We start from the raw sequence: 288,358 nt of genomic DNA, 5'->3' as shown, positions 1-288,358 counted from the left end.
CAGTCTATCGTCTTTCTTATAGATAGTATTTTTAGCGTTTTTACCTTATTATGCTGTTCCAGATTCCCGTATTTAGCGGCACCAAGAGTCCCATTACTCGACCATACTTTATAAATGAGACCGAATTTCACGGCCAAGATGGTTTTGGAGACTCGGATCTCCCTCATCCCGACCCTCAGAAGCATCTGCAGAAGATGCCTGCCAGTCTCAAGATTGTGGAAGAAGTCCAGAAGCGGCCTGGTGAGAGCTATATACACTAATAAATATTACTGGGCCATGTTATCCAAACAGTGATTAACTTTCTTGCTTACAGCACACGGGCAGGGAGCGACCGTAGCTTCGATATTTGCTAACCAAACTGATCCGGAGTGACCTCACACGAGGCAAGAAGTGCTTCGCTATTTGAATAAAGTCTCATTAATTTTTCTTTGTATGGTTTCTATGCTGTGTGTGAGTGAAAAATCAACATCTAAAACTAAAACCAAAAATTTATTCTATTTTAAACATATACTCCATAACTGGGTTGCTATTGAGGCTGAAGGTAAAAGGTGTAGTTATTTATATAGGAAGCAGAGACTCTAATTTTTCCAATCCAATATCATCGAATCAATGTGGAACTCTAAAAGAACCTAATTCTTCCATTTTATATTGCTCAAAATGACATCTATCCCAACTGCATGACGGATGAGCTTTTTTTTCTGTAAATATATATAATTTATTCATAAACCATATTTCTCATTCTTTCATGGTAATTTTTTCAATGAACTTGTTAGAGTTTTGTTATTGATCTAATTTTAATTGTATTATATTGCGATACTCAGCTGATTAAAACACGTGGAAGTGTATGATTATCTTAGAAATTATTAATATATATTTATATTTACGGTTCATGTGGAGACATACAAAAAATTTCCGAGATTTAAATTCAAGTCATGCGCCAGGATCGATCAATTTGCTGGCTATCGGGCCTCTGACGAACGTGGCCGTAGCCAAGATGCTGGAGCCTCGTCTGCTGTACAGACTTGCCAGTCTACACATCATGGGCGGCAACACCACAGGTCTGAAAACTTTACTATATGAAATTAAGTTGAAATATAATATCACATTTTTACAAGGTAAAATCACTTTTATTGTCATTTGTCCAAAGTTTTCATATTCGATGTCTTCGCACGTACGTCGAACCTCAACGACGTTCACCAAATTCTTGACATTTGTGTCTCAGGGGAGGGCAACGAATCAGCGTGCGGGGAATTCAACTTCTTAAATGACCCTGAAGCTGCTCAGAATGTGCTGAGCTGGGACGGTCCGAGCTCAGCTGAATCAGAAGCTGAGTCAAAGTTGTGCCCAATATTCATCACGCCCTGGGAGACTTGTCTGTGCGCAATCAACATCCCTTATGTGGGTATCTGTGACCAAATTCATTCATGTTATGTAGTACACGAACGGTATTCTCCAAGTTAGGAAATTGTATTTGTGTGTTTTCTCACTCCTTACCGTGTGCCATTAATCATTATATCAAAATCTGTACAATCTTTTTATTTTTGGTGCAGACATCGAACAAAGATGCCTGAAGTGGTGCCAAAAATTTAGCTAATCTCATTCCGTGGGGGATTGCGAGAGATCTGTAATTAATCTAGACTCGGTGATATGGTAAAATCTAAAAAAGCTATCTTCTTATTCCTTCTTGAATAAGTATTTTCATTGACGAGCTCTAGTACTTCAATCATTTTTAATAAAAAAATTTAAAATTCATTTAAAAAAAAAATTCTTTAAAATTCATTTTTGTGCCATTACACATTTTCGTACCGCTTTTTTCTTCTCGCACATGGGTTTTCAAGAATTTTAAGCCTAATTCACAAATGTTGAGCAATAAGCGCAGTCTGCAATGGAATAAAATGCCCGCGAGTGCAGGCTTGTGATGGATATCCATATCAAAATTGATATATATTAATATAAATGACCAAGTGATATTGACAGTATGTATTATAAGTTATATTCAATGCACTAGACTAGAGCATCGGCTTGCCTTGAACAACTTCTAAAGTTATATTTATATGAACATTGAATTTTTGACATTTATTTGAAAATAGTTATAATTTAACATAAATGTTCAAGTTATATTAACAGCATATACTGTATCATCTGTTAAACTCAAAGCACAAGAGTGCAGGCTTGACTTAGACTTCATCTTCAATAGTATTTAAATGGATATAGTATTTATCCATTATATAGTATCCATTACTTATCCATTATAGTATTATATAGTAGTAACATATCATCTGTTAAACTCAAAGCACAAGAGTGCAGACTTGACTTAGACTTCATCTTCAATAGTATTTAAATGGATATAGTATTTATCCATTATATATAGTATCCATTACTTATCCATTATAGTATTATATAGTAGTAACATATCATCTGTTAAACTCAAAGCACAAGAGTGCAGACTTGACTTGGACTTCATCTTCAATAGTATTTAAACGGATATAGTATTTATTCACGGACATTTATATGTATTTTATAATATACGAGTACAACCGATTTTGATATTATATATCATGAGTTGTATCCAGAATGAGTTGTATTACACTTTATCCAGAATCATTATTCGTCGCCTAAGTGTAATTGAAAATGAAGTTTTTAGAAAACTTGAAAAACTGTTGAAACTCTATATAAAAATAAAGTCCGATTTATTATTTCTGAGTTGTGTTCACTACCCAGGAGTACAGACTCGAGTTAGGTCGTCTTGAGACGCCACAAGCTGCGCTGCTGAACGCTGGCGAGGCTCGTACTATGGACAAGAAGCTCTTCAGGACGTGGATCACGTGCGACCAGATCGCTGCCGCGTGGATGCTCGACGTGCTCGTGGGTGACGCGCTCAAGTCCACGGGTAATGTTGTTATATTTCGCTGAATTGTGATTCACTCATTCATTATTTGTACTTTCATTCGCATGCAGTTTTTCAACGTCTGACAATTCGTTCATGCAACATTTGTTTCATTCACGTAGTAGCCTGTATGCTCGTGTAAATCTGTCATTCACGTGCAAACAATCATTCACCGTAAACTTGGTCATTCATAGGCAATTCATTTATTCACGAACAAGTCTTTCATCCACGAGCAATTTTTTTTCATTCACAAGCAACTGTGCCATTCACTGGCTAATGTCTCATTCACTGATCCATACGTAGTTCAATGAATGACGAGCAATGAATGTTCAATGAATCCTCAAGCGAATCATCGACATGTAGGTCATTCACTCGTTCATCATTTTTTTCGATTGTCGTTCACGTCTAGTGCATTTGTTTTTTAGCGTTACACACGATGCTAAATAAAAAAGTTTACACTCTTGACGACCTTTACAATACGTGGTCAAACAACGGTAGCCCACCGCCGGCACCATTAGCTCTGCCTTCCTCTCTAAAGGTATTGGAAGCTTGGTCCTTCCCGAATATTTTACCTTCTCTTTGCTCGTTGTTTCTTTTGACATTGCAGATTTGTTTCTCTTCCTTTTTTTCTTCTTTTTATTTTTTTGACCCACTTCCTCCTTTTTCCGTCCACCCTTCATCGTCAACCAATGAACCGAACTCCTTGTAGTACGTGGACCCAGGCGTCTCAAACAATAACCTTCACACTTCGCGCGTCTATGATAAAATAGTTTGGAAAAATAATAAACTCTTGATTTATATGCGCTAATTTGTTATTCGTTTACCAGGAGAAACGAGGGAAGCGCTTTGTCTTGCAAAAATGGAAACCTTCGTCTCGGTTGAAGTGCAGGTTGGTGTGAAATTATTCTGGCTCTAAACGTGCCATGGTTGTATTGCTGACATCACTGCTAAATACATAATTTCCTGCTGAAATCATTTGCTTTACATTTAAACCTAATTTTTGAACCCTTTATTTTTCGATTAACCATTATTTTAGTTTTTCATTCTAAGCGTCACATATATGTATCTAAATATAAGTTTACCTGGTCCTAACTATCTATTTGAATCTGTCAACTTCCGAAAAATCGGTGAATGGCGTATTTAGCTGCAAAATTGACCACGTTTGTACGCTGCTCCAAGTTTATTGGGTCTTCTAGAGGACAGAATATGCCAATTCATATGCTAGTGAAGATTGTTTGAATTTCTATCTAATAATAAAATTGTTAATGACTTTTGTGGGTTCTGGTATCAGGGCACGCACACCAGAGGGCAGATGATCTTGGACCGCTGCCCCTTCAAGAGGTTCGTCTCTTACGCCGTGCCCGCCTCGCTTCTCACCGCCGTCAACATTGCTACCTACAAGCGATATCTCACCATGGCCTTTGGTGGCGAGTTTTAGTTCTTCACCATGGCCTTTGGTGGCGAGTTTTAGTTCTTCACCATGGCCTTCGGTGGCGAGTTTTAGTTCTTCACCTTGGCCTTCGGTGGCGAGTTTTAGTTCTTCACCTTGGCCTTCGATGGCAAGTTTTAGTTCTTCAACATGGCCTTCGGTGACGAGTTTTAGTTCTTCAACATGGCCTTCGGTGGCGAGTTTTAGTTCTTCACCATGGCCTTCGGTGGCGAATTTTAGTTCTTCACCATGTCCTTCGGTGGCGAATTTTAGTTCTTCACCATGGCCTTCGGTGGCGAGTTTTGGTTCTTCCAGATGATGGTTAGTCCTTTGGCCACAGCCTTTGGTAGAGAGTTTTAGTTTTTCAGCTAATGATAAGCCCTTTTTATACGTGAAAGGCGAAAATTATCTTCGACAACACGGACGTTTTTTTTAAATAAGAAACTTCCATTTTATGTATAATAGTAAACTGATTTGATATTTCGTCCGTTGCAGCCTTCGGTAACGAAAGGCTGCTCATAGAAAAAAATTGGGCCTAGGCAAATCGAAGCAGGTAGTATATGTTCATGAATTTTGATCATTATTAAGTCTGATTCAAATATTCATTTACGTGTACAGAAAATTTGATACGCGCGACTCTGTAAACTGTTCAGATTGTTGTTCGTTCACTTTAACAACGGAAACAAACCTGTTACTTTCAGTTCTACTCAAAAGCCTAAATAATGGATTGACTAAGATAGTCGAAAGGAGCTACAAATACCTGATTTTAATATGAAAAATCACAAACCTGATTTTGATCAGAAAAATTACAAATAGTGAAACTAGTTCCGATTTATATTGATATTGTGACTAATCTTTTAATTATAAAATGGACGAGGCTTAAGTGATTCATTGCGAACTTTTATCTTATTTATTTACTCAGTGAATGATCCGAGGTGCTGAAGCAATGAGTCCTCTACATGCATGGATGCTTTCGGAGCTCTAAGTGATAATCTTTTACAGTGTTGTAAGATAATAAAGTTTTCATCATATCATTTTAATACTACTTGTGTCTTTCCTCAAGTTCTCTGATTAAATTTTGATGAGCCAATATGGGCCGTAGTTTATCGAGTTTTTATTCTACAGCCTGGAAATTCTCAGCAGAATTTAAAATTTGGCCTCACGAAAAGCTGAGAAAAAATTCTTGTTCAAACGCGAGAGATTTAAATGCCTCTGACTCCATTAGGTTGTGGTGTATAAATACTTCCCATACTTGCATTAAAATTATTTACAGTTCTTGGACAAGTCCTTGGATGCGGGAACTTATTAATATTTTAATTAAGTTAATTTCTTGGCTAGTGGCAATAATTTCATAACCCTAGAGGCTAAGAGAGCGCAAGCCCTTTTTGCGTCGCCTGCCGACATTGGAGCGCTAACTTCAAAGTTAGTGCCAAGTCACGGGTGGTTTCAAAACGCTTTAGTTACTCTTCAAAACATTCCTGAGAGTGCTGAAGACTTTTTGTCTCAACTTAGCTTCCACGAGGTCAAGAAATGCATGCAAAACATTCAGCTTAGAAAGACAGTCAAATTAACAAACCCTCTCTTCCCCAAATAACTTGAGTAAAATAATTTTATTTTAAATCTAGAATTTAATTTATGTTATTCTGTACGAATAACTTTAGTTTCTGTCTTTTTCAATAATTTCGAATAATCAAAATTCTTCAGAGTACCGTTTTAGTCATATATAGGCGCCAAAATTATTATAATCAACAGAAATAATTAAAATACATGCATTTTTTGTAGTATTGAAGCATCTCTTTATGTGTCCTTGCATCACAAGTGTCGTGCAACTGTGAACAACATGCAGGTGGTAATGAAGCAATCAACAACTTGCCAAGCATGTACTGTGAATCATTTCATTGACTAATGACTATAATTTTCTTTATTGCAATAAACCAATAAAGAAGCTGCGCTCGACAGGGCGAGCAGAGTGTTAGTTGCTGAAATAAGTGCGCAAGAATTGCATTTCGCTGTTAACATTAACATTGATAAATAACATAAAATTTTCTCCTTACTACTTACATCACGCAGGTGATAAAATAAATTGCTTAACCCATCAACAGGCTTTTCATTGACAGTGAATTGTAAAATAGATCAAATAGATTTATAAAATATTCTTCATAGTTGTAGAAATGATCGTAGCCACACTAGACCATTGACCATACAATAGGAATAAAAATTGATCAGATTGGGAAATAAAGGAAGAGTTAGAATTAAATTATCCTTGATTATAATTGCCTTAGAGTACGAAGATATTTTCCGTTCAAAAACAGCAAGAAATTCTTCTTAACATTATAGATGCAAAGTTAGACTTCGAGAATTAGTAGCAGCTGCTTAACTAGAAATATGGTTAAACTATCAACTAGGAATAACAGCAGCTGGATAAGTTATTGTCAATCTAGAACTCAAAGCGGGAAGAAAAAAGAGCTTGCACGATGTCCTTTCTGCAAGCAATTTATCATTCTAACATTTACGTTCTGATTTAGGAAATTTGAATATGTTCTTTAAGCTACAAGTGTCGCAACATTTTTACTGTTCTATCACAGGCATGTAAAACTTATGCTCGGGAGCTGTGCGAGTCGGTTGATACGGGGATTTATCCGTATTGAGCAGCGAAGCAGGGCACGGAGTGACGATTTTCCATTCTCCCTTGCGAGTTATAGTAGCATCCCTCCATGGGTCATACTCAGAATGGAATGTTATTGACGAAGCGTTTGCACGACCACGAACGGCTCGTCCTTCACTAGCTTCTGACCGTCGCTCGCTGCTGGAGATCGTTGACCGCCTTTGCTCGCTGTGTTGGTGGTGCGACCACTTCTGGTACTCTTCGTGCTGCTGGCCACTCTGATGTATCGAATGACTTTCTTGGCGACTGCGCTGTGACGAAGACAAAGCATGAGATGATGAGTGAGCTGTTGAACTTTCAATTTTAGCGTCCCCGCGGAGGTCCAGAGATTCAGCTTGACGCAATGATGATGCCATTTCTTTCGGGGTGGCTGAAGTTCCAAGCTTGGCGTCAAGGCTTTTTTCTGTCTTAGTGATTCTGCGGACAGATTTTCCGTCAGTCATGGAGGTCGAATCCTCGCCTAAACTAAAAGATGACTGATGTTGAGCTCTTCTTGTGGACACTACAGATGCTCGGGTGGCGTTCTGAGTTTCCTTTTTCTGGCTAGTTTCTTGCGATTCCGCCGAAGTTACTTTTCTTTCTGATGAATTTTTCATTTCCGACTCGTTTGATGCAGACTTGCTTATCCGAGCTTCTTTGACTACACGAGTAATTGTCCTTCCATCTGCAGTGGTTACTGAGCTTGTCTGGACTGATTCCTTGGCATCTCCCAAGACTTCCTTTCGAGCTCCTGTCCTAACAACCGACCCATCAACACCGTATACTTCTCGCATACTGCCTGTGGTTGAGTTTGCAACGTCCAACGACGAAGAAGACGAATCTTTCTGATGGGTCCTTTGAATACGCTGACCAGCAGCTCCAACTCGTCGCTCTCTGCTTTCATAGTTTCCTTCCATTTTAAGGTTGTCGGGGTAGCGCTTCTGAGGAAGCCTTTCTCCAACACCAGGGCTGACCTTATCACGTCCAGGTAAATCACCGTTCAGTGAAAGGTTATCGGGATAACGCTTCTGACCAGCCCGGTCGCCATTGACTTGGGGTCGAGAGCCTTGATTTGGGCTCACGTCAGAGGATGTTGCGTAAAACTCGCCTTCCATTTTTAAATGATCGGCTTGTTTCACCATCTCAGAACGAGCCCCTTTAACACGGAAGGTTTCATTCCTCTTCATCCCTTCTGTAACTGCAGTTCTTGAAGTGTGTTCTGACCGAGTTATTTCTTCGTGCATATTCGTCTCCGATCGTTCCCCTATTATTGTTTTAGTTTGTTGCGTGACATGCATTTCGTCTTCCTTTCGAAGGCTATCCTCCTGTTTCTTCATGGTTGTACGCTCTCCTCTCACAACATTATTAGTGCGACGGGCTTCTAGAGAATCTTCTGACCGCAAATTATCCTTAGGTTTTTTCAACTGAGCTCTCTCAGTAGTTCGCGTGACGCTTGAGATCGCTTTACCTTCGAACACTCCCTCCATTTTAAGATTATCTTCGTATTTTTTCATCTCAGCTCTCTCCCCTTTTCCGACGAATTCTTTTTCATGGATTTCGTGTCGGCCTTCAATTCTCAAATGATCCTCGTGCTTTTTCATGGTCGCCCTTTCGCCTTTTACGACACGAGTCTGTTTTCGACCTTCAAAAGTGCCCTCCATACGCATATGGTCCGAATGCTTCCGAATTTCGGCTCTTGTTCCTTTCGTAGCAACTTGCTTCTTCTCGACAGTTAGCTCTCCCTCCATTTTCAGGTTGTCGCTGTGCCTTCTCGTTGTAGCACGTTCTCCTATTACAACAGAAGACACCACTTCTTTTCCCTTGAAATCACCTTCTAGTTTCAGCGTATCTTCATGCTTCTTGATGGTGGAACGTTCGCCGTAACGGAATGATTCCATCTCTTTGCCTGTGAAGTCACCATCAAGCCGAAGGTGATCTGGATGACGAGAAACAGGAGCTCTCTCTCCTCGAGGAACATCTCCGGTCTCGGGAGCGTAAAATTCTCCTTTCATTCTAAGATTGTCTTCGTGCCTCACAATATCGGCTCGTTCTCCTTTCACAACTCCAACAGACTCTGGTGCGAAAAATTCACCAACCATTTTCAGATTGTCTTCATGTCTCCTAACTTCAGTTCTTTCAGCCATTTTGATACTCTCGTGTTCTTTTCCGGTAAAAATGCCTTCCATGCGCAGATTATCCTCTTGCTTCTTGATTGTGACACGTTCTCCATAAGCCGCCCTCTCAATATCCTTGCTCATGAAATCACCGTCCATCCTCAGGTTATCATCATGCCGCACGATGCTGACACGGTCACCGCGAACTATAGTAGCTTTCTCACGATGATCTTCGAAAGTTCCTTTCATTTTAAGGTTATCAGGATGTTTCTTTATTGGTGCACGCTCTCCGCGAGGAGCTCCTTTCTTCGTCGGTACATCAAAATCACCGTCTATAAAGAGATTATCAGGATGCTTCTTACTGGGTTCCCTCTGGCCTCTATTAGCAGGTTCCTTCGGTTTTCCTTCGAAATCTCCATCCATGCGCAGGTTATCAGGGTGTCTCTTGATAGGAGCACGTTCTCCTCTTGGTGCTTCTCCGGGTTTAGATGGAGAAAAATCTCCTTCCAGTCTCAAAGTGTCTTCTCTCCGTGTAATTTCTGCGCGTTCTCCTTTTGTAACCACGTGAGTTTCCTTACCAACAAATTCGCCGGTCATCTGAAGGGAATCTACATGCCGACGAATCTCTGCGCGTTCCCCTCTGTTAACAACTTCTTCTTCCTTCCCTGTAAATTCTCCTGTCATTTTGAGATTGTCAATGTGACGCTTAGTTGGCTCTCGTTCTCCTCGTGGTGCTTCTGGCCTTGGCTTTCCTTCGAAATCGCCATCGGATTTCAAATTATCGGGATACCTTTTGGTAGGTGCACGTTCTCCACGAGCCACTTCGATAGGTCTCGGTACTTGGAAATCACCCTCCATTCTCAAATTATCGTCATGACGTTTCACTTCAGCTCTCTCGCCAACGGTTACAGTTTCATATTCTTTTCCGACGAATTCACCGGTCATCTTTAAATTATCGATTCTCTTTCGCACTTCAGCTCGCTCTCCACGAACTACAGTCTCTTGTTCCTTGGTTGTGAACTCACCCGTCATCAACAAATTGTCTGGATGTTTTTTTACTGGCTGACGTTCTCCCCGAGGAGCACGACCTTTGGGTTTACCAACGAAGTCTCCTTCCATTTTCAAATTATCTTCGTGCTTCTTGATGGGAGCTCGTTCTCCTCTCTCAATCTTTTCAGTTTCAGGAGCTTCAAAGTCACCTGACATTTTCAAGTTATCTGGATGCCTCTTGATAGGAGCACGCTCACCTCTAGGTGCTTCTCCATGCTCTGGTGCGACAAAGTCTCCATCCACGAACAGATTGTCTGGATGTTTCTTGACTGGCTCCCGTTGGCCATATGGCACTTCATAATGAGGTTTTCCTTCAAAGTCTCCGTCCATTGTCAAATTATCCGGATGCCTTTTAGTAGGAACTCGTTCACCCCGGGGAGCATCTTTAGGCTCAGGAGCAGAAAAATCACCATCCATGAATAGATTATCAAGATGTCGCTTAATTGGTTCTCGTTGCACATATTGAACTTCATCCTTGGGTTTTCCAATGAAATCTCCATCCATCTGTAAATTGTCGGGATGCCTCTTAATTGGAGCTCGATCGCCTTTTGGTGCATCACCAACTTCTGGAGCTATAAATTCTCCTTCCATCTTTAAAGTATCACGGTGGCGAGTGATTTCAGCTCTTTCTCCAACTCTGACTTGTTCGTACTCTTTTCCAACGAATTCACCAGTCATTTGCAGATTGTCAGTTCGTTTAATTACTTCCACTCTCTCGCCACGGACAACCCGTTCAAGCTCTTTTCCAGTAAATTCTCCAGTCATTTCTAAATTATCTGGATGACGTTTTACTGGAGCCCGCTGCGCATACGGAACTTCTTCTCGAGGCTTGCTCTCAAAGTCACCAACCATTTTCAAGTTATCAGGATGCTTCGTAACTGTAGCTCTCTCCCCTCTTGGAGCTTTTTCTTGTTCAGGAGCGTGGAAATCTCCCGTCATTTCCAGATTATCAGGATGTCTTTTGATCGGAGCTCTTTCACCACGAGGTGCATCTCTCTGCTCAGGAGCAGTGAAATCACCTGTCATCTTCAGATTATCTGGATGTTTCTTACCTGGCTCACGAACTACATATGGTATTTCTTCGTGGGGTTTACCTTGGAAATCTCCCGTCATTTTCAAATTGTCAGGATGTTTTGTCACAGGTGCTCTCTCACCACGAGGAGCATCTGCGTGTTCTGGTGCAAGAAAATCTCCGTCCATTTGTAGATTATCAGGATATTTCCGAACTAGAGCCCTCTCTCCGCGGGGAGCATCTCTGTATTCAGGAGCTGTGAAGTCGCCTGTCATCTGCAAGTTGTCTGGATGCTTCTTGCCAGGTTCTCGGACAACATACGGTATTTCTTCTCGGAGTTTCCCTTCGAAGTCTCCGACCATTTTCAGATTATCTGGATGTCTTTTCACCGGAGCTCGTTCACCCCGAGGAGCATCTCTCTGGTCAGGAGCAGCAAAATCTCCAGTCATCTGCAGGTTGTCAGGATGCTTCTTGCCAGGTTCTCGAACAACATATGGTATATCTTCGATGGGTTTCCCTTCGAAATCTCCGACCATTTGTAAATTATCTGGATGCTTCTTCACTGGAGCTCGTTCACCACGAGGAGCATCTCGCTGCTCTGGGGCTATGAAATCACCGGTCATCTGGAGATTATCAGGGTATTTTTTGCCAGGTTCTCGAACAACATACGGTATTTCTTCGCGTGGTTTTCCTTCGAAGTCTCCGACCATTTGCAAATTATCTGGATGCTTCTTCACTGGAGCTCGTTCACCACGAGGAGCATCTCGCTGTTCTGGTGTTGTGAAATCTCCAGTCATTTGCAAGTTGTCAGGATGCTTTTTGCCAGGTTCTCGGACAACATACGGAACCTCTTCACGAGGTTTCCCTTCGAATTTTCCAACCATTTGCAAATTATCTGGATGCTTCCTCACGGGAGCCCGTTCACCACGTGGAGCATCTCGCTGCTCTGGGGCTGCGAAATCTCCTGTCACCTGCAAATTGTCGGGATGCCTTCTGCCAGGTTCTCGGATAACATACGGAACCTCTTCGCGAGGTTTCCCTTCAAAGTCTCCGACCATTTGCAAATTATCTGGATGCTTCTTCACTGGAGCCCGTTCACCTCGAGGAGCATCCCGCTGCTCTGGGGCTATGAAATCTCCAGTCATTTGCAAGTTGTCAGGATGCTTCTTGCCAGGTTCTCGGACAACATATGGTATTTCTTCGAAGGGTTTCCCTTCGAAGTCTCCGACCATTTGCAAATTATCTGGATGCTTCCTCACTGGAGCTCGTTCACCTCTAGGAGCATCTCGCTGCTCTGGTGCTGTGAAATCACCTGTCACCTGCAAGTTGTCGGGGTGCTTTTTGCCAGGTTCTCGGACAACATACGGGACCTCTTCACGAGGTTTCCCTTCGAAGTCTCCGACCATTTGCAAATTATCTGGATGCTTCCTTACTGGAGCCCGTTCACCACGTGGAGCATCTTGCTGCTCTGGGCCTGTGAAATCTCCAGTCATCTGCAAGTTGTCGGGATGCTTTTTACCAGGTTCTCGTACAACATACGGAACCTCTTCGCGTGGTTTCCCTTCAAAGCTGTCTCTTATACACATCTAGATGTGTATAAGAGACTGCTTCCTCACTGGAGCTCGTTCACCTCGAGGAGCATCCCGCTGCTCTGGGGCCATGAAATCTCCAGTCATTTGCAAGTTGTCAGGATGCTTCTTTCCAGGTTCTCGGACAACATATGGAACCTCTTCATGAGGTTTCCCTTCGAAGTCTCCGACCATTTGCAAATTATCTGGATGCTTTCTCACTGGAGCACGTTCACCACGTGGAGCATCTCGCTGCTCTGGAGCAGTGAAATCTCCAGTCATTAGCAAGTTGTCTGGATGCTTTTTGCCGGGTTCTCGAACAACATACGGAACCTCTTCGCGTGGTTTCCCTTCAAAGTCTCCGACCATTTGCAAGTTATCTGGATGCTTCCTTACTGGAGCCCGTTCACCTCGAGGAGCATCCCGCTGCTCTGGGGCTATGAAATCTCCAGTCATTTGCAAGTTGTCAGGATGCTTCTTGCCCGGTTCTCGGATTACATATGGTATTTCTTCGAAGGGTTTTCCTTCGAAGTCTCCGACCATTTGCAAATTATCAGGATGCTTCCTCACTGGAGCTCGTTCACCACGGGGAGCATCTCGCTGCTCTGGGGCTGTGAAATCCCCAGTCATCTGAAGATTATCAGAATGCTTTTTCCCTGGTTCTCGTCGAACGTATGGGGCTACTTCTCGAGGTTTCCCTTGGAAATCTCCAGTCATTTGTAAATTATCGGGGTGTTTGCGTACTGTTACTCGTTCGGCTCGCGGAGCATCAGCGACATCAGGAGTTTCAAAATCGCCTTCCATGATCAGGTTGTCGTGATGACGGGTGATTTTGGCCCTCTCTCCGACGTACACTTGTTGATATTCTTTACCAATGAACTCACCTGTCATATGAAGATTATCAGAGCGCCTGACCACCTCAACCCTTTCCCCTTTCATTACTTTTTCATGATCCTTTCCGATAAATTCACCGGTCATGGTTAAATTATCCGGATGTCGTTTGATAGGTTCTCGTATTCCATACGGAACATCTTCTCTTGGTTTCCCTTCGAAGTCTCCGATCATCTGCAAATTGTCGGGATGTTTCTTCACCGGAGCTCTCTCACCTCTAGGAGCTCGCTCCTGTTCTGGAGCTTGGAAATCCCCGGTCATGCGAAGGTTATCGGGGTGCTTTTTAATTGGGACTCTCTCACCTCTTGGAGCATCTTCTTGTTCTGGAGCAGCAAAATCACCATCCATATAAAGATTGTCGGCATGTTTTTTACCCGGTTCTCGTTGAACGAAAGGAATTTCCTCCTGAGGTTTGCCTTGAAAGTCTCCGACCATTTTCAGATTATCTGCATGTTTTTTTATAGGCGCTCTTTCTCCTCTTAGGACTTCGCCATGTTCTGGTGCATCAAAGTCACCCTCCATCCGCAAGTTGTCGACGTGACGCTTAGTTTCAACTCTTTCACCCCTCCTCACTTCTTCATATTCCTTGCCATAGAACTCTCCTGCCATTTTCAAGTTATCTGTACGCTTCTGAATTTCAACACGTTCGCCCCTTTGCACTATGTATTCTTCTTTACCAACGAAATCACCGTCCATTCTCAGGTTATCAGGATGACGTTTGACGGGTTCTCGTTGACCTTTGTGAACTTCTTGCACTGGCTTACCCTCGAAATCGCCAACCATTTTTAAATTGTCCGGATGCTTCCTAACAGGAGCTCGTTCGCCACGAGGCACGTCTTCATGCTCCGGGGCTTCAAAATCACCATCCATCCTCAAGTTATCCGGACGACGTTTCGCGGGTTCCCGTTGGCCTTTTGGAACTTCTCCCATTGGCTTACCTTCAAACTCGCCGTCCATTCGCAAGTTGTCGGGGTGTCTTCTGACTGGAGCTCGTTCACCTCTAGGAACTTCACCATTTTCAGGAGCCTCGAAATCACCATCCATTTTAAGGTTGTCTGGGTGACGCCTGACGGGTTCTCGCTCGCCAAGTGGAGCATCTTCCCGAAGTTTGCCTTCGAAGTCACCCGTCATTTTCAAATTATCGGGATGCTTCTTCATTGGTACTCTTTCTCCGCGAGGAACTTCGCTAGGACGAGGAGCAGCAAATTCACCAGCCAAATGAAGATTATCTGAATGTTTCTTGACAGGTGCACGTATTCCTCTGGGAGCCTCACCTTTATCGGGAGCCTCGAAGTCCCCGATTACTTCTAAATTGTCAGGGTGTCGTCTGACTGGCGCCCTCTCACCACGAGCTATTTCAGGATGATCAGGAGCTTCAAAGTCTCCCTCCATTTTCAAGTTGTCAGTCCTGCGGCGAATTTCTGCTCTCTCTCCAACTCGAACTTGTTCATACTCCTTGCCCACAAATTCACCGGTCATGTGAAGGTTATCTTCTCTGCGCACAATAGATTGTCTTTCTGCACGCATGAACGTTTCGGTTTCTTTTCCCTCAAAGTCCCCAGTAATATGGAGGTTGTCCAAATGCTTCTTAGCAGGAGCCCGTTCACCTCGCTGAACTGGTGCTTTCTCAGGAGCATCGAAATCACCAACTAGCGCCAAGTTATCCGAGTGCCTTTTGACTGGAGCCCTTTCCCCTTTAGGAGCCGTTCCTTTTGATGGGGCATCAAAATCTCCTTCAATCGTCAGATTATCTTCACGTTTCACGAGTTCAGAACGTTTAGTCATTTGCACGGTTTCATATTCTTTTCCGGTAAATTCACCAGACATCGACAATGTGTCAGTTTTTCTGACAATATTAGCCCGATCGCCTCTCATATAAGTCATAGTTTCCTCCTTTCCCTCAAAGTCGCCGTCCATTCTGAGGTTGTCCGGATGACGTTTAGTTGGTGCTCGCTCACCTTTCGTTACCTTGTCTTTCTCGGGGGCCGAAAAATCGCCTTCCAAATGAAGTGTATCGGGATGGCGCTTCGTTGGAGCTCTCTCACCTTTTGGAGCTTCACCAGGGGTGGGAGCATCGAAATCTCCAGCCATTTTCAAATTATCCATTTTTCTTTTATACGTTGCTCGCTCTCCTACCATCACTTGTTGTTTTTCGGTTCCTTCGAATTCACCGGTCATCCTGAGGTTATCTTCACGTCTAACAACCTCAGCTCGTTCTCCTCGACCGACTACTTCCTGCCTAGTCGTCCCATCAAATTCCCCTTCGATCTGAAGGTTATCACTCCTCTTTCTCATGCTCACTCTTTCTCCTTTTTGATAGACTTCTTGTTCACGTTCAACGAAATCACCTTCAAGGTGGAGATTGTCTTCCTTACGCTTTATCAGCACACGCTCACCTCTAACAATTTTATATTCCTCCCGCCCTTCAAACGAGCCTTGAAGTTTTAAGTTGTCCTCTTGTTTTCTTGTTTTGACTCGCTCTCCTCGCACAAATTGAGTATCTTTGGACTCAACGAGTATTTCTCCTTCTGAGCGTAAGTTATCGGAGTGCTTCCTAATAACAGCTTTCTCTCCTTTTACGAAAGCAGTTTTTTCAGTGGTTTCAAAACTGCCTTCCAAGCGCAAGTTATCATTATATCGTTTGATGGTAGCTCTGTCTCCTTTGGTTGGACTGCGGCTTCTGCTGCGGATCTTTCCATCATCGTCCGTTCGAAGATTATCCGGATAGCGCTTGATTTCTTCCAAAGTTAAATCATCGAACGTGCCACTCTTGCGGAGATTATCAGGGTATCGCTTAATGGCAGCTTGTTCTATTTTTCCAAACGACTGACTCTCCGTTATCTTCCCTTGAAACTCACCACTCATGGAGAGATTGTCCTCTCTTTTGATCATGCGAGTTCTGTCAACTTGATCTACTGAGCTGAATTCCGTGTTTTTCTTATTCAAAAACATTTCTCCTTCAGTACGTGACCAAGTGCTATTCTTTTGCACTTTGGCATGCTTTATCACTTCATCGTTTTTATGGACCACCGAGTAACTCTTTTGAGAGCTGCTGACTCCTGCACACAAATTAGGGGAAATTCAGCTTACTGGAAAGAATATTATAAAGGCTAAATACTATGCGAATACCATTAATACCACAATTTGTTGCGAATACCATTATGTTAGGCGTTGAGTTTAACCATAATATTTTGGAACGGCAAATCAATTGTTTGAAAACTGCACATTAATTAATATTTTCGATTTTATATTGATCATGCTACTCAAAGTTCTCCAATCTTTAGCAAAGGCTAGACTCCGCCTACTACTTAATTTTCTGATTTTAAAATTCTTATAGTAACAGACGGTTGTAGTGACAGTGCAACTAGGAAATGTGGGAAAATATCAAGGGTGACCAGAAAATAGAAAGGGAAATAGAAACGATAGTACGAGGAGAAAAAGGCGCCCGGCAAATAATTTTGATTGACAACCGCATTTTACATGGGGTTATTTAGGGGGTCATTTGGATTGGAGACTCGATGTTCTACTACAGCAAAAACACAACACTGATAAGAACAGAATACCTTCGAGCTCGCCAGTCATCTCAAGATGGTCCTTATGCCGCCTGACGTCGGCGCGGATGCCGGCGCCCGGAGGTCCCTCCCGCTCAGGTGCCTGAAAGTCGCCGTCGAGAGCCAGATTGTCTTGTGGACGCGTAGCTCTCACGCGCTCCCCAGAGATCGAGACGGGCTGTTCGTTTTTGTACGAAATTCCGGCGGCTGAAACAATCACCAAAAAATTAGGAGAACTATTTAACAAACGTGAATTAGTTTAGCTTTGATGTCCGTAGCTGAGCTACCGGGAACTTAAAAAGTAATCACCGACAAGCCCAATATTTTGTTGTAAAAATATGGAAGGAGGTGACCATGTATGTTATTCCAAGAAGAATTCACTTTTCATCGTGAATACCAGTTATAATTCACTAAAGTATAACTCATTTGAATTGATTAAATTACCTCTAACTTGTTGCCTGCTCCGAGTATCCGTTTCCGTGGCACCCTTGAGAGTTACCATCTTGGTCTGCTCCATTACTTGCTTCGTCGCCGCTGTTGGCAAAAATCATCTCGTAAAATCCTAGATTCTTTCATGAAGATTTCGCAGGCTGACGATATACATCTTGGTTGGGCATACAGTTTTTACAGAATTTTATTTATTTGAAATTACTCTTTACCATAAGGAGTAGTTAAATTCTATTTGATGACGAGGTATTTTATCTTCATGAATCCTGAATTTAATTGTTTAATTGAATTTATTAAATTGAATAATATTTATTAATTGACGCACTTCCGTGTTCTAATAGAAGTTTCCCTAAGGTTTATTATTAAATAATGTCGAGAGAGTCACACCATCTACTGCAACTTACACCTAATAAACTCATTGAGAAACTGTTGAATAGATTGAAATCTCGCAAAAATTGGCTGACCTTGCATTCATAAAAAAAAAAATCTAACAAACGAATTTTTTCCATCGCATGCCAAGCTTCTAACCAATAAATTGGTAGCGTAACGAGATAAGCAAAATATTTCAATACCAACTGAATATTTAACTTTACTACCTGTAGACTCCTCAGTCAGGCTGCTGATATCGCGCACGTCAGAGACCTCGAAAGCATGAATTGTGTCGCTGCTTTGCTCCTGGCTCGACTCGAGATGCATGCTTGTCGTCAAACTCTTACGTTGTTCCACTGAGGACTTCTCTACGCGTGATGACCTAGCCGATCTGCTCATCCGAGCCTCGATTTGAGTGTCGGTAGTTTCATGGCCCTCAGTTAACATGACCTCGCCTGAAATGCTGCGACGGTCCTCATACTTCGAGGATTCTTCCGCTCGCATTGAGCTTGATTGTTCCATGGAAGTGGATGAAGACATCATTTCTTTCGAAGATTTAGATGAAGATCGATGAATCGATGAGCTTTCCTTAATATCCGACATTTCTTCGTGCATGTCGGCGCTGAATTCTTCGACGACAGCACCGCTGGTGGACGTAATGGATTTCTTTTTTTCCATGGACTTGCTAGAGATTCGTTTCTCGAAGGAAGTTTTACGAACTTCAACTGATGAAGATTTTTCGCTTTTCGAGAATTTGCGGGACTTGGTCGTCGACTTCAACTCAAGTTCTTTAAAGATACAAACAAAAATAATGAAACGAATTTGCACGTAACACAAAAAAATAATAATGAAAACACTAATAAATATATAGAAGGGCAACTGCAAGTAGAATAAATGGCGTATTCGTAAAGAATAAAACAAATAAAAGTAAATAAAGCATAATTTCAAATGAAATAATTAAGAGAATTTTATCGAGTAATTTTAGGAATAAAATAAACTTGGAACAAAACTCCCAAATTATCCTCATGAAATAACTGAGAAGACATTTTCTTTCGATAGGCCGAGATCCGTCTTCGATGAGTAGCCCTGAAGTGCAAGCGTGACATTGCATGTCGTAGCATCGTTAATAGCCGTGCGCTGTAACACTTCGTTCGCCCACGTAGGTTCAGTGAATAGCCTTCCTACTATTCAACTAAATAAGGGAACATTACTATCCCCTGAAATATTATTTCAATTTAAGGCAAAACTGGCTTGCGTAATGGTAGTCAGAATTTTTTGAAAGGAAAACAACTTGAAAAAGTTTCAATCAAACATTACAAAGAAATTTATACCTTGAGGACCAGCAGTCACAACGGCTCCGGAGACGGAAGCTCCTCCAGCGGACAGCGTCTGAAAAATGACTGATTTCGTCAAATGATATTGTTTTACAATGGTCTTAGGTTACGGCATAATTTATACTTTCATGGCCAATAATGCTGACAAAATTCGGATTATAACGCATTTTTACTACATCTACGTTATTACATATTAATTTAATGACACTAAACTCCGTCCATCGCGCGGAATTTCTGTCTCCATAGTAAAATATTTGAAATAAATTATACTTTAAGTCTCAAAATTTGAAACATAATAAACCTATTTGAAATAAATCAGTCAAAAATGCAAAAGAAAACACTTCATGCAATTTAGTGTTAACGGCCTCCAAAACAAAACAGTTTTCGCAAAATTATCTTCATCTTTTAAATTGTGTTTATTAATAGAAAACAAATTTTCATTTCATTATCAGATAAAATAACAACAATTAATGTTCACCTGCATATTCGATGCTCCGGACACACCCGTCGCCCGAGCCTCTCCCCCCACGGACACTCCAGACACCTCCAGGGTCTGAGACGAGCGACCAGCGACCTCGCTTCTGCTGTGCTCCTCGACACTCGTCCTGCAACCAAAGCGTCGTATTCGTGAAACTAAATACAGCAACCGCGGCGTCGTATACGTGAAACTAAATACAGCAACCGCGGCGTCGTAACCGTGAAAATAAAGATGGCAACCAAAGCGTTGTATTCGTGAAACTAAAGATGGCAACCAAAGCGTCGTATACGTGAAACTAAATATAGCAACCGCGGCGTCGTAAACGTGAAACTAAATACAGCAACCGCGGCGTCGTAACCGTGAAAATAAAGATGGCAATTAAAGCGTCGTATTCGTGAAACTGAAGATGGCAATCAAAACGTCGTATTCATGAAATTAAGTACGACAACCAAGGCGTCGTATTCAAATTAGATACGGTAACCTAGGCTTCGTATTCGTGAAACTAAAGATGACAACCAAATCGTCGTATTCGTGAAACTAAGATGGCAACCAAAGCGTCGTATACGTGAAACTAAATATAGCAGCCACGGCGTCGTAACCGTGAAAATAAAGATGACAACCAAAGCGTTGTATTAGTGAAACTGAAGATGGCAATCAAAACGTCGTATTCATGAAATTAAGTACGATAACCAAGGCGTCGTATTCAAATTAGATACGGTAACCTAGGCTTCGTATTCGTGAAACTATAGATGGCAACCAAAGCGTCGTATTCGCGATCTAATTACGGCCACCACGGCGTTGTACCCGTGAAAGTTTAAGATGGCAACCAAGACGTCGTATTCATGTAACTAAATACGACCACATCGTATTCATGAAACTGCGTGCAGCAATCAATGCGCTGTATTCGTGAAACTAAATACTGTAGCCAAGACGTCGCATTCATGAAACTAAGATGGAGTTTAGGCTAGGTTAGTACGGTGGCTCCCAAATTAGGTTAAATTAGCCTCTAGGAATGATTTATCATTTTGGGTAATAGTGACCCGAATATTATTTGAAGTCAAATAAATAAAAAATGAGAAGATTTTTTAAAGAAATTGCATGTTCATCGCGGCATTTTATAATAAGAATATATAATATTATGGGATAATAATTTTATAACAAGAAATTCGATAACCACTCTAAATGGATTCATAGAGTAAAAATGCATAATTATTCAAATGTCAAATTGAATGTTTTGCGAGTTGTGACACGTTAAAATGTTAGTGGACAGTAAATAAACAACTTCATTATTATATTCCTCTACTTGATTTCTTCCATGCATTAAAGTAACTGAAGGCCTAGAAATGTAAATGAAAACCACTAGTAGAAATTAGACCGTGAAAAATTGTAAAAATAAGTAATATGTGTTACTCGTGACCTCCTAACACATTTTTGTGGAACCCAAATGAGCTGCAGATCAAACACAAACTATAAATTACTAGCCTACACACACTGCTACAAAATATCTTCTATTTATTAAAAGAATCTCAAAATTCCAAACAATACACGGAGAAAGAAACACCGATTCAATGACAGTGATATACCATCTACCCCAAGAGTGACATTTTAGTAAGCATATCGAATCACGAGCGGCAAATTAAAATGACGAATATATTCACAAATTACAGAACCTCTATTGAATCAGACGTAGAAAGCATCTGCCTAAGTCACGAAATAGCTACACTATATATTTAGTGTGATTCTGATTCACTCTGGTCAACTCTTGGAGCGGAACTACACTACGAACCTGGACGTGGCGCTATTGACCGAGAGACACTGGGCTGCACTCCACAAGTGCAACGAACAATTGATGACTGCATCGAGTATCAACTGTAAAGAGTACCGCCAAATGACACATGCCACGGAGAGTGCGCTTGTATTCACGGTCTCAAAACAATGACTTTTATCTGATACGAGTTGCCGTAAGCTGCACTGGTCTCCGATTTTTTTCATCATGACGGTAGATTTGATCCTTTGTTCAAAGTTTGAAATCTCCCGGAACCTAGTTCAGTTCGATGTAAGTAAATTTGAAGTTATTCAGATTAAGTAAGCTAAATTATCTTAGGATCAAGAAATAGTGAATATATTTCGCGGCAATGAGAATGAATATTTACTGCTGAATGCAACGAGTACTAAGCAGACGTCTTTGCCATGGAACTAGCGAAGTTTATATGAGCTGAGCACCGAACATACAACGTTCAATACGTCGTCTTCCACGTATCTCGAGGCAGCGCGGCAGGTGTTAGCGAGCTCTCTTGAAAAAGTATCGGTCGATGTCATAAATAAAATCGGTATATAGGACATAAGAGATGGCGATCACTCTCAAGCCTTGTTTACCAATGGAGTCGTAATCGATCAATACGAGTGTACACGGACGAAATTATGCGAAATCTTCATCCTCCCCGACAGTGCAATAGGATTTAAAATTATTTTCAGCGAATTAGTTCCGCGTATAAACAATTATTTAAAAATGGGAACAAGCATGCACGCTAGAATTGGAGCACAATCCTTCGCCGATGGCCCAAACGAGAGCGCGCAGCATATAGACGAATATCTCGTACATTGAGCAGGGTTGACTTGCATTGCCTCAAGGTAATGCCTGAAATAATAAAGTATTCATCGTGTTCCGAATTTTGTTCAATATCTTCAATACGTTTGAAAAGAAATACTGTAAAAGCTGTTCAATGACCACGTGCAGTCAGGTCGATAGACCCTCACTAGTCACTACTATCTTGAAAGGCATCTTGTATAGAAATAGAACGTCTATGTGCTATACAATAGTTATTCCCATCAAAGTTTCAAATCCTTATTACTCAAGAAATGCACGACCATTAATATAATCGAAAAACAAAAGAAAACTTGCAGGTCTGATATAAATTATTCAATTCCACAAGTGTTCAAGCAGGCAGTTGCAGCTGTAGTCATCGCTCACAATAGCCACGGCTCGTCCGCTCAGTTAGTTGAGTTAAAAGTGAGAAGCACACGCAACATCCTACATGAATTGACGGCAATTGAATGCGATCAGATCTTGGCCCACAGAAGCACGCATATTGCAAGAATGCTGCTTGTTTGATTTCGCTTAACAAAACGACGTTTTCATAATCAATGATCCGATCAAAAAGCTCACCGTGAAGAATTTATCTAATAACGGGCGTACAGAAATAACACTTTCTCTGATCCATCAATCAAATTACAATACTCGAGTTATTAAGACGCCAAATAAAATCATACATGACGTTGAAATAGTAAAGAAACTTATTGGAATATCGGAATATCCCAAATGACCATAAAGGAAAATTTTTCATCGAGTTGATTGAAAAACTATTTCTAAAAACAAAATTTTCTTTGTTGATGACGTGGACAAGTTTTCAACACGTAACTTGATTAAATATATTACTCCATCAGTTCATTAAAACTAAATCGCTTTTGAAACTTGCTAATTGAGTCATTCATTTCAATACACAACCTGATTAGCTATGAAAAATGAAACAAGTTAATATATAGGGACCAAATCATTGATTTCCATATAATAAATCGTACCTAAGTTCATGACTTGTGGGACTTCCTGTCCCGCGACTCAAGGAAGGTTGTATTTCAATACGCATCCCGATTAGTTATTCCAATTGAAATGAGTTGATGTTTGATGCATAATGACTATATCATTCATTTCCATAAGAAATCGTACCTGTCCAATTGAAATGAGTTGATGTTTGGTGCATTGTGACTGAATCATTCATTTCCATATAAGAAATCGTACCTGTTCAATTGAAATGAGTTGATGTTTGATGCATAATGACAAAATCATAAATTTCCATAAGAACTCATACCTGAGTTCATGACTTGTGTGCTCGCTGTGCTGCGACTCGTGGGAGGTGGACTTGGTGCCGTGCACAGTGAAGGCAGAATGCTGCTCACTCCTGCAGGACATCACGGCGTCCTCGTCCACCAGCGACGTGTGCTGCCAAACGTTCGGCGTCTTCGAGTGCGGGCATCGATGTCGCCTGAAATTAAAATTACGTTTTTAGCCTTGTGATAACCGAAAATTGCATTTCTTATGCTGTGCACTTTACACACGCATCAAATTGAGAATTAAAACTTGTTCCAAAAGAGCTTCAGATGGCAAGCGAAACCTTGCCAAACATCGTTAACTGCCAAACATCCTTGCCATCTGCCATCAATGGCAATCCGTTAGTTTAAACCGGAGCAGTGTTTATATACTCGTAAGTGCTAGTCAAATATTACGTTCAACACTATTTTCTACATTTCTAAATCGATTCCAATTCCTCCGTCTTACAGTCTTTGACTAAGTAACAGCACAGGAGTGTAAAAAAGTCAAGTTCTCGTAATTTGAGAAGAGTCAGGTTACAGTTATGTTTGAGCAGAGTTTACTTCTCTATTCTCTGTAGTGAACTGAAGCAGGAAATTGAGGAATAACTCAGCATCGCAGCCCGCATGCTTGTCGGTCACGACTCGTTGTCAGTGTCGGCAGCGGTGCAAGACATTTAAATTTATTTAGGTTAAAACCACAAAGAACTAAAACAGAAGCGGCAGGCACAGAGCTGGAGAATGAAGATGTTTGAAGTTATAGAATATGCATTATTTGAACATTTCATTTATTTTCTATACACATTTGTTACAAAACATTAAATAAAACTACCAACTCAGCGTCAACAATTTCAATTTTTCCCCCAACACTTCACGGCATTCTTCTGCACAATATTAGGTGGAATTTGGTTCAAACACAAAATGAACTTTTTTTAATTTAAATCGTATACCATACATGAGTTTCGAACTCTGGACTTCTTTTACCGTTATTAGCAGACAAATCATCGGTGACAGGAGACTAAAAGACTTCATTCTTTGAAAGTAATAAAATAACTAAATAAATAAAATAAATAATAAATAAAATAAGTAATAAGTAACCTCGCAAAGATATAGCTCCATCGATCAAACGCTACATCGTGAAATGAGCCACTCAGATTCTACATCGATATATCATGCTAAGAACTTTGCATCGCAAGCCTTTTAGTTGCGTGCTGTCGCAAGCATGCAAGTTGGCTCCCATAAAATCCCAGTTAACTAGTACACCGAGAAGTGCACTGCCAAAAGGTATCAAATACCACCGAGAGGTTCATTTCAAGGCTAAAGATGCTGTGAGTTGTCGGTCGAGTCCTTTCACCTTGCGCCAACCTCCAGACGAGGCATGGCTTCTGCTGCCAAAGCTGTTGCTGCTACTTCTGCTGCTAATGTTGGTGCCTCTGGTTTTGCTGCTGTTGTTACTACTGCTGCTGCTGTTACTTTTATGACTGTTGCTGCTGGTTCTTCTTGTGCAACGTGGTTGAAAAATTAATGCAGTAGGTCGTGCAGCGCTCTATTCCTATTGATTCAACTTGGTTGTATCTGCCACTATCCCTATTTGGGTTGTTGACGCATACAACGATGTTACAGCCGCAATAACGCGCTACACTTGTTAACAGTACTGATGTTACCTTAGGTTACCAATGCTGCTATTATGTGTGCAAGCCTTGATGCTTTTATTGTGTTTATATACACTTTTATTAATGGTGACACCACTGCAGCTACTGCTATTTCTATTGCTGCAGTGTGTGGATTGTAAAGGGTGATTCACGCAAATTCTCGGTTATGTTTTCGAGCCAAACAGCCAGATGTTGTAGGAAAATAGCAGGGAGTATTTCATATGAAAGGCAAGGACATGAAGTTTTGTGTAATGACTAGTTAGTTGCCATTATGCATTGGACAAGTGAGCAGCTTACGTTTGCTGTCGATTCGTACTTTTAAAGTGGCCGTTTTGCAGAGCTGTCTCGCGGCCGTGCGTCTGAGACAACATTCGGCTGAGCGCTGATCTCCTTGAGACGTGCCCATCTTTGGCCGCCCTGTTCCTTTGATTTGGCTCCGTGTGATTTTTCTTATGGGGTTATCTTAAATCAATTGTTTGCAAAGACTGTCCAAGGACCCTACCTCATTTAAAAAACAACATGCGTCAAGCCATCGCCAACATACCCGTCAATATGCTTTAGCGAGTTGAACTCAACTTCAAAAATCGACTAACTGAATGCATTGACAATGGGGCTGTCATTTGTCCAGTGTCGTCTTTAAAACAAAATGATACAAAAATAAAAGTAATGTCTTTTTCAATAAAATGTATATTGTAATGATATCTTAACTAGTTCTTTTTTATTGAGCTTTCAAATCAGAGAGTTTCCGTGAATCACAATGTACTTTCTTCAACAATGAATGAAACTATAGAAGAAAGGTAGCAAAATAACCATCAAAAATCATTCGTGTCGTGGTTCATAGGTAAATTGATTAGTTGCGTCTACCATACATATTTATCGTTTAAAATATTCATTGATAATTATTAAGCAGCTTATTTGAAATACTTTTCGGGTGGACAGCAAACAGAAGCGTTGTCCATGCAGGGAGTTTGCCTCGCTCTGAGCCGTTTTATATGACCGCTGCAAATTTTAAGATAAACATAAAAATTATCCCTGTATAATTCAAATAGAGCTATCGACATGTTAAAAGCAAACAGACTAAAACGGAGTTTGCTCTAATTAGATTGTTTTCGTTCCTCAAACGAAAATAATTATCTGAAATTTGAAACGTAGTCCAAAAAAGTTATGTAAGAAAAAGTGTCCATGCCTATTTACGACGGATTGTCAATATTGTGTAACGCTGACACTAAAAAAATGCAACCGTTTAACATTACATAAAAATTCTCAACATTTTCATTCTTTCCGCCTGTAAATCCATCAAGAAATGCATATTTTCTATATTATTCTGATTTTATTCAAAAGTATATTATCTTTCGAGATAGAACATCCCATGTGCTTCGAGTGCTTCTCGCTTCGAGTCACCGACATGTGGAACAGCCTCCCTGATAGCATCGTTGAAGCTCCGAGTATGAACATCTTCAAAAACAGACTAGACGAAGCTATGCAGGAGCATATGTTCAGTCTTAAAATGCCTAGCAAATTACGGAACAGGCAATAAGTCCAGCAACTATCTCAATCAATCGTCAGCTATAGAAAGATCGGGTTCCAAAGGCCGGTTCCCTTGTGAATCAAGTCACGAAAAGTTCAAGAATCGGCAACAGGCCATGGGCCTATTTCTTCAACGCCTACACTTCTATTCTATTCTATTCTATTCTACTTATGCTCGCAGCTCACCGAGATTTTGTAATGGCATGAATATCAATGCGCACCTGGAAACAATACTAAAACAGTTCCATAATTTCGAAACGCTTAGTCAACTTCATCATGAAGCAAAGTAGTCTGAGACATTTGAGAACATGATTAAATTCCTAAGTTCATTAAGGAATAAAGAGAAAAAACCTGCTACCCACCCACCCAGACAACCTCAGCACTCGTTCAGGTGTTGTCGCAAAACCAGTCCCGGTGACCTGTGGGGTTGGCGATCAAGTAATATTTCATTATAATGATTTTAAACAGCATTTTAAGTACTACTTACCCGCAGGTGCATATCTGGCAGATGCACTGTTCCTTCTTTTTTCCATCGAAAGCTTTGTTCTTGGGTGATTTTTCTTTGTCAACGGTATCTTTCTTTGATCCTTTCTTGTTAACTTTTGCAGGTGAATCCTGTTCTTTAGTATCACTTTTCTTAGTTTCATCTTGAACACCCATTGTACTTGTAACTATATGGCCCAAGGCCGCACTTTGACACACAGGTGGATTGAGTGTTGTGGATTGGGTGGCACTAACTAGTTAGCTGCAATGGAAGGTGCAGAGGCAACGGAGGCTTGATGATGCACCTCCTACCTCCAGCACTGCTCGCCTAAGACTGACGGTTGAGCTCACTCTGCCAGCACCTGACCGACCTGTCGTCACAATCCAGGGATGTCCTGCAACTCGACCGTACTTAGTTGCAGACGATCGCAACGTTATCTTATGCAATTATGCGTACTCGATATCAACGACTAGAGGAATTCCAGATGAGGCTCCTGAAAAGAAAAGTATGAAGGTCAATAAATTAGTTCCCTTCAATCTGTTGTGCATGTGAAACAGATGTATTCAATTTAAATCATTTGTTTATATTTGTAGGATGTGTCTAACACCGACGTCCTACTCCACAAGTGTGTGGGCTTCCTATCATCTCATTCCCTGCAATTTCCTCCTTCTCCTCCTACACGAAAGTCGTAACTGTGATAGAGAACCATAATAAATTCCAATTTAATCGCAATAACATTAGTATTGATCATTTTAATTCACCATTTTGAATGCAAAGATGTTTTTATTTTGATTCAGGATAAAGATATATTACCGTTCTAATGTAATAAACATTATAACATGCTGCAAAGTAAAATGTAATAAAAAAGTTTAAAATGGCACAAAAAATCTTAACGTTGTGACGTCTTTGTGACGCTGAGTCTAGTCACAAGCACGTCATACCTATACGTCACCACGACGATGATGCATGCATGATTCATATCGTCCTTAATTGTCACATAGTTCTATGATGAGAGACAGTGGCTTATAATTCTCATTACGATGGAAAAAAAATTAGGCAAACGATTCAAATTCATTATTTCCTGGCAATAGTGTAAAACAAAACAGCTAGTAACTCTTTCAATGATTTCTTGATAGAATTGAGGGCTCGGTGAGGACTGAGGAGCACGTAGGAGGCAGGTCGTGCCGAAGTTCCTTTTACAGATAACCATGAGTCCATGACCCGGCGAATGGCTTGCATAAACTAATAGCGAAGTTTTAATGTATACGTGACTGATATACTGAAATGTAAGTTTCAGTACATTTTATTAGTCAAAAGCTTTAAGAGTTTTCAAAAAATGCTGAATTGCATGTAAATAGCAGAGAGACTTGAAATTGTATAGCTATCAAATGATGGATCGTGACCAGCTAATTAATTTGCTCGCACTTCGCCGATTTGTCGTTCCGCCTTCTTGGAACGCGTTTAAATTTCCGCTTCAGTGGGACAAAATGGTTTCTTCTTTAAATCGACATCTTAACAAATGTACGCACTCGAATCGTTCATAAAAAATAGAGAAATCCTGTAAAAATGCATCTACTGGTATACAGGAAAATAAGATATTGAGAGTTTAAATTTTTTTAAATTAAATATTTCGCCATTTTTCAATATGACATCAATTTCTGAAACTTAATACTGGAGCTTCATACTTTCAGTAATGCAGATTATGCTTTAGCAAAAATTGTGTTAGATAGGAAGAACAAATTTTTAGCTGTGTATAGTGCAGGTAAATCAATAGCGATGGAATTTGTAAGAACCTGAATGCCCTGACGTGTGACTCATGCATGAACAATAGTTTCCCAGAGTCTTTGGCAATTACCATTGATTCTATAGGGAAGTAAAATGAGCGCGCATTATTACTGATAATTTACTATTTATTCAACAACATGAGTTGGGAATGTGAATTTTACCTGGGTTGCTCAAAATTGAAATTTTATTTTTTAAACACCAGTGACTAAATTTGTAAAGGAAATTATAGACCATTTTGTGTTTTTTTTGCAGAAGGTTTCAAAGAGATATACCTATCACCTTTCGCGTGCTAGGCTACTACAAATTTGTCAAAAATTATAGATTAACTGAAATTCGTAGCACACGATATATATAGTCTGATATCAAACAGAAACATCCGAAATGATCCATAATTAATAAACGAAGAATTTTTATACTGTTCTCCTATATATACACAAGTATGAAAAGTTATGGATGAAATATAGGAAGCGTAAATAGTCAGCGATACTGAGTTTGATACTATTTCACTCGAAATGATATATAAAAAAGTAAATACATTGCATGCCATATATTTTTTTAAACACACCTGCATATAGTAAAGGTATATGAGCGTTTCCTATAGTCTCCACGTGAGAGTAGGCGTGTTTAGGGTTCAACCTTTGACGTGATAGTTGCAGCGATCTTTTCCTGTGAAGAACTGGTTTCCTGTAGTGGCTTTGATGAGAGGTGATCTAAGCTAACCTTCTTGTGGCGCCATATTGACACATCTATAACAAACTCATGCGGCCCTTACTCATGCTCGTGTGCATGTAGGATCGTGGACCCATGAGTTGGCTGCTATATATAGTTTGAAATTTAAGAAAATCAGTAGGTTGAATTATCAAGTTTCGTGAATGAAAGGGCTTAGCGCAACCGATGATTTTGTCCAAATTACATAAAGCACAATTTCATGTTTCAAAAACTTCCAATTGGGGAGCGTGTTAATTCAAGTAAGCAGCGAACAATAATCATAATATTTAAACATTCTAGAATTAAAATGACGGTGCTTAAGCCATATTTTCCGTGAGTTTCCTTTTCCTTATGTTGTAACCAATGTTTGATACGTGGTAATCTAGTAATTTCTTTGATAATTTATACGAAATTTTTCGAAACTATCCCGATAGATATTCTGTAAGTGGTTGAGACGTGCAGCCCACATAAAGAGAAGCAGTGGGAGGTTCATATCTCGTAAGTGAAGTGCGGTACATTAGAGCTTCCAAGCACTGGGTCTTCAAAACCTTTTAAGGCAACAAGAGCAAGAGAAAGAACTTCAACAGCAAATACATGGAGTCAAAAGCAACCTTCATTAATAATTGAGTTTCTTCTATCGACTAGGAAGTTAAAATTGTGGCGGAATAATCCCTAGCTGAAATAAGCTCTTCTAATACATGCGAATGTGATACGTTAAAATATTTATGTAATAAATTTTATTACCGACTACCTATGCATATCAGTAGTGCAACTATAACGCTGAGAACACATCTTCATAAAAATCAAACGCACTCATACCTATAGTGATAAAACAACGCATTGACCAGCATTTACAACTATTGAGCTTACGATCCAATTGTTCTCAATCTGAATAGTCCAGCATCGGCGGCCTTTCACTCACAAGCAAGCTCACATTGTCGCAGCTATTTGCTTGAGTGGACTCAGCACATCAAGTTCGTCGCAGGGCTCGCACAAAAGGAGCGATGTGATCATTAGCAGCGCTGCTCGTATGCCGTGTATGGCACAAGCAGTGGAGGCCACGCAGCCCGACCGTCCTGCTTGTCAACTCAACTCAACGAAATCAAATACATTAATTATTAATAGCATGCAATTAATGCCGTGTAATTGCTCTAATAAGCGCTTTTCATGTAAAAATGTTTATATTGTTGTGTGAACTATTATATCAACGAAGCAGTCAAATACAAAAATTTCAAGACATAAGCTACATTGAATATTTTCTGCAAGGAAATTGTTTCAAATTCATGGAATGGAAATTTTAACATAGACCTATGACCAAATTTTTGGCCTCTTAGATCGGAGATATTACAAATAATTTAGTTGTCAAGTTTTTTGCTGCACGGTAAATATTTATGTTTTTAATTAAGGTGCCGTACAGCCATCGGGTAGCCATTCTAATCATTGAAGTCATCAGCGGCCTCCGAGCCAAAGCAGGAGCTGGGTAGGTCAAATTGTGCTCCAATTTGACCTATACGAACTCCACTAATAACTCCACATCGGTCATTCACGTAGCCAAAAGTGTTGTCATCAACAATTAGATAAGCGTATTTTCCTCGAATAAAACAGAGCTGATTGACAAACTTGAAGATGTGACAACTTATTTGCTAAATGCTGCTTAATATTTCTCATTATCAGTAAGCACGAGTCAGGAAGTGCCACGAGAGACCATGGCACTTCCTGCGTTCACAAAAGTGGGCACCTCATGAGACTGGGTAGAAGAAATCGAACGATGAAAGACGGAGAATTTAAACTCGCATGCAGCCATATACGGCAAGCTGCCTTCTGTTGAGAAAGTGTGGTCATGGACAATATCTTCTTGTACATTTTTTTTTCAAGAATAATTTTCAAAGCGGTTAGTACTTTCATTTCAATGAAGACACCTTCATTTATCAATAATAACATCTATCAAAAGTTTTTAATATTCAGGAAACATCGAGCTTTAAATTTTTGGCGGAAATCAGGAAAGGAGTATCCTACAACTATAATAAACATACGTGATGCTTTGCTTTCTTTTTAGTCAAGGCTTGTTTACGAGCTATACGATTCACATGAGGATGTGAATGGCCCGTCGCCGCATAGGTCATGGTCGCCGGCGGCATCTGCTGCACGAGACTTATTTTTACATCGTACATTTGCATTGTCAAGCTGAACCACACTTTCAAAAAAAGTCAAAGATCGTGAGTTCATCAGCCAATCATTGACAGCCTTTCAAGCCAAATCCACCAATCATAGACAAGAAAATAGAGCGTATAAAGTACATGTACTTACGTTCACTTAGCGAGTTTTGAAAGTATGACCCCTAACCGTACGCAATTACACGAACTTACGTAATAAGTCCCATGAAACCAACAAAACAATTTTCATTATTGAACAATATTCGTTCAATAATAATAAAAATATAACTCAGAACTGTCATTCACTCCTGAGAGTGAGTGACAGAGAGCGCATTTTCTCGTCGATGAAAACGTGAAGTCACGGACAGACGGACATTACGAGCACAATAGCGCCATTTTTTCATAAATGAAAAAATGCGCTAATAATGAAAGTACAACTGAGTACTGAGTTCAACTGTTCAACTGTTAAAAATGAGATTGTTTTCAACTCAGTACTGTGTGTTTAATTATTATTATTCTACGAAGAGAACATCGTAGCGTCACGCACAGTAAAACTTCGAGGCTATAACGTTGCACACTCAGGGAACTAAGAATAAGTTTGAAGATGAACAAAAAATTAGACACAAGAAAAGGATAAAAACGAATAGAGATAAAATCTACCTTCAGTGCCCCTGCAATTATAGCAATTACTTGTCATCTGACTTGCCCGTGCTAATTCCTTTTGACACAAAAAATTTAGCAAATTACAAAATTTCTATAGTGTCCTCGATTTCTATTAATTAAGTGGAAAACAACAACACAAATTGTCATATAAAATAAACCAGATATGATTTTTTTTAATTTAATGAGCTCATCAAGTATATGTATAACTGACGTTATTACATTTTATAAGTAATTGTTTCTTTAAAAGCCAATATCGTATCAATAAATTCCCTAAACAAAAGAATACTGCATACGTGTTCGTGCCCTTAGCTACGATTTCCCACACGACAACACCCACTCGAGCAGCACATGCTAATCCCACAATTCGTACGCTGTGGTCTGGACCACTTGTGGCCGCAGCGCGCGTAGGAGGCGCACCGACTGTGTGGGCGCGCCCCTGCTGCCACGGCCCGCAATAATACTTGCGCCCCTGCTGCCACGGCCCGCAATAATACTTGCGCCCCTGCTGCCACGGCCCGCAATAATACTTGCGCCCTCCTGTTACCACGGCCCGCAATAACACTAGCGCCCCTGATCCCACGGCCTGCAATAACACTAGCGCCCCTGATGCCACGGCCCGCAATAACACTAGCGCCCCTGATGCCACGGCCTGCAATAACACTAGCGCCCCTGTTGCCACGGCTCGCAATAATACTTATTTAAAATGCTTCAACACGTGAGTGTAGTGGCGGCCAGTACAACTATTGATACTAATCGGTACTAATTAATTATCTAACCACTTGCGTCGTCTGGGCTCTATCTGGCCACAGTACGACCCAGTAACCCTTTACACGAGGCCAGTAGCACGATAATCAGTCGTAGTTTGCGTTACAAAGTTTTAGTGGACGCCACTATTGGCCCTTGTGTGCAAGCTACCGTAACCCGCAGGAGTCTTTGTCTCCGATGCTAGGCGCTGTCAACATGTTGAGCGACTCCATTCGCAGCATTATTGGATTAACTTTAGTTCATTTTCACGATTCATGGATCGATTATGCTGCATTGTGATATCAAGGATAATTTTCGATTCGGGTAATTTCCTATGTTATCCTATCAATATGGATATTTTCGAATTCGAGAATGAAAAAAATAATGAAGCTTTAGCTTTTTCAATCAATCGTGTGCCTAAGCTTCTACTCATGCTGCCAAAATAATAATAATTTGGTGGCACCTACAAATGAATAGAAAAAAAGTATTTGTTCATGAATTTGTACCAAATTGTCTTTTTCAACCTCACAACTTTATTTTGTGAATATCATGTTTTAAAATTCAATGTACATTGAAATTATGAGGAAAAATGGCAATATTTGGGCTTCTACATTTCACTATATAAATGTATATTTCATTAGTTATATAAAGAATAAGCTCATGACTATCTGCAACGTTGCATAGAACTAAAATAATCAACCTTATTCAAAGAATATTCAACCTTATTCAACCTTATATTAAACTGATGTTAATCAACCTTACTAAAAATTAACATAAACATCAATTTTGGATAATGAAGTCTCTGACCAAATACAAGTTAGCGCCACATCATCATAAACTACTTGAATTTTGAATGCTTATACAAGGCCTTTAAATCGACGTCTCATATGTTGCGAAATTTCAGTCAACATAACGCAACGCAACAAATGCCTCTGTTATGTCTCCCATGGATCTTATGCTCATGCACCATCTTACATCACCGGCAGCGTTAGTAGTCACTGCAAGTCTGCTCTCTTATAAGTCATCAAGCATTATAACTTGTAATGACGTCTTTACTGCTTGCAACAGGGCAATTCGCTCCGTATTTTCAGACTATGACGTAAAGACTCGTACGATCAAGCTAGAGACGAGTAACAGGTGAATTTAAGCCTGCCGTATTGATCCTGTGTAAAAGTGTTATTCTCATACAATTAATATGCACAATTTAGGCTTTGAGTCCTAGTCCAATTTATTTTACATTGGTTTGTTTAATATCTAGATTAAGTGTAATGTCGAGCATACCCAAGCGGTCAACGTACGGAAGAGAAGCGGCCCAACTTGGCTGCTGCCGGCATTGATCCGTGGACGCACCAAGCAGGTGAATTTATAAGTACAGGAATGTGCTCAGCACCTTAGATTGTAGCCATCTCTTCTATAAACTTGTTAGGTAATATAAGTTTGTTATTTATTTGAGGCGAGCTGTTTAAGATGCTCAAATATACTTGTGCGTATGGTGTATGGGCCATGCAATGTTGTGAAAAAGCATTTTAAACTAATGAAAGATTGGTGACTGTTCATGCAATACCGCTTAAGGTTTGCTATGGTTTGAATTGCGCACCGTATATCATCTTACCATCTTGTTCACATCATCACGTGGCAAAATATTCTAGTCAATAATAAGTATCTTTCAGCTACCTCTTTACTCGTCACCATGCGTCTTTTTAAAGACTAGAAGAAAAGTTTACAAAGAAGGTGGGTTTTAAATAAATATCCAAATTTATAGTGGAACTCTCACCAACTCAATATATAATCTGGTATAGTTACTGTCATGTGTTTTATTCTCTTGAATATAATATTATATTCTCTCCAATGAGTTGTTCGGCTAGTCCAATTATTCAATAAAAAATAATTTCCAGTACGTAGACAAAATTTTGGAATTAGGCTGAATTATTACTTTGGTGAAAAATCTGAGAAAATGGCCACATTCATCTTACAACTAACGTAAATAAATTGGATCTATAAATAAATGTCATTGTCGCAAGAGAACTTTCATTCGATGCATCATGCAGGAAGGGTAATTGACGGGTGAGTAATTGATTGTAACCTCATCAACAGGGCATCGTGAAAAATAATTACCCTAAATTCGGAAAGAAAATACGACTAAAATAGCTTGAGGTCAATAGAAACTATTTAAATAAATTATGAAAGTAACTGGCAAATGGGTGAAGGAATGAGTCAGCGTGCAGTCGTTGCCATGGCAACTCAAGCTTGGCCGTCACAACAGTACTTCCTAGATTAAGACTTAAGTTAACAATAAGTTCATTGCCTGTTCATAATAGACGTACAATGTATTCCCTGAAACCTAATGTTTTTCCTTCATTTATATATAATTATCATCATATTCAATAGCCATAAACTGTAATTATCAAGAAACCTTCAAGGAGAGTGCAAAATACATCAGTATCCATTGTAAATTAGAAAACGAAATGTTTTCTTTATAATTGATCCTAAGCTTCTTAAATTTTTACCGATTTCTGAGAATGCTAAGAATAACACGCAATACAAAGCGATTTAGATCTCGTCTTAAGTCGTTTGTATGTAGACAGTTTGCTTAGAAATTTTCTTCCATAGAACATTGAACAAAAAAATCATTTAACAGTTCCAGAAGTTTTACATGGGAGCTTCAACGGCAGAATAATTTTTGATGACGGGTTACTGCTTCCATTACGCCCTAACAAATGCTAGGAATAAAAACTTATACAAATGAACAGCGTCAACAAAAATGAATATAAAATACTGTCACGATTATAAATACATTGTATATTCAAATTTAAAATGAAAATATTCCATATGAACTAACAAATTTAACAAAACTAAGAAGAAATAACTACCAATTATGTTGAGACTAACTACCATTCAACTTTATAGGCAGAGTGGGCACTAATCCTGTGCCCACCCCTCTGCCCCAAGGGGCCCAATACCCACTGAGGGTACTGATGGTTATGATAAGTTGACACGCCCTGTCGCTAGCGCAACAGTTGAACGAGCGACTTGAGTCTTAGTAAACGGAGGTATGGAAAGTTCCCAAGTTATGTATGCATCATTCACCTCAAGATACTCGCATGACATCAACTTCAACATGATATAGATTCCCTGATAACAAAATTATATTGTTACTTCTATGGCATTTTTTATCGATTTATACAAACGCTTCCTATCACTGTAATGGAAAACGAATATTCGGTCATTTCATCGCAATCCCTTGAATTTACGAGAAATCGTCATTAAAAGGCAATAATTCCAAAATTTACGAAAATGATCGTAGCTGCTAAGCTCGTAGTATATTCAAATTATAAAACTCCAGTTTATGGGTTAATATTGAATCACTGCATGGAAACGGGCTTTCTGCGAAAGAAAATATTAACTTGGCAACCCACGTGCGCAGATGCCGTAATTTACGTTGATACAAATCTTCAACGTAAAAAATCTCAGTTGATGTAGATCTAACAAAAATATAAAAAAAATTGTGGGAGTTTTGCTTGATAAATATACGGTAAAGTACTGGAATTGATAAGGAACAGGAAAGAAATCCGGTACTTTAACGACTATGGCGTAAAAGAGAAGCATACCATACAAATGAAGTTTTCACACAGATTCATCAGAGCACATCATGTGGTAGAGTCAGAGCTTTAGATATACTGCATTAGTCTTATCATTGCACAGCATGTGGTGGCGTTAGAGTTTAGGTAAGCTGCACTACAGTCACATCATTGCACAGCATGTGGTGGCGTTAGAGTTTAGGTAAGCTGCACTACAGTCACATCAGGGCACAGCATGTGCTTGCGTCAGAGTTACGGTAAGCTGCACTACAGTCACATTAGGGCACAGCATGTGCTGGCGTTATAGTTTAGGTAAGCTGCACTACAGTCACATCAGGGCACAGCATGTGCTGGCGTTATAGTTTAGGTAAGCTGCACTACAGTCACAATGCCCGGGATCGATTGAAATCGATGGTGCGGTGAGCTGAAGGCGCCAACCAACAGGTTAACTTCGCCGGGCCGCAGCTCTGTCTACCGTCCAAGTCAGACGCACGCCCTGCCTCTGCATGGTCTCCCGTTTTGGTCAAGTCCCCATGTAGTTTTGGTCAATTCGCCATATAATCTTGGTCAACTCTTCATGTAGTCTTCATCATGTAGTCTTCTTCATGTCTCTTCATGTAGGTCACGTCATCATATAATCTTAGTCAACTCTCCATGTAGTCTTGGTACACGTCATCATATAATCTTGGTCAACTCGTCATGTGGTCTTGATCAACGACCTATGATTTCTCAAGATCGAACACCATCTTGAGCTACCAGAGTACGTTATCGAATTTCAAAATTGTGGTCCTTTGTGCGCGTCAGTAATTATGTTCATGCTCGAGACCAGCTGGAAGTTTTAAAAATATACTAATTTCAATATATCAGAAAGTTTCAATCGAATTATGAAAATGCCAAACAACAACATTATTACTCAATATGAGCATTTCGACGTGAAAATTTATGCATCCGTTAGGACAACGCTTCCATTGCGTAATTTTAGGCATAAATTTTCGACCAGATTGGAATTACAGCGAAAATTTCAAGACACTAAAGTAAAACCAAACATTTATAGTCAAAAAAGTTTCACGAGCGTTTTCATTTTAAAAAAGAATAATATTATTTAGACTGCTCTCTATTTTTTCTATTTACCTTACAAGAGTTTTAAGATGGGGAATTATCACAACAATACTCAAATTATTGCATGATAGGCTCAAACAAACTTGTATGTAGGCTACAATCATCATGCCACGACCTCCATCATCGATCCCATGCCCTCTTCCTTTCCTAGGACTTGTGGTAGTTGTGACGTCAAAAAAAACGGTTCAAGGATACGCGACAGGTCCTAACAGTCCTGACCTCGTAACTGCTGCGAATTGAGAGCACCAAGTTGACCCGCATAGAAGTGTTGGTGATGATACCCACTTAATTCTTTTATTTCTTTATTTCTTCTTATGGGACCACTGGAAACTGGCCCATACAGCCCCTCGCCTAAACACGGTAGCACTCGATTCGTTTTGCCGACACGCCTTAACCCTGTTTACGCTAGATGGTTTTCGGAGAATTTGCAAATCATGTTGGCCATTGATATAGTAACGTTGAATATTTTTCGTAATAACCACGCTTCTCAAGTGAGTAAACAAGCATTCCAACAAGAATCAAATCTCACCGCCTTGATTGAGCAAATTGGACAAACTAAAGGAAAAACGTCAAGTTCCTAAGTTGAAAAACGTTCAAGTCATAATTCATCTGAAAAGTAGATTAGTTACAGATTATTGTTTTGCAGGGTTTTTCATCTCTAAGTTTATTAAGTTGACCTTATACTAAGATTAGCGGTCATAAACTGACTTGAAAATTATGTCAGCTCCTTCCCGCCGGGAGAATTGATGCGTGGTTCAGACAATCAGACTAGACCGCTGACATTTCAAAGGCTATAATGTCACAAACTCAAAGCGTCTTGCCTGGGAACCTCCCAGTTTATTTGCTTCCGTTTTCTGTACCGTTATTAATAAATTTAAGAACCTATTGTACATTTTAAAGGCCTTTATGAAATTTATTCGGAGTTGCGTATTACCACGTTCGTGACTCATGCTGTGATGTAAATGTGGCGGATTTATTTAAATACGTATTATTGACGTTGCGTATTATCACGTTATAAACCCTTCTGCAGTAGTGCTAATATTTTTTTTCACTTGCCATATAAAATGCATAAAACTTATTTAAATAAGGGTTTATATGTACGCTACGGCGATTGCACGTACTGAGCACTCAGCAGAAGCATGTGAACTCCCTGCTTTACTGTAATGCAGCGAATCTAACTCGCATCTATGTTTAATTTATGGTATTATATATGACAAAGATAATTTCTGTCAGTAATTACTAATTATAGTGTTTCATTAATTCCGTACACAAAAGCACCACAAATACCCGACATTGCACGACACCAACCAACCGTCCCCTGCATATGAGAAGGTTGCGACTTCCCTTGTTGCAGGGCAGAGCTACAGCTTGTGTCGACTACTGATAGTGTCGGTGCAACGCTAGGATCTTATCACAAGATACTCTCGACCGCCACATATGCATAAAATTCACGTGCCACCAATAGTGGATAAATGCCCTATGAAATTTTTCCAGTAACTGACTAGTCCATTTAAATGGGCAGTGGGCTCTGCAGCAAGTGGTTAACGTTCAGAATACCAAGATTGTAGCAGAGAGGTGCGAGAGCGAACCCAGCTGTGGGCGCCAGTTTCTGCGAGTAGGCCGAGCGGTTAAGCAAAGAAAAAATTGGAGCAGTGAGTTGTGAGTTCGAGTCGGCAACAAGCGGCGACAGGTCTACGTCCTGATAAAAGCCGTTCAAACCGCTATATATAGCATATAACTTTAGTAGTCGACTCACACCTGTTACCCAAGTCAATTTAGTAGTCTTGACAAATCCATGTTGTCTAATTCTCATATAAGTTATTGAATGATGCGTCAAATAGAGGTGGAGATTTCAGCACTGCACTCAAATAGAGAAGTTTTGAAATCAATAAAACTCAGATAAAAATCATTATTATTTTAAAGTTCAATTAATACGGTTAATTAAATAAGGAACATTGAACAGCCACGTGTAGGCTTTTTATCTTGATAGGAATTTTCAATTACACTGTGTATAGGTTATTGTACTTTGATAGGAATTTACAATTACAATTATCCAATTTTCAATAAATAAAATAATATTGGAACCGAAACTCCAAAAATTGTCGTCATTAAATTTAATGTCCTTTAATAATTTCTTCGTTGTTCTAAAATCTAACTGCATGACCTGCATAGAAATATTGATCAATTAACTGTCAAACTTTACATCCAGAGCAGCTCTATCATAGACCTCTTTATCAGCCTTAAGATAAGCATCTATCTATACTTTGTATCAACTTGAGATGACCATTGATAAGCAGATACTGCTGCTGCCCAATGATACAATCCTGCTTACATGAATTACATAACATTAACTATGCAGGGAATTCAGGAATATCGTGGATATTTTTTTAAGACTCTACAAAATCCAACTGTAAAAAGCTGGCTTTAAAGTGGCGTTAATTATCGTAGTAACAGCTTCGTTGACTTAGGAGAACATGACGGCAACTATCTTGACCACAGATATTTTAAAACCAAATTACATTTAACATTCATGAACAGTTAGACGTGATGAAACATTGATAAGCATACAGTTATAGTACATAATCAGCTCTGAAACCACTGCAGCAATCCCTATACATTTGCAGAAATGAAGGCGAAAATATAAATCGACGCTTGCTAAAGATACGCGTATTTTTAACTTTTTTACCTTAAAGTTCTTTATTTTGGATGAAAAATAGATATAGGCAACAGACGCGCGCTAGAAACTGTCCCGCTGGTGCTACCGGCGCTGCAATTACGGCAGTGGTTTTCGTACCGAATTTGCTTGAATTTTGAAATATAAGTAGGTATCAATACGCAGCGGTATAATTACTAAAGATTTTTCATTACTTCGTTTTTAATTAAAACGAATGAACAAATTTTGAAGCAACCTAGCCACTTTTAAGTCCTTCAATACTTAACGGATCTGCTTGCAATTTGGAATATAAGTATTTGCTGTAAATGCGCTAGTTTAGGAATTATCAAAATTAAATAAATTTCCAATAAAGGTGAGAAAACTTGGAAGATGGACGCAATAATTTCGAAGAAGTGCATGGTGTTCACGCATTGGGTAGGTTATAGTCCCGGGGCCATACTTTCAAAACTCGCTAAGTGAACGTAAGTGCTTATACGCTCTATTTTCTTGTCTATGATTGGTGGATTTTGCTCGAAAGGCCGTCAATGATGGCTGATGAACTTTCGATCTCTTAACTTTTTTGAAAGTATAGTCCCGACTTGCAATAGTTCCTCAAAAGTTGCTTAAGTTGTTAAATAGGCCTTGCATGACCGATACTTTCGAATTGTCCGGAGGCTGTAATCGATGCCAATGCCCAAGCAGATCCGTTAAGTATTAAATTTCAAGCAGATCCGTTAAGTATTGAAGGAGTTATGACTAGGTGGGTTGTTTAGTAATGCGTTTGTTCGTTTTAATTGCAAACGAAGTAATGAAAAAATCTAAATCTGTAATAATTCCTATCGCAGCGTATTGACAACGCCTAATTATATTACAAAAAAGTAGAAAATCAGTTCGGTATTGAAGGACTTATGAGTGGTTAGGTTGCCTTAAAAATGCGTTTATTCTTTTTAATTTGAAACTAATTAATGTAAAAATATATAAGAATTCCAACCGTAGCGTGTTAATAATGACTACTTATATTTCAAAATTCGATCAAATCCGTTCAGTATTGAAGGACTTATGACTGGTGAAATTGAGAATTTTACGTTTGAGGCCGCGGGCGAGTTCGCAGGCGGGTCCGGACAAGTGTCGATTCCGTCGTTTTCGTCGAGTGCAAGATGCTTTCCTCCGCGTTGCCATGGCGCTAGACAAGCCGCGTCAAAACAATAAAAAATCATATCCACAATTGAAATTGGGATTAGGAAAAGACCCATATATTTAAGCAGTATTTGAATCATATCAATTCCATTCGTTTCGTAATCTACTATACCTTGGTATGTTTTCTGGCGTATGATGCCATTATTATTATTATGTCATTATTATTACCCAATTATGATTAGGCCATTCTTATTATTATTACGCCATTTGTAATAAAAACTAATTCTGTTATTAGTCAGGTAGTCTAAATGATCACTGTAGTTATTTGCAGCCACCTAAACACTAGGTTTTTAATGGAGAGACGGACTTCATTACATCTGGACCCCGATTGTCATGTTTAGCACATATTAGCAGGACAAACTCATCAACACATCCGAAAAAAGTCATCACAATCGAGTATCCAATTAACCAAGTTCTAAATTTTTATGAATTAAAGATGTATTTATCAGTTTACTGACTATTGAATGTCAGAGAGCAAAGTATTTCTCTTTGTCATGGTGAAATAAATTGAGTTCAGTTACGATCAATTTTTTCCGAAATTCTCCCTCATTGAAGAACGGAAAAATGCGGACGTCAACATTTTCCAGTCAAGTGCGCACTCTTGTCTCCAGAATCCAATAACGGTTTGGAACCGCTTTCGATCCTTAATATTCACTTAAACAAAGAGGCCACCGACCTTCAGATGCTTCAGTTAGTGTAAAAGACGATAAATAACTTTTATAGCCCAATTTTGAAGATCATTCATTAATGACTCACAGTTCTGTCATTCATGATACTAGCCTTTAAATCTAAAGACAAAAAATGAAATCCATGCATCAGTGATATTCTTTCAACGTAACAAACACGCTCGATAAAATCATCGGCGTCATGCAAGTTGTTAACTTACGGGCGACCTGCGGAGAATGGAAAGTAGCTCCCGCCACGACACTTACATGACGACTGGAGGGCGATGGCTCCGTGGCCTGTGGTCATTTCATGCCCTCGCAGTCACGGGGCATGGCTGTCTCCAAGCACAAAGAAATTCCTGGCCCAGCTCGCCGTTTCTACGCGAGCTGTGCTTGCGTCTAGAATCTAGATCGATTAGAACTGCATAGTGAACTATTGAAGACACTTACAATGGCATTAACATATTGAAGCAATCTAAACTAAGTAATCTGCGAGTAATATGGGTTTTAAAGCAAAACCTTTGTTTTAAAATTGCGGACCAATTTGGATAAGGTTAACCTGCAACTAATTAGGGCACAGTTAACTATTACAATATTCTCGCCTCTGCTTGACTTAACCTCAATCACAGCGAACATTTATGCAAAGAAAATTTCCACAACGTTTTCTTATCCAATTTCCGCCAAGAGAGATGCATATCATATTCATAGTGACTTAATTCGAGGTTAATTCCTAATTTAAGAAAGTACCACATAGCAAAATAAACATTCAGTTGTAGTCAGAAGAGACTGAAATTCAGTGGTGGAAGTCGCTGAATTGAAATCGAACATAAGGGACAAGATCAAATAATTCACCATTAAACTTTACTTGAAACTAAAAAAAACTTAGTCGAGCTTCAGATGCCATTAGCAACAGAAATTCCGAATTAGCGACAACAATGTTGCTGACTAGCTGACCGCTCTAACTTTGAGATAATTTGACATGAGGAAACTTATGTAACCGTAGAACTCTGTTGTTTCTGCAGTCATTGGAAATTAGTCAGTATCTCAAGACAAGCTCAAAAAATAGGCTTTCACAAAAATTTAATCCTTGACAAACAATCTGTGTTATTCACTCTTGCAAGTCATCGGTTTGTGGCAGCTTCTCACAGAGCACTCAAGGCGAGTTAGAACTAAGTTATAACCGAGGGAGAGATAGTTCTGTTTCTAGCACTTAGTCACTTTTAGTACGAATTTCCACAGCAGGATTTTTACGCATAAATTTGTCAAATCGAAACTGTTCAGACCAAATTCAAAATAAAAATATTTATTGACATTACGCTCCTGCTGGCATCAACAGGATTTTCTTTTACTCTGTTTTGATTTTAATTAGCGCGCAAAACGCGAAGTTGTAGCTGGTTTTCAACGTATGGATTTTTCAAATCGAAACTGAACATTAACGACGAAGCTATTTATTCATAATATACTCCTGATAGGGTTGGCAGAATTTTTTTATACGCTTCGTGTACACGTAGTGCGCTGCACGCTAAGTTAGTTAGGCTTGCATAGGGGCTAAAATCTAGCGTGCAGCCCACTACGTGAACACGAAGGGGATAAAAAAAATCCTGTCGGTGCTAGCATGAGCGTAATATCAATAAATATATTTATTTTGAATTTGTTCTAAACGGTTTCAATTTGACAAATTTATGAGGATAAATCCTGCAGTGGAAATTCGTCTTGAAAGTGTCTCACTGTCTGTGATATTGTTTCAGGGAGTGAACGGCTAGCGAAAAACTATTTCCTCAATAAAAGCAATTTAGCTATGTTGCTACGTAATGCTCATCAGAACTTTGCTTTGTTTGCATTACATTGATAGGGAATATATTTTTTTGAAAGAGCCAGATGTCTTTACAACTGGCTTCATGGAAGAAGAGTTATATTCAAAATCATATTTTTGTTATACCTAAATATAGCCATTTTTTGTTTTCCTTGTGAAAGAACAATTGGGGGGTAAACTCGAACATTTACGAGTTTAATTTGGTTCTAAACTTTTTAACTCTTCTTAATTACACGTAATGGATTTCGTTTAATAGTTTAAATTGAGAATATGTAAGTCGCTTTTCTGAACCCTAATTTACTTTTACCTTGAAAATAATGTGCAAATTATTTTACGTTTTTGCGAATTTTTCATCCCCTAAAAGTTTGACCGATGAATTTTACGTGTACTGTTTGTGATATAGCAAAAAAAAATATGTCTAGAATACTATGCGAAACCCGTAAATATTATAGTTATCTTAGCATTACATGATAGGAACTGATTTCATTCATAATACAAACCCGAATATTATCAAATATTAATATAGTTTAGTATTATTACTGTACGAAGGACGTGATGTCAATTTCGCAAAAGAGTAACAAAATCATAACTATTCGTTGATTTTTGCTACAAGTTCTTTGCTTCACACTAACTTAGTGGAACGCGATTACTAAAATCTTAATAATATTTGCACCTTAAAAATGTCTCCTCGGCTTCAACCAACCGATAACGATAGAATGTGAGGTGAAAATGTTAAATGATGTGAAAGAGTCAAATGGAACTTGGCGAAAATTCTCACAACTAATGTTTAGTTTCATGCGGTTTTACTATGCTTTTGTTTATGCATAAAATGCAAATACATGAATATAAATACCTTATCAAATGGCTTTAAATATGAATATAAGATTCTCCGAATTTTAGGTAAGTTTGGAACGTTCTTGTCCTAGTGTCAGCGTGCGTTGCATGAAGTGAACAAAGTAGAAAAAGAAAGTCTATAGTCGAAAATATAGACGACGATATGTTTCATGATTGCTGCCTGAGCCAGATCAATAAGGCATATTTCTAGAAATAATATAACCATATAAATATAAACAAATATTTGTATGAATAATATAATTCAATACACCTAACAATGGTAGAATTGGTACGTAACGATCATTCATGAAAATTATCGAACAATTAAATTCATCTCATAGAATAGAATAGAATAGAAGTGTCGGCGTTGAAGAAATAGGCCCATGGCCTGTTGCCGCTTCTTGAACTTTTCGTGACTTGATTCACAAGGGACGAAATCAATGAAAGATCCATGTAGAAAACCGCGTTATATATCACAGTATTAGAATAAAATCAGTGGATTCTGAGCAATTTGTTCATTAGTATCAAATTGTTTAGGCAGATCACTCGTGGATTTATGGATAAAAAAAACAAATATAAGCTGCAAGGCTGTCGAATCAAAATCCGTTGAAAAGCTTTGCAGCACTTGTAGACATTGTTGTATGACAATATTGAAAGATTTCTGGCCGAGACAGTAAAAAAATTGATCAGAATTTCATCACTCAGTCTCGATGCAGTCCCTAAAATTCACTAGTTAATTATAATAGAAAATCCAAATGAAGTATCGCGATGGTCGTAAATATTACAACGGATTTATTGCTCTCCTGAAACTTTTATGATATTGTAAATTTATTGAGTATCCAGATTAAGGATTTGTCTGAATGTATCGATTGTGATTGATCTTACGCTTGATAATAAGGCTTTCGCTCAGTCACTTCTCAAAGTTCAAATTCTGATGTTGGTATGCTTGAGGTGTGCGTGGTCGCGCGATGCACGTGACTTGCTTGTCGTCCCGAACTCGAATGAAAAACTCTGTTTTTCGTAAACTTTAGCATGATTTTTTCGATAAAAAGCATGCTAAAGACTCACTTGAATAATGCCGTTGACACACTTGAACTCCTCAAGAATTCTTGCGATGACAAATCACCATGAGATGTTAAGGTTATAAGACTTAATTTGTCTGAATTGTGAAAAATCATCAATGTTTGTTTGTTACGAGAAGTTTCGTTAACGATTTTAAGATCTTGCTCCTCGGATTTGAGTTAATTTCTTCTTGATTGTTGCTAGTATATACAATAATGATTGTAATTTAAACTAGGAGCGTCGTAAGTTTAAAAGTTGTTGTAAGTTCAACAATGACCGCAAGTTGTAGAATGGTCGTCATTTCGTCATTTAACATAGCTCGTAAGCTCATGATTTGAGCAACTTTACCAATGACTGGAATCATATCTATGACCTCATATCTCAATTTCAACTCTGCGAAGTTGGCGCACTATATACCCAGTTTGTTTATAAGCCGATAGACTATCAACATTGTCGACATTTTGAAACATTAGGTGCCCCAGCGGTGCGGGAGAGAGCTGAGTTCATGTCACAGGAGAGTTCGTTGCAGGAACGAAGGCCGTTGCTTGCCTGATGTGGTCGGTCAAAGGTCAGCTGATGGAAATAAAGGATCTGGAGCAGAGGCCTCTGGCGTGACCGAGATTCGTCCCTCGAGGGTCGCTACGTTTGTCGGGAAGGTCGATAGCGTTTGATCAAAAAAGGAAGTAGTTTAATAACGTGATGAGTCGCAATGTTTTTGGATGCCAAGTGGAGGTGAGAAATACTTTAATTATTGAGGCAATGGTCAAACTCAAGGAATTTCAGGAAATTAGACATCATGTTCGTTGAAAAATATTTTAGTTTCATGATAGCACGGTCTTCTCATTGACATAATTTGAAGTAAGCTCATGTATCTTAAATAACTTAATTATATGAAAGTAATCAGCTAAAATTACGTTTCTTGATTTTAATAAGTCATTTTCTGTTCCCTATTGACTTATCGCCTTATCATTATATGTTATTGTTCTATTGAGAGCAATATCGCCTATGTCGCCTGAGAAGCTTTTTAGCTTATTTGAGCATTCACAAGGAAGCATTTTGTATTTTTTTCGTCAAATTTTCGATATTCTTACGTCATGTATTTTTTTGTGTGTTCCTGTGTAAATAAAGAAAGAAAAAATTCGCACATTATACATACTTCGATGATATTTGACCTTAAAAGAGAATACAATAGTCATTGGAGCCTTGCTGACATGGGCATTTACGATAGTGATGCGATGGAGCATCTGGCAGATTAGAGGAGTAAGAAAAGACTATAGTTTTATAGGCCTTTTTGAAGGCAAGAAAGATCGAGATACATGAATCTTAAACACGCCTGCAGGTCGTATATTCGCCTGTACGTCAATAAAAGCAGTTTAGGAGAATATATCACCTTTGGATTGACATTCATTCAACTTGAAGCTTTGTAAAATTGTATTGTAGTTAAAATTGTAAAAAAGTTATGTAAATCTGGCGAATTAAGAGCATCATGTTTGTTTTTATTGCTCGCGTGCGGGCTAAGAGTCTTGCGTTAAGATCGTACAGCAGTGAATACATCAAAGGTTAAAATTTTCTCACATTTTTCATGTCAGTTTTTAGCGCATCTTCTCATTTATGGCAAAAAGGCGCTATTAATTGTGCTCGCCCTGTCCGTCCGTCCGTCTGTCTGTCTGTCTGTCCATGACTCCACGTTTTCGTCGAGAAAATGCACTCTCTGTCACTCACTGCAGTGAGTACTGAGTTATATTTTTTCGGTTTTACGAGACTTGCATTGACGGGATATTCAAACATCGCAAGAACTTCAGTCATTCACCAGTCAGGTTACTAACACAAACAACCAATTTCAGGCGCTGAGTTTACGAACGATCGTGGATCTCAAGGTCACTTCTGAAGATTTTTTAGTCATTTAGACCATGTAAACAATTAAGTAAATTAAATTATCCTAAATTTGCATCAGCATGACAAGTTAAATTCCGTTTCACTTTAACAGAAAAGAATAAATGATACAATAAAAAATATAAATATTAGTAGTTTATGAAGGTAAATTCAGCACACAGCCATTAACATTGTCTTCAAGTATAACTTAACTGATTATAATAAGGTGATTGTTATACTGTATCAACGAGAGGTCCACATAATAGAGAAGCAAATTATCTTGACCTTGACCTTGAGTCTGCTCCTGAGATAGGAACTGCTTCTCTTAGTATGGCGGGCAGCTTCTTCTTCTTTGCGATTAATTCGATCATTAAAAAATCTATAGTGGTTTCAGGTGCAACGACTGCTATATGGAGTGACGAGTATATTAAAAAGCTGCTTCAGGGCAGCCTCATGCCTCAAGCTGCAATGATGCCAAACGGCAGGTAAAACATTTCCGAAAGATCGAGTTTCTGTGCATTAAGGCTAAATAAATTAACTGCACAAGTGAGATAAAAGAGCGCGCCATAGATCGAGACGCCTACGTGCAAGACTCCTAGAAGCAAATTCCATGGCAATTGACCGAGCAAAAATGTAAAATTTGCTGTCAAGTGCGTTTTTATACTTCAAAGTTGTATAGATGGTCGACTCGTACAATCAATACTCAGTGAGTTATTCGGAGGAGTTGTTTCGAGAATTAAGATTTAGATTTAAGACAATACAAATGTTATGCATGACGCACTTAATAAAATTGAGTGCAATTAAGCAAAGGATCTACGTACGTACACCTTTGTTTAACTAAACCTTTCATGATTGTAGTAATTGTATTCCAACTGATACATCTGTTTATTTATTGCGCTTACATATTAATAAAGTTTCTTGCACAAAGATTGTGATAAAAGAGAACACGCAATTGTCGCAAGTTAACCAAGTATGTACAATCAAAGCAATCAATGCCGAAGTTCTCGCCACTTTCGTAGATAGCGTACCACCCAGACTATTCAGCTGAAGTGACAACAATCTCAAAGTCCCCATCGTTCTTGTGGGTCTGCTCTCTAAACTATTTATGATATAGGTTTTTGTAATGAGGCTTAATTTTGAGCAAAAGCAATGATAATTAGGGATGATCAATATTGACTTCCGAGCTTGAACTTATGCCGGAGATTATCTATGTTTACAGTTGCTTGGTTTCGTTGTTGCGAAAAATTCTTAGCAGTAAGAATTGTTCTGCTCGGTGATAATTTGTAAACACATCGAAATTTAAATGCACTTTCTCGAGACAATGTTTGTTGTTTAGTGAGAAAATGTGTGTTGCGAAAAACAAGCGACTCTTAATTTCTTCATATCCCCAGCACACCTTGAATGAGACGGCACATGCGGCAAACACGTGCTAAAAAATATGTTATGGTTTCTTCATATCCTTGGCGCCACAATTAAGGGCTGCAGACTGTGTACAGCGTCACTAAACATGTTAACATATCTCATATCTTCGTAGCGATGTACAGTGAAACTGAACCTGTTAAGATATCTCATATCTTCGTAGCAATGTACAGTGAAGCTGAACCTGTTAACATATCTCATATCTTCGTAGCGATGTACAGCGTCACTAAACATTTTAACATATCTCATATCTTCGTAGCGATGTACAGTGAAACTGAACATGTTAACATATCTCATATCTTCGAAGCGATGTACAGTGACACTGAACCTGTTAACGTATCTCCAGATCTTCGCAGTTATGTACAGCGATACTGAACCTGTTAAGTGACATTGAAGTTATGTACAGGCAGAGGTGGGCAGTAGCGCGCTACATGTAGCGGCCGCTACTAGAGTCCGCTACATTTTCAGTAGCGGTAGCGGCCCTACATTTAAGCAATTGTAGTGGTAGCGGTAGCGCCTGCTACATTTGGTGCATGTAGCGTTAGCGGTAGCGGCCGCTACATTTCGAAGTAGCGCTGCCCAGCTCTGTGTACAGCGATACTGAACCTGTTAAAGATATCTTCAGATCTTCGAAGTTATGTACAGCGATACTGAACCTGTTAAGATATCTTCAGATCTTCGAAGTTATGTACAGCGATACTGAACCTGTTAAGATATCTTCAGATATTCGAAGTTATGTACAGCGATACTGAACCTGTTAAGATATCTTCAGATATTCGAAGTTATGTACAACGATACCAAACATCGTCATATATACATATGTATGCTTCGGCGCCATGAGAACTGTGCTGCGCGACTATGCATGTTACTACACACAATGCTCGTGAGAACGTGACGATGTCGCAGCTGTAGAGATGAGCCTTTATGATCACTGTGTGGTGTAATAGTACACGCTGTGTAGAGTGTAATATTACCACACAATAGAGCAGTAATAGAGCAGGCTGTGAAGAGTACATGAGCAGGCTGTGTGGTATACGAGAGCAATCCGTGTGGTGTAATAGTACACGCTGTGTGGTATACGAAAGCAGGCTAGCTGTGTAGAGTACATGAGCAGGCTGTGTGGTATACGAGAGCACGTTGTGTGGTGTAATAGTACACGCTGTGTGGTGTGCGAGAGCAGGCTGTGTAGAGTACATGAGCAGGCTGTGTGGTATACGAGAGCAATCCGTGTGGTGTAATAGTACACGCTGTGTGGTATACGAAAGCAGGCTAGCTGTGTAGAGTACATGAGCAGGCTGTGTGGTATACGAGAGCACGTTGTGTGGTGTAATAGTACACGCTGTGTGGTGTGCGAGAGCAGGCTGTGAAGAGTACATGAGCAGGCTGTGTGGTATACGAGAGCAGGCCGTGTGGTGTAATAGTACACGCTGTGTGGTATACGAAAGCAGGCTAGCTGTGTAGAGTACATGAACAGGCTGTGTGGTATACGAGAGCAGGCTGTGTGGTGTATTAATACACGCTGTGTGGAGTGCCAGCCCAGGTTGTGTGGAGTATTACTACACGCTGTGTGGTATACGAGAGGCAGGCTGTTTGGTATACGAGAGCAGGCTGTGTAGAGTACAGAAGCAGGCTGTGTGGAGTCCATGAGCAGGCTGTGTGGTGTACGAGAGCAGGCTGTGTGGATTACAAGAGCAGGCTGTGTGGAGGACCAGAGCAGGCTGTGTAGAATACAAGAGCAGGCTGTGTAGAGTACAAGAGTAGGCTGTGTGGAGTACGAGAGCAGGCTGTGTGGAGTACGAGAGCAGGCTGTGTGGAGTACATGAGCAGGCTGTGTGGAGTACGAGAGCAGGCTGTGTGGAGTACAAGAGCAGGCTGTGTGGTGTACGAGAGCAGGTTTTGTAGAGTACAAGAGCAGGCTGTGTGGTGTACGAGAGCAGGCTTTGTGGAGTACATTAGCAGGCTGTGTGGAGTACAAGAGCAGGCTGCGTTTTTAATCAAGCTCAATGTGTATGCGCGCTGTATGTTTGCATTCAGACACACGTGACTTACACAAACAAATCAGCGCCGGCGACAAATTGACTACAAACACAGGGGACGACTTATTAAACTGAAATCTTGTTGCTAAATGAAATCAATGTGCACAATTTATCCATCGAACGATTGCATAAATACACATTAACACGACTCTAAGTAAACTCGTTAATGCACATTAACACGACTCTAAGTAAACTAGTTAATAAGTTACATATGTAAAATTGACCATGTAGTACAGCTAAAAGTCTGTATAATATGGGACCGAAGTTCCAACCCCCGAGCACTGCCATATGACAGTGCTCGGGGTTGGAAAAGAAAGAAACGTTCAAACAAATCTTTATTCGTTGTTTAAATTTCATGGAATTTACAAATAAAGTTACGCGTTTATCTCGAATGATGGAATCTGTCATGCAAGCAATTTACTATAATAGATGTAAGTCACGCTAACTGCACGAGAGATTTGTATACGAAATTTGAAGGAATTATCCAAGTAAGTGTAAACTATATACGTTCCATTCTTAGTTCATTAGTGCGAGTTTAATCGTATTTCATGACTGACCTATAGTTGAGTCAGTGCATTCCATTGGCGGAACCTGACTCAATATTTCAAAACAGCTTTTTGTGATGCATAAACAAGTGACTTCTAAGAAAACGAAAGCAGCGACAATGCTCACTTCAAAGAACTCCCTCACTAACATGAAACATTTAATGGAATACGCAAAAGATGAGAAAAAAACGCATTGACGAGTTTCGATTCGATCTGCTTGAGTGACATTCTGTGGGATGAATTTTTGCAATGCAACTGAATGTAATGCGTGGGAATTTGCTTAAAAGTGGTGCTTGAACTGGATGAAATTTTTTACTACGTTGAAATGGATTGCGGTGGGACGAAGCAATTGAAAATAATTTGGCGAATGGCTTGCAAAGAAATTTCAATTTACGATTGGAAGAATAATGGGAAATTTTTAAGAGATTAAGCAGAAATATCATACATGAAAGATAAATATTCCATCGTTCACCAACCAATGCTTGAATGTCACTACATTGGAGACTACATTGGAGCTCGTAAAATTAACGATCATCGTAATAGATACAACAATCATCCCATAGTTCACGATCGTTGTAAATTTACGATCATATCCTATAACATACGTTCATCGTAAAATTTATAACGGTCATGCCATAGCTTACGATCATCGTAAAATTTAGGTCATTCCATAGCTTACGTTCGTTGTAAAATTTAGGACATCCAATAGCTTACGTTCATCGTAAAATTTACAATCACCCCTACGAGCGTACGATTTTCAGGATTTTCAAGGATTGAGGACCACAAAGTTTGCGCTTGACGCAAATATTTATACTACGGCCGGGCCTAACGAAATGTTTGTCTTGAGGATTCGTTAGAGGAAGCTTAACTTTACGAACTTTCGACATTTGAATTTATTGATAAATTACTTTTTTCTTTATTTTTAAACTTCCAGGTCCAAATATAAATTTACGGCTGTTTCAGGAAGACGACAAGCCATCGGCCTTATTCATTACACGGATGTGATACATGTATGATATGTAACATGTATGTTGTCAAAGAAAGGCATTCATCTCATTAAAATTCGCACGCGTGAATGAATTTAATAATTGCGTTTAGAATTGTCTGAAAATATTTGTAATTGAATTTTCAGCATTTCTGGAAGGGATCATATTTTTATTATCCCTGAGAATATTATCCTCGGTAATGAGAAACACATAAAAAAATTTTAATGGTTGCCATATCACGTGCAACGTGAATGGTTAAAAGAATGCAGAGATAACTACGGAAAAATCAGACTATAATATTTTTGTACAAGTGACTCTTGCAAGCATTGAAGAAAAATTATAACTGAATAACTTAACAGTATAAATGATTTTTGGAGTCGAATAAACTCGAATAAGCTTTTTCATTTAGATGTTCCGCCACTATTGAACTCGTTAAAAAACCTACCCGCTTGAATAAATATATAGAACAACAGGTCAGATATATTATCTGATAACCGTTTCTCTGATTGTTAAGAATAAATGCTCGACGACGTCGTCCTGTTAGCGAGCGGCATTACGCAACCTCATTCTTGCTTCTAGCGAATTCGCCGCTATGCAGCCGAAGAGCATAACGGTCCATCATAACCACAGCAATTTTTTCTATCCAATCCTTGACGTTTACCGGAAACACTATTATTTATTAACATTTAAACTATGAGACAGAGACATGCGTTCAGCACTCTCTGGAGCCTCAGCTTCTAACGACTTTCGAGATGCTTCCTGCATCACAAACAGGCAGGCCCACACAGATCTTCACTGGAATACCAGCTTTCTATTATCCTATATGACATTACGCCGTTGCAGGACAAATTAAGTCGTTTAATAAGCACTGAAACAACCGTTTAATAAGCACTTTAGAGAACCAAAATATCAATAAACATCTTAGCTAAACAAATGAAGATAGAATTCGTGTCATTTTGTGGCCGGCGATCAAGTCTCGCGATCGCAGCCAAGATTCGTACAGCCTTGACGAGGGCATCTGCACTCGATGGCCCGCTCGCGCTGCTACTTTTTTTACCGTTGTTTACCAAACCTCGTCTACTTTAAATGCAATTTACTAATATAACAATTGGCGCTCATATTGAGGATAGATCAATGAGGGCAAAATAACTCTGCTCTGATAATATAGCGTGATTTGCTTGAGGAACTCAGTGTCTTCACTTTTCACTCGGGAGTGTTGTAAACAACATAGCTGAGTAAGTTGCTTACAGTATCGTATGGTCCAATCTTGTCTTAAATATCAAACGCCTAATGTTGTATGATATTTTTTATCACTAAACACAACTTTAAAAATACGTTTATAACATCAACGATCGTAAAGAAGTTCGTTGCAGCGCAAATTCCGTTACCAGACAAGGACGCGTATACGAAGACCGACTGTCCAAGAGGTTACGTCACGCTAGGCCCAGCGTGTACGTCGTGATGGGTCGGACAAGTGGTGGTTTGTAAGAAACTTGATTACGTCGGTAAGAAGGATCTCTTATTTCTCCTACACTGTCGACGTTCCTATCCCGCAGTAAATTATAGATGATTCCAAAGACCAAATTGTTGGGAGACGAATCAGGAAAATGTTTTGTTTCTGTCTTTGAATTAACTGTTATGCCATTAAAGAAATTAAAAATACAGATCCTTGAGATTGGATGACGGAAGACAAAAGAATTCAAAAAAAGTTTACGAACTTATGAAACAAAGTTTATTTAATATGCCGCTAGACACTTCCTGCCAGCACCTGAAAACTTTATTTTTTTAACAACTTGCTAGCGTGCAAGAAGCTTGGATTTATATCTTCGTTATTCGTGATAAGAACAAAGGTAGGTTGAAAGCAGATGTTTATTTACAAATATGAAGAACACCATGAAATGCAATGTAGAAAAGTACAAAAATACCTTATATTATGGAAGAACAATATAAGAGGAACGTTTGAAGCAGTCACGCTATTTACATACATAAGTCGGAAGAAAAGAACAAAGAAGAGAAAAGTTCTTTGAAGAGAAAAGTTTTGGTCAATATACGGTGATATTCTTCCTGATAGCTTTAAATTAATTTAGTAAAATTACTGACACCGGAAGTTTACTGAAGCTATTCATTCTTTAAAAGAAAAAATTTATGAAATGAGAACCAAAAAGTGTACAAAAAAATAATAAAATAAAACCAAAGCATTGAAAGTCGTGACAAGATTCTGCCGTCAATACAGTCAACTTGAATAAACTATACAGTTCATAGAAACATGGAAGTTTGTCGCAATCATAGCATAGATGTAACTAGGCTCAATAAGATAAAATATCGAATACCTTTGTTAGGAATACTAAATGCGTCAATGGATGCCTTTCCTCCAAACTACCATAATAGCCTCTCACATCCATTTGTAACCTTACAAATCTTTTTACCGAAGTGCATTTCTTGACCGTTAACTAAATATACTGTACAAGGCGAACATAGTCATAAAAAACGTATGAATAGTTTTGTCTTTCTCCAAATTTCCATTACATACAAAATCATATCCAAAACAACGCGTCACCGAGTAAAACGATCAAACTTTTCTCGGCACTTAAAATAATCAGATCCAAATATCGGTTTCATTTTTGTAAAACTTTTATTCTGGAGTGAGCAAACATATTTCCCGTCCCAATAGTAATCAGAACCATGCACAATGCATATTCCCTTTTAATGTACAGTGCGACGCCTATCTACCGATGTTGCACATAACTACACAAACTTAATTTCTTGCAACAACTTCTGAGATCTTCCCCAAAATACAAAAAAATGTCATAATCATAAATTGGATGTACTACTTTATACTTTATTGCTACTGTTTTGGCAGGGTAAAGGGGTGTGTGGTCAAGTAAAAAATATACTCGTGGACAAAGGGGGGGAATGTAGAAGAAATAATGACTAAATTATGATCAAACGCAACCTTATGGACATTGTCGTTCTAAAATTTGATTAGAAAAATCGTTAAATCAAATTGGAATTGAAGTATCTTTCTTTCTGTAATTTTTTTACAAATCGTACGCTAGCCGCGATCTCAGTAAGTAAGGTGAAATATTTACAATAATTTTAACGCTTGTCTGAGAAGAAAGAAGTGCAAAAATGCTTTTGATTTTCTGATGACCCCCCAAAATTTACCCCAAATATTCAATAAAGTACATATGACCCCAAAAAATTCTATAAAGTACAGATGACCCCCGAAAATTCTATATAGTACATATTTATATTAATATTAACATAAAGCACAGATCGTTAAAGAATTAATGCAAACAAGCATAAGTAGTCATATCCTCTAGCTAACTAATGTAATGCCCCATGCGCCTATACCATGATTTATCGCTCATAGAATGTAGACTTGTTTCAAATTTTAAGTTAAATTTTAGAATCTTCTATCATAAGCTTGGGAATTACTTCGAAACTTTTCACATGCAAATAAGAAGCGAAGCACAATACATTATTTTATTTCTTAATCCCAAAACTTCATTTAAAGCTCGAGAAATCAAAGCTGCATCTTGTGAAAGTTTTTAGCTGGAAGCTGTCACTTATGCTACGTCATTCTTGGCAGTAATTTCGTACAAAATATTTAAAGAGGAATCATCGATATTTTGTTTCGATGCCTGTTTCGATGATCCATCCCAGTAAATATCTAGCACATTTTAAACAGAATATTTTCATGGTGTTTACCCGAACATTTTTCATGACTTTCTCACGGTTAAGTAAGGCACATCATACATATGATACAGACAATAATAATTTAGCTCAGACAGAGAGCAAAGTGACTGTGTTTAGTTGATTGTCCTGTTAAATATTCTTCTGACGACGTGCTTTATCTTTGGTGTTATGGCGGGCTGCGGGGTGATCTCCAAGGGGGTGTTGTGCTCTGGTATGTTGGGGAGACGTCGCTGCAGGGGGGCGCTGGTGTTGGTGGGGGGCACTACCTCGGATAAGGGGGGCAGCTCGATGCCCATCGCTCTGGAGATGAGAAAAAAACAGCGTCTTTAGAACGAGTTTCGTACATTCCGCGAAGCAACCACACGTGGACATCAGTACAGAAAATGATAATAATAATAATAATAACGAATATAATAATCTTCTCTGTTATTGTTAATCATGACATTAATGATCATTAAGTTTGTCTATTATTATCCTGCGCTCAAACTCTATTTCCCGTCGCTCCTTTAATAAATGAATGAACGTAGAGTCAATTAAGGCAAAATCTTAAAGAATTCAAGTTTTAGACAGGGACAAATTTTTCAGTTAAAATACGCAGAAATTCAAGAAGTGCAAACCAAAGCTCGCTTCCTGACATACGTCGGTACGCTGTAATCACTGCAGGTAACTGAGCACGAACATGCAATCAAATTACCTGAAATCCAGAGAGAGATTCCTGCGGTGGTTTGCTCGCACTCTTCTATTGGGATTGGATGCATTTATTGGATCGCTGTTCATATCACTTCTATCGTTATTTTTCCTGTTCATCTCCGAACACGAGTCTGAATTCAGATCTTGCTCATTTGTACTTAGTTTGGAGGATGGAGATTCGCTGGAATTACTGGGTTTGTCGACGAGTTGAAGTTTTTTCGCAACAGATGTTATGTGCAACAAATCCAAAGGAGACGTGTGATTACAGTCTGGCAATTTGCCGGATGAGGAGAGCGATTGTGGCGCAAGGGAGCCTTGCAGCGGGACTGGGAGGCCAGACATATTCTGGACAACGGGCGATGCTGGTGTGTTGGGAGGAACCATCTTCGCGGTGATTGAAGAATGTGCGTGGAAATTCCAAAACCTGCGACAAATGAAGACGTTCATCAGACAACAATAAACTTGGTAGCTAAATAATACTTTAACGTAGTTTACAAGAAGTAGTAATGTATATTCACTTAATGTATATTCATAACAGTTCACTTGTTTTAAGGTTCCATAATTCTCAGAAACTAAATCAATACTCAGCGCGAATAAGTTCGTGAAAATTTACAACTGGAGGAATGGCCAAGTTATTCCAGTACTTTTTTCTTGGAAATTATTCTGCTATACGTTGTAAACTTTAATTCATCTTATTGGTTAAAAAAGAAAGACTTAAATTAAGTGTTATATATATTTTGCAAACAATAGGAATTTATTTTCCGAAACAATAATGCAGAGCATACCAGAGGAACATCGAAAAAAATATATTTTTTTAAAACCGTGAAAATTTTCGCGATCTCCCGGATGTTATAGAACCGAGCCAGCTGAGCTCAAGAGGCCCGGATGGCAGGAAATGAGAACAGACCTAAAATAAGAAGAGGTTGGTCGGTCCAGCAGCAGCCAAGGACGGGCATAACAACACGCAAGGGGTGAAAAAAAGGCAACTATGCCGGTAGCTCAGAGGCATGGCAAGGTCGACTTGGTAAGAGAAGGGGCAGAGTTAGGACGTGGCTATAGGACGTACAGCTACCGGCTGGGAATCTCCGCTGCAGAGTACCTTGTTACACTCATAAAAATCGATGGTTCTTATCGTCCAACTAGTGACATAATTTGGTATCTCCGCTGCAGAGTACCTTGTTATACTCATAAAAATCGATGGTTCTTATCGTCCAACTAGTGACATAATTTGGTTTCTCCGCTGCAGAGTACCTTGTTACGCTCACAAAAATCGATGGTTCTTATCGTCCAACTAGTGACATAATTTAATTGGTATCTCCGCTGCAGAGTACCTTGTTACGCTCACAAAAATCGATGGTTCTTATCGTCCAACTAGTGACATAATTTGGTATCTTCGCTGCCGAGTACCTTGTTATACTCATAAAAATAGAAGGTTCTTATCGACCAACTAGTGACATAATTTGGTATCTCCGCTGCTGAATACCTTGGTGCATTCACAAAAATTATTGGTTCTTATCGTCCAATCAGCGAAGCGATTTCTGTGCGCAGCAATGTTACGCTCTTTTGCCCGGTCAACCTGGATCAAGATGACGTAAAAACTAAAGAGCAAAAGTGCATATAGCTACTTGGACAAAGTCACACTCATTTCTCTGTGTATGCTTAAATTTTCCATGACTCGAGCCTAAAATGAAATTCATTTCAGGTAAAGGCGAGTTTATTTCACTTGAAAATTATTATTTCTTAAGGTTCTGAGGCAGTTATATGGTTTTTAAATAGTTAAAATATAGCGATCCCCAGCTTAGCTCCTACTTCAATATGCGGAGTTCATTAACAACAAAACATGCTGTAGGCGTAGACTCTCTTCGTAAGGTTCCTGAAGAAAGGCGTTGCCACATTTTGGAACGAATAACCCAGAACATTAACCCGCGCATTTCGTGTTACGTTTCACTTCAAATTTTCGTACCTAAATACAGCAGATAGAATTGTAATGAATCCACAAATTGGTCCTCAAAAGCAGTGCAGCGTTGACTCTCACTGCAGACACTTTTTCAATGAAAGAATTGACGCCTGAATATTAAATTAGTCGGTCGAAGTTTTAGATGTTTCATTATTATATGCGACAGGTGCAAGATGGCGGGGTAAGCCATATGGCATGAGAGGAGCGTCTGATAGCTGCCAGGATGAACGTCTGTGCTCCAACATGCAATGTGTTGGCAGTAATTATAGTGTAATGGACTCAACATGAGTTCAGACTTCGGTTATGAGCTTTTCTTCCTGGCAATGACATATCTGTAATCAAGATGAGATGAGCCTTTGTCACCACAGAGAAAGTTCGTTGCCAAATCAAAAATCGGATCAAAATTCTATCACCTCGCCAGCTGTTGCAGTAAATGCAACGTCGCAATCTCCTGTGTCTGAGCACAATGCAACTTCTTTTCTAAACAACACGGAAACCTTTCTAAAACAGCACAGATATCTCTTTGAATAACCTCTCTTGAGGTATGTTCAGCTCAAATAGAATGAGTGTTTGAATTAGCGAGAACCGGAAGATTTCTACAATGCATCCGTGTTATTCTTATAACGGTTTGTTTCAAATGATGAGCCATGAGAATAGTAAGAATTACATGTTTTTTACTTAAACACGCAAGACTGAAACGACCCGAAAAAGAAGCTTAATAAATAATTTCGTTTGAATACCTGTGATGCAACTTGGTAAGACTGAATACTGATTTCACACAGCCTCAACAAGTCAAGGGGTCGTGCAGTTCAAGCCATTCATAAGAAAAAAACTATGTCTTGGCAGATTGTACAAGAAAACAAGCTGTGAGATACACTAATAAATCTTTTTGGCCAAGCCCCGACTTGGTTACGAGAGCACATAGTATATTTCAGATCGTACGTACGCCCACCGTTGAATGTAAACGTTGTCTGAGAGGTTGGTGCTAATGGCTATGAAAATGTAAACAAAGTCGCGAGGCAGAGTGTACCTTACGACCCCATTTTAAGATCAGCTTATGAAAATCTCTTCAGTAGTAATTAAAAAAAATTGTGCTTCTACTTTACCCTTAAAAAGCTCCCATCTCTACAAAGATTGTATTAAATAGTAAAGAATATTCGTGAAAACGTGAGTATTTGTGAATTTTTAAACAATTATAATTGTTATAATTATAATTGGAATGAGAAATTTTTATATGAGTAAGTAACGCCATAAGAAATAATGATATTCAACAGGGTTATTGTTGCATATCACACCATCAGCGACCGACGGCTGCTGATTTTAACTAGAACGAAGAGTCAGCAAGTGAGCTGCCATTGCTGATGCCCATGTCAGCAGTTTCTCGGCGCACGGAATGTGGTCAAAGAAATGAACGAAGTAGTCTTGGTAATCTTGGTAGTGAGAAAACTCATTTAAACGAAGCAACAACCCTGTAGCTCATCTTTTAAATTTTTATGACGATCGTCCCTACGGTTTATGCAGATAGTGAATTATGGAGTTAAAATTGTCATTGATGGGTTTGGTATTCACTGTAAATGGTGGTCAGTTAACGGATTTGTGATATCGTACTTCTTTTTTGTGCAGGTAAGGCCTTCTCGTACGGCATATTTATCTTTTCGTTAGAAAAGATAATTTTTTTTTTTCATTTCGTCTTCAGGAACACGTCAACATTAATTCTTGCGCCTCAATATCGTTTCAATCTAGCTACACTTCATGTGAAAAAGATATTGTACCTCATAACTAAATATGTTGAAAACTTTCATCAATAAAGTAGAGCGCCGTCATAAGTCACAAATTTAAAAATTGTAACGCTTATCGTTCGTTATTTGATGCCTTATGTTCTACGATAATTGTAGGTCATATATCGATGGAGCGATAAGTTCCGTGATCATTGTGTGTTCGATTTCATCGTTCAATGCAATTTTATTTATAACTGGCTGTGGATGGGCTGAACTTATGATTTGATCGTTTTCAAACATAAAAAATATAACTCAGTACTCACTGCAGCGAGTGACAGAGAGCGCATTTTCCCGTAAATGAAAACGTGATGTCCCGGACGGGCAGACGGACGGACGGACAGACGGACGGAGAGACGACAGACGGACATGGCGAGCACAATAGTGCATTTTTTCCATAAATGAGAAAATGCGCTAAAAATGATCAACTACCGAATTTATTGTGAACAACGACAACAACTTACGTCATTATAGCAAATAAAAACCACCAACGAATGAACTAAGAACTCATTTCATTAATGCATTAGCTTAGATATAAGGCCAGGACTAACTATGGAGTAGGTTTACCGTGCCATTTTGAAATTTAAAATCAGCTTTATACAAGCGATAAGAATACAAATCAACATTCTCACTTCCTGCCGCGGCGTTTATGATTTCAAATGTTTATGGTTTGATTGATAAGAAACTCTCAAGCTTATCTTCTTGGTGCCACTTAACGCCAACGACATACTCGCAGGGATCTTAAAGTTATTTGCTTTAAACTTTCTGATAATATACATTGAATAAATTCGCTTCATTCGTGGAAATAAGTAAAGAGGCCATCAGATTTCGTGGAGTGTAAATAGAATTTTAAGTATGTTTTCGCATTCAACCAATATCTATGTTTAATTTATCACAAAAACTTCTGTTAATTTATTTTGTTATTTACAACTCATACAAAGAATAAACGACGACAGAAATAATACGATATAAAAATTATTTGTGACTATCGAAGATCACCGTAAAAGCAGATGTTAGCCAACTATTTAGTACATCACTTATTAAAGAGAGCTTGAATGCACACTTGTACAGTCTCAGAGTTCAGCGACTTCATGATCAGCATTATAACCTTGTGTCCGGACTGCAGTCGTCTTGTATATTGGGACGCTGAATGCGTCTCAAGATGACGACTGGTTTTGGGTGACAGCAGACGTATCGATTGATACCGCCTTTGTTCCATGTCTCCAAAAGGACTAAAATCAAACAACAGCTAAGAAATTATGTTACGAAGCAGCAACAACTTTCCAACACTTTAATATGAAAAGCCTATAATAGAATATTGTACATTCATAGCAAGAACTGTGATACGTGGAATAGTTGAATTATATAGAATTTGTTATACTGTATATGATTAGCTTGCATAGTTCGAGCGAATGCCATAAACCTTAATTCCAATGAAATGAGAGTCAAACTAAAGAAGCTGGTATTCGTGAATTGCACCTAGAAAATTACTGATTTTATTTGTAACCTCTTACTTCAGTAATTCTAAAATGAAGTCAAGTGACGAAAATATGCCAAGATATCGAGATAATAGGAAATGGGATTAGGGTAGCTTTCCCACACAATCTTCTCGGACAAGTTGAGGTCTGTGACTCTGCTATGTAAGAAAGGTTCCGCCGGAGCCCCGGCTCTAATCTGCTCTGCTATGCGGCTCTTTGACGCGGTACTTGTAGCCATTCATCTCTCAATTTGTTGCTCAATTGATGAAATGGGGGTAAGTGGTTCAAGTCAGATAACCTTCTCACTTTATTGCGTGTAACACGCAGCCGCCCGTATTGCTAGGCGAGCTATTTAATGCATAAATGATACTTATAATAAAGACTGTAGTGATAATGCACAACTTGAGCTGAAGTTCTGAGTTGCTAGTCACATGATATGAAGATGGCGTCACATATGGCAAGCAAGCGTCATTTCTGTTCCAATTTTCGTCTCCTAGCCAATGTGATGAGTTATGAGGCTTGCAAAACAAAAGGGCTACGGCACCGCACATTTGTGAACTTTTGTGCCGTTCCAGTGAATTCATTAAATAGACTTAAAGATTATTAATGTGTATTTGTCGTTTGGCTAGAGGTTTTCAAAAGGAATATAATGTTAAATATTTTTGCCCTAGAAAACTGATTATTTGTTAAAATTATTCTTTGATTCATATAAGTAAATAATGCTCCGAATAATATAGGTAATGCTCTGAACATTGAATATTATTTATTTATTTGTATTATTTATCAGTTTTGGCCGAAGAAGAAACTTGTACGTTAGTGTAGTGAATTCTGTATAATGTATTACAAGCTAGAACGGAATCACAAAAAAAATGTATTGTTCTCACGAAGCTTGAAAGCTGTATTCAAAATATTAAAGACTTCCGGTTAAAAATACAAACACTAGTTTCAAATATACATTATGCTAAAACTTTTTTTTCGAAGCTCAGTAACTGCAACACTCACAACGGCCCCGATCCTGCTGCTCCGCATGCACACTTCGTAACAACAAACACTTACAATAAAGAACGATCGAATTTAACATTTAACAAACGAATAAACTATTAATTTACAATATTCCTGGAACATTAAATGTTTCACTCAAGTCCAAACGTAATTAATTTACATGTAAAATGCCAAGTATTAAAGGCAATTGCATACTTTACTTCAAATTTGACCAAGAAGTGTCAGAGTTTACCTGTACACCGTACTGTAGGTACATTGTACAGTGTACACGTGTAACTGCAGATCCTCCAGTTATTCAATGAGATTCAATATTGTAAATTAATAGTTTCTCCTGATTTGCTTTGTTTTTACTGTGCGTTCTTCTTACTTCTTTATCTTTTTAATAATTCTTCTTATTTCGTTATCTTTTTAATAATTATTCTTATTTCTTTATCTTATATTTCGTTTTTTTTCATTTTGGAGAAACTAATATTCTACACAAGCGCAGCGCTGTTAGTGCTGACTTTCACCAACTCAATAATAGCAAGAAGATCCATTATAGATCTCTGAATTTAGACCTTTTGAGGTCCGAGAATAACAGAGGCCGATGTCCGAGAATAACAGAGGCCGAGGCCCGAGAATAACAGAGGCCGAGGCCCGAGAATAACAGAGACCGAGGCCCGAGAATAACAGAGACCGAGGCCCGAGAATAACTGAGACCGAGGCCCGAGAATAACAGAGTCCGAAGCCCGAAAATAACAGAGACCGAGGCCCGAGAATAACAGAGACCGAGGCCCGAGAATAACAGAGACCGAGGCCCGCGAATAACAGAGACCGAGGCCCGAGAATAACAGAGGCCGAGGCCCGAGAATAACAGAGAATAACAGAGACCCCGCTACAGAGCTACGTGGTAGCCCCAAAAGCTGCTTACGTATATACTTAGCCCGCGGTAAGCGCTCAGCGGCAGCCACTGTCTTTTAATGGCAATATGTGCCTTGACTCTGGCTGTCCGACTTGGACGTCTTTCAAGACGGAACACTTCGAGTTGTGCCTTACGCCCCCACTAGTACGGCCTTGGGCTTGACCCTGAACTTGACGACTTTATCGTAAATTTTTCATAATAAAATAAAAACACATACCCAATCTAGCGAACGCAACGTTGTTATTGATTTTTTGTATGTTTTATGCGGTTAATTTCCCAGGATATTGACTTTAGATACATAACGGTCAAGAGTCATTATTGATTTCTACTATATAAGTTATAAAATACATTATGCAGATTTCTTAGCTTGACAAATCTTCTAGTAGTTCAGCCCACAAAGTATACCCAAGCGAGCCGTCTCGTGATACGAAAATGCTAACGGACCGAAGCGTATATTTGTGGTTAGTGTTTCATATCATTTATGGAATGGTAAGCGTATCACTAATATTTACAAATATGTGATAATTTTGATGACCAAGACACCAGACTCCGGACTTCATAGAAACAGAAATCGCTTTAATAATGATGAGAATGGTAGTGGCAATGATGATGAGAGTGGTAGTGGCTATGATGATGAGAATGGTAGTGGCAATGATTATTAGAATGGTAGTGGTAATGATTATTAGAATGGTAGTGGCAATGATTATTAGAATGGTAGTGGCAATGATGATGAGAATGGTAGTGGCAATGATGATGAGAATGGTAGTGCCAATGATGATGAGAATGGTAGTGCCAATGATGATGAGAATGGTAGTGCCAATGATGATGAGAATGGTAGTGCCAATGATGATGAGAATGGTAGTGGCTATGATGATGAGAATGGTAGTGGCAATGATGATGAGAATGGTAGTGGCAATGATGATGAGATGATGAGAATGGTAGTGGATATGATGATGAGAATGGTAGTGGCAGCATAAGGCGAGGGTAGCTCGGAATGCGCCATGTTGTGGCGGTCAGGAATGTTAGGAGTTGTCTGCCATGAACGCTTTTGGCGACTAGAAGGCGGGTGCGTGGTCGGTGTGTGTGTGTGTGTGTGTGTGTGTGTGTGTGTGTGTAAAATGTATGCGTATGTGCACCTTGTACACAACGAGCTCTGTGCATGTGATGTGCTCAGCAGGGGGGATCAGTTTCAGCATGTTTGTGCACACACGCTGAAATTAATCAAGTGAGCACGAAAACAGGCGTGACATTTGGCGCCAATGATGATCGACCAAGTCTGAAAAAATAGCGCCTTATTCCTGTTATAATTCGAAGAAATTTGTGCCCGAGTAGAGAAAATTTGTATAATGCATTAGCAAACATTTAAAACCCAACAAATTGATGAAACATAGTGGTATTTCCCATAGAATAAATACATGATATAGGCGCAGAAAGAATGCGTTGGGAGCATTTCCTGAGCATCAACTTCTCGTCACATGTGTTCACAACCAGCCATTTAACAACGAGACACACATCAACAATCAAATTCGCTGAAATTAAGTTAATTATACGTTAAAATGAAGGATAATGATGGTTGAATGTTACTATTTTGTCAGAAAAAATTGGACTTACAATTCGTTTTTTTTCTATGAATTTACAGAGCGCAACCGTGAGAAAAGGCAAAACAAACCTTAAGTTCTTTACATATCACTCATACACTATAAGACTTTATACAGACAACAATAATGTCTATGAGGAGAGCAACGAAAATTTCTGCAATCATTGAACCCTGGGAAAATGGAATTACCTTCACAAAAAATCGTTGCAATTTTTTTTACTCGTAAAAGAAATAAAAAGTAGTTCGTCTTATAAAAAAATACTGGACATCAACGAGATTCCTCAGCAATAAGCGGTTCATTAACCAAGTGCAAGTTTCATAAGAGCAACGCCTTCTAACTTAAGCATGAGTAAATACAACTGAAAAATTGAGCGCCAAATAACTAGCTGTTACTTGCATTTCATAATACAGTACAGTATATATAAGTTACAGTATATATAAACTCGTATATAAGGGTTTTAACTATGAACTGAAAAAGTATTTACATGATTATCTCGCACTACAATAGGTGCGTTTCCTCCCCTTGAACTTGGCATCAAGAGTCACCAATACGGACGGCATTTAAACTTTTGGCCGAAACTTGGGCCGCATTTGCGCTGGCCGATTAACGGCGTCCAATTGGACGCCTATAACCCACCGATGATTTTCCGCCGCGAAGATGAGAAATCGTCATCCAAATGTCATGGGAAGTAATGCGACATTCCAACGAAACATTTTCTCCGAAGAGTTTTAGAAATTATATTTTGAAATGAATATTAGCACCCAGAAGGTCACGGTCAACACTCGATAAACTGGTCAGCAAAAATAATCAAATTACACCATTAATTTTCTTATTTTGAACTTCGTATTTTTCGACATATGATCGCCAATCAATATTTATTCTTTTTCATAAGATATAAGAACCAAAAATACATTCAAGGGCCCGTTCCGCCTTTGTTAATGTAAACATATTTTCACAAGGCACGATTTCGATTAGTAGCAATTAAAAAGTCATTTAATTGGGCAGTACAATCTACATCCCAAAATTTCCCTCGGTTAAACAACAACGATGGAAACAAAGTCTCAATAAATCAAACAATGCCCTTATATTGAAATAATTCATGTCAGTTTTATTTGATATTTATTTGAGATGATACACCTTCACACAGCATGGTCGGTCGAGATAGTGACACGGCCTCTGCCTTATTTAAAGCGCTTCCTGTACCGCAAGCATGAGACCGGCGTCAAGCAAACCTAGACACAACAGCTTCAATTGCGAGCCAGACTATGTGCTTCATGTAGCTCATGATACAGACTAAATGGGCTCCCTGTAGCTCATGATACAGTTCAATGAAGATCATGATACAGACTATATGGGTTCAATNGATAGGATTCATGTAGAACAGGATACCGACGATAATTTTCATGCAGAACAGGATACCGACGATAGGAATCAAGCAGAACAGGATACCGACGATAGGATTCATGTAGAACAGGATACCGACGATAATTTTCATGCAGAACAGGATACCGACGATAGGGTTCAAGCAGAACAGGATACCGACGATAGGGTTCAAGCAGAACAGGATACCGACGATAGGATTCATGCAGAACGTGATGCAAACGGCAAGCAATGCTAAGCAAATGCGAACTTCCGCTGTTACTCCCATGCTTTTTGCTTTAGCTACACGCGCCTCTCGCTGCCTGTCGTGGCTTCTTGTGGGGCTAAAGAACAACACGAATTTCAGGGCCCTTGTTACCAGAAATAACAGTCTAGACATTCAAAATTGAACAGCTTTTAGTGCAATAAAAATCAAATTGTAAATAATGGATACGTAAAGTCAGTTATTAGCTAAAATATTTGAAAAGCTGAGCCTCTATGGGAGAGACATCTGAAAATTATTGACTTATAGGTGCTATGGAAAATGGAACACCCAATTTCTCAAAACTGATTAAAGAAGGTAGTCACGAGGTTTAGGATTTCTTTAACAATGAACACAATGCAATCTTATCACAGGTGGCGTCAATGGTAATGGGATTCCCAGCGTGATTAAACAATGCGATACAGTAGAGGTAATAACGTTATTCATTTTCATCAAAAGCTGATCAACGGATAATTGAATTTCGGTAGTCTAATAACAACGATTTCCGTCGCTAAATTAATATCATGATTTACTAAATCATTATCATTAAGTTTAATCTGGTCATATTTGGGAGATAAGGCTGGGTAATGACTAATTTAGACTATTTGCATTCTTTCAAACAGTCAAAGTCCTAAACTATAACCTTTCTACACGCATAATGGTCACGAGATGTAGTTAATTGTACACGAATAATTCACACCAGTTTAATCGGCGCCTGACAGTTAGATTTAGTTTGCTTATATTGTTTAGTTCAGGGTTAAGTTGAGAGGCTTCTTGGCTACCAACCTATATAGTCGAATCCTCGAAAATTCTTAGCATACCAGAATTCTATCAGCTTATACCATCATTCATATACTGTATAGCTGCATGAAGCTAACGTGGGCAATTGAGAATTCCCATACACAAGATTGAGTTGTATGGGAATTGAGAATTCCCATACAAGTTTGTTATCACGCTAGAAGCAATATTTCTTTTTAATATGACAGTATTTCTAATTTAGTGCTTGCGTGACAAAGTATCAATGGTGTGGCGTAGCGCGAGCAAAACACTCAGAGTTTGATATGGACGACGCAGCTACAGAAGCATGCGGGAGATAACTCGGTGCAAGCCACACAGGAATAGGCTGTCTGTATATGTATATGGAGAACTCTCATAGGCCTTATTACTCAAAGTTTTGAAGAAAATTAACGTATAGGTCTGTTTATTAAACTCTACTACAACTGACGAGGTCAACACGAACTATGGTATCCAATAGTGCGAGATAAATACTTGTGAAGGGAAAACGATGTTGTTAACTATCATTTAAATAAAGTATGATTATTTACTCTATTGCAACATGTTTAACTATGACAAGAAAGAATAAATTACTGCTTCACAACTGAAGCCATCTTCAAATGTCTTTCGTAATACCTTTTTAGAGAAGAACATCATAGGAGAACAATTCATAAGCACAGCAATTAAATTATAGAACAACTTTACGACAATATATATAATTACAATTAACGGTCAAATACATTAATTTTTCACAGTTAAGGTCATCATATAACAAGGATAAGTAAAACAATAGTGATAAATTAAAAACAAACTGCGAAGTAATGGCCATCCGAAAACTAGCCTTTGTTAAATAATGTCGAAAATTAACGTCTTTTAAAAGTATGATATTATTAAAATTTAAATCGGTATTTTTATAGTTTTATTCTACAAAAAATATATCTCAGTACTAACTGCAGTGAGTGACAGAGAGCTCATTTTCTCGTCGACGAAAACGTGAAATCACGGACAGACAGACAGACAGACAGACGGACATGACGAGCACAATATGGCGTATTTTTTCCATAAATGAGAAATAATAACATAATATAATAATAATAATAATTAATAATAGCACCTTTTTTCTATAAAATGATACATCATTCAGAAAAATTTGCTTCCACTTACTTGAAACTCTCAGAAACTAGGAATTAAAATCGCAGAATAACTAGCGTTTTATGTTTGGCGTACGTATGTCCAGAACAATTTCTCAACATTCCCGCAGACGGATTTTGAACTGAAAATGCAAAAAGGTCCTTCAGAATCCTTCAGAATAAGCTCAAACACAACAAAAATTTCGACTATGAAAAATATGATTACCATAATTTCTAGTAAAACAGTTGTGAGAACATCTAAACGAGCTAACTGTGCAACATTGCTTTACAGAACACGCTGGGATGCAAATTTCTAATAGGCAATGCATCCTTCAATTTCAGTCAAGTAAAACAATTTTTAGCGCATTTTATCATTTATGGAAAAAATGCACTATTGTGCTCGCCATGTCCATCTGTCTGTCTGTCCGTCCGTCCGTCCGTCCGTGACCGCAAGTTTTCGTCGACGAGAAAATGCGCTCTCTGTCACTCACTGCAATGAGTGCTAAGTTATATTTTTTATGTCAATAAGAAGACAGAACAGGTTTAAAAAAATTAGTTTTTTTATTGCCTCAGGCGCACTTTTGTTCGAAACAAAACAATGCCGTTGATGACAAGGTGGTTTGGCGATGACTATCTTAACCACACGCTATCATTGACGATGGCCGCCTCATCAGTAGCTTCTTACAACAGATCAATGACGAGGTTTCATTCAACGTAAATTTCTGTGTAAATACATTGCCGGTACAATAGCCTCTCATAATGCTGGATTCATACTATAACCGTCAATTATAACCGATTAAAACATTTTTACGATTATCTTGCATGCATCTTACACGTGAGAGGGTATCTGGCTCATAATATCTCTCTATAAAAACAGTCTCTCACGGTCTCACACAAGGCAAGTTAGCCAGAACGCTGTAATCATGAAAGATTTATTCTTATTATTATTATAAAGGAGTTAATTACCTGTCGCTAATTAACTCATTAACTTAACTTAGCCGTAATCAGACATCATCAAACATCAACGTTAATTTTAACTACTGTTTGTTCTCTGAGCAACCATCAAAGGGGAGCCGATAGTAAAATCGTCTTCTAATTGGACTCCTTTTCTTCAGCGTTCACAAACTTAGTCTCCTATAACGTTTAACTGTCGCTAATTTTTTTAAACGTTCATGCAGAGTCATCGGACAACCGCCACAGCGAGTCAAGAACACCGGCGCCGGCAAAGGAAATAATGTGAGTATTTAACGACGCCACAAGCACACGTGACATCATCAAGTCACTGTTAGTCACGCAGCCCCAGTCGGTCTCGCTGCTTACGGCCACTGAAAACAACATCATGCAAAAGTTTTTTGCTCGTGTACAGCGAAACTAAATTTAAACTCACCTAAGTTTTGGCAGAAGAACGATGATTTTTAAATGTCTTTCTGACTAATGCTTGAACAATCTCCGGCCGACACAGAGGAGTCGCTTGCAAGACCTCACGAAGATTCACGTGTCACGCACAAGTCTAGTGAAGAAAGCAAGCCCCACACGCATCACACCCGAACGTCCCGCTAGCTCCACTGCGACTGAGCTGGTGGCGCGGCAGACATGATTATATACGGACTGCCCTGCGGGACCCTAGTGCCATAAACATCTCATGCCCTGACTGCCTGCTCATGAAGAATGAAGTTCATGCTACAACAAACCTCTGAACCATCACACCCACCATCGTATGTTCTCGTTCATGTTGAACAGTCACTCTTAAACATAGTCCCAGGCTGGGACTAATTTAATTAAACGAACAAGTTTTGATTTGACTTGAATGAAGATTTGAAGACATCGTTCATATCGCTGTTGCCCATCTTAGTTTGATCTGCTGCATTGGTCTTCACTCTTTTCTTTCCGGTAACCTGAAAGACATCATTGTTTTGAACTTGGAAATTATATGCAATAAAAGTTTCATAATTGTTGCATACCTTACGAGAATACAGCATTTGTAAAATAAAGAGAACTCTTTATTCAAATCTCCCATCAAGGCTGCATGACTTGATAGTCAAGATAGTAGCCTATCTTTGCGTGCAAGATTAGACACGCGTTGGGACTTTGACACCTACAATCATGCACAGCATGTGACCTTAGATTGTGATTTGGTGTTTTATAGCTGACGCTGGGTACGTTTGTGAAGTTAAGACAAATTTTAATGTCGTTGACAGGTTTATACGAGATCTGTTTACACCTACAGCACTTGTGGGCAATTTTACGTAGCCTCTCTCGATCGAGTTAAGCCTCGTATTTTTCCGATTTAGTTGCTCCACGATTCCCTCGATCTAGCTACGCTCTGTATTCCTTCAAAACAGTAGCTGCACACATTCACTCGATTGAGTTGCTCCGCTCATTTTCTCGATCGAGTTGCAGCTCGATTCGATTAAATCACGCCACAGATTTTCTCAATCGAATTGTGATCTTTTCTTTATTTGATATTCTACACATGAAGGCGGACATCATATCTTTCTTACGTAATTCAAGTCTTAAAATTTAAAGGACTATAAAAGCTCGTTTGTATTCTTTCTCGCCTGATACTTGAGGACTTCACAAGACTATAATTGGCTTTGAACGATTTAAAACCATGGGTCAACTTTTTACGATTGTTGAGCTTTACGAGGAAAAGAATTTTGATTGGCTGACGGACATACAACATCGTAAGTAATTTTTAATATCCTGCCAAGAAACGGACAAATCTTGCAACACAGATCACCAAAGGACAGCAACAGGAGGACGACACTCACAGCAGTTCGGAATCGGACAGCGACTCCGTTTCAAACAGAAAGTTGCTTACTGTTAATCCAATCAAAAATACATAACATGAAGCAGTGCTATGCTACGATTCTCCAGGTTTACAACGTGAATACTTTTAATTAACTTCTACATAGTTATGATGTACACAACTTTTGAAAGTTGCGTAACGACATTTCATTTCAAACCTCTCTGTTTATAGTTAATTTTCGTGAACACGTGATTGCATCTATACAATCATCCAAGCAAAGGATGTCCGGCATCACAGTTCAGTTTTATGTCGGAGCAAACATCTCATCGTCTCATCGTCTCATCGTCTCATCGTCTCATCGTCTCATCGTCTCATCGTCTCATCGTCTCATCGTCTCATCGTCTCATATCGCCTCATCGTCTCATCGTCTCATCGTCTCATCGTCTCATCGTCTCATCGTCTCATCGTCTCATCGTCTCATCGTCTCATCGTCTCATCGTCTCATCGTCTCATCGTCTCATTGTCTCATCGTCTCATTGTCTCATCGTCTCATCGTCTCATCGTCTCATCGTCTCATCGTCTCATTGTCTCATCGTCTCATCGTCTCATCGTCTCATCGTCTCATCGTCTCATTATCTCATTGTCTCATCGTTTCATCGTCTCATCGTCTCATCGTCTCATCGTCTCATCGTCTCATCGTCTCATCGTCTCATCGTCTTCAGAGGACATCCGTTAACTGCTATATAAGCTTAACGCTGGTCGGCGCTCTGCCATGCATACTATGATTATCGCAACATGTTTCCTGACGCTTTCGTATGTGTGCGTCACTCCCATGACGCCATCGACTCGTGAGTTCTACATAATTCATTTGACAACAGAACGCATCTTGGTTATGTGCACAGACATTAACATGCAAAAAATTGAATTTAATATTAAATCGACAATAGAACGCATCTTGGTTATGTGCAGAGACATGAACATGTAAAAAATTAAATTAAATATGAAGAATTACCGTCAATGAATAAGAGTCGCCCCGGTAGTTCTAAGTCGATGAGCACCAGTAGCAACAATAAATCTTGTTGACAACATTTTATTGAAGCACTCGATTTGCATGCACACTAGATAACTTTGAAATATTTTATTTCACATAATTACAAGCATATTTATGTATTTTGAACGATTATAATATAGTTATCATTGTACGACAGTGAGTAGAGAGCAATAGAGAATTGTGAGTCATAATTGACCCTGCAATTCAATAACTAGATAAATGAATCATTTATCTAGTTCACTTATTCTAAATGAATATATACTAAATGAATTATTTATCTAGTCACATTCAATAACTAGATAAATGAATTTTGAGTAGCCGAATAACCGGATGCTACATGATGCTTCATATTGTGACGCTCATTACGATCCGAAATGACTCAGATATGTAAATGAGTCAAGCTGACACACTGGTCGGTGTTCAGCGCTTGTTTAGCAAACATATATGAACATGCACTTTAATTGGCCTTCGTTACTCACTTATATATTAAAGATTATTTCTCGAGTGGGTCAACGGGGATTCTCTGAAGCGAGACATTTGAATTTAAGAAATTGTGTTTTCAAGCAGTAAAGCGGTACACATTTAACCCAGCATAAACAAGTATGGCAGTAAAGCGGTTCATGTTTAACCAAACATAAGCAAGTATGGCAATAAAGCGGTTCATGTTTAACCCAACATAAGCAAGTATGGCAGTAAAGCGGTTCATATTTAACCCATCATAAACAAGTATGGCAGTAAAGCGGTACACTTACTTATGCATGCTTCATCAGCAACCATGTCAGACCGTTTAATGTTCGTTTAAAGGCATAAAATCTTTGGCCTGAGTCTGATTTTTGAATAGCAATTATAACATTGGTATATTTTGCAAATTTTTATCATTGTTGCATGTAAGATTGAAGCCCGTGAAAATAATCGCAATGTGAGCTTGTAAGAGTGAAGGCATTTTGAATATGGAGAATAAAATATCCCTCGGATGTTTCCTACAAATAATGCTTAATAAATTAGCACATGTAGGTACCTGAAAAGTGCGAATAGAAATGAAATCCTAAAGAAAAGATGTCAGAAATGAAATTACACGATACCAAAAAGCAAAGAGCAGGCGACTTATTCCTTGACGCCAGCGGGTGTTAAAAAATATAACTCGGTACTCACTGCAGTGAGTGACAGAGAGCGCATTTTCTCGTCGACGAAAACGTGAAGTCACGGACGGACAGACAGACGGACGGACGGACAGACGACGAGCAATTTTCCTAACGATCATCGTATTGTAGTTTTTAAAAATGCTTAATTCAAGGTTTTCGTTGATTCTTCTGGGGGACATACTTCATTATAGAAAAATTATAAATATAAAGTAAGTAAAGCTTAATAATAGAATATAAAGTAACCAAAAAATCAGAAACCTAAGATGACCTGTTTTTATAAAAAAATGACATATGGTAATTAGAAAAATGACATATGGTATTTAAAGTAACTAAAATGACACATGTTATTGACAGCACCGAAGTTAACAAATATTATGTGAGTTATTACTGTAAAAACGGTAATAACATAACATAACATAGTGATGTCGGCGCTGAAATGTAGGCCTGATGTGGCCTGTCGCCGATTCTTTTCCTTTTCGTGCCTTGTTCATAGATCTAAACTCGTATCATTTGATCGGATCTTTTCATGACTGGCGATAGTTTGAAGAAGCTACTAGACTTCCACCGGGTTCGATATGGTGCTAGGCAACATGAATTTCCATAGTAAATTTAGTAGAAGTAAATATATAATTTAGTAAATAGAAGAAACAAAAATATAACTCAGTACTCACTGCAGTGAGTGATACAGAGCGCATTGTCTCGTCGACGAAAACGTGAAGTCACGGACGGATCGACGGACGGACAGACGGACAGACGGACATGGCGAGCACAATAGTGCATTTTTTCCATAAGTGAGAAAATGCGCTAAAAATGACGAAATATATTATATGACGAGCGCATTATCCATAAGATCACGAGCGAGCGCATCGAAGAGAGATCTTAGTGGTTGACGTCATTTTCTGAGCATGGCGGCGACACGTCATCACCTTACGTTGTGACCATGACGTCATCTTACGTCACATTCGTGACGTCATCTTAAGACTTATTTATGACGTTAACCTCCGTCACAGCTATGACATCACAAGCCTAGAAGTCGAATTTCGCTAACTTATTCAGTGGTATGAACGTGATACAAATATATTGTATGTCATTCCACGAGAATATATCGTGATCCTCTAGAATTTTCACCCACAACGAAATTATTACGTTGGTCGTAAAATTTACAATCAACACGAAAATATTAGTGTGATTCGATAGAATTTTCGATAATCAAGAAAATATTACACTAGTCTTTAAACCTATATAGCGATGGTCGTTAAACTTACGATTGCCATGGAAAATATTATTATTATTATATAGAAATTGCGATTACTTTGCGAATATTGCAATGTGCGTATAGAAATGCTATTGCCACGAATATATTACGATGGTCCAAGAACTTATGAACATTACGACAATTTCGTTGAACATCAAACTAAAATAGCGAAAGAAAGTTTTATTGATCTTTCACTGAGCAGGAATATAAGTTTTTACATCAAGCACCAAACTTCCCACTATATAGTGCGCACAACTGAAGCAATACATATATATATATATATTCCTGATCGCAAACTTTGGCGCAATATCATCACACAATCTAAAGTCGATTGATTTGTGTCGTCATGTTTACATTGTGGAAATGAAATATCCGGTTTACATTGTTGAAATAAAATGTCAAGTTTACATTGTTGAAATAAAATGTCAGGTTTACATTGTTGAAATAAAATGTCAGGTTTAGATTGTTGAAATAAAATGTCAGGTTTACATTGCGGAAATAAAATATTAGGTTTACATTGTGGAAATAATGTCAGGTTTAGATTGTTGAAATAAAATGTCAGGTTTACATTGCGGAAATAAAATATTAGGTTTACATTGTGGAAATAAAATGTAGAAATAATTTGATCATAGTCGCCAAACTTGATATAGACATTAAAATACAAGTAAGTTAAGTTATCGTTAACGATATCTTCTTCACTATGTGAAAAAACATAGTAAACACTGAAATAAGTTTGTTATGTACATTCACTGCGAATCAATGCCTGCGCGATCACTGAATTTTTTTCCGACATGTCAGCATTAAATATTTGAGAGGAATGTGCAACGGGGGAAAAAATTATCATTAGTCGTGATAATTTAATGTTTTTGCAGCATCTTGAATGATAAAGTGCATAATAATCTGCAATATTACAACTGAATTTTTTCTGCAATATTTCATATTGAATTTGCTCTTCGATATTGCAATTGAACCTGCTCTGAAATATTCAAATTGAATCTGTTCTGCAATGTTTCAATTAAACCTGTTATGCAATATTCTATACTGAATCTGTTTTGCAATAGTGCAATTGAATCTGTTATGCAATAGTGCAATTGAATATGTTATGCAATATTGCAATATAACCTGTTATGCAATATTCTAATTGAATGTGCTCTGAAATACTTCAATTGAATATTCCGGGTCTCCGTTTTCCGCTGCTAAGGACTTTTTCCAGTGCCCAGCTATGTACAGACATCGCAGGCGCCCAGCTATGGGCAGGTCCAGCTAGCATGGCTCTTGATAATTGTCCCGTATTAGGGCTGCCGCATATGCTCTTCCTGTGCCCATACTTTGATATGCTCTGTCCATGCTGTGCTATTCTCTGCTACGCTTTACCCATGCTCTGTCTATACTCTAATATGCTCTGCCTTTGCTCTGCCAACGTTCTGCCAAAGTTATGCACATCCTTTCTCAATACCCATGATCTGCACAAGTTCTGCCCATTCATTGCTCTGAAGTGCTGAAACGTAGCAAAACTCGAGTAATTCTTATAGTGGCAACGCCTGTTATCTGCAAGACCTAACAGCTAATGTTTTCTCTTACATATTTCTTTAATATTTACATTGTTTTCTCTTCTTTTTCTTCACTTCTTGTGGTAGCCTATATATTCTGCTATAGGCATCGAAAGTCGAACATCTTAAATTTGTATAAGGCAATATTCTTATTAGACAAACTCTATAAACGACATTAATCTTTATGTAAAAGCTTCTTTTGCATCCTCGATACAGATTGCGTAAGCGGAAGGTCTAACGACTTATAATTATACGCTGGTTCATCAATTGCACCTAACGCACATGCCGCGTACGTATGCCCCGAGTTAGAACGGGACTAATTTCTCGTTAAGCTCTTCCGGAGATCGCTGGTCATAATATTATCGTATATTGAAGTTCCGTGTCTTCAGTGGTATATTTCTAAAGCTGTGTTTGGGCTTGCTGACTGATTTGCCATTTTATATTTTGATGACTGAACGGATTATTGGAAATGAAATCTCGGAAGTCTTTGTCGCAGGACTGCAGATTTAACGAAAAGATCGAACCTGGGATATTTTTTGGCGTATTGATTAATTTTAATAATGTATTTCGAACATGACTCTTAATAATAATGATCTTCGTCTTTTTCATGCTGTCAGAATTAAGTTTTAGACCGGGCTTGATTGTTGGAAATGAGTGAGTTAGGTGCGGTTCCCAAATTATAACACAATTATGCTAAAAAATATCTGTTTTACTATAATATATTTATTGATTACTTTTCTAATATAAATAAATTGACTTGCATTGCATTCGCATTTCTGACCTTCAAAAAGCCGGAAATCTGTTGAGAACTCTGCGAAGAATTCGGCTAATTAACCATTCCTAGCCTAGTACTTGCTATTAACCATATAATCTTTTTTACTTAAGATGAAATGTTAATTAACTTAACTTAAATTAACCATTCCTAGCTTAATACTTACCATCAACCATGTAATCTTGATTGCTTACATGCGCATCAAGCCGCGCTGTGAAGTGTTGGAGCGTCGGAGCAATACTATGAAAGGCCTCTTCACCCTCTTCACTTATCGCACAAACACGCGGAAGTTGGACCTTGGAGCGCGTGTGAAGAGGAAGTTGTGCGTGTGAGTGCGTAAGGCTCAACACGTACGCACGCAATGGCTTCATTCATGAATTAGGTAAAGCTTCCGCGATTGAGTAATCTCGATGGAATATATGAATCTTTAGTATATTTCCGAAGATAATAAGAACGACTTCAGAAAACTAGTTAATGAAGAGAAAAAATATACTTCTCTGTGAGAATTATCACTCAAAAGAATGAATGGCTCATATTATACAAATAGTTACATTCTATCGGCACGAAGCATATGCCGACGAGCTCATTTGCCGGGCAAAACTCAGCTGCTAGACTGAGATGGCTGCTAGACTGAGAAGAATGGATGTGGGAGTGTGTGTTGGAGATGAAAGACTAAAAATGCTATTGTATGCAGATGATGCAGTAATAATGAGTGAAAATGGTGTTGAACTTCAGAGTATGCTTGACTGTATAACTGAGTATGGCAAGGATTTTAATGTTCTCTTTAGCCCAGAGAAGAGTCAGGTGCTAGTTGTGAATGGAGCAGCTGAGGATGTGGGTAGAGTGTGGCAGCTGGGAGGAAATGTGATTGGTATGACAAATGAGTATAGATACTTGGGAATGAGTGTTGATCAAAAAGGATGTGAGAGAACTTCACCTCTTCTAAGCCTCTTCTCTTTAATGTTGCTTCCACCTGGCTTGGTCTCCCTTCTCTTCTTCTTACTAACAAATGAAAATGTGATGCGTGGCTGATGGCCGTTGCAAAGGCCTGACCCTGAAATTCTTTTTCTCAGAGTCACCACGCCCCAAATCCAAATCCAAATCCAAGCTAGATTCACACAAAGTAAAAACGTGAATCACTATTTGGACAAAGTCTCACTAATTTTTTCAGTGTATGTAGAATGATGAGGTCACTGAAGCTCTCATGTCACTGTCATTGACTGCCCAAACAAAACAAAGATCCTCTTCACACAAGGCACCGGTTTATTGGGTAGAGGGGAGTTTGTATTCTCACCCTCGGGTGGCGATATGCCAACAAACTTCACTCATTCCCATTATAGAAGCTGAATATTTGTCTCTGCAGTGTTCATAGTACGTCGTCAAACTGCAGGGGCCAATTAATATTCCTTGTTTTTATTTATACATTTATTCTTAAATATTTACACCGGCCGGTGCAGTTCTTCAGCAGAAATCTGACATCAGTACTACCAGGTCTACTCATTGCTCGAGGGTGTCACGTACGAGGAGGTCGGTCTGTTGGATGCTACCTTGTGTTTTGAGTGAATTCAATTACGAAACTTCATAGTTCTTACTATAAGAAAGGATCCCTATAGTATATCGATTTTAATATAATTTTTACACAAAATTCTATGTTCGTTTCAATTGAGTTCTCTGAACCAACAATAACTAATACTTTTTTGAAAGCTCTAATTCGATTGTATATGCGATTGGGAAAATGCACAATATTCTACGAAGGTTTCGTTACTTCAGTCAATACCAATTACTCCCAGTTGTGTCATAAAGGCTGAAAAATATCAGTAATTGACTAATGGGTATTCGATATTGAGTCCCTCCAGTATCTATTTGAGTACATTGATATCGTAAAAAACACAGTACAACGCAGTACCTACAACGCTATTTGAGTTGGGATTATTAATATATACAATATATAGTTGGAAAATTTATTTGTTTGGGTGACGTAAATAGTGCGATTACTTGGTTTTTCTATCCTCTACTCTACTACATTCAAATCACCTGAGGCACTCTTGAAATGTTACGCTTGGCACTGAAAGTGTCAGATGTGTAGAGTTTGGTTCGAACAGGGAATCGCATGCGTTTATGCCTAAAAAATTCAGTTCGTTTCTAATTCCCCTTATAGTAATGGAAATATTTAGAAACGCAACATCAAGAGATTTTGAAAGAATATTTAGATCTATACTACAATAATTTAGTTGAAAATTTCTCGAAAGCATCAATAATATTTTCAAGTTTGCTCTACGCTAAGCTGAAGCCACACCCGGAGTATTTCGCTCGAACACAGTATTCGAGTGGAAAATGGCGGACTGCCAATATCGGGCGGGTCGGCTGATCCATTTCTTATGACTTTCTTGATGTTTATGTCCATCAAAATGATTAACTATGGGTGTACAAGGTCACTTTAAGCTTGTGAGACCTTTTGAAATGACTATAGATGGATATCATTGTGTAAAATACGTCCTGGAAAACATCGATTAACAACTATTGTCGCCGAGCTTGCTATTGACTCGGCAGTTCGCCGATCGTGTCAGAATTTCGTCAAGAGCTGTGTAAATATCTTCGTGATGATTTTATCAGAACTTTGTCACCGTTGAAATATTGAAGTTAATTCTTATTTATTGACGTTATTAGAATATTCTCAGTGGTTTGATTCCTGTAGACTGGTGAAGACAACGATTGTAAGCTTCTGGTTGATGCTCGTATTGATGTTAACTGTGAAACGGCTGCTAAAATAATTCAATATGTGGAATATGATGTGTGATGTGATGCCCACTATTGCTGAGGATAGCATATCTCAGCGGGGCTCACAGTTTAGTGGTGATGATGGAAATTTGGAGCAGCTTATGGTGTCAATGCTTGATGAACGAGACAAACTCCTAGACACCATTAGGGAAAATCAGGAAAAGCTTAGTGAACTTGAAGCTAAATTCCAGGACCTGCAAAAAGAACGAGACAGCTTGCAGCGGCAACTGGATGCTAATTTACCACAGGCAAGTATTGACAAATAACACTTTATTTAATTCTGAATGGTATGGAAAAACAGGAAAATTGCATGACCAAATCATCTAGAATGTAATTGTAATGTCAGGCAAAAATTTTTTAATTTGCAGATAAACAATATCATTTCATAGATGATTTTAAAAAATTGTATTAAAAAATTATTATTTTTTAATGGAAAATTTATTCAAGTCAATTAGCTAAGCCTATTTGAAATAGTTGACAGAAGTTCCCTAAAATTGCAGGTAAAAACAATCATTTTATGCAAGCTAGGAAAAAATCTCCCATTATGGCCGGGAGTCCCCGGGACTAGAGCTTATCCACCATTTTCAGAACTGCAAGATTCCTGCTAGATGAATTAACTCCTATTTAATTGTTGGCAAAAGTGCACAATAGTGCCACGAGTTTCCAAATGTATTGAAAATTTGTCACGCCAGAGTCATGGTCATGAGATTTCAGAAACAAGTGGGAAAATTCCAATCCTGTTTGTCATGGGTGATTTTAAGAAATCGCGAGTAAAAATAACTGTTTTTATTAATTTTTATTGGAGAAATTGGAATTAAATCTATTGGAATGGATTGAATGGGAACATTTATATGAATTTTTGTCCTATTCATAGGCAAGTTCTCCAATTTTCCACTTTGGCAAATGGCAATGGACCGGCTAAAATTTGCCATGAGGACGGGTGATTGTGTCTCCTTCACAGGCGGCTTCTGCCCGATTGTCCAGCATGGCAAATAATAATAACTTTAAATTGTTTTAAAAATATGTAACTCTCTAGCAGGGTAAAGGTAAAACTAGAATTTAGGTAAATGCTATGTCTTTAATCTTGAATTGAATATTAGACGAAAAAAGCTCTTTGTTATGAATATGAAGCTAGTATTTTTTATTGGCATGTCTTATGATTCTTAAGCAATGAGAGCTCGGCGAGGTTGATGCTATTGCTACCTATGTGATAATGTGCTGATGAATTTGTTGTAAACAGAGGCCAAGAGATGAAGATATCTTCTCTCTAAAGCCATGAGCCCATGACCAAGATAATAAAAGTCATTATTTTTACTAAAATCTACCAGCTCTGAAGTGACATGTTTACAATAATTTTTCAATCATGTATCCCATTGTCTGACTTTCCTTGACAATTACATACAAGATAATTCAGCAAGTAAAATTCTCGTGGCTCTCAAGATGTTGGAAATTCTCTAGTCTCAAAATTGTGAGCATGGTATATATGCCACACCTGCTCATGGTCAAGTCAGTGTATTTATATTTAAAATATAACTCAGTACTCACTGCGGTGAGTGACAGAGAGCGCATTTTCTTGTCGACGAAAACGTGGTCACGGATGGACAGACGTACGGACAGACAGACAGACAGAAATGGCGAGCACAATTGTGCATTTTTTCCATAAATGAGAAAATACGCTAACAAGCCACTAAGCATGTTTGGGATGCACCAGATAATTAGATCTCACTAAGAGTGCTAGTGGCGTGATTTTTCTCTGAATAAGTTACTGTAGTTAAGCAACTGAACTATACGGTACAGAAATTGTAAAATAAATGTGCTGTGTTCACTCTCTATTATTCTGGCACAATGTTCCTACCTAAACGGGTAAATAAGCATGAAAATAAAATGAATATAATTTTCATGTGGTGTGTGGTATGAGGGAAAACTATCAAAAATTTCATATCCACGTGGCAGGTACACTTGCCTCATCATATACCTGTATTTTCATATATACCTGTAGTATATATAAAATATATACAGGTATATATATAACAACTACAATTACTTGTATTATTGTGTTATATTGTATTTCTATCTATAGGTAAATACCACATATACCTGTATATTTGTCTCAATATTTTGTTCTCATGACGTTAAAATTATGTAAGTGCATACATTTATCTTTAAAATATTTATTTAAGAACAACATTCAGTATAGTTGTAATTATAGCTAGTAGATGTCAGTTATAAGCTTGGATTTTTTGTAATGTTGTTGCCCATTGTTCACAGCAACAATTTACCAATGGTGAAATTTCCTCACACTGCAAAATTGGCAATTGACAAGAAATATAATCTTGCCAAGATACTCCTTAGCATGGAAGCCTTATTCAAGATTTTTGGGAGATGGGGACACATTTGATTTGACCTGCCTAATCAATTATGGTGAATCTCAATAATTTTATTAATATTTTTGTGGGTAAGTGACCACTTAAAGTCACTATAAATCTCCTCCCATCACTGCCTTGGTTCGTGTTTGAGGCTCCGTTATCATGTCCATGCCAATTACCAAGTATCTGACTGTTGTTCCATACAATGGTCATCACCATCTACCATGTTGATCATTAAAATATCTGCATTTAAATGAAGGTTTTGACTTTTGGACAATGAAATTGAGGCTCTGAAACACAATGAAATTGAGAACATTTTTCAAAAAGATGGAAGTAGCAATATCAATTCAATTAATTAATTTAACTAACTAAAATTGAGTTAAATTTAAGTAAAAAAATTAGTCTTCATATTAAAATAGTTAAATTTAACATATATAAACGTTTTTATATTGATGACTATTTTCAATAGATTCTTCAACTGCAAATTACTTCTTCAATTTGTTGCATTTAGAAAAATGCATTCAAGGAAATATATCTTTTGAATTTCCATACTTTATTGTACTAGTTTTACTAACTTGAATTTCTGAATTTTTTTATGACAATTCCCTCATAAGGGCTAAGTCCCTCTCTTTATTCAATATAAATTATGACACCACTTTTAGACTGATCTTAATTAGACAAGTATTATGGAGAATTTCTGTATTTTCTTGTCCTTTACCACATGCTGATAAAACTTTTAACCTAAAATATATCATTGTGCTAAGTTTTTATAACTACCAAGAACTAAATGCTTGAAAAGGTCATAAGATGTATATAACAAATAAGTGCTATTTCAGTGATTTAATATTCGAAAGTCACTAAAACTAGTCCTACTAAAGTTAGGTATATACTAGTTTCTTTTAGGTTAAACCATAAGAGTTTCATGAGGAACTAGAATTATCAAAATTCTATTTATTATCAAGATAATAAATATAGATATAAATAAATATTATCAAGATTCTATTATCTGTTGAATACTGAAAGTGCTGTCTAAGTTGGAAATTCACCCAACTGTACAAACTTGAATGCAACATATTAAAGTAAATCAAGTTGATCTATAACAAAGCAGTTTGATGGCTTGATGATGGGCGTTATATTGGTCAAACAGACCTGATATCAGAACCTTAATATTAATGTTTTTTTCAGTCTACCTACCTACTGCAAATGTAAGGACGGAATACAGATCTTATAGGTTCAGAAGCTCGGTGCAGTGGTGCAAGGTTTTAATAAGGTTGTTTAATTTTGAGCGCTGCATTTCTAGGTTAATCAGAGTTGAGTGGATTATTTGATAGCATTCATTTTTGAAAACGTAATTCTCAACGTGGAACCCAATGTGGTTGCGTGGCATGTTATCTGAACAGCTTAGAGTTTAAAATGAGTTCAGCACGCCAAGCAGTCTGTATTATAGAGGTAGCTGTATATATATACGTGTATATCTTGTATTTTTCTCGATGTTGCCTTGAACACAAGCTTGGCTGTCAAATGCAGGTCTTCGACTCGGCATCGGATCGAGATTTTCTGCAAGACATAAATAAGAGGATCGAGTAGCATATCCTGCAGAACTAAGTTCTCGGTTGTGTTGACTTCTCTTTCTTTATGATTCATACCATCACCATTGCCATGTATCTTGGATACACTCATCGAACAAACGAAATAAACACGAGCCTTGACACTGAGAATACGGTGAGGTAAAAAATTCCTGTCCATTGAACTGAGATTTGAAGCGTTCTTCGACGTTCTATCTAAATTAAAATATCGAAGTACGCTTTTTGGTGGTAGACCTAGTGGGAGTGAATTGTATTTTTTATATAGTTTCATAGTTTGAGTAAAGGATGATGGATGAGCTTTTACGTTATTTATGTTTGAGCAAGGAGAACTGTGGCTATATGTGGTTATGCGTGCGTGCAAGCTCTTGAATCTTCCATATAAAACAATCTTTCTTTATGCGCGCTTGTGGTTTAAACTTTTGCACTGTTATATTTTACTTTTGTTTGGTAGTGAGATGCTGTCTGGAAAATTTGAAAAACTAAGTGACGTTTGACGTAGTGACTATCATTATAATCGCAGATAGTTGACATCGATCATTTAGGCTTGAGGGATGATATCATTTTATGAATCTACTTGATTAATAAGTTATCGGAATACTATATTCTTGACGTGCTTCTCGGGTCTGAATTCATTTTGTTTCATGCTCATCATAGAACACGCTTTCGACTATCCCTGAGTGACATCAGGACTTGAAAGTGCCGCCTCGCCGCTGTTGATGTCTGTCAGTTTGTTTTGTTTTTGATAAGTGATGACTGCTTATATATATATTCTCTTGGGGCTCATTCATATAGCGTAATTAGCGTATTGTTATCTCGAGCTCTCATTGAACGTGATAACATATCGACCGTTTGTAGCGATCGCTTTTATCCACGTGAATTTCCGAACTTCTGCTCTCTATTCAACGCTTATCTCTTTTATCTTATCACCGTGATGGTGAGAAGGATTTCCGGCTCCTTAATTACAAGTTTATTATTTTTTTCCTTGCGCTAAAAATTCCACATTCACTTGAACAGAACCAAAAATATTGGGTATGCAACTGGCGTGAATGCGAAACTTAATTCCAAGTGAGCCTGAAATGATGGCATTAGCATTTTTATCCAACGTGAGGAAGTTTTTAAAATCATTTCTGAAAACATTGAAATCGAGAATACAATTTGAATCGTCGTTAATTATTTACAAATGACTCCTTGTTCATGTAAAAGATCTGGCATATTTAATTACAGGATACTGATCCGCCGTTTTGTATTTACGGACGCTATAGCAGCCTGTGTTCATATTGCTACACTCGTTGATGACACTGTGATAGCATGGATTCATGTGTAAAACATCGTCCATTAATGTGTTGATAAAGACTCAGGCTTCATCACCAACCTTGAAGCTTAGACGGCTGATCTCGATGACGACGCTTCCTTTTCTCGTTTCCTGACGCCACTTGAAGCTAAGAGTCTGTTGAGATTCGCTACTTCTTTGCTTGCTGCAATGAGTAACGACTGCAGGGCGATGAGATCGTAGCGACTTGCGCCGCACTAATGAGCTCGCCCTCAGAACTCAGTCGCTGATAAGTCCATGTGTACCTTGAGTATTTATTTCGACCGTAATTTACCCCCAAAGAAACTTTCATTAGTCAGATAACATTTAAAGTAAAGCTGGAGCTTTTCCGTTTCTAGGCCAATTCAAGATGGCGGCCCAATTATCTCGAAGAAAGCCGCGTTAATCGGACACTGTATTCGTAACGGGTAAGGGCTTGAGATTTTAAGGGCTCGCTGCCGGGCTTGAGATTTTCAAAGCAGATTCTGCGATGCATTGCATACTAGGATTATTGGTACAAATTATGTATTATCATTAGCTCAAGTGCCACGATTTTTATGAGTGGAGATCTTAAAACTACGGCATGGAGCTAAATCTTGCGTTGGCAATGACTTGTCTTTTATTTTGTCCTCATTGATTTGATTGGGCGCATGCTTCTAAATTTCTAGGGAGTTTTTTAGACGAATTGCCGAACGTTTCCATGGATTACTGCCGGCCGCTGATTTATGGGTGGATCTTCGCCAGCTGCCTGTGCAAGTTCTTTATCTATCCTTGTGTTGGGCTGTGCCTGGGTCTAGGCACAGTCTGGTCAGTGCAGGGCGGTGCCTGGGTCTAGGCACAGTCTGGTCAGTGCAGGGCGGTGCCTGGGTCTAGGCACAGTCTGGNTGCGCTTTTGGAGATCATTCCCTCTTCACGAACAGACATTGAGCGGCCAGCGATAAGGCCTGTCTCTTATACACATCTAGATGTGTATAAGAGACAGCCCTTACTGCCTGCTGTTACTGCTCTTACTGCCTGCTGTTCATCCATTCCCATTTGCTGTTACTTACTGGCCTCTGACTTGTTACTGCTGCTGTGTTCGCTGTTTAGTAAAGTTCCTGCTCGCACCATAGAGGGCTATGAATTTCGACTTAATTCATTTTTTAAATAATAATGATATACTTTTTGAGTTCGAAATCTCCCGCTGCTTACAAAGACGTAGCTTCGACTTGCTGCGATTTAGGCCATAGTGTTGCAGTGATATATTTTTTGCGGCCGCTATCGTCTTATGCTGTTTACATGGTTAGAAAACGATCACGCTATATGCACTTGTTGCATTGCTTGCCACTTTTTGAATTGCGGCGTCTGTCTCTGTGACTGGCTAGTGCCTCTGTGACTGGCTAGTGCTTCTGTGACTGGCTAGTGCTTCTGTGACTGGCTAGTGCCTCTGTGACTGGCTAGTGCCTCTGTGACTGGCTAGTGTCTCTGTGACTGGCTAGTTTCTCTGTGACTGGCTAGTGTCTGTGACTGGGCTTCCATTCTTTGCTGTCCATTGCATTGTTTTCTCTTTGTTTTAATGAGTGTGTGAATTTAATTGAATTACTACATTATTTACATATTAATTTAAAAATATGTCTATAAAAATAGTTATTATGAGTAATAATGATTTTTGTTTATTATTGATTTGGGATCAAGACCTGTTCGAATGATTAGAATGAATGATTTGGCAGGGACGTTAACCTCTATATGTCTATGACACGAGTGTTGCATTGCTGGCTTACTCCTAATAATGACGCTGGATGGTTCTGATCATAAATTCAATCGTGTGAGTTATTTGTGAATGATGAAATATGAATGATGCACTTATACATGTAATGACTCATCTTTATTTACATTGTACCTTTCTACCTTTTTCCTGCATCATTAAATCATGTCTCATGTGTGAAACATTTTCATATACCAAGGCAGAAAATTTTCTATATACTATGTTCGATTAGTATTCATGTTTTAGACATGTTCGACATGACTAAGTCTTGAGAGTGACATGCAGGCATGTTACTCTCAAACCACACATATGCATGAATCACGAATGTTGGTGGAAGTGCCCAAAATTTTCAAAGTTAGTTGTTTAATTTATTACACCACAGTCTCTCCTCTATTTGGATCGATTGAATAGTTTTCTTTCACTATTTTTTGACAATATAGAAAACGTTTAATGGGGGTTACTGGACGAATTCTCTATAGCTTATCTTCTGCGTGCTGCCTCGGCAGTTGCTATAGCTTTTGTATATCAAAAGTTAGTTCATTTTCGATAGATCTTGCTTTTAGTTCATGCTAGTGGCAGTTTTCATATTTTATCTCTAAAAATAGTTCCGTCAAGCCCCTAATAGTTGTTTCTACTTTCTGAGTGAATTCGGCTTGAAATCCATTATTGTCAATGACACATCAGCCAATAACGAACCTTACTCGCCAGCCTATTATCAACTGTTGAATAATACTGACTAGTAATGTGTTATGTTGTGTTATGTGCGTAATGTGTTATGTTGTGCAATATGTATTGTTGTGTAATGTGTTATGTTGTGGTTGAATTCCGGCCTCCGGGTAATGTTGAATTCCGGGTAATGCCCGGAAAGTTTCGGCTTTTTTCATTAATTACGATCTTTTTTTACAAACTATTCATCCGATAATTTTTTTTGCATAAGCGATCTTGCGTTTCAACGACGTTTGCGCCTCCCATGCAAGATTTGATGAGCGGGTGAGATCTGTCTGCTGAAATCTCTTTTCAGCGTACCGCATTCTGCTGAAACTTAGGTTGTCGTTACCAAACCCGGGCTGAAATCTCATTTGAGGTTACCACAACCTTAAAACGTGAGGCGCTAGAACATTCGGCTACTTCAAACTTTTCCCATCTAGAACATTCGGCTACTTCAAACTTTCCCATTTGTTATCAAAAAGTTTTTCCCATTTGTTATCTTCAAAAAGTTTCTATTCTTATGAGATTTAAGTGCAGGTTTAATGTGTACCGTATTCAGGTTTTTAATGAGAATGCTTGGCTTAATTGTTTGGAGTGAGCTCACGTATTTTAGCTGTTGCCTTATTACTGAAGCATGCTGATGAAATTGAAAAATTGCCTTCAGGGTAAACTCCCGTATAATTTTCGACACTGAGCTGTTGCAAACTGCTACTGTAATCCGGCCATGATGCTTCCTAATTGGTTTTAATTCGAGGAATTTGCATGAAGCTCTTCGTAATGTGATGCCAGCTGCGTTACAATCACGTTAATCGCATTTCATGACCTGTTTTTCTAGCCGTGCGTTTCATGGCCAGTTCTGAATTAATTTCTTTTCTAGATAATATGCCTTCATTTCTTCTTTCACTATTCCAGCTTAAGACCCAACCGCTCGAAGTTGCTCTAAACTTCACCGTATTTCCAGGACTGTCTCGTTCTTGGAAGCATCATGAGTCATAACGCCGTATATATTATGAAGGTCGAAGTCAAGATGCAGTCAGGGGGAACTGCAGTCATGCATGGCAACTCTGAAGGACGATGGAATGTTTTTATGAAGTTGGCAATATGTAACACAGACGTTATTGCATCGCACGAGCGTGTCGGCAGGCCGGAATTGAACTCATCTTTTATTTATTTGTGCGCTTTTGGAGATCATTCCCTCTTCACGAACAGACATTGAGCGGCCAGCGATAAGGCAGTTGAGTTTGAACCGGCCGAGGAAGCTACGACTAGACAACCTACATTTTTGCAGTGCCTACAGGGTTTGCTCAAATGTTTGGAAGCTTCCAAATTGTGAATCTTATTTATTTGAGTTGAAAGCTCAGGCATATTGATCCTCTGAAAGTTGAGTCGCGGGTGATATTGTTAAAAAGACCCAGATAATTAATATTGTCTTACTATTTCGAGTATTTTGTGTGATATGTATTCACTTAACCGTAATTTAAGGTCCGTAAGGAACCGTGTTTCGGTTCGGGACCGATCCGCGGTCATCGTTGCCCTCTCTGACAATTAAGGCTCGTTATCTGCAGAATTGCGAAATGAACTTAAGTCACATGAATTTTTTAAGATCTCGCTTCTCTTTTCTTAAATGACAATAATTCTGTTGGTGCAAGGAAGCGGGAAAGGATTTGAGAAACCCATCCTTCAGGAAGTATATATTTGACCTCTTTTGAGGTTGACATCTTATTAAATTCAGATGAAAATTCATCTATAATTTTCCTAGTTAAGTATTGTTTTTGTTGCACAAGTTAATTAAAAAATACACCAGATGACACAAGACTGTTCTTACAGGATTTTTTCTACTCCTAACGTCCGTGTGTGTGGGTTTTTGTTGATTTGATGGAAATGGCTCCACAAAATTTTATGGAAAAGGCTCACGGTTGTCAAGATTGCTAACGTAATTATTTTTAGATGTTCTAAACCAGTAATTTGTACATTTTATTCTTGGTTTTATCAGAAGTACGGTACCGGTATTCCAGTTCCTGTATGTAATATTTGAAAACTTAAAGTCGGTCTTTCTATTCAAGAATCTTTTGTCTCACAATCCTGGCATGTATGAAGAATGGACTGTGCATGACATCTTAATTTACATTCCCTTTGTTTCTTTCAGGTAAGTCGGAGACTTGATGAGGTCACAGCAAATGGAGCTCCGTCTGCAAGTGAGGGATGTTGAGTGAAGAAAACACGCAGGTTTTCTGCGTTCACATGTTTTGCTGCTGAAAACTGCCCCTGGTATGTAACCTGTAGCTTATCTTATATTTTTCTTCATAATGCCGTAATTGAGATGGTATTGCACACCGGGTGGAATTCGACATTAATTATGCTAATACGTGTCAATAATTTATAACAATTGTCATTTTTTTCAATTTAGAGAACAAACTGATACAATTAAAAAGGTAAAATCTTCTTAGAGAACTAGTGCTGAATCCCTAAAATTTTTTATTTCATCAATATTCCTAATCTATTAAATTCAGTTGAATTATATCGATAGTGAAATTCCTGTCTGCTTACCACTGTCACCTGTAAACCACCCGAGATCTGTTAAATGCTCACCGTCTCTTTATTAAATAATGCCTACCGTCCTGGCCTACGTGCGGTGCTTTCTATTACATGCATGGAGGGAGCTGTTTCTATTACATGGAGGGAGCTATGTCCATTACATGGAGGGAGCTATTTCTATTACATGGAGGGAGCTATGTCCATTACATGGAGGGAGCTATGTCCATTTACATGGAGGGAGCTATTTCTATTACATGGAGGGAGCTATTTCTATTACATGGAAGGAGCTATTTCCATTACATGGAGGGAGCTATTTCCATTACATGAAGCTTTCTTAAGCTCTGGAGTCTGGATACTTCTTTTGTTTCTTATTTCTTCGTTAGTCGGTCGTACGAGTCTGGGCCCATACTTTCAAAACTCGCTAATTGAACGCAGGTACTTCCGCTATATTTTCTTGTCTATGATTGGTGGATTTTGCTTGAAAGGCCGTCAATGATTGGCTGATTTTTTTGAAAGTATAGGCTCTGGTGTCTGGTCCGTTCAAAGAAGTGCCCGTCTCACTGATGAGGAGAGGAAAATTTGTCTTATCCTTTTAGCTGAATAAACATCTATGCCAGACCTTTAATGTGACGGTAACCACAAGCGTGAATATTGGAATTGCTAAGCAAACTGTATATCTTGTTCTTAATTGTGTACGTCTTAATGATGAAACGTTTCCTTATTTGTTACAACTTTGTCAATACTCTTTCCGACTTTTTATTGGTGTAAAAATCATGAAAAACCATGCCTAATGTTCGTTCATATAAATTATAAATTAATATTTTATATTAAAACGCATCAAACATTGTTTCCTGTCTTCCTGCAAATAAAACAATACATGAAATATTCCCTTGAAATTGTGCCCACCTTAAAACCTTAATGAGTATCGCGCATCTGCTCAAGTTTTATTCATTGATCTTAAGGACGTCATTACGAGATTACAATAGTCGAAAAAGCGTAGCGCCATTACCGCTACAAATGTCCGGCTCGTGCTGCACATGAATACGTGATGGCTTGTTTTGGTCTGAGAACTTCAGTAATCCTCTGCACACATCGTTGCCTGGAATATTTCTCAACTTGAGTTTTGCCTTCCATATAAATTACAGCCTCGAGTTTAATTGATGATAACTTTTATCAGAACGCATGAATTCAACAGCACAATTTGTCATTTGATAATTGTCGAGGTTTTGCGACGGGTTTCTGCGTGGAAGATTACTTCAATAATGATAAATATCTAAATGAAATTGTAAAATAAGGGATTTATTGTTGAGTTTTAACAGCTTGTTTTGCATCCAAATGTATGGTATTCATTTGAATGGTGGTGTTTTCTCTTGTTAGAATGTTCGTAGTGTTATTGTAAACAAATAAGAATCCATGTCAGATGTAGTTTAGTGATGCGAAATTCGATTGAATGCAAATTGATTTTTGAAGTGTGTGCCATTATTACATGTGCTAGATTCTAAATTGCATTTTTAAAAACCGATTATACCTGCGAGAACCTGTTTAGATACATGGTAATGTTAAAAGTTTTCAATGTGTTAATAATAAGCTTCGTTTCTCCCGTGAAGTCCTCAATTGTGTCGCAATAAACGAACTATGATGGATTTTCAGCAAACATATTGGCTAATCTTCTTTCTTGATTGAATTTCTTCCTCGAAATGAAAACACCGTCGATAAATTATGTGAGCTGGGCACCCCATAAGCAGGCCGCCGCTTCGGCCTCGTGCATCCGACTTGTGGTTAACTGTTATATGCTCGCTCAAAAGCAATTAGAATATCTATACAAATAGGTACTGATGCATATGGCCAGTTTCGTGGGATTTCGTGTGCATGATTATAATAGTATATAGGTACATATTAAATAATCACGTTAATATATAGAATGTGTAAAAATTATACGAAAATGTGAATAAAAATTGATTGGAAAATATTATTTGTCGCGAAAAGAACTGAATTTGTAAAGTGCAACTAATGAATATAAAAGTCTGAGGCAAATTTATGGCTGGAAGTTTCAATTAAGACGTTGCCAAGGTGCTGGTGCAGTGGATGCTCCTGCGACGTCCATGTCACGTTCTCTTATTCTTTGCTCAAGACAAGTTGCCTGCCATGCTTTATTGAATTTCATTTTGAACGCGCTCTAGAATTAGTCTTTTCAGACTTTGTTTCAGACAGTTTGGCGTTTATTCGATTTAAAATAGAAATAAATGAACATCTAAAAATGCTCGCTGATTACCGAGTCCCCTTGCTTAGTGTCACTCATTTTTCCGCTGATTATTATTTTGTACCAAATTACGTACGTGTATTGATATGCTTCGAGATCTGCATGTATTTGCATTAACTAATTTAAACTGGCAGATGTTTCGTTTTGCCTGCAAACTCCCATATTAGATACGCTATATAGTATAGATTATAGCAGGTAGATATTTATGTAACTTGAAAGTTGAGCCAGTGGTAAATTCATTTGTTAGGGCCGAGTGTCTCGACTTTCTTGGGTTTAAGATGGAATAATTAGACACGCGTTATGTTTCTTGCCAACGGTTTCTGCCGAACGCGAAACATTTATTGAGACAGAAGAATATAGAACACATAAATACACAATAACTGTACAACGCACGAGTATGGTGTTTACAGAAATAGGGATTGTGGCTAAACTCACCAAATTATTTTGGTAAAGTTCGATTTGTGTGATTAGACCTGGATTTTATTGTAAAGTGACTGCCTTTGCTAGCAAAAATACCCTAGTAAGCTACGCATTCCGGACCAAGGGATAAATCCAAAATTTCACATGGTGAACACAGGGAAAAATAAACCATCATTGGATAATAAAATGTATTATTTACAGTTATATAACGCCCCGGTATAACCTCTCGTAAGTGTTGTTTTATCCTCGCTTGCACTGCAGTGACGCCTGGCTTGGGCTGCGCGAGGTCATTTGTCTGTTGGTGTTACGATCTTTGGATTGCAGCGAGGGAGACTTGCCTGGAATTGAATTGCTGATGCCAGCCATCAGCATGTACTGACGCCAGCCATCAGCATGTACTGACGCCAGCCATCAGCATGTACTGATGACGCCAGCCATCAGCATGTTCTGATGCCAGCCATCAGCATGTACTGACGCCAGCCATCAGCGTGTACTGACGTCAGCCATCAGCATGTACTGACACCAGCCATCAGCATGTACTGTCGCCAGCCATCAGCATGTACTGACGCCAGCCAGGAGGCAACAAGACCAAGGTCTGCATCCTAGTGTCAGCATTATGGATTGCTAACCCAATATCAATCAACATCGAGTCGGCATCCTAGTGTCAGCATTGACGGTTCCAGCTCTTCATCTGTATTTGGTAGGGTCTCCCGATCTTTAATTGAACGAAGAGTCGCGTGTTCTTTATAGGAACACAGAAAGGGGTCGGCAGTCTAGCATCAGCATGTAGGGTTGCCAGTCCGGCATCAGCATGTCGAGACGCCAGCCATGATTCAGCAAGTCAGGACATCAGTTTGTGTTAGGCGTGTATGGTTGCTAGTGTGAATTCAATTTGTATATTACACGACATGTGTTTGAACCTTCGTTGGAGTGAAAAAAAAAAGAATGTATGTTTTGATGCCGACTCTGCGTAAGGTGTAGGCGTGAAGCTGCTCTTTTTGACGTATCTGTTTGATCTACGTACGCGAGCCGAGCCTTTCCGCTTGATCCAGTCTTCCGGCATAATCTACTGGTGTGGCACAAGCATTTTGTCTTACCCATCTTCACAGACAAAAATTTCGGCTTGATCCACTCACACGAGGCCGTCTTTTCCGCTTAATCTTCTTGTGCGCGTTGTGGGCCTCACGGCTTGATTCACTGACGCGACAAGCCTCCCGTCTTGTATGATCCCCTTTGTGGGGTCAAGCCTTCCGACTTGATCCCTTTTGTGGGGTCAAGCCTTCCGACTTGATCCCTTTTGTGGGGTCAAGCCTTCTGATTTGATCCACTTTGTGGGGGTTAGCCTTCTGATTTGATCCACTTTGTGGGGGTAAGCCTTCTGATTTGATCCACTTTGTGGGGGTAAGCCTTCTGATTTGATCCACTTTGTGGGGGTAAGCCTTCTGATTTGTTCCACTTTGTGGGGTCAAGCCTTCTGACTTGATCCACTTTGTGGGGTCAAGCCTTCTGACTTGATCCACTTTGTGGGGTCAAGCCTTCTGACTTGATCCACTTTGTGGGGGTCAAGCCTCCCGACTTGATCCACTTTGTGGGGTCAAGCCTCCCGACTTGATCCACTTCCTGGAGTGAAGCCTTCCGCAGATTTTATTCACCCTTCTGCCAATGTTTTTATTATGAAAGAATCTGTGTTATTTTGTTGAGAAAACCAGCGACAGCTTCACTCTCGGAATTGAGTGCGCTTTCACAAGTCAATCTTCCTCAAACGTTGTATGAATCGACCACAACTTTTTCGAGTCATTACAAAACTCGTGATCACCGTGAAGGAAATTGAGCATGTAAAGTTTACTACATATGTACACAATGCACAAAAGTTGTTGTGTTGCTAATAGGTGTACATTAGCAGCTACTTTACAGGCGATCTGTAGGTTTCACGCGAAACTTTTGTTGATGTTGGTGGCAGTGTCGCGGCTACAGGCATGGAGTGTGGTTGTGCAGTGCTAGCAGCTGTGACACTGTGTCAAACTTCAGTTTCTGGGCCTTAATGTTTCCATATCACGTTCATGGATTGCTTGCAAAGAATTCTTGGCTGATTGTTTAAAAGAGAGTGAAAAAATTCTGCATGTTCAGTGTTTTTTTGTGTAAAATTATTTAGTGCATTTGGAAATGCACTAGTGCCGAAATGTTTTGAAAATATTTCGCACTATTACCAGTCAATAACGTACAATATTAGTCGTGCTAATTTGCTGTGTGTGGCATATGTTGATTTATTCTGTAATTAATTGCATGCATGAATTCAATGAGAATTTAGTATTAGTATTATTTATTCTTCTTAAGTGTCTTAACCAACCGAAACTCATTAATGTTAGAAATGACGTAGCCAATTTCTCAAACATGAGATATTTTTCACCAAACCTAATGTCGCTAAGGATTTGGCTAATTATTAATTTCGAATTTGAAGGTTTACGTTGTTCTGTGCAGGACGAAGTCAAATGCTCGGAAATGTTAACCCTGAGGAAGTAAAATGCTCGGAAATGTTAACCCTGATGAAGTCAAATGCTCGGAAATGTTAGGTGAGGGAGTAAAATGCTCGAAAATGTTAACCCTGATGAAGTAAAATGCTCGGAAATGTTAGGTGACGAAGTCAAATGCTCGGAAATGTTAACCCTGAGCAAGTCAAATGCTCGGAAATGTTAAACCTGAGGCCTGAGCGGCCATCGGTCATTCTGGCATTATGGACAAATGGCCTAAAACCCGAGTGTCTGCTGATTGTCTTCTTTACGAATTATAGAATTATTTGGTTTCTGTTAGCGTATATTTGCTTAGATATGCACTCGAATGTATTATTGTACTTATTTTTACATAGTTGTAAGGAAACGTGCAAAGAAACAGATTAGCGTTTTAAATTGTTTGATGATGGATGAAGTCAATTCCGAATCGTATCGCTGAATTGACCGGATTCAGACTTGAAATTCGTCTATACCAAACTATTTTATTGCATGCGAACTTACATTCATCATTTGCATTCTGCACATCAATAAATACAATGGGCTTAGGCGAACTTTTAAACGTAAGTCTACTTGCCATATTGTGTCACAGACTTTGATCAATGCACGCGAATTTTGTGTGTGACTTGAATAGATTAATTGAAACATATTATGTAATAGTGGCCCTGGCTTTCAATTAGTGGCTAATGTTGACACTAATCGCTTAACGCTCGACATGCACGTAGTGCCAGTCATGAGTTAATTAGGAGCTAGTATTGGATTAAATTAACGAGGTCGATGGTAACGGCCGGCATCGTGGCTCTCTGATTAATTTCGTGCTTTATCGCCCGATTAATTCAGCCGAGTCGCTCAACCCAAGAGCTACCCATGCAGCGACCGCTCGCGTGCTCCGTTCACAATTGTGAAATGCAGCTGTCAACGTCTCCCTCCTCCTCTCCCTCCTTGTGTTGGACGCTTATGAAGCCCGTCGTAAGTCAGTGTCATGTGCATATTCCTGTACTATCGACACGTAATCGCTGTCTGAGCACATCAGTATTTGGTCATTACTTGGCCCAGTTGTGCCCGTTGACTGGTCGAGGACGAGAGAATTCTGGTCGAGGAATTTTGCTTTTTTTTCAACAAGTTTTGAAAGCCATCGATTATTCACGTATTTTCACGCGCTCGTATTTTATACGTGTGCTCGTATTTTTATACGTATGATTAGACTTCCGCGCGTAAACTGAATTCTTTAATCTTCATTTTGCGATTAAAATTATGTAACTCAAACGCTTTAGTTCATGGATATTTCCCGTATAAATATAATTTTATATAACGTAAAACTTCATGAATAATTTTATACTTCTTCAACGTTTGAATTCCCATTTTACTCGGTAATTTGCGATATTTTATCAAAAAATATTATTTCAATAGGGACGTCATTATACGCGCATACTTGCTACATTTTCGGCGTACGAGGACATGACGATCCCTCCCGCCGCGCGTAATGCGACAGCCTTGCAGGCTACCCTCTTTATGCCGCTCAAGCGTCATTACATGCTATGGCTGTAGAGTGCAGCACAACGTCATTATAAGAATTATCAGGGAGCGTATATGATGATTAACTTGTATTATCGGTGTGATTATAAATTGCGGATATTGGTGTAGTTTTGCGGAAGTTGTTCTGTTACTCTTATTCGATTTAAGATCAAAGAATGCGTTTTGTTGTTATTTTTGTCGCTCGTTTTTTTCACTAGTCAGAACGATGTTTCTTGCTGGTGTTGGTTGATAGAAGTGCAGGTTTACGCTTAACATTTTAGTATTTCACGAGGTTTAGTATCTAAGGACATTTATTATCAAGGAAGTAAAGTTTTGAGGGAAACCTGCGTCTTTCATTATATTTTAATGAGTACTATAGCATTTGAGCAAGTGAAAGAGTTCAGTTTACAATCACTGCGCGTCGATGTCTCCTCATCACCAGCTCTCATCACTTTGGACTTTCCCTATTTTTCGCCCATTTTATTCTCTAGTTTTATCGCTCAAAATAGAAGATAAGCTAGGTACCTAATACATAAGTGAACAGCTTTTCTTCCTTTGAATCAACTTTCGTACACTAAATACTGAATAAGATATAAAAATGAGAATTTGATACACACAATTAAACATTTATTCCATTGCGATAAATTATGTTCGATGATTTTGGTGTTTCGTAACATCATCCATCCGCCACTCCCGTGATGTGTGATATACTGACATTAGTGTAGCTAACGAGTATAGATATCATGAGAGAATGTATGCAAATTATTTGTAATATTACCTAAAGACGCATTACAGACGGGGTTCGTAAATGGGATACGATAAGGTGTCGACGTGTCGAGTGAGCTTCTCAATTGTTATGCTGTCCCTGCATGAGCCTTTAAATCTTCATTGCTATTCCAATGCAAGATCCAAATGACAAATTTCTGTAAATCTTCATTGTTATTCCAATGCGAGATCCAAATGACAAATTTCTTTAAATCTTCATTGCTATTCCAATGCTTGATCCAAATGACAAATTTCTGTAAATCTTCATTGCTATTCCAATGCAAGATCCAAATGACAAATTTCTGTAAATCTTCATTGCTATTCCAATGCGTGATCCAAATGACAAATTTCTGTAAATCGTCATTGCTATTCCAATGCGAGATCTAAATGACAAATTTCTTCAAATCTTCATTGCTATTCCAATGCCAGATCCAAATGACAAATTTCTGTAAATCATCATTGCTGTTCCAATGCGTGATCCAACTAACAAATTTTGTGCCATACTCGACAAATATAATGACGAGACCGAGTAATTCTTACCAACATATTATTGGCAAATTATAAAATTATAACTTTGAATAAGAGAAAATTACCCCTTTTATTAATTCATAGAGGCTTCATTGAATTTAGGGATCAACAATATTTATCTCTTGTTTCGTTTTCGCAGTACCAACGTGATTTCAATGCTGTTATTTCTGAAGGCTCTAAGGATAACTTTCGAAGAGAGTTAGTTGGACCACAAAATGATGCCGCGGTATCCCGTGTCGATCATGCTAATACGTCGCCTCATCCGAATGTGTTTCCGTTATCGTAGCTCCCAACGTCAGCCGCTTATTGCTCCGAATAAAGTGCACATCTCGGACGCAAAACCTTCTTTCTGTCCGGTGCGTCGTAAAATTCTCGATAAACCTCATCAACGATCGTGTTTCACGGAGCTTAACTTTTTACGGGGCATGCGGGACACAACGGGTCGAGTGTTAACCATTTCATTTGATTTTATCTGTTGTCGCTATGGCGTTCGAGGTACCGATTGTTTTATGATCGAATTGCAGTTTGTCGAGTTTTGTATGGGATGTCTCTTGGCGCATTCGTGTTCTGTTCTTCGCTGCAGGGGATTAACATTCGTTTTAGTAGCTTCCTTAAATTTAGATAACATTTAAAGTTTCAATACATCATATGGATTACCTGCAAACATATATATTTTTTATAAATTTGTAGCTTTTATCTCTTGGCAAATTTTTGCATAGCATCTCGAATTGCCATGAGTTGAAAGAAATACAATCTAAAAACTTCCCTTAATACTCGAAAAATCCAATGACTTGTTCGCAGTATATAAGTAATTTCTTGTGGAAGTAAATTGTACTATTCCACCAAGTCCATTATATATGAACGAGGACCGCTCGCGCTGAAGTGAGTACAAAGCAAACAATTCTTGAGAGCAAGGCTGCCGATGCCTCATGGCGTGTTTCATCGCACAATTTGCTCGCCGCGACCACATTTTTGCCACTAAACTGTTATCGGATTCCGAAAACGTATCACTGACGGCAGTGCAAGTAATGCTCCAAAACGTCGAAAAGTTGCTTGCTCTTGCGCTGTCCTTAACTGCTTAACCGAATGCAGCTGAAATGATGCATTTGAACAAATGAGTGCAGCCCTTAGTACTGCATTGGGCATCCCATTTGATAGATCATCTGTCAAAATATTATTTCTGAAGAATATTAGTTGATCCACTTATCACTTATCATTCGTTCTCTTCATTTTACTTTCCGTCCCAAATGTCAAAGTTTCTGTCATTTGGAAATGGGACATTTCTCCTAAATTATCCAAAGAGTTTCTCTCCCTGTTGCGCGATCGTCCTTAGAACTGCGACGTTACGTGAAACTTTGAAGCTCAGAAGCCATCTGCTGTCGCGCCAGCTTCTCTTCATAAACTATTGGCCTTCAAAAATTCTACGAGGAAATTTAGCTTTGGTTCGCATCGCTCTCCCGACAGCTATCGCGGCGAGACCGACTGCATCCGTTGATTTTTTACCTACAAAGTTTCGCTCTTTTTCGAGTTCCGTTGCGCAATTTTCGCTGAGAGGTCGGACTGATAAGCTGCCTCATGGGATATTGTTTATCGCGTTCGCTTTTCTATGATTTATGTTGGTTATTTTCTCGCTATCACTTGGGTCTTACGTTCCTACAATATGGCTCGCCGAAAGGTCGAGGGTTTTTGTCCGCCTTTTTCCTTTGACTTGAAGGCGAGACGCGCGTAAAAATTTGGGATAGAAGCATGATTTACTACTGCTTGATTATGAAAGTCATTTCAACTTCACGAAAACAATATTACATTTCGTATATCAAATTTAAATTTTCATACTTAAAACTGGTTGAGAACGATGATGCGACAAAACTGACGTACAAATTGACGCAGAGGAATTTCGGCCTCATTCTTATGCGATCAAATGTTCCGAAATGATTTCATAAGGCTGTGCTTCCTTGTTCCGTGGCCTTACTTACGCGTCTGTAGAAATCAAAACCTTTAAAATTGAACGTACGTTTAGAATTAGCATTCTTTGAGCTTGTGAGACTCCTCAATTGTTCTATGTATTCGTTATTTGTACAAGTTTAATTACTTAGGTTGCAATAGTTTAGGCGATGAGACTATATCCTTCTTTCTCAAGTAAATACATTCTCTGAAACCATGTATGCTCGTATTAAATTGAAAAATCTCCTTCAGAGAATCACGGTGTACGACCTATAAGCTAATTCTGTGTACATTGTTGATTATATTTTTCACTGGTCTAATCTGTTGCTTAGATGCTTGGATAATTTGTAGAGAAAAACTCTCTTGCTACAGTCACCGTTCGAAATTCGTCATTATTATATTTGACGAAATATTTGTACCTCGCAATAAAATATCCGATAGGATTCCATGTCAAATCGAGCGATTTGTTGGGAGACTTTCTAAACTCCCCTAATAAATTCGAAAGGCATTCTACGATAGGAAAAACAATTGCTTTTAAAGTGCTCGGGTCTTTTATTAGGTCCTTGACCAATCATTCGATTTAACGTGAGATCTCGAGAGATTTTTGGTTGCAATGTAAGAAATTTTGGGGCACGAAATAATTTTCGCCATTAAAGAGTTGAGTTTGTGCGTCGTGACATGAATGCACTGGAATAGCTGTGCATTCATCGACGACGCTTACGCTCAAATATATCTTCGTGACCTGGCTTACATGGTTGCTCCGTGAACAAAATATTTACATATGAATAATTATTTAATCAATGTTTATACGAAACAAATGATGGTAAATGTGTCGTGACTTCCTTGTGACTTCCTTCTGTTCTGTGCCTTATACATGGCGAATTGAAAAAGGTACTAGCTCATTTAACAGCCAATTCAACGCTAGCCAATACCGGTAGTTAGGAAAGATCTCGAAGAGCAAACGGTAAGCGCACTAATATAATATTTCTATAACCAATATAGTTTACTTTCGTATGCGTAAGGGTTATTCTAGGCTTATTTGTTGATTTCTGGAATGAAATGAATAGTGGTGCAATAGCAGCTCACTGCACCGTATGATAATAGAGGTGCAATAGCAGCTCACTGCACCGTACGATAATAGAGGTGCAATAGCAGCTCACTGCACCGTACGATAATAGTGGTGCAATAGCGGCTCACTGCACTGTACGATAATAGAGGTGCAATAGCAGCTCACTGCACTGTACGATAATAGAGGTGCAATAGCAGCTCACACTGCACTGCCTGCTTGTGCGACACTGGATTGTTTTCTTTTAATTCCTATTATCATCAAAATCACTGTTGTTCCATTATTAAATGTTTGAAAGTTGAGTTTTTTACTTCGAGTGCCCAAAAACTGTAAACAGATTTGCTGTCCTTCTTGATTGTAAATTTTCAATTTAATTTTAAGTGTATTCATGAATTTTAAATAGATTGATTTTCGTCGTTTCAACCCAATGTTTTGTTTTCCAGAAGAACGAAGTGAATAGTGTCGTCTGTTTCTTAGTTGAGTATTTGCAATTCAAGTGCGTGGGCAGGCTGTTGTTTCTCCTAGAGCTCAGTGCTGCCATTTTTGGCAAACGTCGGCTCACCGATTTCGTATTACGCGCATCTAGTCAGATACGTTATTGGTTTACATGTGCTCAATGCTGCGTTTTTTAGTTGTTGCCGTATTATTTCGATGACTGCATGGATGGTACCTCTGTCGCGGTTATTTTGTGGGTTCACATGTTGAGAATAGAGCAACAATGTTGCTGTGCAAGTAAACTATCAGTTTAACATAATCATTTTTCACCTGCACGTAAAATTTATTCTTTGTTTGGCAGTAGGAAGTCGTGCGAATGAATTTGTGCATCGTTATGGTCTCATGAGTTCGTTATTACTAAACTTTTCGCTATGAATCGTTTCGATTTCAATATGAACTACCTCCGGGGCTAGATTCCTTCTCTGTGGAGGTAACTTACATGTATGAAATAATTTTATCCCCATAGTTTCGACCGTGATAAAATAACATAAGGCCATGTTTAATCTCGTTACATCGCTACGAACTTCAGTCTCACGACATTGTTACGAACTTCAGTCTTGCAACACTACTTTGAACTGTGCAACATCAGGCTTCAATGCAGTATTTCGACATCGCTAATAACATCATTGTTGCTACTCCGCTGTAAGTCGATAACCCCGGCAGCAACTCAATCATTTTAATCATCGTTCTCAGTTGGCATACTGCTTTGACAAAAACATTCCTTCTGATAGGAGGAAACACAAAATTGGTTAGGATCTGAATTAACTTTTAGTCAAATTGATGCCCTGCTGCCTTCAGCTTAGTCCCATTGCACGTAGGAGGCACCGAGGCAAGGTTTCTATATAATTCAAGGGACCAAATGCTCAATTGAGCTCTTCAGTTGCTTGCGATGATTGCTGTAACTTGAGGTCCAATATGAAATTCTCTCAAATTCTCTTTCTGAAATTGTCTATAAAACTACGCTTTTCACGTCATTCGATAAATTGAGGGGAAAATAAGCTCATGTCCTTTTTTCGATACACTTTGTTTCTATTTATATTTTCTATGTTTTATATGGTTTACATTTTTTATTTCAATTGTGATTTTTTTTCAGCCTCGTCACCGATTGTACTTTCCACGCTTGTGTGAATGTGAGAAAATTAAAGTAGTTTTCTATACTTGTATTCGACCTTTAATAATGCAATCATGATTCAGGTGGAGACGTGATACCCGAAATCATCGTATACATTTTGGAATGGAATGCCGTGCTGTGAAAGTAAACACGGAAAAAAATATAACTCAGTACTCACTGCAGTGAGTGACAGAAGCGCATTTTCTCGTCGACGAAAACGTGAAGTCACGGACGGACAGACAGACGGACGTGCATTTATTTAGTGCATTTTTTCATAAATGAGAAAATGCGCTAAGAATGTTTGTTCATGCGGATTGATGTAGCGATCCAAATAGAAGTTTCATGTTACCTGTCACTGTACATCGAAACTTTTTGCTCCCTCGTGAACAATGAAACTTTTTTGCTCTACGGCCCGGGTGCGATGGTAACGTTTCTATCTAATGCGCAGATGTGGTAGATCATTAAAAATGGGTTTCCTAGACATTGTTCATGTACAGGTACACGCTAAAATTATTTTAAAATAGCTTTCTTCCTCAATTGATTGCCTTGTCGCATCCTTCTTCGTGGAGTATTTTTCTTCTCAAAGCTGAAAAACTTTAGAGATTCTTTTGGAAGCTCATGGGCTAAGCTAATTCTCATCTTGTGACGAAGAATTTTACCATAGATAAAATTGCGATGAAACGGACTGCAGATAGAATAAAGAAATTTTATCCCAGATAAAATAATTTGAAAAACATCTAAAATATACAGATAAAATACGTATCTCTTAGAAATTTGAACGGTAACTTGTAATGTTAAGAGTGTTGACGTACTCCTATATAATGTAATGCTGGTTCTAATGTCCCTAGAGTTTTAGGGCAAAAACTTTCGTCTGCCGCCTTCCGGTTTAACTTTATAATCCGACGATCAGGATATTAGGCATTTGAGAAAACCCTCCATCGTGACATGAAAATTAGCAATGCAAATAAATTGAAGATAAAGAATTGCTTGTTTTTGTTGCATCGTATAACGTTCTTACGCGTTTATTTTTATGAAATTTGCAAGTCCTCAGAGACTCGTCCTTCATCTGTGAACATTCGCCGAGGCTCACATATGGTCGGATTCCCAACACTAATTATAATGTTTACCAAATAATGTTAATCACAATTAAGGCTTTTACGAACTTATCAATCACAGACTTTAAAAAATGAAGTATCGTTAAATCTACGTTCCCTGCATGCATTGTCTGGAATATAACCCTAAGTGGTCGCTCTTGGACACGACACCGACGCCGTTATCTGCACCTCGTCCAAGTCAAGGACCATCTTGTTCGACAAGCCAGACCCATCATAAAGCCCCGTCTCAGACCCAGGACCTTCACACGAGCGCTCTTGACCCTGCGTCTCCCATTATGAAACGTAGACCCGGACTTCGGTGGCCGATTAGTGGCTTATGAAAGGCCACTTATATCGCGCCTCTTAATTGTTTAAAGGGTTCGTTACCGCCGGATTGCTTGGCTTGCTCTCTGTGACAGTCATTTTTGTTCTTTGCTTTTGGCTGCGCCACGATGCAGCTCAACTGGGGATAAATTATCTAATGTTCTTACGATGATCTTAATGGTGAAACGATGATCGTGCCTTCGCGTTGCACGTGTTATCAGAATTATTTTTAAAACTCCTGCTTCACGAGACTGTAGGTCGAATACCGATTCCTGAGGACGTTTTGATTACAAATTAAATGAAAATATATTGCATTTTGTGAATTTTTGGGTTACTGCAGGTTTTTCGGTTATTTCATTGCAAGGTATTATCTCGCAATTTATTATTATTTTTATATGTCGATTCTTTCGCTCGACTTCATCAACATATCTTCCCTCTTCCATGTATGTTCATTCCTTCGTCTCTGAGCCATTTTTGTACCTCATCGATACATCCTGAATAACCTTTCAGATTTCCAGTCACTTATTCTTTGCCGTTCACTAGCAAATTTCTGTTCGTGTTCCTACCAGTGATAAATATTTTGCGTTCTCCCCATTGCACTCATGCGTGGGTTGCCTTTTCCGTGTCTCACTGCAGTAGTTTCATCAGCAAGTGTAAGGCGAGGTTATTGGTGTGCCTAGAGGCCCTTCAGTTCAAATTATCCTCTTACATATTGTATTGCACGTCTCTCGAGCTTTACTTGTACCCATAGTTTTGCAGACGCGAAAAGGTTCACGGCAACTGCTCCATTTTCAACTGTTGAAACATGCGTCGAGTTATATTTAGTACGGTATTCGTACTGCTGATTTTTGACGAAGAGATTATTACATTACGTATATTTTAATTGCAAGAGCTACTTGTTGCAAATCTTGGCTGGCGCAAAAGCTGTTTGCCGACTTCAAAATATATTGGAGCATTCTTCTATTGATCTTTGGAACATTTCATTTGCTCAAATGATACTTTCGTGTTTCAACTCTACTGGTGTAATAATAGTTGCCTTATCTATCAATAATTAACATATCTGTTGCGCCGAAATATGTGAGCGATATTGCTGTATTTTGAGTGGTACCGACTCCTGTTTTTGTGAAAGGACCTAAAAATACAGGTTCTACATTTTCTCGCGTGGCATTGGAAGAACTGTCTGCAACACCACTTTTTTTTCGTTCATTTCTGTTTTATTGAACGTGCTCTTGCCGTGGGCGATCAAGTCTCTCAGTAGACAAACAATTTCTCATTTTTGTCTCGAACCTCGTGGAATTGATGCCTGATTCTAGGAATTAGAAGATTGGCCTTTTCCTGTGCGAGTAATGAGCCGCGGTTTTGGCCAAGGAAAACAAATCTTTTCTTTGCTAAGTTGACGAAAGATCGATTGCGTTTTTCACACTCGATTCTTCTATCTTAAAACTATATTTAAATCGCGAAGTGTAACCTCATATTTTAGCGCGGACTATTTGTTACTCTACTTTTAATCTTAATTTAAACTTCACTGTATAACTTATTGAGATGTTTGTAGCACGATGATGAGGGAGATGTAGTACGATGAGTACTACAGGAAATTCCGCAAAAGGCTAAATGAAATCCTAAGTTGTTCATGGCTCCAACCCTATTATTTTATTATTACACTAATAATAAAATAATAGGGTTATAATATAAAATAATAGGGTTATATTAGTCTCTTTATTACACTAATTGGATGAATTGTGCTAAGAGACCATTTCCAGTTATTGCTATGATGGTTCGATGCGTGTTTTCTTCTCGTCAAACTGAGCTTCAATATCATTCATTCTATTCCTTGTTATTGTTCTGTGTAATTAAATCAACCTTGCACTGTCGCTGCAAGTCGATTACCTCGCTTTGTGATGGTTTCAATTTGAAGTGGATAAGGTTCAGTGATTTGATTAGGATATTAATATCCAATATTGGAGGATAAAGAGCATTCATGCGTACCAAAACATTAGTGCGGTGATCGCAATTTATATGGCGATTAATTGATCATAGATTTGGGTCTTTTCTTGGAAATTTAATTCGAAACATGTTAAGGATGGCCACTCATAATTAATAGGTCAAGAATGTGTTGAAATATCGGGCTTCTTATCTTAAATATCTAAAGTTTTTTTGATTCGGATCGAACAATGATTTATGTGTATGAGATATTGATTTAGCGACGCGCTGATTAACTGTAATAATTTCTTTCATAAAAGAATCTCTTACATCTCTTATTCTCTCATGAAGACCCATAGCGTTTGTTTATAAATAATTCTGATATCTTTTTTCACTAACGAAGCAGACGTTACCGTACTGTTTCTTGCTATGCTCTCTTGATAGCATAGTTGTGGCCATTTTGGTGTTGACATGCCTGAGCGAGCTTCATCTGGCACTGGTTCATTTCCCATTACCACCAATCTTGGCGATGTTCTTCCTATTGGTCGGTTGGGAATGTCTCAAATTTGAAGCGGATCTGTAAATAAAAGCAGCGACGTCTCCTGCGACGCTTTTTTAAATTGCCTCTCGATGGGGTCGATTGGTTAGTGGGGGTATATGCAGCCGGTGTTTGAGGTGGAGGTATAGAACGGGTAGAAACCTATCCCCTCTAGTATATCTCCTCGTGTATATCCCCTCTTGTATAGAACACGCTGGGATTGGTTTGCTGATACGTGTTTGCCGTGGCAGGGCCATCGTATAAGCTTGTGTGAGAAGCACTGGCTTCAGACTCTAGTGCCTCTTATTGAGTGAATACGTAGTGTATACGACCCTTGCCTACTATGGATATTGAAAGTGGTGGGCACGTGGAACTTTGCCAAACTGTTGAGAATATTTGGTGAGTTGCGGGAGGTTAGTCCTTAGGATTAGTTGCACTGAAATGCCGTACAAGATTTTCGTAATTAATCAAGCTTCCTGTCTCTCCGGGTTTGTTGGACTGATAGCCACTTATTAGTTTGATGAAAATTGTAAAAATGATGGAAGTGAAATTTTTAAAATATTATAGGTATATAAAATTAAATAATATGATATAAAAACACAACCAAAAATAGAGTTGAGAAAAGACGTGAAGGTTCAAGATCGCAAGAGAGGCAATTTTTTCCTCTTCCAAAGATATGGTTAGTCATCGTGGGCTCAATATGCACCTGACGGCCTCCGATGAAACGTCCGTGTTTCGCCGCATGGCTGTGTCTCAGCGTTCCCTCATTACTCTGCTCCTGAGATGTCTCTCTTGAATGGAGACGATTCTTGGGTTTTGCCCTCAATATACCTGATGGCCGTGCGCCTGTTGCTTGCTTTTTTTCAGAGAGATTTATATTGGATTCGACCGAATTTTTGAATGAACATCCCACTTGGGTTTTGCGGCTCAACAAAACTGAGGTGCGCATTGAGAACTGAAGGGTCTTCGAAATAGATGACTGGTGGATATTTTTATGTGCATAGAACATTTTGTTTTGTTGAATTTGTTAAGATTTATTTATTTCTCTTATAATGATATGGTGAATTGTTGTGGTATTGTTTTTGCTTTTAAATTCCAAGATTTATGCTTGCACAATATTATTCCCAAACGATTCCACTGCGTAGATTAATTTGATTACTGATTCATTTGTTTTTAAAACCAACCTCCGTATGAACGAGCTATTTCAAATTACTGAAATGATATTTTAATTATTGTGGTCCTTCTGATGGAAATAATAGAACTATTTTTCACAACTATATACGAAGATATGATAATTGACTTGAAATTATTGACTTGAAGGTGTGTCAAAGATATTACGGAAACGTACTGTAGTTGAGGCATTGCTGAAAATTGCTTGTGAATTTCTAAAAATTTTAATTTGTCGGCCATTTGATATATTGGTGAATTGCAGTTCTTTGTGAATATTAGTTATCGATAACGAATAACATTTACAGATCTATGCTTTTTTCGACTACATATCAGGTAAACTTCTTACTTTCGTTCAATTTTACCTCTTGATAAGATTTGCAATAAGGGCTGAAAGGCTAAACTTCCACTAGCTTCCGATTGAAACTCGTGCCGTTGATGAAGCAATTGTCTTTATTTTTTGGGTAATTTTGGTGACGAGTTTACCTCTGTTGTGCATACAATTTAGTTGTTGTTTACCTCACTTGGTACTAATGGTATTGCTTATTTTCTGTGCGTGGGTTTCATTTAAACGCAAATTACGAAGCTAAGTTCGGCAATGAGCCCTCATACCGCTCTATATTGCCTCCAGTTTTGTGCTACAGCGCCAGTCGGTGCGACTTACATGCATCGCAACGAGTGACGTTCACGCACCACTAGTAGTAATTTATGACAGATTCTTAATGAAAAGTGAAGTGCAATAACGACCTGGCTGATGAATGGCCCGCTCAATTAGGTACGCCGGTCTTGCATGCAACTGCGCCCTCACGGCCAAATTATTAAAAGTTCGGTCCAATTTTGAGGCATGTTTGAACTTGATGTTCGTGAGCGTGTCATTGATCACCTGTACAATTTTTCATGGTTCGTAGATTTGTTCTGGAATTGAATGTGGTACAAGAAAATTCATGAGATCTCGTATGCATTTCAATTAACTGGCCGCAGCTCTGTTTCTTTTCAATAACCAATAAAGTAGGACAATTTTTTGAGTATATTATTATTATTATTATTATTGAAACTGCGAGATTTGCGGTAATGGCTCATTCGTAATAGGCAAGTCCTCGCGTCTGAAGGGATACTTGCAAAACAGGGCGATATCCTCAAAATGTTTTCAATATTTTTGGTTTGGGAGCCAATTTCAATGGATCGTTCAAATCAATAGTATACATAAACATTAATATGGTACAACCAGTCAAAGCCAACCAGGTGTGGTACCAACCATACCAACCAGGTATGGTACAACCAGGCTCAGTCAAAGTTCACTGAGCCGCTTGACTGAATGTCATCTTATTATAGCTTCCTCAAAACTACGCTCCAAACGAAAAACTACAATATAATAATAGAAGTTTTATTTTGGTTCGTTTTTCCTGATAGGTTGGACTAGGTTCTTGATTCCGATCTCACTTTGAGTTTTTCCTTGTCTTAGTTTCACCTAACTTCTCCTATTAGAAAGAAACAAAGAACGATTCCGTTAAATGAAGTCGAGCATTGATGAGTAGTGAGCGCAGGTCTTTAACTGCCGCTTTTAAATTAGAAGACTCATCTTCTGATACCCCCAATGCCGTTGGGAAGATCGTCTCGCTTGGCCTCCTATCAAGAGTATTCGCGGACTAACTTTTTAAGCGGCCACTTCGTAACTTTCTCTCATAAAATGACATTGCATTTTTTACGGATTCGGGCTGCTGTAGGTATTAGAGAAAATGGCTCATCAGTCGACTCGAAGTTCAGTAGACGTTTTTTTAGACTCCTGAACCGTCTTTCCTCTTAAAATTGTGAACCCAATTTACTCCATTAATCAAATGTTCTTTCGTGTCATCTTGGCATCGTCAATGCTACGCGGAAATTGAAAAATCAATGTCTAAATGATAAATTTGTCCTTTCAATATTCACCTTGGCTGTCATCAAGACGATATCCTGGCCGTTGCTTGTGTGCAATCAATCTTCAATGGAATAAGTTCGTGACATTTAGGCTGAAAATAAGGCATTTTTTAACTGCACTTTGACGTATTGGTGTGATTTATGCATCGTGTTGCCATCCAAAATCCTCTCTCGTAGTTAATGCATATTGTACGAAGAATGCATTGAATTTTGAATGCCTCTCATCATCAAACACCTTCCTTATAGCGTTCGCAATTTGTAATGTGTTCACCATACGATGACCTGTCACAGTGATTTTTCAATCAGTATAAATCGACATGCTTCTGCCATCCGTTATGTATTCGCTGCAAAAATTCTCCTTATTTACGGTTTTATGTTACGCGTGTCATTCTGGTTCGCCTGTTAAGCTTGATTTACTGCTGTTACCTTTGCTCAAATTTTGCTGGTCTTATGGGTGGCCGATGTCTGGCCGTGAATATTCGTGCCCTTATATGAAATTCGACGAGCCCGTCCACACCCGTTCGTCTATTTTTACGACCGGTTTACTGAAAAAATTGTGATGGAAGCCCATTCGTTACCGGGCTGTCACTGTTTCTGTTCCAATGCTATAGATATGATTTGTTTCATCGAGCCATGCTTAGCTCTAGAATATTTGACTTGTAATCTCTTGCTAATGAGCGGACTCTGTACACTTACTGCAAAGGGTGTAGCCTTGTTCTCGTTATTGTCCTGTGATCGAATGCCGTATCGGTTTTCATGTTGCTATGCGATAGGGAAAATCATGTACTTGGAAAATATCGATGCAACGGGCGATTTCGTAGGATAAAAAGTACTTCACATATTTTTATACACTTGAGAAGAAATGAGCCTGTTGCAAGTTTTTCAAGATATTTTTTGTGTGCGTGATTATGGATGATCCTAGTCTATATTTGTGGACGCTATAATGACCTCATAATATTCGTAACGGAGATTGTCGAAAATTCTAATCTTGTACATAATTCAAAACGCACAAATTTATTGAAAAATAGACATTAATTTCGTTTGCAACTGTTATGTTTCATACTTAGGTACTAGGAAAAAGCAGAGAATATTTACTTTTCTTAAATTTTTAAAAGTAAATGCTACTTGCATGCTTCCAGTTTAATATAAAATTGGATTATATATCTTTGAGATAAACGAGTAAGGTTAGTCTATTTTAGAAACGTTGAAGAAATTATACTCAATTGTATTGTGTTCATTAACCTACATCGCTGACGCATTTTAATGGATAACAAGTAGACCTAAGTAATTAGCTTCTTAATTAATTGGTCGATTTAAAATTATCCAGGTTATTCTTGGACGCTGTCTCAGATAACATCTTGCCTGCATGTTAATATTGTTGTTGTGATGTCCGCGAACTTGCCTGTTTGTGCTCATGTCCTTTGATCTCCGTCCTGTCTTAATAAAAATTGTTGAATTAAATTAGCAAACGAAGTTTAGTACTGCTAATAATTATAATTACTTATTATGTTGGACATGATAATGATGGCATGTACCGTGCAACTCTACATTTCATGTGTGGAGTTACACTAGATCGGGCCTTGCTCAAAGCTGCTCTTATATATGACGCTCAAGACGAATTAATTTTGTTCGCGTATGTGGGTTTGTTGTACATGAAGTGCGCTTGATTTCATACTTAAAATCAAATGATTTTTGCTGCGTCTTCATTACAAAACTGCATTCCTGTTTTCTCTCTAATTATTAATTTTCGCCTATATATCTTGCTCAAATATTGTGTGATGGAAATTGAATAATGCGTAAAAGGGCTGTTTTTATGAAAATAATATGAGTATTTTCAGCAGATGGAAGGCCTAACAATGAGACAGAAGTTGATTTCTTTTATCGATGTCAATGTCTTTAAGTTGACGTTTGATTCTATTCATATCTCAGCTCCAAGCTTGCGTGATTTATGAGCCATCACTTGTTCACAATAAACGCTTTATTTGAACAATGCGACAATGTCATTACATTATGGTGATTGATGCGCTCAGTTTTCTGTGTATCAATCGAGCAGAACTTGTGCAGAGAGCGATCTCGTTGGTTATAAATTTGTTCGCAAGTAATAAATATAAGTAATAAATTCTCACCTTCTTGACGTGAATCAATTTTTTTTATTATAATGACTCGACTGAATGAATTATGGGCCGATCAAAGTATTAATAAATTGCAGTGATGACCTGCTGAATAGGCTATATGATAGTCGTTGCAGCTTTGAATTATAACATATTTTTTCCTATCCTTGGTTTCATTGCAATTACGAGCCGTAGCTGAAAAAAGTTTTTTTTTCGCGGAATGGATTTGCTCGTTTTGTTTTGTCGCACCGAATTGTTTTTTATTCTAATGGTCAATTTTTAGTAGATTGTAAAAATATTGCTAACGAGGGACCTATACTGTTTTGAAGTCGAACTTATGAAAGTAGTTATTGAAAGTATTTATTGCGTTAAAATAGGATATCGTTTTCCTTGAGAGCAGATGTTTTAGTTGAACCTCTTTTTCCTTTACTTGATTGGAAGTGTATTTGCTTTTTTCGGTTCCGTCTCTGTTACTGAAGATATGCACGGCCTGAATCCTCACTTTTGTCCGTTTGATTGTTGTACGAGCCTTTGAACTGATTTAGATGAGCCTGCCTACACTCCCCTAATTAGGGTAATTATTCACACTCGTTAGGGACATTTTTTCTCGTGTTCCAGACATATGATGCCTACAATTAGCAAGATGCGAATTCCAGTTTCACTCTCCAGCATAATTTTTTTGAAGAGCAGGTTCAGTTTTGTCCAATTTGTGATCTAATGAATTATTGAAGTTAATGCAATAAATGATAACCATTGATTCGAATCACGACAAAGAAGTACTAGAAAAAGCTTTATTCTTGGTTATTGGAAGTCTCCAATATGAAAATTTATAATAATAAATAATGTCTTATAATAGCAGGACAATCATTCCTGCTGCGCGGAAGTTAAATTTCGCAGGCTGATCCAAGCTAATTTGAATTTATAGAATTTAATATTTATTCAAATAGCTGGCATAATCAATGCTATAAATTATCAACGAAGGAAGTTTTATCTAAAACTCATTAGAGATCTGCCGAGCTCGTGCTTGCTTATTGAATATTCATATTTTTCTCGGTAATATTACAAAGGAAAAGACATTTCAAAGTGGGGAGTTAGTTGAATGTTGGTTTCATGTTCCGTGGAGTAGCGTTCATCACAGAGATTTGCCTCGATGCGAAATTTAATTCCATTATGTTTACTTTGCATGTGCAAGCCTCGCTGCCTTTCAGGCGGTGTTTTTACTGCAGATACTCTTGATGTTATTGGATACTAATTAGTCACCAACTACATGTAAATAATTAACTATATATTTTTTTGTCTCTTGTGTATCTCAAACTTTTAATATTGTGTTTATTAGGCAGTGGCAGTGAGTCATCATTTCTCATAACACGTCGCACAGATTTTTGTCAAGAGTTTAGCAATTTGTTGTCTCGAGTTCAACGACAGGATGAAGCCTGGACTCGAGTGCTCATGAAGTCGTTATTTTTTTTTATTTTTTTTTATTGTGGCGCGTGAGGAGGCTTACCTTGTCAGCTTCTCGAACTATTCTCGTTTCTGACAAGTTCTCAATTTTAGTTTGCTCACGTGTCATTCGCTCGCAAATTTCTTGAAGAAGTCACGGCTAATGAAGCAGACTCCGTACCTACCCCCTTTATTGCGTCATAAGGACCGTAGTCGGGGACTGACGCAAACTTTAGCGAAGTTTTTTAGTTTGAGAAGAACGAGGTTGTAATAGCTCATCTCATCTGCTATGCATAAATATGCAGCAGGTCGAATTTTTTGCAATTTTAATTTTGTTCCCCATGTAAAAAGTGAGAATATTGGCTGAATTCTTTTTTGGAAGAAAGTATTGGGGTAAGTTAGCGGAAATATTGTGAACTTGGAGATAGAAATTTCCCTAATTAGAGGTTTAATAATTTTTAACTAAACCTTTGTTTCTGATGCCACAATTTTTATTCAACGGCACTGGACCAATTCAAACGATTAAATATCCCCAATTGACAAAATTTACGGTAAAAAACCCTTACGCTCGGTGGCCGTCCCGAGCCCTTCTGAGTAGCCGACACATTTTTCGAGTAATTTTGTAGGCCTAAACGGCCTAACTCTGCTCGTTACGAGTCACTGAACTCCATCGCTGAGTTGCCATTTCAATGCCGGCGCCGATCGTCCAAGTTTGCCCTCCACTGACGCCGGGGTCTTAACTCAGATTTCAGAGATTGCATCAGTGAACATTAATTTCTGAAGAACCTGGACGCTGTACGGGGTATTAAATATCGGTATTAAGAGCGATTGCTAAAAGATGATGTTATTAACTGCAAGGAATGTAGAGGACCTCGTCTGCTTCTCACGACAGTAACTTATGTTGCTGATTTTTATGTGTAATAAATCGCTATTAAACTGCACGCACAAATTATTTTCATTTTATCCATTAATATCGTATTATTGAGATTTGAAATTGTTTTGTTTATTTTTATGTGTAAAAAGATCTATTAAAATACACGCAAAAATCATTAATGCCCAATAATAGTTAGAGTAGGTGCGACGAACTGTTAATTTTTCAGGCAAATTTTCATTATATACCCACTATAAAGTTTTTCATTATTTTGTTCCGTTAAAATCCAAAATGGGTTCTTTAGCTATATAGTTATCAACGGCTGGCTAATTCTTCCAGCAATATTGTGAAAGACGCGTGACTACCATAGAGCATCGTATATCTTTTAATTGTCTCTCGAAGGGCACATTAAATGAGATTATCCCCGTAGGAGCTCTTGTGACGCTGATATAAGCTCTGGAGCTAAGGGTACTTTGCTCCTAAGCTAGCACCTATAGTGTGACCTCCACACACACACTCGCTAAAAGAAAGACGACCTAAGGCTTGATGAATGGTCTTCCGCCGCAATGGCCGGAACCGACGCTTGATCGCCGTTATCTGTCTTATCTGGCTGTGCTATCTTTGCCGGTGATATGACGTTACGTTCTTATTATTCAATATGCAGCAAGTATAATCATAATATAATAACTCAACTACTTGGATTATATTTTCTGCTTTCCTTTTTTTGAATTTTTGAGGGGTTAAAGGTCTCAGTTTCGGAATTTGTTAAAGCGGACGAACGACAGAATTGCATTTGCGAGTTACTGCGTTTGAATTATTTTAAATCAGATTCATTTACTGCTTATGAACTATTTTCAATTTAAGCCCCTTAATGTATCAAAATGACTTATTTTCTTCTGTACTGAATGGGTTTGTTTCCTACATAAGTATCGAGTCGTGGCCGATACATCACTCATTCGCCTACAAAGTCTTACCAAACCTAACCTAATCTAGCACTAAGCTATTACATTTTATAATAATGTGAACGTAAGAAGCGAGTCTTAGATCTCGCTGGCTCCGAGCTCCCAAGAATTACTGAACTCCTGAATAGCCTGAATAATTACTGAATAGCTCATCACACAAGAAACTTGCTAATTGTGAACGCCTGAAAGACTGGACTTGTGTGCTGTGCTGGGATCAGGTTTGCATGAACAGCGGCGCTGCTGCTACGAGTATGCAGATGAGCCTTTCAAGTTGAATTACATTTAACAAGAGGGGAAAGAAAAACCCTGCGCCAAATCAAGCTGAGCAGTGAGAATTTTTTTATAGCTGGAGTACTTTGTGGTATTTTCCTCATCTCTATATTGAAAATAGATCACATGATATTAATTTTTTATATCGAAGCTCTGTCCGCTATATTGTCATGAAAAATACTATACGTGCCACATTTTTACTAAATATTGTGAATCAATGCCCTCGCGTATTTTACTACAAATGTAAATGGATGATTCAAGAGGGATGGTTTATTACGGTTATAGTCTGTAGACACGTTGCTAACGCTTCATTTTCACTTTCACGGAATTTCTCAACAAATAGTTTTAAGGAGATAACTTTGCCTAAGAGCGCTGTGGTTTTTCTCCATGATTTCTCTCACTTGTAATTACTTTTTTGAACGACTCCATTCAATGTAATTACGTTTTTGAACGACTTCAGAGCATTGTTTTCAGCGTCACTGTTTGCAATGATCGTGTTCCTCATCTGTTGTCCCGTACAGTCTGCAGTCTTCACGTTTAATTCTGTAACTGAAGAGCAAATACCTCGAAAAATATTTAAATATTCTAATATTTTACTCTTCATAGTGAAATAAAAAGGTAATAAATCTAATCTCCTTACGTGGTGCTTTTACAGGGAGGTTGAGATGCACTTAATTCGTCATTATAAATTGCGGCAAGAATAAGTTATTCCGCCAGGAAATTCAAAATAGAAGGATATATTTGTGGGATATTTTTTCAGGCTCGGCTACACTTAATCCGTTGCTTAATCTCTTCCCGAGACTAAATTTTGTGTTCGCCAGACGATGTGCGGCGGCAACTAATTTTCTCAGGAGCAATTCGTCTCGGCAGTTTTTGCTCCGTAGATGAAATATCGCTAAATTGCGAGCTCTTTGAAGACCGTCTAAATCTCGCTCTCACCACATCCTTGGTTGCTTGTGAATAGGGAAACAAAGGTTGAATAGTCGTGAAGACAAATGAAGTGTTTGATTATATCAAAGGAAAATAAATGAATTCCAATGAATTTTGTCGGACTGTTCAGGGTATTTGTGTTTTGCAGGCGAACTTTTGCATGATGTTGTGGCTGGTAATGAAAATCGTTCAGCCATCCAATCCGTTGAACTTTCTTGTAGATTAATCTTAGCGTTCTATATATTTTGAGTTTCATACGATGACCTCCTAGAAATAGTTTCCATTGAATTGCATTAAACAATCAACAGTGCGTGCAATTATTTAATTGAATCTCAGCTTTGTTTTAAGTTATGCCTCTGTGATGAACTTGTTCAGTAATTATTCAATGCTTTTATCTTTACGTTAGTGTAAAAATTTTCAATGCTTACCTTAGCCTGTTGATAACTGGAGAGCAACATCCACAACCATGGTTTGAATTTCCTCAGTTACGTCGTGGCCGACGTGCGGCATCCACTCAATCTTAACTGGAAATTGTCTAGTTTGTTACAAGCGCGTGGACAGGCTCGGTGCTGGCTGTTTTTTTTAGAAGGTATTCATTAGGAAGGCGTCGACTTGAATGCATCAAGGGAGGCTGCCGAGGGTGCGTGTTAATAGCCTTTGTTACACTATAGAAGCTCGTTCTCTCAGGCTCTTGGCCGAGAAAACATGAAACAAGAATTGAGTGCGGCAAAAGCACGCACTTCTACGTCACTCAAACGACTTCTAGACTTACGTGGCACGACCTTTGTGGCCTTGTGTGCTAGCTTATGTATAGAGTTCCCTCGAAATAGCATATTTTTTCGTCGGATGCTGTTATAGAAAATACACACTAGCTGTATGCTTAATTTTATCTAATCACAACGTATTAGAAAGTTCTCTTTGATAGAATATTACTTGCTGAGCATGTAATGAAAGATTGATTAATGCAATATTTATTTTTTTACTTTTATTATTTAGAAGTTAAAACAGAATGGAAATCGCTTGAAAGTGGTTTGATACAATATTAGTGAACTTTTAGTGCAAGTGAATCTGTCGCGTTGATATTCTTAAGAACTGTTGGTGTCGTGTTAGATGTGTTTCGTTATTTTAAGAATCGTCAGCATGAAGTGAGAGTTTGCACTCGCTGTCGTTACGATGACTTCGTCGAACAACTCACACTTCCGGTCTTCCAAACTTCCGAGCATCTCGAGCAATTCGCTGAACTTGGGCAAGTCGAGTTTGTTGAGTAGCACGAGCACTTGCATCAATGGCTTTCTTAGCAATTTTTCTCCGAACAGCATTGGACTCCTGAGCTCTCTCAGCGGTGCCTCTTCTTACCAGAACTGTTCCGGCCTCTCGTTTCCGGTCAAAATGACGCAGGATTCAGTTCCTCCCAAAACTTCTTCAGTTACCAGCCAAATTTTGTGCAGCGCTCCTACAAAAACGCCCTTTATCTCTTCGCCACCAGGAAATGTTTCGGCTCCTTTACAGAATCGAAGCGCAGTGAATGAAGGTTGCGGTGTAACGCCTCCGCAAGGTGTTGCCGCAGCAGCGAACAAGTCTAAATATGTGGAGGTTTCTTTTGAAAAACAAAACGCGGCTTTTAAAACTGAGATCTCAACTGAATCCTTCGCTAAATCACCATCTGTTTTTGGTGGCAGCTGTGTTGTTGGTCGTTTTGAAATCAACAGAAATGCGAATGATCATGTCAATCCCAGTGTAGAGGAAAAACAGTCATTCTTCAGTAACAGTTCAGCTTCGAATGTTATTGAAAATGGAGCTTCAATAGGGCGTTTATTGGAGCGTATTCCGATGAATGGGAATGAAGTTGTTTCGTCTGTTGGATTATATGTGGACGCTCACGAGACCTCGATGTGCTCAAACAACAATGACCCTCATTTTTCACTTCCAACAAATTCTTCTCGAGTCGACGATGCTAATCAGTTTTCTGGCGTTGCCAATTCACTGATTACACAGAGGCTCACTCCTAAAGCGCCAGACCTGAGAACTTGTTTCTCCAATTTGGATTTTATTCGCGAAGAGAGCTCAATCAGACATCCAGTTTCTTCGAATAACAACAATGAAACTTTTTCGGATTGGACAGACCAACGTTCTAGCTCCACGAACAGCATGGCTCCCGATTTGCATACAAACCCGGCTCGAGATGCTCAGCGCCTGGTTTTTTCGGATATCAGATGCACTGGAGATGGGGAAGATGATCCTGATGCCGTCATCCACATTAACGTCAATAATATAAAAAAGAATTTATTTGCAAGCACGACAATTTCCCGCTCTGATATCAATAGCCCGCCGAGTGACGACGTTTGCAAAGCTCGCCAGCGACGGCACCTTGACCGACAGAAAGCAACACTAGGCCACGAAGAAGATGAAGTTATACCAGGCTATAACTTGAACATTGACTTCAGCCCGCCTTCTACTCGATCGTCTTCTGATGTGTCGCCAGAATCGTCAGTTTCACCCCCTGCCTCGTCCGTTACACCATCCCCTCGAAGAACTTTGCCTGTCTCGCCTCCGGGAGCCTGCAAGCCACGAGTGGAAATTTCGTCGACATCTTCAGTGCTCACTTCATCATGTGTTCCGAGCACGAGCTCAGCTGCTCCGCTTAAATCAATCTTGAAGTCACGTTCTTGCTATTCTCCCCAGAGCGATCAGCCGACCATAACGTCGATGGCGCGATCTTATTCTTCATTTGGCTGCAAGGATATCACCAGGTTAATTCCGACCTGTGGCAGCCTCCCTCCTAAAGTGTCACCGCCCGTCATCCTCGATGACTATAATCCCTTCATTTATCCTGGAAGTCCGGAGAGCAATCCTGATAGTTCTGACGATGAATATTATTGTTCAGGCGACGAATATTCACCTTCTCCGTCTCCTCCTCTCGTGTCACCGCCATCTACTCCCGCATTCCTAATCAACTCGACTCGCAAGATGGGCAACAAACTTATTCCTAATCCTTTCATCAGGTTCGAAGAGACCTTCGCCAGAAAACCGCAACTTGACCCCATCACGCGAATTGAAGAATGCAGCCCCGACTTATCTAAAAATAGAATAGCGATATCGTTACCTTCGTTGTCTCGGCTTACGTCATCGACAACGATGAGTGTCAGTCGCACTCTGGCGTCAACACACATCACGTGCGTGAGCAGCAGTGGCTCTGAGTCCTTAACCGATGTGTGTCCTGTGAAGAAATCGCTGGAAGTAACCACTTCCACCGAACAGAATGCTTGCGTTTCCACACTTCAAGTTTCATGCTCGACATCGCTGAGTTCTAACACATCACTTCCTTGTTCAAATAACGCCGACAGCAATAGTAGCACCAGTCTCCTCGCCTCCACAACTTGCATCCTACCACTCTTCTCATGTCCTGCGTCAACTATCCTGACAGGCACGACAGTATTATGCACAACAAGCAGCGCCAAAGATGTCCTCACTCTTCCTGTGAACGCATTCGGCTCGCACTCGACCCCCCTCTGGCCTTCTGGTCCCATTAGACCAGAATCTCTGCTTAAGGTGGGTGCTTCTTCTGAGATCTGACGGCCTTACGATGTAATAGGGCTTGTGCGAATTGGAATCTTCTCTTCCAGCTTCAGAGCTGCTGCTACTGAGCTTCAGTGAGTGGTGTTCACTGCGGATCCAAAAGCTGGGTTGTATTTCGAGACTTGATCATTTTTATCAAGCAATTTGCTTTTATATCCCATGTTTACTATATGAAACAGTTCACGCTATCGTGGTATCCACGATGATCTCGCACTCATGTTTCACGTTTGCAATTTTAAAAAAGGTTTACTATACAAAGGTGATAGATATATGAGTTACATTTTAATGTCTGAGTGTCTATTTTAGGGTAGTCTTGATGCCGACATTCCTGCCTTCTTTATCTTGTGCGAGTGAATACATGATTTAGTCCACGACAATAGTTAAGCGAATGTGTATCGCTTTTAATGCACATAAATGAACTAGTTTTGGAACTTGTAGTTTTTGCTTGGAGCAGAAATTATTGCGGTGTTCAAACATGTCAGTCGCCGGTGAAATTGAGTAAATTTTTATATCGCTAATGAGATGTATGCAAGTTGTCATTGATGACACGAAATTTCTAATTTGTATATTTATTTCTTGTGCCAGGTACGTCCAGCTTCTCTTCCACTTAAGCTTCGAACCGAGAGCGGTACTCGGCTAAGTACTTCGTAAGTTTCATCGTCAATTATGTGAGTAAAACGCGGCTTTATGGCTCACTTTGCTGACTCGAGTTCTCCCTTGTATATATTTTTACCTGTGTTTGTATGTAGAGATGCTTCCATCACGTGCTCACTTACCATATTAATGGAAACCATTGGTGGACCGTTGTTGGCCAATGAGTGGCTGTCGGTTCACCGGATTTGAATAGGCTTTAATTATATATAAGGGAGAGAGGCTTTGAATTGGATTTACCTTGATGTAAAGGGAACCTGCCTTTGCTTTAATAGTTTTAATTTGAAATAGAGGAGATATGCCACATTTAGGGACTTTTTCATCGTCTAGCATTGTTCTTACACTTTAGCTTCTTACTAATGGGGCACCGATAAAATGTAATAACCGCCTCTAAATAGAAAGAGTTATACCGGAACCTCTGATTTGACTTGAGGTGCATACTGGTTTGGTCGGGCAAGCAAATCTGTTACTTTAATCGTAAAGAGTCGTTTTCATCATTTCGTTCATGTAATTTTTTATTCTTAAAAATGGATTGTTATGGATTGTTCAACTCATCACATGCATTAATATGTTGAACCTCAAGCATTCATTCTATCTCAGCAAAATATGGTATTGACAAGGAAAAATGTTGTATGGAATTTTCGGCCGTTGCAGCAATTTCGACTGTGTGCTTGTGATTACTTATCGGTGTCATTTCATTTCAGTTATTGTATACTTGTTATCGCCATCTTTCGTCATCAGATCTTTTTACTTCTTATCTATATCTTTTCTCTTCAGATCTTTTAACTTCCTATCGTTTTGTTTTAATTTCAGATCTTTTTACTACTTATCGCTATCTTTTCACTTCAGAACTTGTTACTATTTATCGCCATCTTCTTGTCTTGGCCGCTTAACGACCATCTATTGACAACGAATTAACGACGTAGTTCTTGGATTGTTTTTATCAATTTTTTGTATAATTGCGACTTTTTGTGATGCAAGTATACTTAATTGAAACAATCTCTCTCATATACCGTTAGTTTTATATACTTAATACTGCAGTAACTCCTCTCACGGAAGAACACGCAAGATCGTGAGTAAGGTTCATCAGGGACTGCATGTCATGTTTATTTCCCAGTCCCTGCGGCGGTGGTGGGCGCTCTCCGACTGATTTACACAGCCTCACTTTTTAAAGACGCGCTCGCTTGTAAACTTTACCCGTCGTGCGTGTAAATGGCGAGGGGTTTGCTATTTTTCGGAGAAATTTGTCTAGCTGAATATTTAGGCGGTTTTTGGCTGGGCTTAACGGAATACACAATGACCTGGAGCTATAGTGTTAAATGTTCTCAAAATCACTGCAATGATGAGTATTACTTTAAGAATAGCTTTGTTTGGCAAGGAGATATTTGGAGCTTTTCGTTCGAAGATATTTGGAGCCTACATTTTCAGCAGATTTAATTCTTATGTGTGGTAGTTTACCAAAGGTTTTCAATATGTATTTCATTATGTAAACTCGAGATCTATGATGAACTGTAAGGAGTAACTGAAATAATTTTCAAGCGAATTCATATCACTCAGGGAATTTTGGTGACGAATTTTGTGACTTACGTTAATTAGGTTTGTCGTTTGTCTGCTTAAACTTATTCAAGATCGCAGCATCTCAGACAATCGAAAAACTAGTGTAGTACCCATGTTGAACAACGCATTCGCAATCCTAGTCTGATAGTTTTGACCTGCTATCGGAGACTCCACTCACCTTTCAGCACAAAAAAAAAAAGATGTCCAATACGTCTATATTTTATTCTGGACTATATATATGTGCGTTTTGCTGTCCTTTCTTTATTTCCAAATCAACATAGTACGTGCCACGTAGTGACTCTTAACTGTACTTACGTATACACTGCAGTAAGAAAAAACGGTGAAAAGACGGTCCCACTGGCGTTCTATAGTGGCCGGTTGCCCCGTGAAAATAAACTGTTTCGCCTTTTTTATCGGATGTTATACGGATTTCTAGTGTTAAATTAGAATAAAAACTGTGACACGGTGTTTCTTTTCACGTGCCGACCGGCCACTGAAACGCCGGTAATACCGTTAACGTTAATTTTTCTAACAGTGTACATTTAAAATTTTTCGAGTTCTCTATTAATTTATGCCGCTTGTGCTACTCTCATGGCGTCGGATTTATTATTTTTCCTCGCCCCTCAAAGCGCTGAGCACTGAAGGGGGAACTAAGCTTGTTCAATACGTGCTCGTCTCAACAAAATGACCGCCTTTTTATCGTGGACTATTCGACCTTGATTCATCGGCCATCTCTATAGCCTCTGATATTAAACAGAATAAAACTCAGGTGATGCAATAAGTGGAGTCTTTTCGTTCCTGGCATTTACGGGAGAATTAAATGGATTTAGAATGAGCACAGATATTTTTTTTTATTTCTTAGTTCATAATTAATCAATTTAATATACATATCTATTTTATTGATGACTCAGCACCATCGATCATGAAATCAAAGTAGGTAAAATCCTTTGCATTCATCGTCACTCTTACATCAATTGAGCTTAACCCTCTACCGCCTGACATGAGTAACCGGAGCAATGTTGTCACAAACCTACTTCCAAAAAAGGATACGTTCTATAGTGAGCTCAAAATGACTTGCATTGATGGTTGCCATCACGTACGACTTTAAAATGTTCTCTGTTGCGTACTAACGTCCTCAGGTTGTTATACCTAATAGTTTACGTATAATTTAAGTTGAAAGTTATGTTCCCGGAGAGTGGCATACGGCTGTAGAGGGTCAATGAATTGCTGTCAAACAATTTAATGTGACTTAATGCCATTTATTACATCATGGATTGTACTACGAGCCAAAGTTTTTAAGCGACCCTGTTTAATATGAACCCGTTCTTAAAATTACCAACCCATACCCGTAAATGACTCGAAAAGTGTAGAGGAGAAAATCCTTTCGATCGACCACGAACTTGATTCTCCTTCAGCATCCACAGTCGGCTTGTGCGAGGTCTCGGACAAGCGGATGAGTGGCGGAACCTTTATCTTGCATTTACGATTTCTGGCTCAAATGCGAGGTATATTTCAGTGTGAGTGAAATATTCTTTACTCGTGCAACTGATTGCATTAAAACGTGTCCAGTTGAGAACATCAGAACAATTGCCGTAAAGCCTGACGCCGCTTACAGGTTTCGATTGAGAAAATGTATGGTTATCTACCTTATTTTAAATATTGTAAATCTACTTTTAAACTGTGTTGGAAATAGTTTCGTTAATACTGTCAACAGCGTTATGAAGGTGGATAGTTTTTTATTATAGACCTCAAGGAGAGATTTCATATCCGCTCTAGGCGCGTTTCTTTGCCGAGATTTTCATGTAATTTGTTGTGTAGAATTGTGATTGTCAGATCCGTTTATGACGTATATAAGTTTCATCTCGAGATGAACGACACTCGTTGGGAGCATTTGCTGTGATCTAGCGCTGGTCGCTCAGCCTAATGATTCAGCAGAGTGACAGCCGTAAGATCAACGAAGCTGTAATTCCGTTAGCCGATCGTTGGTTGGCATCTCTGTCAATCTTGTAGGAATTTTAATATGTGAGAGTCGTGAATTTTCGATCATGCGATATTATTTGATGATCGCGACCGCTGCTGGTCCAACAACGCGCTTACTGGCACAAAATGTCTATAATGTTCGTAAAAATTTCGTTTCGCCTCTCATACTGTGTTTAAATTATGATTAAATTATTGGTTCTTCCTTGATAATTGACAGTCTTCATATGTTGGGACTAACTTTCGTGTTCCGCATGAAAGAATGTCCAATTATTTGTGCAAATCATCAGTATTCATTGGCAATCTAACTCAAGCCCCGTGCAAGAGTCGCTGATTTCTTCGTTTTATCACTTGGGCGAAGAGTTCAAAATCTATATTCTCATAGAAAATCCTAATTGAAAACAGAAGAGTCCCCAAAGTTTATGGTTTTAATATTTCTGGCGGGCAGGCAGGTCATCTTAGAAGAATTTAATGGAAGAGCCCCTGCAAAATTTCGAATATTCTCTTATCTGACATTTTTCCTTTGAAATTTGAGCAAAGCTGTTCTCAGTGTTGAATTTACGAAGTTTATCCTCTTCCATGCTGCATACATGCAGCATGATATTTTTGCTATTGATATTTTTTATTGCATCTAGCTGGAGCCTAATATTATATATGCCTCCTATGATATTGTGTATGCTGCGGGGTATTTCGAGAATCTGTTTATATAAAGTGCAAGAGTAGAGAATTCGTCTTGAAATGTCATCAAATTCTCCCGTGAATTTTACTTGTGTCTGGATTGTCTCGCATGTCAGTTAATTTCAGTGTAAATGGCGTGTATAGCCTCATGCAAAACTCCCTAGATTTTCTTGCATGTCAGTTGATCTCAGTGCAAATGGCTTGTATAGCCACATGCAAAACTCCCTATATATAGATTGTCTTGCATGTCAGTTGATCTCAGTGTAAATGGCGTGTATAGCCTCATGCAAAACTCCCTAGATTTTCTTGCATGTCAGTTGATCTCAGTGCAAATGGCTTGTATAGCCTCATGCAAAACTCCCTAGACTCGTTGGCGTTACGATGTCGAGCTCGCGTCGTTCTGCCGACGTAATTTACTGCACGACGCGCCTAATGGTCGAATGGATGTAGGAATTGGGGTCGTTAAGTCGCAGAATCTCAGACCCTCACCCCGTATTATGTGTATTTTACTGCCTATTGTGTTGCAGCTTATGTCTTATCTCATGCATTACTCTTGTAATTCTCCTCTACTGCCTTATATACAGGAAGATTCATGTTCCGTCAGCCACGCATGCACATGGTATCACAGATTCTTCTGAGACAGCCACTCACATGCATGGCTGTTCCTATTTGGAAGTCGCTGCAATTTTATGCTCACTGGCGTTCGCCTGAATTGTAATTTCATTTTCAATGAACAAGTTCAGTCTTTCCTACAACGATTTCAGCACAGCAGTTCGCCAGTGTAAATTATCAAGATTAGATTGCCCATTTTTGATTGGATTGCATTTACTGGTCAAGTGGTCACTGTCCAAATAAATGAACGCAAGGCAAACAATTAAGACCAAATTGTGCCAACTCTCCGTAACTCCTTGCCGAGCCACGGTAATAATCGAGTGGTAGAATGCTGTATAATTGCTGTCGTATATTGCTTTGTTACTGTCGTAATTTTAATTTATTTTCCGATTGCTTCATCGCATTTTGGTGCAATGTTCGCTGAACATAAGCTGGTAAGGCGCATGTAGATATAATTGTGTCGGCCAATGTTTAGAAAGTGGCTGTCTAAGCAGCAGCCGTGCCTTGGCTCGCCACGCTAACAGAATTTATCTGCTAATGCAATGAAAATGTTTGGTGTAAGCTGTGCTCGGTGCAATGGCTTGTTATTAGAAGCCGTAATGCAGCTTTCATTGCTCTACGCCTTGCCTCAGATATGCTTTACCCGGCACCGTCTCTCCTACAACGGTGTGTGTGATATCGAGTGAAATTTACGCTTCTTGATATAGCTAAGTTGATAAGTAATAATTGCTGGGAAGATGATCACTTGCCGTATTTTTAGCGCATTTTCTCATTTATGGAAAAAATGCACTATTGTGCTCGCCATGTCCGTCTGTCCGTCCGTCTGTCCGTCCGTCTGTCCGTGACCTCAAGTTTTCGTCGACGAGAAAATGCGCTCTCTGTCACTCACTGCAGTGAGTACTGAGTTATATTTTTTCCTGAGCTCGATTTTAAACTTGAGATTTGAATATTTGTTAAAACATGGTCAACTTTATTGTAGAAGTACTGTCCAGTTTTATTTAAATATGAGTAAATATTTTTTTCAAATTTATCCTCTGATGCCAATGAATATGAAGTTTTTGTCAAAAATAAATTCCTCTTTTGCTTTTTAAACCGCCGAAGATATTCTATATTCCTGCGACGAACAGAACTGATGAATTTACTGGCTCATCATTGATCTTCTTTCCTGGGCCCCTTCTTTCATCATGCATGACTTATTCTCTGGATTTATCATTCATTTCATGTCCCCCGGCTCATGTTTCGATAGTCGGTCGATCCCTGCCCACTGTTCGACATGAAGTCTTGGCAGCCACGTCAGATTTTACTAGAATACTTGGGTTTGTTCGTAGAAGTTTTAGGTCATTATTAAATCGTAAAAGCGAACTTCTCAGCAGCGAGCGCTGATGCCAGCAGAGCTTATGTGCTTTCCTGGCGGTGTGCTACTTGCATGCTAACGAACTACCGATGTCGTACAGTTTTTATTTGTCATTTTCTGTACGATGCTTGAAATTTTGATGAAGTAGTGCTTCGCTAATTCGAATTATTTCATCTGATACCTCCTCTTTTTTTTTCTTTGAATCTACTGATCGTATTTTAAAAGTTTTTTCAAATCATAATTCATAGTAGTCGTAAATTGCTCATTTTAAGCAAATGAGTCACGCAGTAATCAAGCGTATAGCCGTCGTGCACCGTAAACTCGTACATTAATCCTAATTTACAAAGAGGTAAACTTTTTACAGTTGATTACGTAGCTCGTAAAATGTGAGTTTTACCTGTGTTGACTCGCGTTCTCTATAGCTGTGTTGTTTTTTAATGCCTCTCATTCAGAAGCACCATATGCTTCGGATATTGAATGACAATCTTAATGCATTTGACGTATTAATTAAACTCAAGTCTATCTCGATTGTGTGTATTTTCCTGAAGTTGATTTGAAATCATTTAGATTCAAATTACGCTGCATTCTAGACAATTTTTCAGCAGGGCTTTCTCTTCTTGATTCATGGGTGTAGCTCGTTATTTTTTCATCAGATTAAACTGAATTTTAATTTTGTGCCTTGTTTCATTTATTTACTTTATGTCATAGTTGAAAAACGTACTTTCCTTTTTTAGCTGATATTTTATTGAATGACGCAATCTTCATGATTTTATGATGGCAATAGCTTTACTTTAATAATTTATTTAATTCTCATCGCTCATGAGCTTTATCCGCTCAACTGCTTCATTCAGTTGTTCTATTGTGCGCGATCTCAAACTGCTTATGCTTATTTTCGGTCCATATACTAATATGATTGCACTTAATCTAGGGTTACTAGACGATTAAAAAGTTCCCCGATTTTCCTCCTGTCTTTTCGGCTTCCACTAAGCGAGATAAGCTAACAAAATGGTAACATTTATAATAATTTTTGCATTCTGTAATTGCCAATTTACATTATATATGAAAAGATATAATTCATTGTTTGCCTTTATTTTATGATACCAATTTCGGCTTGAAAGTGATAGCCATGCTTAGCAAGCGACCAGATGCGTAACACCTTAAATCAATTTTTAATATTTGATTACTATTTTATATATGACAACGTTGGATTATTTTAAGACATTCTTAAATGTTCTGTGTAGGTTTAAAAAGCATGTGCACTCTAGCCAGGTTCACTTGACAGGCGAGTAGGATTGGCGAGTTGCCGAGCATAAGTCGGATTCCGTCATTACGGATGCTGCCTGGTCTTGAGGCAGCGGATCTCATTTGTCGCTTCCAGTTTTAATCCTCCTCTAATGGCATACATTAGTGTCACCCTCCGGACCATCCGTCTTTGAATGATAGTTGAACTGCTAAATTTGATTCTCGTTGTGCGACTCGCCTTATCTGTATCACCTTACCCTTGTCGACCGGTCGTGTTGTGTGAGAGACCCAGCGCTCTATTTAACCCGCATCAGCTCTCGTCGGGATCGAGATGAGCAAGAAAATTTGTTTACACGTTTCAGTTTAATCTCGCATTGACCTACAATTAAGGCAAGAGGTAGAATGCTGTATAATTGCAGTATATAACTTCAACTCTGTTATAAGCAACAAATTTTTGTGGAAGCAGCGGCAGCATTCGAATCGAATGAATGACTTGCATGAATTCATGTCAGGTGATTTATATCCAAGAAACATTGCAGTTCAGTGAATGAACAGTGCAGCTTTTGAATCCTTGATCATGGACGTCCGGACTATATATAGGGATTTATAGCCTTATTTTGAGCGCTAACTCACGCGCTAACCCACGCTTATTATGTGCAGTCAATCTCGCAGCGATATTATATATTACCTGATGATAATATTATGAAATTTCGAGATGCTAAGTAAGACGATGCTGGTGTTACATTTTAAGACGAAGGTTAATCTTTGCCTATTATAATATCTCGCGAAATTAGATTACATACTTGGAGCGATCGCGTCACGCTCACAAATTTGAGGACGGTAAGCAGGCTCGGCAACAGAATACCTAGGAGATTATATTTCTCTTCGCAGAGATGATAATTTTATATAGTTTTGTCGACATGATGTGCTTGTGCTGAGACTTATGAAATTTGTTTCTTTATTTCATCAATCTATTAATTCGATTTGAAATTCTAAATTCCAACGAAATTTAAGTTCAACTTCTGGTTGTGTTGAAAAAAGTTTTGTTTCTAGTGAGTTGATTGAGCATGCCAACGTTTATTGCATCAGTGTTTACTTTAGTGCACCCCATGTTTCTCTAATATTGCGATTTTTTTTATCTTTTTTTCTGATATGATAATATACAAGCTACTTTCATTTAATGTATAGCCATTATGAAAATTTTCAGAAAACATTCATACCTAATGGCAGTAAAGATGACAGCTGCTTGCCAAGGAGACTTCTATAGCTCCTGGCAGTTGGGACATTTTGTAAATTTTGTTATATATAACAAAATCTACAAAATGTTCCAAAAAATGTTTGAAGAGAGAGACAAAAATCAAATATATTTGATTTTTTTGAAATTTTTTTTTGTCTCTCTCTCGTTGGTGGCTGTTGCGGTGCCCCTTCTAAAATTCCTCCAAATATCGCCCAAATCTCGAGGTTTAATTTAAGTTATCGCCGACAAGTTTCCTGGAGAATTTAAATTCACTGGAACTTCGCGAAGGAAGCGGCAATGGAAGGAAGAGTTTGGACTTGGAGTGGTCTGATTTCATTGTCTCAGTTTCCCCCTGTAGAAAATTATGTTCTCATGGGCGTTGTGCATTTGTCCGCCCTTCCTTGGCTATCTTTGAATCAGAGGTGGATTCTAAGAAGCCTTGGTGCTAATTGAGACAATTTATGTTAGGGAGACAATTTTGGAGTTCCTGACTGACTTAGGGAGACAATTTTGAAGTTCCTGAATGACTAAGGGAGACAATTTTGGAGTTCCTGACTGACTTAGGGAGACAATTTTGGAGTTCCTGACTGACTAAGGGGAGACAATTTTGGAGTTTTTGATATCTCGACTCCTTGAATTCGTGTAGAATTTATTATAGTTCCATGATTCATCCATTAATTTCATGAATTTTTTGTGTGATATCACGTCAAATTTGTACTATTGTCGAATTGATGAGCCAGAGTTCGAAGCATTAATTGACGAAGTTACATTTTACAGCGGTCCCACTGATTGTTCAGGCTTGGCTTGCTCCCGTTTTTATCTTAAAATAATATTGATGGTAAATACGTTGTTTAAGTTAAAATTTGCGCCAGAGACGGTTACTTCAAACTCCCCGCCAATCATTGTATTTCATCTAAATTGCTCCGGAGATCACCCTTATTTTTACGATAATAAATATAAATTTAGTTACCAGTCATCGACTTTCGTCAGAAAAAAATTCCTTCGTTTACTTACGCGAAAATATCCTTGGTTTCTGCGCTAATATCTCCGCTGTTCATCGGTGCGTTCCGCGCTTTCGAAGTTGGACTTTTCGTATAATTTTTATGCGTTCCATCGCTGAGTTCAGTTTTAGGGTGCCGACGTCGCTATTATAAAGAACTTTACTCATCTCTTTCCTGCTTGAAGTTCTAGTCTTTTCCACCCGAAACTTGGGTGCGGAAATTTTCAGCGGAGCTTCGCTGGCTTTGAAGCTGTTTTATGTCTCCCTTGCGCTAATTTTCTCGTAGTTGCATTGATCGTTTTCGAGCCGCTGAATAATTACTGTATCTATTAGAAATTTTACCTAATTTATCAGCTTCAATGTTTACTTTTTCACTACTCTTGAGTGCTTCTACTGGTCCTGAAAATGTAGGTGCTGAAATTTCAACTTATACACAGAGTAGTTGATGAGGATCAAAGATAATATAGGAAAATTTTTAACGCCCCTCTTTTTATTTAGGTATAAACCATTGCAAGCAGTTCAAAAAAACAGCCAAGAACCTCCAGTCGTTACCGACGACATTGAGCTCTCATCCAGCCGTTTAGCTGCGTCCTTATTACAAATTAGCAACTCGTCTTGAGCTCCGTCATTAATTCTAACCCAGTCCATCGTCAGCACCTCTTCAACTGAGCCGATGACCAGCACCTCTCACACGTAACCCCTTATCAGAACCTCTTCAACTCAGCCCAAGATCAGCACCTCTCACACGTAACCCCTTATCAGCACCTCTTCAACTCAGCCCAAGATCAGCACCTCTCTCGCATAACCCCATATCAGCACCTCTTCAACTCAGCCCAAGATCAGCACCTCTCACACGTAACCCCTTATGAACAGCTCTTTAATTTAGCCCAAGACCAGCACCTCTCACACGTAACCCCTTATCAGCACCTCTTCAACTCGGTCCAAGATCAGCGCACCTCTCCTACGTATCTTTTCTTCCACCCTTTTCACATAGCCCTTCATTCTTCATTTAACATGGCCCTTCATCGACACCTTTCCCCCAATTTCTGGAAGACGCAATTAACATAATTACCAATCCAGGGATCATGTCACAATAGTAGTGCTTGTAGAACCATTTTCTTGAGCAGATTAGAGATGCCTTCGAGTAATATCTTCATAAGAATTAGTGGGAGACTGAACTTGGAATCGTGTACTCGGGATAGTCATTAATGTACAGAATATTTGAGAATCGTGAAGCAATTTAAAGATTTTAGATGCTTATAATTTGGCTCTTGTCCATTGTAAAACATGAGAATTTGAGAATAACTATTTATTCATTTTTTGCCATATCGTGACTACTTAACTACCTACCTCTATGTTCGACATTATTATTTTGTGTGCTTTTTCTTTACTGGCAAAAATTTTCAGCATAAGTTATTCGAGATTTTGAATGCATTTATTTATTTTTTAATCAGTTCAATTGCACTCCTAGTCGATTTTCTTGTCTCTTGACCTCAGCCTCTCTTCATATAATGATATTTATAGATTTGTTTTATTCACTGTGAATTCTTTGATTGTAATGAATTGCTATTTAGTTTGCAATTATAAATGTTCTTTCATAAAAAATACGTCTTAGGTAACCATTGAAGTATTGATGCATTACGGCAGCGACCATGTCAGGCCATCCATCAAGCCGCTGTCGGCATTGTGCTCAGTGAATGCATCCCTGAAGGCAGGGGGCGCCGCACCCCAATCATTCATGTTCTTGCGCGTCACGCACCAAATTCAGCTTGACTACAAAATTCTATACAAAATTCTTGTTACAGAAACAACAAAATTCTATCAACGTTTTTAGCGATTGTATATATTCGGTAGTAGCTAGCTGCATGAATATTTTCGCTGTGTGCAATTAAAAATCTACTAGCATACTATAGCATGAACCAAAGCAGCTCCTACTTAACTGTTCATACCGTACATAAATGTACTCGGCAACGGTTCTTAACACAAGCTAGACCACAATTATGAGCATTATGATGAGAAGTATAGGGTTAGTATAGCCTGAGTACTTCTGTTAGTTAGACCTTCACTGTGATGCTAATTAGTGGTGAGTCAAATTCCGAAATACAGACCATAATCTCCGGCAACTGAAAGCTATTTCTAATAGGATTGATTAATATTAAATCTGGAAAAATGGTCGACGATAAAATTATTTGCGATATTTTATTCTAGCTGCCAAACTTGCAATGTAGATAATTGAATTCGTGGCAATTGAATATTGCAAATGAATTCGTGATCTCACTGCACGTTCCTCGCCGAGTCGCATCTCATTTGCCGAGTGCTGCGTAGTTTCCGTTCTTCTTTACAATGATTATCAACTCAGCTACCCACGCCTGATGCTAAAATGTTCTGTTTGAGTCGGCTGGTCCTCATACCGATAAAATCGTTCCCTGCAGGCAGGAGTAAAGTTTCGTTGGCTGCGCTCCCATGAATGCGTTCTTTCCGAGAATCTGATTGAATTTGCAGATGACCTCCATGAAGAAGATCACCTTCAGTAATCCTCTGCAGGTTTTTTTTTGCTTCTGCGCTTTACAATGCGAGTGTTTTGTCGATTATATTCTGTGTGCGCGCTATGCAAAGCACACGCTCCAGTCGGTGGATGTAATTTCTCTAAAAAATTGCGATTATTCTCCGGATAACCGAATCAACTGTTCTGATTTTTCGTTGCAATGATGCTCTCATTTCCTACAGCATTTTGTGGTTTGTTATGAAAAACATCAAATTTAAATTTTGTCTACTGTTTTGCATTCGCTACTGAAAATAGAGTTTCCCCATGTCTGTGAGACCTGCAAATTGTGAATTTTCTTATTTCTACTTTTGAAAAAAAAAAAAATTCTATTACTTTTGCCGTCTTCTATACCTGCGTAGGTTTGTGTGCTGCTGATATCACTAGAAATCAAATAAGAATTTTTTTTCGCATGAAAACTTACGACGAACGGGACCTTAACATTTTACTGCATCACGTACATTTATTTATTTATTTATTTATATCTTTTTGGTCGTTTACTTTGTCATGGTTCTGCTCTCTGATCGTATTTTCTACAACAGATCTCATATTTTTCCAGCGGTATTTTGCGTGCTTGACCAAACCGTACCTCGATCGTGTTCAAGTTGCGTGTGCATTGAACTGATTGCGGACGCGCTTTTTGTCCTGTTTGCCTTCAATTTAATTTGCAACTTTTTGTGGTTGCAGGCCACCCACAAACTGCCTGTTTTACTTTGCACGACCGTGATGAATTTCTCCCCGCGGGCTGCCTGCCTCGTCAAGCCCTGTGTGAAATTCGACTGATCTTTTATCTCGAAGCAAAACTTGAAGAAATTATTTCGGGTTGAGGACAGAGCAATATTTTTTTAATGCACTCTGAAGAATTTTCATCCAATGTAAAAATCCTGCGTAAATAATTTAAAACTGTGCGTACTCCTGTGAAAAGTGCATTGCTTATTGCTTTTCGGCAAATACGTTGAATTGAAGTAATTTTTATCATTGAGTTGTTCATGATATAATTCAACAAAATGCGCTACGTTCAATAATGAATTCTTCACAATGCCGAGAATTGTTTGCGGAAATTTACGCGCGCTGTCATCCGTCTTGCCCACTGGGTGCTGGAAACAAGACAGCTGCGTTGTGGACGCTGAAGTTCCGAGGTGTGTTTGCATCGTTACTTAAGCCGAGTTTGTCGACGTCAAGCAGCATATCTAGCGTTGACATTGCGAGCGTCACTGATCTCATGTTTGTTGCTTTTGGCACGGGTTCTCGGTTGTGTGCTCAAATAATCAACGTTTATCCCTTTGCTTATTTTATTTGTCTCGGAAAAACTTATGCCCGTTGTTGTGGCATTCAGACAACGTCGTTGTTTCTCAATGGCTGTCATGAAGTTGTCTGCTCAATCTACAAGTTGATATCTGCTATAAAAATGTTTGCATTTTAGATCCACGGAGTTGAGACTGAGTTGTATTATTGTTGTTTGAATGTACGATGTCATGAACTTAAGTCATGTTGGCATTGTATAAGTTTGTTAGTTTGTTTTTAAATTGTTGTTTAAAATGCCACCTTAATTACGTGGCATTTTTGAAACATTTGCACGAATCCACGGTGTGAAATACTACGAAAATTGTGTACTAGTGAGATTTTTTATAATATAATGCCAAGCTCTATTGCCACGAATATAATTATTTTAACTTCCTGGTTCTAATTTTTTCGTTCCTGAGCTTGAATTATGCATGGTAAACATATTTTAGTGAGCATGACGTTTATCTTTGGCCGATGGAATGATTCTTTAGATATCTCGCTGAGGGATTCATTGTTCTGATCGATGCCGGGGTTGTTTCTCCCGGGGCATGTTTTCCAGAAATAATTGCGCATCCTGATCCCATTAACTTGCAATGCCAAGTTTTGAGCCAAATCCCGAACTGCAGGGAGAGTGGATGCGGCTCTCTTGCGACCATCGGCGGGCGTACGAGTGCCAGAATACGGTATGTCGGAACTGGCCGTGTAAATTCTAGGATGCCTCAGTGTGCGCCTAACCAAACAGGCAAATGATGTTAAAACGTTTTATTAACGCTTATTAAACGAAGCAACATCTAATTAACGTCTATTCAGCGATACAACATTTAATTAACGTTCATTCAACGCAACAACATTTAATTAGCATTTATTCAACGAAACAACGTTTAATTAACGCTCATTCAACGAAACAACGTTTATTAACGTTTATTCAACGAAACAACGTTTAATTGACGTTTATTCAACGAAACAACGTTTAATTAACGTTTATTCAACGTTAGATATTTGGTGGGAATATGCCAGCCTATAACCACATCTGTTTTTATGATTATTTTTTCTTCTGATGTAGGACTGCCTGCCATGTGCCGGAATATTTTATTTCACAGAGCATCGTGGTTGCTATTTTCCGAAGCGGCAATATGGAGTACAACTCATCCCCGGAGGATCAACACGAAATTCTTGTCTGAGAGGAAGCTTTGTCATCGACAGGAGCTATAGCCTGCAACTAGAATTGTTCTCTGTAATATGTATGCGATCTGCAATTGTGTCACAGCGTCGGCTATTGGTGCAAAATAATATCTTCGAGCAATGTTACTGAGAGGTATTAATCGTATTATTTTGCTTATATTTTTTATTTGCATTTTTTTTATTTTTGGAATGTGAAATTTTAATTTTCTAGGAGCAATCATGCATCTGTATTTTTTTTTCATTTTGGAAGGAAATTCTTAGTTAGCTTTCATGTATGATGACTTTGTTTTTCAGTGATTTGGTCTGATCAGCTATTTCTGTGCCTGGCTTCATTCGAAGCAGGACTTCTGCTCGCTCTGTTTTTCCCCGATGTCGTTTTTTGTCCTCCGGCTCATGACGGCGATCAGAGGCGTCTGTTTGTCCTCAGATGTGGGCACGCGTGGCAGGCTCGAGTTGCATGCTAATGAGGGAACTGTGGCTTCCCTCGTGACATGCTGCACGACAGAGGGCCGCGTGGTCCCTCTTATGGAGTGTATAATCCTCGTGACATGCTGCACGACAGAGGGCCGCGTGGTCCCTCTTATGGAGTGTATAATCCTCGTGACATGCTGCACGACAGAGGGCCGCGTGGTCCCTCTTATGGAGTGTATAATCCTCGTGACATGCTGCACGACAGAGGGCCGCGTGGTCCCTCTTATGGAGTGTATAATCCTCGTGACATGCTGCACGACAGAGGGCCGCGTGGTCCCTCTTATGGAGTGTATAATCCTCGTGACATGCTGCACGACAGAGGGCCGCGTGGTCCCTCTTATGGAGTGTATAATCCTCGTGACATGCTGCACGACAGAGGGCCGCGTGGTCCCTCTTATGGAGTGTATAATCCTCGTNTAATTGAGAAAGTAGAAACTCCAACTGAATGGACAAGTCCCATGGTTCCAGTAGTGCGTTCCGGCAGCGGGAAGGGGGGAAAAGTTCGCATTTGCGTTGATTTTAGGAAGCTTAACCGTAGTTTGAAGCGAGAACAGTTCCCGATCCCTACCTTTGAAGAGTTGTCGTACAAACTATCAGGAGCAAAGTATTTTTCAAAACTTGATGCAGCTTCAGGATTTTATCAAATACCATTAGACGCGAGCGCTAGAGATTATACTGCATTCTTGACTCCATTTGGTAGATATAGGTTTAAGCGATTGCCAATGGGAGTTAACATAGCACCGGAAATTTATCAGCGAAAGATGCAGGCGCTGCTCGAGGGTATTGAGAATGTCATTGTGTACATGGATGATGTGGTGGTATTCGGTAATAGTTTGGCAAAGCACGATGCAACGCTAGCCGATGTCTTGGATAGGATTGCGAAAAGTGGTCTTAAGTTGAATGAAGGAAAATGCCTGTTTAACAAAGAAGAGATTGAATTTCTCGGCCACGTGGTCAATAAATGTGGGATATCTCCTAGTCCGGGAAAAGTTGATGCAATCTTGCGGCTCGAGGCTCCGAAAGATGTGAAAGATCTGCGGAAGGTACTTGGAATGCTTAATTTTCTGACAAAATTTGTTCCAAGGGCGCAAACTATATTGACTCCTTTGAATGAATTACTTAGAAAGGATGTTCAGTGGATTTGGGACGAGCCGCAGCGCAGCTCATTTGAGCATATCAAGAAAGTTTTGAGTTGTCACCCCGTGCTGGCATATTACGATCCGGGCAAAGCGACGGTTGTTTCGGCCGACGCGAGCTCGTATGGTTTGGGTGGCGTGCTGTTGCAGTCCCATGGTGGCAGGTGGAAGCCGGTTGCTTATTGCTCTCGCAGTCTAACTTCCGCTGAACGAAACTACGCTCAAATAGAGAAAGAGTGCCTAGCATGCGTGTGGGCATGTGAGAAATTTCATTCGTATATCAACGGACTAGAGTTCACTTTGCAGACGGACCACAAGCCACTCATTCCACTCATTAATAGCAAAATAATGCCGGACGCTCCATTGAGATGTCAGCGGTTGTTGATGAGGTTAGCCCGATACTCGCCAGTGGCTCAATACGTTCCCGGTAAGTTTGGGTACTTTCCCGGTTCTGATAGGATGCTTTCTCAGATATTACAAATGCAAACTGAAGATCCAGTCCTGCTTAGAGTTAAATCTTATATCCTGCATGGGTGGCCTGACGAAATGGTAAATAATCTATCAAATTTTTATGCTGCTAGAGGAGATCTTAGTGTCGTTAACGATTTGCTAGTCTTTAGGAATAGAATTGTGATTCCTGACCTCATGCAGCGGGAGATTCTTAAGAGAGTGCATGACGACGGTCATCTCAGTCTTCATAAATGTAGACGCAGGGTGGAGTCGTCGGTGTGGTGGCCTAACGTGGCTAAGGATTTGACGAACTTTATTGAGAGGTGTGTATTTTGTCAGATTCATCGTAGGAAAAACCACAAAGAACCAATTAGAGCCTCATTGCTGCCCGAGCGCCCATGGCAGAAAGTAGGTTTGGACTTGTTTCATCTGGGAAATCGTACTTATCTCATCATTGTAGATTATTTCAGCAGATGGTTTGAAACTGTACAATTGCATCACGCTGATTCAACAGCAGTCGTTGATGGTTTGAAAAGTGTTTTTGCCGCTTATGGGATACCAGAGCATATACGGTCCGATGGAGGACCTCAATTCACTTCGTCGTCGTTCAGGAAATTTGTAGGCCGATATTGTATTACTCACACTGTATCTGACCCTTTTCGCCCTCAGGCTAACGGTTGTGCTGAGCGAGCGGTGCAGGTGGCTAAGAGGCTCCTGCGGACGGACGACCCCTTTGCATCTCTCCTGGCGTACAGGAACACCCCGTTAGACGTGACCGGCTGCTCCCCGGCCCAGTTGTTGATGGGTAGACGCACACGGAGTACGTTACCCGTATTGTCAGCCGAACTTGCCCCCAACTGGCCAGATTTCTCCAGAGTAAGAGATAGAGATTCAACCGCCAAGGTGAAGTCTGAAGAAAGTTTCAAGAGACAGCACGGTGCCAGACCGCTGACGGAGCTGAGGGATGGTCAGTCCGTCAGAATTAAACTCCCCGGTGACAAAGCCTGGAGCGATTCAACTTCTGTGGCATCGCGATTGGGGAAGAACTCGTACTTGGTACGAAACAGAGAATTCTTGCAAACTGTCCCTGATGACGTACCAGCGACTGAGGAGCCACGGGAGCAGACCGCTCGGGGCGGGGAGTGTCCTGTCGCGCCGGAGAGAGGGGAGTCTGCTGCTGTGGAGCCCTTGCCTCCTGCGCCAGCTGTTGCGCCAGCTGTTGCGCCTCAACAGAATATTCCTGTTGCATGTGGCACAAATTTGGACGGTGGTGATTTTATGAGGAAGACTAGGTATGGTAGGATTGTGAAACCTGTTATTAGATATCAGAGTTGATGTTGCCGAATGAAATAAAACGTATCCCTTGTTCGTTTGGAAATAGGAATTGTATCCAGTTTACATGCGTATCAATTTTAAGTTTTAAGCTTTAAGTTTCAGTATAATTTCAATTTTATGTCCTAATTGCTCAATAGTTCTTAGTTAATTTTAGGGCTCAATTTGAGGGGAAAGATGTGTAGAGTTAAGATGCACAACTCTCTATGGAACCATAACAGAGCGAACAATAGCCGATATGCGATGTGCCTGACATCGGAGTCAGTATGCCTTTTATACTCGTCATATGCAGACTGCTGAACCTCGTTCACGCTTGCCAGTATACGTTCTGTGTTACACTGTGTTTCACTGCCGGCGGTGCGCTGTCTGGTTACCTGTACACGTGTCATATGAAGTGTGGATACTAGTCTGGGATAAGTATCTTGTGAGCCGCGACTTCAATATTTTATTTGCTCATTTTTTTGTAACACGGGAGTGATAAAAATATAATTGGTTTCAGAATATTTTCTTTGATCATGCATTTTAATCTGCTTTTTTTTTAAATTTTTACATTTGACTCAATTATTTACGTTACCGTAGCACCAGTGTCATTCCTAACTGATAGATTTTACGAAAGTTACGGTCAAGACTGGGACATCTCCCTTTTCTTTACTGTATTGCAGCGATCCGTTCGTATGGGTTGAGCGACCGTCCAAAACGTGAGCTCGGGAATTCAGTGTCGCTGATATGGACTTGCCAAGGCCCATACTTTTAAAAAAAGTTAAGAGATCGTAAGTTCATCAGCCAATCATTGACGGCCTTTCAAGCAAAATCCACCAATCACAGACAAGAAAACCGAGCGTAAGTACTTACGTTCACTATATACTTTCAAAAAAAGTTAAGAGATCGTAAGTTCATCAGCCAATCATTGACGGCCTTTCAAGCAAAATCCACCAATCACAGACAAGAAAATATAGCGTAAGTATTTACGTTCACTTAGCGAGTTTTGAAAGTATGGCCCCGGGTTTCTTCGTTGGTATTTGTGATGTGACGAATTTGTGGCATCTGTGCATTTCTTGCTTGCCAACTTATTGAATTTTCCTTGTATGCCTTAATTCAGTCATCGAAATTCTTATCGATTTTTCGAGATATATCTTTTTTGTCTGAGAACAAATGTCACCTAGAACGAATTATCATGTTGGGCATTATTATTTTAGAATAATTTCAGGAAGATCACCTGTTGGTAATGAGATAAGAGGTCATGTTTTGTCTTTCTGATTAGCATTAATATTTTATAATAACAAAGAAGATCATCTACTAGTAATGAAATAATAAGTCGTGTTTAGTACGGGCTCAGTCCTGAAGGCCTCGAGCTCCCTTCATCATTATTAGCTGGCGGCTCGGCTGTCTTGCGAGCCGTCCACTTAATTCAGGCTTCATCTATTAAGATTTTCTTGCCGCTTCTGCCAAGCTTCGGCATTTCAAGCTCAGCTGGGACCCCACGGTCAAAAAACATTAGCGCTGATCCTAGGCTATGCAAAGATCGGAGTGAAGAATATAATTTGTTGGTGGAAAATTTAGAGTTTATTTAGAATGTCCCTAATATTTTATTATTCCGTTATTCGAATTGGATTTCGTTTACTGGGTTTATTATCATGACAACGTACTGATATTAATGACAACTTATATTCATATTCGCTGTATTTTCATTGTTGGTGCGTAAAAATTCTTGATTTATGTATTCATTTTTTCCTGTTTTGTACTTTGGTTTCATAACTCATATAGGTTCCAAACTTTCCCTGATAATTTTTGACATGTAGAAATTTCTCAATTTCCTTCATTACATAAATATATTTACCATGAAATAACAAAGCACCGATGAACTGCCTTCACGTAATGCCTGGACTGAATGTGTGAACGATCTTGTTCTTATCAATGACGAGCCGGGCAATGTTGGAATTTTTAAGAAATAATCTAAAAGGTTGTGGGGTTTGGAAAAACGTAGAAAATTCATCCTATTTCCGATTAAACTTTTTAAAATACATGGTTTGCCGCGATGAGTTATCGTTTTACGAGCGTCATTTTTTCTACATTTAAATCGAACGTTTCCATTGTAATTTAATTTATAATTGAGTTATAAGTGTGTAAGTAGCGTCAGTCTGAGGTATACAATATCTTTAACAAATACTAAGGTCTATTCTGATCTAAAAAATCGACTTGGTGTGGCCGATACAATTAAAGGTCTGGCCGGTCGGCAGTTTAAGCTCTGATGTGAAGCGGACGTCTTGTATAGCAGTTCGGCTTCAGAAGAAAAAGTTCTTTTGTGGCGTTGTTCGCAAACTCGGTCCTGTGACAGGATAAAAAACTTAATTGGATGTTGTGTTTGTTGTTTCTTAGTTGAACGAATGTAAAGTTTTATTTAATGTCTCTTTAAATGTTTATGTAATGCAATGCAAGTAATTCATCTGATGTATTCTTTCGTTGGAGGTTAGCGTTTTATTTTGGCGTTTTGATGAGCTTTCCTCGCTCTCAGTTTTTTCAACTGATCAGTTGTTTATTAGGAGGATTTATTGCATGTTGTTTTTTTGCTGCTTAAAGTTTGAACTTAGAATTGTCAAGAGCTACTGTTCGAAGTGCTAATTCACGTTCATTTCTAAATTGATTGAATTTTGGAGGTGATATAAATAGAGAGCACTGAAGCTCAGGAAAACGCTTTGGCATGTATTTACATTTACTATATTTCCTAATTGTAGCATTAAAATTTATGAACGGATTGAATAAAAGTCGCGTAGAACAATAGCACCATTTACTAAGATAATTAAATAATTATAATTGCACTCTTTACGGCTGAAACTCTTTGTATCGTAGTCTTGAGGTACGAAATTTCTACACGCCTTGTGTCACTCTTCTGTCTTCCTGCCAACTGCTATGTTCTGGCATTTTTTTCGATCGGGCGCTATAACAATTGGAACATCTATCTTGTTATGCACAAAAAAATGAAGGCTAAAAAAACTTTTATTAGCAAACATTCAAGCTATCGACCCTCATTAGTCAGCGTATATCTCGTTTGCGAGGAGGAAATTAATCTTCTGGAATATTTATACTTTTTTCTAGAATCGTTTTGGTTTTAAGATTAATCTCGTTTTTTTCAAGGTTCATCTCGTGATATTTCCCGTCTTGCCTGATGTTAGAGGTCACAACGTCCAATGAATAAGCTATGCTCATGCCCCGCTGAACCGAGTTAATTAGTCAGCTAGAAAATCTCTGCCGTATTACTTCATGAAATTATAAATTATTGAGTTCTATTTAACGTTTCGTTGAGTCTCAATGCTATTCATTTATACTTTTCCGATCTCACTTGTTTTAATATCAATCGTGTTCAGTTCAAGACTGGAGGCACTCTGGCAAAGGCCAGTATTTCAGGCTGACCGCACACGGCCCCTCTGGGAACGTCTCAGTCTTGCAAAGCTCCCTGCGCGGTCGATTGGAGTTCAATGATTCTGAGAATCTTCTATAGATTCTCCCTCTGCTGCCCAATGCAAAAGAGGGATTTCTTTCAAGTGTCTCAGCTAGCCATTTTTATTGAATCTCTTTCCATGGACGCTGAGCTTCTGCCTTACGTTTCACTTCCAAGTGCAAGTCTGCAATGATGCGTAGTCGACAGATAACGCGTTTTTTTGTTCAGGACAATTAGAAGTATATATTCTACGAATTAAATATTAGCATGATAAATTGTTCCATTACGTTATTTTTATGTTTTGCATTCTATTTGCTTGTGTAACTGTAACGCATGTTCACTTGCTTGCGCTTACATAAACGTGGCTTCATTCACCGATTACCAAAGTTCAATCACCAGTAATAATCCTGTATTTGAACCCATATTTTTGTCATTATGTATTTAATATCATCGTTTTTACAACTGAACAGGACATGTAATGTTACGTAGTAAAAAAATTTTTATTCCTGGTCAATTAAGTTCTCAATTATACAATATCGTTAGATAGTATACTAGAATAAAATTAAGTTGATTAAAAAGTTTCACGGCGTTGTGTGACGAAGCTCTACGTCGCACGCACGCGCTGTGCACACACATTGTGATGTACTGCGTCTCCGGTGAGGCTCCGCACGCCGCTCTGCTCGACGGCTCTCATTATTTTATCTCCTAAACTAAATGGTAACAAATTTGTTGGCCGTTAACATGCCTTGTATGAAGCCCGTGTCTTGACTGATTACACCTCATAACTTCCTCTTGCTACTTCCTTATCCTCGTTACTCTCTCCCTGCGCGCATCCTTTAATCTGCCGCAGCTCTCTGTAAAAATGTGCGCAAATTTTTTCTTATGAATTTTTACTTGCCTGTCTGAATTGGGATTTATTATTTAAACCGTCGGGCTGTGGCGTGCTACACATTTTGTGTCTTCGTGGAAATTTACTTGTGGCTTTTTTTGGAACATGTAGACAAATTTCAGTACGAATTAAAATTGTTATTCTCCAAGATGATTTATCTCATTATAGCTGCTCAACATAACATTTTTGATATTGTCACGTAACTGTAATAAACCAAATTAGCTCTCAAGCCCCTCAGAGAGGTCTTCTGACGTGTCTGTGCTCCTCTGAAGTCCTATGGGATCTCTCATCGATCCCTAGAGGCATTGTTTCTGAGCGCCCCACCACAAAGCTTGTGGTGTTTGACTGCCGGTCTCTGTTGTGGGGCTAAGTTGTCATGTAGGCAGGGCAGTTGTGAGGCTAAGTTGTTGTGTTGGCAGGGCAGTTGTGAGGCTAAGTTGACTTATAGGCAGTAGGGCAGTTGTGAGGCTAAGCTGTCATGTAGCCAGGGCAGTTGTCAGGCTAAGTTGTCATGTAGGCAGGGCAGTTGTGAGGCTAAGTTGTTGTGAAGGCAGGGCAGTTGTGAGGCTAAGTTGACTTATAGGCAGGGCAGTTGTGAGGCTAAGTTGACTTATAGGCAGGGCAGTTGTGAGGCTAAGTTGACTTATAGACAGGTACAGTTGTGGGTTAAGTTGTCATACAGGCAGGGCAATTGTGGGGTTAAGTTGTCATATAGGCAGGGATATATTCATGATATATCTCCATTCATGATACTTTAAACGTGTTCCTATATTCCTATGTTGGTATTCGCCGAGATTACCGTTGGGCTATTGGTGGATTACCATCGTAAATGAGGTTGCACTTTTCCGTTGGTTTACCTAAATAAAAAAACACATCAATGATGTAATTTACTGCATGATTATAATTTAAAGTATCTCATGCCAGGAATGGATGTTGCTGCAGCTTGTTAGTGTGCCAATCTCGGGGGTGGGGAGACGTCAATCTTTAGGCGCTGTTAGACGCGACTTTGCGATACTTTATCTTAGCCTTCCAGCTGTGCCAGCAATTGACGAACTTTTCCTGGAACAATAGAGGAAATTTTCCAGGAACATTCAAGCAATTTTTCATGGAACATTCGAGAAATTTTTCATGGAACATTCGAAAAAATTTTCGTGGAACAATTGAGGAACAGTTTCTGGAACTTTACTCGGGCTTTCCGGCAAACTTAAGCCTTTTTTATCGAGTCCGTTTACTTGAATGCACGTACAATCTCGGTTATGTTTTACCTGATCACATTTGGCGACAGATTTGTTATGCGAAGTTCTAATCAGACTGAAATAATTGTGAAATTAGTGTACAACTAGAAGTGTAAATGAGATATAATATTTAAAGCACAGTTAGCACACGAGGCTTAGCTTAAATTCGTATGAATCGCATCGGCATTTAGGTCAACGTTCTTTGATATCTCGTTCCTCGTTAAAAATTTCAGTTCCTATAATCAGTTGAGATGCTCATCAATATTTTTGGAAATGTTTACCTCGTGTATCGACGAGCTTTGTTCGAACTCTTTAATATGTATGAATTTGAAATCTCCGATTATAGTTCAGGTCATCATTTTTTATTCAACGCTCAGACCTTGCGAGCGGCATGTTTTCATTTGAATTTGCGTACAGGTTTTTATACATTTTCAATTTTCCCGGCGGCGAATTTTGTAAGGAAAAATCTGATTTCCAAGTTAATCCATGAGCCAGCTTTCTTTTTAGCGAATTTTGCCGGCTTATTTGCAGGTAAGCGTACGTGTTTTTATGGCTTTTGTCTTGCCGGGATTTTGGCGAAACATTCGCATGATATTTATCACACAAGCGAAACTTTCGCATGATATTTATCTCCTATGTGGAAACAGAATTAAAGACGATGTTTGGTTTTAAACTGATATTTATGTGCGCAAAATACTATCTTATCGTTTGATTCTGAATAATACTTTCTGAAAAATTAGTTAATGAATGCGAGATACGTTATCTCTAGCGTCTTGCTATTGTATTCTTTTAATGCAATTTACGTACGCAACCTTGGACGCAAACGATGAATTAAAATAAGATTGAAACAAAGAATGCTTTTTTCGCGAAGAGAGACTTACATTCTCAACAAAATAATTCCATAAACATGTAGGTACCGCAATTAGTTATATTGATAATGTTGAGATTTTAATGCGATACCAGCACCGAGAGTGTCTTGCGCTGCCAAATGTATCCAGGATACGGATGCAATTTAACCATAGTTGAACGTAGCTCCGAGTGTGCACACGACTTGCGTTCCTGCATTTTAAGTTGTCGGCAACTTAATTACTTATATTAATGCATTTGCCGCATGACTACTTGTATGTGTCGTGCCGAAATCGCGGAATTGTCAATTCCGTGGAATCGGCAGCCAGTTTGCCGAATCTGTAGAATCAGCATTTCGTTGCTGATTCAGAAAATCGGACGTTAGAGTCAGAGTTAGCAATCGGACGTTAGAGTTAGAACATAAATAAACTGTTAGAGTTAGAAAAGCTAGGTCAAGTTCGGTCAAGTTCCTTTATATTTAAATATTAAAAAATCCTTAGCTGACTATCCTAAACCCCCAGATTCCTATAGTATAGAAATGCTTATTCTACAGATTCGGCAAATTGGTTGCCGATTCCATGGAATCGGCCATTCCGCAACTTCGGCACGACATATATGCGTATTATTTGTTATTTCATTGAGGCACCCAAGCTACTCAATAGTCGGTGTATGATCAAATAGTAACTTTTATACCTGAGGAGTAGAGTTCAACTTCGAGTTGCTGAAGTACTGACGAGGGTTATGATGACATCGTCGTCTATGTCAATATTAATATTTGATAAATATTCAAGGATTTGCGCTTCCTCTGGGTGGTGTTCTATATGATATTAAACACGAATGTACAATAGAATAAATATTTATGAATATTACTATAGAGATGCAAAAGCGATAGTATCGGTGATATTTTCACCAATGTGTTCCCACAAATTTATGCTAGACCCCTAAAATCTGGAGGTTTGTGGAAGTATTCGCTTATATGCATCATGTAACATTATGTGTAATGACGGGATCTCTTGGTCCCAGGCCCTTTATGTACGAATAGCATTGTAGATGGTCATTGTATCTGTATTTAAATGTGAATACATCTGCAATTATTACCACTCTCTGGACACCGTGAAGCGGTGTGTCGTACTCGTTCTCTGTATCTTCCAAACACGTGTTACACTTTCACTGCCGACCTTAAAAATGGCACGTGTTCCGAACCATCTATTATGCCGACCGTAAAAATGGTCTGGATTTAAACTGCACAATTATTGTAGTCAAAAATTATTTCCAGTCAAAAATTGTGTCCAGTCGCTGATTTTCTATTCCGCGCCGTTAATTCTCTCATTCATCTGCGTGAAATTTTCCTGTTGAGCAAAGCTATTTGGGCATTTCGAAAGACACGTGTATGATATTTTCTTAGGCCGGGTACCAAATATTTGCATGGCTGGCAAAATCTGAACATTTTTATTTGCCGGCGCGTAATTTTCATACGTTTCTTCGCTTTTTTCAAAGCGGTGAGGATGATTTTGGTTCTGCTTTGTGAAACTTTTATTACGGCATATTACACAGGAAGAGAGTTAATTATCTATGTTTGTAGAATTTCCCGTTCTTGAATGTTTTAAACTTTACTTTTTTTTAGTTTTTTTGTTCATGTGACGAGCTAACCTTGACTTTCCGAATAACCAATTGTGTCACCTTAAAAGTTCGTATGGTCTTAATTGTCACGCCCACCAATGACCGGAAATTAAAAGACACTTCCATATTGGCTTGATTAGCAATACTTGGACAGGACGGATAGGAAACTCAAATAAACCTAATTCAATGTATTACAGATTAACAGCAAATATAGCAAATCAAATACAACGGATGCGAAAGAGATTTCGACAAATCATCAAAACGGATAAATTAAAGAATAATTGAAAATCGAACACGAGAGCTAACTTAAGTCGAATGCGAGGAGAGAACTAGAGCACGGAGTTTCGAGAATAACCGCACGATCCTACAACAGAAAACAAAAGTAAATACCTACACATGACAAACCATTACTGTCACAAAATCACGATATTTCACCAAGTATTCACATCTTGCCCCTATCGCACGCAACTCACACTAGCGTCTGAGTCAAGATCCTACAAGAAAAAAACCAGTACGCAAGTCGAGATCAGGACTCATAGTTTAATAAAAAGTTAAGAGATCGTAAGTTCATCAGCCAATCATTGGCGGCCTTTCAAGCAAAATCCACCAATCATAGATAAGAAAATAAAGCGTAAGTACTTACGTTCACTTAGCAAGTATTGAAAGTATCGCCCCAGCTGCTTATCTGACGGTCACAAGCAATTTAACGCCCACGTCAGAGCTGGTCGTACTTAACCTTTGCAGTCTGATAGTCAGTGGTGGGAAATTTAATGAATGTACTTCATTACAGTTCTTGAGCGTTTAAACTTTGAGAAATGTGCAATAAAATACCGTGATTCTGCATGTAGACTTTCTCTAAAATGAGAAATTACTCATGACTAGACCTCTTTCAAGTAAGACTTGAACTACTTGATCTCTTCTCTAATGAAACTTAATATTGGTTCTCTCTAACTTTAACACTTAAACTTTTTCATGTTCTTCTTAAGTGTGACTTATACATTTTATCCCTCTAAAGTAAGACTCACTAGTAGAACTCTCTATACATTATGATTTACTATAATAATCATACATTATGATTTACTATAACAATCATACATTATGATTTACTATAACAATCATACATTAAGATTTACTATTACAATCATACTATATACAATATGATTGATTTCTCCATGAAGCTCTGTGACAACGATCTTCTCACTGCGTTACTTCAATGCATATCGACGTCCGCTCGAGTGTCGATTGAGAGGCTAAAGAATTCAAGTAAAGCTAAGATTTTTGCAGCAAACTGACAGCGATGTATATTGATCAAACTTCCTGCCAGACAAGCAAGTGCCAACTCCTTGCTTCTAATTTCCCTATGGACCTTGCCACGGAAGATCGAGTAACTTGTGATATTCCCTAGGCAGTTCTCGTCAAATTAACACAATTCGTGTCCAATTTTTTAGGAGTATACTTTTCTAGTGTATCCATGCAGTAGAATTAACTGACGGCAGTGTTTTATTATTGATGCTGGACACTATGGACTGAAATTGGTAAAGCCTTATTACGAATGATAGTTAAAATTGTTAAATGAATCATTGGTAGAAGCGAGTGATATTAGAATCCTGATGCCTATATTCAATGGCGTTTCTTTATCCAGATGCCAAAATGCTTAATTTTTGCTTTTTTCATTCTAAAGGATTCGAACGAACTGAATAAATCGTCGTCTTTGTCAAGAATCCAGTTGACAATTTTTTAAATATTTTTAAATATCCATACAAGACTCTTAAACGACAGCGATTGTAAATTTAGTGAGTTTATCAAACTTGGCAGTTTACTTATTTACGAGTGTGTATAAAATACTTTGATAAATATAAATATATATACGTAGGTCAGCCAGAATGCTGAAGCTTGAAGCCATTAATGATGCGAACGTTGTGTGGACCTATAATGTGACTGTGGAAGGCTATGCGAATGATTTAAATTTGATTTGAAGTCTCAAAATTTTGTTGGTGAAATTCGTTATTTCAGAGACATATTTTATTGGTGTGCTACTAGAAGGTCGAGATAGACTGCACGTGCCGTGCCGGTATTTCGAGTAAACATAGGATGACAGATAGTTCGGCTTTCTTTCTATCCTATGACCAGGGCCCATACTATAAAAAAAAAAATCAAGAGATCGTAAGCTCATCTGCCAATCATTGGCTGTCTTTCAAGCAAAATCCACCAATCATAGACAAGAAAATAGAGCGTATAAGTACTTACGTTCACTTAGCGACTTTTGAAAGCATGGCCCCAGCAGTGGGCCTATACTTTCAAAAAAAATTTAAGATATCGTAAGTTCATCAGCCAATTATTGACGGCCTTTCATGCAAAATCCACCAATCATAAACAAGAAAATAGAGCGTAAGTACTTACGTTAACTTAGCGAGTTCTGAAAGTATGTCCCCAGGCTTTTGTTTCGTCTCCTCGCACCTGATGGCATTTTGTGTGACTTCCTCTTTTTCTGTTCCCCTTGCGGTTATAAATAACATTTTGGACTGGAATTTTTTTTTTCTCGACAGGTTTTACTGCTACCGCTTTCAGCTGCCCGCGTTGCTTTAGAATATCGCTTGCTTCCCTCCAATACGTCGCTATTTCGTTTTGAATGAAAAATCTTGCTCAAGTGCGTTATATCATTAATGATGTTATTCCACTTAGCCAATGCAACAGAATTAATTCCGAAAGCTCTTCATGTATTCGTGAACATTATCTAAATCCACTTGAAACCTTGCTACCGGAATCATTAATTTAAATTTTGTGTTGCTCAGTTTCTCAATAGACTATCAAAGCATTTAATTTGAGCGGAAAGCTTAACTTTGACTCTATACCCATACATACGCGACGACTTATTGCTGCAGAGCTTCAAGCCTCCCTAAGTTGCCGAAGCAATTCAAAGAAATCTGATCCTCTTCGTGGCAGTTGGCTTGGTTTCTGCATTGCCTGTTTGATGCCTCAGGGAAACTCTGGATCCTTTGCTTCGATTTGTTCTTCTAGTTTCAGAAGAAGTCTTGGCTCAAACGCCGGCCTTCTGGGACGCTCGAGTCCTGAGAGACGTTGCGACAATTTTCTTCTGCAGAACTGTGCTGAATTTATCGTGTAAAACTATTGCAAATTTATTCGTTGAAAAATGGCTTTACTCTGAGATCCTGATGCTGAGAGATTGTTTTGAGATCTGAAGCATGGCTGCGGCGTTGACTTTTTTTTAAAGTTTTTAGTCGCATATCAATTGAATTCTGGGTTGTCTTACTTGATATGTAAATTTGAATCGTCAATTGTTCCCTTTGAGAAATCAATGACGATACTAAAATACCCTGAACTGACAACTCAAATGCCAATAGTTGAGTTGTCATTTCTTACGCATCTTCTGCGCACAGACGGCATGGACAAATGCATGCAAATAATTCTCAACCACAAGCACCCAGTGAACTTACAATAAAATTATCGCTTCGTGGCAAACATTTTGATTTTCTGGTCTTTCCTCAGTAACTTGTCGTGCTCAACTCGCCGAGCAGAATTCTAATGGCGGTCGCTTCTTGGCAGGCCGTGTTTTGCAGATGCCGTCGTGGCTCCAGATACATACAGGCCGGGCAAGCTCGTCAACTCACCCTAGATTATGTGTGTCTTACCTTATTATGATCAGCTTCTTGTTCAGAGTTTCAGGCTTATCGTTTATGTCGAAGTAACCTCTAAGTCTATCATTAATGTTGTTCAGATTTTCAGGCTTATCGTTTATGTCGAAGTAACCTCTAGGTCTATCATTAATGTTGTTCAGAGTTTCAGGCTTATCGTTTATGTCGAAGTAACCTCTAGGTCTATCATTAATGTTGACGTAAACCTCTAGGCAGCCAAAGTTAGCCTCGTTAACCCTCGTATGAACCTTCCAGCGTTATTACTAACCTAGCCCCTTCTTAATTAACCCTTACAAGGCTTGCTTCTTGTCCCAAATTAGCAATGAACTACTTTGCAGTATTATTATGACACGCACTTGAATAAGTCATCGGTGGCTGGCAATATTAAGAATACCGGGTTGTGATTTATAGCTCATTTGTCATTTCCTCCTTATCGAGTGTTTTTAAACTTGAGTGTCTGTTATTTTATATATTATGTCGGATTACGTATAATATTTTTACGTATATTATATACGGCTGAGCATCACCCTGTAGGTGTGTAAGAGAGTAGAGGTTGGTGTGGTGGCGTAGCTTGCAATCAGAAAGATCAATGGTGCAAATTACCTAAATGCTGAAAACTCTTTGCACGTACCATTGATTCGTCGCTATTTTACGGGACCAAATAGGTCCCGGGACCAAATAGGATGACCCACATACACAAGGTAAAATGTGCATCGCTATTTAGACATAGTTCCGCTCATTTCGCTGAGTGTACACTGCTATGAACTGCGGACCGACGGCTTACATGGGCCATTCAGGTATTACTGAGGGCCCTTCCCTTTGTGCCTACATTGTGGATATCTTCCCTTATCTGCCATAGCCTGGATAAGGTCTCAGCGCTTATCATTGTCTCAGTGTACCGGGTATCATAACTGGAGCTACGGAAAACGGCTTTCGTTAAGTGTTTTTAACATTTTTTATTTTTTTTTTTTGTGAGTGTAATTTTGGAGTGAAATGTTCTTAAATACTTGAAGAAATATCCATCATTAATTTAAGGGAATAATTTGGCATATTGTAGGTTGTTAGTATACAATTATTGAGATTGTAGGATAGAGATTCAATCTCATTGAGAGAGATCGAATATAATCCTATTCATGTGCATTGCAACTGCATATCCTTCTTACTTTGCCATAGCTTGGGCAGTTATTGCAGTTCAAATCTTCTTCTATGTTTTTCCCTTTACTAATTAGCATGACTAGCGGTGCCATCTACTTCTAGAAATGAAATCAATACCTACTTAGAAAAAAAATGGGTTATATTGACCAATTAGTGACACACTTTCTGCACGTTAAGTTGCTGTGCCAAACTTTTTCAGCATCATAAACCCAAGGGGCAGGAAGTTCCTCGCTATTTAAACAATACCCTACTGCCCTACTTATTTCTCTGTGTGTATGAATGTGTGTACCTATGTATGATGGTATAACGGAGGTTGGGACCTACTGTTTTGTTTGAGGGCAAGAGCTTTGGGTGTGAATGGATTTATTATGAGCAAAAGTTATGAGCGTTTCAGGGGCGTGAGGGGAACTGTCGAGCCCATTGTACATGGTGGAATAAGAGAGAAAAACAGTTTCTATGTACTTGACTCTGAATGAGAAGGGTGAGGGTAATTTTTATGGCTTGTAACACGACTTAGCAATTCATGGTGGCAGCCATTGTAGATGTATTTTTTGCCTTTCCTAATGTTCAGTTAATTTGCCAAATTTACTGTTTTTTTTTTTAAACTTAGCCAATAGTGTTTTGAAGTGAAGATAAGATTTATGGAAGCTCGGTAATTGTCCTACGTCTGTGAGATAACCCTTGTTTTCGCACAACCATTCAAGAATAACGCTGGGATTCTACCACCATTGAAGGTAGCTTGCACTTGAGTGCCGTAGCTTTTTCATTTTGAGTTAGAAACTTGACTTAGGATTACTATGTACTTTATTTAATCTGGTACGCACAAACCACGTACCCTGACACGATGAATTTCGATGTTATCACGATGAGTGATTTTGTTCACTTAGAATTTGATGGCCTGTCGTGCACAATTTACCTGACCGCTTTGTGCGTTCACAGTCGAGGATTATGCCCTAATAAATATACTCTAAAAAAATACCTACTCTTTTTGTTGCTCTCCATTTCGTTGCTAACTAAATGATTGCTGTACCCTTGAAGTTCCATGGGACGGTCCAGAATTAAGATAGACACCCTGGAATTGGCGAGGTGCTTGAGTTGAAGACTAACTGGGATTTATAAACAAAATAGGTTTCTGAGGACCAACTATTTCCAAACTATTGGTAATCCGCTTGCTGTTTTCTTTCTGTGCCAACATTTGATCTAAAGATTTGACAAAGTCCTTGGCAAATGCGATGCAGTTTTCTTTTTTTTTTGCCAACATTTGATCTAAAAATTCGACAAAGTCCTCGGCAAATGCGAAACTTGGTTGTCATCCGCGTTTGGAAGGACAGCGAGTTGAGCAATGAGCATCAATTTGACGGACTCGACCGAGGTTTAAAGTGTACCTCGTCAAATTTATATTTTACCCTTTGGTTTTAATGAAATAATGCTTTTAAAGGTAAGGATTAGGTTTGTTTACGTTACTTTTTCTGTTGTGAATGACGTTTTTGATGTGAAACTTTAGTCACATTTGAATCCGATGTTAGATTTACTCTTCGTTCAGCCCACATTGTCGTAAGTTTCGTCCTTTTGTTTCATAAAGGCGTCTCGCATGTTGTTTATTATTATTAGTATCGTGCCATTATATTTTGCCATGGCGTGTCGCATAGTTGTTTATGATGACCTGTATCGCGCCATTATATTTCGCCATGGCGTGTCGCATAGTTGTTTATAATAACCCCTATCGTGCCATTGTATCTCATTACGGCGTGTCGCATTGCAGTTTACGTTGTTCTACACCAATATCTTGTAGAGATAATAACTGCTAGCGCTGTTCTGGTATTTTAGATAAAAGTTGAACTAAGTTCTGGCAGCTGAGCACTATCTTCTTCGGCACCTCTATGGCGACCATCGGCCGACGATCGGTCATTGATGAGAAAGCCTAAATTGCTCACTATTGTGCGGTATCTCGAGGCCTACTTAGCTGGCTCCTCGAGTTTGATCAAACTTGACACCAATTTAGCTAGCTACCGCATATTATTACGCCGCGTTGTAGGTGGTTCTGGGGAACCTGGAGAAATTCTACTACCTGTGCGAGATTATGTGTTGAGATATTTATTAGTGTGGTTTAAGCTAACATCCAGAAAATTATGAATAGACCATAGTAAATTTTAAAAAAAGCCTCAAATTGTCAAGGAATTCATATTTTGATGACTTTATCTTAGCATTTGGTTAAATGTTCGAGATATCAAACTCTGGGGATAAAACTTCGTTTCCAACTTCCATTTAATTTAAATGTCCTACTTAAATTTTGAAGCCACCTGTTTGGCTAACCAGCTTTTTACACATTAAAATGAATGCAACTAATCCGCAATTTCTTTTCCGCCCATATCGATGCATTGTTCATATCCCTCTTCATCTTCGTCCCTACTAATCTTCGTTGAGCTTAACTCTTCTCGTGTTGAGTTGCGTCAGCATTTCCATTCTGGATATTCATGTTCGTAAATTACTGTTCGTGTTTTTTGTGGATGTTTGTGTTCGAATATCTCACATTTTTAGCCCACATTGTTATCTCTGTGTTGTCTCACATTGTTATCTCGCATTGTTATCTCACACTGTTAACTCACATTGTTATTTCACACCTTTGTTAGTGTGTATCACTATTGTTCTCGATCTTGAGGTGTCCCCTGCATGCTCAGGGAGACTAGGCTATGATGAATGACCTCGTATGCAGTAAACGGTCCTGACATCTAAGTCTGTTCCTGTGCTGTCCTATAATTCTGTTCCTGTGCTGACATCTAATTCTGTTCCTGTGCTGACATCTAATTCTGTTCCTGTGCTGACATCTAATTCTGACATCTAATTCTGTTCCTGTGCTGACATCAAATTTTATTCCTGTGCTGACATCTAATTCTGTTCCTGTGCTGACATCTAATTCTGTTGGTAGATGCTGACCCCAGCAACCCCCAAAGCTCATGTCGGGGTTCACGGACCCCATAAGAAGCGACGTAAAAGCTAAAGAGCAATGCGACGGCCTTGCAACTTCTGTGCTAATGCGTTCTGTGCGCATGACTCGTGTCAGGCTGCCGCCTCTGCTGCTTACATCGCTTTGTCGCATTATGATTCACGTGAAACTCCTCACACCTGTTCTCGCGTTTCCAACCTCTCAGAAATTTCATATAATTTTTAAAAGCTAATCTAAATTGTGAAAGGGAATTCTGTCGGTCAGTACTGCTTCCCATTATTTGAAAAAGTAATAATCCATGTCCAAGAGCACGAAGAATTGCGAAGAATTGTAACAAGACACGCCAGTCTTACATCTAATACACCGTACAAATTATCCCGTATTAGCAGAAGCCATGGAGTGGATGTTGTTATACTTATAGCTCATCAGCTCAATCATTGGCTCTGGATTATAAAGTAGCGCACCAGTGAGCTCTCGAAATGATCTGCTCCTTAATATCTTGAGCTAGCCAGAGTTTTACTGATGAAGGTATAATAACATCATAACATGAGAATTTCCTATCATTACGTTGCAGTCTAGTTTTTCATTGTAATTGTAATCTTTAAATAGAGTTGCGATGCCTTCCTGCGTTGTTAATCTTCATTCTGGTCCTTGAGTTTATTCTTAATTCCTATTGATGTAATTATGTTTTATGTGACAATTTCGTGATCATAATACTTAACGCTCTCGTTCGTAATTGTTTCGTTTAAAAATTTTTTTTGGTTCATAAACTCGTTAAAAGCACAAGGTTACTTATAGAACTACCGTGTTGCACACGCACAGGGGTTAGATAAAATACCGGAAGCCCCTGATAAATCCTCAAAAGAATACTTTAGTATGGTTCGTGTAGGTCCACCTTTTGCAGCAATTACAGCCTCAATAATTCTCCGAGGTATTGATTCATGCAATTTGTGAATTGTTTACAAAGGAATTTTAACCCATTCTTCAGTTAAAACTCCCTCTAGCTCTTTTAAAGACGATGGCGGCGAGAATCGACTTCTTGCATCTCAAAAATCGACCATAAGTGCTCAATAATATTCAGGTCTGATGATAATGGTGGCCAAATGAGATGCTCAATTTCATTAGAATGTTCCTTGTGACATTTTCTAACAATTTCAGATATATGAATCGGAGAATCATCAACTTGAAAGGTGGTATTCTTCTCCGGAAACAGTGCTTGAATCATTGGATAAACTTGGTCCTCCAAAATTACTAAATAGTCACGGTCGTTGATTCTTCCATGAAGAGAAATTATTGGTCCACCGGATTCACAAGAAATAGCACTCCAGATCAACACATATCCTTCTCCATGTTTTACGGTTGGGAGGAGGCAGTCGGGATTGAATGACTATTTTGGCTGTCCCCAAACGTAAATTCGGTCCAGAGGTTGAAAATAAGGTAAATGATGATTGGTCAGAGAAAATCACATTTTCCACTGCTCGAGAGCCTGATCCTGGAAGTTTTTACACCACTTTTTGCGCTTTGAAGTATTTGTATTTGAAATTAGAGGTTGTCTAATTGTAACTCTTCCATAGAATCCATATCTGTGCAGCTCTCTGCGGAGTCTATGGAAACTGGGTTTTGTAGGTGTCCATTGAGGTCTGCAGTAATTTTTACAGCCGTGGTCTTTCGATTGTCCCTCGCTAGTTGATTTAGGTAGCGACGGTCACTCTCAGACAACTTCGACTTTCGGCTAGACCTGTGCTTTCTTGAGGACGTTTTTTTTTCTCTTTCAAAACCAGTGATTACTTTTGCGACAGTACCTCAAGAAACGTCAAGCAATCGGGAAGTTTCTGTCACACTTGCAGCTGCAATACGGGCACCGACAATTTGGCCCCTTGACAGTCAGAGAGGTTTGCCATTTTTAGGTTAGGTTATATATACAAAAATTTACTAAAAATATCTAGGCAATAATAAAATATCAATTAGCAGCAGCAATAAACAATAAAACAAAAAAATATATGTCAAGTTTTCTTTGTTTATAACATATTCAAAAATTACATTATCAAAATGTCAGGTATTTACCTTATTTTGTCTAACCCCTGTATGTACAGTAACTTAAAGTTAAATAGTGAACTAGTATATGTAATGACGATGAATTTGATAAGTCAATCTCATCATATATAATAGAGTTTTCTTCGCGCACGTTTTTTTCAAGTGTTCAAGAATACTTTCGTTTAAATCTTGGTCGAGAAATTCTATCAGAGAGCGCGGAAGTTGCGTGGCAACTTTGCAAACTCATAATGGATCCGCAAGATGCTTTGGCATTTCTCGCCGAATTTGCCGAGCTTGCTGTTTATGAGGCACAATTTGATCCGCATTCGCTGAGCGCTCCAAAAGACGCCGGGGCAGGCGACAGAAAGACGCAATCTCCATGTAAGTGAACTTCCATTTCGCGACGCTTGACAAAGTGCGGCAGCGTCGCTTTGCACTACCTTTTCTGTCCACGTGCACGACTTGTGCACGTGTAAAAAGTTACGTTACCTGTAAAGTCGCGGCTTCACCTGCACACCGTACCGATATTTCTTATCATATGACGCCTTGATTGGTTAGGTAATGGTGTATTGAAGTTCTTGAATTTTACTGCGTTTTTATTAATTTTTTTAAAAATTACTATCCACTATTTTCATATTTGCCGCTATAGTTACATATTTCAGGCACTAGTTCAATATGCAACGGCAAAATTCGTGTATTTTGACTGACCGTCCGAGTCAGGGTGTACGCGATAGTCCGATTAGGTCACTCGAGTGTTTATGAAGGAAAGCGAATTGCCGTATCTCAAAACATCTGTGCATTCATCTATACACGACTTTGCGTTCTCAATTCGGACGTGAATCTTCACAGTGCGACGATGGAACGTGATTAAGTCAAGGCCTTCAGTTTGAGCACGAATACTCAGGTCTAGCTCAATTTGAATAATATCCGTTTTAATTCTCCCGGAGCTGAATTTCATCTGCGGGCGCGTATTGGCAAGTTTTACATGATGTTTATTTCTGTCACGTTTAGTTGTGTTGCCGTATGGAAATTATCAGAAAACTTGCAATTTTTCTCTCAAATATTTATTATTACATTAGTCTTCAGTAATATCATTTTGGGCTTCTATTCTGCAACGAAGCTGATGCAAACATTTTGCAGGTAACCGTTACGTGAGGATGTCAACGGCATGAGGCACCTCGTGTCTATTTTCTAAGGAAACTTGGATGCAATTCGCATTTTTCACGAGCGTGAATAGATCTCCTCGCGCTACCCGAGCTCGAGCGATGCCCCATGCCATTGCTACGGCACCAGAGTACTGCAATCCTGAGTCCCGCGCTCCCGGCATAGCTGAGTGAAAACGTGACCAGCGTACGGCCTTCCCAAATGCCTTTTTAAAGGCTCAACCATGCTTGGCTTTTGTTTATTTAACTCCGTCTCTATTTGAATTGTGATTAATTTTAATTATTCATTTTGCTTAGCTGCCTATTTTGGATTTTCACCTTCAGTACTCCGACTACAAAGTTATTCAGAAAATCATTCACAGGTTTTTTAGGCTGAATTTTCTGTTTGTTCTGATCCATTTGTCGCCCCTAGCATACTTCAAGGCAGACTTCCTGTCATCCCTTCTATGTGTCCATCAATTTCAATACATCGGTTCTGTTATGTTTGCTATAAAAAGGTAATTGAAGCTCAGCATTACACGAGTAGTATATCTTGGAATCCCCTGTGGAGTTTTTAATCTTCTGATTCATTTTGTTTTGATTATCGTGCGATTAGGCGAATTCAATGAATTTCAGTTATGCTGTTATGATCTTAAATGTGAAATGATAGTTATTTAACCTCCTTTAGGGCATCCACCAATCATAAAAAAATCTACCACTTGATTTGTTGGCAAAATACTCTTTTCCACGATTGACATAAGTGCTGCAAATTTGAAATTCTGTCCCATAATTGTATTTGTAATCAAATTTATGGAGCAAACTACAACTTATTTTCTTGAAGTGCAGATTCAAAAACCCGATTTTGAGCTTAAAAATAAGTATTAGTTATAGGGTTTATAATGGCAGTTTAAAATGTCCGCTTTTTCTTTTAAATGACTGAACGCTAATTTTTCAGAAAGAACCCGATGATTGCAGTACTCGGGTGCCATATTTTTTTTTAATTTTGAGTTTAAGCATTTTTCCCAGTTCAAAAGTAGACTAAACTCCTGTTTTTCTAGCAAGCTGAAGAGCAAACTTTTCGATATCTGAAGCTTAAATTAGAAGTTGAGTGAGCTGTATAAGTCAAGATAATAAAGTTCTTAGCTCTTGCAGTTGCGTTAAGCCACTTAAGTTCTCATCGTTTTCACGCTTGTAGCTCTGCAGCGGCTGTTGCTTGGTCCTTGTATTTTATTTTTCATCTCGATTTGATATGAGAGTATGTGACCAATAAAAACGTTTGCATTAAGTTCCAGTTCAGTTCGTTTCAAATAAGTTGAAAGTTTCAACTTGGAAGTAAAGTGCTAAGTTGTTATCTGATCTTTTATCACAAAAACCTTTCAATACATTCGTTAACTGCTCTCATGTACGACAGACCAGGGCGAAATTATGCCGTTTCAAACGAACTTTGGTAATTGACAGTTATAATACCTAACCTATCTATATATATTTTTATTTATCCTTACTATATCGTCAATATTATTGACGACATAAAATATATATTATATATAGAATGTATACATAAGCTATATACATTATATATAGCTTAAATATTTTTAATCGTATAGTTGCCGCTGAAGATTTAATTATTACCACGTTTTTCTTAGCTCGCTTTCGTGTCCGTCTGTGATGATCAAATCTTGCAATCGATATTTCACCAACTTTCCCGCTAGCTAGCGCTCTGAAACTTTTAGGGAAGCTCAGCTCCAGATGACAATACAATAATCAATAATTTGTTGCACGTTTCCAGGCGTATTTATTCAATGAATTGCGTGGAATTTATTCAATTGGTGCATGAAATGAAATGAAATTACATGCACCAATGTATCCCCTCGAATACAATTTTCTACAGAACTTCGAAAAAAATTTTCTTTCGTGCATTTGCGTGGCCAACTGAAATAAAATGAATATTATGTAGGACTAAAAAGGAGAAAATAAAATACTTAAATTTTTTTTTTAAACCACGTTTTTCTTGTGGACTAAAAAGTAGAAAAAAATGGCTCGCCCCAAAAAAGGTGGGTCGGACAGATTTATGAATAAAGCGAAAAGCACACAACACACGAATTTTGGAAATTTGATGGTGAACGTACAGCCCGACCCACGTTTTTTGGGGCGAGCCATTTTTTTCTACTTTTTAGCCCACAAGAAAAACGTGGTTTTAAAAAAAAATTAAGTATTTTATTTTATAAATACGTTCCAAATCAAGAATAAATTATCCTCTTTAATATCGGAACATTCTTTAAAAAAACACGCATATACGAATCAAAACATAGTATTCTTTGCCTAAATATGTATACATGGCTATCTGTTCTATAGCGGAGGACCACATTTTGCTGGTGGTAGGCAGCCGACCTCTATACATGCCCTGTTGTATCTGAATACAAACGTTATCGCGCGATTTGTGGAAATCCTCGCCAATCCCGTTGCTCTCTGATCAGTTGCTTTTTCATTGCTTGGATTATCTTGTTTTCCACTCCGACGCCGAGCACTTAAATCGACTACAAAAATCCTCCACTTGGGATTTTCTGAATAAAAAATTCCTCGTGCTTTTGTTTGTTGCATGATGCTCACGATTCTTTGAGGAAGCTTAACTGGATAATTGATTTAATTTTTTAAGGTTGACGAAAACAAAAGTGCACACTCGCTATTAAATTCTTGTCAGCTGATGTTATCGTTTTTATCAGTGAGGACTGGGCAGAATTAGGCATCGGAGAATCTTATTCCGGAATTCCCGGAACTCTGGCCTTTCGTACTCGTTGCCGTATTATAATATTTGTTTACAACTTTGGCTTTACTTGTCGAGAGTTTGGATAAGTTTGAGAACTAACCTAGGCATAGGTAACGTCAACACAAACCATATATGGCAGAATGAAACTTGCCCGTTGCCGTAACTTGCCAGGCCACTAACATACGTACATTGCGACACATATGAATTTCCTCTATCAACAAAACTGCTTTAACTTGTATAGAAGCTTGGGAAATTTGATCAGAACTTGACAAACAATACATCAGACTCCAGTTTATCGTCAGCTATACTGAGTTGCGCGAAATATAAATCTGAGTTGATGGCTTTTAGCTATCGTCGATACCCATCGTTGTGTCGCTGCAAAATTCCATGGGTTTCATCATAAAGTTGAAAACTATTCCGTAAAGATTGCCCGTACAGCCGATAGTAAAGGATCTCTGAGCGAAAAAGATGCTACTTTTTTAAGGTGTCGACATTTTACCGATTCCTATTTTTATTCAAATATTACTCCTATTATGTCGTCAAAAGTTTTCAAATTGAAACCTGTCATGTTAAAGCAGAGTTGAGATTGGATCGTTTGCCGTTCGAGATTTTTGCACCTTAATTACTTGTTATCATAAGTTTTTTATGAAATTAATTTTGTTTAAGATGATGCATACTTCTTTATTATTGTATTTCAATTAGTTCTCATATTGTACTATAGTTATCGAACGTTCAGTTCATTTAATTTTCAAAAGTACCTAAGAAATTCGTTGTTAATTGACACGCTGATCCATTTCTTTGACAACATGTTTCCAGTCCAGTCTATCTTTCTCTATAAATTTGTGACTTATTTTCAAGTCTACCAGAATCTTTGAACGTTATCGTATATTTCTACACTTCGCAGATTATTCTAAAGAGTTAGTATAGTCTAAGTGCGTGACTTATTTTTTTACCATTTACCACACAAGTGCTGGCTTTAAGGGAACTGAGTTGCGTTTTAAAATTTCGTTCTCGTGGCATCTATCAATATTGATGATGGTACAGACCCTATGAGCTCCAGAAGACAATTTGCGTGCGCGTTATGGAGGCCATTGCCTTGCATTCACTGCCCCTGTAGTGTATTGCAGATACCTTGTCTGCTTTGACACTGCTTGTCTCCACATCTTGCTTGATCATTCCATCTGCGTTGTGAGAAGTACTCTGTATTATGAGTGTTTTTGAGCACAACGGAGTTCTTATATCCAATATCCAAGAAGCAGCAGGTTAATGAGCTTAATATTACATGAACTTCATGAACATTTCTTGCTGCTTCTATTTATTCCCTCGTGCATCAAGTTTTCACTCTGTTCCCCGTCGTGCTATCTGTGTATGCGATTTCTTCTTCAATTATGTTTTGATCGTATTTTTCATTACCCACGGAATAGGGCGCGCCTCTTTATATTTGTTGCTTATTCTATGCATCAAAAAATCGCACTTGGAAGGCTTTTAAAAAGCTGATTATTAGTCGAATTTTTGCGTCTTCCTGCGGTCAACTCATTACAGCGCGTCTCAGGCCTATCATTCTTTCTTGTGCCGCACCTGCCAAACTTTGCGGTCGAGTTTCTCTGAACTTTTTTATAACTTCCCTCTTGATGAAAACTGAAGGGGTGCTTCGACCGTTCTCGCATTGCCTCCTTATATTGCATTGTGTTGAAACTTTCAGTTCCCTGCTTCATAAAGTGCTTTTTATTTTTTTAAATCCAAATCGTTGCGGTTGACGTTGATAATCATTTCTGTTTACAGTTTAGTAGTGAATTTTCGTAAATGACATTGTTCTATATTGGTGGAAAATAGTTGGATCTAACGATTGCGATAGTTGATTAATATCGTGCGCTGAAGAATGATGGACTTATATTTTTTATATTTTGCTGTCCATTCTACGCATCTAGGTCATTTAAAAACCGAGTTATGAAGGGTCGTTGATACGATACATTTCATAGTATTACAGTATAACCAGCTGCAATGCTAACATAAATGATTTATCCACTACCTCAAATTTTATTCAGGAATCGGGGTGAGCAATCTCATCCTGACTCAGTTTGGCGCGGCATGACTGGTTCTGAAGCTCTGGTTTTATTTGTGTCTCTTCAACCCTATTCCAAAATAAAAATAATTGGTAGAGCATCGATGATTATTGGTGACTAGGTAAAAATTATAGGTGTAGCACCTGTGGCGCATCGATGGCTTGTTTGGCCCGAAGTTCTACCTATAACCTGCCAATGGCAACCCTAACCTAAAATATCATTTCCACCAATAACTACCCTGGCTGAAGATGGCGTATCGATGAGCTATCGATGACCGCCTCTAAAATAAAGTCGCTAACATTTTTTCTGTGTTTTAAATACGATGTATTTGCGTTTACTAATATTTCTTCATACCATCACATATTCTGGGGACTATTTTACACATTCAACATGGCTGAGCCATCAACAATTTCAGACAAGTAACAGGAACAAATATACACATACTTCGTGAGTACCGTAATCGACTTGAAGTAAAGTCCCTGCCTGCTGAAATCGAACTCAGGTCTCCGTCGCGCGAAGCTAATTGCTTCTACCGTTGATCTATGGAAGAGGACTTAGCGCTCGAGTCATTTTAAGAGACTAAATTGAAGTATTGTAAGTGTAAATTCATCAAATGACAGAAGTAAAAGCTACTACCGTGATGATTAGACGGTGTCATTAACCACTTTATATGAACAAGCTGCTATATTCCAGTAAACGTAATGAACAATTATTCAGATCAGAGTAGCGGGTACGATAAATGCTTGATAAGTATCGAAGATTCTTAATGTGAGCATTATGTCAATTTTGGCAGAGGATCGATTCGAAATATTTTCGCCAAGAATATTATTGCATGAAAAAAGAAATTGATATCACTTGATGCCTATGAAATGTTGGGCGTGAAATACTTTCACCAGTCCGTGTCAATATTTTTTCTCTACCCTAATCTATAATTTTTTAAGTTGGAAGGATACTGAGTCATCTTTTTTAGAAATGTAGACTTGAGCTTAAATAGTTATCCTGCCATATGCGCAAATTTCTCATAGATAAATAGATTTAACAATGGAAGTCAGAAATAGTAAACTGAATTTTCATTCGTTAATAGGCTAATTTTTGATGAACAACCTACTCTTATATTACATAATTACAAGCAGGACATAACAATGATAAGTTGGCAAGAAGCTCGATGCCCACAATCCTCTACTCTAGTCCCTTAATTCAGCGCTTTAGAAATACCAACTTCGGCAACGTAGCTTTAGGTAAATGAAGAAACTTGAGAATATCCTAAAATAGACTTAGTCGATCCATGTAATTCACAATTAATGATACAATAAATTTGTCTCAATTGATCACAAGATTTCAAACACAGCAAGTTTATGCTTACGCAAAATTCGCAACAAATTTATGCACTATATCGGATGAGCATGAAAAATAAGATTCACCATCACTAAAATTTCAGTTGTCCCTCGAAAAATTTATATCAGGAGCAGTCTGATACATGTACAACAAGTGGCTTTACTTTGGCTCGAAAATTTTGTGAACGCTTTCCATCTGTCTGTCAGTTATACTCGTACCTACCAATACACGGTAAATTTACTTGAATCAATATACCTTAAAAGCCAACCACACAGAACGAGGTCATACGGCTTGATCTCGAATGCCCCGCAACCCAAGAATTTCGGTCTTCTGTTGGATAAATTACAGTGGCCAATTACTTCGTACACTGCGCAGTTTGGGCAAACGGTTATAGAGGCCTAATAAGAGATTAACCTGCGATGCGCCATCGATGATTCAGACCCTACAAATCATCCATGACCACCACCTATATTGGCAACCCTTTCGATTTATTGGTGTTTTACTGTCGATTTTTGGCAGATGTGGCCATCCACTGTTACGCCCCTATAATCTACCATTGTAATCTGTAATCAATGATGCGCCACCCTTAATATTAATTCGAATTGTCATCGCCTGCTTGTGTCCAGTTAATTTTCAGTAAATAGATTTTTCAGAAATATTGCTGCACTATGTTGCTGTAAATTCACCATTCAAATGTTTTACACGTTTCAATAAATTTCCCTTTAATCTCACTTACTCCATGTTTAACCCTTTTTTGATGTCCTGTAGCAAAGTTTCATAAATTTTCATGAAAATTTTCCATTATTGTCATTATTATATCATTAACTTTCGATATCTTATTACTTATTTGTAAAAAAACGTATGCTCAGGAACTTGTGGCTCTGGGGTCGGACTATCAAAAATAATTACGAGTTTGTAACTCCGTCAGCCAATCACTGACGGCCCTTTAAGCTAATCCCACCAATCACAGACGAGTATTCGACCGCTACATGTACCTAAGCAACTTAAGTACACATAGTACCTATAATGTACCAATAGTACGCCCCCAGACGTGTAATTATTTGCAATATTCGTTGTATTTCTGACCTTATTTCCGTTTCATTGCAGGAATTCGCAACGCTGACGAAGGAGCTGAGCACAGCTCGCGAGAACCTGTTGGAGCGCGATGAGGAGATCAACGAGCTCAAAGCTGAGCGCAACAACACCAGGGTAAGTGCGCTAATTGAGCTCATGAGTTGTGATAACAAACTGTGAAAATGGAGTCACAGTTCCAAACTCCATCAAAGTTTGCCTATAATCGATCAAAGTTACTGAAGTGCGCTAGTCAAGTTATGGTGTTGGACGAGAACTATTTAAGTTTGGAAATGAAAATAATCAAAGTTACTGGGTGTAAAAAGTATGGGATGGTAATGGGAAATTGAAGCAATGCGGTCTGATTCTATAGGCATGACATTGACATCAAAACTTAATATCTGACTCTGATTTAACGAAGCATTTAATCTGAGCATGATAGGATATAAGGATTTGTCGTTTGCATCCAGAGCTAAAATAGCTTCTATACTGTGACGCTAACATCCGATCGACCAATGATCGCATGTGTCGCCAGATTCATAGAAACTTTTTGTTACGAATAGTATAGTATATGGTGTCTTAGAATTTAATAATTGAAACAATGAAGAAACTCCAAATATGTATAACATACGAGCTATATATATAAGCTTCCAATTTGAGTAAGAAAATCGAAAGTTCTTCCATATATTGCCACAAATTAACATAACACAAGCTGCTCTCCTCTTATTCACTCCATATATACCTACCAAAATCTACCAAAAATCTAACGTATAAGCTTCTAAATTGGTTGGTAAATGATGTCAATATTATTGATAATGTTGAAGTTAATAGTTAATGAGCTAATTCAGCACAGCTTTTATGTTTTTACGCTAGTGTTTTTTCTCTTTTATATGCTCGCTCATTCCACTCTCTTCAACAACTAATCAACTGATAGAACCATGAATCAACAATTCAACATCTAATTGGATTGTTAGTCTATGCGAGGGTTGCAGCATTCCGTTATCAGGCTGCAAGCCCGGTTGAAATTAGTACAGCGTTGGCACATATACCGGCAGTCAACCACTCATTGGTCTTCTATTAACCACAAATGATTTCGAACAGTGAAGCATTTTGCTGGTGACGTAGACAAGATAATAGAGTTAGCTGACATCGCTTTAAATAAGTGAATATAGTTCATCTTCTCAGGTGACCATTGGGCTGACAGGTCTGTTGCGCCTCATGAAATATTTATGTTTAAACCTCTGACTCTAATTCAAATTACAATGCCTTTGGATGCGGTCAACATTGAATACTGTGAAGTTCGTTGAATTATACTTTTAGGTAAGGTTTTACGATTGACATTGATTGCGTCGTGAATCATTTTGTCATTGTATATACGCAAGATAAATTAGCAATTGCTCCTGCTCTTTCGATTTTTGGTTATTATGGATCAGTTAAGTTGAAGTACATTTCCACCTTAGAGTTTGATTTGTGTGACATGCATCGCATGCGTGCTATGTTTCATTATCATGCGTCTTATAACTCCTGTGATATTCAGGACGCTGGGTGCTCGTCTCAATTAGTCGTTCAGACGATGTAGGTATTATGTCATGCTGTCAACAGACATGGCCCTAGAGTGGCTTGTATTAATGCTGGAAATAGAGGCGCCTCATCACAGGCCAACTATCTTGAGCCATCTATATTGACCGGCCTTCATTTACGCAATGCATTGCTGCTTTGTTGTGGAGCAGACAGTTGTTATTCGCACAAGTCTGTTCCTTGTTGGCAGTCAAGCGTCGGCTTTTGTGAAGCTTTGGCCGGTGTTGTGGGCATGCAATTTCATTCTTTTATCGATTGCCGATTGTCGAGCATGACAGTCCCAAATGATTCGTTCTCGCTGCGACTTATATGCCATAATGACAAGATGTGACACGAAACGAACGTTGTGCCCTTGAAGAGTCTTTACGTGTATTGCGAGTTGGACTGGCGATGGACTGAGAACGGTGATGGCTAACTAGATTGTTGCAGCACTACCTTGTTGAGCTTGGATGTTATGTAGTAATAATATAACTTGGTACAGACGGCACAGTGTTCATTACCACTCTTAAATTTTCCATTTCATGTCCTCATATTGTTGAAAGCTAGCAAAGCAGGCGTAAGCTCATGGCATTAGAAACAAATCCTCCTTCTGAATTACTCAGATTCCTTCGCTCTCTGATTATTATTATTATTGTTATTACCTGCAGTAAAGGTTATTGCCTGTGGAACTTACTCCATGCGTCTTTAAGCCTGGAAATAAATTTTTGACTCGCGCTGCTACTTGCATCGTTTTTTGTCCGCCGGCCGTAAAGAAGTCGAGTATTAGCCCGCGTATTTTTATCTTGTGGGGGCTTACGGAGCGGCGCGTCACGTATTTCAACGCACCCCTTCCTCCTGTACCCTCTTGCGCAACCTGATAACGAGCAAACTGCAGGGGCCATACTTTCAAAATTCGCTAAGTGAACGTAAATACTTACGCTCTATTTTCTTGTCTATGAAACTTTTTTTGAAAGTATAGGCCCACTGGTGCATAAACTTGCCCCCAATACCCCCCAAAAAAATGCGTCGAAATTTGTACAGTTTCTTGGATTGAAAATAGTTTTATACCTGACAAAGTTGCTTTCAGATTTATTTGCAAAAAAAACTTTCATCCTAAAATCTTAGGTAAAATTATAAGAACACTCAATTTTTTCTCAGCGTTTTCATTAGCTGCTGCTCACCAATATGAATTTAAATGTATATAATATATGCATTTATTGTGTATCTCCTTATGTGGCTTTGGTAAAATTGAAAAAAAATCGGACGGCAGAACCAATCGAATAAATTGTCATGAACAGTCATGATAGTCAAACTCTCATGATCTGGTCACCTTCATGTACTAACAACTTGGATTCGAATTTAGATCATGAGTATAAACTTCTCACTTCACAATCCAAGCAATCTAATGAATAAAGCAAAACTGTAGTTCTCTCGATTCAAGTCTGAGGGTGAGCATGTAGTAAACATGAGTGACTTCAAGCCGTGGCCAATGCGCTTTATACCTTTGGGCTCCCGAGGCTGCCGCAGTCGCGTATGCAAATTACGTTAGTGCTGCCATGGCGCAACGATCATAAACTCGACATGCTTTCGGCGTCGTTCTTAACTGGGCGGCTGATGCTTGCTATGGGCACACAACTTGCGGCGAGGCTACCAAGGCAATCGCATCAATATCTCAGCTGCCGCATGCATGGGATATTGTAGCACAGTTGGGCAGCTTCCTGCTGTGATTGTTTCATTCTAGTGTGGCAAAGATGTCTGGAATTCCGAATTGAGCCAAGAGTCGAGTGTGACTTTCTAATTCACTAGAAATTACTTCATTGAATACTACCTCACTTTTTTAGTTTCGTAAAATATTTGGAATCTGTTTCTACTTCACTGATGTTGCGGGTGTTGTTCTATCTAATCTCATTTCTTCCAACTTTTAAAAGCTCATTTCTAAGCTTCCAACTTCCAAAGCTCATTTCTTCAAACTTTTACAAGTAGAAAAGTATATAAAATTCAAAGTACTTATTGCTTAAAATATGATGTAATTTTATGAAGATACGCGCCAGTGAGCGTTTGTTCTTAATCGCCTACTATGTTTTTGTACTTATAGGCTTTAGACTAAGGGTTAACCTCAGAACCCCTTTTGAAACTATAAGCGACTGTATGTATTTTTTTTAGCCTTTTCACTCTACTTTGATATCTAAGCAAAAGAGAAGGGCTTTCTTTCTGGCGTTACCTCGAGCTAACTGGTCGATCTCCATTTAAATGATGCGTATTTCATTTAGCATGAGGCACGTATTCGCGGTCCCATTGTTATTTTGCCAAAAAACCTTTGCTATCAAAATTGGTTTCGAGTTTTTAGCTCCATCAGCCAATCACTAACGACATTTCAAGCTAAACCCACAAATCACAGACGATAAAATTACGGTTACGTGTACTTGAACGAGTTTTATGGCACAGTCCCAGATTTGCAATTTCTGGAAGTCCACGATGCTACCGCTTGCGTGATATTTTGTTTTGTTTGCTGCTGTCGGTACGTGAGTTTTCAGTCAGTATGGGTTTCAGTCAGTTGCAGTTCGTCTTATGTTGCCTCTGTGATTCGATTCAAATTGGCGCTTTTAATTCGAATATTTTACTTTATTGTTGGTTTGCACATGGGCTAGTTTTGACGTGGCGTTCCATCACGTTCTTAGGGTTCTTCTCTTCTAATGTTATTATTGTCCGTGCTTGCTGCAAAAATATTAAGAGCCTATATGAAATAAGTCATTCGTATCGAATTCATTGTCCAAAAATTTTTACCTGTCGAGGGCGCGAAGCCTCTTTTTTCAGTCATTCGATGTTTTAACGAAAATATGTACGAGTAAATTTCTTCGATCTATATGTTTCAAAAATTTATTTAGCTATGTTGAAATTTACTTTTAACTATTATCACTCGGTTCTGCTCTGAAATTTTCAGTGATTATTTTCTGGTTCTTAATTAAGAAAGCTCTTTCCCAAATTAAATCTGATCTCACGCTCTGTAATTGACAAGTTTTTTCCTCGTCGGTAATATTTGTAATCGGGATATATTCGATGTGCCAGCTCAATTATTTGTTATAAAAGTTTGAACGTGTTGTGTAACCATTTTTTTTCTTGAATTCTCATACTTTTCATGTTAAACAACTAATGTGATTGATGAACCCGCCGCTGCTGCTTCACTTCTCTAAATTTTAATCACGGGAGTAAAAATATCATTGCATTTTCTTTTACAATAATATATCTCTTATAATACATTAATATGTCTTGTATTATACATTGATATATCTCTTATTTTACATTAATTTATCTCTATATACAACACTTGCGCAGCTCATGATTTTCTCATCATTCTTACTTGCCCCCGATTTTTCCTTTCGCCAATTAAATAGTGGTATGTTCGTGTAGATCTTGTGCACTCACTTGAATCGTGAATTTTAAAATTAGATCCATTTTTAGTGTTTACATTAAAGTATTAGATGGTTTTACAACTGCTGCTGCATCACTTTGGGTGCCAGTTGCCGAAACTTGAGCGGTATAGTTGCTGCGGTGATCAAAAGACGATAATCTTATCGATCTTATTATTTTAAGTGTTTCAATTTATAATAATTCATTCATTAATTGAGTTATTGTATGGTTGTGCAGCTGCTGCTGGAGCACCTGGAGTGCCTGGTGTCACGACACGAGCGGTCATTACGCATGACAGTTGTTAAGAGACAAGCAGCGTCACAGTCCGGCGTGTCGTCGGAGGTCGAGGTGCTCAAGGCTCTCAAGTCGCTCTTCGAGCACCACAAGGCTCTCGACGAGAAGGTTTGTGTGTTTAATTTCTTTCTCTTACACATCTATACTAGTGAGAATTTTGTACACCATGCACAAGGCTCTCGACGAGAAGGTGTGTGCTTAATTTCCTTCTCTTACACGTCTATACTTGTGAGAATTTTGTACACCATGCACAAGGCTCTCGACGAGAAGGTGTGTGCTTAATTTCCTTCTTTCACACGTCTATACTTGTGAGAATTTTGTACACCATGTACAAAGCTCTCGACGAGAAGGTTGGTGCTTAATTTCCTTCTTTCACACGTCTATACTTGTGAGAATTTTGTACACCATGTACAAAGCTCTCGACGAGAAGGTGTGTGCCTAATTTCTTTCTCTTACACGTCTATGCTTGTGACAATTTTGTACACAAATTTCATCTTAGCTACCGAACTTTGACGTTTTTTGAGCACCACAAGGCTCTCGACGAGAAGGTATGTGCCTAATTTCTTTCTCTTACACGTCTATACGTGTAAGAATTTTATATATAAATTTCATTTTAGCTACTGAACTTTGACGTTATTTCGAGCAACACAGGGCTCTCGACGAGTAATTGTAGTGCTTATAATTTCCTTCTCTTGCAAGTCAATACTTGTGAGGATTTTGTACACAGATTTCATCTTAGCTACCGTACTTTAACGTTATTGTCAAAAAATGATTTAGGCGGCGCATGTAATCAAAACTCCACAGGAAATTTGTTCGTTATTGCAATGATTTTTGTTGTTTAGTTCTTCATCTCGGTAAGTATAGATTTTTTGTCTATATATAACTGAGCTGTATTAAGCCTTAGCAACAATTAATTCGGGACCATTTTTATGCTCCTAGTGGCATTGAACAAACGTTACTCATTGTTCAACTTTGGTATCTGAATCTATTAGGCTGTTTTGATTTTCAGCTATGAGATATTTGTATCAAGAACACCATTTACCCGTGACGTACTTTAGGTCGGGTTTGTTAACGGTTATTTTTATGTTATTTACACCCCTATTTAGCCGATTAACATTAATTATCTTATCCCAGTAATTTTAATTAGACTTACTTTCTTGACGTCGGTATTCGATGTGTGTTCGCCTGAAAGCTCGACTTCCCTAACAAAATTTAGAGTCGCCCCAGCTTCTGGTAAACCAAATCAGAAGCTGCCGCGTCTGTAAATTTTCACTGGGTTGGACCGTAGCAATAATAGTCTGCGGAGGCTCACGACTAGCTAGATTCTCAAATATTTCCTCGTTGGTCGCTGTAGCTCGATGATAGATTAATTTTTGATTTCTGTTAAGGCAGGGATGGTCCATAATTAATGAGGTAGCTTGAAGAGATCGATCGGGATCTCTAAGAGATCTAAATCGGTTCCTGAGGCAGAGAATCATCAATGTAATGTCGTATTATTACTCAATAAAGCAACATGCATGATAATTTGCTTCGCAATTAATAATGCGAACGTTAATTCCTTCGAAACAATGCCGATCCGTCATTTATTTGTGTAAGGTAATTAAGAAATATGTTGGAAAACAAATAGGCGGTTCAGTGACGGTGAAATCCGGATTTTATCAGACACTTCATCCGTCTCATGCTCATTAATTGACTTCTTTGATATTGTCAATTCAATAATAGAGAAAAGAATTAGATAATTAATTAGATAATTAGAATAGAGAAATTAATTATATAATGGTTTAATTTTTCTTGCAACTTTCAAAGCGAGTTATAGATCTTCGTTGATATTTATGTTTTTGTATGACGCTTGAAATCTCACAACGAATTGTTACAATGAAAATTCAGATAAAAGTTTAGATGGTTTTAAATAATTAATAATAAAGAGGAGAAATTCGATTAAATTTACACAGAAAAAATACCAAAATTCTGAATTAGTTTGTCCTAACACTTTGAACAACATAAAATATGGTTTTTCCAAAGTTTCGCCTCTGGAAAGTTGTTTTGTTTGTTGATCCTAATTTGGTCGCGTGTCGAAATGAACGATAGTTCAATGATTCTGTTCAACGTTTTTTTCGCGCCGTTGTGCATGCAGAGAAACTTTCCTACACCAGGACAATCGTAGAATGTTACCTACGGGTAAAGTTGCACTTCTTCTAAACTTGTGCTTCGTGTTTCGACCTCGAATCTGTATGTGATAAGCAGTTCCAGCGCCCGATATGGGCACCGACGTGAAATTTACTTAATGGAGTCGCGCTTGTTTTGTGGGGCATGCCGCCTATAGCCATGGCCCCTTAATTATCGTTTGCGGAGAAAAACTGCTCCCTAAGGATACTTGCGGCCACATCTTCATCGAGGATGTTACTGTGATCCACGATTTTCCTGTACTTTACGCGCTAGGTGCATACTCGACCCTCAAATGAACCTAACTCATAGTTGCCTTATCAAGAATTAAGGTATTATATATACTCCCGCTGATGGTTAAGCATGAATAAAATATTTTGAATAAAATTTGAAATTTTTTTGAGTGAATGAATTTTGAATAAAAACTGCTCAATAAAATTTTCACTTGAATTCCATTTTCATCAACGCATGTTTTGAATAATTTTACGAAAATACTCCTCATATTTTTTCTTGACTTTCACAGTAGATTTCTATCGCTTAGAAGTGGAAATATATGCATGGGTACTCCAATTATTTGAAAAAATAACCTGCAAGTAGGCCCTCATCATTTTCCACATTCCCACCAAGTTCTTGCTCATCCTCAACAGGGTGTTGTTGTAAGGGATTGGATAGGGTGTATATTTTTCATTTTGTTTTAAAGAGAGTTTGATAGCCATTTTGTTTGTTCATCTACGATCACTTGGCTGAACAAGGCAGGGACGAAGATGGCTTTATTTTCCTTTTTGTTTGGAGTGCGTCCCTAGTAACTTTCCCATTATTGATGTTACCATCTTTCAAGCATCAGTTTTGATAACGTTGCATTGATGTTATCGTTACAGTTTCATGAGCGATGTAGTTTACTTAACGTTTCAGTTCATCTGACGCTGCAATTTACTTGCCGCTTCAAAGTCCTTGGTGTTGCAGTTCACTATTCGTAGCAGCTTTGTTTGTGCTAAAGTTCGTTACTGTGGCATTGAGCGCAGTGTCTGGACGCATTACATCAATTTACTTAGGAATGTGCTGGAGGTGCTAGCCTTGTCTTGGACTAAATCTACACTCCTCCGTGTTGTCCTCTTTTCTCTGCAGGCTTTTTAATATTGAATATATTTGTGGGCATTGTTGGTTAGCTTGTGCAGACTTGAGTGTCGTATTAGTTCCTTGTGTTCATGCATTAGGAAATTTTCGTGGGCAATTAGTTTCTTATTCGTTGCTTGCCTAAGGACGAGCTTCTCTTCTTTACTAATGGTTGCTTGCAATTTAAAACTATTAATGCTTTCAAATTAATAAATTATTTGCATTTCATTCTTAAATATTGAATTAAATTGTTTTTTCTTCTACTTTGACTTTAATCTTAAATTTTATTTCTATGATATTACGTGGTATTTAAACCTTCAAGAACTACGGCAATTTACCTCGGGCAGCTGAAAAAATGTCCTCTAATTACATGTTCGAATAGGGTTTAGCGGTTACATAATGACAAATCAGTCGAGATATTTCCGTGAAGAAGGGTTCGAAATTAAAAGCATATTATTTCGAACTTTGAGGAGATTCTGACAAGATGATTTCATGGAATTCTCGCTTCCTATAAATGTGCGCAATTGCGTCGCTCTAGTTACTTTCTAGGGCTCAGAAGGATCATATACCACCAGTGTACTAGTAGCATTTAATGTCTAACAAGTATCTAATCATAGTGTGTCTTTGAATTATTATGGCTAATTGTTTACTGTGACCAGGTTCGAGAGCGGCTGAGGGTTTCCATCGAGCGATGCAGCGTTCTGGAGTCGGAGCTGTCACACACACGGGATGAGGTGAGTTCGATCTACTGTTATTGCTATTACTGTCACACATTGAATACGTTACGGATGTCTGTACGAGTTTATACACAAATGCGCTGTAAATCGTGGTTGTTTTCTTTGTGTATTCATAATTTTAAAATTTTTTCTTCTCTGGATGCATGACGATTTATTTATTCTACAATTGTATACACGATATCAGTATATATTATGTATAAAAGCTTGTATGTTGATATATAAAGTGAGGTGCATATCATGTCGTATGTATAAAAGTTTGTATATTCTAGCATAAAGTGAGGTGCATAGTATATCTTATGTATAAAAGCTTGTATATTGTAGCATAAAGTGAGGTGTATGTTACGCGCAGTTGTCGCACTACAAGATGGGCAAGGTGCCTGGCGACGGCGCTGAGAGCGACCGCATCAACGGCGAGACGGACATCATCGACGCCTCGTCCAGAGTCACTAATGGCTCCGCCCCAGACTCCGCTGCGGTAGGTCACTTCTTGTGCGCTGCATTTCAGCCATATTTCCTCTCCAAATAACAATTCCCAAATTATTAAAAACTATGCAAAATTTTTAATGGTATTAACGTTTACATTCGACATGGACTATTTTCTGTTCAGTCAAGTATGCAGTTTTACTGTTGTTTAGCTCAGAGAAACACAATGTCTGGGCAATGGAAAGCGAAAGCTTTCCATTGCAACCTAAATACTGTCGTAGAAATACCTTCTATCATGAAAACTCTAAATTCTTCAACGAAGACGAATAACTGCGATGCACAGTATATACTATTCTTCATAGTATATGACTTCTGATCTTTCATGTAACATTCATAGTGCAAATTTCTAATAAGGAAGCATCTCAATAATCATGCCATGAAACTGAAGATATTAAACTAATTTTATACGCTGCATTTAACTTTCAGCGTGTTTGCTTATTCCTACAGGTGATTAGTTTATCAATGTATTTGTTGTAAAAATAGACTGGTTGTTTCGCATCAATTACATTATTGAATAATATAAGCTGATTAGTTATACTATTTGAAAATAAGAACCCTTTTTTAAGGCATGCTCACTCTCTTGATCTACTATTCGGTATTTCATGATGAACTTTTTTGTATTGTGAGTAACATGCTCACTACTATAAGTATCGGTGAGTAAAATGGGTACTAATAAAAGTATTCGGTGAGTAATATGGGCACTACTATAAGTACTATTTCAAGCAAAATTTAAAGTTTGCAAATTTGTTTTACAATTGGTTAGTTCTCAGTAGTTTGGTGCATCCTGTCCCGTATTTCACGCTATCCTAAATCGTTGTAAAATTCTTGATTTAGTTTCCAATTGCAACCTATTTGTGTTTGATTGGCTTGACTTCTGAGAAATTTAAAACATTCACTTCCTCTTGGTGATTGAGTTCAGCTCTAAATTATTGTTATAAATAAATTATTACACTTCATTAAAGCATTCCTATCAATTGGTGATTAACTCTAAATGGTGATTTTCGCCTCTGTTCATTAGCGCCGAACTTCTATCGAGACGCAGCAATAAACTTTATTGCACTCCTTTAAATGCAACTATAAAAAAGTTCTGCCTCTACTCGAGTTACTGCGAGTTTACTTCGCTAAACTATATAGGATTAAGTAATTACGAACAACGAAGCGTTACGCACCGAAGTCCGATCTCGCCTTAATATGGAGGTTCTCATTTTCTTCATAAACTTAACTGATTTCGGCACTACTGCAAATAAAAGAAAGTTATTGCAAAAAACTTCTGTAACTACTTATACTGATTTGAGTGGTGTTTCGGCATTACTGCAAATAAAAGACAGTTATTACAAAAACTCCTGTAACTACTTATACTGATTTGAGTGGTGTTTTGGCATTACTGCAAATAAAAGAAAGTTATTGCAAAAAACTCCTGTAACTACTTATACTGATTTGAGTGGTGTTTCGGCATTACTGCAAATAAAAGAAAGTTATTGCAAAAAAAACTCTAATTACTTATACTGATTTGAGTGGTGGCTTATATGTGGCTTGGTGCGACAGCCTCTCGATGATAACGCGGCAGCGAACGGCAGCAGTGAAGCGTCGTACGCAGCGCTTCAAACCAAGTTTCGCGACACGCACACGTCGCTCGAGAAGCAGGTATCATTTCTCCTGCCGAGCTTGACTTTACTGCCAGTTTTTCATCATGCCCGCCACTCACGCTAATTTCATCTGCGATTATACATGTTTTCGTGCAAGATTTTAATCGACTATCGAATTATCAGACTATAGTTGTTTTGGGGAACATAATTTCTGTTTTATTTTCCGCAAGCTTATTTTTTTATTTGTGTTTAAAGTATGTTTTTGTTTTGAGAAAATGGTAAAATGTGTTGTTGATAACAACCATTTTATTATTTATAGTTTAAATTCACTGTTGCTTGTGCGAGTCACTTGCAGATATCATGCATCTTCCAGGCTGATCGATGGGCTTGTGGTTTATTTTAATCGTATCAATTCGAATGTTCATCTGATTGCTGCGTAGCCTAAACAATTTTTTATTATCATTAAAGTTAAAACACATTTCCGTTTCGATATTAATGGCTGATCTAATTCTTGCGCTATTTGGAACCTGATATTCTGAACCGAAAATTTAAGAAAATGCCTCCTCACGCAATTCTCGTATTAATAGTTTAACTATTTTGCTGTTAAGGCGTGCAAAATTGGTGAAAGTCATTCGCTCGAAATTTTTGGATCGTTCATAGAATTAACGTCGCGTTTCTCGTACTAGAGAAATTAACTCGTATTGATCTCATGCTACTTAGAATTATTACACTGCTAGAAAAAACGGTGAAAAACGGTCCCACCGGCATCCTAGTGGCCGGTCGCCCCGCAAAAATAAACTGTTTCGCCGTTTTTATCAGATGTTTTACGGATTCTGGTGTTAAATTGGAATAAAAACGGTGAAACGATGTTTCTTTTCACGTGCCGACCGGCCACTGAAACGCCGGTAATACCGTTAACGGTAATTTTTCTAACAGTATAGTTCGGAGCTGAAAATTCGTTGAACCATGTTAGCTAGGGTGGATTTTACTCCTTTCCTGCTCCTTTAACATATCTTATGCGACAGAAACTCCTTGTTATGAACTGAATTTATATGTGTGCCGTAGCATTTCAGTAAATATAATGAAAAAATAAACTAAAGATAACGGATGAATAGTGTAAGTTGCACAATTGGAAAAATAGTACAAATTAACCTAATGTACCTTTCGTAAAACCGAACATAAACTATGTTACTTGCATGCGATTAGTCTTTTTTTTTTCTTGCCAAGCAGAAGCATGTCTGTTGTCTTACTGTCCGTCTTTCTTCGTAGGTTGACACCTGTGTTTGTTGTGTTACCTGTCCTGTATTAAGAATTTGCCTAATGGATACTTATGAAATTTAGACAATAAATTCACATTCATACTGCTTTGACACCATACACGCTTGTTCCTGATTCATTCATATCATTAACCTAGTCATGTCAAACGGAACGTCCACTGCACGACTTATATCCTGCTGTTTCAATGCAAGATCGTATTGCCGTTGAATGCCTCTTTTCTCTCTGTTGGCTTGTGTGCTCAATTTGAACTGGGAAACATTTTCTCGCTGTGCTCGACATCTTTCAGTAAAATAGCAGACGGAATCATTTTCTTACTCGCCATCTGGATTGCATCTTGTGTTTTTACGAACAGTTTTTTGGACAGCTGAAGACTTTACCCAGCGTTGGATTTTGAGAGTCACCGAGGCCGAACTTAGAGGGATGAAAATCTTAGACTGTGGGTGTTCAGTAGTTATAAGTCATGAAGCTTAAAATAGTGTGTATTTAAATTTTACAAAATATATGTACAATTATTCGCATAAAAAATGTCCTTAACAATTTTTCATAGGGAACGGCGTAATTAATTCATATTTTTTCCTTCATTCTTTTTCACAGTTAAAACGCAGTTCATAATGAAAATTTTTTCGCTCGTTTAATTCGGTTGATCAGAGAACTCACCTCTATTTTAAATAAATAATTTAATTTTATTAGTTTCGTTCGATTGCGTGTTGAATTGTGTTACCCTGTTACTAGCCGATGTACTTGCACTTATTATTTTCGTTCTTTCTTTGACCAATTTTCTACATCATTACGTGGCACTTAATGTTTTCGCTGTTAATTAACACGATTTGTCTCTGTCTTTAATTACTACTTTTTTCCGGGCCATTGCTGGAAACATATTTTTTGTGATTGTATTTGGCACTACCTGTCCCTGCGCTATTGCATAAAGCGAATTTCCCCTATCATCATGAAAACGTATTAACTACATTTTAATTATCCGGGAAATAAACCAGATGATATTAATGACAACTGTCGTAAATGAGGTATGATCTTCAGGAGAATCAAAGAGTTTATTTATTTAACATTATTAGTATTAGCTGAAAGTATTTAAAGTTTAATGCCATTGACAGACAGTGGAGCTATCGGCTGCGAGGGAGCGGGTGCGGGAGCTGCAGAGTCGCCTGCAGGAGATGGAGGAGACGCTGCAGGTCACACAGAAGGAACTCATCAAGGCGCAGGACATCAATGCCAGACTGCAGCGTGATCTTAAGGTAAACATTAACGTTATATTCACGTAATCTTGTGTTAAAAATTAACGTAACATTCACGTAATCTTAAGTTAAACATTCACGTAATCTTGAGTTAAACATTCACGTAACATTGACGTAATCTTGAGTTGAACATTAACGTAACATTCACGTAATCTAAAGGGGTATTTATGTGGTTTTCCTGATTCTTTGGTCTAATTTATGTCTCTTTCGTGTTGTATATGAATTTAATTTTATAATGTTAGTTTTTATCTATTTATAAATGCTATGTAACTTGATAAATAGTGTTTCTTCGTGTTCAACTATCACTAGAGGGTGATGTGAACGAAGCGTTGGTAATTATGGCTTTATAATAGTTTATATTTTATTATTAAACATTGCCTATGTAAAGTTGTGAAGAAGGCCCGAGCAATGTTGAGCAATTATAGGCAGGATGTGACTTGGCCGCAGAAGTTGGAGTAGAAAAACCTCGAGTTTGTTTATAGTTGAGAATGGCCGAGGGTATCGAAAGGGCTGAACCTTGCGGAGCTCGAAACTGTCGCGGCGTGCCTTGCTAGGCTTATATGTGTGCGACGTCTGCCTGTGTAAGGACCTTAAAGTTCGCGCCAAAAGCTTGTTATACTGTGGTGACCGTCACGCCAATACGGTCTGCAGCTATCTTCGCTACGGCCCCGGCCGTCTGCCGGTGGGGTCAGAAATAACGGTCGTGCGGAACTTCGAGACGTTCATACCAGCAAGACTCCGATATAATAACGTCAGAAATATACGAGCACCGGCTGTAAGTTCGCTTGTTTGTACGGTCAACATTCATTGCTACGGTTGTGACTTGCCGGAAGACAGCACGAGAGACAACAAAGCCTTCAACGAGTATAAAGACGGCAATCAGAACATTAAAGAGCGAGCACTAAGCAAGCAAGAATTATCATCGGTACGGTCACGGTCAATGTCAGTAGCGGTACGGTCACGGTCACCAACAGCAGAAGTACGGTAATGAGCTTGGTATAACATCATCGACGATGCAGACTACGCCACTATTCAGAAGTACGATCGTGATAAAACAACCTACGGCCAGACTGACCGTGAGACATTTATATCTGTGAGACACGACGGCTCTAAATAAAGAAAAGAACGACCACAGGCAGCGAGGATGCGCAGCTACGGCTGCGGTATGGCCGCTGGAAATACGGCCGCAAACGTGCGCGTGAAGTACGGTCGTTTACGACAGTCGAACGACTAAACGTTTCAAATTTCGATAGTCGTACTACTTTGTTTCAAATTTTAATTACAATTGATCATTAAAGTTAAGTTATGAGATGGACACAAACGAACGCTTTTTCTATTCTCTCCTTTCTCTGTGTATAGGGTAACTTTAATGGCTTTCAAGCTTAATGTCTAAACTCAAATAGTTTTAATGAGAGCCTTATTAAAGTTCAGTGATGATGTTGAAAAGGAAACGTTTGATAAAATTTCGTGTTTGAACAGGAGAACGTGGCACAGAAAGAAGACCAGGAGGAACGCATCGCGACGCTGGAGAAGCGCTACCTGAACGCACAGCGCGAGAGCACTTCACTGCACGACCTCAACGAGAAGCTCGAGGAGGAACTCAAGAGCAGGGAGGCGCAGCATAAGGTATGCTTCACTTAACTATTATTACTGTTATAATATATAGAAAATATTATATAGTAGATGATATGTATATCATCATATTACTACTATAGTAATGTAAGTGATTTGCGCATTTTAGAATCATTGTATATTTTTAAACAGAGGCCTAGTTTGAATTTAGCTTTTAGCTGTTACCCGCTTGAAATTGTAAATAGGTAGGTTATATAGCTTATGTTTTTTATTGTAATCTTGACTGTATTAATTACTGATTTATCTGTGTTCTAGAATTTTCGAACTGACGAAGGAGCTGGACTCCGAAACGTTTTCTTCCATTTTCTTTAATGATACTATGAAATTTTGTGGAGTTTTCTTTGCTTTTAAGTTTTTAGTGAATTTGCAATTCAAGCAAACGAGTGACATTATTAGTAATGTAAGTAACATTATACTTTATCATAACTCATTTTGCTACTCCCTTCAATTTTTTGCCTTCGAGTTCACATTGGAAAAACTTATCGTTATGGTCGTTGATTTATGTGAATGATTGTTTGGTATTCAATTTCGTAGTAACTCACGGGGTTAACAGAGAAAAACACTTCCATTGCATCCACGAGCAATAATTGTTAAACACAAATTTTATTCAATTTTTTATTGTTTTCTAATGAAAGCTTTAATTTTAGCTGCAAGAGGACAAGACCCGTACACCTCCATTGCATCTATGAACAATAATTCTTGAACAAATTTCATTTAATTTTGTAATGTTTTCTAACGAAAGCTTTAATTTTAGCTGCAAGAGGACAAAATCCGCGCCATTCAGGAGAAGCTGGAGCTGAGCGAGCAGAAGCTGGCGCAGTACGCCAAGCTGCCGGACGTGGAGCAGGAGCTCAAGCAGCGCATGGAGGCCTTGCACCAGGTGCGACTTGCTCTATTTTACGTCCTAAATATGATAGGCCTACTGATCTGATCATTTCAGTGCGATTTGCTCTGTATTACGTCTTGAATATTATAGGCCTATTGACCTCATCATTTCAGGTTGTTTATCATCAATACTGCCACAAAATTTATCTCTTCATTTTTGTTTATCATCAATACTGCCAACAATCTCTTGTTTAGGTCTATGATATTGTAAGACTATTGATCTCTTCATTTCAGTTTGTTTATCATCAATACTACCAACAAACTCTTCTTTTGGGTCTATGATATTATGGGCCTATTGAGCTCATCATTTCAGGTTGTTTATCATTAATAATGCCACAAAATTGATCTCTTCATTTCATTTGTATCATCAATACTGTCAACAAACTCTTCTTTATTTCTTTGAAATTATAAGCCTATTGATCTCATATTTTCAGTTTGTTTATCATCAATACTGCCGACAAACTCTTCTTTATTTCTTTGATATTGTGAGCCTATTGATGTCATCATTTCAGTTTGTTTATCATCAATACTGCCAACAAACTCTTCTTTAGGTCTCTCATATTGTATGCCTATTGATCTCTTCAGTTCAGTTTGTTTATCATCATGATGGCCAAAATGATTCGCTGCAGGTTTTGTCAATCATTAACGAAAAGTTGGAAGCGGTTCCATGTTTTATTTCGATCAAATCTGGATTTGCGTTGCGTTCATTGTCCTCCTTGCTGTGTTTCTTACTCGATGCGCTCAGTCTCGTTCTTTGATCCCCAAAAAGGTATAATCCTCTTATCAATTTAGTTTTAAATTTCCAAATCACTTCAAAGACCGTATTTTTAATGCAACTTCACATTAATCACTACAAAGTTGTGATTTTCAAAGCACTTTCTATCTGATGACCAAATATCAAGGCATTCAATTGTTGGATTTTTAAGTGCCCTCGACTATTTCTCGTACCTACTACAAATTCTTCCATTTTTGACAAGTGTCTTCTAGTGCTGCTATCAAATTAGCTACAATTTATTCACTTCTTCCATTTTTAGACGCATTATTGTCTTCAATTCGTTGAATTATGACAAACCCCAAGAACGAAGCAGGAATATGGTATTTCTCAATAAAGATTGTGTACATTTTCATTTCAGTCAACAAATTTAGCATATGGATCAGAATCTCCGATATACTCATATTGTTTATGCCTGAGGTTCTGACACGAGGAGTTTGTTATCGTATGAGGTCAAGTAACTCAACGATTGCATTTACATGTATACATGATGATATGCGCTTATTTGAATATTTAATCTGCTTACAGTGCTTACTTTGAAGAGATTGTAATCTCATAAAGTCGCGCCAATCAACGATTGCACTTACATCTGTTCACGACGATTGCATATTTGACTATATTTAATTAACCTGCTTGCATTTCTCGCTTCATAAGCTCTTACTTACTATTAACTTAACACAGACGCAGGATTATTATTTTTTGGTTCGTTTCAATCACGTTTATCGGCTACATTCATTGAGATGTGACGTTTGTTTACAAGGCTATGCTTGAAATATTATTTTTATATTATCAATATTTTATTGTATTACGAATCTTGGTCCTAGTAACGTGCGAGTAGAATGAATAAATTGTGTTGATAATACCAACTTAAGAATAAAGTATTCATTTGTAGCTTCAAATGCGTCACAGATTTTCAAACCCGCGTTAATTATCCTCATGATTGCTTACTTATTCGACGTGAGTTGTTTGTGTATACATGGTGGTCAACTGACTTCTAAACACCGGTGCACTCATGAATTTATTTAACTAAAATCAGCTATTAAGAGCTATTGTAAGTTTCTTGCGCCTTATGTGTGTGTAATATTTCTTATTTATATATATATCAGCTTTCTCATCTTTATTCCCTTATATTGGATTTGAAAAAAAAGTCTTCCAAGCTCGACTCGCATCTTGTTTCTGCTTTCTCATACAAATGACCCCTAACGTCTCGTTGAAAACGTGAAGCGTTTGAACGTTACTTTCATAACTTTAGTTACGTTTTTAATTTTGCTAATCTTGAATGTTAATTTTCCCGAAAAAACTTACATTCATATTGAAGTGTGCGTCGATCCCATGTAATTTTCTACAGCACCACGATTCACCTCGCTGTTGTTGAGCCACTTAGAAGTGTCAATGAATTCGTTGCCTTAGCTGGTACAAACCTATACGCATTTAAATGGCGTCCTCCGCAATTATTGTTCATGTCCCTAATACTGTGTTTTGTGTCTTCTCTCCCCCTTCTCACTCTCTCCCCTCACACGGACTCACAATCCTCTTGGATATTGTAAACTTCTTCGGCAAGTCGAGGTCTTCTACTGTACTAATCCCTTGGACTGTTATGTTAATTCGTTGTTATTATTATAAGACCCTCCGACCTTCACGTTGTTATCCACTAATCCGCCGTAAAAATTGTGTCGTTCAACCTAAAATCCTCCACAATTCTCCTTGAGTCGTACTTCGATTGGTTTTTATCTCCAATACTGACCCTAAAATTGTTTCTAACTGCCAAAAAAAACGGACTTTTTGCACATCTCGACGCTTTGCACAACTCACTCATTGACTCTGATAACTCGAGATAATCATTAATCAATACCGTTCGCTTCATGGAAGTAATATGGATTCCATGTTACTTATGTGTGCATGAACTGCATTATTTCCTCCATTATTCACCAGCTGTTTTGTCATCTGCAAATTTGTCATCTAATACCTGAATGCTCTGTACCTTTTCTAATGTGAATCTTCTCCGTTGTCTTCTACCTTTTTTAACTTTTAACGTCAACGAGAAATTGACTTTTCACTCGCCTCATTGGGGGGCGAATGTGACTGCATGTTGTAACGTTACGTTTCAACGCTTAATTACGACTTTCCCTAACGTATCATTTTTTTGCGCATTTCAATTTTTTTCATTTTAAGTTTCCCGTGAATCTTCCTGAAATTAAATAAAAGAGCTCTATCTACTATGATAATCTATCATCTACTTGACGTTATGATATACATTTTAATTAAATGATTTCTTATCATTCGTTCCACTTTTATTTCTCTTTCCTGTTTAATAAGAATCATAATATTTGTAAAAATTTGAAAATTACCATTCAGTCAATATCTTTTGACAAGTCGCTCTTTCTCGTATTCATATTCTACATTCTATTTGAATTGTACAACGTAAAAATATCCTGCTCCGTGCCTTGCATATTAAAAAATATCAAACTATCCATTCCTGTATTTCCTTCACACTAAAAATTTGGAAAGTAATGCATCGCAATTACCTTGTGACTGAAAAATATCAAAAATCCTGCCTCGCGGTTGCCTTGTATTATAAAAATATTGCTACTATCCCCCCGTGGTTTCCTAAAATCACGCATGTGACCCTGATCCCCTGATCCCTCGACCCTGCCCTTACCTGATCCCCTGGTCCCTCGACCCTGCCGTTACCTGATCCCCTGGTCCCTCGACCCTGCCCTTACCTGATCCCCTGTACCTGATCCCTCGACCCTGCCCTTACCTGATCTCCTGGTCCCTCGACCCTGCCGTTACCTGATTCCCTGGTCCCTCGACCCTGCCGTTACCTGATTCCCTGGTCCCTCGACCCTGCCGTTACCTGCAGGTGCAGGAGAAGCACGGCACCGCAGAGGACCGCATACACCGACTGGAGGGTCAGCTCGATGAGAAGAGCGGCGAGCTGCTCCGACTTAACCAAAGACTTAAAATGAATGAGGAGCACAACGCTCGTCTCTCTGCTACTGTCGATAAGCTTCTTCAGGGTACGACATTTATCATAATATTTTATATGCATTCCTTTTGAAATTAGCATGAAGAAAGCTCGTCTCTCTGCTACTGTTGATAAGCTGCTACAGGGTACGACATTTTTCTTAATATTTTATACGCATTCATTTTAATTCTTTAGGGTACGACATTTATCTTAATATTTTAAACGCATTCATTTTGAAATTAGCAAGGAGAACAAAGCTCTCTTCTCTGCCAATGGCCATAAAATTCTTCAGGGTACGCAATTTTTCTTAAATATTTATACGCATTTATTCTGAAATTAGCAAGAACAAAGCTCTCCTCTCTGCTACTGTCCATAAGCTTCTCCAGGGTACGACATTTTTTCTTAATATTTTATACGCATTCATTTTGAAATTAGCAAGAAGAACAAAGTTCGCCTCTCTGCATTCTCGCCTATTAATTTTTCGGCAAAGTAGGCAATATATCGTTAATAGTGTATTTCATTGTTTTAGTATTTTGTCTATCATTAGAATTAAATTATTTCTAGAAATTTCATTTCTAATTTATTTCTTTTTCTAATATTATCATTTTTTGCTGACTTATGCGTCCGGATATATTATTTAAGAGTAATTTTTGTGGTGCAGAATCAAAGGAACGACTTCAAGTGCACCTCGAGGAACGCATGCACAGTCTCGAAGAGAAGAATAATCTCACTGCCAAGCTCGACAAGACGCGCAAAGATCTCGAGGATGCAGCCATGGAAAAGGTAACGAGTAAAAACCTTTAAAAAATATTTTGTCCTTTTTGGTGTGGGTGAATGAGTAAATTAATCGACTCTTACATACTAACAGTTTTTGTAATTTATTATGGTGTGTTTTATCATCTCTTGAATTTAATGCTTGATAGTGGTTGACTAATGATATGTAATGAATGTAATTTGGGATTTATTTTTTCAGACTGAGATCCTGAAAGAATTGGCTCGGCGGCAGGTTGACGCTGAGCAGCTGAAGCAGCAAATGCTACAGCAAGAAATTGCTTTTAATATAAAGCAAACTGAAGCACTTACCAGGTCCGTTACACCTAAGTCGTTTTCTTTGTGATAAGCTTCTAAACTGAAGATGGAAGGAGCATATTGGAAGGCATCTGACACATCCAATACACAATATAATATATAATATCCAATAATAATATAATATCCAATATATAAATGACACATCCAATTTTCATGTTGGATGCGTCCGCATTTGTGAATGCGGCTGATGCATGACCTGACCTGTTTACAACATTAACATTGATTTTTTTTAATGATACGCAAGACTATCCTTTGTTTTAGTTTTAATGATGCACTAGAGAACCTTAGCAGAGGCTAAATGTTCATAATAATACCGTAATTAAAAGCATATACCGTCCGGTCAGGTCGCTATCCCCAAACAAGGGTGGTGTGCCAGGAGACTTCCTACGTTAACGTTTTAGCACATGTTTAGCCTAGATTAAATGTTGATAATAATGTCCATAATAATACCTTAACTAAAAGCATATACTGTAAGGTCAGCTCACTATCCCCAAACAAGAAGGTGTGCCAGTAGACTTCCTTTGTTAACGTTTTAACACATGTTTAGCCTAGATTAAATGTTGATAATAATACCTCAATTAAAGCACAATGTACGGTCAGGTCGCTATCCCCAAGCATGGGCGGAGCTGTGCCAGGGGACTTCGTGTGTAACATTTAGCACACGATTGTACCCCAGATTAAATGATCATGATAATATCTCAATTAAAAACATACCATACGGTCAGGTCACTATCCCCAAGCTTGGGCGGAGGTGTGCCAGAAGACTTCCTATGTTAACGTTTTAGCACATGTTTAGCCTAGATTAAATGTCCATGGCAATACCTCAACTAAAAGCATATACTGTACGGTCAGGTCGCTATCCCCAAGTATGGGTGGAGGTGTGCCAGGAGACTTCGTACGCAGCGGCTCCCACACGAGTTTCGACTCGCGGTCTCTGCCGCGACACGCGGGCGGCGTTCCGGGCTCCCAGTCTCAGCCCCCGCCCATCCCTAAGCGACCTCCTACCCTCACCATGCCCGATGAAAATGGACAAGTAAAAACACAGATTCTATTTTCTCCTTTCTTAGTACTTGGTATCTATTAGTAATATTTTAATGATTTGGTTTTGAGTAATAGTTATTACCTGCATCCATCTTGAGATCTGTAGCTGCATGGGCGTGTCATCTGCAAATTTGATATCAATTTATCAAATAAAAATTAAACTAAACTTAACGGCCGAATGAAGTCACGTTCTTTAAAATGTGAATGAAAAGATTAGAATGAAGTATAAAACCGTCATCTCTGACCTTGCATCTTACATGTGCCTTTTGTGATTGATTGATTCATCATGATTTTTAGGCACTACAAATGTAATGTATTTACATAAAATAAAGTAGTTCATCGACCTTTCACGAAAGGAATTGTTTTATGAAAGGTCGTATGGGAACGACAAATAGGATGCCTCGTCTATGTATCGGTTCTCAGTGCATCGTGATGGATCTGGGATATTTTTAATATGATAGTTGTGATAAAATAATGAAAATAATGCTGTCATTACGAGTTTTGTCTGTGTTCTAGATGTATTTTGCACCATGCTTTTAATACTAGAGTTATTCGCAAATATGTGGAACACCAGATGTGCTAGTATTTACGGTATAAATATTACTGAAACGTAAAAAAAGATATAAATAATATAGTATTCACTAAATACTAGGTATTATATAAAGTATTGACTAAATACTATGATATTTTATAAAATATCTACTCTATGCTCTGTTATTTTATAAAGTATTTACTAAATACCATGGTATCTTCTGAAGTTTCTACTAAATACAGTAGACTGTACTGAATATTGTGTCCCTAAAAACTTGTTTTATAAAATATCTACTAAATACCATGGTATTTTCTATAGTATCTACTAAATACAGTAGACCGTACTGACTACTGTGACCATGTAACTAGAGTACTTCTACTAAATGCAGTAGACTGTACTGAATACTGCATCCATGTACCTAGATTGGTGGGCGATGGGGTGAAGGAGTTGGCAGTGGAGGTCACCCAGCGTTCCCAGGAGATGGGGCGGAGTTGGTGGTGTCAGACAACGACGTTGACGACGCAGAGTCTCTCTTCTCCCTCATCTCTCCCTCACCTCACACCGACGCTCAGACACTTGCTATTATGCTGCAGGAGCAGCTTGATGCCATCAATAACGAGATCAGGTACATTTTTTGCGACAATTTTAGATTTATTGTATTTATTACGCCGTGGTAAATCAATAATGAGATCAGGTACATTTTTTGTGACAATTTTAGATTTATTGTATTTATTACGCCGTGGTAAATCAATAATGAGATCAGGTACATTTTTTGTGACAATTTTAGATTTATTGTATTTATTACGCCGTGGTAAATCAATAATGAGATCAGGTACATTTTTTGGGACAATTTTAGTTAGATTTCGATTGTATTTATTACGCCGTGGTAATTTTTGATCAGGTCAATCTTTTGGGACAATTTTGAATCTTTTGGTACAATTTTAGAATTTCGATTGTATTTATTACGTCGTGGTAACTTTTGATCAGGTCAATCTTTTTTGACAATTTTAGATTTCGATTGTTTTATTACGTCGTGGTATCTTTTGATCAGGTCAATCTTTTGACACAATTTTGAATTTCGATTGTATTTATTAGGTCGTGGTAATTTTGATGAGGTCAATCTTTTTTGACAAGTTTAGATTTCGATTCTATTTATTAGGTCGTGGTAATTTTGATGAGGTCCATCTTATGTGACAAATTTAGATTTCGATTATATTTATTACATCGTGGTAATTTTGAATATCAGTTTTATAGGTGAAGGGATAATCTTAATATTTGTGACGTAATATATTGTTAGGTCGTTATTCATTTCAACATAAATCACGACTTATATTATTTTCAGAATATATCCTAGAATAGTCGATAATCTAACATTGTATTTCAATCTGAAGAATATTCGAATTCAAATATAATTGGCGGGAATATTGAGATTGAAAATTTACTGTGATGTACATATTTACTGTGAAATAATATATGTACTTCACAATATTTACTGTGAAATATTTTCTGTACATACACTCGTGCTTGACCTCAATGCTCCCGCATTGTTGTTGAATCTGACAAAAATTTAAACAAAGAAAATTGTCTGCACTGTGTGATATTTTATTATCTACTGTGGGCTTGCAAACACCTGTAAATATTCTGGCAATGTTGTAATTCAATGCAAAGAATATTTCATGTCAATAATGAATAAATGAACTGTGAGAATTGATATTAATTTCGGACGTGCAGACTGATTCAAGAAGAGAAGCAAAGCACAGAAGCGCGAGCGGAACAACTGGAGAACCGCGTGGTGGGTGGAGTGGTTGACCACCACATGATGCGACCGCCTGCTCGCCCTCCACTCCCACTCGACCACTCACCCCCACTCTCGGGGCGCTCCACCCCCAATGCTCAACAGCCTCCTCTATCTCCTCAGCGGGACTACATGCACAAGTATCACACGGTCAGTCAAATTGCCTTTGTTAACTAATTATATTACTCGTTGCTATATAAAAAATCTATAATTATTTTTAGCGCATTTTCTCATTTATGGAAAAAATGCACTATTGTGCTCGCCATGTCCGTCCGTCTGTCTGTCCGTCCGTCCGTGACCTCAAGTTTTCGTCGACGAGAAAAGGCGCTCTCTGTCACTCACTGCAGTGAGTACTGAGTTATATTTTTTAAGTATGATGATGTTGGTACGGTGTATGTATGTTGGTACGTGGTTGCTACACGTACACATGCCACTAATTATATTTGCATTAAACTCTCTATATTAGGAAACTATAGTAATTGATAACGTATTATTGGGCAAGTTTTGTCAACGTGTTCATACTGCACGCTTCACATCAATAACATCAATTCTATAAAACGATCCGTGCATGCACCGCATTGATACATTTAATTTAGGTCGTGTATCTTGATAGTAATGTTGATTAATTAAAATACAGATTAATGCATCATTGCGTTAACCTCAGAATTTTAACTTATAATAGCGGTAATAATTAATAAATGTTTCTGTACATTCTGTAAGTGTACAAAATATGAGCTTCGTATTTGCTGGTTTATGTTGGCCGTCTAGCACTACAATAATTATTCTAATAAATTGAAATTCCATTGTTGATTTAATCGTATGTTCTTTGTTAGCTTCCTTTGAACTCAATGTAGAGAAAGCTGCATTGTAGATTCCAATTTTGAGATGAAAAAATCTGAATTGATCCGGGAATTTTGATATGTGTTATTGATTTTGTCCCTACGTAGCTTACTTCGTGTTCGGTTTTATTGTATTGGCGTATTGTTTTTAGCATATTTTCAACTAAAAGTATTGTATTTATACTCTAATTTTTTATATCGGACTGGAAAATTTTATTTTTAGTTTCATATTTTAAGTGGGGCTGTTTTTCCCAGTGTGCTTCTAATGAAGTCATATGTCACACATCTATCTCATTAGCTATATTTTCATAGTAAATTATTTACTCTTCTTTGGAAGTGATGGCTGGGAGGGAATAGTTTGCCCTGATTTCAGCTAGATTTTTTTTTTCAATTGTTTTAAGAAAACATTGATTTGGTGGTTGGTCAGATAACTTTCCCTTAAAGCATAAAATGATTTTCATGTGCTTGTGGATAGAATTTTTTCTGACTGGGCTCTAATGGTGGAGAAATTATGTTGGTAATAACAACAATCTTTATTTTAAATTTTCTTCGAACCAACGATAGTGTCGTGTTGTGTTCTCGATGGCTTTTCATTAACCTGAGCGAAATTGTTGTTTTGTGTTATCCGTTTTGTAATGAATGAAAGTACATGTAAGGCACCGTAGGCTGGTGGTAGGATGATGAATGAGAGTACATGTAACTTTAGGCTGGGGGTAGGGTCATGAATGAGCGTACTTGTAACTGTAGGCTGGGGGTAGGATGATGAATGAAAGTACATGTAACTTTAGGCTGGGGGTAGGGTCATGAATGAGCGTACTTGTAACTTTAGGCTGGGGTAGGATGATGAATGTAAGTACATGTAACTTTAGGCTGGGGGTAGGGTGACGTAGTGACGTTCGCTCTGTCGTTGTACACACTAGGCCCCGGCTGGCATGTCCCCCTCCCATATGTACCAGATGTTCTCGGACCGACCACCGACCGGGGGTGCCTCCCTCCCTGGCTCTCAGGTAACCTTCCATTTGATGCCACTCCCCTCCCATCCTTACCTCGTTACCAAGTACAGGGTTTACCAGGAGTTTAATGTTTGACATGTTAGCTCTCGCTGCACTTCACGAAAGATAGTTGTACTGTTACACGAGCTGTAGAAATTTCTTTCTATTTCGATTCATAAACGTACATTGTAGGGAACTAAAGGGATTTTTCTTCGATCTTCGTTGGGAACGTTTCGAAATACTCATCGAATATTTGGTATTTAGTTGAACTGATGTGAGCTCAAAGAAAAACTGTTCGTGTTACCATTGGAGCCCAATTTATTTAGATAATTGAGCCACAAACGTTTTCTACGTTGAGTGAAAGATCTTTTATGGGTATCTGAGTTATTCTTTTTATGATGTACGAAAAAGTACGAATGTAGACTCCGGGTTCTATGTTCGTCAGTCGAATTATTTTCTTGTGGCGATTGCTGTATTAAAAATCGCTCGCATATTCTATATCAGCTTTCATTTGTTGAGATAATTCAATATCAGAATAATTTTATAACTGATTATATTTGGCTAACCAGATAACTGATTAATTTATGATCATAGACATTGACGAAAGTGCTCGGAAAAAAAGACAGATCAAAAATTTAAAACAGACGTTCCTGTGAAGCATTTGGTCAGGAGGGCCAGGGGCTATAAATACATGAGTCTCATGAAGTGATCCTTACCTTGTTGGTGTTAGGCTGCCATGACTCACCGCTATTTTACGCATGCTCATCTCTCTTCTGCTTTTTTATCTTTATTGTCTTCGCTCACTCGTGCTGCGCTCGCTGCTTTGTTTTACGTGCTAGTTCCTTCTTAGATAATATTAGTCATTGCTTTATGTTTTCAAGCGTAGCAATTTCATATTTATTACACTTTCATATACTTAATATTAATATTGCGACAGCTAACGGCATTGAAAAATCGTAATGATAAATACACCTCCTTTTCTTATTCGATGTATTCTGATTGGTACCATAAAGGTATTTTCCAACGTTAACGTATTTGTTGTCCTTTGATTTCCGTATGTCAACCTAGCTGCTCACTGTAGCAACGGCTGAGCATCACCGTGTGCCAAAAGTTTGTCTTCCAGTACTGGGATAAACCGATTGATGTTTTCTGACGAGAACTGTACTTGGCGACTGATGAGGCGGGAGATATTCTTTGTACTGCAATAATGAAGCTATAACAACTGTGTTCTTGTATTTGAGAAAATGCTTTCTGTGATAATGTGTGATTTTTAATGTTGTTTTAGTCCTATAGTGAAGAGAAAAGACTGTTTAGACGAAGAAAATTTGTAAATCGAATATTTTGAATGTTTGCTACCAATTATGTAGGTCCGGACTTCTGATGATTTAACATCTGTGTTGAATTGAAACTTAGGTTATATTTTAATTTTCTGTTCTGCACCGCTCTAGTGTAGGCACGAAGATTTATTACATATGTTGCTCTTGTTTTACTCACCGCAATTTAGGATTAATTTTATTGCACTCTGTTATGAATGGGTTAAACCTTTTGATATTGTTGTTGTTTTCTTGTATCAATGTTAGCAAAATTAAGGTTGAAGCGCCGAGCTTGCATCTATGATCCACAATATGATGACACAACAGTTGGAGTGAGAGCCACTGACTGAACTTATCTTGATATGAGCAGGCCAACATCCCCGGGCTAAACAGAATGGATGGGAGGGATGACGGCAGCCAAATGTCGCTAGGAGGTCCCGGCATGCACCCCGAAGGGTCTCCTCCGACACCCCGGTCTCACCGTCTCGGACCTCCTGTCGGGGGAGTTATGGGCCCCATGCTCACTGGAGGAGGTCTCATGACCTCTTATCCACCTAACTTGGCTGTGTCGTCTGAAGACCTACGACGGTACACGCCTATGCCGGACCACTCGCCTGCCACTTCCACGATGCCAAGGCTTCAACAATACCAGCCTTATTCGCCTGGGTCAGAATTGTTTTCCCTTTGTGGTTTGTCTAGAAGCTTAGATTGCTGTGTCGCATTGAATGAATGGCTTTCATGCTCTTACAGGACTTTGTGCTTGATGATTTGGTATCGTTTTTACGTTTTTTCCTTCAATATATGGTTGGGTTTAAAGTAACGCTGAATTGTGGTACGATTTTAAATGTTTATCAAGTCGTAGTTTCATTTATGTATAAATTAATAACTGCCATCTATTTTCGGTTTAATGTGGTGATCTTAATACATTTCTTGAACAATTTCTAAGGAAAGCATTAATATAGGATATGATAACTTTGTAAATTAATTTAGAATTAATTGGCCTCACATTTCTCATCTTTCGCTCGTTATGGTCTTTTGCTATGCATGACTGTCTCTTCTCGTTTGTAGTTCAGATTGAACTTTAAATAGTAAGATTTGATGTTCTTTGTGTGTGTGTTTTAATAATGTAATCCATATTGTCATTGCTTCGTGCTTAATGTGGCTTTTAAACTCATTATTTCGCCAAGTTTCATGAATAACAAACTATCTTGGTTCATCTTTCGTGTATGTGCTAAGAATTTCCAGTTAGAACAAACCGCTTGAGAATTATTCCGATTCTTTGGAAGATTTAACTTGACGCAAACCCGCGTATCTTCTACAGAGGGCTAAACTCGAGCCAAGGTCCGAGCTTCTCTTCGGGCAACCTGGCTCTCTCCAACCCATTGTTCAGGTTATTATAGGAACGCTGAAGGCTTCAACAATAATCACAACTTAAACCTTCTTTAATTGCTGATGCACCTTAATTTGCCCTGACACTGAGAGTTGTTCTACTTTCTCACGCACTAGATTGCTCTGCTGCTTCCGCTTTAAAGTTTTAGATGTTCTAACGCTGTTGCATAAATTCTATCATGACTTGTTTCTTTATAAAAATTAATGATGGTTTCTCCTGCTGATGTCCTGGGCGCTTGTTTCACATGATATTTTCTATGAATATAGAGGTAAACAGACACATTAACATTTTTATTCCTAATAATGATGTTGACAAATTTCATTAATTGATCGGGATACATTTTTTGTTGATGGAAGTATTTCTTGCAAGTAACACTTGAAATTACCTGAGAAGCAATTTTTTCAGATGATTGGAAATTCTTTTGAGTTTGATTTTGTTGCTGGCATTGAGAATTATTTTTATTTCCCGTAGAGTGTCTATCGAATTGACGAGGTAAACAATTAAGAGTTTACCTTATTCTGCATTATTTTTTACAAGCATGCATTGAAGGTTTTTCAGACTTGCTTCAACAATTTTGTTACTGTGCTCTTAAGCGATATGTAAGTAATAAATTAAAATCATATTTAGGTTTTGATTTCCTCTTTTGTAAGAGCTGGGAGAGTAGACACGTTTGGCCATTTCTGATATGTGAAGAGTATTAACTGACGATTTGCCCCTGATACTAAACACAAAAATGTACGCAATACTGCTAGTTCCGAAGCGCTTTTTAGTAAGAACTACTAAAAAGCTGTAGATTGTTGTATTTAGGCTTTGTTCAGTGTGATTTAAAATATTCATTTTAGATTTGTAAATACTCATTTTCAGATGTGATTTAAAAAAAATTGTGCATGCCGAAATGCTTAAATTTTTGTCTCATGTTAGTTAGGACTTGATGATAAATTTGAATGGGAAAATTGAAAATTTTTTATTATATTTTATTAGTTATTTTAATTGTTTTCCCACTAGTTCAGTTTGATTATTTCAACCTATGCTTAAAACAGAAAGTTATTTTAACTTCTTACTTCTTCTTATTTTGCCACCAGAACGCAATCACTATCCCATTATGAGCTTTTATTTTCAAAATAAGATTTTTTGCCTTTTGAAACTTTCTGTTGATTATTTTTTTTCTATGCGTTTTGCTTGGTTGGTTGGTTGGGTGTAGAGGGTTGGGAGAGTCGACACACTCAACCCCCTCTCCCCTCTCGTCCCACCACAGCAGCCAGGAGTCTTTGCACAAGGGAGGCATGGCGTCACAACCTAAGAAGAAGGGCATCAAGTCTTCACTAGGTCGTTTCTTCAGTAAGAAGGATAAGGTGGGTTGCTTGCTGCACCTGCGATTATATTTGCAGATATACAGAGAACTAGTTTATTGGGCACTTATTCAGTCTATTGCTGCACCTGCGATAATATTTGGAGATATATAAAAAGAATAAGTTTATTGGACACTTTTTCACTCGAGGTTAAAATCTAGCCAGAGTTTAGTCAATGTATTTTATTGAACGTTCTCATCATTTAGTTGATTGAGCTCGAGGTATACTATTGCGTGTAAAATGATCGGCCAACTTCTCTTGAGTGCATTCATTTTCGGTCGTTGATTCTATCGGTCTTGTGGTATCGCAATTTAGGATTGATTTAATATGCCAAAGAGCCGTTAATTTTTACACGATAATTGAAGAATTGGTAGCTTGGTCGCCATAACTTTCTGTATTAGTATAGTTATATAGTGCTCAGCGTTCTCTGGAGGTTTCAGTAATGCTCAAAAGAGTTTATTGATCAGCAGCAGCAACAACAAGTGAAAGTCAAAGAGGCTATGCAGCACGGAGGCTTCCATCCCGGCGCGCTGTACAGCGATGGCGACATAGGGTCATCTGACTCGCTCTCCCTGGCAGGCCTCGGCGGGGCTCAGAAGAGCGACTATGACCGCAGGGGCAAAAAGAAGTATGTTGCAGTCTGTCGCCTGTGAAAGAACTTTCGTTTTAATATGTAAAACTACAGTTTGCTTAAACTATTATTTGAAAATAAAAAACTTTCCTGAAATATTTTTTTAAATATAGCTTCTGGCAGCTATCATCTGCCGGGTTTTTGCTCATGTTATTTTGAAATAATTCGATGACGATAATGTGTTATTTTTTCTGAAGCAGCATGCCTGGCTACCGTCACGAGCTGCTGGCGGAGGCTATGAAAGCTGGCACGCCCTTCGCGCTCTGGAACGGTCCCACGATCGTGGCGTGGCTGGAGCTGTGGGTGGGGATGCCTGCTTGGTACGTCGCCGCGTGTCGAGCTAACGTCAAGTCGGGCGCCATCATGTCAGCTCTCAGTGATGCCGAAATTCAGAGGGAAATAGGCATATCTAATCCCTTACATCGACTAAAATTAAGATTAGCTATTCAGGTGAGTTGACACAAGAATGGGAGGCTTAATTTTTGGCGATCTTCTTCTTATTGACGCGTTCTCTACGCTCAAACCAATTACTCTGTTATTGAAGTAACGTCTTTTGCAAAATTTCACTGCGTTATCTATCACATGCTTTTAGCTTGAGTGAAAATTTCTAAGAAATATTTAATTGATGCCTCATCATCGGCATTTATTTTTATTGGATTGAATTCTTTAGATCGAGTGGTTATTTCCAGGAAATGGTATCCCTGACGTCTCCGTCAGCACCTCAGACATCGCGAACAACTCTTGCATTCGGCGACATGAATCACGAGTGGGTTGGGAACGAGTGGTTGCCTGCGCTAGGGCTGCCCCAGTACCGTACTACCTTCATGGAGTGTCTGGTAGACGCTAGGATGCTCGACCATCTCACCAAGAAAGACTTACGCACGCAAGTCAAAATGATCGATGCATTCCATAGGTGAGACTAAATGTTATGTGTAGATAGACTTGGTTATTTTCCACGCCAAATTTAAGCGTTACCTCGTCTTCGTTCTTTAGTGACTTAATGTAATAAATTTGTTGGATGTTTAAAGTCTCATTTTTAGTTTGAATTATCGAGTAAATTGAAAGGGTATTTTTTCATATTAAAGCTTTTTTTTGTTCGGGTGTTATGTGAAATTTCGTTTTATTGTTTGTGAGTTGGGTAACGAGCAAATAGTTATCGTTATAATACATAATGTTTATCTTAAATGGTATATATGCTTAAATTTTACTAGGCATTTTTAATATATTTTCTGTGGAGATTAGTTGCTACTGTCTGCGACAAGGAATGAGTAAAAGAAAATATTTTTTAACGTTTTATTTATAAGATTTTATTTGTATTCTATATTTTGTAGAACATCGCTGCAATTCGGCATCACGGCTTTGAAGAAGCTCAACTACGACCGCGTGGCGCTGGAAGAGCGGCGACGAAATAGCGAAGAAGACAACACCGACGTCCTCGTGTGGACCAACGAAAGAGTCATGAAATGGGTTGCTTCTATTGGGCTTAAAGTGAGAACATATCGGTCACAATAGTCAATATGTTATTTATTTCTAAAGTGTGAAAGTACGGAAACTATCAGTGTGTAAAACAGCACTAAACTTCATCGAATATTTGAGTATTGAAAGTTTGACAAGTCGTCCAATTTTAAACGTTTCCTAAAATTAAGATCATTTAATTTAATGCTTATTTTTCAAATTTCTTAAATCAATGTTGATTCGGCGACAATTCGTCCAATTTTTGACGCTTCCTGAAATTAAGATCATTTAATTTAATGCATATTTTTAAAATATGTTAAATCAATGTTGATCTGTGTGTTTTCAGGTCACGAATTCGATTGCTTTTACTATACTGACTCTTTATTTTATATACCCTTAAACGGTAATCATTCATATCCAAATTTAAACCATATAAAACTTGTGCAGGATTATGCAAATAATTTGTTTGAATCTGGAGTGCATGGATCACTCATAGCGTTGGATGAGAGCTTCGATTCCAACGCACTCGCCCTTGCTCTGCAAATACCAACTCAAAATAATCAGGTAAGGCCATTGATAGGATGGTTTAAATTCATTTTAGGCCATGACTCAATCAATACAGTCGATTTTTTTATCAGACCCAGTCCAGTTGACGTTGACTGGGCCATAAATAAATGTCGGTTAAATTTTTTTCTGGGCGTCCATCTCTGCATTCTTCGGCAATCAAATATACTTTTATTTCTGCTCAAGACTAGCTGCAATGCGATTTTCTGCTCGCTGCATTTTGATGTTCTGGCAAAATCTAATGAATTAGTTTCAGTATTTACAATAGAAGTGTTTTTTTTTTCAGGCCCGACAAATGCTGGAGCAAGAGTTCCGGAATTTGTTGAACAGCGGAACGGAACGGTCTGACGGTGGACACACCAAGTCTTGATATGAGGCACCGCCTGGCCAACACCAGGTCCTGGCTCGACTTGTCTGATGCTTCTGCACAGTAGACAAATCTGAACTTCATCGAGATGCCGACGAGAAAATTGCCGAAGTGTGGCTTGCTCACCATTATGTTCTGCATAGTAGCATCGCTATGTCAGGGGACGGTATGTTGCGTCGGTGTTTTCCCGCATGTTGTGCTACAGTCGGGAAATTTTACCTCGAAGTTGGTCCACATTCCTTTGTCGTGGTGCTATTTATCTTTATACAGCTGTGGTTGATGCCAGCACTTTACAGTATTGGCATATCATATGCGACGGATTAGCTCAGATTTGAATTTGTCGAGCTTCATTTTGTGCCAGTCTTCAACATATTCCCGGGAATGAACGGTTGGAGTCTGATGTTAATTATTGATGACTCTTCTCTTGGGAATCATAATACCTCTGCTGCTGTAATTTAACCAGCTAACTTAATTTTTAACGTATACTAATTTGTTCGTGATTTGTAAAGGTGCAGCTGTGAAGGGTTGCAGTCTTAATTGTTGTGCTTGTTGTTCCCGAATTTGAATTCAAATAGGAGATAATTAATTGCCGTGAATTACAAGCTTTTTAGAGTACGGAGGTTATGTCTTCATTTTATGAAATTAATGAAGTTTCGGACAATACTCTTAAAGCTTCCATAAATTCAATGCCAAACTTTAAAGTATGGACTAATGAAAGGAAGACTCTCCTAATGAGAAATTGTAACGAGTGCGAGCTTTAATTCCATGCGGGTGTTTTTCTGATGTTGATTGATTATAGCCCGGCTTGTGTCGATCTTTGCTGGCGTGATTGGATCTCTGTTCGTGCTATTGCTCTGGCCTATCCTGTACTCACCTTAATGCTAAGAACTGTGCGTTTGAGTTTCCTGGTGCAGTGTTGTAAAGCCACGAGTATTCACGCTTTGAACACAAGTAGAACAAGTGTATAGGGAGCACTGCTAGCGATTTCCAGTGGTAGACAATATTACTTGTTAGTGATGTTCACAGTGCTAGTTGGTCATTTTTTCGAACGAGAAGTGAATTTTCTACCGATCCAATGAGTACTTACTGAGTAGCGCAGTACGCTTTATTTGCTGCTCATTTGAGTTTTCTTCTCGATCTTATAATTTTTTTTGACGCGTTGTTTAGTTAATTTTCACTGATGCCTACCTCATTACTTCTTTCCTCTATTGTTGATAACACATTGGCCACATAGTAGCGCGTTTTTACTGACCATAATGAAGTGATGCTTAGGCTGAAATATCAATTGACACACATCACTGTAGAATAAGCGCTCACATGTTGAATCTATGTCCGTTCTTGTCAAGGTATCGTGCCATGATTATTTAATTACTTTTAGTCTTTAAATTCTAGTTGACGGTTGTCCGTGGGGCAGCATTTTTAACATCTATTTATTAATGTAAATTGTACATTTCTGTTACTCAAATTTTGTGTATTGGCGAGTTGTGGAGCTTGCAGGTGTGAGTGATGTGAACAGGAGTGTATAGACAGATCAAAATCGTTCTCCCGCTGTAGCAATTAACCCTGTTCAAAGTTCGTGTAACCCTAACCAAAGTTTTCTCTTGCTGCTCGCGGATCTGGTCACGCTACCAGAATTTGCTTTAACTATAGATATAAAAGTACTACTATTCTATTACTAGCAGTAGGTACGTGTTGTCTCTGCACCAAACCGTTGCTAGTTTCCCTGAACTTTCCTTTTATTGGGAAGGCCCACATAGCAGTAACATGCTTCATTGTTCTGAAGTGTCAGGTTGTAGTGGAGTTTATAAGAGACGTACTCAACCCTAAGTCGCTTGACATTCCATTCGTGTACTGCTATCGTTGAGGTAGCATGTGTATAATGAACTTCCTGCGACAGTTCCCTACTTACTCCTGTCATTTCTTACATGCTCAGTTCTGTTTCAATATCATAGTAGATATTTTATTTTATATAAATGATTGTACATATTTTACATTGATTGCTAGGTGTTTATAGCGCGCATCTTACTGTGTAAGTAGTCTTGAGTTGAGTAGCAAATAACTTCTCTGGTAGCTAACATTCGCTATCTTTTTACTCGTGCCTTCTCCTGCGAAGGATTATGAAGCTTGGAGTAATATCTTCCAGTTAAATGAAGTGCCATTCGTCTGGAACACATGATTCGTTCATACTCTCAGAACTCCAGAAATTGTAGGGTATTGCAGATCACAAATGGCACATTTTCACAATTAAATTTTGCATTGAAAAAATATGTGTATGCGAGTTTATTTGTCAACAGTCAACTTGAAAATGTGTCCGGCGCTTACTTAAAATTTCAATTTTATCAGAAGATTATTCTCGTCAAGAAGCAGTTCCAAGTTTTTTTTTTAGTTTGTAGCTCAAAATATTCAAGAAAGACAGTGATGACTGCATCTTCCAAAGAATTCTTTTTTGTCGCGCTGATCAAATGACATCACGAGATGACTGAAGGAGGTATCAGTAATTTCTTTTTTATCTATGAATTTCCATTCCTGAGTCGCAAGTTGTGTAGTACATGAAGTTTTGTAAACGAGCGTTTCATTCTAACATACATCATTGGCTCGTAAGATTACCATTTGAAACAATAGTAATCAGCACCGTTTTCAACCTTGGTTTCCTTGCATGATAAATTCGTCGATAGTTTATTCTCATATCAAACATTAGACCATCTATCCAATAACCAGCTCAGCATATAATGCCAGTAATTTTAAATTGCTGAGGACGTATTCAATTTTTTATTTCATCGTTAAAACAGTAAATCACAATCATTTCGGAAATGATCAACGTAAATTTATGCTTCTTTCTCACACTTTCAACCTAATTGCAGATCACTAATGGCACATCACATTTTAGGTAGAACCTTCTGCGGAAGGTTATGAAGCTTGGAGTGATATCTTCCAGTTAAATGAAGTACCTTTCGTCTGGAACACATGATCTTCCGTCAGTCTTGTGGTTCTACCTAAAATTAGGCGCAACGCATTAACTTGACATTAACTCGTCAATAAACGTACTAATTTTGTACGCAATCTTCTAGCTATTTAGGTTAAAACACTAACTCGCATTGATTTGAAATTTTGTTTGAACTTAAACTATTATAACAAAAATACAGTAAAATCCAAAATGGTTCAGTGTCTGGCAAGAAAGAATGCTTCAAGAAATCAACCTCTTGAATTGTTCATAGCCAAAAATGAGTTTTGGAATTTGATGAAATATGCCTCTCTGATTTTGAACACATTTTTTATGCCTACATTTAAAACATTGAACTAAACGTGTCAATGTATAATTATAAACATCTAACCGAATTGGAGAAAAAAAAATTCCGCATAAGAAAATTACGACACTAATTCATGACATAGCAAAGAAAAAACAGTTTGGCAAGAAATGTACTCCTGACCTATCAAATATCATACACTAATATTAAAGATAATAACGTTGGTACAATGAGACAAGCAGATCTGTTTCATCAAGACAATTCAACAATTATTACACAGAGACGACGAAGCTGAAAGTAATACAAAAAACACCACATTTGAGAGTAGCAAAAGGATCTGCAGATCAGATATATATAAAGCATATCTACAAGTTACCGAATTCTACAATGGCATCAATTATAAAAAATCTAAACAGATAAAAAAGTTTCATAGATCCCGTAAAAAACACTCAAAATCCTTCAGTAAATTTAGGCTGCTAAGTAATTGATTTGCTTCATCAACTAATGACGGGCCAAAAAAAATCAGTCGTTTCAGCATTGCTGAAAACTTTATCATACAGAATTGCCGCAAATAGGAAGCTTTTGTCGATTTAGTATCACGGGAGAAACATAATACTGCTCAAAGGCTTCAGGCACAGCCGGAATGCGATCAATGTGTCACTGCGGATAAGATCAGCTCATCAACTGGCATTTTTAGCCTCGATTTTCAGCATCCGGCCACAGACGCGGAATCCGCTTTCGCCAATAACGGAGACGTCAGACCTTATAATAACGACGCTAATGAGAACATTGTGACAGACGAAAAACTAATTGAAAATTATTGACAAGACTGGATTTAGCTTTGGAAAGATTTAAGTATCTCGATTTTTGGAAGCCCTTCTTCGTCACGAAACTTTTAAACTCTGGGTGGCGAAGTCGAGGCTCGATGAGTATTACATGATTTGATAGGACCGATAAAACGGCTCCATACATACCATAAGGCAAGTTTATGATGCATTCAATATTGCAGCATCATCGCTGGAGTCATCTTACAAAATCCCGTTGGTAAAATACTGGAAACCATCGTAGAGCCTCGTGGTGAGTGAATTGATGGCGTTGTCCACTAAGCTGTCCAGGTGGGCGCTGAGTTGTTCCTCCGTCATGTTCATATGAAAGCGACTCTTCAGCGCCGGCACCACTGAAGCACCAGCACGGAAGCATGCCAGTTTGCACCCTGCACAGGACACCGGACCAATGAGAATGTTCCAGCATCATTATCTTATTCACGAAAACAATTGTCCGTCCGCAGCGATCTCTTTCTAGAAACGTAGGCTTCAAAATAACATTGGCGACGAGGAAAAGTTACAATCAGTTGAAATTTCTTAGAAAATTACATCGAAATACTTCAAGAGAATTTAGTGCATGATAGATTTTGTGTGAACGAACTTCTACACTTTAAATGTTCTTCACACATCAATATCAAATGCGACCATCGTAATATCTAGCACATGAACTCTCACCCGAGCTCATGACTTCGACGAGGGACAATATTCTCTCGTGGTGTTTCCGCGCCGCTAGCATGCCTTTAAGTAAAAGTATTTTGAAATACTTGAACATATCAGAAGATTCTCCGCCCATCACTTCTACCAGCTCGGGCGTGAGTTTGAACGGAGACCATTCAAAGCCTAGGTTTCTTGGTGACGACGACAACATAAACCCATAATCGATGTGAATAATGTGGCCTTCGTTGTCCAGCAAAATGTTTCCGTTATGCCTGAAAAAAAGTAAGCAGGTGGAAAAGAGTAACTACGAGTGCTTTTAAAAGGTCATATATCATTTTGAAAACATGACGATTACATATAATTCTTATATGGTTCATTCGAGGTCAAATGATAGCTAAACAAATGCGCCACTCATCGGAAAATTTCAAGCAACAAATGTGTAAATAATTTAAAAGATTTATCTAGCTTGTTTTCATTCTTTCGTCGATTGCTTGTCAATAAAGCCGTATCGATGGACGTCTATAACATAAGCTCAGTTTGACCACTAATGAAAAAAAACGTATTTTCTTACCTGTCTTTAACTTGCACAATATAGCAAACCAGAGAATATGCGGCACATGACTCGACAAATTTGCGTTGGGCCGACAAAAATTCTTCTGAATTGCTGTCTCCAAACTCTTGCATGAAATATTCCAACAGAGACATCTTGCTGTTTTTCCTGATCTGATGTAAAGAGCAAGTGTTCACGATAGGTTCTATCAGCCCCGAGTCGTCAGACAAAACCAAGATCCTGAAATACACAAAATGGTGAATAATCTGACGAACAATCATTATGGTGCAGCGCAAGAAATCGAAAGAAAAAGCATCACATTGACTTGTAGGAACGGAACAATATAAACTTCAAGACAATATAGAAATTAGAAACAAAAATAGAACCAGTACATACTTGTAAGGCCTAAGCCAGAGGGATAATCCTTCTTCCTCCCACATCTTCTGGAACACGTTGAGGAGTTGATAAGCCAAAAGTTCTTGTCGTAAATCATCACCACACTTGACGATAACCGAGTGCAGTTGCCATGTCGGTAAATGCCCGTACGGTGAAGTTTCTCGAATTCGTTCCACCTTCCCAAACAAGGTAGAATTAGAGTTAAATGTATCTGCCACAGACAGGAACCCAAAACCTTATAATTACAAATTCACCCCTTTATATCAGTGTCCATTCAAAGTTGACACCCACACATCCAAAATATTTTTGAATTAGTAGCCCGCAAGGAATAGTTTTATATTTTTAAGGAATGAAAAAAATCTAAGCTAACATGATTGCTAGGAGTGAAACAGATAGAAATATTACCTTATCACTCCACGGCTCCTTTAACGCCGCAGCGCTGGGATCTTCGGGATCTCTCTTGAAGCCAGTTTTTGGAGCGTTGACAGTCTCAGAAAGTTTCCTACGGATCTCGGCTGCTCCTCTAGCTGAAGTTATGTCACGCGAGTCGCACGAATCCAGGGACATCATTGAGATGGTGTCACGGTCCAGCCTGCGTCCCAGTCCACTGTACTGCTGGCTGATCTCGTCATCTTCAGGACTCCAGCAGTCACCTTCTTCCAAGAAGCCTGTTGATTTTGAACGGAAATAGCAATGTTACTAAGGCTTTTGCTTTTTAAAAGAGCTAAATACCGTTCTTTTCACAATGGATTGACAAGTTGTAGTCAAAATTCTTGATTTAGCGGCGAAAAAATAAAGTTCTCCACAAAATAATTCATCAAAAAGTAATTAGTGATGCACACATTTTTATTTATAATCGATAAGAATTTTCACAGCCCTTCTTCTACTATTGAAAATAGAATGATTTCCGTTCACTTTTTTTTCGCTATTTTTGTTTCTTGATAAAGAACACAGAAAATAAAGTTTGGTAAGAATTATCAAAACGAATAGCGTATAGAAGATCATGTACAACAATCCATCAATGACGTAAGCACACGCCTTCTATTAAACCCGAGTTTGAATATTACGTTGTGATTCTCAGGATACACATAAGCAAGAGAATCATACCATAATCATGAATCATGATGCTCAACAGGATTCATGAGAGCCATTGATAAAACAATACAATACAAGGTGATCATAAAGTCTCGGAACACACAAGAGAAGTCTCCATGTTTCCTTAACGTTGAATGGTCGCAAGACCAAAGTTATGCTATTTTAAAGCTAACTACATCAAGTCTTTGTAAAGCCACCAATTTTATATTTTAATATAGACAAATTAATTAACGGCACAACACTACCAAATGTATAGAACGGTCTTGAAAGAATGATCACAATGCCAGTCACCCAAACCTCTAGATCTCACACATCTTAATATATTTGGGGGGGAGTTCTGATAGAGTTTGGTATATGTGCCCCCCACTTCAAGAGATGTGGATGAGCTGATGGTACAAATAACAAAAACGGCTGTAACCACTGACACTGCAATGCTGGGACGCGTTTGGCAAGAATTTGACTATCGCCTTGATGCGTGTCGTGTGACCAATAGTCCACGAATTCAACATCGTCAAACACTTCAATTACAAGCTACCCGTGAACTGTATATTTGAATTCACCCGTAGTCATGACATGAGGTGAACTGAGGGATGACGGAATTGAGGATGAAGAACCCAGTCCGCTGGTGGGGATGGTAGCAGAGGGAGTTGTCAGGTCCAGAGTTGAGGAAGAGTTTGACGCGGCTGGAGACAGCAAAAGATTCTCTTCTGAGCGAGTGTGTCGTAAACTGTGAGAGAGTTTCGCTTGCACCGGACTCGCCTCTAGATGCTCCACCTCAACGACCTCTACGTAGATGATGTAAGGGGCCTGTAAATAGTAAGATGTCAAAAAGAGAGTCCGGAGAGAATGACAAAACAGATCAAGTTTAGATAATGATGCTATTGGCAAATAGAACACAAGCAGCTACCACAGCTATAGGTATGAATAAATCAATGATTACTAACGAAATATTATTCACATAAATACCTGTTGTCAATTCTACTGTTTACCATAAAAAATATTAGTCTTTTGTTGATGCACCCAAATTTCTATGTGCAATTGTCGCCTGCATCATTAAAAAAAAATCTTCGCTAACCTTGTCCTTAGAGTTGAGTACAACCGCGGCTTGTGGCGGCACTCGCACGATGTGGTGCGGTCTGTCTGTAACACCCAACGGCAGGTAAACTCGAGCAGGTAAGTTCAAGTTGAGCACAGACAGCTCAGCCAAAAGTCTGGACGTCTTCGCTTCTTTTGTCGGCTGGGCGCTCAATCTTTTGCCGATGCTGATCAGAGATCGAACAAACTCGAGCTCTGGAGCAAGACGCGGGGCCTAGAAAAATATCAGGCACATTTCAATATCACTTTTAATCACAGCAATACCGTAGCATGAAACAGAACATGAATCTCGAGGCCTAAAAAACGTGAGGCTTTTTAATATCACTTTTTATTACAGGAATCCGTATCATGAAACAGAAATAGATTATTTTTAGTGCATTTTCTCATTTATGGAAAAAAGACGCTATTGTGCTCGTCATGTCTGTCCGTGACTTCACGTTTTCGTCGACGAGAAAATGCGCTCACTGTCACTCACTGCAGTGAGTACTGATCTAATTTTAAAATAGTTTTTGTGCGATACGTTCCGAGTATGATAACGTTCAAGAACAGACTAGATAAAGCTATGGTGAAATATATGTTCAAACTTGAAATGATGCCTAGCACCATATCGAGCCAGGTGGAAGTCTAGTAGCTATAGCAAACTATCGTCAGTTTTGAGAAGATCCGGTCGAATCACTTGTTTTTAGATCTCCTGTGGACAAGTCATGTAAAGTACAATAATCGGCGACTGGCCACACCAGGCCTATTCTTCAGCGCCGACATCACTATGACATGATATGATAGTAATGCAATTTCGTTAAAAAAACCTAAACTGTAACTTCATTTTAATCATCAGTGATGATTAAACAATGTGGCTGATGTACACATTGTACATCAGCCCCGACAATGTTTAGTCATAAGTACACGTTTGAAGAATAAGTTACCTCAAAACATTCTACATACACTGTCTTAAAACTATCGACAAAATTAGGTTATACATAACTCGTAAGCACGAACCTGCACAGAGGATAAGTACTTGACATGACCGTCAGAGCGCGGAACTAATTGATAGCACGTTCAACGAACAAGATTTTGAAATTTCATGCTTTTTAGCGTATTTTCTCATTCATAGAAAAAAGGCACTTTTGTGCTCGTCAGGTCCGTCTGTCCGTGACTTCACGTTTTCGTCGACGAGAAAATGCACTCTCTGTCACTCACTGCAGTGAGTACTGAGTTATATTATTTCTTCTTAAATAAGAAGGAAGGATTTTTTCCACCTGACATTACTTGAGGGTTTATGTGTGTGTCTTTAATTGTTAGTTAGTGTGTTTAAAGCCATTCGCTGCAGATATGTAGCGGTTCTTCGGGGCGCGCATCAAGGATACTTACCGTGTCGGGATATTACCTGGACCTGAAATTTCATTTTCAGTGGAATAATAGGAAATTATGGGAGGAAATGGAGGAAAATATTAGATCGAGAAGTGAAATTTTATTTCGCAATTTGTAAATTAAATTTGATTGAAAAGACGAAAGAGAGTTTCATAATATTTTTAAATGAGGTCATAATTCCCATCTTCTCTTTCTTTTTTTTTCTATGCGAGTCCTGTCTTCTATGTAACATTTGGGATTGAAAAGGTTTCTGTTTCATCAGAGTTTATAAGCTTAGTTAAAATTAACGGGATTAGGATGACAGATTTTAAAAATTACAGGATTTATCAAGCCTGGGAATGACCGGGCTAACCAGCTAGTTTATTAATAACATCAAAATTTCTTTCATGAACGGATTCTAAAATAACAGTGATGATAGGTCGTAAATTGTATATGAACATAATTCTTTATGGGGTGATTTCAAAATAAAAAATTTGGGAACTAAGCGTTGCCTAACCGTAGTGCACTTGTGTATATTGGCTTTATAACCAAAAAAATATAAGTAGCCTAATTTGGTTTCAAAATTGCAGGGAAATTGTATTCAAAGTCGAGCCTAGGATCAATGTAGATTATGAAACAATCTTCATTTCGAGATCATAGCTCAACAATTTCGGTTGCCTAATTTCGGATGAATTAGATGCGAGAAATATTTGTTATTAGAATTATAAAATAAAATGAATTCCACCCGCGTACCAAGCAACATGTCACGAAAATGACTCACCCCGCAATGGCAATCTATAGTTTTGCCGCGCAATGCATTGCAGCGAGCTTCTTCAGAGTCGAAGCAGCTGCATCCGTTGTCAAACGAACGACCGGAATTGAGGTCCCCCAAGCAATTCTTTGCACTGCCTGAAAAATTCATCTACTGAATTGAAAACATCACACAGAATCGTGTAAAAAGCCCATAACATTCAAACAAAATTATAACTAAGTGATCTAAGAAATTTTAGATATGCAATAAATCGGCGAAACACAAAGTGCCCATACAACGTTTATGTTGGTCCATTACATAATCAAATTAAAGGAAGTTTGTTGCTCATCGCTCACAGAAAGTGTTAATAATCTGCCGTGGTATGTACGATTAATAAAATTTATTTTAAATATATACAATTATTTAGAGAATAAATGTAAAGTGTATCTATTCATCTGATTACTAGAAAGTTTACAGATTACGCCTAGCATGATCAAACTGTATAAATCTCGACTCAGAAATCAATCAATCCACACTTGTCTCTGACATCATCAATGAATAACGCTAATATTAAGACTGAACTGACCAGCGGATGGGGTTCTCCTATGACTCTTATTATAAGACGACGCCGATGCTCCGCCAGATGAAGCTCCAGCAGTGACAGCACTGCCAAGAGCAACGGTGGCGTCCGAGCGACTTCTTTGGTGCGTCTTTCTGCCGATGTTGGTGGGCAGCATGCAGGGCGGTAACTTGGAGGGCAGTTCGGCGACCGGCGACCCAGGATTCGACCCCGGGCTGGGGTGTTCTTTAATGCGGGTAAATATGGACGCTCGATGCAAGGACTGCATTGGAGCAGATGGTCGGCAAATCATCCGAAACGTCGAATCACCGCCGCTCTTCGGTCTGTAAAAAATGTGTGTTAAACAGCCATCAACTACATCAACTTGTCTACTGCTGAAATTTATGCTTTAATTTTTCTAAATAGTATATTTGCGTGATTACGGTTAATTGTGTTCACATTAGAGACCATCCAAAACCTAGTCTGCTTAGGCCGGGTTCACATCATACTGCCGAGCACGTGTTAAGCATATGTTAGTAACGGCCAAGTACAAATATTCTTTAATGCATTTCTATGGAAGCATTCACACCAGCCATGCAAGGCACCTGCCATGCCCATCGTGTGACTGCTTCTATAGAAATGCATTAAAAAATATTGGAATGTACCGTGACTGGCATATATAACTGGCATGTGCCAGAACGAAACGGATGTGAACCCGGCCTCTGATGTTCGTTTCTTTAGTTTGTGCTGACTTTATATCCTACTCGTCCACCTGATATTATTTAGCACAAATAAAAAACAGCGAGAAAGATAGTGTTAAAATCTACATTCAGAAGTAGATTAAGATTAGAGTAATATGAAAACAATGGCGTATAGTAACACAAGTTGAAGGGAATCCTTTTCCTATGAACTCAAAAGTAAAACTCTGACGCAAGCCTGGCTCTTTTCCTCACCGAAGTTCATCAGAGAAGATCAGGTTCTTGAACTTCGTGCCGTGAGATTTCTTCCTCTGGAGCGAACTGTCTGACGAGAAGGCGTCAAGTAACCAGGCGCATTGCAGCGCAAAGACAGTGTCGTGGCGACAGCAGTGAACCAAAAATGGGTGCAAAATTTCGGCAACTTCATACGTTTGTACATACATGTTCACAAGCTGAGGCAGGTAAAAATATGCTTCTTTCCGAGGTAAACTAAATAATCTATTGCCAATATACTGCTGAACACCGGGTTCTTTACACTTATATAGATATGACACAGCCATGGACATGTCAAAGAGTTTACTTTCGAATAGCCTTAACAATAATGACTGATTTTCACTTATTCTATGGGTGGACACCTCCAGTTCAGTGGACGTATGTTCTCGCACAGGCACTTTCACACTAGTGTCTCTGTCTAACCTAAGAGAAAGAGGCAGTCTTTGGATGGCTTTTTCAAACTCGCCACTTAAATGACTACTATCTACACAGTCTTGAGCAGGGACACACTCCTCAACCCCAGGAGTTGTTGCTTTAGCAGGCATCGAGTCTTCAGTAATTGTAGTATCTTCGGGAGAAGCGTCTTCTTGCCCTTCGTTGCGCTCTGCGAAATGGAGACTCCAGTCTCCTTCTAGATCTCCTTCCATGCTGCTCAAAGCGCCGCTATCACTTCTTTTACTTTCACAGTAAAGTGACGGAGGCAAGCAGTCTATGCTGTAGGTTCTGTCAGAAGCCCCAGCGTCTCTAATTTCTCCTTCGGAGCTGCATATGCCCGAGTCGTCGGAGCCTAGGCTGGTCTGGTCATAGCGCGAGTGTTGGGATCGGATGACAGCAGTGACAGATTGCACAGCTCGCACCGGGCCTGGAGAAGCTGGACCGGTGTTGAGAATGCGACTTCTGCAAGGATCAACTCTGAGTTTGAAGCTCGGAGCATCGGAAAAAGTGAATGACAAGCTGGGCTTAAGCAGCGGTGGAGCTGCAGGAGGGAGCGGTGCTGGCTCGCTGCATTCGACTTCTGGAATTCGCTGTAAAACTGAATCCAAGCTTCGGTTGCGTTGGTGGTGATGGCTGGAGGGAAACGACGGTGCCGGAGGCAGTGGGGGCAAAATGATGCCTTCCGATCTGCGCATCGAGACAAAATTCTATGAAGCGCTCAGTAATAGTTTGAACTCAAACCGTGAACCAAATCTCACAATATTAAGTTTTCCGAACCATGGTAATAAGCGAAAATACGTGGTTCTAAACATAGGTAGTGAAAAATAAAACATTTGTATCGCTTTGTTTCACCAATACTTGACTGACGTTTATGAATTTAGAAAACAACTTATGATAACACATCTAAAGTGATAACATACATATTAATGATTATTGATAACACTCTAACCAAATTATAAACACATTATTATAGATAACCATGTCGAATCAGCTGACCTGAAGTCAAGAGACAGATTACGCTGGTGGTTGGCACGGATTTTCCTGACAGGCGGACCGACAGAATGTGGGGGACGGGATTGAGCGCTGCCAGCACTGAGTGGCCTCACAGCCCCGTGTACGATGGGGACTTCGTCACGCACGGATGCTTTAGTACGACAGTTGAGGGGGGACCGAGGTGGTGGATGGATGGCACCCTCCATGATGGAGGGAGACACGTGCTTCACTAACTGTAGAGCACGAACGTGCGTCCTTACAACTGCTCTGTGACCTCTCCAACATTGCGCCACACCATCACACAACCTGCAAACACCGCAACAATATTAGCAATAAAAACTAAGAACAATATATTATTGTTATAATAACAAACGTACAAGTAACTAGTGAAATGTAGTGTAAACATAAGGTTTACACATAATAAATAAATTGATTTCCATCTCGCATCGTAATTTGTAAAGTGACGAAATCGCGGCTATCGTTAACCTGAAAGTGCGTTAAAAAGCAAAACACACTACGACTGCACTAGCTCATCACTAAATGAGTGAGTAAGCAGAAGCTGCACTTAGACAGGAAACCTCGCTTCGATTAACTCGTCTTACGTCAGAAATCGACTTGGTGATGTCCGTTCGAGAAGCTTGCGTGCATTTTCTCGGAAACGGTAGTCGCAAAGTTTTAAAAACGTAATTGACATGAATCGATTTATTCAGTTTTTTTTTGCTTTGCTCAAGTCAAACACGCACATAAGCAATTGAGAGATTCAAAAATTTCTGTTGAAACTCGAGATCAAAATCTAGATATTGAAAATTGTGATTGAGTTTCGCCATAGCTATGCAGTGATGGAAGCATTGCTCTGTGGTGCATCAATATGTCAAGTATCGATATATTTTTTCATTCAAGCTTAAAATATTTTCTTCGGAAAATGTAATCCACTGGAAAAATACAAGAGAGGCCAAATACAGCAAGAGACTTATTTGAAGGCAGTTTTGAATGTTTTTCACAGTATCCTTTGAAAGTAAATATAAAAGTAACCTTAAAAGACAAAAAGATAAAAAGAACTGATATAATTTCACCCGTCATTTTAAAACGTATATAAGCAGCTGAAATGGAAATGAAATGAACAAATAAAAACAAGCGGCGTACGATTTGAAAAATATAATTGCGCATTTCATTATATGAGAATATTATAGTTGACTTAGTTCATATTTTGTGATCAGAACAAAGCAAATGAAGTGATGAGAGTAAGCAAGTAAAAGGCGAATCGATGCCAAAAGAAGTACACAATCGGTGCATGGTGCTTGTTTCGAGAATGACACTGCAAGTTTCACGTATAATTCTCGATGTGGTGTCATTGCAGCAGTCGGTAATGTATGTGTATCGTGTACACTGCATGGAGTAGCCATGGTTCCCCATGTCGAAAACAGTGCCGGTAGAAGTTGAGTTGCAATCAATTTTTCGAGCATAAGAGTCAACTTTCAATTCATCACTCGTGTTTATGAATCGAGAGGAGCATAGCGTACTATACGAAACCGTAGCGTGACTGCCCGCTATTGACATCAATTGCTGTGAATGAGTCTTGAATTGGAGCAGAAAGCGAGCGCACATACCAGCTTGTTAAGAGCTGCTACACGGCCTCCATTATCTTTAATATGTCTATTTGGTTTGCCAAATTTGTTGTAGCTGAGCGACGACAAATAATAGCCACAATGTAATGGCGCGGCCATTAAAATTTGAGTTTATTTGTGAGACGCGATTCAAATGAATAAACGGGAAATAATGGAATTTCATATCAGAACATCGCGCTAAAGTTGAATCGAATTTTATCTATCGCGCAAAACAATCGAAAATGAAAAAAAACCGGACATTTATCATGTTGTTCCATGAAGTAATAAATATGATGGTGCTGCATGACAATGAGATCAATTATTAATATCAAACTATGCCCCATTTCAGGCCAGGCTTAAATTTTCATATCCCGTTGAAAGTCGATCGTATTTTCTACGTGGTTAATTGAGTCCGTGCAAGAGCACTCATGAAATGATATTTTTCACGCTTGATTAATTGATTGTGCGCCGTTTTTCCAAAAGATGACAGAGGAATATTCGTTTTATATATATAATTGCTGTGAATACGTTTTCACTAGGTGCAATGTCTCCAATGCAATGTTTGCAATACGTATTCTTAATATAGGTGCAAGGTTTCCAATGCATTGTTTGCATTACGCATTCACTAGATGCAATATTTCCAATGAAGAGACGCAGTTTTTGTTGAACTTTCGGATGGTAAAATATCTCAGTTAAAGTACTCTCAAGAAACAAACATAGGCAGAAATTTTTTTTTGCGAAGACGATAATAAAAATACTAGAAAGCCAAGCATCGCAATTTTTCTTGGAGACTTCTATGCAATTTTATGACATTAAAAAGTGACTTTAAGATTCTTAGAGAATTAACTAATAAAATTTCTCAATTCATCTTACGATTTCACTGATCAAATGAGATAAACATCTATCTTCAGAAATTTTGTTTCTTTCAGAAATGTTTTGTTCCAATAAAAAGTACAATCTAACATACGAATATAGAAAATTTCATATGAAATGATTTACTATACTAACACAGATTATAAAACAAGCATACGTGGAAGATCTATAACTAACTGAGAAATGAACTTAATTAGCCTATATGAAGGTACAGCTAAGACCAAAAAGCTTCAAGTATTTGACCAAAAAGTACATGCGAATAACATGTTTTCAAGGTGAGTCGATGCACAAGGTTTTAAACGAAATAGATGGAGTTTGCGGCAGCTTCGTAACCATCACGGATAGAAACAGGTTCTTGACGCATCCTTGCAGCGCATTCTTGAGCTGCACCTGCTGCCTGCTACTCGTCCTGCCTCGATCGAGGGCTTCAAAACACATGGTCTCTTATTAGTCATGTAAAGAAAAATCAAGCTCATCACCTGCACTGCAGCGCATTTAGTTCAAAACATTTTGATACAAGATAAATTTGATTTAAAGCAGTACTTTAGACGACGATTTTAATTCAACTATAACAATTATAACATTGTTGAATATTCTAATACGGCAAGATACCACATTTGTTGATTGAACTGAAAGACAAGAGAGATCTAATTTTTACTATAAGTTGAAAATAATACTGAAATCGAATTTACTGAAAGCCATAAATTTATTTCTACCAAGTAGGATTAAATTAAAAAAAAGGTTTTAAAAATGTATAAAATGTCTGGGTTATACGCTCAAAATTTATTTCGAACAATCATCAATCAAACGTACAATAAGCATGAAATTAACGATCTCCGATTCTACTTTTTAAATATTGCAGCGTCTGATTCGTCTAACATTTCGTCTACGGAAACGCTAACCGTCGACCCTGTTATTCATACCTGAAAGCCTGATCGACAGCCAGAATAACCATTTATATAGACAATAAGGTTGGAGAACGAGCCCATATGTCACAGAATCTACGATCACTATAAGAAGCAATGTTGCAATAAAAAATATATTGCAGCGGCGCACAACAATTTTACCTTCGTTGGTCGTACAGGTGTTGAATGAACTTCAAACCTCACAAAGCAAGCTAATTAAGAATTGCCTTCATCACTATTCTAAAAAAAGAATCAAGTACTGTACGCAGTGAAACGTTTTACATTCATTTAGAATGATCTTGGAATTTGATGGTCATTGTTCAAATTCAGAAAAAAACGCGTTTTCATACTTGTACGTGCTCATTTATTTTCTGGTAGATGCCCTGAGGAGAAATAATGCAGATAACCTTATACTTATCACCAAATTTGAAAACACGTAGTAGCGTACATTGGTTAATATACAAGAATATTCAGTTATACGACACGTGTATGAAAAATGTAAAAACATAACGCTGCTGCAAACAATACACAGCCATGCAAAAGAGACAATTGGATTGGAAATGAAATACGAATGGAAATGAAATACGAATGCAATATAATGCAACGTAGGAGAATATATGGAGAATGGAGTAGTAGTATCAGCCGTACTGCACAAGACAGCCAAAATAGAATGGACTCTTTCACCGGAAACTAATGGCCTCGGCCAAGAGAAGAGGAAGTGTGAAAATCAACAAGAGAGGCCTTTCACTGAACCGACCGCACCAGCCACTGCTTTCAGCGCACTCTCAGCCAACTATCAAGTCATTCATAAAATAATAGGAATTTTAACAGAGAAACACAAGTACAGTTGCCAGAAAACCTAATGAAGTAAAATGTTTTCCCCAAGCTAATACGCTAATTGGAGACTAATTCTGTTAACAAATGCAACAGTCGTGCATCAAGGCAACAGCCGTGCATCAAGGCAACAGTCTTGCATCAAGGCAACAGTCGTGCATCAAGGCAACAGTCTTGCATAAAACAACAGTCGTGCATCAAGGCAACAGTCGTGCATCAAGGCAACAGTCGTGGATCAAGGCAACAATGTCGATTGTACGTCCTGTGTCTGGTTGTTGTGATAACGAACAGGCCAAACCCTCGATGGACGATAGGCTACGCGGATCAACAGCGAAATACCCGCTAGATTCTGTAGCTTACCAGGCTTATATTACTTTCAGATTTAAGCAAAAGTCTGAGGCCGCCAAAATTTCTGCATATTCTTGATGAACTAATAGAATACTGCACAAATAGATTGTGTCACAGTATGCATTTTGTAATAAACGCGCCTGAAGGAAGTAGAAACATTCTGCGACATCTCAAAGTGTATGGACACAATACAATCCTCTACCGTTATCAACACACACGAGTGATCAAGCAATTAAAGAAACCAGACCATACGGTCTTACTGATAAAACGCTTTTTGAACTACTTGCATAACATTTTATGTTCCCAAGAAAGACTCAGCCCCACTTGTCGAGCTTAGAATTTCACTAACTTGATCGTTAAGCAGAGATGATAGATAATTAAGAATAAAAAATTTCTAGTTAGATTGATTACGACATCAAACTAACGAAATCATTTCCTCCTCCAATTAATTATGCTTACGTGTGGATGATTCAGAGCAGGTCACCGATTAGAGTATAAATTTTAAAGGATAGAGAAACTTGAGTAGGATGAACGTGGGCAGCTGCAAAGGTAGGAGGGAACCCATTTACATGAGGCCTCCTACTCGTCTATTCACTGGAGGACGTATTCTGCAACTAGAGCGTTGCGTTCACTCCAGTAAAGCTGTGTTTTTCGTTCGTCTCTAACAACGTTGAAGCGTTGTATAGATTTCAACCGAATTCGTTTCAGATCCATTTTCTGTGATCATAATAATGAATGTTGAAACAATATGATGAAGTTTACACGAGATGAAAATGAAGCAAACAGTTCAGCAGGATTATGCTTAAGCCAGAGCACCATCAATAGATCATAAGGGTCATAGACGAAACAGGCTAGGCAACAATAAGGCTAGAAGGCACCACATGAAATATCATTCTAGGTTCGCTTTTTTATATTGCATGGTTGCACTAAAAGCAAAATTCTGTCGAGGCACTGCCACGAGTGTTTGCACTCCAGTCACCGCAATTAACTTCTCGCTCTCCACTTGATGAGCTTCTTTATAATACCTTATATTTACGTTCATGACATACATCGTGATGCAACAGAAAGAAACGACAAATAATGGGCCACTATTGCTTGAAGAAAATTAACAATACATGCGCACAATTGGACAGGAAGTTTGTAACATACTCTTGGAACGCAATAAAACCAGTTTTCCTTGCAAGAATGTCCACAACGTACCACAAGATGACGACGGATCACACAGTGAGCTCAACGATATCGCAGCGTTCCGAGGCACATCTAGAGCGCGGTGTGGATAAGCCAAGACATACAACGCAACAGCGGCAAAGCTTTTCCGCTTTCACGTCTTAAGGACACAGAACACGCACGCGATATCCTTGTATTAAACGTGACGAGTTAATAGCAGCTACGAACAAAGATATGTAAAATCTACTAAGGAATATCAACAGGCGAGTTGTAAGGTCAGTGGAATTTCCCACTAATCTGCCAGATCAGGGGATCATTACTATATCGGAATAGATCATCCCACTGAGTCAACCATAGAGAGATCACTAAGCAGTTCCGATTTTTAGCGCATTCTCTCATTTATGGAAAAACTGCGCTATTGTGCTCGCCATGTCCGTCTGTCTGTCCGTCCGTGACTTCACATTTTCGTCGACGAGAAAATGCGCTCTCTGGCACTCACTGCAGTGAGTACTGAGTTACATTTTTTTAATAGGCCGGAGTTCGCACAAATGTCACAATCGTGCTGGCCGCTGATTGTGTTTTAATAACGCATTTCGTTTGATCGTACTCCTAATGGTAAATCTTTCATTCTCTTTTCATTTAATATAAGAGCATAGATTATGATTCTTATCCGACTTGATTTCTCTTTGACAAGAAAATATTCCTAGACAAGACTGTGACAATAGTTTAAATGTATAAATACTTGAGATGATAATTCTGCGTATAACACGCCAGCGTGCAGTAGCGTGAGCACAACATTGTCGGCAACAGTGTCAATAGTGTGAATAAAACAGCCAAAAATATTACACTGTTAAAACATAGTACAATTTAATGACAGTCCTTCTACGATATGGCGCATGAATATGGCGGTGACAACATTAAACGTAACATCAAATTATGAACGACCTCGGGATTTCCTAAGGGCTTCTGGCTGTTTTCACCAGAAATTTTCACAAAAGGATTCTAGCTCCTATAAAATCATGTTAAACAACATAAAATTCTCGTAGCAATTACGACATGTTTTTAAATTTCACGAGCCAATGAGACTCCAGACAGCAATTGACTGACGACACTCTGCTTGAAAAACGGCTTCTTGAGTTTCGCTTTCACTTCAGAAGATGGATCTTGCATCTTCTAATGAGCTTTCACGGGCTACCGTGAGAACCTCGCGACCGTGAGTCATGGAAAACCAAGCAAAAACCATTACGGTGACTTGGCAAAGTAATGATAAGAAGTTTGTTTCTTTCATATTATTTTCTTAAAACTCCAATCTAAGGAATGACAATTCTTTGTAAGCTACTATAGGTAAAGTTCAGACACGCAACAGACTTGTTTCTTGAACTTATAGAGCGGGGCTTGATATTTTTTACTCTTTAACTATTTAATTTGCGTTAGACCTTCAAATAATTACCATCACTATCGCAGTACGTAGAAATGGATTTGTCCAGAAGCTAAGGACGAATTCTGTAAAGCGCCTACCAAATATTTATAAATCCCATAGCAGCTCAGGTATGGCAACGAGAACAAAATAAATACTTTCACAAAACTGAAAAAAATTACGGTGTCGTTTCATAATGTGTACCGTTGAGGATAAAAAATGTGTTTAAACGGGCAGAAAAACGTGTAATAGTTGGAAAATTTCGTGAATGTACTAATAATTTATTAGAATACTATGCTTTTCGACTCAATGAAGCGAGATGATCAATGGAAATAAGAACTCTTTTTTTTTAATCGTATGAACACATTCCAACTTAAGTTTGACCTCTAGCCGAAAGCAGCTTATATGTTAGGAACAATTAATACGCCAGCGAGAATCAAGCAATAAGTATAAAGTCTTTCAAACAGAAAGAGCACAGTTGGTGGATTTAGTTGTTATTGTTGTAATCGAACCCAGCCAAGGCTAACGAATCAAAGACAAGCAGTTGTCTGCTCGGATATGGCTAAGAAAAAGCTGCTCCGAAGGCTTGCAGACAAACACGTTTTTGTATTATAGAAAGTAAAAAAATATACTGCGTTCAGCCAAAAAAAAACGTTAGAATATACGAACATGAACGCCACATCATTGGATGACAAACAATAGGTCAACTACACTAGTGCACGAATGAACGAATTAATGGTTTAACCACAATACGTAGGATTTCAACATAGGCATTCAGGCTTTCACTTATTTATGAAAGAATGCAGGCGTCTTGATATCAAATATGACAGTCTACAAAATTTCTACGTACTAATAAAAATGAATAAGGGCAATCAAATAATCTAATGCAATAGTTTTGGCAGTAAATTAACTGAAACTTCATCACACAAAGGACCTTGTTAACAACATAAAAATATTTTGGTTTTCTGGCAGAAGAGTTTGCTCAGAAGACAGCTGTATCCGTATTCGCTGCAGTGCGTCATTTCTAACAGTTGACATCTTCATCAGTGCAAACGCTCATAATGATTGCTTAGAGAGGTGAAAAATTAACACCCAAGCCATAAGCTGAGTAACTTCTCGATTCGCGAGTTTCAATTATATTTCATTATTAGCACTGAATAAATTAACTAATTATATTTGCTATTAAACGGCATACAAATTTAATTGTACTGTTCTAACCGTACGCATTCAATTGCTAAACATAAACAAACGCAACGCTTTTCTCGAAAATAACCAAGGCTTTTTTATGTGTTTCTCATCGATTTGACGTTACAATGTATCAGAATGAGTCGCCGTACTGAGCACTCTAGCCATAACTACAAAACCTTTCACTAGTTTTTACACAACCGTTCCATAGAGCATTTAGTGCACTCCAATCCCTAACTGAAATCATGAAAATGTGAGAAAGTTTATTAGATTACAATGCCCATAATTATAATGTAAACCAGCATCAGCGAGTATGGGGAAGTGACTGCATGCATTATAACCACGCAGAGCAGAAAAAGGTGTTGCGAGCAAGACTGTCGCACTAACATATCCTGCTTAGTCGCACTAACATATCCTGCAGGACTGTGTCGCACACAGTCCTGCTTAGACGTATGCTGAATAATGATAGTCTCACCACTCGGCAATTTCACGTCTCTTGAAAAGAAGGTTGATGTCTGGTCCGTTGCTCCCACAAGAAAAAGCTAATTGCTAATGCGCGCTCGTAAAAAACCATTTCCAATACTATGAATGACGAAAAATTATATACCAAAAGAAATAAATTAAAAATATTTGAAAACCATATGCAAAAATGCTAAGTTAACAGATGCAGATGGCGCGGTAAATACATGGAAACAAAATGACGAGTCTATGAAGATAGTAGTGATGGTGCAAAAAATTAGGCGAAAAATACGAATAATTCATGTAAAATTTAATGACAAGGTACGAGGAAAATGAGATCGAATATTTACAGCTAAGCATGTACCGTTTGATGCGCGAGCCCCTATTAAATTGCAACGATATCTAGCCCTCTAACAGGTAGATAAAAAATGGCGGAAAATTCACGGTGAATGCACGAAAAATGTTTGCACCAATTCTGTTGCACGAGATGAGAATAAATTGAAACAAATAAGCAGACAGACTAAGCCCCCGGTATTCTCAAAACACAAATTAATATACAACGGAACAAACTTAATAATAACAAAAATCCCAAATCATAATCTTCTAACGGTGCTGAGTGCTTAGGGGCTTTGTTCAAAAAAAAAAAAAAAAATCCACCCGCGCAAAGATAAGAAAGAGGTCCGTGTTGTTTAGAGACCACATGAAGGCAACCCAAAGAAATCTACAATATATTTTCAGAAAGTTGGGTTGTTCGAGTGTGGGTTTGGATTCAAAACAAGTATTTTAAATGAAATCGTGTTAGGGTCAACATAGATCAGAAATTTTAGATTCAGTCATTTTAAACCTTGGGAAAAATTCCTCAAGTAAAGTACGATGAAAATTCAGAAATACTAATTTTCTTTTAATCGAGCTTGGTTTTTCACAACTTCAGTTTTGGAATCATCCTGCAAGTAGGCTGTGGGATGATCCTGCGCGTATCTACATTAACTTCATATCGGAAGACCCCAAATTCTTGAAATTGAAAACTTGCCTTTGTGTCTTTATAGTGTGATTCACTATAAAGTGTGATTCATATCCTATGTCATATGGCACACGTACATCCTGTCATATGGCACACATACATCCTATGTCATATGGCACACGTACATCCTGTCATATGGCACACATACATCCTATGTCATATGGCGCACGTACATCCTGTCATAAAGCACACATACATCCTATGTCAAATGGCACATGCACATCCTGTCATATAGCACACATACATCCTATGTCATATGGCGCACGTACATCCTATGTCATATGGCGCACGTACATCCTATGTCATATGGCACACAATTTCTCATCAGCTCGTTAAGACTGGACGACACAGTCGTAATTTAATCGGATCTCGCGTATTAGAATGGTACTAAAGGTAGCGGTATATCATATATTCCAAAGCGCATCTCATTATTCAAACTCGTTGGATAACAAACGGGCGAGCATTGATCTATCGGGTACTATAGTTTACTGAAAAATTAGCGAGGAATTTTGCACACCCATCCGATGACCGTCAATAATGCAGATTTATTGTAACCAATATATCGAGGGCGGCATGATCCCGTTTCCGGAGCTCCGCTAATAAGTTTCCGGGAGCAAGACTGGAATGACGGGCTCAGGGTTAGTTAACCCAGAACAGGGTTAGTGGAAACTGGCAGAGGCGACTGTCACGCTATGCGGTGTGATGACAATGCAGGAATTCGATGCAAGCTCACGATGCATGCAGAACACAGATCGATTACTAGATAATCGCTGCGTAAAAAATGCGTATCGAGGGCCGGACTGTACGTGATGATGACACGTGTCTGCATGCATGATTACGCACAAATGCAAGCAATGAGAATATTAAAAAACTACGCATATAATACACTTATTCTATGTTACTTTATTTCGACTTTTGAGAACGGTGAAGCAGAACATTTTTAGTTTAAATCGTTTTGAATTATATCGTTTTGAATTATAAGGCAGCAAGCGCGCAAAAATTAGGACACTCCGGTGAATTCAGAACTATAGATTTATAGTTTAAATTAGCTTAAATTATAATTATAATTTAATTTCTATTTATAACTATGAAGTTGATTTAAAAACTTCCTGCTTAGGTTGGCTACTTACATTCGAGTTTAATGTCTGAAAGTGGTTAATACAATATTATAAAAGAAATCCCATCCGTGGCACCAGTAATGACGGTCATCGTTAAAGCATTTGTGGCGATGGTACCTGAGGAGGTGTCGAGGTCAACGTATGTACGGTCACGGACGACAGCCACAGCTACGGGTTCGTGGCGCACTAGCATTCACTCGGAAACGCATTGCAATGCGAAACTTCTCTTCTGTCACTAGGATTTATCAAGGCTAAATTAAGTTACAATGAAACGGAAAGCTAAACCTCTAGTAAACTAATTGAAGCACTATAGTTGCAAGGCCCTTACACACAAATAGCATCGACTATGATAAATTAACCCTCAAATTAAAGTTTAGACCTTCGTCTGTTCACGATCATCACGATACAAGTTTAAAGCCATCATAAACGAACGATGACGAACATAGACGATGTATACGAACACGAAGAATAAAAAGCTTGTTGGCAGTGCACGACTGCAACATCGATTAATGTACGAAGGTGCATCAAAAAGTTCGTGAAAGATTGACATATAGCTGAAAATTCTATGAAAAGAATATGATGCCTATATGCACCAGAACGATCATGTATCAATGTTTTATAAGGTGTTCTCACCTGAACCTTTAAATTGTGTTAAAATTGCGTGGCGCCGTTTAAAAGCAACAACTGTTTATGCAACTTGGCATCTGCCGAAATCTAGGCCAGGTCAAACGTCAAACTCATGGTGAACCTTGGGTGACAGAAGAGCCAAGTCATTGCCTCTCTGGAACACAAGTTTATGGTGACAGTGTCTCAAATAAATACGCAATCTACAAATGGATTAGTCGTTCCAGAACAAATGCGACCAAGATTGGCCCCCACTGAGGAAGGCCACGCACATCAGTTTGTGGGGAAAACATTGATGCCGTTCGTGATTTCTTCGAAAAAGATAAACGAATCACCACGAAATCAGTAGCAGACACCCTCGACATCTCCGTGGGTTCCGCACACACAATTCTGGTGGGCAGTCAGGGACTGAGCAAGCAAGCTTTCCGTTCGATGGGATCCAATTAGGCGTCGCACCCAGATCAGCAGGAATCAAGGGCAGATCTTTCTATGGAAATTTTCAACAAGTGGGTTGAAAACCCAAAACTTTTTCTGATTGACATTGCGGATTGTGACTGAGGATGAAACATAACTCTACCAGTATACAATTTAGAAGACAAAAATCAATCTAAGCAGGGGCTGTTTAGAGGAGAAAGTGGGTACGTCAAAGAAAAATCTAAGAGTTCAAGAGGGAAGGTCTTATGGGATGCAGAGATCTTGTTAGTTGATTTCCTCGGGTAAAAAATATTGCACCTGTTTATACGAGATTTATATGGTCGAGATTTCGAGATTTCTATACGAGATATTTATTACGAGAGATTGCGTAAAACTTTCCAGGAAATCGCTGAAAAACGCCTGGGGAAGCAGCATCGGCGGGCACTCTCCCACCACGACAATGCAGAAGCACATAGCGGTCGGTAGAAGGGGCTGTGCTACGTGAATTTCGATGGGAAATCATTCGACATCCACCTTATAGGACAGACTTAGCTTCTTTTCATTTCCAGATCTGACAAAATTTTTGAAAGATTACCACTCTATCAATTGAAGTAGCAAAAAGAGCTGCCCAAACAGGATTCAAATCGCATGACTCATTTTTACACAGATGGACTTCAGGGCTGGTATCGCCGTTCACAGAAATATATTTAAGTAGATAAAGCATATTTATGAAAATAAACGTTATGACTTTGATTGTTTTTTCAACTTGTTGTTTTTCCATGTACTTTTTGAAGCCCCCCTCCCCGTATGATGAGGTCGAGATGTATAAATTAAATATGCATAATAAGACTAATAATATAACTAATTATTGTTAGATATAATTACACTACAAATCACCAAACGGACTACGCATGTGTTTATCAGTTTCTGATTATAAAAATTGATTGGCTGAACAGAAAATCAAAAATGAGAATAAAAGTAAGTTCATTCATATTGCCTTACATGTAATAATGCTACAGAATTAAGAGCATCTCTTGAGAGATCAAATAATGTTAGAATTACCACAGTTAAAACACCTTTCATATCTAACAACGCGGATATGGATCTTACTTAACAAAAGGCAACTGTAGACACGCTTTTGTCCATTGGTATCCTGATAATGCCACCAGTGCAGTTGTTATGCAGTTAAAAGACAAGCCACGCATACGCAGAGAATATCAGACCTTTATGACGGAGGCCGTAGGTAGAATGTCCAGAACGACTGCGTTGCCCATAAACTCCCACTTATATTTGCATTATATGCAGAATTACATTTGAAGTATAATATATAAATTTTGAACAAAGATAAAACAGATAAGAAGCCTAACAGATTTTAGAACTCAAAAAGAAACTATAAAGCAGGGATGCGAAGTGTGTATGTACAGGAGAAGAACCTTGATTATTGAAAGAATAGATATGTATATTAAGGAAGAGGGGAAAATATAGCGTTGGCGCTGCAGCGAAGGCATCAGGGTTTGCTATCTAAGAAACATTGCGACACAGATTCCGCCTGGAACATGAATAGTTATTCTTCAGGAGGAGCATGGCGCCAGAAATGTTACGAGGCTTTACACTAAGTGACAGCCAAGTACATACCGACACCAGAACTATAGGCAGTAAAAATACTATTATAAACCGTAAAGTTCAACAAATTAAGCAGAACTTTAGTAACATACTAAAACGTATAAAATAAGGCATCATTTGAATCTAGAAAAAAACGAGGTAATAATCAGTGTAACACATCTGTAATGCAATAAAAAAATTTCACGTTTGAGAGTCGGAACTTGATCAACAGCGATTCTTATAAGTCATTAAAATTTTATTTTTATCAATGTTATGTCCATCCTCCATTACGTCGAAAAGGTATAATCGATCGTAGGAAATACCTTTTTCGGTCACTTCGCGAGTTAAAAAAGTGTGCGTATTGCAAAACTTGACACCGAACCAAAAGAGAAACTACCCTCTATTTCGAATGACAGAACACGGTGCTAAACTGAAAACCCTCCAGTACCATATAAGAAGAGGTCGTTCACCCATCAGAGCAGACCTCCAGTTTCGTCAAGATGACTCAGCAATTTAAATCGCAGCTTATGAGCAAGGCCAGGATTCAGCTTGAAGTGACCTATCATCGCAGCTGTGAACTGCCATGAGTGCGTGCATGCACACGCTGTACGAATGAGACCAGCTGTCTCGATAGTAGATACGAATTCTTGAATGTGCGAGCGAGTCTAACCTGAACAACGCTAGTAGCGTTGCAGATATTTCAATGACGTAGCTAAACAACTCTGAATATATGTCGAGATAGCGAATACCGTAGTAATACAACGCTGGGATAATACAATCAGTCATACAAATTAATGAAAAAGCTTACGCTCATACTCGAATTAATTAAACAGTAACTGAGAGAAAATAAGTAGCATAATAATTTTTTGTTTTTCTGCCAGGGTCCTCCTATTTTTTAAACATCTATCAGCCGCCAGGGTCAGTTCGTCAAAAATGGCATAAATAATATGTATGAAATCAATAAAATACATCTCATTACGATCAATTAAATTCATAGTCCGTCAAGCTAAGAATAATAAACTAAAAATTGCGATGTATCAAACATCACGTGATAGAATCATATGAAGAAACTAGATTAACAGATTTTTGTAACAATTGTTTCAACATTTAGCCAGATATTTAGGGGTAAATATAGTGAATAACTAAAATCGTTCTCTCTGAATTTTTACAAGAAAAAATTAATTATTATTATAATATATCCCACAACACGAGTTAATATCAGATAGTTAACGATTAGGGCACTGTTCCATTACCTTCTACTTGATTTATTTTTTGTCTGATCTGATACTATTTAATAACAATAACATATTTCACTGCAATACTTTAGCGCTTAGTTACAAACCTATTAACACAGGACAGGAGTCTCATGAGAATATCTCTCATCGCAGGTCAGAAAAAGGAAGGCTGCATAGGTCAAAGCAGAGGTGAGCGCCACTGTATCAAGGTATAGCGCACGCCACAGGGCGTGGTCGACAGACCGGTAGGGAAGGAAACCCAGGTTCAATATTGGGATAACGCACGATGAGCGTTGGGAGCTCAACACTCTTCCTGATCATGACACACTGACTACAACAAGCTGTCCACGCAACACTTTCCCTCCCACACGCCTATACCACACAACACTTTCTCTTAACTGCCGTTAGCCCTCCGTGTTCCTCCCCTCCAACTCAATATTCACTTAGTGCCCTCTTTTATTACGTGATGTTACGTTACACTGTAATTGCCGTACCGACGTTTTTACACTTTCAAGCCAAACACATATATTTCTTATAACATGATGTTACGGTACACTGTAATTTACTGAAACATTGCAAGGCGGTTATGGGTTAGTCCATAGTAAGGAAGGCAAGGTCTCATAATGATCCCAGAGGATGCAGTAAAAAACATCAATGAGTTTTCTAGGATTAATCCACAGCAAAGTAGCCACAAAGTAAAGAGTAATACAAAGATATGACTCTATTCTGGGAGGAACAATGCCGTGAGACAATCCAGCAACAATGCACATGACGACTCCGTCTTTACAACGCAACATCTTTAGCATTCTGAACGCAAGACATCCGTGATCTCAGATGGGATCAGAAGCTCGACAAAGCGAGGCAACTGACCGAGTCAACAATGCCGATATCTCCATTTGCGAGCACTTCGAACGTCCAACTTTAGCAAGCAAGTCCCCGGGAACTGAATAGTTAACAACAAAAAAGGCGACTAACACGCTGGAGAAAGCGTCGGAACTGGCACCATGTTCAGATTATCGAGTTACACGTGTAAAAAATTACAGGTATAGTATTTTGCACTCCCACGAGCAGGTATATTTGAATATAGCCACTGGAAACTATATGCGTTACTAACTTGCAGCAGAACGTGGTGATAAATTTTTGTAGGTACCGGTATATCGTAAAACAGAAAGCGTACCTATATATATATATAATGAATCTGTATTACCTTTAGCTATCAAGCAATTCTTTTCGAATTGTAAAGAAATTCGCATAAGTTTTCCAAGTTATCGGAAGAATATGTAAATTATTTTCAGTAAGGTAAGCGAAAAAGAAGCTAAGAGTCTTAGATTCACCCTTATGGCTCACGTATCTGATTACCTTAATAGAGTTTGTAACTAGAAGATTGAGAAGATTTGCATGCAAAAAATTAACAGATTTACATATCTTATCCACACACTGTTCGCAAATGAACAGTAAGAGGACAGTATCTTTTTATCCGTTCTACATAATTTTGTTATCAAACAAATAAAAAACAAGAATTAAAAGATTCTATTGTGATTGCCATAATGAAACTGAACCAAGAAAATTATTGAGAGGAACTTTATACTATTTTTAAAATTTGCGCATGCGTATCCACACTATACAGCCTATTATACTCGCAGAAACTTTCTCTGTATAAATGATCAGCGTTACACGAACCTAATCATGATTAACCTCGTGGACAGCAACGCAACGATGTGCACTCATAATAATATCGGCTTAATGTAGGCAGTAGGTACACCAAGACGTCCTGTACCGACGCAGACGAGTGCGAGTTCTTCCTTGTTACGAATTATTATAAATTTATCAACAGATTTTTGTCCAAATATTACTTGCTAGCATTACTACATCTGTGATTGTGCAACGAGAATGTTGGACGAATGTCAAGTACACGACACACTAGCTGAGCGTCGTTCAGCAGCCTGCATGTCCATAGCAGGTGTATAGGAAAACAAATCGATCGTACACGTACAAGGTGAAATTAGGGTAAGGTTGATGAGCCTTTACTGGTCTCGCTTGACACGCTCGATACTTCCTCACTGGACATGTTTAACCTATAGGTACGTGGTCTACGACACGATAACTATACAACACGAGTCAAGGAGCTGGTTAAAGCAGACAAATTTCAACTATCATATGCTGCTACATCAGCAATTTTCATACAATTCAGATGCCAGAGATCGAGGCGCTCTAGAGTAGAGCTTACTGTTCAACGATAAGCTGCTATCGATGGCAAATTGTGTTTTTAAAGACTGGATGAACATTTTTACAGTATACAATGACGCCGATTCATTTAATTTAATGAAAAGAAGTTGAGAAGTCTTTGATAATAAATAAACGAGCTGACTACCCAATAATAGCCATAAGGCACTGACGAGTGATGATGTCTTCGCCTGACACACTTCACACAACCAAATGCATGTCGGAACATTTATCAGCGAGCAGAAACAGATAAGAAATGTTTAAGATTAGGTTACAATTCTACATACCAACAGACGTTACTTAGCTGAAACCGTTCACGAATGTTACACGGCAGTTCTAAGTGTCCAGTGATGATTTATGCTCCACTTATTATGCTTGTCTCAAGGAGTAAGGAAAATACGTTAAAATATGTGTAAAATATTCCAGATTGTCGTGTGTCTCGGTTCAGTCATTCAACTCTAGAATTAAACCTAGAATTATCTCAACTCATTCATAAATTCATAATTCAGAGTTAGCAAAAAAAGAAAATCAGGGACAAAACCAAGTGAATGATGTGATTCAAAGCATGACGGGGGAAAAGAGAACACAAGACATGCGTGACAGAGGAAGATGTTGGTTCCCAAGCTGCCAAGCAATCAGAGCTTATCTCGCATCTAATCAACAGCAACATGACTCACATTCGTATCTCGATCGAGAGGCGCTTGTTGATCTCTCGTGCTCACCAGATCACGGTTTGTTTACGTTCAGACTTCACGCCGGGACTCGATCGAATGCAAATATACCGATTAATGCTTAATTCACATATTTTTCGCGTTAGGAACCATGCAAAGCTTGGAATAAAGTCACGGAAAGTGATAAAAATCAATTGAACCAGGTTATTGATCTTATTATCTGCGCAAAGCTCGGGGTAAAACCTTGAATAAAAAAGAAGTTTAACACCACTAAATTCTTCCATACAAAAAATATCAGACTTGACTTATAACTTATTGCCTGCAACACTAACACGGTTGAGAAGTAATGAATTTTAACAAAACGGTGGACAGGCAACCGTCGGACATGAATAAGACTTACAACGTTCTCATGTGACAGGAGAAAGGATGATCTCTTAAACACGCAAGGACGTGCATACAGTCAATACAAAGAACAATTGCCGCACCTGATGTCGTGTCCGGACCGTGGATGCGACAGTGCCACTATAGGGTAACTGTCGTGCGACATAGCACATAAAAGAGGGTTGACAAAACTGGGGGTAAATTCCCCATGAGCGTAAATGGACAATTCTTTTTTGGTGGTAAGGTCGATGGAAAATTTAGTTTCCATTAAGCCTTACATAAATATTTTACTTTTGATAACATATGTGGAAGGAGTTAGATGCTCATTTTGGTGGATTAAATTAGTAAACTAAGTGAAAAAGAATCGGAGAAACACGCACTCGCAAGCAAGTCTTAATTTGAACTGAGGCGGTAGCTCCTACTTAATTGGGTTGGGTTGCTAACTTGCTACATCGAGAGGAAATTTCATAAAACTTATTCCCACGAGAATACGAGATGGACGGAAATTATTAAATACTAATCAATGAAAAAGGCTAGTTGCAAAGGGATTTTTTAATCTGTTCAGGTTTCAACCTGCAAGCATCGTGAATTAGCCTTTAGCAGGTTTTCCCGCGTTTTTAAATACCCATTAGAAACGCACCTATTAAAGTGAAATAAGAAATTCTTTAAATCCAAGTGAATTTAAAGAGGCACAGGATATCTTTAACAGTATATCTGTTTAAAATAATTAACGAATGCAAGAATAATTTTCCTACTTAAAGTTGCAAAGACGATAAGCCGCCTCAAACTACCATCCTAACCAATGTAAAATACGAGTAGGTTGAGAACGACTATTTAGGATCCGAACATGGCTTGAAATACGAATTCCTTGGTAAAAAGCGTGGAAATTTCAAATACTCCTTCAATCTTTGGCTGAAAGTATTTGGCTGAAAGTTTTTGGCTTCTGAAAACCAAAAGAATGGCTGGATTTGATTGCATACAATTTATTGATAAAACGCATTTCACCTGGTTATAACTAAGAGTTTTTATGAGCCCTGTGAGAAGGCGAATAAAGCCTTCACCGAAAAACTCAATCACTGAAGGTACATACATACATCACAAGACGATTTGAGAGCTTACATGAAATATTTCAGATTAAAACTGGCAATTCGTAGCATAAACTAAATAGAGTCCGGAATTTAACTCTAAACCACAGCACCCTAAAAACTATTTCAAATTATTTCTGACCTAAATATTATTCTCTTTGGAGTATCCTATAAGGATAAAAATTTTACAAAGCCTTCCTGAATTGTCCATTTATCACGCGGTAAAAGCCTAACGCGCAAGTCCACAAATTGCGCCATAACTTGTGTCTCGTGAAAGCATCGGAAGAATCTGTCTTCCTGAAGGGCACAGCAGCAAGGACACCAGAGGTATTATAGGATAAAGTTTTCCAGAGACTATAAGGAACTGCGAGACAATGGAAGACTGCCAAGGAAAATACTAGTCGCTACGATACAGGTGGAGAACCTTAATCGTCCTGCAGTTTGAAGTGGACTCTTCGTTCGGGTTTCAATCACTTTCATTTCCATTGCATCGCAATCACCGATTTTCAGGTTGCAATGACTGGAATAATATTTGAACGTGTATAATACCAAATGCAAATCACACTAAACTACACAAATAACACACTAAATTACAATGTCGCTGTGTGGTGCGTGGGGCTAAGTGGTGTGTGGCGTTTCTGCTGTGTGGCTTGAAGGTTGCCTCAACAATTATGAGAAGTGACGGGAAAACTATGATATACTATTGGCAAGATGATTATAAAAATAATAGTCATTACAATATAAGGCAATGCAGCTGCGAAGAAGCAGGAAGCAGTACATATCTCACTTTCGCATTACGTTAATTGTGTCCGCTTCATTCCAGGAGATGCCGCATAAAAGGCGAATAGTGGAACTCTCACTCTTAAAATGGATCCGATTGGGTCACATGTAAACTCTCACTTTTCAGCTAGGTCATGATCGGGTCACAAGTCAACTCACACTTTTAAAATGGACCATAATCGGGTCACAGCTTAACTCTCAACCATAAACTTGGTTTTGCCTGGGTACGTAAAATGAAATGTATACAGTGAGCGTATGAAGACTCAATTTTGATATTTCGTAGAACGAGAGTACTTGTACGGGGGTGCTACATTAATTTCGAACATAATACTTTTTTATGCTGAAGGACAAACAATTGTTCTCGCGTCTAAGAACGCAAAGGCAGAACTGCGATCAGAAACTTTCTGAAGCGGTCCCTGAGATTGCGTAGCGGGAGAGGCTCCAAAATCCGACGATTGCTCGGATTTGAGAGCCTGGGCAAATCGAGCGTCCAATTCCCTGTGCGCACAATTTTAACTGAGAAAAAGCCGAGAAAAAGGGCGCTAGCTTCTTGCACTGGTCGGTAACGGAACAGAAAGGTTAGCACCACAAACGGGGGCGATCAAGTCCCACCAAGGTTCTGGGCGCCAATTGCTGATTTATTGTTGTTGAGCAGGAAAGCTAATAAATAATGTCTGCGGAATGCAATCGGACAGTTGAATGCAATGCAAGTTAGAACAATATTTAGGCATCTGTTGACAGGAAACATTTGTGATTTCAAGAAAAAAAAATGCAAAAACGTTGCAGCACGTAATGAGTAAGAAAAAAATAGTAAATAAAACTTTACCAAAAATAGTAATAATCAACCGTAATGTAATACATACAATTCCGAAAATGAATCTGAGGGTTGGTAATGTAATACTAAGATCTTTACATGTGCTTATAGTTTTTCAACTAAAACACCAAACGACGGTTAATTGAGCTATAAACCTTGAATGTTCAAAATAACGATCAAAAACACTGCCGATGTAGAACATCAATATACCAGCCTATTTAATTTGAAACCATTCGATCGACTCACAAGATTCTGCAAAACGGTCTAATAGTTCAAGGTTATATACATACATTCTTTCCTTGATAAATGGCTCGAAGTTCGCGTTACGAAGCACAGGAGGGGCCAATTAGTGTAGTCTGATATATTTCCTGAGAAATAAGCCATAAAGACATAATGTTCCGCCAGCGGCGCACGCTAATAGCGGCATAACTGTTCTGCCTGCAACGTTGCGACACTCAAGCTCCGTTATAACCTCGCGCGTGCACACGACCGAATACCTTTGATGAGCTGCACTCAATTGAGACCTCGACCGCCACTAGAACAGCAAGCGCTCCCACGCGGCTGCGGTTGTAAGAGGAGTAAATACAAGAGCGATTCTTTCAAGGGAATGGCGCGTAAAAATGTACGCGTAACAGGTTGAGTTTTCCTCTGCCAACTATTCATCCTTGCGGTTATAATATAAACGTAAATTTACTGTATTATGTGTAATGGAATAGATAAAATTGTATACTAATTCATAGTATGCAGTGATGACCATAAAACAAAGATGGCATGACAACATAAAGCGACATCTGTTGTGATAGGTTATTCATGTGATATTTTTGCACGCTTTAGTGTTAGTAATTTGGTCAGTGATGGGTGAACGCAATACGACCATTAAAAGCGTCCGTCATGATGCGTAACATTTATGATGTTTTCTAATATCTGTGCCGAAGTATACATTAGTTACGATCATAACATAAAATAAGATACGGTAATCAAGGCAAAACGAAGCGGATGACCATCGCTGAAATGATGGACTGATGAGGGAAGGACTGATTAACAAGAGAAAGGAGGGTGAATGAGGGAATGTGGCTCGGGAAAGAAAAGACGACAAAAATGACGCTCAAGCGTGTCAGCACTCGGCCTTACCACAGACGTCTGTTCTCCGCCGCTTCCTCTATACGCATGCGCCGAGAAAATTTAAGTGTGCGAACGTTTGACAAATAACATATTTATCGTTCATTTAACATCGCCACAAACTGATCTATCATATCAACAAACAACGATATATCAACCCCTCAACGCTCATTTGAATATACATTATTAAAAAGTTGAAGGTCGCAGGCATAAAAGCAGTGGAAAGAGAGCCATTATCAGAACACGATAGCGACGTGTCGAAATAGAGCTCCGCAAGCGACGTCCTAACGAGCATCGCCGCAAATAACTAGCAACTTGAGCAGCTTTTGTAAAATGTGGTCGCCGAGCGAGAATAGAGCCTAATGATGCGGCGGATAAAACCGGCTCAAGGTCCCTAGCATTTCTTATAATAATAGGTGTATATTTGCATGATGATAAATTATTTGCATAATAACTGAACAGATGACAAGAGATATCTGCAATTTTTGCAATGCTTTCACTTTTCCAGCGCTGAATTGCTAAACTCGTCAAAAAATAGTGGGGGCATTGAAGTTTCGTAGAATTAATTTTAGTGTTACTTATATAAGCTGAGAAAATTGACTGCTCGATTATTAGACTTACAAAAAAAGTATAAAAAACACACTTATTGTGGACGCATCATTAAATGAGGGAAGAGATTGCCACTAAGCACAATGACACCTTTTTCGCCATTTTTTCGTTCTAGAGTCGCACTTGTTTGAAGATTAAAGCGCTTGTATCGACTTGAAGCGCACGTCTTATCACGCATGCGCAAGCTAAGAGAACGAAGCGCAGCGAAAAAAAGTAATAAAAATGCAGACAACGTTACGTTGCGACGAAGCGTGCGACGTGCCGCATTTTTATGCCAGGCGCGATACAGATGTTGATTAGAGATCATACATTCAGAGAACGTCAATAAAAATACTAGAAAAATAACATTGGTGTATGTATAGAGTGAACACAAAGGAAATTTAATCAAGTTGTATACAGAAATGAGATCTGAATCACAGAGAAGCATTTTAATACTCCGATAGCTTGAAGGGTTCTTAAGCATTAATTAGGAACACTCAAATCCCCCTGAGCATTTGTAAATCGCTATCTCTAGGCCGGTATGCAAGTATACTGTTATCTCGAATGCAATAAATTCTGACGACTAACTGATTCTCAAGAGAAGCGCTCGTATCTCTACCCTGTTTATATTCAAAGGTAGAACTGTGAAGCACAATACACAAGGACAGATTGGGCATTCCAATTATTTATAACGTGACCTTGGTTTATATGGTCCATTGTATTGATCTGTGAAGAGCCAAGGCCGATCGAGTTTGCGGCCAAACGTAACATTTATATTTTGTTGTTTATAAATTGTATTACTACTTGGTCTCGTACTGAACTATCATAGACTATTTCAAGCTTTTTGGTCAATTGTATTACCAACTCGTATTTATAAAACTTTTTCCCTTAATTTATAGAATTGATAAATACGATCAATTAGACGACGAGTTGCTTCCTTTTAACGCACGATTTTGCTTCTTGTCAAATCCCTTACTTGATCAATAATTGTCGAGTTATCTATTCAAGAATAACCTAATTAATTACGTACACTGAAAAGGATAGGATGTCTCAATATCCAGATCTTTTTTCGAGCAACAAGACATAGTAAAAAGTAATCAAAGGAGGTCTCGGCCGCGTTTCCTCTTCATTCAACGCGTAATTACAAGAGAGGAAATTGACTTCAGGAGAGACGACAGAGCAGGTGGCGTCGGCAGGGCAAAACCAAAAGGAAGGGCGATACTTCATTTCAGGTCGAGTGCATCCGCCGAAAGGGGATAGTGAAATTAATCAGAGTAGTTAATTCAGCTAAATAACATGATGATCCAACAACATATTCAAGATTTTAAAGCTTATGCGTGTTTTAAAAATTATCCCATGTAAATTAAATTCAGATATTAATGAGTATGGAAAACAGGCGAAAACGATTGGAACTTAGCATAAATCATGACCTGATGAATTACCCATTAAAAATGTATTCGTAAAGAACGGAGATGAAGTTCACCGCAAGAGAAGCAATGGTGAGACGATGATGGTTGCGTGACTAGAACGAATTTGTTTCCTGCTAGCGTCTTAGCATCTGTCATTTTGCGCTAAGAATGATATAGGTACCAAGTCTCGAGCTTATAGGCTATTTGGATCTCATGGACCAGAGGGCATTAACTCTGCCCTAAAGATTGGGTAAAATCCATGCACCAGGATGTCAGGAATTGATTTCCGTAGATCATCGAGAATTTGTCAGACATAACACCGGTACGAGCTGTCTGAAGTAACGTCTGCTGTAAGCTTCGGCTTTCAAGCATCAGTCTACTCAGAATAAATATATATGTGCCGATAAGTATTATTATGCTTATAAGTATTATCGTACCGAGAGAAACTACGAAATGTATTTACTCTGTGAAGATGTGTCACCTCCAACATGGTCTTGACAAAACGTCGATGTTTCCTAAGTATCAAATAATACCAACGGAAGAAAACGGCATTTTGATCAATAGAAGATAAATGGCACGCAATTTGAATGTTTAGCTATTTATTAAATAATCAAAATTTCAATCAAATGTATTAAATTACGATTAATAATCGCAGAATAAAATTGTTGGATTGACTTCATCAGTAGAGAAAAGACAGTAATAATTGGAAGTATTTGGGAAATTTAGACCTAAAGCCCTGCAAAAGCGTATTCATGGACATGACGCAATTGGCCTTCGAAGTAATCGAGTATACAGATGGAGTCAGAGGCCTCTGAGCTTGAAGCCAAGAGGTCACATAAGCGACGAAAACCTCAACATAATCGAGCAGAATACTTCCAGGAAATTCCTGACCCCACCTTTGATAAAAATATTTATACAATTGCATGGAGCCACAATACAAAGACCATCGAAGGGAAATGGAAAAAAGAACAATGTACAGGTCATGATCTCAAGATAAAACAATTCAAAAGGTCAGGTAACGTTAGCCCGAGGTATTGAAGGAACAAGCGCAGACATCAAGTAATATGTATTAATAGCAAAATATTTAAATTTTACGCCATACTGATTAATTTAAATTATTAATTTAATAAGTTACAAATAATTGCTAATTCATGAAGTTGAGCGAGATCATAGATCAAAATCGTATTACGACTACACACTCAATTGATATCACGACTCACTAAATTAGAACTAGACTATACTCGCTTTAGTGCATGTAAGTTCTATACACTCAGTCCCTTCAACACTTCATAACATGACGCGCACTAAAATCTTTTAAAGTCACGGAAACGTGATAGAAAGAAATCGTTTCCTAAACGCATGGCTACGATGACCAAGATATCAAAAGAAGTCGCTGTAACATAGATAAAGACTGAGTACTGCGAAAGTGTTTGTTTGCACGGTAGGATCAAAGTCCTTGCAGCCAACACCACTTCTTGAATCAGGCTGTAGAGGCGGCAAACCACACATAGAAAAATTATTGGGTAATGTGGTCAAAACAGTGATACACTTTCTGATACGTCCTTGCCCGTCCAAACTGTGTCAAGATGACCCACACTAAGGCAAGAAGGGCATTCTTATTAGCAGCCACGGTGGCTGCGTGAACATTGAGAGACGAAAAAGCTCTTCATTTTCATTAAGTACGCAGGAAATATCTAACGACAAAAAAAAAAAAAAATGGCGATGCGGCACATATGATAATAACACAGTCATTATTCACTAAGATAAAAAAAATGGCGATGCGGCACATTTGATAATAACACAGTCACTAACAACTTAACAGAAGAGGTGAACAGATAGAATCATAGAAAAAATACACTAGCAACAACAGAAGAGGTGAATTGATAGAATCACAGAAAAAACGAGTTGACGAGCAGCTCGCAAATAACGATCACGATTACATGGATCAGGCTACAATGATAACTGTTACAACGATCAAGGTTATATAGAAAGTCCAATGCTTCAATAATAACTAGTACAGCGATAGCGGTTACAATAATTACGGTTGCAACGATATCAGTCACAACGATCATAGCTTCAATAATCACGTTTACAACGATCGCACTTACAATAATCGCAGTTTAATAATCACTGTTACAATAAATATAGTTACAATTATCACGAATACAACGTGAGCGTTTGCAGTAGAGATCAGTTGTACCTTGGCAAGAACAAGGCTTTGCTAAGGAATTTCATCAACAGCTGCCAAATGCTCAAGATGTATAGACAATAAAAAGAAAATGAACAGGTACAATAATTGAAATTAAAAAAAGTCACAAATAAATAATTAAAATTCAATAAGAAATACTCTCTGGTATTCAATGAAACCTGCATTAAATAAATATCCAAAAAATAATTTGAGCAAACGGTTTATTGTTGAAACTGAAAATTTGTTTTATGATAATGCGATGACTGTGTTAACCGAGTGCGCCGCCTCATATACTGTAATATCCATCACAAATTGAACAAGTTCACGACGATTTCATCTGCGCTAACTTAATATTGGCGTAGAACTGACGCGAATTCAACTACCATGCATGTCTCGTCTCGTGATAGAGGGTTTAATGTAAGCCAGATAAAAACTGTTCAAAGCAGTGATTATTAGCATGATGAATAGTTATATTTGCATAAAATGTATAGGGACATGAGCGAGTCGATAAATCCGTTCATGCATAGCTCCTTAACGTTGAAAAAAAAACTTATGAGAAACAGGATGCGCCTTGGGACAGACGGCAGTGTCGCCCCCGGCAACGTTGCTGGTGGGGCATTTATAACAGCAAGTTTTTTCACGACAAGAAAATGAGACGAGAGAGAAGAAAAATGGTGTATGATCTCAACCAAAAATAATAATATACGTTTAAAAATTACTTTTTAAAGGCAACACTTCCAAAGAATCCAGTGTCTCCAATCTTAAAGATGTACCATGAATTTCTCATTTAATTTTCGAATATTAAAAAAATTAATTTTTCCATTTTTTTAATATACCTATAAATTTTTTTTAATATATAAATTTTTTTTCAAAATTATTTATTCTATTAATTGATTCATGCATTGCCTCCGACTTCACACAAGTGTGCAAAATTTCAGATCAATTAGACAGGTAAAAGTGTGTCAATATTAGTTATATATATAGGATTTGTAGCTGACAAAATTATTCTTTCAATTTTTTTAATATTAAAAAAAATCTTTTATTACTTTTTAAAATAATTTATTTTAACATTTGATTCATGCATTGTCTCCAACTTTAAACAAGTATGCAAAATTTCAGATCGATAGGATTAGTAGAAGTGTGTTAAATTTCGATTACAAGATTTGTAGCAGACAGACAGACAAACAAGAAGTGAAGTTAAAGAGAAGTGTTGTAATAATGTTTATTTTTAGCAAACCTCAAGTTTGAGAATATAAACTTTACGATGAGTCAAAAAGCGATTACGACTGTTTTGACTCCATTTCGAGCCAGTCTAGAATTAAGAGATGTGAAAAATTTCTTGCTTGCTAACAGCAAGATAAACTCATGTCATAGAATAGCACGATTTAAAGAGGCTAGCTCTGATACTTCCGCTGATTAGCATTTAATTGCAGCTCGTCGCATACAGAAAATATATAAAAAAGAGACAGTTGAAGCTTTTAGAATGGGCGCAAGCACGTATACAGACTTCCGTATACCCACCCCGGTACAATTGTAGGGCACATAATATGGCCTTGCTCCTGAACTGATTCAATTAGCAACACGTGATGTTGCTTATTAGATAACATTTTCACGTAAATTTGTGAGAATGTTGAAGCAGAATATATACGATGATCTTATAAATCAACACAGGCATCTAGCAAGTAAATGCAGTAAGGTTTTCATATGAAATTAAATCATGGCGAAAATATGCAAAGGAAGTCAATCAAAACTAGCTCTCGAGCTGAGGGCTGAATATTTTTGCTAGCAAGTGGTCACTTCATTAAGGTCGAGGATTGTGGAAGTACTTACCGTCCACACCAAACAGACCAATCGTTGTGCGCGCATTGCGCAGCTGTCCAATACACACCTCCATACAATGCTCAAGGACAAGCTTGCTCAAGTATCCTTCTATATTGGTAAAGATTAGCATAATCCAAGATATCGGTTTATTACAGATTGAGCTAAAGTGCTAAACGAACGAAATACAATTCAATATTTTCACTGAACTGGACAAGTATCCTTCTATATTGTCAAGGATTAGCATAATCCAAGATATCATCTTATTACAGATTGAGGTAAACGAACGAGATACAATTCAATATTTTTACTGAACTGGAGCGGAAATTATTACCAACTAATTAAAAGAAAAAAACCATACGGACCAGAGAAAATATCTTCGACTAGTTTATCAGCAAAATCAATATTCTCGCCAGGCAACGCATCGTAAATTCCATCGGGCATGGATGTTACGACGAGACCTAAATTGTTGAGCCTTCAGAAGAAGCGAATTGCCACTTGCAGGCCGCATGAGAGTGCAAATTCGAAAGCTAAACTGCCGATATAAAATTTTAATAGACAAAGCTTGCTCTTAGCTCTAAAAAAATTCACTCTCAGGATTAGGCGAACGAAGCTGTACATTAGCATGATGATAAATATATAACATTCAATAACAAGAGTTAACGTTTGCGCATTTCGATAACTCCATGTGAGGCTCAAATTCGAATTACTAAGATTACCCATAATTAAATGTTAGTTCATTCCGCGAATTGATAATAGTTAAAATTTCATTATCAACCCATCAACTAAAAATGCTATCTTTAAAATTTTCTCAACCAATTGGGGGGAACGCGTTTCATCGCCTCCAAACACCGACAAGAAAAAATAGAGCAGGGGTTCTTGGCTCCGGTATTGACCTCGCAGTCATTACCAGCAGGTACGGGGAGCACGAAACTGTTATAATATAACTCCTATTACTATTATAATAAAAGAACAGTAATAATATAATATACAATAAAAGCACAGGAAAATGGACGTACAAAGATGCCAAGGAAGATCAGTTTACTTCGTGACATATACGGTAGTTATAGATCGGATAACATTCCTGTACACAAGATTGTAAAATGATACTTTAAAAACTTGAAAATTCATAGAATCATAATGCAAGTTGAAAATTTGACAGAATTTAAATAAGAAAGCAATCATATGCAGTCCAAAGTCAGCGAGGTTGGAGGAGAGGTTTGTAAGCTGTACGAGAAGTTGTAGCGGAAGCGCAGTAACCGCACGCATCGCACGCTGGAGTGAGCACGTCGAATTCAGTGAAGGCTATAACAGTACAGTGCACACTGAGCCTAGAGTACACACGGCCACCACACTACACTGCATATTGAGCTTCGAGTTCTCGCAGTTCCATATGAAAGTAAGAGTACAGTAAATTCCTGAATCTTTACTTAATGCCACCAAACAGACCGATGATAATATTTGAAATTCACATATTGTGGGTCATTGTGAAAATAATCACTCATCGTGTATAATTTTTTATACTGCGCTAGAATGTTAATTTTCCCTATACCCAGGTAATTTAAATACTAAAGTGGAAATATAAAGAGCGATATTAATTCAGTTTTGCGTAGTCTATTGCATTAATAACATGCAAGCCTGAAATACTGTTCCACATTAATATTATGAATACAGGCTTGAAATTCCTTGTAAATTAGCCCTCAACCGCCTGACATGACTAGCCGGAGCAAAATTGTAACAAGCCTACTTCAAAAAGGATACGTTCTAGTAAGCGCAAAATGACTCGATTGATGGTTGCCGCCACGTACGAAAACTTCAAAAGTTCTCTATTGCGTACAAACGTCCTCAGGTTGCTACATTCAATAGTTTACGTATAATTTAAGTTGAAAGTTATGTTCCCGGAGAGTGACATACGGCGGTAGAGGATCAACAGCGCGGCGTTGATACTTCATCCAAGTGTCTGATGGCATCGATAATTTATATGACGACAGGTTCTGAATTTTTATTTTTCTGCTAATATTTGTATTACTATCAGACATCAAAGATACCTTGGGCCGATGGTCAGCTGCGTCGAAGATGAATCGGTACACTTGTACTGAACCACTGATGAGAGATCATCGGTTATCAGTGGTTGCAAGGTATTTTTCTAATTAAAATGTATACAGTTTATTCGTTCGACATCCTGCTACTCAGATCGACTTAAAATCTTTGAACTATCATGACCAAAATGAAGTCAAGAAAACGCTAGAACGATCAAGGGGAGAGAAGAAAAATCCAGACGCAAAACTTTGCTCGTTTCGATGAATAATGAATATATGCTCGAGCGAGAATATATTTTAGTTTTGATGAGATAATCACGTGAATGGTCTAAGAGACAACAGATAAAAATAATTCTCACAGAACCTAGACATTTTCCCCGCAGCCCGAGGAAAGGAAAAAATTGATCTTGGTCCGAGTCACAAACGGCTTCTGGCATCGCTCCAAGCGAAGAAACCTACCGCAACATGGGGAAACTTTGAACGGCTTGAAATCAAATTTGAGCCAGGATGGCTGAAAAAAATATGCAAGGCAAAATCATAAAAGCCAATTGTAAAAAAAACGAGAGAAAAAATTAAAAGGAATCAGGATAGACAACTTTTACAATACACGAAAGACTCCAGTAATTATAAACGATCGACGTTAACCAGCAAGTCGAGCATTAGAACTAAAATTGGCAATGCTTTTTGTTGAAGTTCCTTATTTTCAAAGATAGAATCTACTTCACTTGATATAATCATTGCATAAAAACTTATTTAGAACAAAAAACATAAAACGAAAAATCGTGAATAATAAATCCCTTCAATAGCCTAGATAAAATTCCACTATGAATGCTCGATTACGAAAAGCAAAGGACGAATACTCCCGCATCGTCCGTACAATGAAGGCGACTCTTGCTTTCAGATCTACTTAGGGAAACCTATTCGTCGTGTGGGGAGGACAGACCAAGTTGAGGCTATATGAGGGAGGGAGAGGCCATTGATGGCGGCGACAGCGGTCTCAGAGCCGCGTAAAAACCACCAAAGAACGACCATTGCGGCTAAAAACTAGAAAATCGACTTTATGAAAGCCATAGCAAGTCCCAGGCAATAGGTGGGACTAAGAAAGGCATAGTAATTGTGCTGGAAAATAGTTCATGATCTTTTGGAGGAGCTTAAAGAAATGACAATGAAAGCGCAGGGCATTATGAAGATTGATGGAAAATGTGCAGATTTATAAATAGGACCTCGCTGACTGAGGAAGAAAGATTGCGGTTCTCCTAACAAAAGGGGTGTGTTTTTATCTGCATCACCAAGATAGGTGAAAATTTAGCCAAAAAATTGGGTGTGGCTTAGAACCTTTGTTATGATGAAGACTTCCACGTTATAAACTTCCCGGCAAATGCCTTGTGAACAAAGGCGCTGCGCAGAATGAATAACATATTTAATACGTCAACGTTAAAGGTAAATCACCCTCAAAACCTTAAAAATTATTTTCTTCACGTAATTTCCTTTTTCCGTTATTTGTCACCTACAAATGTGGACAATTAAAAATCAAGTTCTGGCAAGAAACTCTATACTTGAAAAGGGAGCAATTTTGTTCAAATTCAATACCTACATCCACGGTATTTGAAAAAAAAAACAATCCTTTTAGAGTCTCAAGCTTTTATCGCGTCGATAAAATCGGAATTCAATGATAGTCAAGAAAGAAAATAGAGAAAATGAGCATTTGAGTCGATCAGGAAGCCAAAAACTGCTGTTTCCGAAGCTGAAGAGCCTCATTCGCCGATCCCCAGGCCAGCTAATCTAATGCTGACGAGCCTGCCTGTAACCCGAGACGCAGAGAGGGGCAACTCCGAGTGTTGTGGTGTGCGGTGCGCGCATCTCGCACGAGACCTCTCATTTGTTGGCCATTGAATAATGCCGTTGATATTCTTTACTCGTTTAGAGCGATGAGCAGGGAAATAAATGGGAATCATGAGATATAGGTTTCGGAGGTTTATGGCTGGCCACCAACAAGACAGGGAGGTTCTGTTCATATTCACCACGCGTTAGGAGGGTCCAGAAACAAAAGCAAAACCATATTGATCCCGTTTTTTAATGGTTTTCTAAACATAGTTGGGTGCACTGACAGACCTTGAATATAGGTCATAAGAAAGAGAACTAATGTCGGAAACGGCTTAGGCAATATAAACAAGACTTAATTTTTATGGCAGATATTTTTATTGATCATTCTTGACAGGTATTGTGTTAAGAATGAAGTGTATACTCCGAGATCGTTCGATGTAATCCAGTTACCTCGGAAAGAATAACTGATGTTGACGCTCGACGTAAGTTGTATTGGACACCAGAAGCTAGCGAGATATAACGAAATACAAAACAGATGACTCCAACATGATGAAAGCAAGGCCATGTCCTTCTTATTCTGTCTAGATTCTAGACCTTCGAAGCTGCCTCTTCATATGGAAATCCGGAAGCTCGAGACCATCAAGGCAGCAATGAGAGCTGCTGGAGAACTTTCTTCATACAATTCTTAGCAAACCGTTTTTGGACGGTATCTACGATAGCCAAGTCGACGATGACTGTGATAACCACGCAAGGAAGACCGCCGGAAATTAGGACGATGTTTCGCGAGCGCAAGAAGCCATTGAATGGTCAGGAATGTGCTGATGAGGCTAGACGACGGAAGCGTTTCATGCGATGCGCTGAATTGGGCATCGTAAATGCAAAAACAGGTTGACCAAAATAATTTGTTATACAAGATCGAAAAGAATCGTTGAAAAAATGTCTATTCAAGGATGCTACAATGAACAAAATTTATATGTGCAGAGGGCTCCACCTGGCACGTGCATTGCGATGCGCAGGAAATCAACTTAAATAAGTATAATGCTGGCACACTTAATTGAGATGGTTCGCTCAAATGCCAGTTATTGCAAAAGAGAGAGTTCAAAAGTTTATAGTAATCTACGGAAATGTCAGATGAAATAAGATGCCAGGCACGCAGACCTAGAATGTGTGTTCTGTGCACTTTCAATGCCTTGCTAAAAATGAGGGGAGCGACTCTTATAAGTCGCCCGACTGGCCGTCTGGAACAGCCGGATGGGCAGACCTTGTGCGTGGAACACAAAGGCACGGTTACGCCCGCAGAATTCCTCCTATATAACGCGCAAAGCTATATAAGATTGACGCATGTTTTGCTCACTGATTAACTCGCACAAAGCACGAGAGCAGCCTAGTTGGAAGAGCTATAATCTAAGAAACTCACAGTACAAGAGACAATAACAACAGTTTTGCTAATCGTTGGGCAGCACGTAATGAGCTTCGTCACCCAATACGGTCTATGAAATTTGTCTTTAATAAATCTATTTAAAAAATTTGAAAATTATAAGGAAGAACCACCAATTTCCCAAAGCAAATTTCGATCCTCAAAAGATCAGCAAACAGATTACACGTAAACATATTTAAACCTTCATAAATACTGAATTCATTCTTAGCATTCAGATTCACAACTGAATCTGTCAGTGAAATGAACCTGAAAGTCTTATAGCTCTCAAACAAAGGCTGGCTAGAATATAGCTTTATATATTCCACTAAATTATCACCTGTAAAGAGAAGCTATGCAAACATTAACATCAGTATGTTCCTAACACTATACACTGAAATTTAAAGACAAATTTCACATCAGTCAGTCACACTCGGAACGAAAGCATTTACGACCATCGAACATATACGAGGAATGCGGTGGCAAGGCAAGGTGGCAAGATCAGCACTAAAATAAAAGGATGGTGAGCGATGGAAACTGGGCTCGGCCCCACAGTTGCAGCCAGGATAAATTGATGGGCGTATAAAATGAGCGCAAAGGCATTCACAAGCCCAGCAAGTTGTCAGCAATATCGACCTCATGAGGTGCTTAAGGCTCTAGGCCGCTTTGATTTACCACCGTAGAGATAATGTTCGAGGCATCAAATGCAGGAGGTTAGAATTTCGTGCACATATATACTACAGAAACGTGTGGTTTGAAACTCCGAGTTGCACAATTCAACTTCCCTATACAAGGACTCTCGACAGGATTTGTTTTGGGTAAATACGCAGCGTAATTGCAGGGTACAATTGGGTTCTTTAACACTAACTTTAGCGTTTGGAGGCAAGGAAGTATCGACTCAAGAGTGCTTGCGTCACGACAGGAAACGAAAAAATACCAAGTTGCTTCACAAACTTAGATGCTGGCGCGCCAACTTGCGGAAACTTGTTATGGGTTCAGCTTCAAAGCAACTTGCGGCAGACATGAAGAGCACATCGCTATAGTTTGACCGTCCAACGACATAAAAAAAAAATCACGAGATAACATCAAAAATATTTAATTCGTGTTAAATTTTTACTTCATTTGCTTTTTACAATCAGGAACGCACCGAGTGGTAGATGCACTGCAGTTTATACGCGTAAGAAAGTGATGTAAAATGTACACTGTTTACTGTGATAATCATATATAAAAACAAGTAGGAATAGGTTCTTCAGAGGTAAAATTCAGTGAAATGCGCAGGGCCTTTTAACGCTGCCTCCACTGGAGTTTGCACCACGGATTACAACCCAAAAGTATGTGATGGATGCCATAAAACACTCAGCACATACCAGCTAAAAACAGACACAAGTGAGGAATGTACGGGGACTGCGACACAGAGGGAACGTGCTACCCAGCCATAAACATCGCCAGGAAATGCTGCTGCAGGCCGCTTTTAATTTACACACGCAACCGACAGACGCACTTCCGAACTTATAGGCATGAATTCCAACGTTGAATTGTTAATCCGTGAATACCTTATCAAAAGGCTAGTTTTTAGACTAGTCGATTACAATTTACGAAAATTATCAGAATCGCGAAAAGCCTGACGTACCCTGATCTTCGACAATACTATTCTGTATAGTATGAACTGCACCTGATTTTTGCCGCTTTTTTAAGCTGAACTTGAGATACTGAATGACGTCCCACGGAAAAACGTCGGTAAGGCAAAAAAGCTAACTCGCGATTTAAACAAGCCTTGATTATCCGAGGGCGTCGTAAATTTATTGGTCAGTCACCATTCGTGTTTGTGACTCGCCACATATCCACATATCATAATGCATACGATTGTAGCTAAAATTTCTGATATACAAATCTCCAACTGCAAATGCTCTCGATGGCCATTGCAACGTAGTTGGAAAAATACAGTAAACCGTATGTACGGCATGACACCAGTGATTAAAAGTTGAATCAGGAACGTAGTACATGGACATCGTCGATTGCAGCTCATGAGTCATTCCTTGCATAATAAAAAAGTTTGATGTTGCGGCCCGAGCAAGTATATACGTATTGACGAGATGCAAGGGGATAAAGTAAAATGCAACTCAAAGACACGAAGATTACTCGTGAGACACAGAATTTTCAGCTGGCGTAAATAAGAAAAAAAAATAAAAAACAACGAGACGCACTTGTATGCTTTTTGAATTTTTCAATTTTCTTAAAAGGTTATTCATAAATAATGTGTGATGTGAAACGACGACTCCGAAAAAATTTCAATATTATCCCTGCTATAGTTAATCCGTGAGTGATATGATGACATCACTAGATAGGTAGCTTTGTGAACGAGAGAGGACCATAGATCCAAATTGAGGTCAAAGAGTGCAATGAAATTCCAGGCCCAGAAAGCCAGTCCACCAGACAGTTTACGACAAGCTTGTAAACCGCAGGAGTTTTACGATCGACCTTGGCACTCTTCCCAAGCTCACTGCAGCATTTGCACAATCAAAGCCAAAGCACAAAATTTTAATTTTAATTCCAATTTAGTTAGTATATTTAGAACGTAAACCTAAATTATGGCGCGGGATATACCACGTTAATTTTTTATTGTAAATGCATAATACATGGTTGCGAAATGACTATGGAATAATAGGGTTATGTGAATAAAACAGATACAGTCGTCAACTGTTAATTTTCACATTCGTCACAAAAATAAATGATCAATTATGAAATGCGGCCGTTGCTTGTCATTGGCAAAAATAGAAAACCGTTAACTGTAAATGCGTAGTTCAAGGCAGAATGTAAATAAACTTACTACCGTCACGGAATACAAATAAGTCTCGCTTGAGCAATGCTTTCATACTTAAGCTAAATATAACTTTGTCGCGCAGTAAATGGTATTCTACATCAGCACGTACAACGAGACGTGGTCAGTCACTTACGTATCCTTGTAAAAGGATTTGGTCGGTGAAGATTTCCAAATAGAAACTGAGCCGTGCAGCTGAATTTATGCCAGAAAATCTAACACGCAATTCGAATGCGGACATCTCGTACGAGTGAGCGTACTTCAACCCGAGGTTGAGCAACGCAGTCCTTGTGATAGGCTAGGATAACAGCTGACAGGTAGGCAGGCACATATGCCAGGCTTCGTTACGTCCTCGCGATCTACTTCTTTGCAATCAAAAGTCATGTACTGAACTGAAAAACAAGGGCAGGCTATTAGTGGCAACGGAAAAAACAGATGGCTTCTCGGTACTAATCCCTCTGATAGGAACTTTAGCCGGCATATTGGTGGGCACTAAGCGAGCCGACGTTAGACCATTGATAGTGCCAATAAAATTTTTAATTACGCCCGTCTTTAGTAAATGAACACGCAAAGTCTGTTACCTGCGCTGATTCAAACGAAGATTATACGAGTACGATTCAAGCAACGTGACCCAGAACGACCTAGCCCGTTCAGATTCCTACTTCATACCTTGGCCGGCGCACACTTAATGATCGGCAGGCACAGGATTATTTAGTTCCTAACGAATTTATAGGAGGTAATAAACTGGAATAAAATGAATGAAAATGGTTTATAATGACATTAACTTCGATTGTGAACAGCTAGTCTTCGATTTCGGCCGAGATGTTTACATGGGTTTATACATAATATAATATAAAGGTCAAGGTTCTTGCACTTACGCGGATGACGCACCAGACGAGAGATATACCTACATAAAGAGCAACAGACACATCTCGAGCACCGCGAAACACAAGTAGAAGGTCAAGCTGGCGCTATCAAAACGTGAAACTCTCCTCACGACCACATTATTTTTCGAGTTTCAGAATCTTTCCATTTATTGGGGTATAGAAATTATTACTTAATTGTTCGTATGCCTCACTTCATTTTTTATGCCGCTCAATTGATGCTCTGAGTATTAATTGAGATGAGTATTATTTTAAGTACGTATTAAACTCTAAGTATTAATTGTAATACTTCAACAGGTACTATTTTACATTGAGACTTTCAATTTATCAATACCTAACAACAATTAACGAACATAAATAAGGTAAATATAGTTCACTACATACTATCACAACAGACCTACGTACTCTCTAATCTGTCACCGCGAAGTTACCCCAACATTGGCAGCACTTGAAATACCAAGCATTTGGCGGTCCGATAACAGTATATTTAGTCTCTGCAATGTGGAACGCAATACAAATCAGACGGAGGGTCTAGACTAGTTAGTCAATTTGATTTACTTCGCCATAATCCTGGAGCCGCGGGATTCTTTTCATACCGAGAAAAATTAATATTACTTCGATCCAAATGAAGAGGAACCAAATACACTATACAGTCCTTAATAAAAAGTTTACATCAGATTCTTTTGAAATATGTTTCGGTCTTCGTGAACATTAAAAAAAACACGCTCATGACCTTAATCCGCAAGTCCAACACGTGAATTAAGAGCAGCGAAAGTTTTATAATTCGCATCAAGAGACCATCTGCACATCGCAATTTTTTTCAGTAGTCATACTTGAGTGGGAGCCTTTATAAGGCTCACGTTATGAACTCTGGGAAAAAATAGAATTTGAAATATATTAAAAACAATGACTACTACTAGTGTGTGTCTATCGAGTACACATAAAAGTAAAATAGAACACTAGCAATCTTCCACATTATTTCAGCCCCCAGATTCCTCTTTATTTCGACAACAATGATGAAAACACAATATAATAAATGAAAACAAATTGGTAAGTTGGCTGGAATTTGAAGGAATCTCCTTGAAAGCAATTTAAATAAATACGATGACGATTAAAAAATCGTGTAAATTTGTTTTATAACTGAATATCAGTAACTTCTAGTGGTCTTCATAATGCGAAATAACTACAACAGTTATCATGTTCATCGTTTGGTTCACATTATAAACACGTTGAGACCGATAATCTAATTAAATACATCACGATTGAAAGAACATCTTAATCAAGTCGAGAATTATTGGTCCTCTTACAAGCTAGAATTCTTGAATTATACGTAATGGCCATGATTACCGAGCATTTAATCAGCAATGAACGTTCTTATCCAGCGAATGCTTGTTGAAATTTGCCAACTGTTAACGGGTCTTGAGCCAGGAATAACAAAACAATCAAATAGCAGAGACGGATATTCACAAATACTTTTTACAACACTTCTCTTTAACTTCACTTCTTGTTGTTTGTTAGTTTGTCTGCTGCAAATCTTGCAATCGAAATTTAACACACTTCTACTTATCCTATCGATCTGAAATTTTGCACACTTGTGTAAAGTTGGAAACAATGCATTAAATCAAATTTCAAAATAAATGATTTTAAAATTTAAAAACATTTTTTTTCAATATTAAAAAAAAGTAAAAAATAATTTTGTCAGCTACAAATCTTATAACTGATATTTGACACACTTTTGCCAGTCTAATTGATCTGAAATTTAGCACACTCGTGTGAAGTCAGAGGCAATGCATGAATCAATTAATAGAATAAATAATTATGAAAAAAATTATATATTAAAAGTGTATATTTAAAAAAAAATTGAAAAATTAATTCTTTTAATATTTGAAAATTAGATGAGAAATTCATTGTACATCTGTAAGATTGGAGACACTGGATTCTTTGGAAGTGTTGTCTTTAAAAAGTAATTTTTAAACGTATATTATATTGACTATATAGATACTTTAAGACAGACACTTTGAGCCTCACCTATACTATCCGAATCTAAAAATCAGGCGCCGTACTTTCAGAACTTGCTAAGACAAAGGTAGCGGCACAAGCACACGTAGCTTCCGATTTCTCGTCCATGATTGGTGGGTTTAGATTGATAAGTCTTCAGTTATTGGCTAACTGGACCACAAACTCGCGATTTTCTTTTAGTACGGCAGGGTAAGTGGAGTTACCGTCAGAACACTTCAATGATCGCAAGTTAAATAATAATATACGTTTAAAAATTACATTTTAAAGACAACACTTCCAAAGAATCCAGTGTCTCCAATCTTACAGATGTACAATGAATTTATCATATAATTTTCGAATATTAAAAAAATTAATTTTTCAATTTTTTATTATATAACATTTTTTTAATATATAATTTTTATAATTATTTATTCTGTTAATTGATTGATGCATTGCCTGGCTTCACACAAGTGTGCAAAATTTCAGATCAATTAGACAGGTAAAAGTGTGTCAAATATCAGTTATAAGATTTGTACCCGGTAGCTGACAAAATTATATTTTCAATTATTTTAATATTAAAAAAATCAATTTTTAAAATAATTTATTTTGACATTTGATTCATGCATTGTCTCCAACTTTACACAAGTGTGCAAAATTTCAGATCGATAGGATAAGTAGAAGTGTATTAAATTTTGATTACAAGATTTGTGGCAGACAAACAACAAGAAGTGAAGTTAAAGAGAAGTGTTGTAAAAACAAACACAAGTTCATGTGTCACAACTGCGATGGCTTAGTTTATGTCATCAAGCGTTCATGTTGACTTCCTGTTGGTTCTACCATAATCGCGAGAACAACTGTTCTACAGTTCTTATCAAAACAATAATTGTAAGACCAATTTCGACAATTTTTCGACTCGAGATATTTGAAGAATAACCATTTGCTTTCAATTAATACGAGTAAGGAGATTTTGACATTTATGATACCCGTTGACGTATATACTATACAGTGGGAAGCAATATACACAACAGTTTTCATTCATGTAATTCGAATAAATACGGAGAGAAATGTCAATGATATGTTCCTCATACATGAAAAAAGTAACCATGAGACAAAAAACAATTTAGGACGCATCCAACAAATTTTCTCTCTGTCATTCAATTCATGGTCGGTTTCATTTTTCTCTTCGAAGCAATTCAATAAAAGTTTGTTTGCCTGCAAGAAACATTCAAGCTCGCAAAACTGTTAAGGTTTAAAGAAGACAATATCAAGACTAGCGAGTAGACACGTGCTCAGGGCTTCGGCTACTGAGAATGAAAGCTCAGCATAAAGGCATATGACGCGTTCCTCTCTAAACGATGAGAAATGTTTACGAGCGAACAGATGCGATCGCTGCTCTGTAAAACAAAACGGGGCACAGGCGCTAAATTATAATGCACAACTGTGATCATAAGCTGTAAAATTGATCGTGAATTGATCTGCTGTATGTACTTTAGTAGCGTATAGATGGGCACTACAATTTCGAATTTGGAGACATGGAAGGTGCATTATTCCGTTCACGATACTACCATAATCTTGCAAGGTTTCCTAGGTATGGGAGAGTCCAGTTTGCAAATAGTATATGCTACCGTGTTTGTGTCCTGCAGACGATATAAGAATAATTACAACACTATTTCTGAGCCAGCGTCATGCAGACATGGAGAGGAAATACGAGGTTGCCGATTGCCTACAAGGCAGCCACCCGGGGAGGAAGTTAAGTTTATTTGGGCCTCCCTGTACAGCCGACTACATGCCAGTAAACACCACTGAAATGGGCGAAGAAAACCACATTGTTGGCTGGCTAAACAAACCAATCTGGCGACTAAGACCAACAACCTACAACTTTACACACAAACAGGCGAAAGTCCAAACAATTGCGTGCCATGCGGCCCCAAATGCCTCATGGTTTCTAAGTTAGGTATAAGAAAATAGCGAGAGTATGTGGTACCTACGCTAGGTATGATCACCCAAACTTTTTACACAAGAGAAAAATTCGATAAAATTCAAATTATAATGCAAATACAGACGCCTTTGATTCCTTATGACTTGAAAGGCGGAACTAACGATGCATCTTATCACTGATAACGTAGCACTGACAATAACTGAACTGTGCTCTACTTTTGAGTGCTCACAAACACTGATTTGGCTGAGGCTTGCACACATACTTTACGCCTTAAACCAAGATAGTTGTTAGTCCTCCAATACGGTATTAACGAACGTTTGAACAGGCAGCTTAGGCTTGAAAGAAAGTCCCTCATAAGCTCAAATATACGGTTAGTTTAAAGGTTTGCTCCCGCGGGGTATGTTTCAGAGAATCACTAGGTGGCGAAAAAACCTTAGTGGCGAAGAAACAAGTGACTAAGAAAGACAGTCGTGCTACAGATTAACACACGATGACTTAATAGAGGCTGGTTATCAAGATGGGAATACTGTTATTCTTAAGTTTTGAGCCCAACGTTCAAGTTAAAAAGAAGGCCGTATATTATGGTGGGAATGCTGTTATTTTGAAGGTTAGCGCACGTTGCGTAGGCCTAAACGAAGGTCAAAACTCCGGCCGACGGATAAACAGCGAAACACCCTGACAGGAAGTACGAGCTGCCGCTACGTATAGAGCCCCTGGCGATGGACGATCCACAGCGTGACTTTCTCTTTGACGAGTCGCACTGGACAACATATGCGTAGAAGTCCAGGAAAGTTTAAATTACATAATTTCAGGATAGAACCGTTGGTCACATATCAAAACCATAGAAATGCGACCTGAAAGTTTCACTCTACAAGGCTCAGTAATGATAGATAACTGATAACTTGGAACTATCTCTTGATTAGTTTGAACTTCACTTTGAAGTGGGAATAAATACTTGAAACATGAATTGTCAATAATAAATGAGTAGATGGCTCATCCCCCTTGTAGAGATAGCGTTAAATGGCATTATTTAGATAGCGTCGATGATATATCATGAGCTTTAGCCTTTTGCGAGTAATACAATAAAATAAAAAATTCAAAAATGCTGGAGAGGAAATTCTCAAAAGAACTTATATATTTTTATTATAATATTTTATTATTTAGTGCACAACAATTTCTCTGGTATAGCTGGTCTGACAAGAATTCTGTTTAATGACCAAGATAGCGAGAAGATAAACTGCTGTTAACTGATTAGCAGATTCGATGCAGCATGCAGGAAGAAATGTGTGTTGTGCAAGTCGAAGCTATCTTCCTGTATAAAATATCACTATACGGCAAATTTGCTTGAAGCCCGTCCGTGCCTAAGATGGCCAAATTGTGATAATGTTATTCCTACCTGAATCCCGGATTATTCGTGCGCTAGACGAATAGTTATAGTAAAGACAGCATCTTAGAGAGCGATATTTGTTAAGCGATATTAAAAATAAATCATAGTCCAAGTTAAAGCAGGAGCATTCAGGTATATGCAATAAAATGCATTCGTATCAATAAATTCATTTCAATTAATCAAACGTTACTTTACTATTGTACAAGTAGAAAATTGGATATACGTGTTGACCGTTTATCAGACGTAGCACACACATGGATGACATGTGAACATAGCAATGACCGTAACAGTTACGGTACTCAGTACTCACCTATGCGAAGAAAGACGACAAGCAGCGAAAAGTGATGATCCATGTTGAGCAAATATACCCACAGCACGTACTCTAATAAATAAGGCACGTAACCAAAGGTGAAATGACTTGTCGTTGAACTTATTCGATAGGCTACAGCGCCGACGGGACAGCTGCTAAGCGGGGTAGAGGCGTTTGGTAGCTTGGCAGGGCGGTGTAGTGTAGTGACAAGGAAGACTAAGCTTAATCTAACTTAGAGTCATTTGTACTACAGACTGCGAGCTTGCCGCATGAACACTCAAAACGTAAATTTCCCAAAATAAAACAAGACAGATTCTTGGCAAGAGAGTGCAGCAGCCAACGCCTAACAGGAAGAGACGCACACACCCTCCCACGACCTCAGACCACACGACACTGAGCAAATTTCAAGCACTCGCCGCTCCATTCCCAGACCCAGACATGAGTCGCCTGAAGCGTTTCCTGCTACCTTCACTCTCTTTATAGCGTCAAATCGTTCATGTTATGCTCATTCCATTCAAGATATTTCGAATGCACACACAATTTTTACAAATCCTTATAAATTAGTAGAGTTAGGAAAATGAATAAACTAAAACCAACAACAAAAAGACTGCTATTCGTTCACGTGAGTGCGCGGCACAGCAAATCGTCAGAAAAAGAGCCGAAGCAGCACTCGTTTTCCCCACCGCTGCCCGACGCGGCGTAAGCGGCTGCAGTCAATCCCAGTGGACACACCCGGATGAAAGCATCAATAGGTTAATAATTCAATGCCATGCAATTGATAGAATGGAGAAATTAAATACCTTGACACTTTTACCTGAAATGAGGCATAATAAGAATCTTCTTCAGCAACTAGTTCAAATTTTAAATTCTTAAAAAATGTTGGCGTTGATAAATTAAACAAACCTGGAAAATATATTGCGTTGCTGACTTACTTTTTTTATGATAGTACGATGGTTTACTTTAACCAACTAACTTAGCTTTTAATACGTTTTACATTCACTTCAATTCATGGCATAGTGATCTATTCCTGCCTATAGCGTATAGGAGCATAATATAAAAATTACAAATAATCACATATTATTATTATTTTACAATTAGGAACAGAATATTGGCAGGACACGTGTGGCGATTAAAGTGCATAAATTTCTGGTATTTCTCGCAATGGAATAGAATACTGTCAAGTCTAGCGCCTTAGCACCTTACGAATAGTCAGTTATGGAAAGATCGGGTTCCAAAAGCCGGATCCCTTGTGAATCAAGTCACGAAAAGTACAAGAATCGGCAACAGGCCATATAGGCCTATTTTTTCAGTGTCGACACTTCTATTCTATTCTAAGTCTATATGAAACAGAACCTTGCGTTCTACCAGTGAGAGATGAGACAGAACCTACACTGCGTAACGGAACGCGCTTACAATTAAGATAACACAGGCTATCATGAGTATTCTTCATGTTCAGATAGGCAGAACAAAATCTATCAATTTGGTTCATTATTCTCATTATCCTCCTGCATTCACGTCAAACACACTGCATGAATACATATTATTGATATACTCGCCAATAAAATATATTGCTTAGGCGGCTGAGGAAGGTGGGGTGGAGTGCATAGTGGCAAAGCAGAGAATTTTCAGAATCAATTCATGTTTGATTTCCTGATTTCCTCAAAATTTAAACCGATATCATAATGGTATCATATGTATGATAATTCTAGTATCTATGATACTACTTTACTGGCCTTCTCAAAGAACTCAAAATTGAATTTGAGGAAAAGTCTAGAAAACACTGCTTTTCCATTGCCACTCTGGTGGAGTGAGATCAGTGCTAGACTCCTGCGTTTGGTATTTTTTTTAATCCGAGACGAGACGAGACGAGACAACAGGCTCTGTCCCGGTTCGCAATAAAAACCGGGACAATTTTCAGCCTTCCGTTGGAATTCCGGGACGATACCGAGACGAGACGAGACGTCCCGGTTAAAATAGGTTGTCCCGGTTCATAATTTACCGGGACACAAGTTTTAAAGTCCGGGACAGAAGTCTTGTCTCGGTTCATACGTTTATTCCGGGACAAATTTTACCCTCTGTCCCGTTATTTTTTTCCCGGAATTTTCTCGTCTCGTTTCGTCTGTCCCGGTTCATTTCGAGAAAATTATTTCGAGACGCAGGAGTCTAATCAGTGCATTCCTTCAAAATTCTAAGCAGACACTCTGCACATTAGGTAACTTCTCTTATTTATTCCCTAGAAGTACGATTCAGAAAAATAAGGGAGACATCGAAAAATAAGGGAGATGCACTTTTATCTTCGAGTGGGTCAACCTAACCTAGTTTAGTCGGGGAACATTGGGCGTATCATCAGTACAACTATTTAGACATTACGACCAGATCATTTCCTGAACGAACATTAAATTTATTTCCAAATAAGTTCACTTATTCCGTAATCATTAAAATATCGATGACATGATTGACATCTATGGCTAGAATATGTACGAAAGTTTTCGGAAGAAAACCGAGCAATTCAAGAGAAACTCAGTTACAATAAGTAAATTCCAAAATTGAAAAAAATATAGAAAGGCTTGGAACAGCAGCTCATTAGAAGTCGAGAATATATTTTCGACGCGAAACCATCATTAACGAAAACGCCGCAAGAATTGCTCCAAGTACTTGAAGGTTTCAAGTCTTGATCAATCTATAAAAACAAACCAAGACACGCATCATATTAAACAGTTTTACCTTGAGAATCATCTATCTCACCAACACGTATAATTTACATCATACATTTAATAATATAATAGATATATAATACATAATTTCCTTCATGAAAATTACCTAGATCTCGTGCGAGTGCTGAGGTCAGAGTACCAAGGTTAAACCGTCAAGGGACATAGCGATTTATCGATGGATCAAACCTAGAAGCCTGTAGCAACTGGACGCACGAGCGGCCATGTTGCACATACGACTTTTTCGGGGTGGCTTACAAATTATTCTCGAGGTAGAAAAATTCAATCTTTAAAAATTTAAATCAAATTTAATATCAAATTACTACAGAAATATTCCGACTTTCAATCACTTTATAATTTGTGATGATAGATTGACGCAGTCTTGGCTGAAATAAATTGAATAAGAAATAATACGATTTTTCTCAGCGCCCAATTCGAAGTTACCATCTCTAAATCATACAAATTAAAATGCACTAGCAGTAAACTAGTGAACTGTCAATTATGAGAGATATTAATCTATCGCTTGTTTACTCACCTAAGAGTCAGAAGATGTCAGACAGTTGATAAAATCAGGGTAGTCGCAGAAAGTACAATCTGAAATTTAAATAGAAAATTATATTACAATTAAATGAATAAACAGTCAAATCCAAACGGTACACATTATGCGCACACAAAGTAATTGTTATTCTAACCATTGCCTAGACACGTGGTTTGAAAATAAACAGCTCGCTCTAACGAGGTATTACGAAAGAATCCGCATGCATACAAATCAAAAGATAAATCACGATCCTACCAAAATTATTATGATATACCTGCCAGCTTTCTAAGCTAGTTGCTCTATTGTTAAACTTAAAAATCAATCATTTACTTATAAGGGAAAACGAGTGGGAATTGATTCACGTTTGTAAACATAATAATATCTACGTACACTCGTGATACATCATGAATCATCAGGCACTTTGAAATCCCCAATTTCGCAGTAAACTTAACTAAGCTTATTACGGCCTCATCAACCTCACGGAACAGCGACGAGTTATGAGTGGGTGTGCAGCAGCAACGCTAAATAAGTTAAATCAAGCGTCATCAGCTCACGAGTATCGCGGTGAGGGGTAAGGGAAGCGACTAATCTTTCCTGCTTACCGCGTCAACCTGATATCATTCGCACGCCTCTTGCACTCGGTTCACTACCGTGGGTCTAGGAACGGTTAAGAACAAACCTAAACGAAAGCTAATAGAAAATAAAAAATTCATAACTTAATTGGCATAAGGTTAAATTGGCTCACTACGTCCTCAACTTCACCGACTTGTCCGGCACGAACAAATCGACTTCATTTTCAACTTTAGCGCATTGGCTAAATTTCAACTAAATATTGTAAAACATGCCGCTATTCAATAGAATGGTAAGAATACGCAGGTAAAACACTTTGATGCGAATGTTTAGCGGGACTATTATTATAGTTGTTGCGGTTATGCGATGTCATGTGATGATCGAAAATTATGCGATGATCGAAAGTTGTACACTGATCGGAAGTTTAGTAACTATAAGGGGAATTCCGTGATGATCGCAACTTTCACGATGGTTGTAAGTTAAGAAAATCACATTCGTGCAAGGGTGTAACTCTGGCTTTCGAGGGAAAGCAAAGGATTTGAAAGATATGCAGCAGATGAGCCTTTATATAGTAAGCTTACTTTTGCTTGCCGTGTCCACGAGCATCAAGATAAGGGCACGGTCTACCTCTACAGAGGGCGAGGTGTCTACCTCTACTGGGGGCACGCCGTCTACCTTTACTGAGGGCACAGCGTCTACCTTTACTGAGGGCACGCCGTCTACCTTTACTGAGGGCACGGCGTCTACCTTTACTGAGGGCACGCCGTCTACCTCTATACTGGGGGCACGGCGTCTACCTCTACTGAGGGCACGGTGTCTACCTTTACTGAGAGCACGCCGTCTACCTCTACTGGGGGCACGCCGTCTACTTTACTGAGGGCACGCCGTCTACCTTTACTGAGGGCACGGCGTCTACCTTTACTGAGGGCACGTCGTCTACCTGTACTGAGGGCACGGCGTCTACCTTTACTGAGGGCACGGCGTCTACCTTTACTGAGGGCACGACGTCTACCTCTACTGAGGGCACGCCGTCTACCGCTACTGAGGGCACGGCGTTTACCTCTACTGAGGGCACGACGTCTACCTGTACTGAGGGCACGGCGTCTACCTTTACTGAGGGCACGGCGTCTACCTCTACTGAGGGCACGCCGTCTACCTCTACTGAGGGCACGGCGTCTACCTCTTCTGAGGGCACGGCATCTACCTCTTCTGAGGGCACGGCATCTAAATGAACGGCGTAAAACTGTACGAAATGCACGGCAACCAACTCTACTAAATACCTGATGTCAAATAAAACTCTCGTTGTATCGGAATGTCGGGTTATTTAAAATACAATTGTACAATTTCGGAAAGTTTTCCGTTGTGATGATGAACACGGTAGCACCCAAGGTGATTAGGAGTAGAGCCTGAAGACCAAAAACGACATTGTCCAAGTAAGTATGTGAATATGAATTAAAATAATGTCAGTAAACTTTGTTCATAAATGTAATTGATTGATTTCGACTATGCTAAAGAGGTATGTGAGAAATCGTTTTAAATTCTTTGCCTCGGCGCAATGCTAAAGTAATAGAAAAGGCAGTACAAATATAAACGCGAATAAGAGACACCAAGAGACGAGCTTATTGTGGTGCGCACTTAGAAAAATGAGATTTCGTCCAAATAGCGATGCACTTTTACCCCTGTTTGGGTCATCCTGACCCAGTTTGGCCCCACTAAAGGGCGTCCGCTCTCTGCCAATGCTGTGGGGGTAGGAAGGTGCCACTATTCGTACAATAAAACCCAATCATGTTTCTGAGAGTGACATTTGAAGTAGCAGCCATTAGCATACAAATAATGTTTCCGATTTAAAAAATGAAAAAAATTCAAAAAGTAACTTTTTCACCCAAATCTCACACTTCTAAATGCATCAGGAGACATGCAAATTCCTAACATTTATTTGCATACACAACCTGAAGTGCTCGTAAAAACAGCACGTAAGGTGAAAAATTCCTGTTTGTCAAGCAGAAATACATTATTGTTGCCAATGATCACAAAAGCAAGATTTTCCGTTTAATTTATCATTTTCCTAGCACTTCAAGATGCTTCAACAAAATTTCTCACAGGAACTCTTTTAAAATGCTCGGCCAGCAAACATTGCTGCAACTCTACAACTGAGTGCGTTTAGCGAAATCTTCCAAGTCTCAATTATATAAGCAGGGTTTGCACCGGTATTTAGAAAAAAAATCCACGAATTTTCCATGACCTGGTTCTGGTAATCTTTGAATGTTAACTGAAAAGAGAGTAGTCGGCGCAGCAGAACCTAACTTTGCCAGAACGTGCACAAGATGTATATCAAAACTACGCATCCACTTGTATAGTCATTTGACCATTCAATTTAATTATGAATCCATTTTTCTCCGCCGGTTCCAAATGGTACCGCTCGGCATTAATGGGTTAACACACGCAGCACAGAAAAAAACTAAATTTTTTTCATTTATTTGCAAATTCAATGACTTTCCATAACCTGAAATGAAATCCAATGACTTAAATTTCCAGGCCGGGAAAAACTAAAAAATCAAATTCCATGGCTTTCCAGGTTTTCCATGACCGGTACAAACCCTGTTTATGTGATCACCTTACTACCCAGTTAAAATTTTGAGCCGAGACCGGCGCCGGGTTTAGCCGGGCTGGTCGCGCTTTAGCAGGATGGAGCCGTGAAACAATAACCGGCCATCTATCCCTAAAACTGCGTCAGAGCACACCTGGGCAGGTACTCAGAAGCTAATTAGCGCTGATACGCGGCTGGCGATATCGTCTCTAAAGCGGACATTTCTGCTCTGTCGCGTCTCTACGCCGGCTCTGCAGCCGGCGACGGCCTGCTCTATTCCCTGCCCTAAATTTTAACTGGGTATAGCCCTTATCCTTTTAGCTTTTCTATACTAATTCAAGCCTCCATAGTTAAATTCAAGATTTTATATACGAATAGAATTGGCGACGGTTGATACATTCATGGCATAGTCAAAGGGCAACTCTATACCGTGAATAGCATGCATATATACCGTGCGTCGCGGGTTAGTGAACTGAAATACGGTTCGAAACAGTTCAGCGAACGGAGATGAGAATCAAAATACATTAGTTCAGCCAACAGAAATACTGTTCAAAGTGCAATTCAGTGACCAGAAAAACTGTGGTTCAAAATGGAATTCAGTGAAAAGAAAAACGGTGGTTCAAAATGCAATTCAGTGAAAAGAAAAACGGTGGTTCAAAATGCAATTCAGTAAACAGAGAAACGGTGGTTCAAAATGCAATTCAGTGAACACAGAAACGATGGTTCAAACTGCAATTAGGTGACCAGAAAAACGGTTCAAAATACAGTTCAGCGCACATAAATACGGTTCAAAATACAATTCAGCGGACATAAATAAATTCAGCGGCCATAAATATGGTTGAAACATGCGCTCTTAGCTGACTATGGATCATGAGAAGCCATGCGTATTGATTACGGACATGGCAGGCCAGACGCTGACCTCGATAGGGGTATTGCGTGACTACGACCTGCACTCTCAACTGATCACGATCGTAACGACATAGATCGCAGATCGTGAGTTGGCGACGATCGTGAGCTAACGATAAATAAAAATCTACAATGATCGCAACAGAATGATGATAAAAAAATTTAACGATGTACTTAGACTTTCGCGATAAGCGCCAATTTGATACATTTAAATGGAGGTAGGAAAAGTAGATAGTTGAGAGTTTAACGATGGTTGAGAGCTTAATGATGGTTGTGAGTTTGATGATGGTTGTGAGTTTAACGATGGTTGTGAGTTTAACGATGCTCGTGAGTTTAACGATGGTTGTGAGTTTAATGATGGTTGTGAGTTTGATGATGGTTGTGAGTTTAACGATGGTTGTGAGTTTGATGATGGTTGTGAGTTTAACGATGGTTGTGAGTTTAATGATGGTTGTGAGTTTAACGATGGTTGTGAGTTTAACGATGGTTGTGAGTTTAACGATGGTTGTGAGTTTAACGATGGTTGTGAGTTTAACGATGGTTGTGAATTTATTGATGGTTGTGAGTTTAAGGATGGTTGTGAGTTTAACGATGGTTGTGAGTTTAACAATGGTTGTGAGTTTGAGGATGGTTGAGTTTAACAATGGTTGTGAGTTTAACGATGGTTGTGAGTTTAACAATGGTTGTGAGTTTGAGGATGGTTGAGTTTAACAATGGTTGTGAGTTTAACGATGGTTGTGAGTTTAACAATGGTTGTGAGTTTGAGGATGGTTGAGTTTAACAATGGTTGTGAGTTTAACGATGGTTGTGAGTTTAACGATGGTTGTGAATTTATTGATGGTTGTGAGTTTAAGGATGGTTGTGAGTTTAACAATGGTTGTGAGTTTGAGGATGGTTGAGTTTAACAATGGTCATGAGTTTGATGATTATGGGCACATCAATGCTCATTGTGAGTACTACAATGATGACCATGAGTCAGAGAATGAACATGATTTTAATGATAATCACTTTATAAGCAATTTGCAGATTAATGCTAAAATCTCAATTAATAAATGGAATCCATAATCCAAGAAAATTGTACTGATAAAATTAAATTGTACAGAAGTGAAATAGTGATTGGTTAATGGCATGGGTGAAATTGAGCATAACATGGGGAACTCTTGATTCATTTAGAAACAACCAAGTGAATTTACTATTAGTATAACATTTTAAAGGCAGCACACTCTAAATGCAGTGCACTGTATTATTTTTTGCTATTCTATATTCTCTGCTCTGTCAAAATAACAGCTCCAAAACTGGTTGTCAACATTTGACATACGGTATATACTTGTGGACTTGTTAGACATTGTGTGTCTAGCAACCATACTACCATTCTTGACACAGGAGTTGACATTTTATTGGATCTTGCGCACATACTGCTAAAAATTGGGACAGGCATGGAATATATCAACTTTTTGGGCCATGATCAGAGCTTTTGTGCCATTTTCATGAACCCATAATCATTATATATATGTACCTTATAGATATCATATACATTCTATCATTTCTATGTACTTAATTGTTTATTAAAGTGCACAATTGGGCCACAAAATTTGGTGTGTTTTTTAAATTTTTCACTTTGGAACACAAGATTTCTGAAATAACTAGGCAGATTCCAATCCTCAATTTGGATTAGCCAATGCAATCAGAAGGTACAGCCCTTAACTTGCCATCTGTAGGTCATCATTTAAAAGAAAATAATACTGGTTAGAAATAGGATTTGTAGGGTTTGAATTCCACATAATAATTACATTGCTTTAATAAAGCAAGAATATTGTAGTTTGAGTTTTTGTTCAAGAAATTGAAGGTGTGTACTTACTGTACTACCGTATGTAGTATTGCAAGATTCAATTTTTCCTACTTATTAAAGAAATCTTTTGGCCTCAAAATAACTATTTTTCAATACATTTGTAATTTTGAGGCCCAATCATGCACTTATGATAACAATTAGATAGTAGCAGCCCTAACAGAAAATTGGGCATAAGATACCCATTACCCACAAATTATAAAAAAAGACACAAATCTGGCCAATTTTACCCAGTTTTTCCAAAGTTTTTCTGTGAAAAATACAAATAATAGCCTATTTTAACCACAAATTCTAAAAATCACCAATGAAATCATTACTACCAGCTATTCTAGAAAACTTTTGTCCACTATTCCAGAGTGGGTGGGTAGTAGGTAATTCATACAGCAGGAATCGGGCTGCACATAAAATGGCAGGAAAGCTTTGGTTGTGACTGGTGAGTGACAGCATGACAGTCAGTGACATACCATTATTATACAGGACTGGAATTTGTCTACTTGTTTCTGGAATCTTGCGGCTAAAACATTACAAATTTTTAATACAAATGGAATCTCGCAGCCCAATTGTGCACTTTTGTTAACAATTATGTAGGAGGTAATTCATCTGACAGAAATCTTGTGGTTCAGGAAATGGTGGGAAAGTTCTAGTTGCAGCCCTAAAGGTAGCTAGATGTTTTCCAAGGATCCAAGCTTGTTACCATATAACCATTACATAGGCTATGAGCCAGAACTATGAATGGAGATATATTCCATGCAGGCCTGTAGTATTGAAAGCCAGTGACTGAGTGACATAGGTATAGTAGACTAGTGGCAATTTGAGTGGCATTAGACAATTAGTGTTATATTTAGTTAAATAATTTAGCCTAGCCTAGTTATAGTTATACATATGCTGCATAAATTACAAGTTTAAGGGGAGCATCTGCCCCAAAAAAGATCTGGGATATCAACAGACGGATCGATTCAAAATTTGGTCCACGTATGTAACACGGAATTCTGTTTTTTTTCTTTTGCTCCTGTGAATTTCTCAAAAAAATGAAAGAAAACATGAAATTCCTAGAAAATGGCCAAAAAGAGGGTACTGTAGAAATCTATCTCCTCCTAGGATTTTCAAGCTACAACATTGAGACACAGATCATTTGATGGCGAATCAATGAGTAAAGATCATATCTACAACTGGAGGAAAGGGTTTTTTGAATTTCTCATTTTTGTGAATGTGGGGGTATTATTTCCAAAATGCTTCGAAATTTTCCAATTCCACCCCCGCCCGCCCCCCTTTTTGCAAAATAAAATCTGAACTATAACAAAATTGGAAAAAAGCCTCCCTCCAGTTGTAGATATTTCATTTGCAAATCGAACGGTATATATCTTATTGATATAGCTTTAAAACTCTAGGAGGAGATAGGTTTGCAGTGACAATAAGTTAACTTTTCAGTAGGGCCCGACAAAGTCGCACGTGCCTCGAAAAAGACATTCAAGGGTGAAGCATAGTGACAAACCAGAGATTTTTTAGAATCAGTTCATTTTTAATTTCCTCATTTACCCAAGATTTAAACCAATTTCTTATGTATGATGAAGCTGGTATCCAGGATACTTTACTGGTTTACTTATAGGACTCAAAAATGAACTTGAGGGAGTGTCTAAAAAACTCCCTGCTTTGCCACTATGGGGTGAAGGGTGCAAGGTTACAAGACTAGACAATATTTGAGCTCAATTTCTGTCAAGGATGGTGTGAACAACGGCATGAGAACCATCCCATATGACTGCAGACAGATAACTTGAGCACAGCGTGTTCAGACTAGCTATTTAAGTGTGCTACCGGTACCGGTAATTTTGGCCTATATTCAATGTTGAAGAACTCCACCTGTCCACCACCCCTAACCCTTTTGCGCGCTGTCGTAAACGCATAAATCAATGTACAGAGATGGTTTTGGTACCGACCGTACCGTTAGATGCATCAGAATATACCTAAGCTTTAAGATGACTAGATGAGTACCTATAAAAACTGAAAAAGTCAAAATTTTCGATTTTGGGGCAGACGCTCCCCTTAAAGTTAAAGGCTCAAACTATATAATGTACCTCATTTTAATAATAAAGTTCAATCCACATACCTGTGATAAGTTTGATTAGTAGTTTGAAGAGAACATGAAAAACACAAGAGTTGAGTTTTATGTACAGTTAAGTTAGACGAAGTGCTTTCACACTAATAAGTTCAAAATCAGAGAAGTGGGAACGATGCAACAAATTTTCCACGTCAATAAATGTGGTTTAACCCATATTATTCCCCCAAATCTTAGCTTGATAGAAGCGACTTATTTTGTGTTGAATTTCTCCCGTTTTACAACTCTAGCAGCTTTCAATCGTCTGTCTGATTCATGTTTACACTTATTCAGCGCACTGACTTTCTAAGATTGGACTCGTTTCGGGTCCAGCTGTTGGCAGCACATTCAGGAACAACACCAATGCCCAATTTTTGGTAGACTTTAACAGATTGCGTATTGCATGAAGAAAGACTGCGCCATCTGTTATTCAAAATTTGAAGTATTTTGAATCACATTTTCATAAACCTGTATTCGCAAACAACCAAAATTTGTAACCACATCAAAATCATATCATAATTGTTTTTGTTTTTTCAAACAGAAATTTGATGTATTATTTCGCTTTGTATACACTTCATGGAGATTTAGAAGCAGAGTTCCGATCCACTTTACTATATCATTCGAAAAATAATTATTTGTTTGCATCAAGCATCGTTCATTTTCTCGTTTTATAACTTTTATAAGTGAAATTATCCAATACTTTCTAGATGAGATTTATACAATAATAATTTACACCACCAGAGTCTGGCACTGAAGCTATTTAAATACTCTCGCACAGAGTAGTCAAGAACTTCATGGTAACGAGATATGACGTCATTTCTGTTGGTGTCAACATGGCGAAGCTAACCGTATTCTGTTTATTCGCTTTTATCTTATGTGTAGACTTCGTATTTTCTTCTAATAATGAGTCTCCAGGTAAGTAAAAATACTTTTTATTAGGTACTCATTCGTTTTTTATTAGAATTTATTGTAATTGATATCTGACGTGAAAAACCGATTTGCCTATCTCAATTCATTGCAGAGTGACCCAGCCAGAGTCATGAATTCTTGTCTGATGTTAGCTTGATAACTTTTTGCGGGATGAGATTAGTTTCGTTGTTAAACTTTTAGCCTGGAGGAAGGGGGCGGTAAAGGACATATCATTGCTATTCAGTTATGTTATCGTTTTTTGAGCAGTATAACTGAGTATATCTATATAAATAATATAATCATTCATGATTCATGGATTACAGAGGATTCATGTTAATTTGGCAGAAAATGGTTGTGGTTCTAAAGGTTCTTACCATAGAAATATCAGACAAACTATATTAGGCCTATCATCAGACTATAGCAGTATTGCTTTGTGAAAAATATATATATCTTAATATCTATAATTGATTTGTATATGCAAGGTTTATATTATTATATAAGAATTAAAGTTCCAAATTTGAAATATTTAAGGTTGATCATTGTAGGATTTTTACTCATGAGTCATGACTCCTCAAAAGTTTTAATTTGAGTTAGAAAGATCCTGAATTTAAGGCAGGGAAAATAGGAAATGAAACAGCAAATTTTCAAACTACTATTTTTAAGAAATAAATATGATGGTAGGCCCTAATTCATTTTAATATGAACAAAATTTGATCATTTTCTTTTCTTTGTTGGAATTACCATCAATAGGGTAAACGCACCATATTCCGACACATTAAGGACGTACCAAGAAATGAATGGCTATAAAATGATAACCATATGCGCAACTTGAGTTCCGATTGCTTTACGTCATTCTCAAAACACCACACTATGCGCCAGCAACAATGAAATGTCACAAACTGTTGCCATATTTATTTAATAGCCTTTAGAATTCAAATCTACAAAATCCCTGAATTCTGACAGTGTGTGTGACTAAATTTGGCATATTGTTAGAGGTAGACTAATTCTGACAGCGCTTAAAACTCTTACTAATTCATAATTCCGATGCCCTGTGTTGGAATTTCGACGCCCTGTGTGAGCTGTATCGGAATACGACACAGTTTGAAATGAGCTTAATTAAAAATTTTTTAATTTTTTCTCATCTCTGCAGGTGGCAAGAGCCCTATCCATGTCTTCCTGCCTCCATAATCTTGACTTTGCTCATTTGCAAAATAATTATATTAAGATACATACTTGAACAAATGCATATATTGTAATTACATAACACATAATATATAGTAATATCATACAAAATAGGTTTTATCTTTTTGAGTAATATAATCATTAGTATTATTATCATAAATACTCTAGTATTATTTATTTTTTGAGTATTTTCTATCATTAAGTATTATTATAAGAGATTTAACTGGGTAGTTTGCCTCTTTAAGCTTATTTAGTAGAAAGACAACTAGGGTCTTGTCTATTCAAAATGCATGCAGAGCAGCTGCCTTATGCTTGAATTTCTGTTTATGCAACTCTAATCATTGCAGGAGCATCATGCTCAACATTTGAAGTCATTTTACAAGGTTTAAAAGTCTAATTGCTAATTATCTGAGAGTGAATATGGGTGGTGAAGGCTTCTTACATCATTTAAGACCTAACTTAGACACAATTATGAATTATTGATTGTAGGTATTAAAAAGGAGTAAATATTTATCTTTAAATCCTGCCTCTTAAAGCAAATATCCAATACAAACTTTGCCATTTCTCCCAAAATTATTAACACATAAGTCACCAGGTATGTTTATAATAGAGTATAAAATAAATTTCTGTATCAGTAAAATCAGGAGTACAAGCAAAATGATCTTCATTTTACTGCATTTCACTTAGGTATGACCCAAGGTTCAAAGGAAAACATTTTCCTAGCAATAGAGTGTTGCCCAAATGCAGTTCATACAGCTGAAGGAAAAATTTGGTTTTGCTTAATAAATTTTCGTCATGTTGATTTGGACTCTCAAAACTTTTTACAAATTGTCAGAAATGCATTATATATACTTTCTTTTAGAAATAATGAATGTTCTAGTATTTTCCTAAAACGAAATGTTCATACTGGGTGCCTTTTAAGAAATATTTCTTTTTCCCTGTAGCATGGCGACTTTAGTGAGGTGGTGTCTTTATTGGCATTGACTGTAGACAAGGCTTGTTAATAAAATTTTGTTACAGGTCTGAATTACAATTTGTAGGGTTTGGTTACCACATAAATAAAGAGCTTATCTCATTGTGCTAGAAATTTTTGGCTTAGTTTTGCTAACAAACTGATAGTTTAATATGAAGGCCAACAATGTAAGTGTCATGACATGGTGGATATCATTAAAGATGTTAATGATGTAAGTTGATATCATTGATAATGTAATGGATATAATTCATCTAGTTAGAAAATATTGGCTCTAACATGGCAAGAGAGCTAAAGTGAAGGCTCTAAAAGTAGAAATATTCCATACCAGGTTATGGCAGCATTGGAATTTTCCTGCTTATGAATGAAATCTTGCAGCTCCAAAGCTATGATTTTTAGCGCATTTTCTCATTTATGGAAAAAATGCACTATTGTGCTTGCCATGTCCGTCTGTCCATCCATCTGTGACCTCAAGTTTTTGGCAATGAGAAATTGTGCTCTCTGTCACTCACTGCAGTGAGTACTGAGTAATATTTTTTGTACATTTTGAATCTTGCTGCCCAACTGTGCACTACGTTAGCAATTAGATAGGAGGTAATTTATCTAGCAGCAATCTTGTGGCTCCAAAAATGGTGGAAAGCTCTAGTTGCGTCTCATAAGTCAGATGTATCCCTTGCCAGGTTATGGGCATGTGCCATCCCTAGATCATGACCAACTTGGGTTTTTCTAATATTCTAAAACACCAAGTTCTTTTATTTTTACCTCAAAATGTCACCATGAATTTTCTATTGCTTAGGAATAATTAAATGACAGCAGCCACCATTAATGCCACTTTTTGAATATGAGACTAATTTAATAAATGATAATGTTGTTGGGAGACCCATTTTTATTACCTCTAAGTGAACGGGAGTTACCGTAAAATGGGGTAACTTTGACCACTTTTTTTTTTTAAATGATGCCATTTTTTACTAGATAAGTTAAACTTAAATTGAAACCTGCAAAATACAGGTCTATACTCTAGCTTCACTCGCCATAAATTGCTGGCTCCTGCCTCTCATAGTTTTGATGTAATTTAAAAAAAAGGGATGGTCTTTGTTACCCCAGCTCTTGGGGTTTCTTTGACCGGGTGGTAAAATCAATTTTATTTTTTGGTAAAATAACTCCAAATAACTCCAGGTTGTGGTGCATTGTAGTAGAACTCTTCTAGTTACATATGCAAAAGACAAATTTTAGGAAAGTGTCATAGTTTGCAAATGGGGGGCGCTGCCACCCAATGGGCGAAATGTGACCACCTAAAGGCAGCCGTGATGGGGTAACATTGACCGGTTTGGAAATTAAGTTTAAATGACCATATATAAGACACTGTAGAGTCTGAAACATAAAGAAAAAAACATTAATGGGTGTATCAAACATAAAATAGGTTATATAGGTACCTATGGTAATTTTAACTCAATTTCCAAGCCGGTCAATGTTACCCCATCACGGCTGCCATTAGGTGGTCAAAGTTCCCCCATGTGCAAACTATGACACTTTCCTAAAATTTGTCATTTGCATATGTAATTAGAAGAGTTCTACTACAATGCATCAAAACCTGGAGTTATTTTACCAAAAACTAAAAAAATTGGAGGGGGTACTCCGACAGGCTTTGAATAATAGCTCTTTTTTGTGGGTCACATTATTAATTTTTTAACCTATTAGATATGCAAACTTTTTGAATCTTTCTATTGTGTTATGTAGCCTCAGTATTAGGCCTTTGATGGCCATTGACAAAATTTTTCTATGTCAAATCGTTTGTGAGTTTTGGGGGTTTTTGTTGAAAAAACGAAAAGTGGTCAAAGTTACCCCGCCAGTCAAAGTAACCCCATTTTATGGTACCTTCTAAGGGATACTTACAAACCCTCCCAATTCCTGAAGTGCAATTTGATTGAGTAGACCTGTACTATTTTACTCGATATCTAGTGACTATTGCTGATTAATCTATTTTAAGTGTAGCAAGATATATATACCACCACTTTAGTTATTCATTTGTTTATTTTGCACGTTTTAAATATTTTCAGCAGCAAGGAAACAATTAAAATTTACTAAAGTAGGTAAGGCAACAGCAGACTTGTGTGGAAAACGCGTACCTACAGCTGCAACTAGAATTTTCCCACTATTTTTGGAACCAAGAGATTTCTTTTAGACAAGATACCTTCTATATAATTCTTTACACAAGTTTTTGGACAAATCATGGGATTCCAAATGTATTGAAAATTAGTCACTTTGGAGCTGCAAGATTTCAGTATCCAATCCTGACAGCAGATACAAATAATAAGCAAAACTTAGGTATGGTGTTGGGGGTCAGCCCCTCTGAAGGTCAACGGTTTGGCCGGTATAGTACCATACCAGCACGTGAAGGCAAAGCCAAGCAAAACGAACTCAGGGAAACAAACGGAGGAAGAACCATCAAACACGTATTAAATAAACTCAATGGTACATGTAGGTGAAAGGTGGAAAATTAGTTGGTTAGTAATGAGACAGACCAGGGCTATGAGTGATGAGGTGAACTTTGCATGAGAACATAAATAGCCAGCAGCCCAAACTGGTTTGAGCAGCAAAGAATAAATAATGATACATGGTAAATAAACTAAACTGGGCCTGAATAATGATCAGTAGCATAAATCAAGTCAAGAATAATGAAACCAAGGAATAAAGAGCTCAAAACGGGCTCTGGGGCAGGCCTGGTCCATCAAGTGGCGTCTGTGCCAAAGAAACAAGACGGCGGTGGTCTTACTTGTGAGTAGCAGTGGGGTAGACACAACTGGCACGTTTGGGCAGCTCTGACATGAGTTGCTGGACAGTACTTAAAGGGGCATCCATGCTGGCCTCTGGTGTCAGCTCGAGTAGCTCAAGAGCAGCCCAAGACTAATCAGCAATGTGTCTCAGTCAGCCCAAAGCTTGCCTGTCACTTGTCCAGAACTTGCTCCAAATTGGGCCAAGTCCAACACTCGTCTCAAACTGGTCCCAGACTTGCCCGGAAGCCAGAATGCGCCCCAAATTGGCCCAGAATATGCTCCACATTGGCTGCTCTGCAAAAGTGCAGGAACAAGAACACATAAAACCTATCCAACAAAACACTTGAAACATATACATACACTTGAAACGCATAAATACACATTGAACTACCTACTACTAAACTCTAGAACAATTTAAAGGGAAGATTGACAATATAAACAAATATTTACTTATAACATTCAATAATTTAAATTTAGGACTGAGATGCATGGCAAGAGTGTTGCCTTGATTTACCTATTTAAATGTTCACAAGATAGCTAATTAGGCTTTGTGTCATATCATCAGATTTAGGATAAGTTTTTGAATCTACGCTCTCCTAAGCCCTTGTGAATTAAGAACCAAGAATAGCATTAACAGCAGTTCAGCAACAGGTCAGTCTTGATAGCCTCATAACCAGAAAGCAGGTTCATTTGGTGCAGTAGGTTAGTCAGAAAAAGGCACTAGGTCAGAAGAGCAAATCTGCCTCAGTCAATAACAACCCGCGAAGAAGGTGACTTGGCAAAACACTAATGCTGAACTAGTCGATTTTTAACTGGTTTTATTATTCCTTTATTATTCCACTGATCTGAATCAATCTAACATTCAAACACTGGGGACAAAAAAGAGAGAATTAAATGAAAACACTTAATAAAATCATTCATTTGCCTAAATGCAGACCCTAACAATGGGAGTTGACTATGCATTTCTGTTGCTTGTTCATTCATTAATTTACCTGCTTTCTCTGTCTGGAAAAGTCATTCATCAATTAGAAATGTAATAAGCCTTAGGGTGCACTTCATAAATATTGAAGTAATCTTGCTGCACTAAAATAAGATTAGTCAGCTAAAGTCATTATATATCAAGTCCAGGGGTTCATATATACTCAATCAAATTGTACTGCAGGACATGGGAGGGAGTTTGTAAAGACCCCTTAGCAGGAAACTCCTGCTTCCTTGCTGAGTAATGAATATGGGTCTTCCTACAACTACATTCAATCTCAAACATGCATTGAAACATATTTAGTGTGTTTTTTTTTATTGGTAAGTTCAGTAGACAACAATGGAATGCAGATCACAATAGAACATCAAAATAACCGACTTGTCCATTGCATCTTGGATACAAGTGTGGAATATATCTACTGTCTGGGCCTCAGCTGATCCTACCCTCTTCTTTTTAGCTGCAAGTTTCATGCTAGGAAAGTAATTTATTCCCTATCTAATTGTCACAAAGAGCTTAAAATAAAGTTTTGAGATTTCAAATTCATTTAAAATATATCACTTTGGAGCCAAAAGATTTTAGTGATATTAATTTAGGTGGATGACCATCGACAACCCACAACTAAATTAAATTTCCAGTGTAGATAAATATACACAAATATAATATACACAAATATACTATCTGGTACTCTAGTAGTCATGTATATATACACTTTGAGACACAATGTATATCCAAGCTTCCCATGAAAAGCATGTCATAACAAGAAAAAGTTGCCTACAAACTTGAAGTAATGCCATCAATATTACGGTATGTATTATTTTTATGTGTAATTTATTCCATTTAGGTACACTTTCTTTTGTTCTCAATACAAGAAATATAATTATTTGCTACAATGAACCACTATGGGTGTTGATATTTTCTTGAATTACAGATTACTTCAAGTATTCATTTCCTGGAGCATCCTTATTATCTTCCCAAGTATCCCTGAACATCCGTAAACAGCGTGATGTTGCCTCCAGCAACAATGCAGCTGCTGATTCAAGCACAGATCCAACTTTGGATAAGGTAGGTATTGAAATTTTTATTAATATTGTAGAAAGTTTTATATTTTTATGCCTGATATTTCTTTTGATCATTTAAAAATACCTTCGATCTTTTACATCAAGTTTTTCTGATTACATCCCAAGACTATTGTACATCCTAAGACAATGACAAACTAGATTCAATCTTTAAAAAACAGAAATGTTCATAGATCATTAACTTTTTTGTTTTAAGCACTTATGCAATCTTTACATAACCATTTTTTACATTGATCCAATAATGGGCTATGCTGTACTTTGAACAATTTTATTTTCATTTTAAGATCCTACTACGAAATTGCTATTAAATCTTAGTTTCGGTCATGGCTTTTGAAAATGAAGATTATTTCATTTAATGCCATGTATTCATGTTAAATATTATGAGGTATGGTATTAAACTTTTCTCAAGGCATCTGCTCAATTAGCGTGGTTATCTTATATGTTTTACTGGGGCTTGGTAGGAGTGATTATATAAACATATATTTATATATAATGCTTCATTCTGTGTTGATGGGCATTTGTTCTGCTGCCTTAAAATTTTTATTATTTCCTCTGCCCTTGGTGTCTGAGATTAAAAATTAAAATGATGTTACATTTGATGTTGTTTTTGTGATGTCAGGCTTTGTGTTTGTGCTTTGCATATTTACTGCTATTATGACTACAATGATTTAGAAACATACATGATGGTCTTAAATGAAATTAATTGGCAACATTCTTATTGTTCAAATGGGCCTCTGGTGATCCTGTAAATTGCTACCGGTAAGTAAATTGTTGTACTTGTTTATACAGTTGCCTTGTAGCTCCTGTCACATCTGGACACTGCTGGATCTCCTGATTTTAAATATCAAGTTAGTTTTCCTAAATTTCTACTGACTTCTTTGCAGGAGACAACTATTTTTCCTAAAAAGGAAGTTGTAGATAAGTTTCCTGATACCAAGCTGCCATATTCTGAAGTCACCAAGCCATCCAAGTATGACAAATATGGGAAGGGTGAGAAGAAACCTCTTGGTAAACCTGGTGAAAAACCTCCCATCAAACCTGATGATGACCAGTCAGCTAACTTGACTGCAGATGCTTCAGTTGTTCCTAGTCCAACTGTTGGATCAGTGACATCTGCTGTGGCCAGCACTCCTGTTTCTGCTCAAACGTCTGCAGCTGCCGCTGTTGTCAGTGGGGTGCGTGCCTGGGGATTTCTCAAGAAACTAGTGTTGCACATCTTACCTTGGCTACTACTTCATCATTTTAATTTATTGCAGTAACGAGGAATTTATATTGTGTACTACTCATGATATGAAGATATCTTAATTGATTTATTTAGTCAATTATTTTGTTTGAATTTAGATGATTGTGCTTACATTTTAGTTATGTTGCATGCTTTTGAATCTACGTATCACTGCTGGAGATTGAATTCATGAGAATTTTATTTTTGAGGCTCATCTCCTCACTATGAGTTAGTTCATCTGTGGCTGCCTATCATGATATAGTAATTGTTGAACTCAGATCTTGCCCTATGATTATTGTTCAGAAATTTTAATTCTCAAGTTTTGTCTGTTTTGATGTATGCAATTTCTGCTTATGCTTTACCTTTTTATTCCTGTGAATTTACCTATTTGTGATTCAAAACAATTGAGTTATGTACTTGGCTGCTTTCAAGTTAATGGATCTAGGTATGTAATTGCTTGCTTTAAGTGTTTTGCTGCTAAATATTTCTTATACTTTTTTTTAATTTGTTAATTTCTTTAGTTGATAGCATGCTGTAAAATTTTCATTTTGCCGCTTCTTCTATATTGCCTTCTCTATTTTGTGGCATCATTTATTTTCTGTGCCTTAAACTGTTTATGTCAAAGCAATATTACATGTTTTTATCAATGGTCTCTGGAGTAATTAAGTATAAAAAATTTCTTTGGCTTTGTGAAGCAATGAAAAAAATTTAGGTCCCACTTACTTGGGTTAGAGAGGTAAATAACTACAGCCACAGCCACTAACGCCAAATTAGGTTGAAATTTCCACCAAAAAGCAATGGATAACAACTGAGTCGTAAATTATATTCAGGTGATCAGTAATTTATATGTTAATTTAGTATAAAAGAGGCATCTCAAAACTTTATTACTTGCATTCAAAATTAAAAAAGTGCACTCTAAGTTTAAAATGAACTAATCCATGGATCAGTTGCTTCTGCTTGTGAAGGTTCCAGGGTTGAAATCTAATGGAAATTTTAATCATTGATGATAGTTGTATAATGCATACTGTAATGTTGATTCAGGCCTCCTCAAGTGCCCCGGCGCTGAATCTCACCGATGATTTGGCTAAAGATGATGACACTCCGTTACTCATGGACGGCTATGTCACCAACAACACTGCAGCCCCTGACCATCACAGGCAAGGATTGGAAGTTCATAACATGGGCCTCTTAGAATCTTCACTTGAATTTCAGTTTCAACCGTCGTTTGGAAATGCTAACTGTTATGCTTGTAAACGAACAAATTCTCGGGTTGAATTTAAATTGAATAACCCTTATTCACCAAAAGTCTTATCTCACAGCCTTAGAATGCTTGGTAATTAGTATGACATGAATGGTTTGAATGGAGGTTTGTGAATTACTCTTATACTGATTGTCTTGTTCTTGCAGATACTACAACTCATTCGCCTTCTCTGGCCAGGAAGTGAAGGATCACCTCTGGGTCAACTTGGAGAAACTGGAGAATGCGTCTGAGAGCGACCTGCTCTCCAGTGCTCATCGACAAGCCTTTGTACGTGTGTATTCTCACTAATACTTCTGTTTTATTCTACTAAACCAAGCATTAAAATTGGTTCTTTCATTTAATGAACCAAGCATTAAAAATGTTTTGTTCATTTCATTGCTCATAATTCTATACAACTTCGCTCTGTACTTTTTAAGAAAATCGTAATTTGCCCACATCAGGTTATATCAGGTTATATCTCGGTATCTTTGAAAAGAGTTTTATGAATAGGTAGCTGAAATTTAATAAAGTAATTAGTGTAAAGTGCGAGTATGTTTTAGAAATATTTCATATGCATGAATCTTATTCAATTTCAAATGAGCCAGAAATGAACCGTAGTGAGGGAACCACGCAGCTGAACGAGCAACTAAAATATTTACTTTATTCCATATTATTCATTAACTGGAGTACGCTTATTGTTCACATTTAACTCGGTTTTGTGTAAGGAATAATTTTGAATTTATTCCTTATTAGCTCGTAGATTATTTGGAGACATTACTTGTCCAGCAGCAAACAGCCTAACTCAAACTCGGCACTCAGCTGAATCTATTGAACTTTCCTTGCCTTGTGTGGATACCGAGTTGCCATTTCCTATCGCTTAGCAAATAATAACGTAGTAACTAATTCTCCGTTTCTTGCACGTGCTTTTACAGACATTGATGCTGCCGTTCTCATTCCCCTTCTACGGCCACGTTCTGAACAACATCACAATAGCGACGGGAGGATTCTTGTACACGGGGGACTTGGTGCATACGTGGCTCGCCGCCACGCAGTACATCGCTCCCCTCATGGCTAACTTTGATACCTCCGCGTCTGATGACAGCAAAGTCAAATACGTTAAGAACGGTAATGAACACAAACCTACGTGTTAATTTACTACTAAGTGTAACCTAGTTGTGTAACCTAGGTTTACTATGTGTAAACCTAGTGCGCATCGTTCACTGATATGTAATGCATGAAGATAAACATCTTTGTTGTGATGCACCTAGTCAGGCACGTTATGAATGGTAATAAACATACATTTGTGTTGGTAGTAAGATGGCACCTGTCTACCTTGTGCCCGAAGTCCTGTAAAATGATATATCTTGCTCAACGAAAACAATTATTAGCACAGTCATTGCTGTGATGGCTCTGAAGTCGAGGTAATTTCAGTGCTCAGTGCTTTTACTTTTAGTTCTTTTTACTTAACTTCACATGAATGTCGTGACAGAGACGGCGCTGACGGTGCAGTGGGAGAACGTGAAGCTCAAAGAGAGACTGGATGGAGGTTCCTTCACTTTCCAGGTAAGCAAGTTGTTTTTTTCCATTAAAATTTTCATCAGGTTCACCAAAATTACCTCGGTGATTTTATTCAGTGTACAGATAACATGAATTGCGCTGTATCTTCACTAAGATTCCGGCTAACCTACCATCACTTTTTTTTAGTTTCACCACTAACGGTAATCACTTGGGTTGCAGGTTACAATCCATGCAAGCGGCGACATTGTTTTTTCGTACAAGGACGTTCCGATTCCTGTGGACCAAATTGCCGACGACCAACATCCCGTCAAAGTCGGCCTCTCGGACGCATACATCGTGCACAAGACCATCTTCTGTACGTGTCGTTGCAGCGCCAAGTTGGCTTTTTTTGACAGAAAATTGCCTGTGCAACAAGTCCAATGACAAATCCAATGCTACTTTAGAATATCGTATCCTAATCAATAAGAAGATATATTAATGATAATGTGATCCCTTTCTAGGTGATAGGTTTCCAAATCATACTGTGAAAGCTCTTTCTTGAATTCTTTTGTAGGTGATCTCTTGGGTTTTCTTAGCATCTTCAAAGTATCATCAAAGCTTATATTTTCATTTATTTACAAATCTTATATATTTATTTATTTACAGATGTGCGCCGCAAAACTATCTACGAGTACCACAAAATAGACATGAAGAAGCCTGAAAAAATTTCAAACTGGACTGCAATTGTGTTCAAGGCTTTGCCAACCTGTGTCTCCTTCCACGATTGCTACTCCTGCGTAACTCAAAACTCAACATTTCAGGTTAAATATCCATGAACATTGTAAAGCATTCTCTAGTCTTGTGTTTACTGCAATAATAACCTATATGCAGGAGCTATTACCTGTGACTCGATGTGCAGTTAAGGTTTCTGGTGCCCAGGTTCTTGTCACCGCAGCAAGATCGTGATGAATGAATGCTCCCGTACACTTGAGCTTCTGACCAGATTTATATTGTGCCAGGGAACTGCCTGAGTCTGTTGTGTGTTGACACTGTTCACTGCTGTGCGTTGGCACTGTATTAACTTGTGTGTTGACACTGTATTAACTGTTGTGTGTTAACACTGCTAACTGCTGTGTGTTGGCTCTGTATTAACTGTTGTGTGTTAACACTGCTAACTGCTGNACTGCTGTGTGTTGGCACTGTATTAACTGCTGTGTGTTGGCACTGTATTAACTGCTGTGTGTTGGCACTGTATTAACTGCTGTGTGTTGGCACTGTATTAACTGCTGTGTGTTGGCACTGTATTAACTGCTGTGTGTTGGCACTGTATTAACTGCTGTGTGTTGGCACTGTATTAACTGTTGTATGTTGGTACTGTATTAACTGTTGTGTGTTGACACTATTAACTGTTGTGTGTTGACACTGTATTAACTGTTGTATGTTGACACTGTATTAACTGTTGTGTGTTGACACTGTATTAACTGTCGACTGTTGACAGTGCCGGTGGTGCGAGAAGGTGGGCCGTTGCAGCGACGGCATGGACAGGCACCGGCAAGACTGGCTGCTCAGCCGCTGCGATTTCTTCAACTCAGAGCACCCCGAGCTGTGCTCCCCTCAGCGCGCTGTGGTCAGCCCATCTGAGGTGCAAGCTGCCCCTCCCAGCACACAAGCAATCACCACAAGTGAGGCTCGCACCTTGTGACATTGTAAACAGTGATACTCTTCTACTATTGATAGCCATAACCACAACTTAGATAAGCTAATTATCACCGGTTGAAAACGTTACTACCATTCTATCGTGACGGGCAGCTAAGGTACAGGTACGAGCTGCACCACGATGCTGACAACTAATGCAATGATCAGGGGTACAAGCCCCTAATACACCGCTGAGAGACACAAAAACGAGATGGCAGTTACGCCCCAAAGGCACGACTGTCGAGGGGTATGAGCCCCCAATAAGCCGCTGACAATTTACTCGATCGCAGAGGTTATAAGCCTCTACGACATAAGGGTGCGAATGATACGATTATTAACCGCCCGAAACGCAGCCAACAGCTAGGACTTGCCAAGAACTCCACCTATGCCGTAATTAGTTCGCTAGTGGATCTCTACGATATATGTCCAGAACTTCGGTAGAGTCTTCGAAGCAAAGATCTGGCTATCTGAATTTGATTCGAAATGTTTGGACCCCCACCCAGTCATACTGAGAACACAAGGTTCATTCGCGAGAAATAACTCGAGTAAGATGAGCTTACTTCAACACCCCGTTTACAATGTACAAGAAATGGGCTAACCAGAAGTACCTAAGACCCCCATTTATTAACATCAATACCAATAATATAATCCTATCATTTTACATCTCACGATGCAACAGCGTCTATAAAAAAGATGGGACTTTGCGTCAGGGACCCAACGTAAAACTGCGTGTAAGAGGGTCAGATTTTCATTATAAAAACAACCTGGAGTCGACTTAACCTAGCCTTAGTTCCCCTCAGATAGTTTGTCGAGGTTGACACAATTATGTCCAAGAGCACGTTCATCCTTAAAAGGAAAACGCCTGCAGTCCTTAACCCAATCTCAGGTTCTATTACCATATGGCCCTTCTTTAAAAAATAATACGTAACTTGGCACTCCTCACCTAACCCAAGATTCCATTAGCTATGTCTGGGCTGCAGCAGAAGTCCTCAGTCATTAAATTCATTAAAATAATCTGACGTCCTAAATCTAAGCCGTCGTTAACCTGGCAAGTCTCATTCGACAGCGGTAGTGACCCGAAAGGGACCCGGAAGGGTCCCACCGCGTCCGCGGACGAACCCGCGGCATCCGCGGGAGAGGCGGCTCAGTCATTCGTGCTTGGGCACGAAAGACTGAGCCGCAGCGGGTTGTGGATGAAGCTTCATCAGATTCAATGAAGCACCTAGATTACAGAGTCCGAAGATGATTAAAAATTGAACGCAACACCGTATACCCGGAAAAAGTTAGAAAATTGGGCAAAAAAACGAGCTACATGAAACAATTCATTCTAAATATTGACGTCATCGGAGTCACAATGGAGTGAGATACACCTGAATTGACATCATCGAACACAACACCAGGTAACCCCGAAAAAATATGAAATAGGGCAAAAAAACAAGTTACGGGAGACATTTATTGAAAGATATTGACGTAATCGGAGTCACAATGAAGTAAGATATACCGTAATGTAAGGTGAGCGTCAACCCTAAAATTCATCTCGGCTATTTACTGACGGATCACTCTGAAACTTGGTACACTCATGTAAAATAGAAAAGCTCTTTGTTCATGTTAATTTTTCGAAATAAATGAAAGAAAATGTGAAATTATTAGAAAACGGCCAAAAAATGGATACCGTAGAAATCTGTCTCCTCCTAGGATTTTCAAGCTACGTCATCGAGACGCATATCATTCGATGCGTAGTGACCATAGCTACAAAACTCTAGGCGTTTTTTTGAAATTCTAATTTTTGTGGGTGGGGGCCATTTTTCGGAAATTTTTCGATTTTTTTCCCACTTTTTACTTAATGAAATCCAAACTATAACGAAATTAGAAAAACGCCTACACAACTCTGTAGATTTTTTATTTGCGAATCGATGATATATGTCTCATTGTTGTAGCTTCAAAACTCTAGGAGGAGATAGGTTTGCAGTAACAATAAGTTAACTTTTCAGTAGAGCCCGACAAAGTCGCACGTACGCGCCTCGAAATAGACATTCAAAGAGTGCAAGGTTACAAGACTAGACTATACTGGAGCTCTATTTCTGTCCAGGATGGTGCGAACGACAGCACGAGAACTATCCCGTACGACTGCATGCGGATAACTGAAGCACAGCGTATTCAGACTAGCTATTTAAGTGGACTGCCGGTAATTTCGGCCTATCTTAAATTTTTAAAGAACTCCTCCACCCCTAACCCTTTCGCGATATGTCGTGAACGCATAAATTAACGTACAGAGATGGTTTTGGTACTGTTAGATGTCAGAATGTCAGCTTTAAGATTAGACTAAAAACCGGAAAAGCCAAAAATCCAAAATTTTAGGGTAGACGCTCCTCTTAAGCAACAAGATTACCCATACTAGGACCATTTCTGATCAAAAATTCGATCCTAGTACAGAAAATCTCAATCACTTTTGCTTAAACCGTTCTATCTCAGAGTAAAATGGGAGCTGAGAATAGATTAACACTCCAAAGGATGCATCAGAAGTCTACGCTAATTACCATGTATACAGGAATAATACGATGAACGATTTTCGGAACCGTATAGCGATAGATCTCGCGGAACGCGGAAACTCACAGCATGTCATTCTCATCGACAAATTGCAGCCGCTTTAGGAGGAGCTGTAACGTGTACTACCCATGGTCGCGTAGCTTTTAATGTGGTAAAGCGTTAGCAAAAACTCGAATCAGATACGATGCCTCATTCAGAAGTTATGTCGAAATTAGGAATTTGAAGAAACTTAAAAAACGCAACGTTGACAATTATTTTTTCTGAAAATATCAATATCCCAAAAACAAAACCCACATCAGTATAAAGATATCACTTGTGAGTAAACGTATGTTAAGTTTGAACATGATCGTGAAACATATAAGCTGAGATATAGATTAAAACTGTTGTTTTCGATGACATTTCATCAATTTCGAAAACGAAAATTTCATGCCGTAGAAATTAGAATTTTTTGTAAATCATACATCAAAATGTTCGTCATGAATCAGACCATAGGTGTACAAAGTTTAATCAAAAACGTACTCGCCAGAAAAAAGATATGGCTCGAGACTGCGATTTTTGAAAAAAAAAAATCCACTAAATTTTTAGTTTACACATCATTTTTTAAATGAAAAATTTTGTTCTGCTCGAAACCTACTTAAAAGGTTGGACCAAATATGTGAAAAGGCAGTGGAAAAAGTTTGAACAAAATTGGAGCAGGTGTTGCCGAAATATGAGCGAAAAACTGAAATCGCACATCCCATTGCAGCGATTCCTAATATACGAGTCTTAGTTGGCATGATACCAATATAAATTCGCGAAAAAAGTGGGGTAAAACCCGGGGTGCCCCCCGATTTTTACTGTCCAACAGCAATAAAATCGTTTATATGCAGAAAATAGGTAATATAGTATATTACAATAAAATAGAATTATAATATAATCCTTTGGTCACATAATGATGACTGAAAGTTGATATATGATAGAATAACTCTCGAAGATAACTAACTCGCGAGTGCACGAGTCGAGCAATTCTCCTAGAAAACTGAACATTAAGTAAAAGCGTTATCAAATGCAATGAGAAGTACTATCACATGATACAATCGCAGTAATAAAGAGTTTGCCCTTTTGACTACATGACTACAAGTTATAATCAATCGACTTCTTACAGAACATCTACCACTAGTCCAGCCTGCTCATGCAAGATGGCGACGTAGCCGTCTTTACTTTATAACGATGGTATCGTAGATTGACAGCATTTATTTACATACAAACTGTGAATCATAACGATCATCACAATAGAAACAAAGTCGTTTGACAAAATAATCGCACATTAAAGCGAATAAATCCTAGGTCAAGTAATAATTAACATATCAAAGTAATAAGTTTAAAAGTGGTGAGGCTAGCAGACGACGCGTGGTGCCTATAGCAGACGATTGCAACGCAACGCTACCGATAGATACTATGACAGCAAAGGAGATTCCTTGCTACAATCACGAAATAGAAATATGCCTACGCATTTCTTAGGTATACAGAAATTATATCCTAGAGCTAACAAAATATCACACTCAAATGAAATTCCATATTTCAGTCATAAAATAAATGTTGCCAACCATCAACTATAGTCACTAATCTAAACAGAAACAAAAAAAATCACGAAATTTGTATCCCGTCGGGCCGTCATACTATATTTATTAGTCTTGTCCACAAGTGAGAGTCAATACCGTACTATAGAAAGTCAATTCAATACCATTACATTGGTGTAATGGTCAATAAAACAGAAGGATTTACCGTAGACTGCCGAAAATGACACGAGGCAGCAATTCATTTAATGAATCCGTTTCTCTGCTATATTTGCTTTGTCTCAGTTAAAATTTTGTGCCGCAGGTACGATTTTCAATAGGATTTTAGGCTCAGTACAGAAAAAAGGGAAAATGTAATTGACGTTTTTAACGGCGAAGAAACCGTAGGTTTTTAGTTTGTTTTCTATCTCTTTGTTTGACTTTTTGTATTGTTGTTGAATATCACTATAAATTTGTGAATGAGTTTTAATTGGAGCAATCTAATATAACAATCTTATTATCATCTGAATATGTTACTGTCACAGAAATATATTCAAAATTGTCTCTGTATACTCTTTCCATTTATGTTCTTTCGTGTTAAAATCTTAGCTGATGCAAGATATCAGCGGGACGTAAAAGATTCGACTTACTAGGCCACCTAAAGTCCTTCTGTATCTTTATTGTGTACTGAAGTATCTTCAGGATATGGTCCTAAGTGAATTAATTTTTTCATTGAAATCTGCTTCATCACAGTTCTATGACTCGGACTTCCCATTAAACTTGTCTTTCCGTGGCTAGAGCTGCTTTCAGTGTGATGACTTCAAAGAGGTTTCTTACATATTTACGGTCATCTGTTCAGGTTTAGTCTATGTTAACGCTCCAAAATTTGATAAAACTTGCATAAATGGCATAGTATAATGTGGACACTCGCCTTTTTATTCAGTGCAATGTAGGAAATTTTAGAAAAGTTTCAAGTTTGTTAGCGATTTGGAGTCCTCAACCGCTTGCAATCAGATCAAATTTGGGCAGATGTGAAAGTGATTTTGTAGGCTTCCTTGTTATAAATAGTTATTGCATGAATCCGTCGCTCTCTTAGTCGTTGATGGCAATTAAAGCCTTATTTGAACTTTTCAATAACATTATTTATTTTGTAATGGAATTATTTGGGACGATTACATCAATGACACGTAATAATCGCGTTGCATTTGTGTCATGCGTGACGACTTAACAGCTCCCGATGAAGACGTGAAAGCGACGGCCGCGTCTACAGCAGACAAGCTCGAGGCCAAGATGGTGACAGGTATTACCGTGTGGTTGCCTTATGTTCTCGCCTCTATACCTCACCTAGCATCTGACTGTATAATGTTGATTGGACGCAATATAAACAAAATAAACTCGTCTCTTACCGTGTGGTTGCCTTATGTGCATGTCTTTCTACCTCACCAGGCATCTCGTGTTGAAATAACGCTGATTATACGCTGTTTTATCAAATTAAACTCGTAATCGACGTTATTTTAACGTCATTTGCCTGGCGAGTACTGCTTCTCCGAGTGAGCTAAATTGACAACACGCCAGTAGAGCCTTGTGAAGTAGTTTATAATGTAGTGTTAGTGTGTTACCGAGCACTGCTATTTATTTGTCCTTTAGACATAATTTTCTCCCCAGTTTGTAATTCTTACATTCTTATCTCTAAACGAGTCGTGCTATGACGCTATAAATGTAGACGTTTCAGTGACCTTACCTTGGGCACTTTACTGTGCGTTATTTGATCATTTGTTGAACCACTTCTCACTTCAGAGCAAATGCTCGCACCACTCCTCACTTCAGAGCAAATGCTCGCACCACTCCTCACTTCAGAGCAAATAATCACACCACTCCTCACTTCAGAGCAAATGCTCTGGCGTTTGGATGCATCCTTTTTGTATTCCATTTTATTTGTTATAAACTTTATTATTTATTCCCTATTTAAAACAGTTATGACTATTTTCTTCACAAATTACAAAGGCCCTTAGAATGAGCAACAATATTGCCTAATTACAATAATCATACCCGTAAGTTTTTTATTGTTTCATTTGTTTGAATGCATCAAGTGTCCTGATTTTTGGAGAAATTGCTGAGTTTTTTTACCTTCTTTTAATGTTAATGTTTTGTATTCGTGCTATTTTTTATATGATTTTTATTGTTATGTATTCTTATTTGAGCAGTTGTCGTTTTGAATAATCAGATTGATAAGGCCGATCTTTTTAATTTCTTGAATATGTCATTTATGCTTTTTTGTGCCTCATCTTGGATCCTAAATTCTGCAAACGGCGTTAGGACGACAGTAGAACAAATCATTTTACAAACTTGTTGATTTTTTCTCTTTGGAAGAAGTTCGAAATATTTTGTGCATCCATTGAAGAGTCTCCATGTTTGATTGACATGGCACAGAAACAATTCATGTGCGGGGAGCATGTATTTAAAACTTTCCATGGGTTGCTATTAACATGATTATTATTAGCGATCCATGTGTTGTGATTAACATTTCCTAGAAATTACTTATGTGAGGTGATTAATTTGTGTGGTGATTAGCGTGTCCTAAATAGCATTAATGTGTGCTTCAGAATTACTCTATAAAGTCTTCATCTGTTTAGCTAACATGCTTTTTAAAGTATCGCTGTGGGGTTTTTCGTACAGTAAATGGCTGTGAATATCATATATTGTAGAGTACCTACACATGTGTGTTTAGCATGTTTTATAAAGTAAACATGTTAGTGTATCTCGTAAAATACAAATGTATGTATTGTATGTATTGCTCGTGTGTGTGTGTGTGTGGGTGTCGCAGTCATACAGAAAGAGAAGGTCGTTGCTTCTCTTTCTGTATGAATGTATAAGTCGTTGCTTACGGGATACATTTCTAATCATGTGATCCATGTCAATTGACATGAATAAAAATATTTATCTGCTTTGTCGCAATGCTCTTTGAAATTTCATTTATCGGATGTTAAATTGAAACATTAATTTTTAAATAATCGGAAGTATTCTTCTCCTATTATATCCAAGTAAATATGAGTTCTTCTAAACTAGGTATTTATCCTGTAAAGATTCTGGAATTTCAGATGTAAAATTAGTATAGAAAGTTAACGTTGTAAATTGAGTGTCGATCCGAAGAGCACAAATTTTACCCTATAGTATTTTATCGGGGTAATATTGAACTTATTTTGAATGCAGCTCCAAAAAAGTGGTTAATCGTGTTAATTAAGTGAGGGTGAATAAAGTGTTTAAATTGAGTGGTTAAGGGTAAATAATGTGTTTAATTGCCCTCGGAATATGACTACAATTTTTGTTTGTTATAAGATGGAGGTGAAGAAGAGCAGCCCGGCAGCGGGGTGGGCACAGGCGTGACGGTGGCCATCCTGGTGTGCCTGCTAGTGTGCATCGTGGGCTGGCTAGTGTACGCCTACTTCTACCCGCACACTGCGTCTGGACAGCTGCTAATTAAGGTGAACTAATCAGCTGCTAATTAAGGTGAACTAATCAGCTGCTAATTAAGGTGAACTAATCAGCTGCTAATTAAGGTGAACTAATCAGCTGCTAATTAAGGCGAACTAATCTGCTGCTAATTAAGGTGAACTAATCAGCTGCTAATTAAGGTGAACTAGTCAGCTGCTAATTAAGGCGATCCTCACAGCGCCTCACCTGTCCTCACAGCGCCTCCCTTCACACGCACCCCTCTCCTAATGCCTCACATGGGCCTGCCACGTTGGGCCCATGGCGCCCCTAAGTATCATGTGTCGCGGAACAAAGCAACTTTGTTGTCGGCCGCGAAGGATTGTTTTATCGTATCGCAATGATAGTTTTTAGTGTGGAAAGAAAGTCATGTTCGATTTATCTATGCCAATCGCTCGTTGCTGTCGACCTGCTGCCAAGAGCTCGGCTGTAGTCCGTGTGCCTTTGAAATAGTGATTATTTTGAAATAGTAACGCGAAATAAATAGTGATGCGATGATGAAATAGTGATGCGAAATCTAATTTTAGGGACAATAAGGAGGAGTAAAAGCTGGCGTAGGCACAAGTTAATTTCACCGTGTGCGTGCATTTCTGCTCTCAGGCGTGGATGTAGAACTTTACATACTACGGTGCGCACTCTTTGGTAGAGTAACTGATTTATAATTAATTCCATGACCATCGCTGTACCAAATTGATTATAATAATTTTTGCATAAAATATCCATCATTTTGATGTGCATAGTATCATTAGAGTGAATTACACGTTGAAGTATCACGCTACTGCTTCATTACAGCCAAACTCATGAATTCTTACTATTATACCAGTCTATTCTTGCAAAGTTCTCTTTACTACATAATAGATTTGTATTTTAATAATAATAATATTTTATGCCATCGCTCAGGGCTTTTGAAACTTTAGTTTTGGTATGAGTTTTATATTACGATTTGGATCCGATAAGTTAACGTTGAAGTCTGTAGTAGCGAGGTAAGCTTTCGGGCATTTTGAACTTCGCAATTCTAACAAAGATGGACTGAGATTTGCCTCTATTTTTCCTAATCAATGTCCTCATAAAACACGTACTTTCAAGTTGCTCTTGGCTCAAGACCTCGTTCCGGCTGGCGAGCTACTCAAAAATGTGACACAAATTTTTGGTTTATTCTTGAAAGCTATTTTGTATTCGA

At 38.4% G+C, this 288,358-nt stretch overlaps 7 protein-coding genes across 18 annotated transcripts in view; 3 read left to right on the top strand and 4 right to left on the bottom strand.

Annotated features, from left to right (window-relative positions):
- Positions 1-5,131, top strand: part of LOC108667471 (probable uridine nucleosidase 2) — a 5,866-nt gene extending 735 nt beyond the window's left edge. The window contains exons 2-7 of the mRNA XM_018154495.2: positions 63-240; positions 942-1,058; positions 1,223-1,398; positions 2,722-2,890; positions 3,715-3,776; positions 4,179-5,131. Of these exons, the coding sequence (XP_018009984.1) occupies positions 63-240; positions 942-1,058; positions 1,223-1,398; positions 2,722-2,890; positions 3,715-3,776; positions 4,179-4,325 (849 nt within the window). The 3' untranslated portion in view covers positions 4,326-5,131. The remainder of the gene's footprint in view (positions 1-62; positions 241-941; positions 1,059-1,222; positions 1,399-2,721; positions 2,891-3,714; positions 3,777-4,178) is intronic.
- Positions 5,132-6,182: 1,051 nt separating this feature from the next.
- On the bottom strand, positions 6,183-27,616 carry LOC108667470. 3 transcript variants are annotated; one of them, XM_047885687.1, is made up of 9 exons: positions 27,305-27,616; positions 23,641-23,814; positions 19,775-19,901; positions 19,294-19,351; positions 18,190-18,750; positions 17,591-17,680; positions 17,159-17,353; positions 12,889-16,654; positions 6,183-12,705 (listed from the first exon to the last, which is right to left on the bottom strand). In XM_047885687.1, the coding sequence occupies exons 1-9, from the start codon at positions 27,475-27,477 to the stop codon at positions 6,885-6,887; spliced, it is 10,965 nt and encodes a 3,654-aa protein (XP_047741643.1). In that variant the 5' UTR covers positions 27,478-27,616; the 3' UTR covers positions 6,183-6,884. The 3 variants fall into 3 exon arrangements, with proteins under 3 accessions (XP_047741643.1, XP_047741644.1, XP_047741645.1); XM_047885688.1 differs by having other exon boundaries at positions 6,183-12,697; positions 13,055-16,654; positions 27,305-27,615; XM_047885689.1 differs by having other exon boundaries at positions 13,237-16,654; positions 27,305-27,615.
- A 27,372-nt stretch (positions 27,617-54,988) lies between these two features.
- On the bottom strand, positions 54,989-71,321 carry LOC108667478. The gene is made up of 3 exons (XM_018154513.2): positions 71,146-71,321; positions 57,527-57,946; positions 54,989-57,132 (listed from the first exon to the last, which is right to left on the bottom strand). The coding sequence occupies exons 2-3, from the start codon at positions 57,904-57,906 to the stop codon at positions 56,946-56,948; spliced, it is 567 nt and encodes a 188-aa protein (XP_018010002.1). The 5' UTR covers positions 57,907-57,946; positions 71,146-71,321; the 3' UTR covers positions 54,989-56,945.
- A 9,291-nt stretch (positions 71,322-80,612) lies between these two features.
- On the top strand, positions 80,613-201,964 carry LOC108667472 (liprin-alpha-1). Of its 8 annotated transcripts, none has more exons than XM_047885681.1 (24): positions 80,613-81,303; positions 165,954-166,055; positions 171,120-171,284; positions 175,112-175,186; positions 175,539-175,664; positions 179,646-179,786; positions 181,266-181,412; positions 182,173-182,298; positions 185,945-186,095; positions 186,705-186,826; positions 187,017-187,129; positions 187,985-188,165; positions 189,128-189,330; positions 190,437-190,650; positions 192,260-192,346; positions 194,015-194,310; positions 194,966-195,034; positions 196,236-196,386; positions 196,851-197,011; positions 197,212-197,464; positions 197,704-197,927; positions 198,346-198,502; positions 198,917-199,033; positions 199,320-201,964. In XM_047885681.1, the coding sequence occupies exons 1-24, from the start codon at positions 81,055-81,057 to the stop codon at positions 199,401-199,403; spliced, it is 3,714 nt and encodes a 1,237-aa protein (XP_047741637.1). In that variant the 5' UTR covers positions 80,613-81,054; the 3' UTR covers positions 199,404-201,964. The 8 variants fall into 8 exon arrangements, with proteins under 8 accessions (XP_047741637.1, XP_047741638.1, XP_047741636.1 ...); XM_047885682.1 differs by having other exon boundaries at positions 185,939-186,095; positions 196,290-196,386; XM_047885680.1 differs by having other exon boundaries at positions 185,939-186,095; positions 196,854-197,011.
- A 794-nt stretch (positions 201,965-202,758) lies between these two features.
- LOC108667473 (phosphatidylinositol 4-kinase beta) lies at positions 202,759-266,412 on the bottom strand. 3 transcript variants are annotated; one of them, XM_018154498.2, is made up of 13 exons: positions 266,076-266,412; positions 258,060-258,118; positions 212,322-212,624; positions 210,873-212,012; positions 209,947-210,263; positions 209,391-209,518; positions 207,243-207,476; positions 206,728-206,974; positions 205,478-205,740; positions 205,073-205,248; positions 204,698-204,916; positions 204,145-204,398; positions 202,759-203,858 (listed from the first exon to the last, which is right to left on the bottom strand). In XM_018154498.2, exons 3-13 carry the CDS (start codon positions 212,522-212,524, stop codon positions 203,674-203,676), a joined length of 3,366 nt encoding a protein of 1,121 aa, XP_018009987.1. In that variant the 5' UTR covers positions 212,525-212,624; positions 258,060-258,118; positions 266,076-266,412; the 3' UTR covers positions 202,759-203,673. The 3 variants fall into 3 exon arrangements, with proteins under 3 accessions (XP_018009987.1, XP_018009988.1, XP_047741642.1); XM_018154499.2 differs by lacking the exons at positions 258,060-258,118; positions 266,076-266,412 and adding an exon at positions 254,814-255,195; XM_047885686.1 differs by lacking the exons at positions 258,060-258,118; positions 266,076-266,412 and adding an exon at positions 225,511-225,527.
- LOC125179571 (dextranase-like) lies at positions 259,498-262,999 on the bottom strand (the record flags this gene model as incomplete). Its single annotated transcript, XM_047885691.1, is given in 3 exon segments — positions 259,498-259,912; positions 262,374-262,766; positions 262,908-262,999. Coding segments are annotated over 3 exon segments (900 nt in total), but the record flags the coding sequence as incomplete, so codon positions are not given.
- Positions 266,413-266,875: 463 nt separating the features above from the next.
- Positions 266,876-287,180, top strand: LOC108667469 (plexin domain-containing protein 2). Its single transcript, XM_018154492.2, has 12 exons — positions 266,876-266,978; positions 273,806-273,939; positions 274,838-275,128; positions 276,217-276,332; positions 276,583-276,703; positions 277,348-277,540; positions 277,905-277,978; positions 278,153-278,288; positions 278,579-278,733; positions 279,411-279,594; positions 284,921-284,989; positions 287,026-287,180. Exons 1-12 carry the CDS (start codon positions 266,897-266,899, stop codon positions 287,178-287,180), a joined length of 1,710 nt encoding a protein of 569 aa, XP_018009981.1. The 5' UTR covers positions 266,876-266,896.
- Positions 287,181-288,358: the final 1,178 nt, after the last annotated feature.

This window comes from Hyalella azteca, unplaced genomic scaffold, assembly GCF_000764305.2.
Source record: "Hyalella azteca isolate HAZT.00-mixed unplaced genomic scaffold, Hazt_2.0.2 contig2766, whole genome shotgun sequence".
NCBI classification, from domain to species: domain Eukaryota; kingdom Metazoa; phylum Arthropoda; class Malacostraca; order Amphipoda; family Hyalellidae; genus Hyalella; species Hyalella azteca.
Note: the sequence above shows the minus strand (reverse complement) of the source record. Positions and strands in the feature narration are given on the sequence as shown.

Bases quoted from the DNA above. Each gene is read 5' to 3' on its own strand.
- LOC108667470 (XM_047885687.1), bottom strand. From the start codon at position 27,477: ATGGGTGTTCAAGATGAAACTAAGAAAAGTGATACTAAAGAACAGGAT. The intron at 19,352-19,774 runs GTGAACATTAAT...GTCATTTTTCAG, and splicing joins CCGGAGCATCGAATATGCAG to ACGCTGTCCGCTGGAGGAGC. The intron at 12,706-12,888 runs CTTCGAAGGGAA...TATAAGAGACAG, and splicing joins AATTTGCAAATGGTCGGAGA to CTTTGAAGGGAAACCACGCG.
- LOC108667478 (XM_018154513.2), bottom strand. From the start codon at position 57,906: ATGGTTCCTCCCAACACACCAGCATCGCCCGTTGTCCAGAATATGTCT. The intron at 57,133-57,526 runs GTAATTTGATTG...TCTCATCTCCAG, and splicing joins AATCTCTCTCTGGATTTCAG to AGCGATGGGCATCGAGCTGC.
- LOC108667472 (XM_018154497.2), top strand. From the start codon at position 81,055: ATGTGGAATATGATGTGTGATGTGATGCCCACTATTGCTGAGGATAGC. The intron at 189,331-190,436 runs GTACATTTTTTG...TCGGACGTGCAG, and splicing joins GCCATCAATAACGAGATCAG to ACTGATTCAAGAAGAGAAGC. The intron at 195,035-196,235 runs GTTATTATAGGA...GGTTGGGTGTAG, and splicing joins CTCTCCAACCCATTGTTCAG to AGGGTTGGGAGAGTCGACAC.
- LOC108667473 (XM_018154498.2), bottom strand. From the start codon at position 212,524: ATGGAGGGTGCCATCCATCCACCACCTCGGTCCCCCCTCAACTGTCGT. The intron at 209,519-209,946 runs GTCAGTTCAGTC...TGAATTTTTCAG, and splicing joins TAGGAGAACCCCATCCGCTG to GCAGTGCAAAGAATTGCTTG. The intron at 204,399-204,697 runs GTAAGAAAATAC...ACTTTTTTTCAG, and splicing joins ATTGTGCAAGTTAAAGACAG to GCATAACGGAAACATTTTGC.
- LOC108667469 (XM_018154492.2), top strand. From the start codon at position 266,897: ATGGCGAAGCTAACCGTATTCTGTTTATTCGCTTTTATCTTATGTGTA. The intron at 276,704-277,347 runs GTACGTGTGTAT...GTGCTTTTACAG, and splicing joins GTGCTCATCGACAAGCCTTT to ACATTGATGCTGCCGTTCTC. The intron at 277,979-278,152 runs GTAAGCAAGTTG...CTTGGGTTGCAG, and splicing joins GAGGTTCCTTCACTTTCCAG to GTTACAATCCATGCAAGCGG.